Source organism: Aotus nancymaae, unplaced genomic scaffold, assembly GCF_030222135.1.
Source record: "Aotus nancymaae isolate 86718 unplaced genomic scaffold, 86718_ANA_hifiasm-v0.15.2.pri h1tg000046l, whole genome shotgun sequence".
Lineage (NCBI taxonomy): Eukaryota > Metazoa > Chordata > Mammalia > Primates > Aotidae > Aotus > Aotus nancymaae.
The window spans coordinates 22957745-23183488 of NW_026988460.1; the positions used below are offsets into that span (position 1 = coordinate 22957745).

General features: G+C 39.8%; 2 protein-coding genes and 1 pseudogene across 6 annotated transcripts; 2 read left to right on the top strand and 1 right to left on the bottom strand.

The window, feature by feature from the left end:
• Nucleotides 1–453: 453 nt before the first annotated feature.
• Nucleotides 454–187559, top strand: SYN2 (synapsin II). Of its 5 annotated transcripts, XM_021675626.2 has the most exons (12): nt 137539–138019; nt 139212–139303; nt 142932–143088; nt 148085–148174; nt 158193–158255; nt 158653–158795; nt 163865–163939; nt 165000–165102; nt 166373–166522; nt 179759–179819; nt 183853–184093; nt 186646–187559. In XM_021675626.2, the coding sequence occupies exons 1-12, from the start codon at nt 137903–137905 to the stop codon at nt 186779–186781; spliced, it is 1428 nt and encodes a 475-aa protein (XP_021531301.2). In that variant the 5' UTR covers nt 137539–137902; the 3' UTR covers nt 186782–187559. The 5 variants fall into 5 exon arrangements, with proteins under 5 accessions (XP_064218098.1, XP_064218095.1, XP_021531301.2 ...); XM_064362028.1 differs by lacking the exons at nt 137539–138019; nt 139212–139303 and adding an exon at nt 454–513; XM_064362025.1 differs by lacking the exon at nt 158193–158255 and having other exon boundaries at nt 137535–138019.
• On the top strand, nt 66775–67911 carry LOC135268893 (actin-like; annotated as a pseudogene).
• Nucleotides 145514–155606, bottom strand: TIMP4 (TIMP metallopeptidase inhibitor 4). Its single transcript, XM_012472180.2, has 5 exons — nt 155468–155606; nt 154170–154267; nt 153601–153715; nt 151201–151325; nt 145514–150612 (listed from the first exon to the last, which is right to left on the bottom strand). The coding sequence occupies exons 1-5, from the start codon at nt 155604–155606 to the stop codon at nt 150415–150417; spliced, it is 675 nt and encodes a 224-aa protein (XP_012327603.1). The 3' UTR covers nt 145514–150414.
• Nucleotides 187560–225744: the final 38185 nt, after the last annotated feature.

Genomic DNA, 225744 nt, shown 5'->3' on the forward strand with positions numbered 1-225744 from the left:
CGGGCCGAGCCTCTGTCGCTTCATCCGCCGCCTCAGCCGCCTCAGCCTCGCCTTCGGCCCTCACCCTCCCTCCGCGCCTCCAGACCCTGTCGCTTCCCACGCCCCCAGCCCTTCAAGCCAGATGATGAACTTCCTGAGGCGCCGGCTGTCGGACAGCAGCTTCATCGCCAACCTGCCCAACGGCTACATGACCGACCTGCAGCGGCCCGAGCCCCAACAGCCGCCGCCACCCCCCGGCCCGGGCGCGGCCTCGGCCTCGGCCTCGGCCTCAGCGGCGCCCCCGGCCGCCTCGCCCGGCCCGGAGCGGAGGCCGCCGCCTGCCTCGGCGCCCGCGCAGCAGCCTGCGCCGCAGCCCGCGCCGACGCCGTCGGTGGGCAGCAGCTTCTTCAGCTCGCTGTCCCAAGCCGTGAAGCAGACTGCCGCCTCGGCGGGCCTGGTGGACGCGCCCGCGCCCGCGCCCGCCGCCAGGAAGGCCAAGGTGCTGCTGGTGGTCGACGAGCCACACGCCGACTGGTATGTGGGGCGCCGCCCTCGGGGGTCAGGGTTTGCCGGCAGCCGGAGGCCTGGAGAGGACTGCCCCAGGTCGCCGAGGAAACGTTTCAGACCAATAAAAAGAAGAGTCCGTGAGGTCCCGCAGGGAGGAGGCGGGGGCTGAGCGCGCGCGTGTTTGCGGGGCGAGGGAGGACATCGTTCAGCCCGGAAAGGCGAACCCTAAGCTAAAACACCCCTCAATTGCCTCAGGTCCTCCAGGACACATACACGAAGGAGCTACTTTATGCAACAGGAAAGGCTCCTAGGAAATAGTTTTTTAGGGGGAGAGGAGGGGACCGACTTGTCAGAGACAGAAAATCTGAGGTGAAATAGTCCCAGGTGGCCGAAGGAACACTTAGGGCCAGTAAAAAAGGTTCAACTTCATGAAGCACGGAGTGAATTTGGAATGGAAATTGGTATTTTGGAGGGAGAGGGTGGTGGGTTTTTTAATCTGGACCCATGAAGGCTTGATATCAAGTATTGACATCAAGTTGATTAAATCACAGATGGGTGGCCCAGGCGTACACGGGCTTGTTTTTCGGAGCATGGCTGAAGTCCCTTTATGAATAATAAAATTGTTGTATTTTGTGCAGCAGGGAGGGTGTGTGTGTGTGTGTGTGTTTTTTTTTTTTTTTTTGATTGCTTGTTTTTCTGAGATGTGCATGGTGGTGGTGGGGTGGAAGTGAAAGGTGGCTTTTTGTAACTGAAAGATGAAGACCTTGGTAAAATATTCTGGATCATTAAAGGGGCACAAATAGGAGACCTGCTTTAATACAGTGGATGAGAAACTTCAATAATTTTTTTTTCTTTTAAAGGGATAGGTAGCATGTTTCCAACTTAGAATGGTGAAGGCTGCTGGTTGGTAAAAGTACGAATGAGGTCCATTAAAGACAAATTAGTTAAAAGCGGTTCTATTTTATAGTTAACCTAGGGAATGGTGGGATGGTGAAATTGACAGGTGAAGGGCTTGGGGAAATGAAGAGGCCAAGAATCTGGGGTGCTTTTTCTCCAGGCATATGAGCAAAGGTTTTTGTTTTTTTCACACAGGGGTTGAGGTTGGAGACTAAACTTGAGTGTTCTTCCCTGTAGGGGTGCACACAGAGACCATAGAGCTATTTCTCTCCATTTCCTCTTTTGGCTGCTTCACTGCTTTCTCTCTCTAGCATTCGTTCTCTCTTTGGGAGACCCAGAGGGAAGGAGTGCTGGCGGGTGGGTGTGGTGGAAATGAGATGCAGATGTGGAGATGCCCTCCTGCTGGCTGCTAATGTCATCATTCTGAATAGTCCTTTGGGTGACTTATGCGGTTGGCCTTTTCAAGACAGTAGAGTCGAAAATCCGAAAGAACTTTTGCCAGGAAATGACAAAGGCACGTGGAAGAGGGTAATGGGGAAAGTGTAAATGCATAGATAGTGCCACTGGCAGCCCTCCTTAGGAGAATTACTCTGACTCAGTTCAAATCAACAAGTGCTTATTAAGGAAGGAAGGGAAGGTAACCAAGCTAGTAAAGATGCTCAGTCAGAGCATCCATTATATGCCAAACGCTGTGCTCGCAGTATGATATCTCATTGTGTTTTCTTCACAAAACTGAGGCTTAGGAAAGGTAAGTAATATGTTTATAGTCACATAGCCAGCAAGTGGTAGAAGCAGGATTTGAATTTAGGCCTATTTGATTCCACTGCTTTCTCTCCACTATATTGTCTCACTATTATTATATCGTTAGCAATATTAATAACAAGCTCCCTCCAAGCAGTGTGGGGGCCTTTTAAGAGAACTCACTCAAATTTGGGGCACAAAATGGATACATTAAACCGTTAACAAAAAGAAATCTACAATTAGTGGTTGAGACTAGTTGTTTCAGGTAGTCAACAAATGGAGTCATTAGTGAGAGCCGGAGTTGTTGGCGAAAGCTTCATAAAAGATGACTCTTGTAGAAAGGCCAAGAAAAGGAGAGGGAGAAATGAGAATGACATTCGTGCTTTATTTTTCTATGCGGGAATCTGACCCTCCTGTACCTTGTCTTGATTTCTTATCCTATTAAAGGCACTTGTTTTGGTTCTTTGTACCAGTTAGGTATCCATAGATAGGTGCTGATACTCATTTGTATGGGTATGATGAAGCTGCTGCAGATTTCTGTTTAGTTATAAATGCTTCTGTGGCTTAAGATTTGAAACTCTCTGTGGATAGTATTCTCTAGGAAGACTATTTGGTATAAACCAGAGAATTTACCTTGCACTGGAGACTAGAAACCTCTGATGGAAGTAATAGAAGCCAGTTTTCTATGGGCTAACTCCCAACTGTTTTCCTATTTTCTCTGAAGTAATAACATTGATTTATTAAAACTCATAAGCCTCAAGACTAGTGCTTGACAGCAGTTCTGTGCTCCTGTGTTTCTGTGCTTAATAGCAATTCCCAGAATTGCTCTTCTCACATGGGTCTAAATTTGTCAAAAACATCTCAGTTAAACATTCATGAGTGGTTTTATTGAAAAGTCTCTACGAGTTAAGGAGCAGGTGCTTGCTATGACAAGCACAGTGACTTACACAGGTGTTTTTGCACTGAAGGCTGATTTTAGTAAAATTGTCTCTCAGTTTAAGCTACTTAGATAGTATTCAGTGAGTGATACCATATATGCCCTGTATTATTTTCCTGGTGAAGTCAGAGTGTAGTCTCAGTAGAACTTAAGAATATTGGTCCCCTCTGAATTATAGAATGCTAAAATAAAAAGGGTTTGAACAAGTATTTAAATAACAAAAGATGTAAAAGAAGGGCTTAAAATTGGCAGCCTCTCAGAGCATCCTTAATACACAGCGGTTTCCTTTGAATTTCTGTGATTGTAATGCTGGGCAGTTGGAGACCCCGCCACTTATCAGGTTGATGGGAAAATTGAAAGATGTTTTTGTTTTGCTGGAAATGTTTCCATTGGTTGTTTGAGATCTTTAGATTAATTGCACACTAAAAGATCATTGAAAAATATATCTATGCCGTTAAAAAAATGAACCCAAGCTCTTTGTATACCTTATTATTATTTATTATTAGTGTTTCTTTAAATATTGCCAGAAAATGAATGTCTTCTTTTAAGGTTCATGGCTAAATTTGAAGTGCAATTAAGATTGCACTTTAATGATTGTGCTTAAATAAGGAACAGGTGTCTGTTTATGTTGTTTCTTCTGTGTGTTATACTTGCTAGTGAGGAGGTGAGTTTTCTCTCAGATTCTGCCCTGCCTCTATTCTGAAGATTGTGACCCCAGTGAACAAGTGAGCTTTTCATTCTGGCATGATGTCTCAGTGTTTGAGTCAGTATAGCACAGGTACTCTTGAGTATCTAGACTGCAGATATAAGTCAACAGATATTTATGAAGCACCTTCTCTGTATAGGGGATATTTGCTAAGAAAAATGAGAAACAGTATCTGCCATCTAAGAGCTTATTGTCCAGATGGGTAGATAAGATAAATACTTTTTTAAAAAAATTTACTAAAATATACCCCTTATAGTCAAAGTATGGCCTTGGGATCAATAGCATTGGCATCAACCAGGAGCTTTTTGAACTGCAGAATCTAAGGTCTCACCTCACACCTACTAAGAATTTGTATTTGAATAAGATCCCCAGGTGATTGATAATCACATTAAATTTTAGATGCACTGAGCTAAAGGATATGCCATTAGTGCTAAGGGTGTGGCAACACCACCAACTACTGTCATTTATTAAACAACATATGCCAGGTGTACTAAGCTCTATACCAATCTCATTTACTCTTCATAATACCACTGTAATACTGTAGAAGCTTAAAAGAGTTAAGAGATGGATCTGGGCTAGAGAGGGAATGGAAGGTTTCTTGGAAGAAGTGAGATTTTAACTGAGCTCTGAAGAATTTGAATCAAAAGAGATAGATTCATCTCAGCCCAGACGGTGGATAGCGTAAGGAAAGTACAACAGTAGAAAAGGGGGGGACAACAAAGATACTGGATTGATGTGTTATCTAGGCAGCACCTGTTTCCATTCTTTTCTACCCAGCCTTTCAGCATTTCATTAAGAATAGAGGAATTCAAAGTGCAGCAGTCTGCTTGAACCAGTGCTTGTGAGTGGCTCTAAAAAAAATACTTGAACTTGAGAGAACATTCAAATGAGGTTTGGGGCTTCTCTCTGTTTAATACTTCATGTGTCTTATTTCTAACATAAATATACTCATTGCACAGAACTTGATTGTTCATAGCAGCAGTTGCCTGTACTTTAGAATGCTAGGATATAGAGCTGAAAGATCATCTGAGTTATTTTATAAATGGGGAAATCTTGATCTCAAGAGGGGAAGTAGCTTGTTCAAGGTTACTCACCTAGTTAATGGCAGAACCAGAACTAGAATCTAGAACTTTAATCTCTTTACCAAGCTTTTTTTTTTCCCCACTCTACCACAGTATCCCTCCATTTTTACTGTTTTCTACCTTTAACTTTTATATTTTTCTGTCCCTTACTATCTCAAGGACTGGTGAGGACTTTTAATCTCATAATGATAGCATTTAAACTTGAAGGAACCTGAATGATCATCTAGCCTAGAGAAATGGAATGTTTTGCCCAAGGTCAAATAAGAAGTTAGTGAAAGAATGGGAACTAGAACTCACGTCTTCTGACGCCAACTCGAGTTTCTTTTTACTCTTAAGTCACTCTTTGAGGAGATTTCTCAAATTTTTTTTCTCCTGAAAAATACTGTTCATGTCACTTCTTTTAAAGACTCATCATGGAGCTGTTAGTGCTTAAAAAGACCATGTAAGCACACTCACACTGTTAGCCACACCAGCAATTACAGTATTCCTTGTTTGTGTTATGTTATTGTTGTTTCAGCAAAGTTCATTCTAAAATGGTTGAAGAAGGCCGGATGTGGTCGCTCACGCCTGTAATCCTAGCACTTTGGGAGGCTGAGGCAGGCGGATTGCCTGAGCTCAGGAGTTCAAGACCAATAACATGGTAAAACCCCATCTCTACTAAAATACAAAAAATTAGTGAGGCATGGTGTGTGCCTGTAGTCCCAGCTACTTGGGAGGCTGAGGCAAGAGAATTGTTTGAACCTGGGAGATGGAGGTTGCAGTGAGCTGAGATCGCACCACTGCACTCTAGCCTGGGTGACAGAGTGAGACTTCATATCCAAAATAAATAAATAAATAACATAAAATAGATAAAATAAAATCTCTTGGAGACCTAGTCATCAAAATCTATCAGTCTAATAAAGTTGGTAGGACTGTGCTGTAATGCTGACTATCCCTCCAGGAACCCATTCTTACATTAGTGTTCCTATCTACCTAAGATTGCTTACTGTCTTTTTGTACCCAAGTTCATATCTGTAATAACCTTATTCTTTTTAATATCTTTCTAAGCAAAAAGGAATGGAGGCCTAAATAGGAAGTTTTCCAGATGTGCATACCTTTCCCTCAGATTTACAAAACAATTTAAACTGGGTTAGGGTTCAGTACAGTTGAACATCTGACACAAGCCAAGTGCTGGTGATAATAAGGATGAGTTGAACACAGGCCTTGTCTACTGGAATCTTCCAGTCCAATGGGGGAGGATGGGGATTTAAAGAGGATTTTAATATTGTATGGTAATTAGTATGCATAGGATGCTATGGGAACACAGAGGTAGATTATCCTGGGGAATGAAGATGTTGTAGTTAGAAATGTTCCATTAAAATATGCCACCAGGTACTCTTAGATAAACCACTTTGCATCTTTGGACTTTGATTCTCTAAAATTTGTCAAATGAGAAAATTGAAATATATTCTCCAAGATCCTTTCCAGCACTATATTATTTCCATGGTTCAGTTTTTGTGCCATTTTCTTTCAAAAGCATTAGCACACATTTTTTTCTATATGCCTGTAAATCTTTGGAAGCAGAGACAATATGTCAATAAATGACTAAATATTTCTTGGAATGGAAAGGTCACTTTTGAATGATCTTCATTCAATACCTCCTTCTTACAGTATTGCTACCACATGTTATCCTGAAAAAAAGAGGCTAATCCTATAATGCCTGCTGTGTATATTTCCTCATCAATGATGGGAATTGGGACTTGTGGCTAAATCTATGTGGAATTGAAAACAAAAGATGACAGTGTCAACTGCTAAGCTTGCAGAAGGTCTTACAAGATTTACAGGTGTGGATCCAAGATGGCCAAATAGAAGCAGCTCTGAAGTGCAGTTCCCAGCAAGAATGAAGAGGCTGTGGCAGGTGATCCCCAGGCAAGCAGGGTCTGGAGTGGACCTCCAGCAGTCCTACAGCAGAGGGACTGACTGTTAGAAGGAAAACTGAAAAACAAAGAAATAACTTCATCATCAACAAAAAGGACATCCACTCAGAGACCCCATCTGAAAGTCACCAACTACAAAGACCACAGGTAGATAAATCCACAAAGATGGGAAGAAACCAGTGCAAAAAGGATGATAACACCCAAAACCAGAACACTTCTCCTCCAAGGGATCACAACTCATCACCAACAAGGGAACAAGGCTGGATGGAGAATGAGTATGATGAATTGGCAGAAACAGGCTTTAGAAAGTGGGTAATAACAAACTTCTTTGAGCTAAAAGACCATGTTCTAACCCAATCCAAAGAAACTAAAAACCTTGAAAAAAGATTTGACGAAATGCTAAAGAGAATAAACAGCTTAGAGAAGAATATAAATGAATTGATGGAGCTGAAAAACACAACACAAAAACTTCACAAAGCATACACAAGTTTCAATAGCCAAATCGACCAAGCAGAAGAAAGGATATCAGAGATTGAAGATCAACTCAATGAAATAAAACTAGAAGGCAAGATTAGAGAAAGAAGAGTAAAAAGAAATGAACAAAGCCTCCAAGAAATATGGGATTATGTGAAAAGACCTAATCTACGTTTGACAGGTGTACCTGAATGTGACGGAGAGAATGAAACCAAGCTGGAAAACACTCTTCAGGATATTATCCAGGAGGACTTCCCCAACCTAGCAAGGCAGGCCAATATTCCAGTCCAGGAAATACAGAGAACGCCACAAAGATATTTGTCAAGAAGAGCAACCCCAAGGCACATAATTGTCAGATTCACCAGGGTTGAAATGAAGGAAAAAATGCTCAGGGCAGCCAGAGAGAAAGGTCGGGTTACCCACAAAGGGAAGCCCATCAGACTCACAGCGGATCTCTTGGCAGAAACCCTACAAGCCAGAACAGAGCGGGGGCAAATACTTAACATCCTTAAAGAAAAGAATTTTCAACCTAGAATTTCATATCCAGCCAAACTAAGCTTCATAAGCGAAGGAGAAATAAAATCCTTTACGAACAAGCAGTTGCTCAGAGATTTCATCACCACCAGGCCTGCCTTACAAGAAAGAGCTCCTGAAAGAAGCACTAAATACAGAAAGGAACAACCAGTACCAGCCACTCCAAACACGTACCAAATGGTAAAGAGCATTGGCACAATGAAGAAACTGCGTCAACTAATGGGCAAAACAACCAATTAGCATGAAAATGGCAGGATCAAATTCACACATAACAATATTAACCTTAAATGTAAATGGGCTCAATGCCCCAGTCAAAAGACACAGACTGGCAAATTGGATAAACAGTCAAACCCATCCATGTGCTGTATCCAGGAAACCCATCTCACATGCAAGGATACACATAGGCTCAAAATAAAGGGATGGAGGAAGATTTACCAAGCAAATGGAGAGCAAAAATAGCAGGAGTTGCAATCCTAGTCTCTGATAAGATAGACTTTAAACGAACAAAGATCAAAACTGACAAAGAAGGACGTTACATAATGGTAAAAGGATCAATGCAACAAGAAGCGCTAACAATCCTAAATATATACGCAACCAATACAGGAGCACCCAGATACATAAAGCAAGTTCTTAATGACCTACAAGGAGACTTAGACTCCCACACAATAATAGTGGGAGACTTTAACACTCCACTGTCAATATTAGACAGATCAATGAGACAGAAAATTAACAAGGATATCCAGGACTTGAACTCAGATCTGGACCAAGCAAATGTAATAGACATCTACAGAACTCTCCACCCCAAATCCACAGAGTATACATTCTTCTCAGCACCACATCACACCTACTCTAAAATTGACCACATAATTGGAAGTAAATCACTCCTCAGCAAATGCAAATGAACGGAAATCATAACAATAACAAACAGTCTCTCAGACCACAGTGCAATCAAATTAGAACTCAGGATTAAGAAACTAACTCAGAACCAAACCACTTCATGGAAACTGAAGAACTGGCTCTTGAATGTTGACTGGATAAACAATGAAATGAAGGCAGAAATAAAGATGTTCTTCAAAACCAACGAGAACAAAGACATGATGTACCAGAATCTCTGGGACACATTTAAAGCAGTGTCTACAGGAAAATTTCTAGCAATAAATGCCCACATGAGAAGCAAAGCAAGATCTAAAATTGACACCCTATCATCAAAATTGAAAGAGCTAGAGGAACAAGATCAAAAAACTCAGAAGCTAGCAGAAGACAAGAAGTAACTAGGATCAGAGCAGAACTGAAGGAGATAGAGACACAAAAAACCCTTCAAAAAAATCAATAAATCCAGGAGCGGTTTTTTTGAAAAGATCAACAAAATAGACCAGTAGCCAGATTAATAAAAAAGAAAGGAGAGAAGAATCAAATAGATGCAATAAAAAATGATAAAGGGGATATCACCACTGATTCCACAGAAATACAAACCACCATCAGAGATTACTACAAACAACTCTATGCACATAAACCAGTAAACCTGGAAGAAATGGATAAATTCCCGGACACTTGCACTCTCCCAAGCCTAAACCAGGAAGAAGTCGAAACCCTGAACAGACCAATAACAAGGGCTGAAGTTGAGGCAGCAATTAATAGCCTACCAACCAACAAAAGCCCAGGTCCAGATAGGTTCACAGCCGAATTCTACCAGACATACAAACAGGAGCTGGTACTACTCCTTGTGAAACTATTCCAAACAATTCAAAAAGAGGGAATCCTTCCCAAATCATTTTATGAGACCAACATCATCCTGATACCAAAACCTGGCAGAGACTCAATGAAAAAAGAAAACTTCAGGCCAGTATCCTTGATGAACATAGATGCAAAAATCTTCAGTAAAATACTGCCAAACCAATGGCAACAGCACATCAAAAAGCTTATCCATCACGACCTAGTAGGCTTCATCCTGGGGACGCTAGGCTGGTTCAACATACGCAAGTCTATAAATGTAAACCACCACATAAACAGAACCAAAGACGAAAACCACATGATTATCTCAACAGATGCAGAGAAGGCCTTTGACAAAATTCAACAGTCCTTTATGCTAAAAACTCTCAATAAACTAGGTATTGATGGAATGTATCTCAAAATAATAAAAGCTATTTACGACAAACTCACAGCCAATATCATACTGCATGGGCAAAAACTGGAAGCATTCCCTTTGAAATCTAGCACTAGACAAGGATGCCCTCTCTCACCATTCCTATTCAATATAGTATTGGAACTTCTAGCCAGAGCAATCAGGCAAGAAAAAGAAATAAAGGATATTCAATTAGGAACGGAGGAAGTCAAATTGTCTCTATCTGCAGACAACATGATTGTATATTTAGAAGACCCCATCGTCTCAGCCCAAAATCTCCTGAAACTGATAAGAAACTTTAGCAAAGTCTCAGGATACAAAATCAATGTGCAGAAATCACAAGCATTCCTATACATCAATAACAGACTTAAAGAGAGTCAAATCAAGAATGAACTGCCATTCACAATTGCTACAAAGAAAATAAAATACCTGGGAATACAACTTACAAAAGATGTAAAGGACTTCTTCAAGGAGAACTACAAACCACTGCTCAACAAAATAAGAGAGGGCACAAACGGACGGAAAAACATTCCATGCTCAGGGTTAGGAAGAATCAATATTGTGAAAATGGCCATACTGCCCAAAGTAATTTATAGATTCAACGCTATCCCCATCAAGCCATCTATGACCCTCTTCACAGAACTGGAAAAAACCAGCTTAAACTTCATATGGAACCAAAAGAGAGCCCGCATAGGCAAGTCAATTGTAAGCAAAAGAAACAAAGCTAGAGGCATCATGCTACCTGACTTCAAACTATACTACAAGGCTACAGTAATCAAAACAGCATGGTACTGGCACCACAACAGAGATACAGACCAATGGAACAGAACAGAGGTCTCGGAGGCAATGCCACACATCTACAACCATCTGATATTTAACAAACCTGACAAAAACAAGCAATGGGGAAAGGATTCCCTGTTTAATAAATGGTGTTGGGAAAACTGGCTAGCCATGTGCAGAAAGCAGAAAGTGGACCCCTTCCTGACAACTTACACTAAAATTCAGATGGATTAAAGACTTAAACATAAGACCTAACACCATAAAAACCCTAGAAGAAAACCTAGGCAAAACCACTCAGGACATAGGCATCAGCAAGGACTTCATGACTAAAACACCAAAAGCATAGGTAACAAAAGCCAAAATGGACAAATGGGATCTAATTAAACTCCAGAGCTTCCATACAGCAAAAGAAACAATCATTAGAGTGAATCGGCAACCAACAGAATGGGAAAAAATTTTTGCAATCTACCCATCTGACAAAGGGCTAATATCCAGAATCTACAAAGAACTAAAACAGATGTACAAGAAAGAAACAAACCCAGTCAAAAGTGGGTGAAGGATATGAACAGATACTTTTCAAAAGAAGACGTTTATGAGGCCAACAAACATATGCAAAAATGCTCATCATCACTGGTCATTAGAGAAATGCAAATCAAAACCACATTGAGATACCATCTCACGCCAGTTAGAGGGGTGATCATTAAAAAATCTGGAGACAACAGATGCTGGAGAGGATGTGGAGAAATAGGAACACTTTTACACTGTTGGTAGGAGTGTAAATTCAACCATTGTGGAAGACAGTGTGGCGATTCCTCAAAGACCTAGAAATAGAAATTCTGTTTGACCCAGCAATCTCGTTACTAGGTATATATCCAAAGGATTGTAAATTATTCTGTTTTAAAGACACATGCACACGTATGTTCATTGTGGCACTGTTTACAATCACAAAGACCTGGAACCAACCCAAATGCCCATTGATGATAGACTGGACAAGGAAAATGGGGCAGATAATACACCATGGAATACTATGCAGCCATAAAAAATGATGAGTTTGTGTCCTTTGTAGGGACATGGATGAATCTGGAAACCATAATTCTCAGCAAAGTGACACAAGAACAGAAAATCAAATACTGCATGTTGTCACTCATAGGCAAGTGTTGAATGATGAGAACACATGGACACAGGGAGGGGAGCATCAGACACTGGGTTCTGTTGGGGGGTACTAGGGGAGAGACAGCGGGGGGTAGGGATTTGGGAGGGCTAATATGGGGAGAAATTCCAGATATAGGTAATGGGGATGGAGGCAGCAAACCACATTGCCCTGTATGTACCTGTGCAACAATCCTGCATGTTCTGCACATGTACCCCAGAACCTAAAAGGCAATTAAAATATATATATATATATATATATGAGATTTACAGGTGTACACATAGTGGGAGTGCCACTAAACACAGAAAAACCAAGATGCAACTCTGTTTTGAGGCCATTGCATTTAACCATGACTTCACTCAAGTTGGTGGATAGGATCCTGAAAAAGGTGTGTATATTGAGTTTTTCTAAATTGAATAATTTCAAAAGCAGTGGTGTGCTTACTATTTAAATGAATTGTGGAAAATCTTTTGCAAGAAAAGTTGCCTTTTTAATAAGAAAAAATTGTTACCTAATTTTTTTTTTTAGCTTCGCATGTAGAAGCAATTAGATATCAGAAGGCTATGATATCTCTTTAGAGAAAGAAGAGGATGATCTGGAAGCCTTTTCTGTTCTGCAGTCACTGCTTCAATACATAGTTTTTGATAGGGCAATGACTTATGGAGAGAATAAAGTGAGCAGATACCACAGGTCCCTGAACTCTAAGGATGTCTGTGCTGCATGAATAAGAATAGGAGAATGTACATGGGCCTTGGTGTTTGTTGCTTGACAGCAGGCATTTCAGAAATTTTAACCAGTTCATGTAAGGTTGTAAAATAGATTCAGTCACCCTGCCCTTTCTTCCTTTTCAGCAGCATGAAACAATGCGAAGATACAAGATTGAGGGTCAAAAGACTTCGAATTGAGATCTGGCTGCACTGTTAAACATATGGCTTATCGGAGATACATAATCTCCTTGAGCCTTTCTTCCATCTATTTGACATATTTCCACTGGGGGTCTATTATATATCAGGCACTGTTCAAGGTTGTAGAATAACAGACAAAAATTAGTTTCTTATATGTAAAGTGGAGATAACTTTATGTATTTCTAATGCCACTGTTTTGATAAATAAGGTACTGTAAAAGCATTTGGTAAAAGCTAGTTACTGTTGTACATCTTTCCCTGTTTCCAGCACAGGTATCTGATCTACCTTAGTTCCTTTTTTTTAGTTCCCAAAATTTTGTTATGCAAATGATGGTTTATTTTGCACACTTCAGGGATGAGAATTTTTTTTTTTTTAATTGAGGGCCACTGGCTCAAAGACAGTATCATCAAAGGCTTTCTTTTGTATTTTTCAAAAAGCAATATAACTTAGTTTTTTTTTTAAATGACAGACATTACCCATTAAATCAGCCATATTTAATAATTAGGGACAGGGCCACATAAATCTTAATTTTATTTAATAAGTGAATTCTAAAACAGATCTCCTACAGTTTTACTTTGTCACTAATGAAGGAAGGATGGCTACAGAGGAAAGTAAAGGAAGAGAGAAATACACAGAAAGCCTTTAAAAGGTGGTGCCTGTATTTGTTTCCCTATCCAATCCAAGCCTAGAACATTGCTTTCAGAATATTTTTAAGCAAAACAAAAGCATTCATAGATCTTGGAAAGTTAGCTTCTTTCTTAACATTCTTCCCTAACATGTAGTTGCTCATTATGCTTATTTACAGCTTGCCTCCAGCTTTTCAGACTCATTTCCCACTGTCCCCTCAATCCTAAAGTTTGCTGTACTCTGGATTACCCTCTCCCTGCACACATGGTGGACTTTCAAGACCTGATGGTATTATTGCACAGCTGCCTTTCTTTGGAATGCTCTTGTACTGGTTCTCTCTTACCTTAACATTGATTTTCTTTATTCCATTCTCCGAGGATAAAGGCATTGCCTGTTGTTGAAAAAGACTCATCCTCTCTTGTCTTCTGCATGACCTTGCTTCAGATTTCATCGTTTTTTCCTTCTGTTCAGACTCTTATTTTCTACTGATTGTTGCTTCTATGGGTTGCTCCATTATTTTAAATAAAGGAACGAATGAAAAACTGCTCCTTACTTTCCTAATCACTCTTCCAAACATGAAAGATAAATCTCACTCTTTACTCTCCAGTTATTTGCCCTTTTCCACTGACACTGGCCTTCTGCCTTCTCTGTAATATTGATACTATTCTTGCTAGGGAACCTAACTGATAAATCCAGAGGAAGATGTCAAACCCTTACTGATGTGTTTGATACTATATATTTTCCATTTGGAAGTCCCTTGGCCTCTAGACACTGCGTTTTTTGTGCCTTTTTCTTTTTTAAAAGTTTTAAATATTTTAGTTTTGTAGAGACAAGATCTTGCTATGTTGCCTCAGCTAATCCCGAAGTCTTTGCCCCAAGCGATCCTCCTGCCTCAGCCTCCAAAAGTGTCAGGATTACAGGCCTGAGCCACTACCTCCAGCCTCTTGTTCTCTTCATACTTGTTTTATCAAAGTTTCTTTTCACTCTTGTCCTTTTCCTTTGTCTACCTCATTAAATGTAGATGTTCCTCTGGGCCCCTTTTTCCTGCCCACTTCTTTTTTTATACTGCATATTCTCCCTGGTCTATCTACTCTCAAGGTGTCAGTTACCTTCTAAATATAATCAGTTCCCTAATCATGACCTTTAGTCCAAAACTTTGTTCTCATCTTTAGATATATGTTCAGCTGCCTGTGAACATCTCCATCTGGGTGGTTAAGGGTCATTTGACCCAGTGTTGAAATCCATATTTTTCCTTCCTATTCCAGCTCTTGTATTCTCTGTCTTAAGTGGGATGCCAGTGGTCGCCTGTTTCAAGTTCTCATTAACTTTCACCTAGAACTTCTGCAAGTCTCTTCATGATTTCCACTTAGTAGCCTGAATATTCTACTTAAAATGCAAATTTGACCTTTTCACTCCTTTGCTTAAAGTTTTTCAGGGGCTTCTCATATCCTATAGGTAGTTGATGGCCCTCCTATGATTTGACCCCTGCTTTCCTCCCCTGCCGCCTCTAATTATTTCCGTGCCCAAACTTCCTTTTCCAGTAATACTGAACTGTTTGCAGTTCCATACACATATTGTTGCATTCCTCCTCCTCGTCTTTGTTGTCTACTACTAGCACAATTGCCCTTCCTCCTTCCTCCTTTTTCCTTTTCTTGACTAAACTCATATTCATCTTTTTGAGACTGAATCAAGTATTTCCTTTTCCAGAAACTCTTCTCTAACTCTCTAGATTGTATTGAGCATCTATGCCCCCTCTATGCCCTCTTTCAATACTGCAAGAATCTTTATCTCTGGACGCAACACAATGATCTGTTTAGGTGTCTTCTTCCCCACTACATAGTGGGTTCTCTGAGGACAAGCTGAATGTTTCATTCTTTTTTCATCCTTAGCATCCAGCATAGGGCCTGACACATACATTGAGGTCAGTAAATCTTTGACATATTGAGTTGAGCAGCAAGAGTCAAAGGATGAGATAAGGGATAGAAGGTAACAATGAAGAGAGGGAAGTATCCTAGGATTAGAAGTATATGTTAATATGTTGGAAGTCATCCTTACTCTCTCCAAATGTAAGATTTAGAATGCTTTCTCTCTTATGTCTTGTGAAATGTAAATTAATTATGAATTCTCAACCATACCACATCATAAATCTTTAGAGATTTAGCTCTGAATGAGAGAGCCATAGCAGCCCACAATACGGGAAAGTATTATCTATCCGTGGCAGCTCTGAGCAGAGCAAAGGCAAATGGAATAAAATTAAGGACCAAGTTTCTCTTACTTACCATATATTAACACTTGGCTCTCAAGGAACTATTTTTCTGAAAATGCTGCCTTCTTGCCGTATCCAGAGAACTTTTTCCTCAGTGTGAAATTCCAACCTCAGGCCACTCAAGCTGCATGTTTCTTTCTTTTTAGTGAAAAAGTTCCTCTGGGCTATTGCTTTGTCTGTATACCTTTATCAGAGTTTTGTGTGCCTTCTTCCACACAGCTTTTTTAAGACTTCCTGTTTTCTCAACTGCAAAGTGGGAGTGTGGGAATGGTTTAACTTCCCCATTCTAAGGGCTCTTCAGAACTATCACAAACAATATATTGTTTTCTTGAAAAGAAAACAGCTTGAATTGTAAACAGTATAGTGGTAGAATAGAGATTTGGAGAACCAAAACATCATTGTGATTGGAAAATGTTGAAAGTACACAGCAAGCTTTCATGATCTGACTCTGCTTGCTTCTGCCTTGCCTTTCTTTGATTCCCCACATACATTGATGTAGCCATGAGACATTACATAGAGTTAATTGAATGTGCCATGCCCCTGTGTCTTTATTTGTACTACTCCTGCTTCCTGAAAGGCTTTCTTCTCCTGTGTCCTTACCTGGATAATCTTCAAGACTCAACTCAATTGTTGCCTCGTCTAGCATCGGGACTTAATCCTTCCTTAAATTCTTTCCATTTGTGTTAGAAACGGCAATATCCTTGATTACTTGTCATAGCAATCAGCCCACTGTATTATAATAAGGGTATATTTGTCTGTCTTCCCCACCACTTCACTTATAACAACACTGAGATCCCCTTGAAGGCAATGACTATAACTTTTGTTTTAGTATCTCCAGGATAAAGAAAGTTTTCAGTAATTATTTGTTGAACTAATCAATGACTTATGGAAAAAAACCATGAAAATATCAATGATGAGCAAAATCAACTCACTGGTTCCCTGTAAATATAAACAAATGACAGCTGCATTAACTGAAGTGATTAGTCAGCAAGTGGTGGTATATATAAAATCTTTTTATAAAGTGTAAAGTGTTGTGGAAGCATTAATTACTGTTACTGGATTAGAATTTGCTATACCTTCCCTTACATGAGGCTGATTATGCCTCTCCCTCATTTACCTTTCTCTGATGCGCATAAACACCCCATGCTTTTTTTCTGAAGAATAGCTGTTGTGCTCTCTGCTTCTCTTCTGTCGGCCTAGACACTAAGCTGCCTTTGTTTCCTTGAGCTTTTCTTAAGTTCTAGGGTTTGTTCTTTTCTTCTTCCTATCAAGGACTGTTCTTCCATTCCTGTCCTTTCAAGGACAATTATAATCCCTTTTACAGTATATATACCTCTTATCTCTTTCTCTGTTCAAGGAGCCTAACAACTTCAGACAAGAATTTCAGCCTGATTTAATCCTGTACAAAGAGGCTTGGGCTTTGTGAGAGGAAATTGAGATCCCCTTTCTCTATCATGGACTGAATCTTTGGAGGGCCTCAACATTAATAACACAGCTGAAAACTGTTGCTTTTATATTTCTAGATTCCAATGATACAATGTGAATCTTTTTTCATTGGACCTTGTAATCCAAATATAGCAGTACATATGAATATATATTTTCCTCTCTTTTCCCTCTCTTCCCCTGATAAATAGCTAATGGTGAGAATTTAAATTCTAGAGTCTTGTGTTCACTAACATTTTAACTGTTGATAAAAGGGCATGAATAAAAGATGGATGAAATAATCAGCAAACAGCTACTAACTTGAATGTGTTAGTTGCCATGAAGGCTACGAAACCAGTAAAATACTTGGAATGAAATAATTATAGAATATATGCTTTCAGTTTTGAGAACTCATATAGAATCTCAAGGAAGACAAAATTAGGATAGTGTAATGGAAAGAGCATTGCAGACACTTAAAACACCTGGGTTCAAAAGTCTGTGCTCTACCAACTAACTTTTTGTGTCACCATAGGCAGTTTAGCTCTTTAAGCCTCAATTTCTGTTTCAAAAATTAGGGATATAGGGTGGGTTTGATGGCTCACGCCTGTAATCCTAGCACTTTTGAGAGGCTGAGGCAGGCAGATCACTAAGGTCAGGAGTTTGAGACCAGTCTGGCCAACATGGTGAAACCCCATCTCTACTAAAAATACAAAAATTAGCCGGGCGTGGTGGCAGGTACCTGTAATCCCAGCTACTCAGGAGGCTGAGGCAGGAGAATCACTTGAACCCAGGAAGTGGAAGTGGCTGTGAGATGAGATCGTGCACTGCACTCCAGCTTTGGGTAACAGAGACTACATTTCAACAGCAACAAAATTAGGGATATAGGCTAAATCATCTATCTTCAGAGGCCCTTATATAATCAAGCAATCTCTAGAAATCAAATGGTTTCTAAAAGTTGGATTATTTGACAGTATAAAGAGTTGTTTATATTGTCAAACAATATAACAGTCTTCAGAGTGAACTGTAGAAGTTAGAAAATGTTTCACAGAAGTCACAGATCTGAGCTGGGTTTTGATGAAAGACTGGGATTTAGATTAGTGAGGAGAGAGAGAGGCATTTCATTTAAGAGTGAGAGAGAGGCCGGGCACGGTGGCTCATGCCTGTAATCCCAGCACTTTGGGAGGCTGAGGTGGATGGATCACAAGGTCAAGAGATCAAGGCCAACATGATGAAACCCCATCTCTACTGAAAATACAAAAATTAGCTGGGCGTGGTGGCACACGCCTGTGGTCCCAGCTACTTGGGAGGCTGAGGCAGAAGAATCGCTTAAACCCAGGAGGCGGAGGTTGCAGTGAGCCGGGATTGCGCCACTGCACTCCAGCCTGGCGACAGAGCAAGACTCCATCTCAAACAAACAAACAAACACAAAGAGTAAGAGAGAACACAAGCATAACATCAGTAATGAGTAAGATGTGTGTAGTGCAGATGTAGGTTAGCTGGCATAAAGGTTTCAGGTCAGGGAAAAGGGAAAGGCTTGGATAAACAAGGTGGGAGAAATGATAATACGTAATGTATTGGGCATGTATTTTGTGACAGGCAGGCACTGTTCTAAGTAGATGTATTAACTCATTTACTAGGTTATCAAATAGATTTACTACATTATCCTAATTTTACAAATGAGGAAACTGTAGCTCACAGTGAATTCAGAATTTGAACCCAGGGAGTCCAGCTCCAGAGTTCATGCTTCCATGCTCCTAGCCATCATGCTCTGTGATTACTGGATAACAATGTTCCAGATTTCTCCTCCACTAAACACCTGGTATTTCTTTTTCTCAGTGACACAGATGTTTGACCTTGAAGAATTTCTTATTCTGTGAACTTCACTTTCTTCATCTAAAAAGAGGAGATAAAGTATATTTCAAACTAATTGAAATAAACTTTCAAAATGTCTAACAATATGACACTTGAGAGATGTTCAGTAAATGTTCCACCATGACAAGCAGATTTTCATAGCAGCTTTAAGACAACAGCTTACTACGTAAGTATTTATAGGAGCCTTCAAATGAGTATAGGAGCCTGTCATTTGTGGGCAGGTTTTCATGGCACTAAAAAACGATTTAGAAAAATAGAACAAACCTAGATGAATATTCCTTCATTTTGGTTGGAATAATTTGTTGTACATAGTTTGGAAAACATTGATTAATGCTGTTTTGAAACAGTCTCTGGGGAAGATGTTTTTAAGCTGACTTATTGAGCACTATCACATTCATGTCTCATTTAATTCTCCACATGATAGAGTCTGTGGTACAGTACTTAATAGTATTCTCATTTTACATATGAAGGAATTAAGATCTAAGTAGGTTATGATGATTACCCAAGCTCAAGTAGCCAGGAAGTGATAGAGTCAGGACTAGAACCCAGATTTGTGGGTCCTATAGATTCTGTGCCTGGAGAAGAGAATGTTCTACAGAAGGGACAGATATGAGCTGAGCTTTGAAAGATGAGTGAGATTTAGTTTAGGAAGGAAAGAGGCATTTCAGTTAAAAGGAAGAGACAGAATAAAATTTTAATAACAGTAATGGGAAAGAAGTTTGTAGAGCAGATGTAGACTAGTTGGCATAAAGGCTTCAGGGCAGGGAAAGGAAGGATAGAAGTTTGGATAAGCAGAGTGACTTTGGATCCTCTCTATATTTGTTGAGGCTTCCTAGACTGAGGGCCAGGTGTCATAGAGCTAGGTGGTTAGGTAATCTGGTTGGAAACTTTGTGGGCAAAAATATCAGTTCTTCCAGCTATTTAATAAACTTGTTTTCCAAGGGCATTTAGCTTACTGATTTCCCTTTGGTGCTATCTTGGAATTGTCTTGCAGAAACATCTAGATTCTGACACAAAAGGCCAATGAAGAGTAGTGATGGGAAGATTGAGACAAGTTTAATTCATGCCATAACAATTTGCTATTCTTCTTCTCTGTATCTCATCCTTAAAATTGGAATAATTGTATGTACCCTGCTTTCTTCATGAGATAATGTCTATGGGAGGACTTTGCAAACTGTAACAAAAACAACAGATGTCAATATGTATTGTTTGAAACTCTAGCAATAGGCAGGATTGAGAGTAGGTAGGTATGAGGAAGAGTTCCCCACTTAGTTTCCTTTTAGGTATTGTCATGGGCACTTTTTCTAGTTATGGGAGTAAGAATTTAGGGGAGGAAATAGATTTTCTCAAGTATCAGGGCTGCTGAGTCTAGTTAGAACTGTGGAGGTAGTGGATTTTTTTTCTTTTTGGTGCCTTCTCTCTCCAGTGATGCCTCTTATTCTCCATCCATGGACATATGTCTTATCATCTGGGACTCATTCCAGACATGAACATATTTTCTGAATCAAAATTGGGACATGAAGTCTTATTTTCCAGTGCAAGAAATAGTCTGGGAGATTTTTAGATGCTGAAATGTGGGAATTTGGAGGGAATTTTGGTGGTTGGAGACTACAAGACTGAAAATGTGAACTCATCAAGTTCTTGGGACATTTAGGGCAAATTGTTGTTGGCATCCCTATTTCCTAGACCTTAGTTTTTAATAGGCTGAGCTCATCTTAGCTCTTCTATGAGTTGTTAATGGCTACTGGCAACCCTTTTTCAGGTTTTTGTATTTTCATAGAAGGAGCTGGGAGATAGGAAAACTTCTCTGACACTAAGTCATGAATAGTGGAATTTCAGCACTAAGATCAGGGGAAAAGGAAAAGTATTCTTTATTGCTGCCCACCTACATGAAAAGGCTACTCTTTGAAAGAATGAAATATCAGTTAACTTGGCAAAATGGGATAAGACTAATTTTCGTACAGCCTCTATATGACTTATGCAGTCAGGTTTGGTTGAAGAAAAAATGCGCTCAACTTAACTGTGACCCTTGGAAGGAAATTGTAGTATTTGTGATTCTGTATTAAGGTCATATATTTAAGTAAAACTTTACAATTTATGTACTTTGACTTGTATGTGTCATCACATTTAATTGTCACCTTGACCTTGTGAGATAAATTGGTGTTCATTTCCTGCTTAGATTAGGAATCCAAGGCTCAGAGAGATTGTGATTTTGCTTAAAGTCATAACACCAAAATAAAGCTGTGTCTAAAATCAATACTCTTCTTACTCTTTCTCTGTGCAGCTAAGCTTCTTTCTGATACCTGCATTAGTCAATTGATGATGCTTTTGCTTAGAAGCACCAGGGATAGATTTTAAAAAATTGCTTAAGCTGGCAAGAGCCTGTATGGTTTGTGACAGGTGTTGCGTAGGTTGGTTGAAAATAGCTTAAAGATTGTCTCCTTTCCCTATGTGTTTTTGTTAATGCTTATAATACTTCTATGACTTAGAGTCCTTTTGGTATATTTCAGACTGATTTTGAGTTGTCAGGAAAGAGGATTTTCACTCCGGAGCTCAGTTCTTTTAAAGCTTCTTATTTTTCTTTGTACCTGGAAATTTATTTCTTAGCCAGAGCTCAGAGTGGCATCAGACTTAAGTTCCTATTAAAAAGACTGTTCTCTGCTCTTCTTTTTCCTGTCTTCTTTTTTTCCCCGTTAGTCCCTCTTTTCCCCTTTATAGTTAATCCTCCTCTTCTCCTGTCCCCTCAATTGATTCCAGCTGTAGTTGTATGGAAGGTTCCTGGAGTCCAAGGGCAGTGGGTTTTGGAATAGGTAAAGGATATGAAGTGCCTGGCCCTCTAACTTGAGGTACCGTCTGAAAGTCTTGGGAGTTCCCTGATGCTATGCCCACTTCCCAGGACCCTGCTCTTTCCCCACAGACCCTTAGGAGAAATATCTGGGTAGCAGCTTTGAAGGAAGAAGGACTCTCCAGAGATTCTTCAATGCTGATTTAGTTTTTCCCCTAGATAGATCTTAGAAACAGGACTTAGAGATAAACTTTTTGTTTTTTATGATTCACCTCTTCTCCCCTTCTTTGGGATATTTATTTTGCGGTTTCCCGTGTATTTCGTTTATCCTTTCATGAATTATTCAGTAGGAATTGCTGCTGTAATGCAAGGACAAGAAACATTGCCCTGTCTTCACAAAGCTTATAGTTTAGTGGAGGAGACAGGCTATTACATTATTATTAATGTAATAATGTGCGATTTATTGTTATGTCAGCATGATTAAAGGATGTTTTAAGTAGAAAACATTTCTCTCATTTTACCATAGCAATAGAGGAGCTGTTTTCACATTTTTTGTATTCTCTTCTAATATTTTCCATATGCAGACATTTTTACATAATCGTGATTGTACTCTAGCTATAACTTCATATTTTTTCCTTTTATAATTTTGACATACTGTTACATAGCCTTAAAAATTGTATTTTTTCATGACCGATGATTTCATGGCCGATGATTTTTTCAATTTATATTTCTGTTAAAGACCTGTGTTGACTTCCAGTTTTTCACCATTATTGCATAGTACAACCATAGGCATTCTCAATTTTCAGGAGAGCAACTACTTGATGAAAGATTATTATATCTGTGGCTTTTGGCAATGTTACTATATTGTGATATCTATAAAAGATTCTATGAAAGGTTTTTCTATTATATTTGCAGTCTATCAACCATTTTTACCTCACTTCCCAGCACATGGTATTATCTTTTTTAGTGTTAATATATCTGTAAAGCAATATTTGATTTTAACATGTACTTCTGTGCGTACACCAGGTAAGAGTAAATGTTTTCCCCAATGTTTGTTTAAAAACATGTGAAGCATCATGCTACTCTGAAGGCTGAGGTAGGTGGACAGCTTGAGTCCTGTGACCAGCCTGGGCAACATAGCAACACCTTGTTTCTAAAAACAAATAAATAAAATTTTTAAAATGTAAAACATCAGTTCTTGTCTTTTGGCAGTTTATTTGTTTACTTGGTGGTTTGATTTTAAATGGGATGTTCATTGTTAATGATGAGGATGGGTAGCAGCAGCTAGAGTGGCTTCTTGGATGTTTGTTCCAATTTGGCAAAAGACATCTGTGATTGTAAAGATATGAACCAGATTCTTGGCTCGGCACAGTGACTCATGCCTATAATCCCAGCACTTAGTGAGGCCGAGGTGGGCAGATCACCCAAGCTCAGGAGTTCGACACCAGCCTGGCCAGCATGGCGAAACCTCTCATCTCTACTAAAAATATGAAAAGCAAATTAGCCAGGTTTGGTGGTATGCGCCTGTAATCCCAGCTACTTGGGAGGTTGAGGCACAAGAATTGCTTGAGCCTGGAGGGCAGAAGTTGCAGTGAGCTGAAATTACACTACCTGACTCCAGCCTGGGTGACAGAGCAAGACTGCAAGACTCTGTGTCAAAAAAAAAAATCAGATTCTTTAAGCTAAAACCATACTACATAAAGGACTGCACCTGTGGGGTCTGTACTAGACTGTGAGTTCCATCAGGGCAAAGGTGGCGTTTTGTTCTTTGCCTCAGCCTTTAGCAACCTGGGTGATGGTAGGCCTCAAAAAAATGTTGAAGAAATTTTAAGTTCTTGGGACACTGGATAGTCTCCTCCAAATGTCACTTCTGCATCTTCTTATATTGCCTAAAGTTTCACCATTTAGATTTCATTTCATTCTTTGGATTTTAAAAATTGAAAATCTTTCTAATCTTGGAGACCTCTAGGAAATTATTTGCTTTAATTTTTTTTTTTTTTTTTTTTGTAGAGTCAGAGTCTTACTATGTTGCTCAGGCCATTCTCACACTTCTGGTCTCAAGCGATCTTGCCTCAGCCTCTCAAAGTGCTGGGATGACAGGTGTGAGCCACCATGCCTGGCCAAGGAAGTTATTAATACCTATAGGAGGATGCATATGGTGGTCTTAGGTAACATATACCTGAGAATATACCTGCAATATGAGAGCAACATTCTGCAGGGGTAGAATGTAGAATGCACACCTGGTGGTGGAGGAGTAGAGAAATGCTCATGAGAGTAGTAGGAAGCTGTCAGAAATAACAGCTTCATTTCTTGCACAGAATCCCAGGAATATGAGAACTGGCAAGTAATCTTAGTGTTCATCTGAACCTTGATGTCCTTACGTGTTAAATGTGGAAGAGAATGCCTATTTTCCAGGGTTATTGTGAGATTTAATTTAAATAAAGTAGGTTGTGAAGGTGCTCTGTAACCTCAAATGTGCTTTATAAATTAAAAAAAAAAATCATTATTGTCACCACCATCATGTAGGAAGCTATGGAAAACGGTAAAATTACTTTTTATTTTTTCAGGAGCTAGCTTTATTCATATTTTTAGCCAGTCTTTATTTATCATTTGAAGGTGAAATTGAAGTTTCTTAAATAGTATTTCCCCCACCCCCACCCCAAGGAAACAGAACAGTGAAGAAGGATAGAGGGTGGGGAGGTAGCTTTGAGGAGTGTAAGACTTTGTTAGCTTTCTATCATGTTAGCAAATGAATAGCTTCTTTCTGCACAAGTCTTTTTCTGAGAGGATGGTGAAAAGAGGAACACACAGTGTGGACCATGTTCAGAAGCAGTGTTTCATTTGATTGAAGCAATGGGACAAGATGAGGAGGAATCATGAGTTAATCCTTGAATAGTAGGTTGGAATCTGCTAAGGAGAATCTTGAATGCAAAGCTCAGATATATTTTCTTTATCTTGTAGTCAGTAGAAAGTTGTGAAGGTTTTGATCAGGAGAGTGAGTTGATCAGTGCTGTACTTGGGAAGGTTTATCTGAATACACTGTAGAAAATGGGCAGGTGGGGCAGGGGAGAACTTGTACAGTCCTGGAGACCAACTAGGAGCATGTTTTGATTGTCTGTCTGTGAGGTACTGGATGTTTGAACTATAACCATAGCAGAGGAGAAGAAGGAATGGCTATAAGGGTGTCAGAGAGTGTAGTCCTGGGGTAAAGGAGCTTTGGGGACCTTATGACTTTCAATCTGTTATTGCTTCCAAATGTTTGTTTTCTCTGTAGGCTTTTAAAAAATTAAAGTATAAAACTGACGTATATAAAAGGGCAGAAATAGTAAGTTTGTAGTTCATTGAGTTTTTAGTATAAAATTATAAAGTATGACCCAAGTTGAGATATGTGACATTACCAGCATCTGTTAAACTTCCAGCCATCATTACTTCTTTCAGTCTTTACTTCTCCCTGGACAGGTAACCAGTGTTTTGCTTCTTTCAGCATATGTTAATTGTTCCTGCTTTCGAGCTTTATATAAATGGAATCCTACAGTAAAACCGTTTTTGTGTCTGGCTTCTTTTGTTTGACATTATATTCATGAGATTTATTTGTTTTCTTGTAGATAGCATTAGTTCATTCTTTTTCATTGCTGATTTGTATTCCATTGTGTGAATATATCACAGTTTATCCATTCTGCTATGATGGATACTTAAGCTGTTCCCAGTTTGGGGCTACTGTAAATAATGGTGATATGAACAGTTCTTATACATGATTTTGGTGAATATAAGCTCTTATTCCTGATGAGTGTGTACCCAGGAGTGGCATTTGCTGGATTATAGGGCATATGTATATTCAGCTTTTAGTAGATACTAACAAACAGTTTTACAGAATGATTGTACCAGTTTATCCTCCCACCAGCAGGATATGAGAGTTCCTCACCAAAACTGTCTTGTCAGCTCAGGCTGCTATAAAAAAGACCTTGGACTGGGAGGCTTAAACAACAAATTTATTTCTCACAGTTCTGGAGTTTGGAAGTCTGAGATCAGGGTGCCAGCGTGATTAGTTTCTGGTGAGGGCCCTCTTTCTGGCTTGTAGACAGCACCTTCTTGCTATGTCCTCACATGGTGAAGAGAGAGAACCCTAGTCTCTTCATCCCTTTTTAAGGGCACCATTCCCATCATGGGGGCTCTTTTCTCTTGACTTCATCTACACTAATTACTTCCCAAAGGTTCCACCTCCAAATGTCATCCCAATTGGGGATTAGGGCTTTAACATATGTGTTTGGGAGAGACACAAACATTCAGTCCATAGCAACGCGATATTGTCAGTATTTTAAATTTCAAAGGCTTTTATGCTATAGGAAACTTGAATAGAGAAGGCTATACCTAACATAAAGGAAGAAAGGGGCTATTGGTTATTCAGTGCCTGCTATGTATAAGATACCGCCTAAGTGCTTTTCATAATATTGTCTCATTTAATCAAGGTGAGCTCATGTAAATTTTGAGATCAGTGTTGTGTTGATTTTATAAGCCAGAAAACTGAGGCTACAGGTTAGTCAGGCAGCTTGTAATTACCATCCAGAATCCAGCCTACATCTGCTGGAGTCTAAACCAATCACATTACATAGAAACTACAGTTGCCAATGAGGTGTGTGTGTGCTTTTTGTTTTGTTTTGTTTTGGTGGATGAGGGAGAGGGCTCTTTCTGATGACCATGAAAGTTCATCAAATAAGTGGTCCCCTACTGAGACATAGTGCCTTGCTGGTCCTGCAAACAGCAGCCTCCCAACCAGCACCTCCCCCTACGCTGTGCCCTTTCTGCCTCCTCACTGAATCTCTTAGCAGCCAGTCATTAAGATTGCCTCAAGGTAGACATTATATGGACACATCCTCTCCTCCAGCTGGCAAGCTGACGGAAGAAGCTTTGACTGAATTTTAAAGACTAGCCAAGTCTCTTGTTTCTTTCACCAGTTTTATTCATGTAGCTTTTTCCCCCCTAAAAATGGGAAAGCAGGAAGGACATGTAATAGAAAGAGCTTACAGGTGCTATTATTAAATTGTTGTATGACCTTGAGTACCACATTTTCCTTGTCTTGGACCAGATTTCGTAATTTATAAGAGAGTGTTGAGTTGGGGTCAGTGTTTCCATGGACCCTACTCATGGCCTATGGTGGGAAGAGCCAATTGGGAAATACTTTGGATCCTTTGGATCTTATTACAACCAGTGTAGCTCTGGTTTCATTTGTTGAATATGCACTGAGCTTTCTCTTGAGATTTTAGTTAAAGCAAATAATTATATGACAAATACACGCTTGAAATCCACTCTACTAGATGATACTAGATGATCTCTACCAACGGTCCTATCAACTTTGTGAAAGATCATGAGTGGCAAAACTAAAATGAGCAAAATTTTTACCCTTAGCCTTTTAAAAAATATGTATACAAGGTCTTCATGCTACCCTCTGATCACCATGAGAAAATAGAAGGGGCTATAATTAATTTGCCTAGCATAGGAGGCTAGGGAAGGATTAACAACAAAGGAGGCATTTGAGTTGTACTTAAAGGAAGAGTAGAAGTTCACTAGGTGGAGCAGGAGATTAGGGGAGTAAGGCCTCTTAGAGGAATGAGGCAGGAGGGTATGAAAAGACTTTGCTGTTTTGGAAACGTCTTCTTGGTGAGGATATTGTGTGTGATGAAAAGGGAAAGAATGAGGAATGCTAGGAGATGAGGCTGGGAGGTCACTGAGCCACTTTGTAAAGAGATTTGAATGGTACAGTAGTGGGGAATAATGAAGAATGTTAAATATTGTTTGGATTAGAACTGCATAGTTGTTAATCTGCAACTGCATATTAAGCTCTCCTCAACTCAGGACCCCTGATCCACACAGCAGTGTTTGGATATTAACTAAGGCAATGGCAATGCCCACAAACTCAGAAGTGATTCCAGTTAGAGCCTTGGTGACCTGGGGTTTACACTAATTTCCTCTTCTTAATTGGCTTAGGGTATTGGATATATGTGTAATGCTTGTGTAAAATAAAAGGGTAGTAGAGTGGGGGAGGCTTTGCTGATAGGCAGCAAGTCTCAGACTGCAATAAACTCAGTGGTATTCTTGCCATTTTAAACTGATCGTCAGAGGTGAATGTGGCAAGATTGTAATTTTGCCTCCTGTGTGAAAAATTAGAGTCAGCGTTATGGCTCAGCCTTCCCAGCTCTTCTGCATAAAGGATCTCCTCATTCTGTTCCCGGAAACATATGTTTATTTGTAATACATTTAGTTTGTGGTAATTGGAGCAGTGTGCCTTTTCAGTCTCCTGTCAAAAACCCATCTCCCTGCCTAGAGAGCTTCAGAGCCTGATATAATGAGCTTGTGAATTACATTAGGTTGGAAATCAGGCTTCTAATTAAACACATATGAAAGATGTTGCACCCATTGGCCCCCTTTTTATCATTTGTGATCTTGAGATGTCCCAGGCCCTATGAGATTCCTGTCCTGGTTGATGAAAGATTTCAGATTGGAGCACAGTACCTGATCAGCTGTGGCTAATGTCAGCTTCATCCATTTTACAAAACACTGAGTAGAGTATACTGACATTGGTTGAAACGTTGCTGTGACCAGGCCCTTTAGATATATTATCTCATTGAATTCTTATGCCTTCAAAGAGATATCTCCATTTAACATATGAGCAGATGGTTAAGTAACTTCCCCAAAGATGCATACAGCTAGAAAGTGGCGAATGAGGATTTGAATTTTTGTTTGAATTCAAAACCCATGTTTCTTTCGATTCATGCCTCTGAGAGCAGAATGATCGTGCTATTAATATTTCATAGCTCAGTGGAAAAAAGTTTAGAGGGAGGACCTTCGGCATCAATGTCAGGAAAGGGGTTTTGGAGAATCAACACTTAATCGGAAGAGTTACCTTCATGACTTATATAGAGGAAAGAAGTTATAAGCAATTTTTGTACTTTCTCTACTTTGGGAATGAAACAGACTGTACTGTGACCAGTGGTGAGTTTAGATAATCTCCAGGCATGAGGCAGACTCTAGAGTACAAGAGTCTAATACAATATGTAGCTGGGACTCTTTTTTTTTTTTTTTTCCAAATTGAGATATTATTTGCATACCATAAAATTCACCCCTTTAAAATAATACAATTCATTGGTTTTAGTATATTCACAAGATTACATAACCACCACCACTATCTTATTCCAGAATGTCTTCATCACTTCCAAAACAAATCAAATACATGTTAGCAGTATTTCCTATTCCTTTCTTAAGCAGCCCCAAGCAACCATTAATGTACCCTCTGTTCCTATAGATTTGCTTATTATAAACATGTCATATAAAGGGAACCATACAATATATGGCCTTTTGTGTCCAGCTTTTTTCTCCTTAGCATAATATTTTCCAGATTCATCCACATTGTAGCATGTATTAATACTTCATTCCTTTTTATGGAATTTTATTCCTACTTACACAATATTTCCTTTATAGATAGATATACTGCATTTTACTTATCCATTTACTTATAGTTGATGGACATTTGGGTTGTTTTCACTTCTGTGTAATTATAAATAAAGCTGTTATGAATATTTGTGTACAAGTTGTTGCGTGAACATATGCTTTCAGTTCTCTTAGGTATATACCTACAAGTGGAAATTCTGGGTCATATAGTAATTCTGTTTTTAATTTTTTGAGGTACTGCAGACTGTTTTCCAAAGTGGCTGCACCATTTTACATTCCTACCAGCAATTTATGATGGTTCCACTTTCTTTACATCCTCAGTGACAGTTGGTATTGTCTGTTGTTTTTTTTTTTTTTTTAATTATAGTCATCCTACTCTTTGTGAAGTAGTATCTCATTGTGGTTTTGGTTTGCATTTCCCTAATGATTTTTTTTTTATTTTTATTTTTATTTTTATTTTTATTATTATTATTTTTTTATTGCATTTTAGGTTTTGGGGTACATGTGAAAAACATGCAAAGTTGTTGCATAGGTGCATTCATGGCAGTGTGATTTGCTGCCTCCCTCCCCCTCACCCATATCTGGCATTTCTCCCCATGCTATCCCTCCCCAACTCCCCTCCCCGCTGTCCCCCCCACTCCCCCGCAACAGACCCCCGTGTACAGTGCTCCCCTCCCTGTGTCCATGTGTTCTCCTTGTTCAACACCCTCCTATGAGTGAGAACATGTGGTGTTTGGTTTTGTGTTCTTGTGTCAGTTTGCTGAGAATGATGGTTTCCAGGTTCATCCATGTCCCTACAAAGGACGCGAACTCCTCATTTTTAATGGCTGCATAATATTCCATGGTGTATATGTGCCACATTTTTCCTGTCCAGTCTATCATCGATGGGCATTTGGGTTGGTTCCAGGTCTTTGCTATTGTAAACTGTGCTGCAATGAACATTCGTGTGCATGTGTCCTTATAGTAGAACGATTTATAATCCTTTGGATATATGCCCAGTAATGGGATTGCTGGGTCAAATGGAATTTCTATTTCTAGGTCCTTGAGGAATCGCCACACTGTTTTCCACAGTGGTTGAACTAATTTACACTCCCACCAACAGTGTAAAAGTGTTCCTATTTCTCCACATCCTCTCCAGCATCTATTTTCTCCAGATTTTTTAATGATCGCCATTCTAACTGGTGTGAGATGGTATCTCAATGTAGTTTTGATTTGCATTTCTCTAATGACCAGTGATGATGAGCATTTTTTCATATGTTTGTTGGCCTCTTGTATGTCTTCTTTTGTAAAGTATCTGTTCATATCCTTCGCCCATTTTTGAATGGGCTTGTTTGTTTTTTTCTTGTAAATCTGTTTTAGCTCGTTGTAAATTCTGGATATCAGCCCTTTGTCAGATGGGTAGGCTGCAAAAATTTTTTCCCATTCTGTTGGTTGCCGATTCACTCTATTGACTGTTTCTTTTGCCGTGCAGAAGCTGTGGAGTTTGATTAGGTCCCATTTGTCTATTTTGGCTTTTGTTGCCAATGCTTTTGGTGTTTTGGTCATAAAGTCCTTGCCTACGCCTATGTCCTGAATGGTTTTGCCTAGGTTTCCTTCTAGTGTTTTTATGGTGTTAGGCCTTATGTTTAAGTCTTTAATCCATCTGGAGTCAATTTTAGTGTAAGGTGTCAGGAAGGGGTCGAGTTTCTGCTTTCTGCATATGGTTAGCCAGTTTTCCCAACACCACTTATTGAACAGGGAATCCTTTCCCCATTGCTTGTTTTTATCAGGTTTGTCAAAGATCGGGTGGTTGTAGATATGTTGTGTCGCCTCCGATGCCTCTGTTCTGTTCCATTGGTCTATATCTCTGTTTTGGTACCAGTACCATGCTGTTTTGATTACCGTAGCCTTGTAGTAGAGTTTGAAGTCCGGTAGTGTGATGCCTCCTGCTTTGTTCTTTTTGCTTAGAATTGACTTGGCTATGCGGGCTCTCTTTTGGTTCCATATGAAGTTTAAGGTGGTTTTTTCCAGTTCTGTGAAGAAGGTCATTGGTAGCTTGATGGGGATAGCGTTGAATCTGTAAATTACTTTGGGCAGTATGGCCATTTTCACGATATTAATTCTTCCTAACCATGAACATGGAATGTTTCTCCATCTGTTTGTGTCCTCTCTTATTTCGTTGAGCAGTGGTTTGTAGTTCTCCTTGAAGAGGTCCTTTACGTTCCTTGTTAGTTGTATTCCTAGGTATTTTATTCTCTTTGTAGCAATTGTGAATGGCAGTTCGTTCTTGATTTGGCTCTCTTTAAGTCTATTATTGGTGTATAGGAATGCTTGTGATTTTTGCACATTGATTTTGTATCCTGAGACTTTGCTGAAGTTGCTTATCAGTTTCAGGAGATTTTGGGCTGAGATGATAGGGTCTTCTAGATATACAATCATGTCGTCTGCAAATAGAGACAATTTGACTTCCTCCTTTCCTAATTGAATACCCTTTATTTCTTTTTCTTGTCTGATTGCTCTGGCTAGAACTTCCAGTACTATATTGAACAGGAGTGGTGAGAGAGGGCATCCTTGTCTAGTGCCCGATTTCAAAGGGAATGCTTCCAGTTTTTGCCCATTCAGTATGATATTGGCTGTTGGTTTGTCATAAATAGCTTTTATTATTTTGAGGTACGTTCCGTCGATACCTAGTTTATTGAGAGTTTTTAGCATAAAGGGCTGTTGAATTTTGTCGAAGGCCTTCTCTGCATCAATTGAGATAATCATGTGGTTTTTGTCTTTGGTTCTGTTTATGTGGTGAATTACATTTATAGACTTGCGTATATTGAACCAGCCTTGCATCCCCGGGATGAATCCTACTTGATCATGGTGGATAAGCTTTTTGATGTGCTGTTGCAATCGGCTTGCCAGTATTTTATTGAAGATTTTTGCATCTATGTTCATCATGGATATTGGCCTGTAATTTTCTTTTCTTGTTGAGTCTCTGCCGGGTTTTGGTATTAGGATGATGTTGGTCTCATAACATGATTTGGGAAGGATTCCTTCTTTTTGGATTATTTGAAATAGTTTCAGTAGGAATGGTATCAGTTCCTCTTTGTATGTCTGGTAGAATTCGGCTGTGAACCCATCTGGACCTGGGCTTTTTTTGGGTGGTAGGCTCTTTATTGCTGCCTCGACTTCAGACCTTGTTATTGGTCTATTCAGGGTTTCGACTTCTTCCTGGTTTAGGCTTGGGAGGAGGCAACTGTCCAGGAGTTTATCCATTTCTTCCAGGTTTTCTAGTTTATGTGCATAGAGTTGTTTGTAATAATCTCTGATGATGGTTTGAATTTCTCTGGCATCTGTGGTGATATCCCCTTTATCATTTTTACATTTCCCTAATGATTAATGATGTCAACCATCTTTCCATGTGCTTATTAGCTATTTGTGTATCTTCTTTGGAGATATGTCTATTCAGTTCCTTTTCCCATTTTTTGATTGGGCTAATTGGGTTAATTTAATTGAGACTTTTTGTTGTTGAGCTGTAAGAGTTCTTTATATGTTCTGGATACAAATACTGCCTTAGTCCGTTTTGTGTTGCTATAATAGGATATTACAGACTGAGTAACTTACAAAAAAAAAAAAATACATGTTTCTTACAATTCTGGAGACTAGGAAGTCTAAGATCAAGGGGCTGTATCTGGTGAGGGCCTCTGGCTGCATCATAACATGGTAGAAGGCATGACATGGCATTACATTGCACAGGAGTGCGGGTTAGAGGGCCAAGCTTATCCTCTATCGGGAACCTACAACTACAACTCACTCACTCCCAGGATAACAGTATTAGTCCATTTATGAAGGCAGAGCTTTCATTAGGTCCACCTCATAACACTGTTGAATTGGGGATTAAGTTTCCAATACATGAATTTTGGAAGACACACTCAAACCATAGCATTCTACCCCAGCACCAGCCCCCTTCTCACATGCAAAATACATTCATTCAATGCCAGTGGCCTCAAAGTTTTAACTTCTTCCACCAACTCAAAAGTCTGAAGCCCAGAGTCTTATCTAAATCAGATATGGGTGAGACTCAAGGCACAATTCATCTGGAGATAAGTCTTCTTGCAGCTGTGAGCCTGTGAAATCAAAACCAGTTGTTTGTTTCCAACATATAATGGTGGGACAGGCATAGGATAGATGTTCCTATTACAAAAGGGAGAAATCGGCAAGAAAAAGGGGTGACTGGTCCCAAGTAAGTCCAAAACCCAACAGCATGAACACTATTAAGTCTTAAAGCTCCAGAATAATCTTCCTTGACTCTATGTCCCCATTTTCTGGGCACTCTGGGTCAAGGACTAGGCCCACAAGGCCTCAAGCAGCCCTGCCCCTGTGGCTTTGCTGGGCTCAGTTAATGCAGCAGCTCTTACAGGTTGGAGTCTCACGCCTGCAGCTCTCTTAGGCCAGAGTTGCACACTGGTAGTTCTACAGTTCTGTGGTTTTAGGGGGCTTATTACTGAACCAAACTTAGGTCCACCAACCTGGCACAGCAAAACCAAATACTGACGTTGGGATTTGCAGCGAGAGAAAGTGAGGCATTTATTGCAAGTCACCAAGCAGTGAGAATTGACAGCTAATGCTTAATACCTGAACTCCCCAATGGCTTACATGTAAGGGTTTTTAAAGGTGGGGAGGCAGAGGTTTACAGACAAAGTCATAAATTGATATATGGAGGCTATCGTATATTGGTTTGACCTAAAAAGGTGGCACATCTCAAAGTGGGGGCCTGCAAGTCGTAGGTGGATTCAAAGATGTTCTGATTTGTAATTTGAGAAAATAAAGTGTTATCTGAAAACTTGGGGTCAGTAGAAAGGAATGCTCATCTCTGGCTTGTGAGGGTAAAGTTGCGCAAGGCCTCTCAGGAAGGAACTTAGAACCAAGAATGGTGGAAGACAGAGTTCAGTCCTCAGTTCCCCTTTGTCTGAGGTCTGCATGTGAGAGGATGGCATTTTCTATTGGTGAGGGTCCAGGTTTCTGAAAACAACTAAGGGACATATGTTAATATATCTTTAGTTTCAATAGGGAATCAAACATTTTGGGGTTCTAACTTCCTTGCTATTGTTATAAGCTATTATTAACTTTTTGTTTTATCAGGTTGCTCTTCGGTTTTTAGAGCTCGCTAGGTGCCTGGAATTTTCCTTGAAGGAACTAAAGATTTTCCTTTATTTCTATGCTTGGAGTGGGGCCCAGCAGACCCCTAAGAGGGGTACCTGCTTCACCTTAAGCTGACCCACTCACACGGCTTCACTAGGCATTGCTGTAGTGGAGACTGTCTGTGGTGGACTCATTCCTGTGACTTTACTAGGCATTGCCCTCATTTTGGGGTGGGGGTGCAGCACACTAGCTGTGGTGGCTCTGTTCCTATGACAAGTTTCTGTTTTGTCCCCCAGGATGTCTGCAACATCCTTTGAAATCTAGGAGGAAGTTGCAATGACTCCACAGTTCTTGCATTCTGCATACTAGCAGCATCAACATCATGTGCATACCACCAAGGCTTACCATTCATGCCCTCTGGAGCTGCAGCCTGAGCTACACCCAGGACCATTTGAGCCACAGCTGGGGTGTCTGAGAAACATTATACTGGCATGCAGGGAGCAGTATCCTGATGAAACCTTTGGCAGTAAGCCCATGGAGGGTGCCCCAGGCTTATTAATGAAACCATTCTGCCCTCCTAGAGCTCTGGGCCTGTGATGGAAGCGTCAAAATCTCAAAGATCTCTGAAATGCCTTCAGGGTCATTCGCTCATTTTCTTGTTGAATAGCACCCGGCTTCCTTCTAGCTGTACTACTCTCTTTAACAAACTCAATTGGCTACATACTTAGTATTCTCTCCTGAATACACGTTTTTTTTCTTGGCCTGTCCAGGCTGAGAGTTTTTTAGATCTTTCCTTCTCTTTTCACTATAAATTATGTCTAAGTCATTTCTCTTTTCCTTCACTTTACTCTAAGTGGCCAAAAGAAGTCATGAAGCATCTTGAACACTTTGCTGCTTAGGTGTTCCTCCTGCCAGATATCCTAGATCATCACTCTTAAATTCTGCATTCCACCAAGTCCTAGGACATGAACACAAATCCACTAGGTTCCTTGCAACTGTGTAACAAGAATAGACTTTACTCCAGTTTCTAATACCTTGTTCCTCATTTCCATCTGAGACCTCATCATCAGAATTGCCTTTACTGTCTGTATATCTACCAACATTCTGATTATGGCCACTTAGGTAATCCCTAAAAAGATTTGGGCTCTTCCTGCAGCTCTCATCTTTTTCTGACCCCTCACCAGAATTGCCCTTAAGGCTCTAGTAATGGCAATCTAGCCTTTTTCTAGCCTGCTTCTCCAGATTCTTCTAGTCTCTACCTATTACCCATTTTTAAAGCTGCATCCACATTTTCAGGTATTTGTTATAGCAACAGCCCTACTTCTTTGCACCAATTTTTATCTTAGTCTGTTTTGTATTGCTGTAACAGAATACTACAGACTGGATAATATATACAAACATTTATTTCTCATAGTTCTAAAGGCTAGGAAGTCCAAGACCAAGAGATTATATCTGGTGAGGGACTCCTTGCTACATCATAACATGGAGTAAAACATCACATGGTGACAGAAAGAGAGTGTGAGAATGAGAGCGAGTGAGAGTAAGAGAGTGAGCAGGCTAAAGTGGAAGGGGGTCCAACTCATCTTTTATCAAGAACCTACTCCTGAAACAACTAACCTGCTTCCATGATAATAGCATTAATCCATTCATGAGGATAGAGCCCTCATGACCTAATCATCTCTTAAAGATCCCACCTCATAACACTGTTGTGATGGGGATGAAGTTTTCAGCATATGAACTTTGGGAGACACACTCAAACCATAGCAAATACCTCACCAGATATATGATTTGCAGATATTTTCTCCCATTCTGTGGATTATCTTTTCACTTTTGGTAGTGTTCTTTGGAGCACAAGTTTTTAATTTTGACGAAGCCCAGTTTTTCTGTTTTATCTTTTGTGGCTTGTGTTTTTTATATATATCTAAAGAAACCATTGCCTGATCCAAGATCACAAAGACTTACACCCATATTTTCTCCTAAGGGTTTTATAGTTTTATCTCTTACACTTAGGTCTTCATTACTGTACCTTTGTAGCAAGTTTTGAAATTGGAAAGTGTGAGTCATCCAACTTTGTTCTTTTTCAAAAAATCTCCCTTTTTTTGGTTACACTTTGAGTGCTTTGAATTGTTGTATGGATTTTAGGATCAACTTGTCAATTTCTGCAAAAAAAGGCAGTTGAAATTTTGTTAGGGATTTCGTTGATAATTTGGAGATTATTGGCATTTATTACATCTTTTTTCCATTTATTTTCTCCATTATTTTGTTTTTCTTTGATTTCTTTCAACAATGTTTTCTAGTTTTCAGTGTATAAGTCTTGTACTTCTTTAAAAATTTTTATTCCCAGCAATTTTATTCTTTTTGATGCTATTGTAAATTGAATTGTTCTCTTTTTTCATTTTTGGATTATTTATTGCTAGTATATAGAAATACAATTGATTTTTGTTTATTGATTGTGTATCTTGCAACCTTGCCAAACTCATTTATTAGCTCTAAGAGTGTGTGTGTGTGTGTGTGTGTGTGTGTGTGTGTGTGTGTGCATTCCTTAGAATTTTCGGTATGTAAGATCATGTCATCTGCAAATAGAAATTTTACTTCTTCTTTTCCAATTTGGATGCCTTTTATTTCTTTCTCTTGCCTAATTGTCCTGGCTAGGATCTTTGGTATAATGTTGAGTAGAAGTTGAAGGAATGGATATTCTTGTTTTATTCCTCATTTTTGGGGAAAGCTTTCAGGCTTTCACTATTGTAATGTTAATTGTGGTTTTTTATAGATGCTCTATATTAGGTTTAGGAAGTTTCCTTTGATTTCTAGGTTGCTGATTTTTATGATGAAAGGGTGTTGGATTTTATGAAATGATTTTTCTTTGTCTATTGAGAGGATTATGTAGTTTTTGTTTTTTATTCTATTAATATGATATATATTACATTGACTGATGTTCCTATGTTGAACCAACATTGTATTTTTGGAGTAAATCTCACTTAGTCATGTTATATAATCCTTTATCTATTGCCAGGTTTGGTTTGCTAGCATTTTGTTTGTAGCTGGGTCTTTCTGCAAAGTGTGTTTAGTAGATTTTATGACATTGTGCAGATGGAAATGGAAGGTGCCTCACATTATTTCACCAACTGCTATGTGCTACTACCATGCCACAGGTCTTATGTATGTTATCTTGTTTAAACTCTGCCTTACTGCTAGGTAGAGGTCACTTCATTTTTTACTATATACTAGATGAGTTTTCCTATCCTGCAGATGAGAAAACAAAGAAGCAAAGATTATTATTATTTTTTTTGTCATTAAGCACTTGTCCTCTCTTACATAGGGATTGATGCTGCAAGAAGTGAAACAGAGCCAAATAAAGCAATGGATTTTTTTGAAGGTGTACCATGAGTTATTTGTGATAAAACTAGCTTTATGCATGTAGTAACAGAATTGGTCCTCTCATGGATATGATCATAGTCTAGAGATCTTGTATCAGGTCAGGGGTTAAGGCTAGGGAGGAAGAAACTCAACTTTTTCCTAAAAGAAGGATGTAGCCACCCTTTCTCTGAGATCAGATAAGATGAGGTCTTAATTCCTAAATCAGAATCCTTTTAAGACATGTTTCCTACCTTTAAGTAGTTGATGGTCTAGTATGAATGAAATGCAAGCTGTACAGTGAGGTTCTGGGCACTGCACAGCTTGCATTTGTACAATGGCCCACTTTAGTCATGTGGGCATTGGTGTTGGGGGAGCCTGGAATACTCATTGTTTACTTAGTGATTATAAATTATAGAATGATTAAAGTACAAAGTATGCTGATTTGGGACATAAATTGGTGATTTGGGAGATTTGTGTCCATGTTTGATGAGGAGAGACTCTGGGTTATCAGCAGTTGTTGAATTTTCATGAACTGGGATTTGGTGAGGATTCATCTTCCCCAAAATGGCTGTAATCTGATGAAAGATGGGCTGGCAACTGTGTAGTTGCAGACAGAGAAGGCAGTGAATCCACGTGGATGTTGGAGTGGAAATAGGAGGCAAGAGGTCTTTGGATTAATCTACTTCTGATGAACAGGAGAGAATGGTAAACACAAAATCCTGCATAGGGATTACTTCTGATGGAAGCCAGAGTGAGGCAAGAGGGTATGGTAGACAGTGTCAGTGGTATTTGCAAGTTCTGTTTCTTAAAATGAGTAGTAGGACCATGAGTGTTCTTTTTATTACTAGGCTTTACAACTTCCATATATATCACATTTGAAAAATATATCCAATATTTGATTCAAAAAAGAGGCTAAAAGAAAGATAGATAGTGGAAGAGGATCAAGTCTCAGTGAGGAACTAATATGTTAATGATAGAAAAGCCAGGCAGCCTTCGCTTAATGTAGATTGTATTATAGTCTTCTTGCCCATTTGAAGTTATTAGGGGAATATGTGCTTCTCTGTTCTCTTCTATAACCTATAACTGAGTGGTACTTTCTTAGAGCTGGAGACTGGGAAGAGGAGAAAAGATGAAGCTTTGAAACAGATTTTGTTTCTACTTCTCAGAGAATAAGGGGTGGGTGTAGGAGTGAGAGCTTGTGTGTCCAGGCATCAAACTTGGCAGACAACTCCCTTAGAGCAGATGGAGTGAGGATTTCATTGCTTGACAGACTGACTCAGACCTGCCTCCCTGCAGCCAGCCACTACTGGGATATGGCTTGAATCTCTGTCAAAAGCTGAAGGATTGTGGTATCCCTCCTTCTACTCTAGCAGTGATGAACTCCAACCTTCCCAGAGGAAGAGCTGTCCAGGACTCAGGCTGACCAAGTGTTCTTACAAAGAACTGATATATTTGACCTTGATTGCTTGCTGGGATGGTGGCTTTGGTGAAATGGACATTTCTTAGGCTAAAGTGTTTTTTTCAGAGACTGTATGACTTTCCCAGTCTATGTTCTTTTAGAGATGATTTTTACATTAAAATAGAGCTTGCCTATGTGTCCTCCAAGCTGTTTTTCTGCCCTGAGAAATATGAACTGGAAGATTCTATACAATTGGGTGATTACAGGAAAAAACCCTGAGAAAGACATAGAATTCTTGTTTAAGAAGTAAGCAGCTTTCCAGAAACTTCAGATCTCTCTGCCAGTCACGATTTTAGCAGCCAGTGAAGATGAGCATCTTTTGGATTTTAGCCAAAGCCTTTTAGTTCGTGTCCTTGCCTTTAGTCTCTCTCTTGCCAATCTAGGGTGTAAATGCTGCCAGGCTTTTTTCTCTAAAATCCTGCTTTCATCATGACACTCTCCATTCAGGTACTCTAGTTGCCGTTCCTGTGCATCAGGTCTAGGCATAGTGTTTAGCTTTGAAATTTGTTATATCTGGCCTTATGTCTGATCTTCCTCCCCAGCATTCACCATCTGCACCTGACAGGCTGGTTTTCTCTCTGTCCTCCAAGATATAATATTCATTTCCACTTATATCCTTGCTCAAAACATTCCTTTCTTCTCTAGCTAAATCCTGCTCATTTCTTCTTCCTTCAGTGCTAGCATTGGTCACTATCTCCTCTGCTCTATGAGACATATATACAGTAGTTTCCAAATAATTTAGTGACAAATTGTTTTATACTTTTTGTATGTTAGTGTTCATCGGTAAGTCTTTTGAAGTCATGGAACATGTTTCCTTCTCTTATTTCCCCATGGAATTTAATATAGTGCCTGGCACATATCAGTATATTTTGTTAAATAATTAAATAAAGTTTTGTAAATAATAACTAGTATTTGCATATCATTTTAGAGTTCACAAAATGCTCTCCCATTTATATTTCTTAATTATCCCCCAAACTTTGTGATACTTCTATTTAAACATGAAGAAATTGCATCTTAAAGAGTTAAAATAATTTGCCCAAGAGCTCACAGTTGATAACTGCTCTAGATAGGACTAGAGCCCAAGTTTTGGGTCTGTTGAAAATGCTGACTTGCCTTGGGTTTTCTTGAAATCTGTTTTCTTTAAGGGATTTATAGATATTGTTGTTCAATACTATGGAAATATCCTGGGAGCTCAATGAAAAGGTAATGTCTTCCTGTGAACTAGACAGTTAAAGGAGGCCTGAGAATGTTTCAGCTGCAAATGGATCTAAAGGAGAGTGTAGTGGGTTGAATAGTGTTCCTTTCTCCCTGGCCCTCCTCCTCCCACAATTCAGGTTCACCTCAGAATGTGACTTATTTGGAAATAGGGTCTTTGCAGCTATAATTACCTAAGGATCTTGAGATGAAATCATTCCAAATATAAGGTAGATCTTAAATCCAGTGACTGGTGTCCTTATAAGAAGAAGAGAGTACACTGAGAGCAGTAGAGAGAGGAGAAGGCCATGTGAAGATGAAGGCAGAGATTGCAGCTAGGCAACTACAAGCTAGAGAATGACAAGAATTGCTTGTAACCACTAGAGGCTGGAAGAGGCAAAGACTGGATGGGCCCTACAGACTTCGGAGGGAACGTAGCCCAGCCAACACACCTTGATTTTAGACTTCTAGCTTCCAAAATTGTGAGAATAATTCCACCCCCCACCCCCCACCTTTTATTTTGAGACAGAGTCTTGCTCTGTCACCCAGGCTGGAGTGCAATGGTGTGATCACAGCTCATTGCAGCCTTAAATTCCTGAACTTAGACGATCCTCCCACCTTGGCTTCCGAAGTAGGTGGGACTACTAGTGAGCATTGTTATGCCCAGCTAATTTTTAAAAAAATTTATAGAGATGGAGTCTCACTGTGTTGCCCAGACTGGTCTTGAGCTCCTGACCTCAAGTGATCCTTCTGCCAAACAAACCTCTCAAAGCACTGGTTTTACAGTTGTGAGCTACTGGCATCCAGCCTGCTTCCTTCCTCCCTACCCCCTCCTAATTTCACTTTTTTAAAGCCACCAAATTTGTGGTAATTGGTTATGACAGCCTTAGAGGATACCAGTATAGAAGAGAAGAAAATAACATTTACTGCTGGGTCTCCTATATAACTAGGCATATTCTAGGTACCTTAATGTGTTATTTTACCTCCCAACAGCTTTTTGTGGGTAGGCATTATTTATCCATATTTTACAGATCAGAAAAATAAGGCTCAGAAAGATAAGCTTGTGTTTTAGGAATATTCTCTCATTTTGTTTTCAGCTGTCTACTTTCTTCTGTTGATTGCTTGAGGAATTTATTATGTGGCCCTCAGGATGACTGGGCATTAAACTGTGTTGTCCATCCCCTACTGAACTGGTTAAAGAAATGCAATGTGGATTAGTAAAAAGAGGGCCAGAAGTATCATATGACCTTTCCTCTGGAAGTGTCTCAGCATCTGTGTTCCCCCATGTCTGTACCTATTTCTCACCTACCATATAGTCAAATTTCCTTTATTAAACTTTCCTAGATTTCTCTGCCTAATATTTTCTCTGTTTCTTTCTCTCATCTGAACCTCCATAGCAATTTATCTACTTCCATTTTATTGTACTCATTGCAGTCTACCTTGTATTATGTGATTTCTGCCTTGTCCCATTTGCCCAGCTATATTGTAGGTCTCATGAGGATGGAGCTCTTGTCTTGTTCATTTTTATATCTTCCATATTACCTACCAGAAATTCTTTCCCAAACATCTGTTAGTTAATTAATTGTTGAATTTCTATTTTCCTCTTCTCCCTCTTCCCCACTTTCCAGGTTCCAGTGTCAATCTTTAGAAGGCAAAGTTCGCCTTTGGTTTCTTTCTACCTTCCTTCTTAGTGACATCATTAGCCTTCATGGTGTACCCTACACCCTCTCTGGGCCTTGTCTTCTGTCACTTTATTCTGAAGTGATTGCCCTGCTCCATTCCTTCTCTCTCTGTCTCTCTCTTACACACACACACCCACACACACACATAGAGGTGTGAGGTGGATTCAGGTATGGAGAGGGTAGTAAGATATGAACATGAATAGTATGAGCAAAAGCAAAAAAGAATGAAAAAAAAAAACCAGGAGAAATCCTTTTATCTTGAGTCTTAGTTATTTACTTTTATAGGAGTGTATGGAGGCATTATTTTTAGACAAGCAGTTAGCATCCCTCTTCATAAGTCTACTTGGTAAGTCTACATGTGCTGTGAACTATATAGTACATTCTTGCTATTGGGGAATAAGAAAAATACCTATAGTATGGGTTTTTTTATTGTGCTCTATAGCATTGGGTTTATAGAATCATAGGACTTCAGAACTGAGAGAGACAAGAATAAGATATCAAGTATTTATGGAGTACTAATTGCATGCTATATACTGTGCAAATCTCTTTATATGTATTTAATTTTCACAATTACCTGAAGAAATAGATACACTTATTTCTATTTTATGAATCAGAAAATTGAAGATTAGAGAGTTTAGGAAATATACCTAAGGTCATGCAGCTAAGAAGTAGTGGTGCTGGAATCATTAGAATATCTGATTGTATGCCTTAAAGATGATGTGATCCAGAGGTTTCTATCCTGGACTCTCCAGGCATCTAGTAATTAAGTTCCAACCCTGTCTCATTCTGCTGTACCACCACCAGGGGGCTGTACATGTGGTATACCATAAAAATGAGGTTTAAAGTGGGGGGTTACTGCATAGTATTTTAGTGGGTTTTTTAAAAAACTTCATCAACTGCTTAACAACTGAGATGTGATTATAATATATGAGAACTGTCAGACGTTTGAAGTTTTTCTGATGCAGTAAAAGGGAGTAGATAAAAGGTGAAATAGATTGTTCTTTGGTGCAAGTTGGAGTTTTGTTTGTAAAATGTAGAATGAGTTAAAATGAGATGGTACGAATGAATGAGGACAAATGCATTTCAGTTTTTTTCTGGGTTAAATAAATGGCTCTACTGTTTTAAAATTTGAACAGGTGTTTTTCCCTCCTTGGAGGATGGGGGATTCCATTACTTAGAGAGACTACCCCCGCTATTGCTATCACTAATAACAATAATTTGAGTAGTGCTTTACATTTTACAAAGTACTTTCACTTATGCTTTAGCCCCTAGACAATTAATCTTCCAATATCTTGCATTTCCATAGTCCTCTGCACATACCCTGCATTGTACTGAATCCATTTGCCACTGCAGTCTCTACCACAGTGCTCATGGTGAGCTGATTTGTGTGCCCTGTGGAGTTGGAGTATTTCAACTTTGAGTGGTGGGGGGCTCAGGAATACTTCCCAGAAGCACAGGAGAGTACTATATAGAATTTGAATCTGGTGGAGTTAAGAAAAGCTAAAATCAGTTATGCCTTAAAAAAATGAGGCTTGAATTTACAGCATAGTGTAGTGGGCAAAAAGCATGGGATTTGGAGTCAGCAAACCTGAATTTAAATAACTTTCCTCTTTCATTTACCAGACATTCATTCATTCTCAAAGGACCTCATATTTCTCCTTTATAGTCCTTATTACAACTCTAATAATTATTTGTTTAATGTTTATACTTTCAACTAGGATATAAGTTTAATTAGGAAAGAGACTGTTAGTATTGTTTTATTCTCTGTACCAAGTACAACAACTAGTATGGATTAGTTCTTCAATCAACATTTCTTGACTGAATAAATGAATGAATGTCTGGTAAATTGGGTGGATGGAACTAACCAAATCTGAGGAGTTGGAAAAGGTTTTAGTGAGTATATTAAATTTAAAATGAGACCTGAAGGATGAATAGGAGTTGGCTAGGTAAATAAGGGGAACAACATCCTGGGAGAAAGAATATGAAGCTTATGAAAGGGAAAGAGCATAGTTAGTTTAAAGAAAGACATTTCTTTGTGACTGGAATGTAGAGAGGGGGAGAATGTGTGAGATGAGGCTAGAGTAAACAGAGGTTAGATCATGCAGAGGCTTATAGGCTTTGCTAAGGATTTTGCACTTTATTCTCATACTGTAGAAATAGGAAACTAACAGTTCTGATGGAAGAGAGCCATGATTAGATGTTCCTTTTGATATTTTGAAATGACTGCTCTGGCTGCCATCTAGTGGAGACTGGATTGGAGGAAGGGCAGAGTGTGCTCGGAAATTATTCAAAGGCTATTGCAAAAAACCCGGTGAGAGATGATGGTGGCTTGAACAAAAGTAGCAAACGTAGAGATGAAGAGAGGTGGACTAATATAAGAAATATTTACTAGATTGTCAAGACTTGATGATTGATTAGATGAGAAATGAAGGAGGGGTCAAAGTATGACCACTAGGTTTCTGACTGCACAGCTGGGTGGATGGAGGTGCCGTTTACTGATATGAGGAACATTGAACGAACCTGAAGGACAGATTTTAGGGGAAGATGATGAGTATTGTTTTAGATATGTTGTAATTGAAGTGCCTATGAGACAACAAAGTAGAGAATGATTATGGGAAGTAGGGTATATGGGTTTGAACTTCAGCAAAGTATATTGTACTCCGTGACTGTTCATATCAAGATGGAAAGAACTACCTTAATTTTTTCATAATTGAATGGTATTTCATTGTATATACTAAGGTACCAATTGTGTGCCATAATTAACTTAAGGAAAAGATAAATTATATGGAAACAGAAGAATACTTAGTAGTGTTTCCTTTAAGAGAAGGAGGAAATGATGTTTAGCTCACAGGTGTTTTTGGTCTTAGAGAAGAGGAGAGACACCTGATCTATTATTTTAACAGAAGGGATGGAGGAGAATATGGGTGAAAATACAGAAGGGTGTCTAGATTGGATGGTGGGAAGTTGAGGATGTATCCATCTGGTGGCTTCTATTTTCTCTGTTAAGTAGGAGGCTAGGTCATCTACTGAGAAAAAGGACAGATGATGGAAGGGATACTATTTGAAGGAAGTGAATAAGATTCTAAATCATCATCTTTTGACCAGACAAACTCAAGATTTAGTGAGAGTTGAAGGCCTTGTTGAGGTGACAGTCTGTTCTATTACATTATTTCTTTCTGGCATTCTTCAGCTCGGTGACACAGAAAGTGGATACTTGAGCTCATTAAGAGTTTTTGAGATTTTTGTCAGTTGGAGAGGATGAAAGGGAAAGGAAGTTTAGATTATTGAAATACTAGATCATGGCATCTAAGTTGCATAGAGAGGAAAGTGATCGATTGGGAGAGTGATTCTCAAACTTTAGTGTATATTAGCATTATCTGAAGGGTTTGTTAAAACAGATCACTTTCATTTGTAAAACAGGAAACAATGTTTTGATGCTTTTCTCATTCGTTGTTGGAGGTGTAAGGAGGCAGCATGTGAATGTTATTGAAGAAAGAATTTGCTATTCTTTGAAGAAAGAATTTGCTGTAAACCATTCAGATTTAAGATGGTGCAATAAATCAGCAATTAACTCTGGATATGAGAGTGCTTTGGTTTCCTTGGTACCTGATTGTAAGACCCTCTACAAGTTACATATGTTGTGTATTCCAACTTTTTGCTTCTGACTTACAGACAAAAAAATGCCCATTATTGGTTTCTAGGATATTGAGCATTTTCTGTAATCCTAAGTGAAAGATTTAGCCTTTCTATGCCTTATTAAGATGACACATTTCATGTTTGCTACATTTTACTTTCCCAAGGGGATATTATTGGATTTTATTTTATTATTTTTTGAGACAGGGTCTTGCCCTATCACCCAGGCTGGAGTGCAGTGGTATGATCACGACTCACTGCAGCCATTGGGCTCAAGCGATCCTTCCCCCTTAGCCTTCTGAGTAGTTGGGACTATGGGTGTGAACCACCATCCTGGCTAATTTTTGTATTTTTTATAGAGACAGGGTTTTGCTGTTTCGGCCAGGCTGTTCTTGAACTCCTGAGCTCAAGTGACCTACCTGCTTTGGCCTCCCAAAGCCCTCCTGGAGTGGTGGGATTCCAGATGTGAGCCACTGTGCCAGGCTGAGATTTTATTTTCTTTAACTGCAAAATTGAGTTCTTTTAAGACTGTTTGCCATATAAAAAGTCTACATTTCAGTTGTAGAACTAAGTGATTTATTATAAAGATGATGATGATAGCTAACCTCCATTGAACACTTATTGTGTACCAGACATTGTGCCAGGTAGATAGTGGATAAGATACAGTATCTCATTTAATCTTCTCAGCAGTTATATGAGGGTATATACTATATTTCCCCCACTTAAAAAGTATGTGAATTGAGGCTTAGGAAAGATAAGTAATATTCCCAGGTCATGCAGCCGTAAATGACAGCTGAGGTTCAAATCTAAGTTTGTCCAATTCTGGACCCCTGCTGATAATCATTGTACTGAAATTGCAGCAGTCAATACAGTGTTGACTACTTTATTCATTATATCATTGGTTTATGGATTTTACAATCACTTGCAGACCTAAACCCTGGGAACCTATGTGTCAGTCTTTTGAGTTCTGTGTAAGATGAGATTGTCAGAGTTTTGTGAATATGTAGGTGAGACATAGTGAAATTAGCTCATGAAGTTTGGGAATGTATATGGACCCATCTTTCTAATTGATTGAACAAATGCTATTGAACACTTAGAGTATGCCAGGCCATTATGCCAGGGATGACTCCAGTTTGGAATGATGTTTTAGGTTAGTAAGATAGTCTGAATGCTTATAAGTTTAGCATAACTTTTGGAAAGTTAACATTGGGCTCAAAAGAGCAGCTGAGAGGAGTTGTAGAAAGAACATTAGGGATCGGGTGCAGTAGCTCACACCTATAATCCCAACACTGGGAGGCCAAGGCGGGTGGATCACCTGAGGTCAGGAGTTCGAGACCAACTACTAAAAATACAAAAATTAGCCGGGTGTGGTGGTGCATGCCTGTAATCCCAGCTACCTGGAAGGACTGAGGCAGGAGAATTGCTGGAACGTGGGAGGTGGAGGCTGCAGTGAGCCAAGATTGTGCCACTGCACTCCAGCCTGAGTGACAGAGTGAGACTCCATCTCAAAACAAACAAACAAAACAAAAAACAAAAACAACAGAAAACATTAGATTGAAAGATGAGAGAACTACGTACTAATCTTGTATCAGAGTGCTATAGATGGCTTGGGAGTTATATAGGAAATGATATAGTAAATTCCTATAAAGTGGCTGGTACATGTTGAATGAAAAGCAGGGTTTGGAACTCAATTTGTTTTGCAGTCTTGTGATGTTCTCTGCTATGGCATTCTTCTCTTTTATTCGTTTATATATCCATTGGATGATACATTATATTTGTGCCACATCTGCCTGGGTGGTTGACAGATTTGGAAACATGGCTTACATTCAGAAAAGTGGAAGAGCAGAAATCTGCCAGAGATAAAATCAGCACCTTGGAGAGCTCTAAGCAGGCACCAGAACAGTGCAGCACAAAGCCATCTCGACACTTTTTTTTTTTTTTTGAGACAGAGTCTTGGTCTTGTCGCTCAGGCTGAAGTGCAATGGAACGACCTCCGCCTCCTGGGTTCAAGTGATTCTCCCACCCAGCCTCCCAAGTAGCTGGGATTACAGGCACCTGTCATCACACCTGGCTAATTTTTTGTATTTTTAGTAGAGATGTGTTTCACCATGTTGGTTAGGCTGGTCTCAAACTCCTGACTTCAGACAGTACACCCGTCTCGGCCTCCCAAAGTGCTAGGATTACAGGAGTGAGCCACCGCATCTGGGCTCAACAGTTCTTAGACTGTTAATGATTATAATTCTCTGCAAGATTCTTGGAATGTTAGAATTTATCAGAGTAAATCCTTAAGTTACACCTTTCATTTAGTGTTGATTCCTTGACTCAGGGATGGCTCCAGTTTGGAATGATTTTTTAGGTTTGTAGACTTGGAAAGATCTTTGGAATCATCTCTTTCTTTCTTTCTTTCTTTCTTTCTTTCTTTCTTTCTTTCTTTCTTTCTTTCTTTCTTTCTTTCTTTCTTTTTTCTCTTTCTTTCTTAATACAGAGAAAACAGAGACCCAAAAGTAGAATAGCAAAAGAATTAATGCCTTGTCAATGGGAGTACAGAAATTCATTAGAAAATTCTGTATAGGAACCCAAATCTTTTGAATTGCAGGCAGATGCTTAGTATGTAACAATGGACCTACCTGATTCTTTAATTGTCCTCTCAATAAAGACAGCTGAAATTATGAGGATAAAATAAGTAATACATTCTGCACAATATTTTTATCAAAAAATTACAGCTTTCTAGATGAATAGGATTTTAAGATGACCTTATAAAACTGTGGCAAAGGAAAATATGGTGTCAATTTTTTTAAGTTCCCTGGTGGCTTTTTTTTTTTTTTTGAAATGTAAAGCAGAGAGTATTTTGCTTAAATATGAGCTGCTACATTGTTGTACGTCTCTGGCATAGGCACAGGGACTAATATGTGGTCCAAAGCTACTGCTGGTCTTCTAGTTTTGGGTGGTAGTGGTGTGTTCCCCAGTGCTGCCCCTAAAGTTTTCTTTTTTAGTATGTGTGAATCCTCATATGGCAGAACTGAAAGGTCTTAGAGATCCTATAGTCTGCCCTCTTCATTTTATGAAGTTCTTTTAGTTCTGAGCTACTCTCCAAACTTCAAGTAGATCTGAGGTCTCTGAAACTGAACCCTGAGGCTTGTTTCTGTATCAGCCCACTTGGAAATAGCTTATCAAAGATCTTTTCTGGACCAGAGGGAATATTCCTTAAATGGGTCAGTTGTCAAGAATGTTCTTTGGAACACATTGTATAAGAACATCTGCTTCAAGGCCTGTGTGTGCCTGAGGTGTTAGGATCTCATTCCTTCAGATAGAAGGTTTCTCAGGTATTTATTCAGCTTCTCCAATCTGACTAAATTTACCGCGTATTTCCCGTGTGGGCTGCTGCCTCCTAGTTGGCTCCCTGCTAGTTTTTTCTTTTGTTCAGTTTCTTTATTTTGTACTTTTTAAGGATAAAAATAACTCACCTTTGACAAATGTTTTGGTTTTAGAGCATTTTTGACACATCTTTATTTAGCCCTTACAGCAATCATATGGGATCGATATTCACATTTTAGTAGTTAAGATTCAGGAAACATTTATTGAATGCTAGCATTGTGCTAGACTCTCTGCTATATATAATTTTTTTAAAGTCTCACAGTATCTCTGTAAAATATTATTCAGATTTTGCAGAAGAGAAACTAGAATTTTAACGAGGTTAAGTAAGTAACCTCTGTTCTATTCATTTTTTTTCTTTTCTTTTTTTATACCTACTGCCTGATTAGAGTTGTGCTTAGCACTTAGGAGAAGTAAAAGACATGTTTGCTGTTCTCCAAAATTAATGCAGTGCCTGAGGAACTCAAGATTTATAAAGATAGAGTAGAATTTAATCAAGTGTTAAGACTTAATTGTTGGCTACACTTACAAGAAAAAAATTAAATTGACTGTTAGAATTGGGCAAGAATAATCAAAATTGTTTGGACCAGGGAAATAAATACAAATATATGGAGAAGGGATAGAACCTAAATTGAAGAATCTGGCACCATTGTAGAGTTCTGATCTGTGGATAGCATAATAAAAAATTAGGTTATGAGTGTTAAGCTAGCTAGTTGGTTTGGTAGGAGGAGAGACTAGAGGCAAGAAAACAAGTCAAGAGGTTGTTGTAATCAAGATCACCCATAAGAGCCAGCCCTGATCATGTCTCCTTCCTTTATAAAAAGGGAAAAAAAAAATTTTTTTTAGGTCAAAGCATCATAACATTCTTGAAACTCTTAGTGTTGCCCCTGCAGTTTAGCCATCAGAGAAATGCTAAGTTAGGAGATTTGAACTCACATCCTACTTATCTTCCTGTGACCCAAACATGCTGCTTTGAACTTGTTTCTGGTTCCCATACATCTTCTGAAAGATGACCTTTTGGTTTTTCGACATATTTCCACACGTTTTTTCATTTTACCTTTATAACAACCCTACAAACAAAGGCATGGTAGATATTATTCCCATTTGATAGATGAAGAAACTGACACAAAGGTAAATTAAACAACTCATCTAAGATTACATATTATACTTTAGAGCTGGAAATAAGATTCTGATTGATTGATCCTTCTTTCTCATTACCCATAAATGTACCCTTAGCTCTCATAGCCACCTCTACACTCCATCCATCAAACGTAATTATTCTACAATTTGTACTTATATCAGTGTTTACATTATTATAATCATGCATGTTTCTTTCTGCAGAGCTAAGTGACATACTACGATTACAATGTTTACCATACAGAACTTTCCCCCCCAGAGTTAATAGTATTCTCATGTTTTTTACATGAAAATTTTTATAACTCTCAATTAAATTGAGAATTTTTGTAAACCTCAATTTAAATTTTTGTGTGCCTCAATTAAATAATTAATTTAAAATAAGTTAAATTAAAAATATTAAATTAAAAAATTTTTTAAACCTCAATTCAAATATTTGTGTGCCTCAAATAATTTAAAATAATTAAGTTAAATTAAAAATATTAAAATTTTTTGTAAACCTCAATTAATTAAAAATATAATTAAAATAATTTTTGCAAACCTCAATTAAAATTTTTCATATTGTTTTATCAGAATCCATCATATACCTGTGACTTGGTTCATGTTCCTTAGATAACAGAGCTTGAAGCAAACATTCAATGCTAATCCTTTACTGGGAGATGCAATCCCAGGGCAGCAAGAATGATGGTAGAGGGGAGTGAGGCAGGAAGGACAGGAAGCAAATGCAAGGTGATGCCTTACCACAGGTGCCGCTGCTTTACAACAGGACATGAAGAGATTAACAGCTGGTCATTTGGCCAGGTATACCTATCTACCCACTCAGGACATTTCCATGTAGGCTATCCTGAAAAGTGTTACAGTAGTCCATGAGAAAGTGGGAAAGGGGCTTTATCTGTTGATTCCCCCTCATATTCTGTCTCCCATTGGTTACAATTTGCCCATGAAGAATAACCCTCCTCCCCATGCTTCCGGGTTGCATCATCAGATTTGTCCTTTGCAATTTTGAGGGAAGCAAGATCCTACATTATGGCACTTCATCTGAATCTAGGAGTTGTGGGAGGAGGCAGACACTTGGGGTGTATAGCTGGTTGGCTTAGAAGGTGTAACTACATGAGTCCATATAGAATTACTTTGGTGGCCCCTGAAGGCAGAGTGAGTAAAGCCAAGAGAATCTGGGGAGGAGCAAAAGATTTCTCTAATACAACCAACTACTAACATTATCTGAAAAATCTACAAATTCTCCACTCTCCCATCCCCTGCCCAGAGGACTCCCTCAGGAGCCCTGTATCCTATTTTAATCTGGACAATTTGCTATCTAGGATTACTGCATCCTGGGGCACTTTTTTTTAAACACTACTCTCTCCTGGGGAATAGCTCCAGTTTCTTGGATCCCACTTTTTCTTTTTTGCTTGGCTTTACTTCCTTATTCTACAGGAACATATTTTCCAGGAGTTTTTAAAGAAAGGGTTCCTAAGAGATGAATCTTCTGAGAAATTAGATATTCAAAAGTGAGATTATTAACCCATACACTTGATTGACAGTTTAGTATAGAATTCTAGGTTAAAAATAATTTTTCTTCAAAATTTAGAAAAGTATTGCTTCTGTTTTCTAGCATCTTTTATTATTATTGAGAAATTTAATATTGATAGGTCAAGAAGACAGAAAATCAACAGTATAGGTGATCTGAAAGCCAAAATTAAAAAGCTTGATACTTGACCTTTTGGACATATAGATTTTTATGTTTAACAATTTAAGAATACACAGTTTCTCAATTATCTGTGGACCATTCATAAAAATTAATATGAATAGAGAACACATCAACACATTTCAAAAAGAGATAGAATGATCTTTGACTATAACACAATGAAATTAGAAGTTAATACAAAAAATGAAAATCTTAAAAATTCCCCATGTAGTTTGAAAATTTGAAAATACTGCTAAATGATTAATGTAAATTAAAAATACCTAGAAGTAATGACAATGAAAACACTACATAACAATATTTAAGAGATGCAGCAAAGGCAGTATTTTGAAGAAAATTTTTATTTTAAATAAGGAAGCTCCCTTTTGTGAAGTTATCAAATGAGAATAAACTTAAAGGAAAAAAGAAATACATAAAAGAATGAATTTCCTTGCATACAGGAAAGACCTGCTGGGATTTTGTGGTTGTGTTGATTCTGTGGTTCAATTTTTGGAGAAATTATATATTTGCAGTTATGAATTTTTTAGAACATGGTATATCCCACCAATTATTTGACCATTTTAAAACTTCTCTCAGTTATGCTTCATGGTTTTTAAAGGTGGAAAGTCTTTTACATATTTTGTTGCCTTTCTCTCTGGGCATTTGGTGCTTGTTTTGATGCTGTTATAAATGGTATTACTCTTTGAGTTTCATTTTCTATTTATTGGCCGCTGGCACATGGGAATAAATGAATTTTTGCATAAAAACGATAAAATTAGTGTATTACCATTTTGCAACTCCCAGTGAATTAATGCATCTAGGTATTGAACATCAACAACTGTTAACATCACAGAAAGAAAGGCAAGCAGGCATTATGAGCTCTTGATAAAAGGAATCTAACGTGAGTCTGATCAAGCCTTGGGATCCAGCTGCCAATCTGTGGGAAACACAAAGGATGGAGAAACACAGTCTTCCTGATGAGAATGTAACTAGCAAGACTGCTACTATGGGAAATTCTGTGTATGGGTCAAGATGCTCTAGGTTCTCCAACAGATCAACTCTAAGGAAAATAAAGGGATGCAGAGAGAAACCTGTGGATTAATAGAGATTTGGAAGACAAATTTTTTTTTAAATAGGCAACTGTAAACTATAGTGTTTAAGAATATATACTTGAATGCAAGCGTAAGGAAGTAATTCTATAAAAGTCAAGAGAGTGGTTACTTTTAGAGGAAGGAGGGGGTCAAGGCTGGGACTGGGTATTAAAGTTGCTGCTGGGGTGACTGTCAAAAGTGGTCTATTAACCTGGATGGTGTATACGTAAGTGTTTGCCTTATAACAACTCATTAAACTTATTAAGCAATGCTCTTTTTTTTTTTTTTTTGATGTGACTTTCTGTATCTTTGTTTTATTTTACAATATAAAGTTTAAAGGAAAAAAATGTTGTCTGTGGTCTGAACTAATGAGCAAGAGGATTAGTGGGCAGAGAGAAAAAAAGGGCACCTATATATTAAAAATATTTTTGCCTAATGTATACTAGACTCTATACTAGGGCATTTCACACATGTTATCTTGATATTCAAAATGAATTATCCTTATTTGGCAGAGTCTCATAGAAGTTAAATAATTTGCTCGTTGTAATGAGTAGGGGGCAGGAGTTCAAGCCCAAATTTGATTGGTTCCAAAGCAGACTTTCTACTGTACTCATTTACTGATGTTGGCAAGTAGAAGTGTAAGTGGTATACTAATTTCTTGCTAAACCCAGTGTCTGTAGTATCTAGCCTTCAGCTAGCCTTCACCCTCCTAAAAAGTTGTTTCTTTTGTATATATTAAAAATTCTGTGGAAACATGTATATTCTCAGCCTCTCAACTAATCCATTGTATAAAAGACTGGTTATATTACTTGTTCTAACAGAATAAAAATTATAATTCTAAGACAAGATATGAAAATATAATGACATCTGGGCCGGGTGCAGTGGCTTGTGCCTGTAATCCCAGCACTTTGGAAGGCTGAGGTGGGCGGATCACTTGAAGTCAGGAGTTTGAGACCAGCTTGGCCAATATGGTGAAAACCTGTCTCTCCTAAAAATACAAAAATTAGCTGGGTGTGGTGGCGCACACCTGTAATCCCAGCTATTCAGGAGGCTGAGGCAGGAGAATCACTTAAACCTAGGAGGCAGAGGTTGTAGTTAGCCAAGATCACACCACTGTACTCCAGCCTGGGCTACAAGACAAGACTCTGAGAGAGAGAGATCTTTAAATCCCATATTTTTAGGAGAATTGTTTTTCTAGTGAAACATGAACAAAGATATTTGAAATGTTTCAAACATAGTCCAGCAGCTGAGCAGTCCTAGAACAATCTTAAACATATAGAAATTAGGCTACAGAAAGGCATTTTATTTTCAGTCCTTTTATGTGATATGACTTTAGCCCTGAACACTGTATGAATTAGGATTAGACATGCCTGTAGGTTGACTAAGATTCAAACTGTTATTTCTTTAGTTGCAGTTTGATTTTAGAAAGTTGGCTTTATATTTTATAGTTTTAATTTTGATTACTGATTTCTCTTATCATTTGATTCAGTCTGATAACTTTGTGTTCTTAATTTGCAGAGAACTGATTTCTCTCTAAGCTTTCTGCTTTTCCACTCCCGTGGCATGCTTTTACTGTTACTATGAGACAAACAGCGAAGATTTTATGAAAAACTATAGTGAAAATACTTAAAATAAGCATGTAAATGGAATTGGTTCTGTAATTTTAGAAGAACATTAAAACTGAAACATACTTACATAAACATACTTGAAACATAGTCTTTATTTTGATCCTTTTGGAGCATAGCATTTCAAAGTGTGGTCCTCTCTTTGCATCAAAATCACCTGAGATGCCTATTTTAAATATATATTCTGTGGTCCCATCCCAATCCTTCTTAATCAGAATCTCTACATTTTTTAACGAATGCACATGCCTAGAATTTGATCCTTATTATTTTCAAATGTCCATATTTATTCCTTCACTTTAAGTTTCTTACCTACATAAGTAGGTTATCTGGAGGTTGATTTGTTAGACAATTTGCATGTTTTTGAAACAATAGATTTCTGATGTAAGTTGATTATCTTAACAGTTTAGCATAAATATATTTTCTTTTCCACAAATTAATGATCCCCACAGTAGATGAGTTCTGAATGATTCACAGCTATATTTTTAAAGATGTTAAATTAAGATATGCTGTTATGCTGTATGTATATACAGGACTACTAAAGGAATCAGAACTCAGAATTTTTTTTTTTTTAGAATGAGTGTCAGTTATTCCAGTCATTAACCTTTGTATGTTTGTGTGATATAAGACAACAGTAATTTACTTCTTTTCCTGACAAATGATTGTTCTATCTCTGAAGCAAACTGTTCCTTCCAGTGCTGGACAATTTGTGTTAATTATTTCCACTTACTCTAGTATCAGCTCTTCTGATAATAATTAAGCACTAGCATATCTAAGTGGACCCAGTGAATAAATAAAGATAAAAGCACTGGGGAAGGGGAATAGGAAGGCAGTGCTATAATAGGGGGAGAGGGATGGGCAGAGAAAAACCCAGAAAGGATCACGGGTACTAGAGATGTATTTAATATTTTACTTTTCCTGATCTAGTCAAAAGATTCTGTTAGAGTATCATAACAGACACTGAGAATGCCTTCTAAAAGAAGCAGTTACCTTTATCATTCCCTCTCTCCCCATCTCCTGAGAGTCCCTTCTCAATTGTAGTTTAATGCTGGTTCCAACTACTTTCTCTTATAAATTGAACCTCTAGCGATAGCACTTGAGTCCTGCATTTCCACCAATTTGGATAAGAGAGTTTTAGGATTTGACTAAGAGCTGGATCCCACCACTGAAGTGTATCTAAATCTACCTCTCTGGTTATATGCATCCCAAGTCATCTGTTGCCAAAGTGATTTTGTTATAGAACTGAACTGGGGTCTACTTGCCTGGTATGGTAAGACCAGATATCCACACCAAGGTTTTGTAGTGGTAGACAGGAAAACGTTTATTTGCAGGGCACCAAGCAAGGAGGACCAGGCAGCTAATGCTTAAATCTTGACCTTTCCTATGGTGTACAGGTAAAGTTTTTTATAGGCAGGAGTAAATTTCAGGAAAGCAGAAGTACAGAGAAAGTCACAAATCAATACATAGAGGTTACACATTGGTTTTGGCCTAAAAGGGTGGAACATCTTGAAGCAGGCAGGGGGTGGGTGGTGAGCCCACAGGTCATAGGTGGATTCAGACATTTTCTGATTTGCAGTTGCTTAAGGAAGAGAAGCTTTGTTTTAAAAGTTGGAATCAGCAGAAAAGAATGTTAGCTCTGGCTTGTGGATGTGACTCCCTCTAGGCCCCTCAGGAAGAAATTTAAAACAAAGGACAGTGGTCAGAATTAAGTCGTCTTTGCCCCTTTATCTGAGGTCTTTGTGTCAGTGGATCTGCTTGGTGGGGGTCTGGGTTTCTGAAAAACAACTCAGGGACATATGTTAAGCTGTTACTGTAGCTTCTACTGGGGAATCAGACATGTCCTGACTCTAACTTCCTTGGCTACTGTTTTAAGTTACTGTACCTTCTTGCTGATCAAGTTGCTTATTCACTTCTCAGGGCTAGCTAGGTGGCTGGAATTTTCCTTGAAGGAACTCAAGATTTTCCTTTGTTTCCATGCTTGTGGGGAGCCCACAGTTTCCTAAAAAGGGGGTCCCTGCTCTGTCTCAGTTCCTCAAGACACCAATTTATTAAACTGTAAGGATGAAAATGCAAGCAGCAGGTATCAGCTCTGACATTTATAGAGCTTGGAAATCATCATACCTATCCTTGCTCAAGAAACAGCTAAGCAAAATGAAAATCATTAACTTTTCTTGGATCCATCAGAGAAATGAGATTGCAGAGCAGAGTGCTACCCTAAAATATGGAAAGACAAGCAAATCTAGGGAAGTCACAGTTGAGATCTGCTTACTTGGAGCAAAGCTGCTGGATTCATAAACTGGTAGGAACACTTAAATGACCATTTTGACAAATTGCTGAAGGTTGGTTATGGGCTAGCTTGAGACTGAGAAACTCCTGGGTCTGTAGTCTTAAGAACACCCTCACCTTTTTATGGATTTTATTTATAGGAACCCCACAGGTTTGTACTGTGAAGAGACAAGAGGGATCTCATATTGGTTCTGACAGGAAGAAAGGGAGAGTAACCATTGTAAAATATAGCCAAAGCCTTTTCCATAACAAAGACCTATTCTCCAGAGTACCAGAGTCTTATCCCATCTGGGAGAAGGGCATTTCTCTGACTCTAGCCCCCTCTAGTTTTACTGTCTCACCTAGGGGGAAAGGGGAAAGAAACTGAGAAATACTTGTGAAGGTCAGAGGCCCGCTAAATGACTGAGATTTAATTGTAAGATAGCAAACTGCTTCCTTTCCCCCCAATATCTTGCCACCACACCAATGGGGCTATAGTGTAACTACTGGATTACAGCCAAATGAGTTATAACACACAGACTCTGTCTAAGGGGGAGTTCTCAGGGAAGCCCAAAGACAACAGAGGACATACAAACAGGGACACTGGAGGAATTTGAAGCCTCTGGCACTTACTACTGCAGCATATATTAAACACAGCCAAACTCCTAGCTAGATTAATGTAAGACCTCCCACTAAAGGCCGATTTAGACCAGTTCCTATTCCCAATACATCATGTCTGGCTTACAAAAAAAAATTACAAGTCGTGCTAAAAGGAATAAATAAGTTTGAAATGTCTTCAAAGCAAGCACCAGAACCAGCCTCAGATATGACACATATCTTAGAATTAACAAGCAGGAAATTTAAAGTAACTATGATTAATGTGGTAAACGCTCTGATGGAAAAAGTAGATAACATGAAAGAACAGATGGATAATGTAAGCAGAGAGATGGAAACTGTAGGAATGAATGAAAAGCAAATGCTAGAAGTAAAAACTGCAACAGAAATGAAGAATGCCTTTGATGGGCTATTCTGGACACAGCCAAAGAAAGAAGCTTGAAAATATATGTCAGTGAAACTTCTCAGACAGAAAGGCAAAGAGAAAAATAGAGTTTAAAACAGCAACAGAACATCCAAGAATGTGAGATATTTTCAATAGAAATGAGATGTGCAATTATAATATGAGAAGGCAAAGAAAGAACAGAAGATACATATGAGACGATATTTGAAGGCTAGGAATTGATGCTTAAAAAGCCTTTGACAAAATGCAGCATTGATTCATGATAAACATACTCAGCAAACTAGGAATAGAGGTGAATTTCCTCAACTTATTAAAGAACATCTTACAAAGAAGCCTACATCATAATTAATGTTAAGAAACCATACTTTCTCTGTAAGATTGGGAATGAGGCAAAGATTTCTTCTCTCACCACTATTAGTCAACATCACATTGGATGACTTGGTACAGTAAGACAAGAGAAGGAAATATATGTTATGAAGGAATAAATAAAACTATCTTCATTCATAGGTGACATGATTGTCTATGTAGAAAATTGCTGAGAAATGATAAACCTCCTGGAACATAAACAAGTAGAGCAAGGTTCCAGGACACAAGGTGGGTGTATATAATTAGTTATTTTCATGTATACCAGTAATGAAAAAAAATTTTAAAATGCTACCATTTACAACAGCACCACAAAAAAAATAAAAAAGTACTTAGGCATAAACCTAACAAAATATATTCAAGACATATAAGCAGAATACTGCAAAACTCTGATGAAAGAAAGCAAAGATCTAAATAAACAGATTCTATGTTTATGTTGGAAGACTCAATATTGTTAAGATGTCAAGTCTTCCCAACTTGATCTATAGATGCAGTGGAATCCTAATCAAAATCCCAGAAAGCTATTTTTGTAGAGATCAACAAGCTGATTTTAAAGTTTATATGGAAAGCCTAGAAACCTAAAATAGCCAACATAATACTGAAGAAGAATAAAATTGAAGGATTCACACAACTTGATTTCAAGACTTTTTATTACGTTATAGTTATCCATGCAGTATGATATTAGCGAAAGAATAGATCTATTTCTATCACTAGAATAGAATAGAGAGCACAGAAATAGACTCATGCAGATATAATCAAATGATCTTTGACAAGGGAGCAAAGAATTAAATGGAGAAGATTTATGTCTTGGTTCAAAAGACAAAAAGACTGTTTTTTCAACAAATGTACATTCATATGCAGAAGTAGTGAGCCTAGACACAAATCTTACCCCTTTGACAAAAATTAACTCAAAATGGGCCATAAATCAAAATCACAAATGTAAAACTATAAATCTACTAGAAGAAAACACAGGAGGAAGTCTAGGTGACCTTGGGTTTGGTTATGAGTTTTTAGATACAGCACCAAAACCATAATCCATGAAAGAAAAAAACTGATAAGTTGGACTTTATTAAAGTTGTAAATTTCTGCTCTATAGAAGACACTGGTTAAGAGAATTGAAAGACAAGCCACAGACTGGGAGAAAATATTTGCAAAACATGTACCTAAAAAAGGAATTGTATCCAAATATACCAAGAACACTAAGACTCAATAAGAAGCATAAACTTTGGAAGATAGTTTGGCAGTTTCTTACAAAGCTAAACTTAATCTTACTGTACAATCCAGCATTCATGCTCCTAGGTATTTACCCAAATGATTTGAAAACTATATGCCAAAGCAAAAACCTGCACGCAAATGTATATAACAACTTTATTCATAATCAGCAAAAACTGGAAGCAATCAAGATGTCCTTCAATAAGTGAATGGATAAACTATGGAACATCCAGACAGTAGAATATTATTCAGTGATAAAAATAAATGAGCTATCAAACTACAGAAAGACATGGATGAATCTTAAATGCATATTGCTAAGGTAAAGAGCCAATTTTAAAAGGCTACAGGGTTTATGAGTCCAATTATATGACATTTTGGAAAAGGCAAAATGACAGTGACAGCAAAAAGATTGATGTTTGCCAGGGGAAGTTGGTAGGGGAGGACTTAAATAGGGTGAAACACAGGGAATTTATGGGGTGGTGAAGCTATTCTATATGATACTGAAATGGGGGAATACATGACACTATGCAAAATCTATAGAATTCAACAGCACAAAAGGTGAACCATAATGTTTGCAAAACTTTGAAAAATCACTTAGGGGACTGGGTGATCCCAGGATGGAATACAGAATGTGATAAAATTACAAATGTATGAAATAACCTCACTGAAATAAATGAGGGAAAAATATGCTGATTTAATTAATTGTGGGATTGAGTAGAGTCTGTAAGATTAAAGTAAAAAGAATCTATAAGAACTGTAGTTGATAATGTATCCCATGAGTGTTAATTCTGATAATGCTATACATGTATACTAAATAAATTCTGATAATGCTATACGTGTATACTGAAACTGAACAATTAAGTAAATAGATGGTAGATGGAGTGAACCAGGTTTCTCACTATTGGAGTAGAAGTTCACAGATAAACATGGGAAGAGGCTAGAATAATGCATGTAATAATAGATTAAAGTTGGAGCTATCATTATGAACTCATGGTTAGTTTACTATAGGCGCATATAATTTTATATATAAATATTTATAGATTTTTTAAAAACACATGGAAGAGCTGTGTCAAAAGTCAATTGAAACAATTACCAATGGCTAGAGCTGGAATAGTTTGAGCAACAAAATATAACATAGTATTGGGTCATAATCCAAAATATTTAATAAATATCCATAGGTCCATACTGATGCAAATAAGTAATTAAAGGGAGAAGAGGAAAAAATCTACCATGCAGGATAATTTCCAATAATTTATGTAGATACTCTGCATCAAGAAGGTGGAATGTAACTTCCCAGTCAAGAATGAGCTGTGCATAGTGACATCCTTTCAAAGAGTACAGTATGGAAAGTAGGAAAAAAGATTACAGTGGAGAAACTGACAAACACTCCCTCAGGTAATCAAAGTTATCAACAGTGGTAAGTCACGTTGGTAGTATATACCCTTGACATGTGACTAAAATGGTACTTTATATCTGTGATCTTTTTTTCTCAAACCTATAACTCTAACCTTGAGAAAAACATTAGATAAAGACCAATTGAGGAGCAGTCTACAAAACACCTGGCCAATACTTATTAAAACGGTTAAAATTATCAAAAACATGGAAAGTCTGAGCAACTATCAAGAGGAGAGCTTAAGGAGACATCATGATTAATGTAGTGTCCTGTATGGGATCCTGGAACAGAAAATGTCATTAGGTTAAAAACTAAGGAAATCTACACTTAAACACAAACAACCAAAGAAAATATAAATAAATTGAACTTCATCAAAATTTAAAACTTGTGTTTCAAATGATACTATAAATACAATGAAAAGAATTCACAGAATATGGGGTGGAGGGAGGGTAAATCATATAGCTAATAGAGTTCTAGTATCCAGAATATATAGAGTTCTTACAACTCAACAATAAAGAGACAACTCATATTTTTAAGGGGAAAAGGATCTGAATAGACATTTTTCCAAAGAAAAGGTCAACAGTACATGAAAAGATGCTCAACCTCATTAGTCCTCAGGGAAATGTGACCCAAAGCCACAATGAGATACAACTTTATTCGCCCTAGAACAACTATAATAAAAAGGACAGAATAACAAGTGTTCGTGAAGATGTGGCAAAATTGGAACACTTATACATTGATGGTGGAAATGTGAAATGGTGCACTTGGAAAACAGTTTGTCAGTTCCTCAGAAGTTAAACATATAATTACCATGTGAGCCATCAATTCCACTCATAGGTATACCCAAAAGAATTTAAAACACGTGTTCACCCAACAACTTGTATACAAATTTTCTTAGCATTGTTTATATGGCCAAAAAGTAAAAACCCAAATGTTTGCCAACTGTTAAATAGGTAAACAAAGCGTAGTATAGCTCTATGATGGAATGTCATTTGGCAATAAAGTGGAATTAAGTACTGATACATGATACAACATGGATGACCTTGGAAACATTATGCTAAGTGAAAGATGCCAGTAACAATGATCAGATAAATGCAAATGAAAACTACAGTAAGATACCATCTCACACCATTCAGAATGGCTACTATGAAAAGTCAAAAAACAACAGATGCTGGTGAGGCTGCAAAGTAAAGGGAACACCTATACACTGCTGGTGGTAATGTAAATTAGTTCAGCTGCTGTGGAAAGCAGTTTGGAGAGTTCTCAAAGAACTTTAAACCGAACTGTTTAACCCAGTAATCCCATTACTGGGTATATACTCAAAAGAAAATAAATTATTTTATCAAAAAAACACACGTACTTAAATGTTAATCGCAGCACTATTCACAGTAGTAAAGATATGGAATCAACATAGGTGCTCATCAGCAGTGGATTTAATAAAGAAAAGGTGGTACATATATACTGTGGAATACTATACAGCCATAAAAAAAGTATAAAAAATTAAGTCCTTTCAGCAACATGGATGCAGCTGGAGGCCATTATCCTAAACAAATTAATAACAGAAACAGAAAACCAAATACCACATGTTCTCATTTATAAGTGGGAGCTAAACATTGGGTATTTGTGTACATAAAGTTGACAACAATAGAGACTACTTGAGGTGGGAAGGAGGGTGGAGGGCAAGGGTTGGAAAAACTGTTGAGTACTATGCTCGCTACCTGACTGATGGGATCAGTCATACCCCAAACCTCAGCATCATGCAATATACCCATGTAGCAAAACCTGCAGATGTACCCCCAAATCTAAAATAAAAGTTGAAATTATTAAAAAGCCAGTAACAAGAGACCACATGTTGTATGATTCCATCTATATGAAGAGTCCAGAATAGGTAGCTCTATAGAGACCGAAAGCAGATTAGTAATTACCTATGGCTGCAAGTGGGGATGAGGCTTTGGGAGGTGACTAGTAATGGGTACATGGTCTCTGTTTTGGGTAACAAAAATACTCTAGAATTAGATAGTGGTAGATATACTAAACTCTACTGAATTGCACACTTTAAAAGGATGAATTGTGTGGTATGTGAATGATGTGGTAAAGATAAAAACTAAGGAAATCTGGATAAAGTATGCACTTTAGTTAATAATAATGAATCAATATTGGCTCATTAATAATAACAACTATACCATACTAATGTCAGATGATGGTATGGAAAGTTAGCTTTGGGGATTGTGGGAACTCTGTGCTATCTTTATAGTATTTTCTGTACATCTAAAACCATTCTGAAAAATAAAATATAATTCAAAAAAATGAAAGCAGCTGTTTCAATGTCAAAAGTGAAAACAAACAAAATCCTGCTTATGAAAACAGAGGGATAATTGGATCCAGTTGTTTTAGAAAAAAGACTCGGGGGGGTGGAAATTGTATTAAACTGTAAGGCATGAACTGAATATGTTCACCAAAGCTCTGGAAGGCATTGGTAGAAAATCTGGCTGACTCTTACGCAGACTGAATATTTGCATGGCTACTGAGTTTTCCAGCCCAAATAATTCACCTTCTTCACCATTACATTTATGTACTTATATCAGAATATTTATCATGTAGGATTTGAAAATAAATATGCTGGAGTCCCAGCGTCACAGAAGGTACTCACATTCAGAACATAGAGCAGTTCTGTTCAAGAACCTCTTTACAAATGTGTTAGTCCATTCTCACACTGCTATAAAGAACTAGTCAAGACTGGGTGATTTATAAAGGAAAGAGGTTTAATTGACTCCCACATGGCTGGGGAGGCCTCAGGAAACTTACAATCATGACAGAAGGGTATCAGGCTTTTGGCTAAGATGAAGTGTAGAATCATGGCAGAAGGGAAAGCAAACATGTCCTTCTTCACAGGGTGGCAGGAGAGAGAGTGAGTGCCGAACTAAGGGGGAAAAGCACCTTATAAAAACCGTCAGATCTTATGAGAACTCACTCTCACAAGAACAGCATGGGATAACTGCCCCCATGATGCAACTACCTTTCACTGGGTCCCTCCCATGACATGTGGGGATTATGGGAACTATAATACAAGATGAGATTTGGGTGGGGATACAGCCAAACCATATCAACAAGCTTTATTAAATTATATTTCACATCTCCCTAGGGGAGAAAAGACAAATGCAGATTTTATCATGGGAAAAGAAACAGAATAAGTCATGTCAAGGTTTTAACCCAAGTTATTCAGTGATTTGGAAAAAAAAAAAAAAGGAATGTTTTTTCCCTTATTGTTTCAACTCTGTGTTGATAGGTGAACCTTTCCTTTCCTTTCCTTGTAAAATTCTTTTCCTCCTTCAAGGCAAAGTCTTCTATGAAACTTCACTTTTTCTCTGGACTATACTATATTCCTTTGTTGAACAACTCTAATTAATATGCATGGCATCACAACACTAATTCATAAATAAGAGACTGTTAGAATATTTATTAATTGGCTGAACATGGTGGGGTCATGTACAGTTTCTCCTTCTCTACTAAATGATTTTCATCTGCATATTACAAACTCCAGACTCCCTTATCTTAACAAAAAAAAAAAAAAAAAAAAAAAGGGAAAGCTTCCTTGACACATTCTGAACTTTCCTTGTTCATTTACTAGAAATATTTCTCAAATTCTGTCTGTCTTCGAGTCTTCACCTCTCCAGCACTCTTTAAACTTTTACAATTAAAACTTGAACTCAGGCCAGGCATGGTGGGCTCATGACTGTAAATAACAGCACTTTGGAAGGCTGAGGTGGTGGGACCACTTGAGCCTAGGAGTTTGAGACCAGCACGGGCAATGTAGCAAAACCCTGTCTCTACAAAAAGAAAAATTAGGCAGGTGTGGTAGTACATGCCTATAGTCCCAGCTGCTTGGGAGGCTGAGGTAGGAGGATCACCTGAGCTTTGGGAGGTCAAGGAGGCAGTGAGCTGTGATTATGCCACTGCACTCCAGCCTGGGTGACAGAGTGAGACCTTGTCTCGAATGAATGAATAAAAATTTGAACTCAAAGGTAATAAGTGTATTTGGCATATATTTACCAGTTGATAGATCTCTCTTTTTATAGAAACAGTTAAAGCTTAACCTTTCATGTCTGAAAATATGTTTATACTATCTTTGTACTTAATTGATAGTTTGCTGGCTTTAGAATTTTAGGTTGGAAGTCATGCTTCCTTAGAATGTTGAAGGCATTTCTCAGTTATCTTCCGGCTTCCAGTATTGCTCCTGGAAAGTTTGCAGCTAATTTTTGGATGTTGATCTGTTCCCACCCTCTTCCCTGAAAGCATTTGGAATTTTCTTTTTGGCTTGCTTTTCTGAAATTTAAAATTATGAATCTTGGTTAGAATCTATTTTCGTTTATTTTGCTTGACTCTCTGGAGCCCTTTCAGTCTGGGTAACAAGCCCTTGAATTCTGGGATATTTTTTTGAATTCCTTCATTGTTGATTTCCAATCCGTATTTTTCTGTGCTGTCTTTCTAGAGCTACTATTATTTGGATGTTGACCTGAATTGATCAACAGATTTAATTGTTTTCACTTCTGAGTTTTTTTCTGTATCGTTAGGAAGATTTCCTTGACTTTTCTTCCAACCTTCCTAATGAGTTTTTTTCTGTGATGTTATTTTCTCTCTTTAAAAATCTTGCCCACTTAGTGTGCAATCCAATGGTTTTTAGTACAGCCAGAGGATTGTGCAACTACCACACACCACAATCAATTTTAGAACATTTTCATTACCCAGAAATAAAGCTCTGTACCCATTGGTAGTCATACCCCTATTTCTCCACATCCTCTCAGCCTTAGGGCAACATTAATCTGCTTTCTGCCTCTATGGAGTTGCCTATTCTTAACACTTCATATAAATGGAATCATATAATACATGGTCTCCTGTCACTGGCCTTTTTCATTTAGCATAATGTTTTCAAGGTCCATCCATGTTGTAGCATGCATCAGTACTTCATTCCATTTTATTGCTGACATTCCGTCATGTCTATACCACATTTTGTTTATTCATCACTTGATGGACATTTGGGTTGTTTTCACTTTTTGACCACATGAATAACTCTGCTATGAACATTTGTGTACAAGTTGTGTGAACATTTTTTTTTTTTTTTGAGACAGAGTCTCACCCTGTCACCCAGGCTAGAGTGCAGTGGCACAGTCTCAGCTCACTGCAATGGGTTCAAGTGATTCTCCTGCCTCAGCCTCCCGAGCAGCCAGGATTATAGGCACATGCTCCCACAGCTGGCTAATTTTTGTATTTTTAGTAGAGACAGGGTTTCACCATGTTGGCCAGGCTGGTCTCAAACTCTTGACCTCGTCATCTGCCTGCCTCGGCCTCCCAAAGTGCTGGGATTACAGGTGTGAGCCACTGCGCCTGGCTGTGAACATGTGTTTTATACTCCTTCGGGTATACCTAAGAAGTGAAATTGCTGGCTTCTATGATAACTCTAATGTTTTGAGGAACTGCCCAGCTGTTTTTCCAAGTGTGCCATTTAAATTTCCACCAGCAGTTGGTGAGGGTTCCAGTTTCTCTACATCCTCAACATTTGTTCTTGTTCATCTTTTGAATTGTATTTATCCTACTGGGTGTGATTTGGTACCTCAGTTTTGTTTATTTGTTTTGTTTTTTTGAGACAGAGTCTCATTCTGTCACCCAGGATGGAATGCAGTGGTATGGTCATAGCTCACTGCAGCCTCAATCTCCTAGGCTCAATCAGTCCTCCCACCTCAGCCTCCTGAGTAGCTGGGACCACAGGCACACACCAGCATGCCTGGCTAATTTTTAAAATTTTTAGTAGAGATGAGGTCTCGCTATTTGTGCAGGTTGGTCTTGAATTCCTCAAGCTCAGTGATCCTCCTGCCTTGGCCTCCCAAAGTGCTGAGATGATGGGCATAAGCCACTATAAATGTCTGGTACTCCAGTTTGATTTGCATTTTCCTGATGGTTAGTGACGCTGAGTATCACTCAGTCATTGCCACCAGCCTGTGCACCGTGTCCTCTTGCTGCTCTGCTGCCCTGCTCCTTCACCTGTCACAATGGAAGAAGAGATTGCCATGCTGGTCATTGACAGTGTCTCCGGCATGTGCAAAGCTGGTTTTGCTGGGGATGATGCCCCCCTCTGAGACATTTTCCCCTCCATCGTCGGGTACCCTGGCCAGAAGGACTTCTATGTAGGTGATGAGGCCCAGAGCAAGCATGGCATCCTGGCCTGAAGGTGGGAACCCTGGCCCCATCGAGCACAGCATCATCACCAACTGGGATGACATGGAGAAGATCACACCTTCTACAAAGAGCTGCATGTGGCCCTGGAGGAACACCTGGTGCTGCTGACCAAGGTCCCTGTAAACCTCAAGGCCAACAGAGAGAAGATGACTCAGATCATGTTTGAGACTTTCAACACCCAGGCCATGTATGTGGCCATCCAGGCCATGCTGTCCCTCTACACCTCTGGGCACACCACTGGCATTGTCATGGACTCTGGAGACAGGGTCAACCATGTGGTGCCCATCTGCGAGGACTACATGCTCCCCCACGCCATCCTGTGTCTGGACTGGCTGGCGGGGACCTGAACAACTACCTCATGAAGATCCTCACAGAGTGCAGCTATAGCTTTACCACCATGGCCAAGTGGGAGATCCTTCAACGAGAAGCTGTGCTATGTCACCCTGGACTTTGAGCAGGAGGTGGCCACTGCCGCATCCTCCTCCTCCCTGGAGAAGAGCTAGGACCTACTCAACAGCCAGGTCATCACCATTGGCAATGATCAGTTCTGGTGTCTGGAGGCCCTGTTCGCCTTCCTTCCTAGGCATGGAATCTTGTGGCATCCTCGAGACCACCTTCAACTCCATCATGAAATGTGATGTGAACATCCTCAAAGACCTATACGCCAACACAGTGCTGTCTGGTGGCACCACCATGTACCCGGGCATTGCCAACAGGATGCAGAAGGAGATCACTATCCTGGCACCCAGCACCGTGAAGATCAAGATCATTGTGCCCCCCAGAGTGCAAGTACTCTGTGTGGTTCCGCGCTTCCATCCTGGCCTCACTGTCCACCTCCAGCAGATGTGGATTAGCAAGCAGGAGTACGAGCAGTTGGCCCCTTGTTTTTCCACTGCAAATGCTTCTAAATGGACTGCAAGCAGATACGTAGCATTTGCTGCAAGGGTTAATTCAGAAGTATAAATTTGTCTTTGGCACATGCATATACCTCATTCTAGCCTCATGAAACTGGAATAAGCCTTCAAAAAGAAATTGTCCTTGAAGCTTGTATCTGATATCAGCACCGGATTGTTGAACTTGTTGCTGATTTTGACCTTGTATTCAAATTAACTGTTCCTCCTTGGTATTTGTAGAATACCTGTATATATCTTTGATTTCACCCCTTCGTACATGTGGCTTGGTCACTTTGTGGCTGAGATAAGAACATGCTTGTGGAAGACAAGTCTGTGGCTTGAAGAGTCTGCATGGCCAGCAGTCTCCAATCTTTACAGGATATTAATGTGTTGGGGCTGAGTGTTCTGGGATTTCTCTAGAGGCTGGCAGGGGCTCTTGAGTTAGTGGTTTCTGTCCTGCTGGTCTGTCAAGGTTGGAAATGTCCAAGCCATAGGACCCAATTTCCTTTCTTAGTTGATGTTTTCCTGCCAGAAAACCGTGGGCTGTTACTTGCCTTGAGTTGGAAGCAGTTTGCATTTATACCTGTAAATATATTCATCTTTTTAATTTATGTAAGTTTTTTTGTATGCAATTCTCGATTCTTTAAAGAGATGACAACAAATTTTGGTTTTCTACTGTTATGTGAGAACATTAGGCCCCAGCAACACATCACTGGACGTTGAGTATCTTTTTATGTGATTTTGACTATTTGTGTATATGTTTTTTGGAGAAATGTCTATTCAAATCTTTTGCTATTTTATAATTGGGTTGTCTTTTTATTATTGAAATATGAGTACTTTATATATTGTGGATATCAAATGCTTATCAGATACATGATTTGCAAATATTTTCTCCTATGAGTTGAATTTTTATTGATAGTATATTTTGAAGCACAAGAAATTTTAATTTTGTTAAAGTCCAAATGTGTTTATTTTTCCCTTTGTTGGTTGTGGTTTTGAGGTCATATCTGTTAGTTAATCCAAGGTCACAAAGATTTATGGCTATATTTAATTTTAAGAATTGTATAGATTTAGCTCTTAAATTTAAGCCCTTCATTTTGAGTTCATTTCTGTATGTAGTATGAAATCATGGTCTAAATTCATTATTTTGCATATGAATATATGGTTGTCCCAGCACCATTTGTTCAGAATACGCTCTTTTTCTCCATTGACTTGGTACCCTCACCAAAAGTCAGTTGGCTATAATATGTGAAGGTTTATTTCTGGGCCTTTCGCCTATTTATGTTTTTAGCTTCCAAGAGCTCTTTATTTTTCTCCAGTTGCTTCCTTATTCATCCTGTTTTTCTGTCATGGAGTCATTATCTTTGTGAGAATATTAACAATGACCTTTAAAGCTTTCATTTCTCTGCATAGTCTCTGTTTCTCCAGGTTACTTTTGTTGTTGTTGTTGATGGGTTTGATCTCTGTGTTTTATTCCATAGTCTATTAAAACATGTATTATTCTCAATTGTCTGCTCAAGAAAAAAGACAGAGCACTAAAGGCTAGTTGAAAGCTCTGTCCATTTGGGTAGAGCTTACCAGCTGTGGGCCTCACTGTCAGATGATCCAGTAGACCTTATCAGTATGGCAGTATCTAAATTGTTTTTCTTAACTTAGAAAGCTCTCTCTTACTCTTCGTGAAAGGGTATGATCATAGCTCCCAGCGTTCTACAATTTCAGTGTGGAGTGGACTGGGTTCTTTCAACTGTTAGAAAGTAAGCTTTCCCTTCGTTCTACCTGTTTTCAGTAAAGCATCTGCATCTTCAAAAGTAATTGTGGCCTCTAGGCCAAAAACCCCGCTTTTTAACTTCTTCAGAGAATAAATTCTGGTTTCCTGCATGGATTAAAGAGTTCCAGGGTGTTGAGTCACCCAGCCAAGCATAACAGTGGAGATGACATAGAGGCCTAAGTCTTACTTAATAATCAGCTAACCTGTATATACAACACCACTTCCAGAAACTTTTGTATGTTCCATGGTATAAACCAGGCTGCTTTTTCCCACTGCTGGCTTAGGACTCAGCTTTCTCAAATCTGCAGTCAGTTACCGCTGCTTCCATTCTCTAATACCCACAATTTTGTTGCTGCCATTTCTTCTTCCATTCTCTTCATCCTTGTGGGTTTATAAGTAAAAACCAAAAATAAAGCAACCCTTTACATTTATTATAGTTGGATTTCTGGAGGTAAAAAGTTAACTATTTGTGTTCATTCTGTCATCTTTAACCAAAAGACAGAATATTAAACAATATTTCTGCTATTGGTTTGTAATTTATGTTATATGTGCATTGGAGCCAAGGATAAAATCTTTGAAATTTGTTGAGGCTTGCTTTATAAGCCTTGGATTGATTGATTTTTGTAAATGTTTCCTATGTGCTTAAGAAGAATGTATTCTATAATTGTTGGTATCTAAAACATTTGTTGGCTCAAACTTGCTAATTATTATATAAATATTCACATACTTGGTAATTTTCTTGTTCTTAATTTATCAATTATCTAGAGAGGTTTGTTAAAATCTGCCACTTCAATTGTAGACTTGTCAGTTTCTTCTTGTAAGTCTGTCAACTTTTGCTTCATATATTTAGAAGCTATGAATTAGGGCCATACATGTTTCTGAGTAGTTCTGTCTTCTTGCTAGATTACTCCTGTTAATTATATATAAAAGGCCTCTTTTTTTCTCCATCAATGCTTTTTGCCATTAGTTCTATCTGTCATACAGTTTTGTCTAATTTTAGCCTGGTATATCTTTTTCTATCCCTTTACTTTCAGCCTTTCTATGTTTATATGTTTTAGGTGTATCTCTTGCAAAACAGCCTATAAATGAATTTTTAAAAATCAATCTGACAATATTTATCTTGAAGTTTTGCATTTATTATAATTACTGATCTGTTAGGTTTATTTCTACTGTTTGTATAATGCTCACTACTGTGTTTTTACTATTTATCATTTTATTTTTCTTTTCTTCTACCAGATTGCAAGCCCTCCCACTCTTTATTCAGTCCATTAATTTGGAAGTTATATATTCTGTTTGTATTATGTTAGTGAATGCTCTTAAAATTTTAAAGTTGCAGTTGACTTAAAGTCCAAATTCAGTCAAATTCTTTATCCTTCTCTGGAACAACTTCACAATCTTATTCTGATTATGTGTTGTTGTTGTCCAGTTTTTATATTTCACTTGTTTTTATATTCAAATTAGTTTTTGTTGTTGTTGCTCTGTGGCATGGATTTATACTTGAGTCTTAATTCCATTGTCTGCCTCATGCAGGCCTAAAATTTCATTTTTAGCTCTTGGTTAGACATCAACATTCAAGTCGGGTATTATTTGTAATACTGACAGGCTGGGAAAGAACACAAATGTCCATTATTATGAATCATCTACCCAATGGTACACAATACAATCATAGAAAGAAACTTGTTTCTCAGATATAAGTGAAAAGAGTAGGGTTTTATAGTAATATGTATAATATGCTTTTATTTAAGAAATGGGAGAAGTATAAATATGCATTTATTTATATTTTCAAAAAGAAACACTGGAAGGATAAATGAAAAATTAGTAAAAAGGATTAACTGTGGATGATGTGGTTGGTAGAAAACTGTGTGGACAGCACAGGCCATAAAACTTCTCTTAGCTATGCAGTACTTTTTTATTCAGGACCAGACAATGAGGAACTCTTAATATTTAAAGGCTAGGTAAAGGAAGGGGAGGAGCAAAAGTGGGTGAGAAGGAGGGCCAGGGAAATAGGAAAAAAGGTATTCTCCCACCTTTGGCAAACACCAGGAACTGAGGAGTCCTGACTTTCTCATCCTCTGTGTGTATACCCTCTTTAGGTAACACTACTTATGCTTGGCAGCTAATTTGGTTGATCAGCATATTTCCTTCATAGTGCATATCAGTATCAGTAATTATTTGTATACTTATTTGTTCTTGCTCTATTAGAATGTAAACTCTGTGAGGGCTTGGGTAGTGCTTAGAATAATATTTGTGACATAGTAGGTCCTCAAGTAATATTTGTTGAATGAATGAGTAGAGAGGTATTGGGACATGAAAATGCATGGCATATTTGAAGAACATAAACAGTTCATTACGATGGAGTATAATTACTGTGTGTTGGAAGGAGGTCAGGTAGTAGGGTAAGACAAGGCTGGGAATTGCTTAATACTCAGAGTTTGAAGCTTTAAAACCTGGATTCATTTCTTGTAGCTCTCAGATATTAAGATAGTTACATTAGGCTTAAGTTAATGTTGTAAATAATTTGCCTTTAAATATACTTACATTTCCCTTGCTCCTACCCTCTTTGGTCACACTACTATGACCTTGAACTTCGAAGAAAAATGTGTATAAATCCTCGCCATTGGGACTTATTGTTTAAAATATTTCTAACTGGCCTGTAATAGTAAACATTAATGTGTTTGTTCAGCTCATGATGCTCTCCTTTTTCTAAGAACTCTTCCTACTCCCTATATTTAGTTGATTGGGCCAGGGATAGACAATGGATCTAAGCCAGGCTAATCTCTGAAAACCTGAAACTGGGCTCAAGACACACTAATTGGAACTAGTGAAAAGCCAGAGATGAGAGAGAGGAGAAATTTGGTTCCTGATGATTTTGCAGGTTCTGATTCCAGTTTCTCAAAAGGTGCAGCTTTGGAGTTCTCTGAGATATCCCTATATCCTTGCAATAAATTCTGTTTTGTTAAAGTAATTTATAGTGGGTTTCTTTCTTGTTATCAAAGGGACTTGAAAATACCGTTCTCCTTCAAGAATTACTAATTTTAAATTAATTATATCATTACACATCTGTTTAATACTTCATACCTTACTAAATAGGTACTGTCATTAATTATTCTCCTCACAACAATGTGAATATTAATGGTTTTTCAACTAGATAAATGAGGAAACTGAGGCCCAGATTCATGAAATGATTGGCCCAAGTTCTTAAATATATGGTTGATCAGCTTATATTAAAACCCAGGTGTTATTTTTAGCCCAGTGACTTTCTATGCATCATTGCATTCTAAATTAGCCTAAGGTTGTCACAAAGGTTATTTTCATAACATAGAGTTTCATCTTCTCCAAAGCAGTAGAATTGAGATTGTAGGGAAAAGCTTTTACATTAAATGCTTAGATAATATAATGAAAAATCTGTTATTCTATTTGGAGGAAAATTACTTTGGGTACAATTGATATGATATCAATTGCTATGATATATGGTTTTTAATAACCAACACAGGTGGAGGCTTATAATAAAAGGATGCCTTGCTATTATAGTAGAAGAATGAAATAACCTGTAGTTCACGTTTATCTGAGAATGCTACTCAGTTTTATTTCTTCTTAGCCTTGCAGTATACTTTAAATTAAAAAATTAAATCCTCAGGGTCATTATTTTAAAAGATATTCTAGTCTTCCTCTTCCTTGATAACAAATTCCTTATATATTAAGAATTACTGGAGCAATATTTTATCCTGTATATGGCCAGTGATTTAAAGGATGTTTTCCATTTCTGAAATTGCATTAGGAGTACATAAATGCTTTGTTAAAGTTACTCATTTATTTAGTAAAGCAAGTATGATACCTATTTGCAACACTAGGCCACACTTGGGATTTTTAAAACAATGAGTTAGTCACTGTCTTTAAAGAGCATATAGCTGTTAATATTACTGGCCAATATTCCTTGAATACTATTTGCCAGTCACTGTTGTAAATACTTTAGATCATATTTGATGATCTAAAGTATTGTAATGTAGTTTGATCTTCAATACTGAAGATCACTTAATCTTCACAACAATCCTGTGAGATATATATTTATTATCACCGTTTTATAGATGAGGATATTGGGGTACCTTTACAGAAAAGGGTAGAGTAACAAGTTCAAGTCACATAAGTAGTAATTTGTAAAGCCAGGACTAGAATACATATCTGACTCACTGCAAAGTTCATGCTTTTTCTTCTTATGCTATGCTGGCTTTAGAGATGAGGAAAAGCAGGCTAGTGGGGAGGCTAATAAATAATACCAGTGTGAGGCGATAGCTTCCTGGAATAAGTGCAGTCATATTACCACCTTTCTTGAATTTCCTCAGTTGTGATTTTAGATAGTCTGCTTGTCCCTATGAGCCATTAAAATGTTAGGCAAAATCTAGTGTTTTAGTACATAAAATACATTTCTCAGATTGTTTTTTGAACCTAAAAGTAATATATTTCTTTTCTCAGACTGTGTGTACATCACTTATGGTAATATCACCATGGGAAATGAGAATGGAGCAAAAAATGATTTCAAGGGAATCATACTAATAATACATACATTTTTATCAGTCATTACTAGGTGTGAGACACTATGCTAAGTGTTTTACTCATTTTAATTTAACCTCACAACAATTCTGTTAGGTAAGTATTATTACTCACCAAAGCTAAGAAAGGTTAAGTAACGTGTCTAACCTCACGTGGTTCATTAGTGCTAGAACTGCGTTTTGAACTATCCCATTACAGACCTCTTTGAAACTGCTTCTGGAAACAAATTTGATGTCATTCAAATGGCCCAGAGTTGCTAAGATTACAACATGTCAAATGCCTCTGTAGTGACAGGTGGTTTGAATAACAAGATTGATTAAAGTTAACTTTTACGTGAAAAATTGTGTAGCTTTAGTTGAAAGAAGAAATGTTGAAGGAAGACTGAGCCAGCTGCTGACCAGTGGAATAGAATTTGACAGGGAGAAGTGTTGGAAGTGGAGTTACAGTTTCCTCTCTTATTTTTTTCTGATTAACTTTACTACTCAGCACAGGTTTACGATGGGGCAGTCTCGCTACAGTGTCTCTATGATCTAGTCTCACACTTGTAGGTTAATGTGTAAAATTAAGCATTGAGCTTGATATCAGTAACCCAATTGCGATGGTTTCACTCCCAAGAAAATTAATATAAGAATAACTGTAAGCACGGCTATAGATTTTAATCAAACTTTGCATAGCATTTTTTTTTTTAGAAAAATATTTTATTTTTCTTTTAAGTTCCAGGGCACATGTGGAGGATGTGCAGGTTGGTTACCTAGGTAAACATGTACCATGATGGTTTGCTGCACCTATGAACCCATATCCTAGGTGTTAAGCCCAGCATGCATTAGCTGTTTTTCCTAACGCTGTTCCTCCCCCAACCCCAACCCCGACAGGGCCCAGTGTGTTGTTCCCCTCCCTGTGTCCATATGTTCTCATTGTTCAGCTCCTACTTATAAGTGAGAATATGTGGTGGTTGGTTTTCTGTTCCTATATTAGTTTGCTGAGGATAATGGTTTCCAGCTCTATGTCCCTGCAAAGGACATAATTTCATTCCTTTTTATGGTTGCATAGTATTCCATGGTGTATATGTACCACATTTTCTTTATCCAGTCTATTACTGATGGGCATTTGGAGTGATTCCACATCTTTGCTATTGTGAATAGTGTTTCCATGAACATGCATGTGTGTGTATCTTTGTAACAGAATGATTTATATTCCTTTGGGTATATACCCAGTAATGGGATTGCTGGGTCAAATGGTATTTCTGGTTCTAGATCTTTGAGGAATCACCACACTGTCTTCCACAATGGTTGAACTAATTTACATTCCCACCAACAGTGTAAAAGCATTTTTATTTCTATGCAACTTTGCCAGCATCCTTTGTTTCTTGACTTTTTAATAATCACCATTCTGACTGGTGTGAGATGGTATCTCATTGTGGTTTTGATTTGCATTTATCTAATGATAGTGATGTTGAGCTTTTTTTCATATGTCTGCTGGCTGTGTGAATGTCTTCTTTTAAGAAGTGTCTGTTTATGTCCTTTGCCCACTTTTTAATGGGGTTGTTCTTTTCTCATAAATTTGTTTAAATTCCTTGTAGATTCTGGATATTGGACCTTTGTCAAGTGGATAGATTACAAAAATTTTCTTCCACTCTGTAAGTTGCCTGTTGACTGTGATGATAGTTTCTTTTGCTGTGCAGAAGCTCTTTAGTTTAATTAGATCCCGTTTGTCAATTTTTGCTTTTGTTGCAATTGCTTTCATCATGAAATCTTTGCCTATGCCTGTGTCCTAAATGGTATTGCCTAAATTTTCTTCTAGGGTTTTTATAGTTTTGAGTTTTACTTTTAATTCTTTAATCCATCTTTAGTTAATTTTTGCATAAGGTGTAAGGAAGGGGTCCAGTTTCAGTTTTCTACATATGGCTAGCCAGTTCTCCCAGCACCATTTATTAAATAGGGAATCCTTTCCCCATTGCTTGTTTTTGTCAGGTTTGTTGAAGATCAGGTGGTTATAGATGTGCAGTCTTACCTATGAGTTCTCTATTCTTTTCCATTGGTCTATGTGTCTGGTTTTGTACTATTACCATGCTGTTTTGGTTACTGTAGCCTTGTAATGTAGTTTGAAGTCCCATAGTGTGATGCCTCCAACTTTGTTCTTTTTGCTTAGGATTGTCTAGGCTATACAAACTCTATTTTGGTTCCATATGAATTTTAAAATAGTTTCTTCTAATTCTGTGAAGAATGTCAATGGTAATTTAATGGGAATGCCATTGAATCTGTAAATTACTTTGGGTAGTATGGCTATTTTCACCATATTGATTCTTCCTGTTCATGAACATAGGATGTTTTTAGTTTGTTTGGGTCCTCTCTGATTTTCTTGAGCAGTGGTTTGTAGTTCTTCTTGAAGAGGTCTTCGCTTCCCTTGTTAACTGTATGCCTAGGTATTTTATTCTTTTTAGCAATTGTGAATAGAGTTTATTCATGATTTGGCTCTCTGCTTGCCTGTTGTTGGTATATAGGAATGCTTGTGGCTTTTGCACATTGATTTTGTATCCTGAGACTTTACTGAAGTTGCTTATCAGCTTAAGCTTTTGGGCTGAGATGATCGATTTTCTAGATATAGGATCATGTCATCTGTAAAGAAAGACAACTTGACTTCCTCTCTTCCTGTTTGATTATCCTTTATTTCTTTCTCTTGCCTGATTGCCCTGATTCCAATCCTATGTTGAATAGGAATGGTCAGAGAGGACATCCTTGTCTTGTGCTGGTTTTCAAGGGGACCGCTTCCAGCTTTTGCCCATTCAGTATTATATTGGCTGTGGGTTTGTCATAAATGGCTCTTTTTATTTTGAGGTATGTTCCTTCAGTACCTAGTTTATTGAGAGTTTTTACATGAAGGGATGTTGAATTTTATCAAAGGACTTTTCTGTGTCTATTGAGGTAATCATGTGGTTTTTGTCTTTAGTTCTGTTTATGTGATGGATTACATTATTGATTTGTGTATGTTGAACCAGCCTTGCATCCTGGGAATGAAGCCAACTTGATTGTAGTGAATAAGCTTTTTGATGTGCTGCTGTATTCGGTTTGCCAGTATTTTATTGAGAATTTTGGCATTGATGTTCATTAGAGATACTGGCTCGAAGTTTTCTTTTCTTTTCTTTTCTTTTTGTTTCTCTGCCAGGTTTTGATATTAGGTGATGCTGACTTCATAAAATGAGTTAGGGGAGAGTCCCTCCTTTTCAATTGTTTGGAATAGTTTCAGAAGAAAGACTATCAGCTCCTCTTTGTACCTCTGGTAGAATTCAGCTGTAAATCCATCTGGTCCTGAACTTTTTTGGTTGGTAGGCTATTTATTTCTGCTCAATTTCAGAACTTGTTATTGGTCTATTCAGGGATTCAACTTCTTTCTGGTTCAGTCTTGGGAGGGTGTATGTGTCCAGGAATTTGTCAGTTTCTTCTAGATTTTCTAGTTTATTTGCATAGAGGTGTTTATAGCATTCTCTGATGGTTTGTTTGTATTTCTGTGGGGTCAGTGGTGATATCCCCATTATAATTTTTTATTATGTATATTTTTCTCATTTCTTATTAGTCTAGCTAGTGGTCTATCTATTTTATAATTTTTTCAAAAAAACGCTCCAGGATTCATTGATTTTTTTTTTTTTTTTTGGAAGGGTTTTTTGTGTGTCTATTTTCTTCATTTCCACTCTGAGCTTGGTTATTTCTTGTCTTCTGTTAGCTTTGGGGTTTGTTTGCTCTTGATTCTCTAGTTCTGTTGTGATGTTAGGGTGTCGATTTGAGATCTTTCTAGCTTTTTGATGTGGGTATTTAGTGCTGTAAACTCACCTTTTAACATGGCTTTTTACTATGTCCCAGAGATTCTGGTACATTGTCACTTTGTTCTCATTGGCTTCAAAGAACTTCGTGATTTCTGCCTTGTTATTATTTATCCAGGAGTCATTCAGGAGCAAGTTGTTCAATTTCCATGTAGTTGCGTTGTTTTGAGTGAGTTTTTTAATCTTGAGCTCTGATTTGATTGTGCTGTGTCTGAGAGACTGTTATCATTTGAGTTCTTTTACATTTGCTGAGGAGTGATTTACTTCTAATTATGTGGTCAATTTTAGAGTAAATGCCATGTGGCACTGAGAAGAATGTATATTCTGTTGTTTTGGGGTGGGGAGTTCTGTAAATATCTATCAGGTTCACTTGATCCAGAGCTGAGTTCAAGTCCCGCATATCTTTGTTAATTTTCTGTCTCAGTGATCTGTCTAATATTGATAGATCCCACCAGAATTTTTTAGGGTACTTGCTGTTCAAATTGTGGTGGAAGAAAAATGTTAAGAGTCTGAAGACTGATAGTTTAGAAAAAAAGATAATCAGTTACCTTTTTTTAACAGCATCACTTGCTAATGTACTTTCACTTACGAGAGGATTTTATCAGATCTGCATTTTAGATTTTAGTGCTTTTTAAAGACAACAATGTTTAGTCAAAGGGTTATCTGCACTATTGATCTGTTATACTGCTGGGCATATAAATGCATGGAAAAGGCTCATTGAACAAGTGAAAATCTGCCTTTTATTTATGGATGCACAGTTGCCTTTCCTAATGCATTGCTCTAAGAATGTCCATAATATCAAGTCACAAAAAGAACAACTTAAAAGGAAAATGAAATATGTAATATTACCTTCTGTTGGCTTCTGAAGGAATGAGCTATTGTTCCAGATATTTTGCATTTCTATAATAAAGAGGTAACTGAAAGACTATTTGCTTTTTGTTCCTTATTTTTGTGCACATTATTAGATTCTTCATTTTAGATATTTGAGCTTCCATTAATTTACCTGTTTTTGTTATGAAAGCAAATTGAAAATGTTCTGAAAGAAAATTTGAGGAGGCAATTCAGACAGTGATCAGTCTTTTGTAAGAGACCCAAAGAATATGTTTTGTACATTTCTGGGGTTAGGAAAGTTCTGTAAGTGAACTGATGATTTCTAACAGTGCCTGAAAATTAGAGAATTAGAATCCCAGTAGTATTTTTCTCAGTAGCCATCTAATCCGTCATTCTTCTACCACATATGCCCCCCTCTTACACCAATCCCCACCTTTTCTCTGTGTTCACATTACTTACTTGAATACCTAAATTGATTTATAATCTCTTTTCTCACTTGTCCATATACCACTCTTACTTCAAGGCCCAACCTAAGTGTTATATCCTCTAGTGAGCTTTCCTATAGCTCACATTGTTGTTTATTGGTTTGTCATTAACTTTAGTATTTGTTCTCAGTGGTAGAACTGAAGGACCAATGGGCAGAAACTAAGGAAGACAGAATTAGGATCGCCATATGTGTTGGGATCCCCAAAACCATCCCCATTTTTGATGATTCACTAAGGGAACACCCAGGGCTTAGCATATAGTCACATCTAAGATATATTACTAAGAAAGGATACAAAGCAAAATCAGCAAAAGGAAAAGGAGCATGGGGCAAAGTCTAGAGGAAGAGTCACATAGGATGTATTCAATTCCTCCTAAGTTGTGACAAGGGTGAAATGTTGTCTACCAGGGAAATTTGTTAGACTCAGTGCCCAAACTTTACTCAGGGTTAGTCACATAGACACCCTCTGCCTAACACATACCAAAATTTCAGACCCACAGGAGGAAAGCAGGTGTTGAGCATAAAGCACATTGCATAAACAGTTTAGGCACAGCGAACCACTCTTATGAGTCCTGAGAATTGTATCATCCCTCCTGAAATCCAAGTTCTTAGATGCGGATCAAAGGCCAAATTTGCAAGCAGGCTTTCTTGCAAAGTTTGGTATTAGGAAGGCCTTTCTGAAGTGCTAACTTCAGAAATAGGCTAACTTAAGATGTAAATATTACCTTTTTACTAAAAGGTATTTACAAATAAATTGTGTGAGAGGTTTTAAATTATGTATATCCATTGCTCACTGAAAACTCACTGTTACTCAAATATGGGACTTTTATAATCCCCTGATATATAGTTTCTTTTTTTTTTTTTTAATAAAAAATATGTTACTCTTTTAAATTATATAGGAGAAAGGCTTTGAGTTGGAAGTCAGGACACCTGAGTTTTTATGTAGTGTTGTCACTCTTCACCTATCTCCTTAATATCTGTTATCTATTTATAAAGGATTTGAACTTTTTTATCTCAGAGTTTTCTTCCTAGCTCTCATGTTTCTGCCCCTTAAGAGAGTCCATTGGATTTCTTTGATTTTTAAAAAGTTCTTATGATACCAAGTAGGAAAATCTACTTTCCTATAATATTTGCTTTCCCCCTCCCCAAAACTGAGTCTCACCCTGTTGCCCAGGCTGGAGTGCACTGGTGAGATCTCAGCTCACTGCAACCTCTGCCTCCTGGATTCAAGTGATTCTCCTGCCTCAGCCTCCCAAGTATCTAGAATTACAGGTACATACCACCACACCTGGCTAATTTTTGTATTTTTAGTAGAGATGGGGTTTCACTATGTTGACTAGGCTGGTCTCGAACCCCTGACCTCAGGTGATCTGCCCGCCTCAGCCTCCCAGAGTGTTGGGATTACAGGCGTGAGCCACTGTGCCCAGCCTATTGTTTTTAATTATATCGTTTGAAGACATCTCTATTTTTTTTTAACCTAGGATGTCTGTGAATAGTAGTTTCATCTGTTTTTGCATTGGTGGTTACAAATCTTGCAGATTAAAATTTGAGTTTAGCTTCTTACCTAGGGTTGGTGGAACTGCAGTGGTGAGGAATGGGAAAACTTAAGGAGAGAGTTAAGGACAATAGGAATGTTTATTCCTTCCTCCCAGAATTCCTCCTTAGACTTAGAAAGCCTTCAGGGTTAGGAAAATCCTTAGAAAAATACTAGAAGGGCTAAGTTCCTGAAATTCCCATGTCATTATAACTTCTGTTTTTGTGGACTGTCATGATTCTCTGAGTATAAAGAGCCTATGTGTGGGCTGTTGCTCCCACTGAAGATGGCACTTTATCATCTGTTCTACCCAGTGGTCTCTGGTGAGAATGATGGAGAACCTAACCATCTGCTAATTTTAATCTGTCTGGAAACAGGAACCCTCAGAGATTGAGGAAAACTTGCTTTCTCCATCTACCTAGTAGAATTACCACAGTATCTCCATTCAATCCCATATGCTGCTAGCACTCTACCAAGTAAGAAATGACCAAAGTTAGGGAACAGAGAAATCCTTAGAGACCATATAATGTGTTTCCTGGGTTGGGATAGGGAGAGGAGAATGCTGGAATAGTCCCCTTTCTCAGACACATCTCTCCCCATTCTTATAATTTAGAAATCCTGTTTATGGCGTCTCTGTTAGGTAGCCATCTAAGGTTTGATTAAAACTCTTCATTGATCCTGCCTTTTGAGTTAAGCCATTTAATCACTTTGTATATATTTTTTATAATATTGAGATGAAAACTGCCTACCTATAATATCTAACCATTGCTAATTTTCTTAATTATATCTTTTGATATCATTCAAACTACTCCATTTTTTTCCTGAGGAGCCCTTCAAAATATTAGAAAGTTTTGTTCTCCATTTATTAATAGATTTGTCTTATACCCTGCAGATGCTCTTGGGAAGTATAATCTATTAAATTAATATTCAAATTAATTAATCAGATTTTTTTCTCCTGGACAATGGCTCAGATAATAATCTAGATGGAATATTATGCCCAGAAATCTTGTTCTTCAAAAATGAGGGGGAGATAAAAATCTTTCTCAGACAAACAAAAGTTGAGGGAATTTATCACCACTAGACTTGGCATATATGAAATGCTAAAAGGGAGTCCTTCAAGCTGAAGGAGAAGGTTACTAAGCAGTAACACAAAAACATGAAAACATAAAACTCACTGGTAAAAGTACGTATGTAGTAAAATTCAAAATACTGTAGTACTGTGATAGCAGTAGAAAATCAATTACATCTTTAGTATTAAAGTTGAAAGACTATATAGCTGCAATAATCTGTTAAGGGATACACATTATAAAAAGATGTTAGATGTGATACCAAACACATAAAATGGAGGAGGGAGTAAAAGTTAAGAGTTTGTGTAAGTGATCAAAGCTGTTATCAACTTAAAATAGCCTGTTATAAGATGTTTTATGTATGCCTCATGGTGACCACAAAGCAAAAACCCTTAGTAGATACACAAAAGATAAAAAGAAAGGATTCAAAATATACCACTATAGAAAACCATTAAATCATAAAGGAGGACAGCAAGAGAAGAGAGGAACAGAATATACAAAATAACAAGAAAAAATAATCAACAAATTGGCAGTAGTAAGCCCTTACCTAATAATAATTAATTTGAATTTAAATGTATTAAAGTCTCTAATCAAAAGACATTGAGTGGCTGACTGGGTAAAAAATAACTGTATGTTGCCTACAAGAGACTTACTTCACTGTTAAGGACACATGTAGACTCAAAATGAAAGGATGGGAAAAGATATGCCACGCAAAGGGAAATCTGAAGAGCAGGAATAGCTATACTTACATCAGACAAAATAGACTTTAAGTCAAAATCTGTTAAAAGAGACAAGGTCATTATATAATTATACAAAGGTCAACTCATCAAGAAGACATAATCATATATCTATATAACATATGTAAAACCATATATATATAAAATACCAGCCTAGGCAACATGGTGAGACCCTGCCTCTACAAAAAAGGGAAAAAAAATTAGCTGGGAGTGGTGGCACACACCTGTAGCCCCAGCTGCTCAGGGAGGTTGAGGCTGGAGGATCACTTGAGCCCAGGAGGTTCAGGCTGCAGTGAGCTGTGTTCATGCCATTGCACTCCAGCCTAGGTGACACCGTGAGACCCTATGTAAAAAAAAAAAAAAAAAAAAAAAAGACCCAGAAAGTAACCCATGCATTTATGATCAATTGATTTTCAACAAAGGTGCTAAGAACACACAATGGGGAAAGGATAGTCTCTTCAATAAATGGTGTTGGGAAAACTGGACATCCACATGCAAAAGAATGAAATTGGACCTTTATCTCACATCATATTAAAAAAAAAAAAACTTCAAAATTAATCAAAGACTTAAACATAAGACCTGAATCTGCAAAACTCCTAAAAGAAAGCAAAAGAGAAAATCCCATCATGTGGCCAACCCACATCATGGGATTGACTGCTTAGATAGGACCCCAAAAGTGCAGGCAACAAAAGCAAAAATAGATAAATGGGATTGAATCAAAGTAACAATCTACTGCACAGCAAAGGAAACAATGGAGTGAAGAGACAACCATAGATTGGGAGAAAATATTTGCAAACCATACATCTGATAAAGGGTTAATATCCAAAATGTATAAGGAATGCAAACAATAGCAAGAAAACAACCAAATTTGTTTTAAAAAATGGACAAAGGACCTGAACAGACATTTTAAAAAAGAATGCATATGAATGGTCAATAGATATATGAATAAATGCTCAATATTTTTATAATCATCAGGGAAATAAAAACCACAGTGAGATTCTCACTGTGAGAATCACAGTTTTAACATCTCACTTGTTAGAATCACTAATGAAAAGAATCACTATTATAAAAAATACAAAAGATAAGTGTTGTTAGAATCACTGTTATCAAAAAGATGAAAGATAAGTGTTGGTGAGGATGTGAAGAAAAGGGTGCACTGTTGGTGGGAAGGTATATTAGTATAACCATTTTGGAAAACAGTGTGGAGGTTCTTCAGAAAACTGAAAGTATAATTACTGTACAATCCACCTCTCCCACTTCTGGATATATAGCCAAAAGATTTGAAATCAATATGTTGAACAGATATTTGCATTATGTTCATTTCAGCATTACTCACAGTAACCAAGATATGGAAACAATCTAAGTGTTTGTCAACAGATGAATGGATACACAAAAATGTAGTATATATACACAATGGAATACTATACAGCATTTACAGAGAAGGAATTTCTGTCATTTGCAACAACATAGATGAACCTGGAGGACATCACGTTAAGTGAAAGAAGCCAGATGCATGGAAAACAAATACTGCATTATCTCACTTTTATGTGGAATCTTAAAAAGTTGAACTCATAGAAGGAAAGAGTAGAACGATGACTAGGGGATGGGGTGGAAGGGGAAAGGGGAGCTTTCAGTTAAAGGGTGCAAAGTTTCAGTTAGACAAGAGGGATAAGTTTTAGTGATCTATTGCACAGCATGGTGACCATAGTTAATGATGTATTGTCTACTGCAAAATTACTGAAAGAATAGATTTTAAGTGTTTTCACCACAAAACACAAAAAATAGGTAAACTGGTGAATATATTAATTAGCTTGACTTAATCTTTCTACAGTGTGTACAGATATCAAGACATCACATTGTATTCCATAAATATATAAATTCTCATCTGTTCTTACACTGCTAATAAAGACATATCCGAAACTGGGTAATTTATAAAGAAAAAGGTTTTATGAACTCACAGTTCCACATGGCTGGGGAGGCCTCATAATCATGGTGGAAGACGGGAGCAAAGGCACGTCTTACATGGCAGTAGGCAAGAGACAGCTTTTATAGGGGAACTCCCCTTTATACAACCGTCAGATCTCATGAGACTTATTGACTATGATGAGAATAGCATGGGAAAGGCCTGCCCCTCATGATTCAATTACCTCCCACTTGGTCCATCCCAGGACACATGGGTATTATGGGAGCTGCAGTTCAAGATGAGATTTAGGTGGGGACACAGCCATACCATATCAATATGCAATCCGTATTTGTCAATTAAACATTTTAAAGAAAAAAGCTGGGTATAGTAGCATGTGCCTGTAGTCCTAGCTACTGGGGAAGCCAAGGCGGGAAGCTTGAGCCCAGGAGTTTGATGCCAGCCTGGACAACATAGTAAGATCTTATGTTTAAATTTTTTCTTTTTTAATAAAAGAATCTAGCAGGAATAGTTAATTTGGAGCAATCCTGACTTAACTGTGTTATAGCAGCCTCTAGGGAGCCTGAAGGCATTAAGTGTCTAGGGGGTAGTCAAGGGAAGATAATTGGGAAGTCAGAGTACAGAAAGGTAGGCATGATGTTATAGAGGTTGGCTGTGACCCAAGGTTAGTGGGTGTAGGGGGAAATCCTGAGCTGGATTCAAGACTGCTGGGATTTAGTCTTGCCCTTGTTCCAAAGAGTTCTGTAATTCTGGACAGTCATTTATAGTGCTTCATTTTGTTATCTACAACATGAAGGAGTTAGGTTAGAGAATTCAATAAGCACTAAGTAGCCCTGAAAGCACCCTAAATTGTGATTACCAAAAAATAGACTAAAAGCATTTTAAGAGAATTTCTGCCTAGATATCTGACTTGGCCTCCAGGAGATACATTTCTCTGAGACTAGCAAATTTAATTTTGAACTTTTTTTCTTTTGATAGCCATTTGGCCCTTATGAATTATTAAATCAGCAACTCCTTAAGAATTCCATACCTTGAGCTGATGAAGAGAGGAAGTCTCTGGGGCTGTGGCCTTCAGAAAGCTTAAGCCATTTTTTGCAAAAATATTGTTATTTTATTTATTTATTTTTTTTGAGACAGAGTTTCGCTCTTGTTACCCAGGCTGGAGTGCAATGGCGCGATCTCGGCTCACCGCAGCCTCCGCCTCCTGGGTTCAGGCAATTCTCCTGCCTCAGCCTCCCGAGTAGCTGGGATTACAGACACGCGCCACCATGCCCAGCTAATTTTTTTTTGTATTTTTAGTAGAAACGGGGTTTCACCATGTTGACCAGGATGGTCTCGATCTCTTGACCTCGTGATCCAGCCGCCTCGGCCTCTCAAAGTGCTGAGATTACAGGCGTGAGCCACCGCGCCTGGCCCAATATTGTTATTTTTAAATGACTATGAGGAAACTCTAGCCTGTCTCTGACTTTATGAATGTATAAATGAAACAGGTCGTATCTAGGATCCCATGGGAGCATCAAACACAAAGTTCATGTAAGTTAGAGTAGCCCCCAAAAAGAGATGACACAATGTAGTGCAAGGAATACAAAGCTAACGAGTCTGAAGACCCAAGTTTAAATTTCTGGCTCTGCCACTTTCTTGCCAGTAAGATCTTGAGCTAATGAGTTCACTTCTCTGTGCTTCAGCTATAAAATAAGACAGTTGGACTAACTTTCAAGTTTTAGTAACTGATGCTTGGCAACTTAAAAGGAAGCCCATGAACAGGAAGTCATCTGTAATGACATCAAGGATAGCGGGATATTCCTGGCCAAGAGCCTGATATGAAACTTTACTTCCTGTTGTTCCTTCGCCTAATTGAAGTCGTGATGCTTTATCTGATTGTGCCACTGACAGACTGGCTAGGGAGTGCTTTTCTAACTTTTCTTCCACAGTTATCCCAAATGATAGAGCAAAGTGAATCCCAAGGTTTTACAGGATAGGACAGCATAGCACTAACGTTTACTTTGAGTGATATGTTTAAAATGTTATAAGACAAACTCATGTAAATTTGGCATTCTATTCCATAATATTCTATTCCATAATGTAGTTAGTTTTAATATTAGCAAGTTTTAAATTGTTTTCAGGGAAATGGAAGTTCAAAACTTCCTTCCTCTATCTCTTCCCCTCATAATCTTGGTAGATGGAGGGATTAAGTGTAGAAGAATGATCAACACTGAACTGTTTATAATAGTTTGTTTTCAGAGGTGGGATTGTAGAGAACTTTATGCTTTTATATTCCTTGGGTTTATTACAACTATATACTAAGAAAAAATCATTGTGTAAAATTGGTACTGCAAGAAGAATCTCCATGGGTGTTCTGTATTTTTTATACATACATATACATCTAGGGATATGTATTTTTTATCTCATTACTTCTATTTAAGGGGCATGGAGCTACAAGAAGACAACAACCTTGCTCTAGTATTTTCTGAGAAATATTTTGAAATGTTATAAGCTAAATGATAGCTTTTAATGTTAGCTTTTCCCAAACTGTTTGCTGTGCCCTACCTGGGAAAATTTGATTAATCAACTATGGAGAGTTGGAAAAGAAGACTGATTATTAAAGCCTTTTTAAAAGGTAGCAGATCCTCACAGCTCAAGTAATTCTTATGTTATAAGTGAGACCCAGACAGGAAAGGTGACTTACTTGAGATCACATGCAGTGTTAGCAGAAGAGCTAGGAATTGAAGCCAGGTCTTTTGCCTTTTCTCAAAGCTATTAGCATTTACTTAATTTGGGATATTTTAAAACTATAACTGGATTATGGGTATTATTTATGCTAGGAATTTGCTTCTGTCAAAATAGTTAAACCCGAAGACTTAGTGGGAACACCAACAGTGGTCTACCTCCTGTATTTTGTTCCACACTCAACATCTCTGCAGGCTGTGTATTGAACTAGAGGGTTTGACCACCAAATAAATGTAAGCAGCCTATGTACAACTGTTTTCTATAAAGTCTTACTTGGATATTGAGAGACAGGTGTGTTTATTGCAAAATGAATATTAAGTCTTCTAATAACTTCTGGATTTGAGTTCAGAACTACTTTGGCCAGTTGACAAAATAATTGCACAAAATGTAGATAAACTGTCAATGGAGGGAGATGTCACTAAAATAGATAATTCAGGCAAATGACTAAAGATCAGTAGTCTTTTTTCCAAAGAAAATTCATTTTTTTTAAAAAAGTTGTGTTTTTCAACCAAATATGCTATCTTTAAGTCTTCTTGTTCATTTAAAGTCATTTACCAGAGGATACTTGGAATCTGAACTTTTTTAGACCATGTATGAAGAAATAATGAAATATTTTAATTCCTTCACTATTAAATGTAGTACCAAATGTTCAAACTTTCCTCATTGTACTTTTAAGCATTATTTTTAAAGATAATTAGGATTTAGATTTAAGTATAGAATATATGTTACTTTTTAAGAGGTGGTTAAGACACAATCATTGCTTTCCAAGAGCTCATTCTAGTAGGGAATACAGATGAGAGCAATTAACTTCTCATCTGTGAGAGAAAGGCTTATATAGAGACGTATGGGGATCATAGAGGAAGAAGTAAGTTAATTTACCTGGAGGGGTCATATTTGAATGGCTTTGAAGAGCGAGTAAAGTTATCTCTAGACAAAGAGAAGCATATCGTTCTGAGCTCCTGTGAATTCAAAACACTTACTAGCTATCCCACTTATTTGGCATCCATAGACCACTCATATTGTTTCATTTCTCTTGCCTTATTTCTTATGTCCTCAGCCAGACGATAGGCTTCCTGGAGTCCAAGACTGTGTTTCATATGTCATTGCATTGTTTCAGCACTGACTCTGCAGTGTTTCAAAATGTCTTGCACAATTGGTACACAATTAAAGTTTGTTGATTGACCACCTGGAATATTTGAGAGATGGAAGAAAGGACTGTGGAGCCAGAGTTTGAGGTGACTTTGGAATAATCTTTTAGGTTTCTTGATCAGTATTAAAGACCCATTGGATCTCTGAGAATAGCTCTATCTATAACATTTTTCTTTTTTCCCCATTTTCATTACTACCTTCACTGGGGGTTCTCCATGACTTCTCTTCTCCCAGGGCCTATTAGCCATCCTGATTACTTATTCTCTCCTACAGGAGATGCCTTTGACCTTAAAGTTATTATCCCCTCTTTGGGCCTCTGTGTCCTCATTAGTAGAATAACATCAAAGTAATCTTTTAAGTGTCTTTCCAGCTCCAATATTCTATGATGCCATTGTCCAGAATCTCTGCTGAATGGTGGAGCAAATTATGTATCACATTTTTTGTTATAAAAGTTAAATTGGTTTATTGAACAGATTCTGGAGAATAAAACCTTCTTCATTCAATCCTCAGCATTAATGGGCATATTAGTATTGGTGGTCTCTGTGGGTTTTTAATCAAAGGAAACTGTGGACATAGGAATGGTAGCATTTGTCGGTGTAAACTGCAGTGGAGAAATGCAAGGTAGGAAAAGATGATTGACATCATTAGACCCATTTTGACAACTGTGATATTATTCTCAAAGCACTCCCCAGCATCGGAGTTATTTTTGTCTCCTGTGGGTCAGAGTCTGGGGATTGTTCTCCTCCCCAGTAAGGTAGATAGTTTAATGATGGCTCTGCCATCATTGGAGGACATTTGGTCTTAATAATGGGCTTAAATTTTTCTTTGTTCTGTTGGCAACTTCAACTGTAACAAGGAAACTTAGTAGTAAAAATACTCTCATGGGAAAAAGTAAGCACTTTTTGCTGAAATGACTCTGAGCATGTTATTTTCCTTTCAACATTAGCATCTTTTTTTGAGTGTCCTGCTGTTCTTTGCTGATATCCTTACTCTATATTCTAACTGTTCTAGTGGGTCCTTTTCAAAAGTCCATCTGTATCCCCTGACTGCCCTTTCTCCTTTCTCTGAAAGTCTTATAAGAAGCCTCTGCCCTGCAATTTTTCTTTTTTCTTTTTTTTTTTTTTTGAGATGGAGTCTTGCTCTGTTCCCCAGGCTGGAATGCAACGATGTGATTTTGGCTCACTGCAGCTTGTGCCTCCTGGGTTCAAGTGATTCTTCTGCCTCAGCCTCCTGAGTAGCTGGGACTACAGGAGTGTGCCACCACACCCAGCTGAGTTTTTGTATTTTTAGCAGAGATGGGGTTTCACCATGTTGGCCAGGCTGGTTGTGAACTCCTTACCTCAGGTGATCTGCCCACCTCAACCTCCCAAAGTGCTAGGATTACAGGCATGAGCCACCGTGCCTGGCCCCTGCAATTTAATATTTAGTTCTCTACTGTCTAATATTATTAATCCCATTGTTTTATGTGTGTTCATTTGGTCTCCTTAAATAGATAATTTGCTTCTTGAGGGCAAGGAGTAATCTTTTTTCATTTCTGTAATCCTAATATCATTGGGTTGGCCCCAGAAACAGGATGGAGGAAGGAATGAGAGAGTGTAAAAGACTTAACATTTATTGACTTCATACCCTTTACTAGGCACTGTGATATATATCTCATATTTTATTAAAAATGTGTAACAGCCTAAAGATAGGAAATATTAGTTCCGTTTTAGTCCTGAGGAGACTTGGCCTCAGAAAGGCTAGGTAGGGTGTGAGAGGCAGTGTGGATTTAAGTATATTTGGTATTAAGTCACCTCTATCTATGCCATTTACTTTTTGTGTAACCACAGTAAGTAACTTAACCACTCTGAGCCTCAGTTTCAAGATGGGGGGGTGAGGGTAATACCTACTTTGTTGGGTTTTTGTGAACCTTAATAAGAAAGATAAGGTATTTTAGGGGCCTTTGAGTGCCTAGCACATACACAATCTATAAACAATACATGTTTGACAATACATGTTTGCTACTGGATTGGTTATAATGCACAAGGAGAGAAAAGTAAAGCGTGACTCCCAGGTGTCATCTTGAACATTTGAGAAAAGGATGTAATTCACAGAGAATATGGACTACTAGAAGAAAAACAGGTGTGGAAGGGAAATATTGAGTTTAATTTTGATATGTTGAATAGGCAATTGAATTTATAAGTCTGGATCTCAGAGGAGAGATCTGAGACAAGATACAGTGTAAATCTGGGAGTTGTTGGCCTAGATGTGGTGACTGATGTTCATAAATAGAAGAGAGAGAAAGGGCAGAGTAAGATAGCCTAAGTTCTGAAAAACTTCAACATCAGCAGTCAGACAAGTTGAAGAACCAGGAAACTAGTTTCATGAAAGCCAGAGGAAGAAAACATTTCAAGACAGAATCATCTACACATGATGTCACTTTGTACTCACCTTCTACTTACTCTTCAGCTCACTACAGACTGGCTTCTGTACCATTCCCCTCAATTACACTAAAATAGCTCTTTTTTAAAGGACCATCATCCCCAGTTGAACAAATTTGGTGGGTATTTCTCTCTCTCCATTGAACTTATTCTTTCGGCATCATTCAACAAAGTTGACCACTCCTTCTTCTTTCCCCTACCTTGGTGGCTGCTCTTTTTTTTAGTATCCTTTCCTTGTTATTCCTCCTATACCTGATCTCTAAGTGTTGGGATTTCTCAGGGCTCAAAACAGAGCCCTTAGTTGTTCTCTCTCTGTTAATTCTTTTCTTGGGCAATCTTAGCCATCACCATAGATTTCATACCATTTTGGTCTTATGACTTCCAGATTTTTATCTTCAAAACCTATCTTTGAGCTTCAATTATTTGTGTGATGTCCCCACTTGTAGTTCTTACTTGCACATCCAAACTGAACTCTTGAATTTTTCCTCCTTCAAACTCATCTCCTTCCCAGCACTTTTTTTCCATCTTAATAAAATGGTACCACCGTCCACCCAATCAAGCTAGAACCTTGGGGTCGCTTGTGATACCTTCCCCTGCCATTCATGACGTCTAATCTAACACTATGTCAAATCTGTTATACCTTCAGAATTTATCTCATAACATACCATTTTCCCTAGTCCAGGTCACCTAGGAATTAATTTCAGTGTCACCTAGAGTCTCGAAATTACTTCCTATCTTAAAGCTTTCAGCCTTGCTTTCCTGTAAATCTTTCTCTATAACGTAGGGAAAGAGATCTCCTAAAAATATAAACTTGATAGGGTGTGTATGAGTTGAAGATGAAATTAAGCATTTTCATATTAAAAGACAGATTCTTTTTGGCTCCTTCAGAATAATACAGCAGGTCAAGGGGTGGCTGAGAACCAGTCCAGAGCTCCAGAAGGGCATCCATACTAATAGGATTCTAAGTGACATTTTTGCAAAGTTAAATGCAAATAAAGCACATGGCTTTTCTATTATTCTGTTAGTTATAATACTTTTGCTACTAGATTATATTATAAAACTCATTTGTGATCATCAGCTTCTGCTTATGTTTGTGATTTTAATCCACTATGCAAATTAAATTCATATAACTAAAGGAAACTGTATCTAAAGAACTAAAGGAAATATGAGAATCATGTGTCCCCAAGTAAGGCGAGAGAGTGAATATGAGAGAGGGGTGTGTGTGTGTGTGTGTGTGTGTGTGTGTGTGTGTGTGTGTGTGACTCTCTCCATATATAGTAGAAGTTTTGTAGTTTAAAAGTATAATAACAAATGAAAAATTTACTAGAGAGGTTAAATAGCAGATTTAAGCAGAAAAAAATAATGAACTTGAAGATAGATCAATTGAGATTACACAATCTGGGGAACAAAGAAAAAAAAATGTACAGAGCCTCAAGGACCTATAATAGAACACCGTAAAGTATACCAACATAAACACAATGAGAGTCCTAGAAGGAGAAAGGAAAATAGGAGCAGAGAGAATATTTGAAAAAATAATGACAGGAACCTCCCCACATTTGATGAAGTACATGAATTTATTCATCCAAGAAGATCAATAAATTCTAAGTAGGATACATTTTTTAAAGTTTGGACACACCATAATCAAACTGTTAAAAGCCAAACCCAAAGACAGTCTTGAAAGTGGCAAAAGAGAAGTGACTAATCATGGAGAAGAGATCTTTAAAAAGATTAACAGCTTGTTTCTCATCAGAAACCATGTAGACCAGAGGCAGTGGGATGACCCACTCAAAATGCTAAGAGAAAAAGACTGTCAGCAAAGAATTCTATTTCTATTAACATTTTTCTTCAAAAGTGAAGGAGAAATTAAAACATTCTTAGATGGATAAAAAAATGGGAGTTTGTTGCTAGCAATAGTTATAAATTTGTGTCAATGGGCATGCAATATATAACAATATAATTTATATGACAACAACAGCACAAAGGATGTAGAATGGGGAGGGAATGGAACTATATAGGAAGAAAATTTTTGTGAACTATTGTAATTAACTTGGTATCAATCCAAACAAGTGTGTTACAAATTAATATGTTGATTGTAATTCTCTAGACAACTAAGAAAGTAACTTTTTAAAAAAAGTAAATGACAAAGGTAATTAAATGGTACAGTAGAAAACACCAATTTAGCACAAAAGAAGAGATTAATGAAGGAATAGGAGAACAACAAATTAAGATATAGGGAAAACAAACAACAAAATGGCTGATGTAAATTCTACCTTAATGATTGCATTAAATATAAATAGATTAAACACTTCAATCAAAAAAACAGAATGGCAGAAAATATTTAAAAAGAACATGATTCAACTATATGCTGTCTACAAGAGTTACACATTAGATTTAGATAAAAATTAGACATGATAAAAATTGCTATCAGAGACAAAGAAGAGAATGATATATTATTCATAAAAGATCACTCCATCAAGAAGATGTAACAATTATGATCATATACATACCTAATAACAGAGCCTAAAATACATGAAGTAAAAACGGACAGAATTGAAAGAAAAAATTGACAATTCAACAATTATACTTTAACACTTCAGTACTTAACTTTCACTTATGGATAGATTATCTAGACAGAATACCAACAGGAAAATAGAGGACTTGAACAACACCAGAAGCCAACTAGACCTAAGAGATGTCTATAGAACACCCAACAATAGTAGAATGCCTATTCTTCTCAAGGGCACATGGAATTCTTTGAGATAGATCATATGTTGGTCCATAAAGAAAATCTCAATAGATTTTGAAGGATTGAAGTCATACAAAATATGTTCTTCCACTGCAATAGGATGAAATTAGAAATGAGTAACAGAAGGAAATTTGAGAAATTCACAAATATATGGAAATTAGACAACACAGTCTTACACAACCAATGAGTCAAAGCAGGGAAGTTAGAAAATACTCTGAAATTAATGAAAACAAACAGTATATCGAAATCTATGCTATAGGTAAAAGCATTAGTGGGAAAAAGCCTAGAGGGAAACTTACAGCTATACATGCCTGCATTGAAAAAGAAGGAAGATTTGAAAATTAATAACCTAACTCTCCATCTTAAAAAAATTTTAAGAAGAGAAAACTAAATTCAAAGCAATTAGAAGGAAACAAAGGTAAAGATTAGAGTGGTAAGAAATGAGATAAAAGATAGAAAAACAGTAGAGAAAATCAATGAAAACCAAAAGCTGCTTATTTGAAAAGATCAACAAAATTTGACAAGTCTATATAGACCAAGAAAAAAAGAGAGAAGACTCAAATTACTAAAATCAAGGATAAAAGAAGGGATGTTACTATTGACCTTAGAGAAATAAAAAGGATTAAAGATGAAACTAAGACTTGTTTGCCAAGAAATTAGCTAACCTAATTAAAATGGCCAAATTCCTAAAAAGACAGAGTCCTGAAATTGACTCCGGAAGAAACAGAAAGTCTAGTAATTAAAATTTGAAAAACATAATGAAAAGCCTAAGATCATATGGCTTCACTGGTGATTTCTTCCAGGCATTTAAAGAATAATTGGCATCAGTCTTTCACAAACCATTTCAAAAACTTAAAGGGGGAGAACATTATCTAATTCACTCTATGAGGCCATTATTACCCTGATACCAGAACCAGACAACACATTACAAGAAAATTATAGACCAGTATTCCTTCTGAACATGGGCACAAAAATCCTCAACGAAATAATAGCAAATGTAATTAAGCACCATGTATTTAAGATTATACATTATGATCAGGCAGCATTTATCCCAGGAAGATCAAGTGGTGTTCAACATACAAAAATCACTCTGTGTAATGCACCCTAGAGTAAAGGAAAGCCCCACATGCTCATCTCACTAGACACTAAAAATGTTTGACAAAATCTAACACCCTTTTATGATAAAAACACTCAACAACCTAGGAATCAGAGAGAACTTCCTCAACCTGATAAGGGGCATCTACAAAATCCCCCCAGCTAGCATTATACCAGTGGCGGAAGACTGAAAACTTTCTGCCTAAGATTAGGAATATGACAAGAATGTCTTCTCCTACCATTTCTACTCAACATTTTACTGGAGATCTAGCCAGAGCAATTAGGCAAGAAGAAATTTAAAAATCATACAGGTTGGAAAAGTAAAATCCAGTTATGTTTCTATATGCTAGTGATGAACAATCTGAAAATGAAATTTAGAAAACAGTTTCATTTATAATAGCATCAAAAGGAATAAAAATAAAACACTGGAATAAATTTAACAGAAGTACAGTGAAAACTACAAAATTGTTGAAAGAAATTAAAGAAGATCTAAATAAGTGGAAAGACATTGTTAAGATAGCAGTCTATATCAGAGCAGATTTTATATGGATCACATTGAATCTGTGCAGTTTTTTATTGTAGGAATTTACAAGCTAATTTTAAAATCGTGGAAATCCAAGGGATCCAGAATAGCCAAAACAATTTATAAAAAGGACAATTGGAGAATTCCCATTTCCTGATTTCAAGTTACTACAAAGGTTGATAATAAAGTGATCAAAATGGTATAGTACTGGCATAAGGACAGACATATAGATTAAAGAAATAGAATTGACAGTCCAGAAATAAACTCATACATCTATGGCCAATTTATATTTGACAAGAGTGCCAAAATAATTCAGTGAAGGAGGAAGAGTCAATAAAAGGTGCTGGAGCAACTGCATATTCACATGCAAAAGAATAAGATTGGAACCCTATTTCATACTATATACAAAAATTAACTAAGAATGAATTTATAAAGTAAGTGTAAGAACTACAACGATAAGAATCCTGAAGAACATATTAAGTGGTAGCGACCTTGGATTAGACAATATTTTCTTAGATATGATACTAAAAGCACAAGTAATAAAAGAAAAATAGAAATATTGAATTTCATCAAGATTGAAATTATGTTCTTCATGGGATACTATCAGTAAAGTGAAAGGACAGCCCACAAAATGGGAAAAAATATTTGCAAATCATATATCTGATATATGTAAATAGTAGAGAGAATATATAAAGAGCTCTTACAATTCAACAACAACAAAAAACCCATGAAAAATGGCATGGGATTTAAATAGACATTTTTTGAAAGAACTTGTACAAATGTCCATGAACATCTACATGTTAAGTAGATTAAAAGATACTTAACGTCATTCATCATCAGGATGATGCAAATCAAAACCACCCTGAGATACTATTTCACACCCCTTAGGATTGTTATAATAAAAAAGGTGGACAATAGCAAGTGTTGGTGAGGAAGTCAAGAAATAGGAATTTCCTACTATTTCTAGTTTATTTTCTAACTTCTTGAAGCCTTGAGATGCTTGGTTGAAAGAACAAGGCCTGAGTCAGTCAGTAAGAGCCAGAAACTAGTACTTTGTTAAAGATAAATGTCTAGACCAGTGCTAGGCATTTACTAGGTGCTGGACTATTTCCAGAGCTGTAGGAAAGTCTTTTCCTCACTAAATGCCTTCTGGAGCATGTGAATCCACCTTTAGTGCTATCATCTTCTTGTCTGAGATTTGATCTTTATGCAAATTACAGTCATCTGGGGGAGGATTTATACTCTAGGTTGTTTCAGGTCCTTAGCGCCAATATAGACAGGCATTGTAAACAGGTTTTCATGTGGGCAAGGAGAGGAAGGAAAAAACTTGATTCTTGGAATTGACACATGTGAGAAGAGAGAAGATGGCTGGACCTGCAGGAAGTCAAGAAATGGGAACCTTCATACACCACTACTGGGAATGCAAGATGTTGAAGTCCCTTTGGGAACCAGTTTGTCAATTCCTTAGAAGATTAAATCTAGAGTTAACATATGATCCAGAAATATTACTCTACAGTATATAAACAAGAGAACCGAAGATATATATCCACACAAAAAGCCCAGTCAAGTTCAGGCATAACAAAATTCCAATAAATGTGAGTAGTCAAAATTTGCCAGTTAAAAGAGATTGTCAAATAGAATTTTAAAATAATCCAATTGTATTATTTTTACAAATGACATGTAAAACACAAGACATGAAAGTGAAAATATCAAAAGATATACCAGGCAAACATTAAACATAAGAATGTTGGGGTAACAATAATACTTCAGTAAAGCTTAGGGGAAAAAAAGAATGCTAGAGTACCCATATTAATATCAGACTATAGATACATTTTTTAAAATTTTATTTATTTATGTTTTAGAGACAGAGGCTTACACCATCACCCAGGCTGGAGTACAGTGGCGTGATCATAGATTACTGCAGCCTCAAACTCTTGGGCTCAAGCAGTACCCCTGACTCAGCTGCCTACCTGGGACTCAGACAAAATATGTGTAAGGCAAAAAGGTTAAACTTAGGCTTAATTTTAAAATAGCTTCAAAATAAAGAAAGCAAAATTGATAGGTTTACAGGGAGAAATTTTCCAATGCTATATATTTGCTAGATGTCAGTACATTCTTATTTGAAGGTCAAGCATTAAAAAAATCAGTAAAGATATAGGACATTTGAGCAACACGATTTATATATATGATCTTGTGGGCACATATACAGATGCTATACCCAACAATTCGAGAACATACATCCTTTTTAAGTACATGGAAAACATTTTTCTTTTCTTTTCTTTCTTTTTTTTTTTTTTTTTTGAGATTGAGTCTCACTCTCTTGCCCAGGCTGGAGTGCAATGGTGCTATCTCAGCTCACTGCAACCTCTGCCTCCCAGGTTCAAGTGATTCTCCTGCCTCAGCCTCTCAACTAGTTGAGATTACAGGCATCTGCCACCACATCTGGCTAATTTATTTTTATTTTTATTTTTATTTTTATTTTTATTTTTAGTAGAAATAGGGTTTCACCGTGTTGTTTGGCTAGGCTGGTCTTGAGCTCCTGACCTCAGGTAATCCACCTGCCTTGGATTCCCGAAGTGCTGGGATTATAGGCATGAGCCACTGCACCTGGCCCATGTGAAACATTTTTTAAAACAAAATAACAAAACTTATCTAAGAGGGAAGAGATGGTGGTGATTAGATGAGCATTAACTTGATTCTTTTTTAACATCTTTTCTTAAGCGTTAGTAGCACTAAGTGAGCACAATACATGTAATCACTGTTTCTAAAGCCTTAATCGTCCCTTTGAAACCCATCCTTTTTTTCCACTTGCAGACCTTGCTGTGAATTGAGAGGGAACTGCCTGTGTCTTTGACAATGTAATTGAATTGTACGATTTCACCCGTTCATCAACTCTAAATTAGAAGAATGCCAACTCATGCAGTGGCTACAATATTAGACAAGGACTTTGCATCTAGTCACTGGAGTAAGAAGAATAGAGATTTTGGAATTCTGGGCAGTACCTTTTCTTCAGCCTTTTTGGGCCTGGTGAAGTCATTTTTGGCCTTTCCAAATATATCTTACCCTTACATGGCCGGAAGTAACCTTGATCTCCTGAGTCACTATAGTCTTTTATCTATGCACCATGTTTGGCACATAGTGAACATCTAACAAATGTTTGAATGATTGAAACGATTTTCTTTCAGATTTCCTTTCCCTTTCAGGGGCTATGTTGGCCATTTTCAGCCATGGCTGGAGTGGCTAGGACACAGGGTACCATGTCCCTAGCCTACAACAGCACAGGGACTCTGGGCCCAGCCCATGGAACTATTTTTTTCTCCTAGGCCTCTGGGCCTGTGATGGAAGGAGCTGCCGTGAAGACCTCCATTTACCTTTCTGTGTTTCAGACTTGCATGGGGCCTGCAGCCCCTTTGTTTTAGCCAGTTTCTCCCATTTGGAATGGCTATATTTACCCAACGCATGTACCCCCATTGTATCTAGGAAGTAACTAACTTGCTTTTGATTTTACTGGCTCCTAGGTGGAAGGGACTTGCTTTGTCTTGGATGAGAGTTTAGACTGGACTTTTGAATTAATGCTGAAATGAGTTAAGACATTGGAAGACTGTTGGGAAGGCATGATTGGTTTTGAAATGTGAGGATATGAGATTTGGGAGGATCCAGAGGTGGATTGATACAGTTTGGCTGTTTCCCTACCCAAATCTCATCTTGAATGCCCATGTGCTGTGGGAGGGACCCAGTAGGAAGTAACTGAATCATGGGGGCAGATGTTTCCTGTGCTGTTCTCGTGATGGTGAATAAGTCTCATGAGATCTGATGGTTTTAAAAAGGAGAGTTTCTCCCAGCACTTTGGGAGGCCGAGGTGGGTGGATCATGAGGTCAGGAGATAGAGACCATCCTGACTAACATGGTGAAACTCTGTCTCTACTAAAAAGTACAAAAAATTAGCAGGGCATGCTGGCACAAGCCTGTAGTCCCAGCTACTTGGAAGGCTGAGGCAGGAGAATCACTTGAACCCAAGAGGTAGAGGTTTCAGTGAGCCAAAATCACACCACTGTACCCCAGCCTGGGCAACAGAGTGAGAGTCTGTCTCAAAAAAAAAAAAAAAAAAAAAAAAAAAATGGAGAGCTTCCCTGCACAAGTTCTTTGCCTGCTTCTATCTGTGTAAGATGTGACTTGCTCCCCCTTGCCCTCTGCCATGATTGTGAGGCCTCCCAGCCATGTGGAACTGTAAGTCCATTAAGCCTTTCTCCTGTATAAATTACCCAGTCTCGGGTATGTCTTTATTAGAAGTGCGAAAATGGATTAATACCTAATGAGACCATCTAGTGGGGTTGTGATCTGTATACACTTAGCATGGTATCTGGCACACAGTGACCCTCAACAAAGGTTAGTTGTTACTATTTTCATCATCAGGATTATCATCCTATTCAGATCATTTTCAGGTCCTTCGGCAACCCTAAAGGACTGGAAATTCCTAGGCAGTCCTATTTGATGGTTTAGAGGAAGGAGTTTTCATCTTTTAGTAGATCTTCCTTTTTAGACTTCCTCTTTATCTTAGATGGACTTCTGACTCAAAAGCTTTGAATTTACTTTTAGTGTCAGTATATTACCTAGTCCGCTGGCTTACCCAGTGGTTCTGGTTAGTAGGCTGTTTTTTGAGAAAAACTGATCCAAACTCCTTACCTATCAGTTCACTGCTTTGGGCCATTCATTGCTAGGGATATTGACTACTGTTCTGTGTTGATGAATTAGAGAATCCTTGGCTAGTGTAGTGTGATGTATTATTTTGTGCTTCTCATGCATTAAGGGGCTGGAAGATGGAATCCTTGTGTCTGATAAAAATGAAATAGAATCTGGGTCATGGCATCATTGTTGTATCCAGTAGGCTTCTGGGAAGGCAACTTTCAGAAACTTCTTAGAACATGGGGAGAAACTCTGAGGTGAGACCCCTGGGTGAATTGGTACTGTTTGTTTCCCTAGAATCTCTGCTAACAGGAGGAGCAATGTTTATTGCTGAAAAACATGAGTATGGTGTAACCTAAGGAGAGGCTTACCAGGAGTGCTTTGAGTTTAGAAGAGCCTTCTGCTTGGGATCTGAAAATAAAGCACCTGTGTACAAGTAAAATATCATGCTGCAGCTTGACTGTCTGCTATCCCCTGCCCCATTGTTCTACTTCTTGGATCAGCTCTATTCTCTTTGAGGGCATTCCTGGCAACTTCAGTCAGATTCAATTAATTCATTTTATTTTTTAATTCAGCATTGTTTAATTGCCCCTGTCAAATGAACTGTGACGTGGGCCACTTAGATTTGGTTCACTATTTGGGGTGCCTATCCTGTGCTCAAACCCAGCTTACAGCTGTGGAAGACAAAGACTTCTGCCTCCATGTGAAAGTTTATTATACTCTACCTCAGCTGCTTCCATGGATATCTTGCAGTGCACTTAAAAAAAAAAAAAAATCCTAAGAGTTAAGTCATATCCAGTTAGCATATGGTATATAATTGTGGTACAAGTAGTAAATTCTATGGTGGTCCAGAGATGAATGATCATGATGGACTGTAAATACCATGGAATGGTTTGTAGAGTAGATAAGACTTGAGTTGGACCTTACATGAATGAAGGAACTGTCAAGAAGGTATTTAGTTCCTGTCCTTTTGAGTGACAGAGTTTTCTTATGCAGAGGGCTTTGTACAAGTTCTTGGCTCTGTGTTGGTGATCTTAGTCTGTCTGTTATTATCCTAAAGAAGCATTTTACTCTCTTCTCTGTTCTATCCTCTAAGGATATTTGTGGTCCAGATCAGCATCCCAGTTCTTATACTGATATTTTCATGCAATATTTTTTTCCACCAGAGTATTCCTAAGGAGAAGAGTATACATATGTAACCCAATAGTTGCTGCCCTTCACTTGAAATATTTTGAAGTCTTACATTTTGATTCTAAAATGTATATATAAGATTTATGTTTTCTTCATAATATTTTTAATTATTTAATGTAAAAGCCCTTTAAAAAGAAGGGGAAAAAAACCCTCTGAGTAAAAGTTATGCTTCAGGAATGTTACCCCTCCCCATTTAAAAACTTGAGGTACAATTCACAAAATGTAAGATTCATCATTTTAACCATTTTAAGGTGTACAATTGGTGCCATTAAGTGCATTCACAGTGTTATACAGTCCTCACCAGTATCTAATCCAGAAATTTCTCATTGCCCCAAAAGGAAACCCTGTGCCTGTTCTTCATTTCCCCTTCCCTCAACCCTGGCAACCACTAATCTGCTTTCTGTTTTATGGATTTACTTATTCTAATATTTAATATAAATGAAATCACACAATGCATTACTTTTTGGTGTTTGATTTCTTTGACTTAGTATAATGTTTTCAAGGTTAATTCATGTTGTAGTATCACTACTTATTCCTCTTTTTGGCCAAATAATATTTCATTATATTGATATACCATGTTTTATTTCTCCATTCATCAATTGATGGACGTTCGGGCTATTTCCACCTTTTCCCTATTGTAAGTAGTGCTGCTATGGACATTCATTTACAAGTTTTCATTTGAACACCCATTTTCAGTTCCCAGAATGGATTTGTTGAATCATGGTAACTCTGTTTAACTTTTTGAGAAGCTACCAGACTGTTTTCTACAATGGTGTGCCATTTTATATTCCCACCAACAATGTACAAAAGTTTTCGTTTCTGCACAAGCTTGCCAACACTTGCTGGCAATAGACAATTAATCCATCCTTTTTTAAATTGTAGCTATCCTAGTTGGTGTGAAGTGATATCTCATCGTGGTTTTCATTTCCATTTCCTTAATGATTAATGATGTTGAGCATTTTTTATGTGCTTCTTGGCCATTTGTATATGTTCTTCGGAGAAATATCTATTCAAGTCCTTTGCCCAATTTTTAATTCTGTCACCTTTTATTGTTGAGTTGCAAAGGCTATTTATATATTCTGGGTAATAAATTCTTATGAGATATATGATTTTCAAATATTTTCTCCCATTGTGTAAATTCTTTTCATTTTCTTGGTAGTGTCCTTTGATGCACAAAGTTTTTACTCTTGATGAGAGCCAATTTGTTTTTTCTTTGATTACTTGGTGCTTTTGGGTGTATATCTAAAAAATCATTGTTTAATCTAAGGTCATGAAAATTTATCTCGTATGTTTTCTTCTAACAATTTTATAGTTTTATCCTTTGGACTTTGACCCATTTGAGTTAATTTTTGTGTAGTGTTATAATGTTAATAGAAGAATCTAGGTGGTGGGTTCTCTGTAAAATCCTTTCAACTCTCAACTTTGCCATATGTTTGAAATTTCTCATAACAACATCAAAGGGAGAAGGAAACCACATTTAGAAACTTACTATTTAGAAACATACTCTTTCTTCTTTGAGCATCCCTCTTCCTCACCTTCTCCACAGCTTCAGAAGAGAAGCAAAATATAGGTTAAAGGCAATTGCTGGGCAAGGAGAATGTAGCAGGAGTTCACTCACCAGGCTTCAAGCTAACGTGACAGCTTTCTATTAACCTCAACTCCTCTGTTAGCATGTAACTTTGTTCTGTCACTCAGAATCTTTCCTTCACAATATGCCACCAAGAAACTTGGCTTGCCATCCCTGGTGTTATCCCTAGTTGCTGTTTCTGTTGGATAGATGTCTTATTACCCTGAAATGACTTCACCTTGGTCATTCCAAAGAATGATCTAATTTTTATCTGAAAAAAGGCATTCTTGCAGAAAGAAAACTCAGTTGAGAGTGAGGAAACTTGTATTCTAGAGTAGACTCAGTCAGGTAAGTTATTTGTGCAAGGTCAAATAATTGATAGATGGTAGAAACAGAGTTTGGATCCAGAACACCTTATTCCAGTTTATCATACTACTGTTCTTTAGGACCTAATGTATGGTGGAGTTTCCAAAGGCAAGGATATATTTCATCACTCAAATTTTGCTGCATGGACAGCTACCTACTTTAGAATCTAGCATTGTAAGTAAAATCAACTTTTGGGGGAAGAGAGCCTATAGCTAGTTTCCAGTGGCTTCAAAAGAACAGTTTCAACCCTCATCTCTTCTACTTTACCTACAAAAAGCACCAAGAAAATTGGCTGTGAAAAACATGAATTTTTGTACCATGTATCAGATTAAACCTTCTAGGATTCAGAGGTCCTCTTTAAATTTCTATTCATTCTGTATTTTTAATAAGCTATTCTAAGGTCTTTCTTAAACCAGTTCCTTGGAAAAGTTGTGCAAGGAACCCAGAATTCCAGTTTACATAAGAACTTAAATCCAAACGGGTACTGGCTGATAGTCTTTGATTTTTGCCTCCCTAAATTTATATTAGGGTAAAATATTATGTTTTGGAGTGCTGTCTTGCTCCCCAGAATATAACTATATTTTCCCCAGCACTCAGTACAGTATGTAACACATGGTAGGCATTCTGTGAACTTCTGATGAATTGTTGGCTTCCTCACAGCAGGGTCTGGAATGGCTCATCTCCATACACCCATCTCATAGTACAGCATCTCTAGCATATAATAAATATTCGATAAGGTTTTTAAAATTAATTGAATTGATATTGTTACTTCACTTTTACTTGAGTGCCTATCATTTTAACTAGGTATTTCTCAGTCAAGACTGTCAGAGCCCTGAATGAGTCATTGAGTCAGGATTAGAGGGTTAATCATAGCCCAGAAAAGATAGGCACTGCTTATTAGCTGATTCATGGGGCTAATGTCAGCTCTTTTCGGGGAAGTGGCTTAGATAAATCAAAGGCTGGCAATACTGAATCCATAGCCCACAGACAGCAAAAATGATGGACCTTGCTGAACTCCTGCAAAGGAAATGAAAAACTCTTTAATCAGATTTCTGGACTTGAAACTAGGGGTTTTTATAAGAATGCTGTATTTCAGACTGCCAACATGGATTGAGGGGAGCATAATCAGAGAAAGGTTGGAAGAGGAGGGGAGGAGAATAGGGATACAGCTGGAAGAAGGAAAAGGGAAAAGGTTGCTAGGAAAGCAGAGAGAGAGAAAGATGACCTGAAACAAGAGTGACCATGGTCTCACCTTGGTTTTGTGACTGATCAATGATCTGGTGGCAAATGAACTTTTTGTGACAGAGCTATATCCTCAGAGTGGCCAGAATATCCACTGTCTGAGGTTTGACTTCAGTAGTTATCGTTCTCACAACCCTTTTTCTAGTCTTGTGAGATGGGATCAAAAGTGAGCTTTACATGTTTTGTGGAGAACGAGGGGAAGAGGCATTAAACAGTTCTCCTCCTCTACAGTCCTCTACAGTAAAGATTCTTAGAGGCATTTATCACATTTTAGAAAGGGTTCCCCCTTGTTGATTACAAATGTGGCTGTGAGCTCTAAAATCTAGGGCATACTTTATGTATTTATGTTTGTTTTTTTTGAGGCAGGGTCTTCATTCTATTGCCCAAGCTAGAGTGTAGTGGCAGGATCATGGCTCCTGTAGCCTCACCCTCCTGGGCTCAAGTGATCCCCTTGCCTCAGTCTCGAGAGTAGGTGGGACTACAGGCACACACACCATGCCCAGCTAATTTTTTATTTTTTGAAGAAACAGGGTCTCATTATGTTGCCCAGGCTGGTCTCAAACTCCTCGGCTTAAGCAGTCTTCCTTCCTTAGCCTCTCAAAGTGTCGAGATTATTAGGCATTAACCACCACACCCAGCCTATCTAGGGCATTCTTGAGTGGAGTCTAACTTCAATATTAACCAATAATTTTTTGTAGGTATATTGGGTGGAAGTTACATAAAATTGGTGCAGTTGGTTACAACACCATGTCCTTTTTCCCCACCTTCATGGATTTATAAAAAGACTCACTTAAGATGTACCATCACTGTGATCTCTCCTTGTTCACATGAGCTTAAATATAGTATCACTGGATACAGTTGTTATTCTTAGAGAAAACTACAAGGTACTTTCTTCCAGTGATGACTACTGAATCATTCAGCATATATTTTTTGAGTGACAACTTTCTTAGGTACTTTGGATTCAGTGCTGAGATTGAAAGATTTAGTCCCTAATTGTACCTTACCAACTTACAATCTTTAGGAGAAGAAAAATCCTCTTGTTTAACTCTGTTCTCAAAATCAAGTACTGGAAATTACTTCAGATATATTGCTCTGAATTTTGTGCCTATGTAAGATCTCATCATTTGTTTACAGAGGCACCAGGAGACAGAGAACTAACTCTATCCCAACTCACCCTCCCAAATAAATCAGGAACTGGAACCAACAACATTCTGGATGATATGAGTGGGAAGTACCAGAATCTGTTAGATAACCTGTGGAAAAATTCTGCCTTGGGGTTGCAGTTAGAGTTGTCAGGTTTTAAATCTTCTCCTCTGTGTCTGTTTTTTACTTTTGCTCTTCTGGGAAAGGATAGAGCTTCCTGCCCTGAAGTTAGTAGCATCTTCCCCATAGACAGGAGTCAGCCTTCCTGGAGCAAATTTGAAAACAGAGATGCCCATAACTTCCTCTCTTGGCCCTCTGTGCCACACTTCAGTTAGTCTTGATTCTGAGTTTCTGCTACATTGAGGGTGTTAGATGATATGGTTAGGGAGATGGAATATATACAGTAAAAACTAAAAAGCAAGATGAGTGATGTTTATGTAGTGCGAAGTAACATGACAACAGAAAGAGCAGTAACCTTTTAGTTAGAAGATCCAGGTTCAAAGTCTAAGTTTTATGTTCATGAGCAAATATACATTTTTTGCCTTAGTCTACTCACCTATAAAATGGGGATAATCATTTTGACCCTGACTGACTTTCAGGACTGGAGTGAGACTCAAGTGAGATAATATATGAGAAACTCTGAGAAATGCAAATTAAAATACAAACACAGACAGGGTGCAGTGGCTCATGCCCATAATCCCAGCACTTCGAGAGCTGAGGCAGAATTGCTAGAGCCCAGAGTTTGAAACCAGCCTGGTTAGCATAGCCAGACCTTGTCTCTAAAAATACGTGAGTGAATGAATATATTATTAACATGTGGAAAGGGTCTTACTCCATTTTACAGATGAGGAAACAGGCCCAGAGAGATGGAAAAGCTTGCTGAAAGTACCCTGTTTTGTGATGAAACAACCATTTATAGTTTAAGCACAAAGTAGAATAACTTTTCTCCTTTTTCTTCCTTCTTCATAGCCTCGTCTACTATAGGACTGTTAAGTAGCCCAGAATGCTGTTGACTCCATATAAGTTGCATTTTGGTAGAGTATGAAGATGTTTAAGGGGTCCATATTTTATACTAAGGATATGTGTTATAGCAGTATACCATCACCTTTTTTATTGGGCTTGGCAAAAGTTTAATACAGTACTATCTGACAAAAATATAATGCAAATTGCAAATGTGAAATTTTAAGTTTTCTAGTAGCCACAGTAAAAAAAGGAAGTGAAAGGAAACAGGTAAAATTAATAATGTGTTTTATTTAACACACTATATCCAAAAGTTTCTCATTTCAACATGTAATTAATATAAAACATTGTTAATGAAATATTTCACATTCTTTTTTCATACTAAATCTTTCAAATTGGGCATTTGTTTCCCCTCATATCTCACATTTCATTCACCCTTGCCATGTATGGCTGATGCTACTGTATTGGAAAGTGCAGCCTTTCACAAACTTCATTTTTTTCTTGATTTTGAGTTCTGACTTTCCTTTTTTTTTTTTTTTAAATATATTTTATTGCGTTTTAGGTTTTGGGGTATATGTGAAGAACATGGAGGATTGTTGCATAGGTACATACATGGCAATGTGGTTTGCTGCCTTCCTACCCATCACCTATATCTAGAATTTCTCCCCATGTTATCCCTCCCCAGCTCCCCACCCCCCGCTGTGCCTCCCCTTGTTCCCCCCAACAGACCTCAGTGTGTGATACTCCCCACTCTGTGTCCATGTGTTTTCATTCTTCAACACTTGCCTATGAATGAGAACATGCAGTGTTTGATTTTCTGTTCTTGTATCAGTTTGCTGAGAATGATGGTTTCCAGGTTTATCCATGTCCCTACAAAGGCCACGAACTCATCATTTTTTATGGCTGCATAGTATTCCATGGTATATATGTGCCACATTTTCCCTGTCCCGTCTATCATCAATGGGCATTTGGGTTGGTTCCAAGTCTTTGCTACTGTAAACAGTGCTGCAGTGAACATTCATGTGTGTGTGTCCTTATAATAGCATGATTTATAATCCTTTGGATATATACCCAGTAATGGGATTGCTGGGTCTAATGGAATTTCTATTTCTAGCTCCTTGAGGAATCACCACACTGTCTCCCACAGTGATTGAACTAATTTACACTCCCACCAACAGTGTAAAAGTGTTCCTGTTTCTCCACATCCTCTCCAGCATCTGTTGTCTCCAGATTTTTAAATGATCACCATTCTAACTGGCGTGAGATGGTATCTCAATGTGGTTTTGATTTGCATTTCTCTAATGACCAGTGATGATGAACATTGTTTCATATGTTTGTAGGTCTCATATACGTCTTCTTTTGAAAAGTGTCTGTTCATATCCTTTGCCCGATTTTGAATGGGTTAGTTTGTTTTTTTATTGTAAATCTGTTTTAGTTATTTGTAGATTCTGGATATTAGCCCTTTGTCAGATGGGTAGATTGCAAATATTTTTTCCCATTCTGTTGGTTGCCAGTTCACTCTAATGATTGTTTCTTTTGCTGCACAGAAGCTCTGGAGTTTAATTAGATCCCATTTGTCCATTTTGGCTTTTGTTGCCAACGCTTTTGGTGTTTTAGTCGTTAAGTCCTTGCCTATGCCTATGTCCTGAATGGTTTTGCCTAGGTTTTCTTCTAGGGTTTTTATGGTGTTAGGTCTTATGTTTAAGTCTTTAATCTATCTGGAGTTAATTTTAGTGTAAGGTGTCAGGAAGGGGTCTGTGAAGAAGGTTATTGGTAGCTTGATGGGGATAGCATTGAATCTATAAATTACTTTGGGCAGTATAGCCATTTTCACGATATTGATTCTTCCTAATCATGAGCATGGAATGTTTCTCCATCTGTTTGTGTCCTCTCTTATTTCCTTGAGCAGTGCTTTGTAGTTCTCCTTGAAGACATCCTTTACATCCTTTGTTAGTTGTATTCCTAGGTATTTTATTCTCTTTGTAGCAATTGTGAATAGCAGTTTGTTCTTGATCTGGCTCTCTTTAAGTCTGTTATTGGTGTATAGGAATGCTTGTGATTTCTGCACATTGATTTTGTATCCTGACACTTTGCTTATCAATTTCAGGAGATTTGGGGCTGAGACGATGGGTCTTCTAAATATACAATCATGTCATCTGCAAATAGAGACAATTTGACTTCCTCCTTTCCTAATTGAACACCCTTTATTTCTTTATCTTGCCTGGTTGCTCTGGCTAGAACTTCCAATACTATATTGAATAGGAGTGGTGAGAGAGTCTAGTGCCAGATTTCAAAGGGAATGCTTCCAGGTTTTGCCCATTCAGTATGATATTGGCTGTTGGTTTGTTGTAAATAGCTTTTATTATTTTGAGACACGTTCTGTCAATACCTAGTATATCGACAGTTTTTAGCATAAAGGGCTGTTGAATTTTGTCAAAGGCCTTCTCTGCGTCTATTGAGATAATCATGTGGTTTTTGTCTTTGGTTCTGTTTATGTGGTGAATTACATTTATAGACTTGCATATGTTGAACCAGCCTTGCGTCCCCAGGATGAAGCCTACTTGATCGTGATGGATAAGCTTTTTGATGTGCTATTGCAATCAGTTTGCCAGTATTTTATTGAAGATTTTTGCATCTATGTTCATCACGGATACTGGCCTGAAGTTTTCTTTTTTCATTGAGTCTCTGCCAGGTTTTGGTATCAGGATGATGTTGGTTTCATAAAATGATTTGAGAAGGATTCCCTCTTTTTGGATTGTTTGGTATAGTTTCAGAAGGAGTGGTGAAATTTGGCTGTGAACCCTTCTGGACCTGGGCTTTTGTTGGTTGGTAGGCTATTAATTGCTGCCTCAACTTCAGCCCTTGTTATTGGTCTGTTCAGGGTTTTGACTTCTTCCTGGTTTAGGCTTGGGAGGGTGCAAGTGTCCGGGAATTTATCCATTTCTTCCAGGTTTACTGGTTTATGTGCATAGAGTTTTTGTAGTAATCTCTGATGGTGGTTTGTATTTCTGTGGAATCAGTGGTGATATCCCTTTATCGTTTTTTATTGCATCTATTTGATTCTTCTCTCTTTTCTTTTTTATTAATCTGGCTAGTGGTCTGTCTATTTTGTTGCTCTTTTCAAAAAACCAGCTCCTGGATTTATTGATTTTTTGAAGGGTTTTTTTTATATCTCTATCTCCTTCAGTTCTGCTCTGATCTTAGTTATTTCTTGTCTTCTGCTAGGTTTTGAGTTTCTTTGATCTTGCTCCTCTAGCTGTTTCAATTTTGAAGATAGGATGTCAATTTTAGATCTTGCTTTGCTTCTCATGTGGGCATTTATTGCTATATATTTTCCTCTAGATACTGCTTTAAATGTGTCCCACAGATTCTGGTATGTTGTGTCTTCATTCTCGTTGGTTTTGAAGAACATTTTTATTTCTGCCTTCGTTTCATTGTTTATCCAGTCAACATTCAAGAGCCAGTTGTTCAGTTTCCATGAAGTTGTGCAGTTCTGAGTAGAGTTCTGGTTTTGCAACCTTCATTCCTGTCCTTACCATATTCTTTTAATAGATCTGCCTATCTTCTTTTTTTTTTGGTTCCTAGAGAAGCAGACTTCTTTTCTGCCTATGTGTCAGCTATCATTCCTTGGTTAGGTTAAAAAGAAAAAAATCTCTTCTGGCCACTATTTGAAATCAGCTAGCACTCCCTGAACTGTGCCTTTCCCTCCCTGTGACCATTCAGCTCTTTTGAACCGAGCTTCCCATCTCTATTTATGTATCTGTCTCTTCTGCTAAATTTTGTGCTTTCTGAGGACAAATTAGTGTTTTATTCATTTCTGCAAGCCTAGAAACCTAACACGATTTTTGGCCCCTAGTAGAAATTTGGTTTGTTTTTAATAATTGAACAACAAAATATACAAATTTCTCCTGGATGCCTTGCCAGCTCTTTATTACCCCTCCACAGCTATTTTTCTTTCTTTTCTCTCTAATAATAGTTTTTGCGACAGTGCTGTGGTTTGGCACATACAGGCAATTTTTGTTGTTTGTGGTTTTAATTATTTGCAGGAAATCATATAGCCATATTCCATAGTTCTTTCCAGAAGCCCTGTCTTCACTCACTTTTCAGGTTGTCTGATTTTATCTATGTCAGGAAAGCCTTTGGGATCTGTTTGGAAGCTTTCTCCTTAGGTGCCTATTTCTTGATTCCTGATGTCTTTCCCAGGTTCATTTCCTTTTCTTCATACCTGCCTTTGCTGTCTCTATCTGGACCTTCCCTTCACCTTGAGTTTTTTATTCGGTGTCAGCCCCAATGATCTCAAGGTAGAAGCTTTCAGTAGTAACTTATGAAACCACAAAGTGATAGGCCACTGAAGTTAGAAAGTATCTTAGAGATTCAAGTCCAAAGATTTTCACAGTTTAAAAAAAGTCTGGAATAAGGGATCCAAGATGGCTGAATAGGAACAGCCCTAGAGTGCAGTTCCCACCAAGAACAATGCAGAGGGTGAGTGAACACCATATTTCCAAATGAGTTATTACTGCCCACAGACCAGGAGATTCCCAAGCTGAAAAGTGCCACGAATTTCCAGCACAGCTGTTTCAGCTGGCCCAGGAGGTCTTTGCACAAAAACTCACACAAATCAGGGTGGCCATTTCAGCTGGTGCCTGGAACGCCTAGGAGACAGATCCGTCCATTCAACTGAGAAAAGGGGGCTGAAACAGGGAGCCAGGTGATCTGGCTCAGTGAGTCCCACCCCCACAAAGATTAGCAATATGAAATACTCTGGATTAAGAGTTTCGCAGCAAGCACAGCTAAACCCAGGATGGTCCAGCTCTGTTGGGGGAAGGGCATCTGCCACTACCAAGGCAGTCCGCCATTACAGAGGCAGTCAGCCATTACAGAGGCAGTCCGCCTTTACTGAGGCAGACCGCCATTACAGAGGCAGTTCTAACTATACCTCTATAAACAAAACCACAAGGAAGTTCACTCAGCAGCTGGGCAGAGCCCATGGCAGCTCAGCAATGCCTCTGCTGGCAGATTGTGACTAGGCTGTCTCCTTGCTGGGCAGAGCATCTCTGCAAAAAGGCAGCAGTGTGTCAGGAACTTATAAATAAAGCCCCACCTTCCCAGGACAGAGCACCTGGGAAAAGAGGTGGTTATGAGTTCTGCTGCAGCAGACTTAAACATACCTGCCCAGCAGCTCTGAATGGAACAACGGAGCTCACACTTCAGCACTTGAGCTTCTATAAGGGACACACTGTCCCCTAGAGCAGCTCTCTGACCCCCGTATTTCAAAAGAGTCACCTCATAAAGGAGAGCTGAGGCTGACATCTCACGGGTATCCTTTTGGGGTGAAGATAACAGTAGAAGAAACTGGCAGCAACCCTTACTGTTCTGCAGCTGCCACAGGTGATCTCCAGGCAAACAGGGTCTGGAGTGGACTTCCAGCAGTCTTACAGCAGAGGGGCCTAACTGTTAGAAGGAAAACTAAAAAAACAGAAAGAATAACTTTATAATCAACAAAAAGGACATCCACTCAGAGACCCCATCCTAAAGTTGACAACTGAAAAGACCACAGGTGATAAATTCAAAAAGCTGGGAAGAAATCAGCACAAAAAGGATGAAAACACCAAAAACCAGAACGCCTCTCCTCCTCCAAGGGATCACAGTCATCACCGCAAGGGAACAAAGCTGGATGGAGAATGAGTCTGATGAATTAACAGAAACCGGCTTCAGAAGGTGGCTAATAACAAACTTCTCTGAATTAAAAGAACATGTTCTAACCCAATGCAAAGAAACTAAGAACCTTGAAAAAAGGTTTGATCAAATGCTACGAGAATAAACAGCTTAGAGAAGAATATAAATGACTTAATGGAGCTGAAAAACACAACACAAAAACTTCACAAAGCATACACAAGTTTCAATAGCCAAATCGACCATGCAAAAGAAAGGGTATCAGAGATTGAAGACCAACTCAATGAAATAAAATGAGAAGGCAAGATTAGAGAAAAAAGAGTGAAAAGAAATGAACAAAGCCTCCAAGAAATATGGGATTGTGTGAAAAGATCTAATCTACGTTTGATAAGTGTACCTGAATGTGACGGAGAGAATGAATCCATGCTGGAAAACACTCTTCAGGATATTATCCAGGAGAACTTCCCCAACCTAGCAAGGCAGGCCAATATTCCAGTCCAGGAAATACAAGGAACACCACAAAGATATTCCTTAAGAAGAGAGCAACCCCAAGGCACATAATCGTCAGATTCACCAGGGTTGAAATGAAGGAAAAAATGCTCAGGGCAGCCAGAGAGAAAGGTCAGGTAACCCACAAAGGGAAGCCCATCAGACTCACAGCGGAGCTCTTGGCAGAAACCCTACAAGCCAGAACAGAGTGGGGGTAATATTTAACATCCTTAAAGAAAAGAACTTTCAACCTAGAATTTCATATCCAGCCAAACTAAGCTTCATAAGCGAAGGAGAAATAAAATCCTTTACGAACAAGCAGTTGCTCAGAGATTTCATCACCACCAGACCTGCCTTACAAGAGCTCCTGAAAGAAGCACTAAACATAGAAAGGAACAACCAGTACCAGCCACTCCAAACATGTACCAAATAGTAAAGAGCATCAGCACAATGAAGAAACTGCATCAACTAATGGGCAAAACAACCAGCTAGCATGAAAATGGCAGGATCAAATTCACACATAACAATATTAACCTTAAATGTAAATGGGCTCAATGCCCCAGTCAAAAGACACACACTGGCAAATTGGATAAACAGTCAAAACCCATCCATGTGCTGTATCCAGGAAACCCATCTCATGTGCAAGGACACACATAGGCTCAAAATAAAGGGATGGAGGAAATTTTACCAAGCCAATGAAGAGCAAAAAAAAAAAGCAGGAGTTGCAATCCTACTCTCTGATAAAATAGACTTTAAACCAACAAAGATCAAAAAGAGACAAAGAAGGGCATTATATAATGGTAAAAGGATCAATGCGACAAGAAGAGCTAATGATCCTAAATATATATGCACCCAATACAGGAGCACCCAGATACATAAAGCAAGTTCTTAATGACCTACAAAGAGACTTAGATTCCCACACAGTAATAGTGGGGGACTTTAACACTCCACTGTCAATATCAGATCAATGAGACAGAAAATTAACAAGGATATCCAGGACTTGAACTCAGATCTGGACCAAGCAAAACTAATGGACATCTACAGAACTCTCCACCCCAAATCCACAGAATATACATTCTTCTCAGCACCACATCACACCTACTCTAAAATTGACCGCATGATTGGAAGTAAATCACTCCTCAGCAAATGCAAAAGAACGGAAATCATAACAAACAGTCTCTCAGACCACAGTGCAATCAAATTAGAACTCAGGATTAAGAAACTAACTCAGAACCACACAACTTCATGGAAACTGAAGAACTGGCTCTTGAATGTTGACTGGATAAACAATGAAATGAAGGCAGAAATAAAGATGTTCTTCAAAACCAATGAGAACGAAGACACAGCATACCAGAATCTCTGAGACACATTTAAAGCAGTCTGGAGGAAAATATATAGCAATAAATGCCCACATGAGAAGCAAGGAAAGATCTAAAATTGACACCCTATCATCAAAATTGAAAGAGCTAGAGGAGCAACATCAAAAAAAACTCAAAACCTAGCAGAAGACAAGAAATAACTAAGATTAGAGCAAAACTGAAGGAGATAGAGACACAAAAAACCCTTCAAAAAAATCAGTTCATCCAGGAGCTGGTTTTTTGAAAAGATCATCAAAATAGACCACTAGCCAGATTAATAAAAAAGAAAAGAGAGAAGAATCAAATAGATGCAATAAAAAATGATAAAGGGGATATCACCACTGATTCCACAGAAATACAGACTACCATCAGAGATTACTACAAACGACTCTATGCATGCAAACCAGTAAACCTGGAAGAAATGGATAAATTTCTGGACACTTGCACCCTCCCAAGACTAAACCAGGAAGAAGTTGAAACCCTGAACAGACCAATAACAAGGGCTGAAGTTGAGGCAGCAATTAATAGCCTACCAACCAACAAAAGCCCAGGTCCAGAAGGGTTCACAGCCAAATTCTACCAGACACACAAACAGGAGCTGGTACCACTCCTTCTGAAACTATTGCAAACAATCCAAAAAGAGAGAATCCTTCCCAAATCATTTTATGAGACCAACATCATCCTGACAGCAAAACCTGGCAGAGACTCAACAAGTAAAGAAAACTTCAGGCCAATATCCATGATGAACATAGATGCAAAAATCTTCAATAAAATACTGGCAAACTGATTGCAATAGCACATCAAAAAGCTTATCTATCATGATCAAGTAGGCTTCATCCTGGGAACGCAAGGCTGGTTCAACATACGCAAGTCTATAAATGTAATTCACCACATAAACAGAACCAAAGACAAAAACCACATGATTATCTCAATAGACGCAGAGAAGGCCTTTGACAAAATTCAACAGCCCTTTATGCTAAAAACTGTCGATATACTAGGTATTGACAGAACGTGTCTCAAAATAATAAAAGCTATTTACAACAAACCAACAGCCAATATCATACTGAATGGGCAAAACCTGGAAGCATTCCCTTTGAAATCTGGCACTAGACTCTCACCACTCCTATTCAATATAGTATTGGAAGTTCTAGCCAGAGCAACCAGGCAAGATAAAGAAATAAAGGGTGTTCAATTAGGAAAGGAGGAAGTCAAATTGTCTCTATTTGCAGATGACATGATTGTATATTTAGAAGACCCATCGTCTCAGCCCCAAATCTCCTGAAATTGATAAGCAAAGTGTCAGGATACAAAATCAATGTGCAGAAATCACAAGCATTCCTATACACCAATAACAGACTTAAAGAGAGCCAGATCAAGAACAAACTGCTATTCACAATTGCTACAAAGAGAATAAAATACCTAGGAATACAACTAACAAAGGATGTAAAGGATGTCTTCAAGGAGAACTACAAAGCACTAAGAGAGGACACAAACAGATGGAGAAACATTCCATGCTCATGATTAGGAAGAATCAATATCGTGAAAATGGCTATACTGCCCAAAGTAATTTATAGATTCAATGCTATCCTCATCAAGCTACCTATAACCTTCTTCACAGAACTGGAGAAAACTACCTTAAACTTCATATGGAACCAAAAGAGAGCCCTCATAGCCAAGACAATTCTAAGGAAAAAAAACAAAGCCAGAGGCATCATGCTACCTGACTTCAAGCTATACTTCACAGCTACAGTAATCAAATCAGCATGGTACTGGTATCAAAGCAGAGATATAGACCAATGGAACAGAACAGAGGCCTTGGAGGCAATGCCACACATCTACAACCATCTGATCTTTGACAAACCTCACAAAAACAAGCAATGCAGAAAGGATTCCCTGTTTAATAAATGGTGTTGGGAAAACCGACTAGCCATGTGCAGGAAGCAGAAACTGGACCCCTTTCTGACACCTTACACTAAAATTAACTCCAGATGGATTAAAGACTTAAATATAAGACCTAACACCATAAAAACCCTAGAAGAAAACCTATGCAAAACCATTCAAGACATAGGCATAGGCAAGGACTTAACGACTAAAACACCAAAAGCGTTGGCAACAAAAGCCAAAATGGACAAATTGGACCTAATTAAATTCCAGAGCTTCTGTACAGCAAAAGAAACAATCATTAGAATGAACTGGCAACCAACAGAATGGGAAAAAATTTTTGCAATCTACCCATCTGACTAAGGGCTAATATCCAGAATCTACAGAGAACTAAAACAGATGTACAAGAAACAAACAAACCCATTCAAAAGTGGGCAAAGGACATGAACAGACACTTCAAAAGAAGACATTTATGAAGCCAACAAACATATGCAAAAATGCTCATCATCACTGGTCATTAGAGAAATGCAAATCAAAACCACATTGAGATACCATTTCATGCCAGTTAGAATGGTGATCATTAAAAAATCCGGAGACAACAGATGCTGGAGAGGATGTGGAGAAATAGGAACACTTTTACACTGTTGGTGGGAGTGTAAATTAGTTCAGTCATTGTGGAATACAGTGTGGCAATTCCTCAAGGACCTAGAAATAGAAATTCCATTTGACCCAGCAATCCCATTACTGGGTATATATCCAAAGGATTATAAATCATGCTATTACCAAGACACATGCACATGTATATTCATTGTGGCACTGTTCACAGTCTCAAAGACTTGGAACCAACCCAAATGCCCATTGATGATAGACTGGACAAGGAAAATGTGGCACATATACACCATGGAATGCTATGCAGTCCCAAAAAACGATGAGTTCATGTCCTTTCTAGGGACATGGATGAATCTGGAAACCGTCATTCTCAGCAACCTCACACAAGAACAGAAAAACACTGCATGTTCTCACTCATAGGCAGGTGTTGAACAATGAGAACACATAGACACAGGGAGGGGAGCATCACACACTGGGGTCTGTTGCAGGGGACTAGCGGAGGGACAGCAGGGGTTAGGGAGGTTGGGGAGGGATAATGGGGAGAAATGCCAGATGTAGGTGATGGGGGATTGGAGGAAGCAAACCACATTGCCATTTATGTACCTATGCAACAATCCTTCATGTTTTGCACATGTATCCCAGAAACTAAAGTGCAATAAAATACATAATTTAAAAAAAAATCTGAATTTTTTTTGTAACAAAGATTTAGGCAGAACCCTATATGTAAAGCTGGTTTAAAAAAAAAAATGGAGCTTTTTTGGTTGAAATGAGATTGAAGGTTCCCAGAGATAACAGAGCTCCATAGAACATGGTTTGAGAACCAGTAGTCTAGTTCAAATCCCCCAGAATACAAATGGGGAAACAGAGACCTAGAGAAGTTAAACAGCTTGCTTAATGCACACAGCAAGCTAGTGACAGGATCTGGACTAGAACCCAGATTTCCTTTCCAGGTCAGTGCTTTTTTAACCACGGTTTTCTGGTTTGAGCTTTATTTCCCAAGGGGAGGAAATAGTAACAATGAGTCTTTTATTTTATTACCCTTGATGAGATCTGACAGAGTCCACCTCTTCTTCCCTACTAGTAAGTATGGTTGGCCCCCTCTTGTTATTGTTTTTCTCTGGAACCCAGGCTGGGGCTTGTCTTAGCCTTTGTTCTGTTCCCAGTTTTTTTGGTGCCAAGAAGGATAGGGAAAGAGCGGATTCAGGCAGGTCATGGTGGCACAGATGTTTCCTGTCCCTTAGCCAGTCTAGCTATGTCTTTCAGAGGAAGCCAAATGCCATGGCCAGGTGTGTTTTTGGGACCTTCCAAGCACTTGGAGGTGGTAGTTGTTTATAACCAGAATTTCCTCATTAGCTTCTGTTTTTCACAGGCCTCTAGCCACCACCTGAGGGAATACATCTCAGCCTCTATCCTGGGAGTCATCAATCATTCAGAGCTCTTTGTGGTCTGGCCATGACCTACCTCTGTATTTTATTTCCCATTGTCTCCTTCATGTGTCCTATATTGTCTCCCAGAATGCTGTGTTTTCTCCCCCTTCCTTCTCATCTTCACCTATTATATCTTATTTATCTTTCCCAATGGAGCGTAAATGACACCTTCTTTAAGAAGCCTTTCTGAATTTCCAGCCTTATGCAATCACCGCCTGTTGTAGTATCATAACTTTTTAGCCTCATCAGCCATCATTCCTTGCCTTATATTTTAGGTACAGTAACTTTGCATATACCCTATTATTTCTCACTTTCATGCCTTTGCTTATGCTATTTGCCCAGAATTCTCTCTCCTAACCTTTACTTCACTTTTGCCTGACTAACTCCTACTTAAATTTAGGATAGGCTCAGGCATCACTTCTTTTAGGATGTCTTCCCTTGACCCCTCCAACCTGGGTTAGGTTCTTCTCATCCTAGAATGTACCTGTCTCTTTCTGCTTACACATTACATTTTATCTGTTTGTAGCCAAGTCTCATACTAGACAGTGTTCCTAGAGAGATCATCTATACCTCTTCCTAGTTCTAATGTCTAGCAGCATTTTACTTATAGTAGATGTTTAATAAATATTTGTGGAATAAATGAGTAAATAATTGTTATGCTATTGTAATGTTTTGAGTTATTTCTGCATTTTTTGTAGTTATTTGTCTACCGCTAGAGTACAGATTCTGTGAGGACAGGGAACGGGATTGCTCTTTACTTCCTTTTTGTTTTCTTTCGGGGTTTTTTGCTGTACATAAAGCCTTATTCATAATAAATATGTCAGTCAGTGTTCTCCAGTGAAACAAATAATAAGAGGGAAAAGAAAAGAAAGAAAGGAAAAGAAAAGAGAAGAGAGAGATAGAAAGATAGATATAGAGTTATTTTAAGGAATTGCCTCAGATGATTGTGGGGGCTGGCAGGTCCAAAATCTGTAGGACAGGCTACAGGCTGGAAACTTGGGCAAAGGCTGATAGTGCAGACTTGAGTCTGAAATCCATAAGACAGGCGAGCAGGCTGGGTTTCTGTGTTACAGTCTTGAGGCAGAATTCCTTCTTCTCTGCAAAACCTGTTTTTACTCTTAATACTCTTAAGGGCTTCAACTGGTTAGCTGAGACCCACACACATTTTCCAGGATAATCACCTTCATTTAAAGTCAATGGATTATAGACATTATCACATCTACTCAGTATCTTCATAGCATCATCTAGATGAATGTTTGATCAAACAACTAGGTACCATAGCCTAGCCAAGTTTGCACATAAAATCTAAGCATCACAGTAGGTAACCAATAAACATTTGCTGAATTGAAGTGTGCTTTTGAAATTCTTGTCTAAAGCTCAAAAAAAAGAACAATTTTTTCCCAGCAATAATTTGAATTCAATAACCTGAAAATTCTCCATTATGAATCTCCTAACAACTTTGAACAAAAAATAACAACATTCTTTGAAATATGCTGAATTTCCAATAATTAAGAGAATCTTTGGATAAAAGCAGACTGAGTAGTAAGCCTATAAGATGTTGTATCATGCCTCTTGGTATATCTGTCTTGGTAATGTTGGGGCTTGGATTATAATACCAACACAGCAAAAGGAGATGATAATTTGAGTCTTCACAAGACAGAGTTAAAGCTGAGACCCATAAGTGAGGCTGGGCCCCTCAGTAAAATGGCAGATAGAAAAAAAATCTTCTTATCTGTACATGGAGGACAAGAAAGTTGTTCATCTCAGCCTCTGCACTAGACAGAAAAAAAATGCTTCCTTTGAGAATTCATAGACACAGGCCTGTCTTCACTTGGTCTTACATTACGTGGGTAATCTGAGGCCCCATAAGTCAATTAATTAATATAAAATTATGCTAGCCACTGATACCTTGGAGTGCTTATCAGAAGAAAACATAAACCCTCTTAAGATGATAAAAAAAATCTCGTTATAAAATGGTAAAAAGATCTCTACTATAAAATTAATAGATTTAAAATTGTTAAGAACAAGAAAAACTTTAACATGAAGAACAAGATACTATGAATAAAATAAGGCAGATATGACAAATAGAATTTCTAGAAATAAAAAATAAAGTCACATTGCCAATGACCATATAAACAGTAGAACAGACATTGCCGAAGAGAAAGCCAGTGAACTGGAAGGTAAAGCTGAAATTACCCATGACACCTCTCAAAGAAACAAAGACAAGAACATGCAAGCAAGGTTACAAGACATGGAGGACAGAATGAGAAGATTCAATATATGTCTAGTAACAGTTATAGAAGGAGGGAATAGAGAGGATGGAAAAGAGGCAGTATACAAAGGTGATGGTTGAAGTTTTTCGAAAATTGATGAAAGTCATCAATTGGTAAGCACATCAAAGTTCCAGAAATAAAGCCAGATCTAGACACATGGTAGTGAAATTGCAGAGCATCAAATATAAAATGTAGGTTTTAAGAGCATCCAAAGATAAAAGAGATATCCTACAAGGAATCACAACTGGACTGAGAGCAGGGGCAAAATAGACTAGTGAATAATGTCCTCATAAGCTGAGAGGAAAAAAAAATATATAGAATTTTCCATTTAGTTTAGCCTGTGTTCAAGAGTGAGAGTAAAGCTGGGTATGGTGGCATGCACCTGTAGTCCTAGCCACTTGAGAGGCTGTGGCAGGAGGATCACTTGAGCTCGGGAGTTCAAGGCCAACCTAGGCAATGTAGTGAGACCTGGTGTCTAAAGAAAAAAACACATACACACACATGAGGATAAGATGGAGACAATTATAGACAAGTTTAGGCTGGGCACAGTGGCTCACAGCTGTAATCCCAGCACTTTGGGAGTCCAAGGCAAATGGATTGCTTGAGTTCAGGAGTTTGACATCTGTATTCCCAGCACTTAGAGAGGCCAAGACGTATGGATCTTGATCTCAGGAGTTCAAGACCAGCCTGGGCAACATGGCGAAACCCTGTCTCTACAAAAAATACAAAAATTAGCCAGGTGTGGTGGTGCGTGCCTGTAGTCCCAGCTACTTGGTAGGCTAAGGTGTGAGGATTGCTTGAGCCCGGGAGGTTGAGACTTGCATAGAGCTGTGATCACACCACTGCACTCCAACCTGGGAGACAGAGCAAGACCCTGTCTCAAAGAAAAAAGAAAAAAAGACATCAAATTTACATCTCAGAGATCACTTCTGAAAGGACTACAAATAACATATATTCTTCAGGAAGCAGGAAATTGAATCCAAAAGGAAGTAGTGACGTGAAAAAAAATCAAAATTGAACAAAAAATATTGGCAAACGTGGGTAAATCTAAAGCAAAACAAAACAAAAATTGAAAACTTGACTGTACAAAGCAGTAAAAACAATGACTAATTCTGGGAATATAAAAATGAGGTGAAATTAAACATTGCCTAATAATATATGACATGAGAGGAGAGTAAAGAGAGAAGGGGAATGACCAGTCCAAAAGTATACTAAAACTAGGGAGGAGAGTAGAGCTACTGATTAAGTAAAGTATGTACTTTTTTTTTTTTTAAAGTTAAGGCTAACCACAAAAAGAATAGAAATAAAATGTGCAATTACTAGAAAATTAAAGGGAAAAGACTTGTACAAGGGACCCCTGTACAAGAAAGATCAACTCAGCATTATTTGCAATAAGAAATTTTAGAGTAAATGTCCCTTATAACAGATAAATTGTGGTGTATTCAAATAAAAAAAATAAATAGGCAAGGGTTTTGTCTATTATCATGGATGCATGTCAGAAATATAACACTGAATGGGAAAAATGCAGGTTGTAGGCAGATAGATATAAAACGGCCTCACTTATATAAAGCCCCAAACAAGCAAACAGTACTATATTCAGTCTATGGACATATACACATGTAGTAAAACTATATAAATACACATGCAGAAATAATGAACATTAATTCAGAATAGTTGTCCTTGGGGAAGGGATGTAGAAGAATGGGATTGGGGAGGAATACACAAGCGATTTAAACTGTGTATATTAATATTGTATTTCTTTTTTAAAAATCTGAAAACATATAGAAAAATATTAACATCAAGTAGCAAATAAGTATTAGTTATAGTATTATTTAAATATTTCTATATGACAATTAATGAACTTAAGTTTGGAGAAATGTGTATTGCTGAGGATTCTAAGTTTATTTTTTTCCACAGTAAGGCATAATATAAAGTCATGGAACAAATTTAATACTTCTGGGTCTGATTAAAATTTGTAACTTTGAAGAAATAAACAGATTTTCATTTCTCCAAGCTTATGTTTTCCCTAAGTGGTAGTTTATCAAGAGAAAGCTACACTGAATAAAATCTCATATTTCTTCAACTTCAAATACTTGCTGCTTTATTCAGGTTTGATGTGACCATCCAGAAGAATTTCATTAAGTTTTAATTATCATGCACTAGGAACATAAGAAGAGCATTTTCAAAGAGGAGCCTTCATGCTGAGACTGAAAACCTTATCATAGGAGGAATGTTTAAGAGAATAGGGGTAGTGTAGCCTGAAGAAGTGGTCTCAAAGGGCCCTGTTCACTGCCCCAGTTAGGATGGACATGGACAAGAAAGAAGTAGACCATTTTTATGTGGGTAGAGCCAGAACCAAACAGCAAGCTTCAAAATGGCAAATGTCAGCTCTGTTTGAAAAAAATCAGTTGTCTGGAAGTGGAAAAAAACCCACAAAACCCCCCAAAAACCTGAGAAATTTCTCTGATGTCCCCTTGCTATACATATTACAGATGGAGGCTGAAATAAAAGCAGACTGAGTAGTAAGCCTATAAGACGTTGTATCATGCCTCTAGGGATATCTGTCTTGGTAATGTTAGGGCTTGGATTATAATTCCGACACAGCAAAAGGAGATGATAATTTGAGTCTTCACAAGACAGAGTTAAAGCTGAGAGGAAATTTTTGCATTGGGGTATGAAGTGGGATATGATGATCTTGCTTTAAGTTTCCTACACGTGAATGATAGAGACGGACTATTCAAGTGAAAATAGTCATATACCAAAATTGTTCACATAATAAGGGGAAAGCTACTCTTGGCCTCAGGATTTTAGCTGTATTTTAGGAAACTCTAAAGTACAGAATCTGGAAACTAGGAAAACCATATTCAAGTAGAAAGCTCCCTTCTGGAGAGTACTGTCAAGGTTTCTGCTTCATCATTCCCCAAATTCCAAATTATTTGCTTCATAGGTCTGCAAAAGTCCCTCTCCTGGCCATTGGCAAACCAAGAAGCAAGGAACTGGCTTCATCCTACCTTATCCCTATTGCCCTGTCACTTCCTCTCTAATATGTATATTCTGTATTATACCATAACTGTACCACCACTTGGCAGTGCTTTGTGAATTTCACTTTCACGCTGCAGTACCTTTGTTAAAGTTACTTGAAATGCCCTTCCCACATCACATATTGAAATCCTACTGTTTAATTTCTACACTTTCAGAGCGTGAAAATCCCTTTAGAAGCCATGTGGGTAAATCCCCTCACAAATGAAGAAAAAACAATTCAGATGAATTCCTAATGTACACAGATTTTTTAATAATGCCATATTTTAGGTGTAGTATGAAGTGGTTAATCAGATCTGCTCTGGAGTCAGTTTGCCTAGCTTCAAATCCTGAATCTGCCACCCAGAAGTTGGATGACCTTGAACAAGTTAGCCTTAGTTATCTGTAAATTTGGGAGATAATGCTACCTACCTTATATAATTGATGTGAGGATTAATTCAAGTTTATAATGTGGTTAGCACAGGCACTAGTGCTTAATCAATAGGAGTTGATATTAATTTTATTGCAGTTATAATTTTGGTGTTTGTACTTTAGATAACAATCTACGATACTTCTGTCGAACACTAATTTATTTTTATTCTAATTTGTTTTAGAGCAGGGTAAAGTCTTTCCTTCCCCTACCAAGTGCCTTCCATATAGCTGAACAAATAATAGGTGCCTAATCTAATGAATCTTTGTTGTGTGAGTAAGTTAATTAGAATTACAATATTTTAAAAGGTTTATAGAATATGTTTTATTACAACAGTACTAAATAATGGACATCTTTTCAAAGGAATGTGTCCAAACACTAGGGATAAAAATGAACGAGGTTTTCAGGCTAACCAGTTTGGGTTGGTTTTTAAAACTACTTTTTAGGGCTTGTTGAATGTGAAGTGTATTTCAATGGATCATTAGAAGCTGAAAGGATGAACAAATTCACTGAGAAAAGAGCGAGAACACCACCATATATCATTATACATCTCTATTAAGGCATGAGCTTATACTCTGGGCTAAACTTGGTGTGACAGAAAGGACATTGGATTGAGAAGACATCAGCTTTCCCACTGTGTGATCTTGGTCATCTTTCCCTCTTTAAGCCTCTGTTTCTTTGCATATGAGAGGAGAGCATCTAAGGTCCATTTCTCCATTCCGAACCTGTGTTGTTCCACGTTGCTAAACTCAAGTGCATCTGGGAACCTGTGGCATGACTCTTCCAGAACAGTGCCAGTTCTCCTCCCAGCCTGCCAAAATTCAGTTGTTAGTGCCTATTCTGGTGAATAATATCCCCCAGAATTGGCACCAGTTGGAAAATTGTAGAATGGAATGTGCCACCTGGGTTTGGATTTGGAAATCCAAAGTGTTGTTGCCTTGAGGTATGAGGATGTTTCTGCTGAGCCATGGTGGTGAGTAGGCTGATAATGCCAGCCATGTCAGTTTGCACTTGGACCAGGAAAAGAGGATCAAGTCTTCTTTGCTAATGAGAACAGAATGTGAGGAGATCTCTTTTATTTCCTTGCAGCAATTTGCTCTATGAATTATACCATACTGTTTGTAATGTGGTATTACAAACAGAATCAATGCATCAACGAAGTGATAAAAATAAAACTTCCTCGTGCTTCTATGATACTAAGCTGTTTACATGTTTTTTTCAGACAGCATCTCACTCTGTTGCCTAGGCTGGAGTGCACTGGTGTGAACATGGCTCACTGTAGCCTCAACCCCCTGGGCTCAAGCAATCCTCCCAACTCAGCCTCCTAAGTATCTGGAACCACAGACACTAGCCACCATGCCTGACTAATTTTTTACTTTTTTGTAGAGGTAGAATCTCATTATATTTCCCAGGCTGGTTTCTAACTCCTGGACTCCAGAAATCTTTCCACCTCAGTCTCCCCAAGTGCTGGGATTACAGGTGCGAGCCAACGTGCCCAGCCCATTATTTACATTCTTTAGGATACTTGATCTCACGAGCACTCTGAGTGGAAATCAGATCCTCAGTTTCTACATCCTGTTATACCACTTAGGGATTTCTATGTGTTGAATTCCAGTCTTCTTTGATTTGGAGGAGAGTTACCTTTCTTGCTCTAAGGAGGCAGCATGGTGGAATGGAAAGGGAAGATGGCCTGCTTTGAACTGTTGTTTGATCTTGATCTTGAACTTGAACTTGTCAAATTTTCCTCTCTTGAGGCTTCTATTTCCTCCAAGTAAAATAAGTAAAAGATCTCCTAAGCAAAATTTTCCCTTTTAGAAGGCTGAGGGAATGTTAATTTTTCTTATTATTTCTTGTTAATTTTTTCTTGTTATTTCTTGTTATATTTCTTGTTAATTTTTCATATTATGATGTGAATAAAATGTATAAATACTTCAGTAACTGTTGACTTATACCTAAAATAAAACATTAAGGTGGAGGCTGATCCCATCACACATTGGAAAAAGGAACATATATTTGTCTATATTTATAAATGCCTGATCGGCACTCAGAGAATGAATTCATTTTGTTGAAATAATCTCCATCTCAAAGAACTCACACTGGAATATTTTTTTAACCCAGTGGTTTTTACATAAAAAGAGAATGGGAAAAAACCTAAAATGTATGGCAGTGGTATGCTAGATACTTTACATTCTCATATACTCATTCAACAAACATTAGGGCACTAACATGTACCAGGCATTATAACAGAGCTGGGGATGAGATTGATATAGTGGCTACCACAACAAGGTCCCTGCTGTCATGGAGCTTATATTTTGGTTGAGCAGATGGATAATAAACAATAGTTGAAAAAAATTCCAAATAGAAATAATGTCTATGAAAATAATATAGAGAATGATGGAGGTGGGCATGGAGGCGGCTACTTTTGTTCAGATAGTAGAAACATACTGAGGAGGGAATATGTGAGCTGAGATTTACACGTTAAAAAATAAGCAGGACATGAAAAACTCTGAGGGAAAGTAAAAAAAACCCAAAAGGACAGATAATGTTTCAGGAATACATTAAAGGTAGAGTCATTCAATTCTAACAACTTTAGAAATACCATCCTTACCTTATAGATGAAGAAAGGAAGTAAAAGAGCCCAAGTTCAGACAGTAAGTAGAGGACCTGAGATTTAAACCCTGGTTAGTCTGGCTCTAAAATTCACACTGTTTCTAGTGGGTATGAAGCACTTGTTTCTGTGTAACATGGTAGGGAGGACACTCTTCCTTCCTTTTGATTCAGGGAGTGTGTATAACCCAGCCAGAAAATGTAAATGGCTATTTGTTTTTGTCACTTGATAAACATATGGTATCGTGTATTTTTGTGTGATACTGTTTTATGTATTACAGTTCCTTGTTCCCTTAAGTCCCAGGTGGTCAGGTGCCCTCTGCTGGGAATTAAGAAAGAAGTTTTTACTAAGAGTGTTGTTATGGGCCAAATGTTTGTGTCCCCCTAATTTATATGTTGAAAGCCTAGCTCCTAATATGATGGTGTTTGGAGGTGGAGCCTTTGGGAGGTGATTAGGTTGAGATGAGGTCATGGGAGTGGGGCCCTCATGATGGTGTTAGTGTCCTCATAAGAAGAGAGACCAGAGCTTGCTCACTCTCCTTCACATGTGAGGACAAACAGAAGGCAGCTACAAGTTAGGAAGTGCCCTTACCGGGAACTGAATCTGCTGGCACCTTGATCTGGACTTTCTAGCCTCCAGATAAATGTTGTGAGAAATAAATGTTGTTTAAGCCAGCCAGTCTACGGCATTTTGTTACAGCAGCCCTTGTGTGTGTGTGTGTGTGTGTGTGTGTGTGTGTACATATGTATAAGTGTATGTATATATTTGTGTGTGTACACATATACCCAGAGAGACGTGTATGCATCTCACTCTGTGTGTGTGTGTATACATATGTATAAGTGTGTGTATATATTTGTGTGTGTGTACATATATACCCAGAAAGACATGTATGCATCTCTGTGTGTGTGTGTGTGTGTGTGTGTGTGTGTGTGTGTGTGTATTATAAGGAATTGGCTTTCACAGTTAGACTGAGAAGTCCCAAGATGTGCAGTGGGCAAATGGGAAAGCCAGGAGAGCTAATGATAGCTCCAGTCCAAGTCTGAAGGTCTGAGAACTGGGAGAGACAATGGTATAAGTTTCAATCTGAGTCCAAAGGTAGGAGAAAAGCTGTGTCCTCACTTAAAGACAGGGAGAGAGAGCATATTCTTCTGAACTCCACATTTTTGTTCTAATCATACCTTCAATGGGTTAAATGATGTCCATCCTCAGTGGGGAGGGCAGTCTGCTTGACTCAGTGTACTCATTCAAATGTTAATTGCATCCAGCAACACCCTCACAGACACACTTAGAAATAATGCTTAAACAAATATCTGGGCACCTGTGGTCTAATCAATTTAACACATAAAATTAACTATCATAGGTGTGCTTTGTAAAAGGCAGTGGCGAGTGTGAGGCTGAGTTGTTGGGGAATAGGAAGGAAGTATAAGATACAGTGTGCAGTGTCAGGGGGCTTCTGATACAGTGAGGAGGAAGAGACACAAACTAAAAATCAGCTGATGATACTAGACTATGTCTGTTTAAAGTGACAAATCAACAGGTTTCAGAATAGGCTTCCAGAAGGAGAAACTACTGCAGGATGGGAGGACAGGGAAAATTTCTTAAGGAAGCAGAACTTGTTTTGGACCTTGAAGAACGATGGCAGGGGTGATTTCACAGTGGCCCAAGGCACAGGGGCTGGGAAGCTGTCTGAATGGTGGAAGGAGTAGGACAGGCAGGGCTCCTGCATATGCTTATGCAGGTTGTTCACTGTACAATGACATCTATCTGAGGAGATAAGTAGCCCCACATTCTGCTCACCAATCCAAGTGCTCTGGTGCAGGAGTGTGTACTGCAGGCACCCTGAGGAAGAGGTGCCTTTTTCTTATTCCCATGGAGACTCTGAAGCAGACGTAAAAGAAGAGAGATTAGTTTTAAACAGAAAGGTGAGGCCAGATCATGGAGGACATTTCCTTGCATCTAGACTGCTAAAAAAGGGTGGGAACTATACAGCTCTGGTGGTAGTGATGACTGTGGTTGTGATTTGTGACCGTACAGAAGAGGTAGACCTGCAGTATTCATGATGCTAGGAGCCTTACATACCTGGCATAAAATAAAGCCATATCTTAAAAATTATATTTGCCTACTCTTTCTTCAAAGCAAACTTTATAACTGACCCACATTGCTCCAATATCAAATCATCCTGACTTAATTTTATAAGCCAGTCATGGAAAGAAAATCAGTCCCATGACTCCAAAGCATTCTGTTCTGTAGCTCCACTATAATTACAGACAAATGCATCTAATCTTCCCGTCATGTGTTCTCCTGAGTTACAGGATTCTTTTTTTTTCTGTATTTGATAATCTTGTAATCTTGTGATACTGCATCATTTAATTATTCCCCAAAATAGAGATCTTCAGAAAATCTGTTCAGAAAAAGTGATTTGCTGTTCCCAACTGAAATCACAGCTGGGATGTTTACTCATAAATTAGTTATTTTCAGATCTTTGGGATTGCTGCTTTTCTTAAGGGATCTCATCTGCCACGTAAGGCTGTTAAAGCCTGCCACAGATCACCTGATGAAATTTCATAAACTCCAAAGAAGGACTAAGTGGGCATTCTCAGAGGTCTTCAAGCCTAGGACTCTGTATCAGATTGGGCTTGGTTGCTCTGATTTTTTTGTTTTTTATTGTTGAGATAGGGTTTCACCATTTCAGCCAGCATGGACTTGAACTCCTGGGCTCAAGTGATCCTCCAGCCTCAAGCCTCCCAGGTAGTTTGGACTGCATGCACACACCATAGCACCCAGCTGCTCTCTCTGATACTAACCTTCAAATATCTAGCTGAGTTCAGTAACTCTATAAACATTTCATGTGTCAAACAGTAGGACAGGCTTTGGTAACACAAAATGAGTCGAGCAGAATCCTCACCTAATGAAGTATATGGTTTCTAAACTTGATCTTCAAAAGAGTTGGAATTTAATTTTACTAGCTCTGCCACCTACTAACTGTTACCTTTAAACAAGTCAGTTAATTCATCTGAGCCTCATTTTCTATAAAACCAGTAACATTAAGATGATACTCCTGTAAGAGGCATATTGTGAGGATGTGGGGATTTGTTTGGGTGTTCTGAGATGAGTGACCTGTATATGGTCACTCAATGTTTGTTTTTTCTTTCCCTCCTCTTCCATATGCATGTGTTGCCTTTGTATCTTTACCTTTACAGGCTGAAGAAGATTCATTATTTTAGCTTTACTAAAATCAGAGCCATTTCATTTTGTTCTTTTTTTCTCTGGACAATTTCTATTTTCATCATGTCACTCGTATCCAGGTGAGTGGACCTAATACGCTGTATCACAAAAGCATTACAGTTTGCACAAGATGGGGTTAGGGTGTGAGTAGACCTTTATGTTGGGTTTCCATAAGCTTTCTAATGATAACTAACATTTTTTTCACCCTTCACTCTCTCAGTCTTTTTGTTTTTGCCTGTTATAGCTCATAAGACTGTCTTCAGGAAACAATTTTCTGTCATTCCAGGTTCCTTTACGTGATTGTAGTTGAGCATTCCAGTTCATGATCCTCTGATAAGATTATTTCCCCTGAATGTGTTTTCTTACACTTAGTCACATTAAAACTCCTCTGCCACTTTTCTGCCCACATCCACATCTTCTTTCAGTTTACCCCTAATCAGCTTGGCATTTTAATCCCTGGAAGAGCTGAATGCCATCTGCAACCTTGGCAATTTCCCCATGCACTCTCTTCCAGATCATTTAGATGAATGTTAACTAAGACACCATGCAGCTTGCTCTCTATCTAAGATGTGTCTTAGTTGCAGAGCATTTGATGTAACAATTTAATCAGTGAATTAATAATATCAAGGATCAGCCACAGAATGTCGCCTTTATCCAGAAAAGTATTCATGTCTTCCTATTCTTTGTTTCTTATTCTGAACCAAACCAATTATCCATAAAAGAAATTTCTCCAGGTACTGAAAGAAAGTTTTATGGTCCATAAATTAGATAAAAAATCCAAATTTGAGTTGAAAACCCCTTCAATGTAACGCCTGCCTATTTGAGGTCTTATTTATCTCTTTGTTCTAGAACATCTACAGTGGGAGTTCTATAAAGTGTTAATGTCATTTCATTAAACCTGATTTTTTTTTTTTTTGAGACAGTCTTGCTCTGTCACCCAGGCTGGAGTTCAGTGGTGCAGTCTCGGCTCACTGCAACCTCTACCTCCTGGGTTCAAGCAGTTCTCTGGCCTCAGCCTCCCAAGTCGCCGGGATACAGGCACCCGCCACCATGCCCACTTAATTTTTGTATTTTTAGCAGAGTCGGGGTTTCACCATGTTGGCCAGGCTAATCTCAAACTCCTGACCTCATGATCCACCCGCCTCAGCCTTCCAAAGTGCTGGGATTAGAGGTGTGAGCCACCACGCCCAGCCTAAATCTGATTTTTTAAATGTCGCTGTCATTTCCTGGCTAGCTACTAAGCTCCTAGACTTAATCAATCAAGTGATTAATTGTCAGGTGAGTGCTATGCAATAAGTATTGGTCTGCCAAGTGCCAGTAAAATAAAAAATCCTGAAGTCAGTTACTACATTGGCTTCTGAAATGATCTTAAGCACTGATTCATTCCCTTCAGTCTTCTCTGTATTCCAGAGAAAGCAGTCTCTCAGATCTTAGGCATATCTGACCATATGATCTTGCTGCTTAAAATCTTTGAGTATTTTCTGAGACAGTTGGGAAAACTTGAATACAGACTCAGTAAAGATGTTAATAAAAATTGTTAATTTTGTTTGGTGAGACAATGGCATGTTATTTATATTTAAAAAGTCATTATCCTAGAATAGGCAAATTAATACAGATGAAGTAGATTAGAGGTTACCTGGGACTGAGGGGAGAGAGGAATGGGGAGTTATTGCTTATTGACTACAGAATTTCTGTTTGGGATGATGAAAATTTTTGAAAAATAGGTAGTGGTGGTGGTTGCACAACATTGTGAATATACATAAAAGTGGTTTAAATGGAAAATGTCATTATGTCTGTTTTGCCACTGTAAATCATAAAAATAAGAATCATTACCAGTTAGAGAGGAAACTTAAAAATTGAGGCCAGGCATGGTGGCTCACACCTGTAATCCCAGCACTTTGCGAGGCTAAGGTAGGCGGATCACCTGAGGTCGGGAGTTCAAGACCACCCTGACTAACATGGAGAAACCCCATCTCTACTGAAAACATAAAAAATTAGCCAGGTGTGGTGGTGCATGCCTATAAGCCCAGCTACTTGGGAGGCTGAGGCAGGAGAATCGCTTGAACCCAGGAGGTGGAGGTTGTGGTGAGCCAAGATCACACCATTGCACTCCAGCCTGGGCAACAAGAGCGAAACTCTGACTCAAAAAAATTGGCAGGAGAAATGACATGTTGGAATTTACTTTAAAATACTCAAACCATGGTCTCAACAACAAAAACAGTGAGAGCAATAGATGAAAAAGATTGGTAAAATGTTGATGATTATTGAGGATATTTCTATAATGAAAATTTGTAAAAAATCATCTGGAGGCTAGCCCTCAAGTCTCAGTGACTTCACCTGACATTTAAAGCCCTTTGCTCTGCCTCTTAGACCTGCCTCGGAACCTCTGCTCTTCACTGCTCATCCAGCAGTGTGCTGGGCCCCTGTATTGCCCCGAGCCCCACCCAGGCTTCTGTGCCTTTGCCCCTACATTGCAATCCTGTGTCCTCCTTCCTGTGTGGCTAATTCCTACTCATTCTTTAAGACTCAGTTCAGTCTTTGTGGAGCATTCCTGGACTTCTCCAGGCAGGGAGAATGGCTCCCTCCTTTGGGTTCCCGTAATGCTATGCATGTATGTCTGCTGCAGTTGATACCCTGAATTACAGTCTTTCATTTTTGTTTCTGTTTCTCCACTGACATACGAGGTAGGGGAACCTTTCTTTCCACTGTACATCTTCCTAGGCTATATGAAACTTATTGTTTTAGTTGTGTGCTTAAAATTTTTTTTTAAAGTAAAAGATTGAAAGGTGGAAATGGGAATGCTAGATATAAATCTGAAGAGTTGAGTGGGAAATTAGCAGTGACCCCCATGTAGATATTGGTGTCCTTTTGTAGATTGTGCTTTCTTTACTTGGTGACCACTAATGGTTGTCAATTTTTATAGTTCCAGCCTATAACTGGGTGCTCAGTAAATTTTTGCTTAATTTACTGATTAACCACGGCATTTCTTTCTACAAGTTGCAAAATCTAGCTATCCACCTTGTTTGGGGGAGGGGAGTGGATACATACTTTTTAGAAGAGACAGTTAATCTTCGGGTGTGGTTTTGCAGAACAGCAAATAAGCAGCTGGAGGAATACCTGTGCCAGTAGGGTCCGTGGCTATTCAGCCGGTGCAGTGAGTGGTGAGCTGACTGCAGTTAGCTGCAGTACTCATCTTGCCAGTGGGTGGCGGCAGTCGCTCACAAACTGCACCAGGAGGCAGGCTTGATTTTACCCTAACAGTATAGGCTGGGAAATAGGAATTTCCTACTATTTCTAGTTTATTTTCTAACTTCTTGAAACCTTGAGATGCTTGGTTGAAAGAACAAGGCCTGAGTCAGAGTCAGTAAGAGCCAGAAACTAGTACTTTGTTAAAGATAAACGTCTAGACCAGTGCTAGGCATTTACTAGGTGCTGGACTATTTCCAGAACTGTAGGAAAGTCTTTTCCTCCCTCAATGCCTTCTGGAGCATGTGAATCCACCTTTAGTGCTGTTATCTTCTTGTCTGAGATTTGATCTTTATGCAAATTACAGTCATCTGGGGGAGGATTTATACTCTAGGTTGTTTCAGGTCCTTAGCGCCAATATAGACAGGCATTGTAAACAGGTTTTCATGTGGGCAAGGAGAGGAAGGAAAAAACTTGATTCTTGGGATTGACACATATGAGAAGAGAGAAGATGGCTGAGCCTGCAGAAATAGACACCATCCCGAGGCTGGTCTCTTCTGGTTTTCTCCAGTGGTCCAGCCCAAACCACCATTCCTAACGTCTCCAGTCAATAAGCAAGTCCTGATTGTGAGGCTACTAAGTCACAGCTCTGTGTAGGATTTGGAAATCTATGGATATAGTGTTTATATTTGTACAGGCCTAGAGCATATGATCAAGCAATAAGATATAATCAGTATTTAAAATGGAAAATGTTCTGAAAAATCCAAGACTCACATATGGATCGTACCTGCTCTGAAGCATTCTTACATAATCTAGTGGTCTGAGGGCAGAGGTGGGGGAGGGGTGTCCAATTATTAGACAACTGACTTTGAAAGGTGTTATAAGATGATGATGCTGTGAGCCAAATATCATGAGCAGACAATAAATGTGATGAAAGTTCAGAAAAGGAAGAAGCCATGTTGGCTGTAGTCATATTAAAATAGCATAAATGTTTGCTGCTTTTTGCTAACAATGCTTCATATTTGCATAACATTTCAGCATTTCCAAAACATTTTCATGTCATCTGATTTCATTAAATCTTCACAACCACCTGTGAGCTAAACATTATTAAATGAAGTAAAGTACATAAAACACTTTGTTAGTGCTTAGTACATCGCAGGTGTTCACTATTAGGATCATTATTAGCCCTATTTTATAAATGACACAGCTGAGACTCAGAGAGGCATTACTTGCCCAAAGTCACACAGCTGAAAAGTGATAGAAGTAGGCCTGAACTCAGCTTCCCTGGCTCCTATTTCTAGAACTCTTTCTTCATTGTCCTATGCATAAAAGAGGGAGTATTTAAGCTAGGCTTGCCTGGGTTGAGCCAAGTGTTGTGGGGGCATTAGGAGAGAAGTCTCTGAAATCATATTCCTCACCCTCACAAGCCCTGGTTGGTAGGTAGATGGGAATTGATGAAGGTATTCACTTTCTTGAGTAACAAGAGTTAAATCTAGAAGCTTTTGCTCATTTTAGCAATAAGGGGAGATGGTTCATTACCTGGTCCATCAAGGAAGCTGCAAGCCATTAAACTTACATAGATCCTCAGCTGCTAGGCTTGTTAAGAAAATGTTACAATAGGGGGAAATTGACAACACAGGCACTACAGATATTTTTAGTCTGTGTTTCAAGGATGTACATCTTGGGTTCTGTTTAGGATTGAGCACAAGGGGATGAATTTAGATTTATTTGACAAGACTGCCAATCAGAAAGTCCATATTGGCAGGGCATGGTGGCTCATTCCTAGAATCCCAGCGCTTTCAGAGTCCAAGGTAGGAGAACTGCTTGAGCCTAGGAGTTCAAGAACAGCCTGGGCAACATAGTGAGACCTTGTCTCTACAAAAAATTTTAAAAATTAGCCTGGCATGGTGGCATGTGCCTGTAATTCAAGCTACTTGGGAGGCTGAGGCAGGAGGATCACTGGAGCTCAGGAGGTCGAGGCTACAGTGAGCCATGATTGCACCACTCACTCCAGCCTGGGCAACAGAGCAAGACCCTGTCTCAAAAAAAGAAAAAAAGTCCATACAGGGCATCTTATTTGTTCCCATCTTCTTCAGGTGACTGTGTGGGAAAACTAAAGGAAGTAGAGTAGTTTTCACAAACTTTCAAATGCTGATAAGAATAGTATCGTCTTTTTCTTGGGTGGGGGACAGTTTGGTAATATCAGTAAAAACCATAACTGTGTCTGTTCCTTGCACCAGCAATTCTGTCATAAATTATTTATCCTATGACTATATTTTTAAATGTAAGCCATTGTAGCATTGTTTGTAATACCAAAAACAAGAAACTAGAAATCTAATGTGCTTACCAGTAAATAATGCCAATACCAATAAATGCATACCAATAAATATTGGTTAAATTACAGTACGTCCTTCAAATGGAATTTCATATTAAAAAAGAAGAGGCTCATCAATATGTGCTGAAAGCATATCACTAAGATATATTTTTAAGTGTGAAAAATAAAATCAAGTTTCAAAAAAAGAATTTATGTAGCATGCCATATGTATGTGCTTGAAGCATATATGTATGCAGGTATAGTCACAATTTTTTCTTCCCCACTGGAAGTATATGCTTATAATTGATAATGGGAACTATGTGTGATAAGAGAGGAATGGGAAAAGAGAAAATTTTACTTTTCATTTTATCCTTTTATATAGTTTTAAAGATAGATAGATTGGTTGATGGGTTTAACCACATGACATACTATTTTTAAAAAATTTAAATACCCCTAAGGTCACACAGCTAGGACAGGGTACAGCTAGAATTTATACCCCAGATTGTGATTCCAGAGCCCATCCTCTGGATTCTATTACACTGCCCTGTACTAGTGCTCCCTTAGTATCAGGAAGTACTCTGTCATTTGCTAGCAAGTTACACAATTTTTCATGAAAATACCTGGAATCAAAATGTCCAAGGGCCTGGAGCTGCAAGAATGTGCTCATTCTCCAGAAGAGAGCTCTGTGTCCCATCTGCCGGCCATCTTGGCTCCTTTTCTATAAGGTGGTGGCTCAGCCAAGAGAGGTCAGTGACCCTGGGCCAGGAAACACACACTAAGATTTCCAACAGGACAAATTACCTTAAGGAAAAGGCATTAGGATATCTAGAGAGGTGGGGGTGGAGGGAAGGCATGAAAACAGTTCATTAGCCAACTTGGTCAGTGGGCAGGTGCAGGAAGTGGCAAATATAAACCCAGCCAAAATCTATAAATATACTTTAATATCAGTGTTCAAAACCCACAAAATAAATGAGTGAATTAGGAAACTTGGCAGCATGTAAGCACCTAGATGTATACTCTTAGTTCTAGCCTTAACTCCCAGGAACTTTTCTGATTTGGGCATGTTATTTAATTGTCCTGGGCTTCAGTTTCCCATCAGCCAAAAGGACCACATTATCTCTCCTGGCTGCTTCACAGAGTTGTGAGGAACAACTAGGGCAAGGAACATGCTTTGCAAATGCAAGGCACCATACCAAATGAGAGGTTATTGTTAATATCTCTGAGGTTTACCTCACAGAAGGAGAGCTATTTTTAGACAGGAAAATAGGAAGAAACATCAGAAAAGCATTGCTGATAACAAGGTAGACATACCTCACCAATGAAAGAGAGGTATCTCATGGGTCATTTACTCCAGTTCCTCCTTTTTATAGTCATGGACAAAGACTTGCAGATTCCAAGGTCTGCAGAGAAGTGATAGTGCCATACTAGACTCTATTAGTTAAACCTGTAAATAAAATGGAATAATAGGCAAAGAAAGGGAATATGCTACAGGGACCCTGCCTGAGGGGCTCACTGAGCTGTGAATGTTGATCAGGGTCCTGGAAACAAGCTGGTGTGACGCTTAATAAGGAATTGGGGCAGAGGTGGGGGATGGACTTAAGTGGTCCAGCTCCAGGATGGCTGAGTGTCTCAGAGGAGCAATTTGAGGGTGGCCAGGGACTTGGATAGGATAAATGACAACTTCCTAGAACAGGCTGTTCCAGAACCCATAGAGAAAAGGAAACAGCCTGGCCTCGTCCTGGGTAGTTGACAGGAACCAGGGTAGGAAGTATTTGTAGTGGGACTAGTGCTCACAACATCATTAAGTCCCTTGTGAATAGAATAAGGAAAATGGGAACAAATGCAATGCAGCACACACAGGGCAAGTCCATTTTTGTAGTGGTGTGAGCAGAGATGGAGAGATAGATCACCAGAGGGAGATAGTGTCTGCTGTGTGAGGGGCATTGGGCTCAGAGTGCCACAGACTTGGCTGTGAATACTGGCTCTGCCACTAACTTGCTATAGGGCCTTAAATACCTGAAATGAAGACTTTTCTCCCTTCTCCCTATCTTATACATTGTTATGAGGACTAAATGAGATGTTCTTGAAAACAACTCGCATATAATCCGTAGAACATGATGCCCAATAAATATTGGTTTATATCCCCTTTATTTTGGGGAGAGACTCCCAAAAAATCTCCAGTGAAGTATTACAGCTGGAAATTTCAAGCACTGGAAAAGCAAGCTTGACCTACCCAAGAGGTAGAGTGTGAAAAGGTCCTTTTGACAAATAGAGAACCAGCCTAAATGGGCAGATAAGGAACTCTAATGTGGGCAGGGCAGGTTAGTAGCAAGGTAGAAATTAATATAAGCATAAACAAATCTGCTTATAAGGGATTCATTACTTATTATGGGGATTAATTAAAGCATTAAAGTGAGGTTCCTCTAGATCCATGACAAACTGGGAAGATACTATGTACTGTGTAACTCAGCTTGACCCATTTTCTTGACTGCTCAGAAATATGGGCTAAATTTTGTGTTCAGATGCAATGGTTTTCCTCAGTCTTTTTCCCCTACCTTCTCTATTGGTCTAATTAATTTCCTCTCATTTATTGATTGTTCTTTAATCCTTATTTTGTTGGTTATATTTTTAAATTATTAATTGCCTGAGGTCCTTTTCATATGGGTATGAAGAGGTAAAGTGATAATAACAGTTTCTTTAAAAACTAAAAATCCAAATAGAAAACCATAGTGAAAATGAAGGATCAAGGAAGATAAGGAAACTATATCAATGTATAAAGCTGACCTAGCCTTTACTAAGAATAAAATTTGGGAAATTCCTATTTCTAGATGCTTTTTATAGCCAAAAGACCAGAGATTTTATCATAACAAAACCTGAGGACAAAATAATGTTTTAGATTGTTTTATAGATGGGTAAATTGAGGCTAAAAGAGAGGAAATAGTTTGTCTTGTGATCTCATAGCAGAATGAGGATCAGAACCCAGGTCTCTTGGCCCTCATTCTGGGGATCTGTCTGCTGTGGTCCTCTTCTTTGAAAAGTAAATGTCTGACTTTAAATACTTGCACAAAACTAATTTGTGTGGGTTTATTCCTTTCTCCAGGGCCAAGTGCTTTCGGGGCAAAAAAGTCCTTGGAGATTATGATATCAAGGTGGAACAGGTAATCAGCCTGAAGCCCAGAGCTGCATCTGTGTCATCACGGTTTCCTCTTGGCATGCCAAAGTAACCATCTCATTCTGCTAAGTGGAGTACTGTGTCCATCATTGGATTCTGGACTCTGCATCTCCTCTCTCTCTCCTACCCTTTCCCCGGGACCTTTCTCTCTGTGAGGCATGGTCCTGGAGTCTGCATCTTTTCATTTCTCTGATTTCTTTTTATTGTTCTGGTGTCTATAGATGAGCAAGCAGTTTGGCTCTTGGGCCCCTATTGCAGTGTAAGATTCTTAGACTGAGGAAAACCTTAGAGGAATGTCTTCCCAAGACATTGCACATTACCTCCTTATTGTTGGTGGCAAGAGATTTCTTGATAGGCACATGTCTGCCGTTCAGGTGTGCTGCCCCCAGTGATGACTCCTCTGGGCCTGAGGCTATACATTAGAGGAAATTTAGAAAAGAACACTTCCTTGTTTTAATACAGTGAAGCAATGAAAGACCAATTTTTTTTTTTACCTTCCTCCATCCTTTGCTTCATAATAAATAGTGATTGGGTCCATTTGGGGAGGAGGGGGATGTTCAGTTTCAACAATGCCTGTATTTCCTATGTGATAAAAGAAGTTACTCATCATTCATTATACAGCGTGTTGTGATTTACTGACTCTCTTCAAACAACTTGTTAGATAGGTAAGATTGATAAAAATTATTCCCATTTTATAGATCGGGGAAACTGAAACCCAGAGAGAAGTAACTTGCTTAATGTTTTATGCAACTAGGTAGGACAAAATCAGAAGTAAAACCTAGTTGCCTGAATTTAAATCTAGTGCTTTTATGTTGAAACTGATAAAAGGACATTTGTCTCAGTCCACATTCTTACTCTTTAGAGAGGCAGCACAAAGGATGCTGGGCTGGGAGTTAGAGGACTTGAGTTTTGCTCCTTTCTCTGTCAGTGATAAGTTTTGTTTGTCCATAAAAGTTACTTAACTGCTCTGAGGCTCAATTTTCTCCTTTGGTAAATGGGGATAATTATCTCTGTCCCACCTTTATCACAGTGTTGCTATGAAAATTTGACTAACTCAGTATGTGAACATGTTTTGAAAACTGTAAATAAATGTTTGGTCGTGAGGATGTTGCTACTGCTATGTAGAGGACTTGGCAAAGTCAGGATTATGAACTTATTCCCCTATTGTAATTTTTCAGGCGGAATTTTCAGAGCTCAACCTGGTGGCCCATGCAGATGGTACCTATGCTGTGGATATGCAGGTTCTCCGTAATGGCACAAAGGTTGTCCGGTAAGGGTCTTTCTGTCCTCAGGATCATTATCACTGTCTCCATAGTTACTACCTCTGGCTCAAAGAGGTGGTTTCTAAGTCAGGTGTTAGAGTGACTTAGCAGTGCTATGTATGGTGTGTAGAATTTAATGATGTATGTTGTGCAGAAGTAGTGGAAAAGCAGAGAAATCCAGCTGCTAGCTGAGTTCTTAGTTTAGTGGTAGAGAAAGCAACCTTAAGCTTCACAGACTCAGAGCTCCCTTAGAGATAACTGGATTCCATAGAGGATTCTTTCCCCCGACCCCTTCAGCCAGTGCAGCTCTGTGCTTTTATCCTGCATACATTTCCCTTGGAAAACAGGGTTCCATTGCTTTTTTTTTTTAAAAAAAGAAAACTTGAAAATGTCTGATGTAGTTCAGCTTTCCATTTTACATTGATTTGCTTAGATTCCCCTAGTGAGTTGTGGCAGAGCCCTGTGTTCTGTGTGAGATCTCTTGACTCTTCACCCTGTGTTCTTTCTATATTCCTCACTCCTGGGAACTCCTAAATTGGAAGGAAAAACCGAGGGTTGGAAGAGACATGGTGGGTGGAAGAAAATTAGCAATTATTGAGCACTTACATGCCAGGTGGTATGCTGGATGCCTTATAAATGTGATGTTGTCATACAGAATTTTGTGAGGGAGGTAATGAGAATTCCAGATTGGAAGGTGGCAGAGCAGGGAGAGGGGGCAGTGGGAAATGGTTTCAACAAGTTTTATTCTTCCCAGGAGCTCAATATGGCTTCAGGTTTTCAGACATCAGTCTTGCTCCAAGAAGAGTCTTCACCTCACCCTCTTCCCCACCTCAATCCACAGTAACCTGACAGGCTTCCAGTGTCTAACAGGAACTGGTTAGTGACAGGAAAGGCCAGACTGGAGGTGTCTGGGACCTAACAACAGGAATTGTGAGCTTGTGTATCCTGAAGATCAAGGAAGAAGACGAAAAAGAAATGTCCGTCCAGGTGGGGAATGAGCTCAGGTAGATCCTACAAGAGAGAATGGATGGGCTCTTCCAGCTGTATGTAGAGAGGGTAAATGGGGATGCATGAACACAAGCAGGTGGTGACAGAGAAGCCCAGTAGCAGGGCAAGAAGGGGCTGGCCACTGTGTACAGCTCAATTCCTGTAACTGTGGTGAAGTGTTGAAGTTGTATCTCAGGCATGCAGCTGGTGCCAACTTCCCAGAACTGGGACAGAAAGAAGGTCAGAGCAGCTCTAACAGATGCCATGTTTCTGTTTGTTTGTTTGTTTAATAGATTGAGGGAATTCATGTACAGATTTGTTACATGGGTATATTATGTAATGTGAGGTTTGGTGTTCTAGCGTTCCATCACGTAAATAGTGAACATCATATCCAATAGGTAATTTTTCAGCCCTCATCCCCCTCTCATCATCTCCTCTTTTGGAGTCCCCATTGACTGTTGTTTCCATCTTTATGTCCATGTGTACCCATTGTTTGGCTCCCACTTATAAGTAAGAAACACAGTATTTGATTTTCTGTTGCTGAGTTATTTTACTTAGGATAATGGCCTATAGCTCCATATTTATTGCTGCAAAAGACACGATTTCATTTTTTTTAATGGCTGCATTGTATTCTGTGTTGTGTACTGTATATATTTTCTTCATCCAGTCATCCATTGGACACTTAGGTTGATTCCATGACTTTCCTATTGTGAATAGTGCTGTAATTAATACATGAGTATGAGTGTCTTTTAATATGATGATTTCTTTTTCTTTGGCTAGATTCCCAGTAATGGTATTGCTGGGTCATATGGTAGTTCTACTTATAGTTCTTTGAGAAATCTCTATATTGTTTTCATTAGAAGTACTAATTTACATTCCCACTAACAGTGTAAAAGTGTAAGTCCTCTGAGTGGCCAAGGAAGGCTCGCTCCTTTAACACTCATTTTAAAAGACTAATCTCTGAGCCTGGGTGGGGCTGGGGCTGGAGGTGGTGGGCGGATGGCTGCCTGGGCAGAGAACCAAGTAGGTCATTGTATATCATATGAATCTGCTGAATCTTAGAACCTTGGGAGTAGATGCTGCCACAGAATTGACTCTCTGGGAAGGTGGGGTTCCTCTGAAGCTCAGGCATGAAAACAGGGGCCCTGGTCCTCTGGAGTAGCCGTGGCTGGAAGCTTTGCTGGCTAGAGGGGAAGCGCAGGAGCTTTCCCATGCATGGGAACATTCTGTACTCTCAGGGCTTCCTGTAGCAGTTGCTCAACCTCAGTTCTGCGAAAAATATTTGTACCTCTCCCTAGCGTTCGCTTTGGAAGAATAACATTGGGAAGTCTGGCATCTGTCCTCAGCCAGCCTGGCCCCTTGTTCTCCTGGGGACCTGATGAGGGCATTGCCTATTTTAAGGAGCAGCTTTAAGGAGTCAGAACAGGACACTGAGATCACGGACCTCTGTGGCAGTGTGGTGAAGGAAGCCAAGTACTATCTGTTGTCTTCAGTTTTCCAGGATCTGCTTTGAGCTCCAACTTGAAAGTCACCAGGAGTTTCAGGCTCTTACACTGTCTCATGAGGTCAAGGAAAAATATTTTTCACTTAAGGCGTGAGACTCTAAAAGTGTTTCTTCCCTCCTCAGGGTATTTGTACCTTAGAAAAAGGCAGTGCTTAGCCCAGAGAAGAGAGGGAATTTTAGAATTCTGTTCCTCAAATCTTATTTGGAAAGTACTGTAATATGGGCCAGGTGTGGTGGCTCGCACCTGTAATGCTAGCACTTTGGGATGCTAAGGCGGGCAGATCACTTGAGGCCAGGAGTTCGACACCAGCCTGGCCAACATGGTGAAACCACATCTACTAAAACTACAAAAAATTGTCTGAGCATGTTGGTGTGTAATTCGAGCTACTTGGGAGGCTGAGGCACAAGAATCGCTTGAACCTGGGAGGTGGAGGTTGCAGTGAGCCAAGATCATGCCACTGTACTCCAGCCCGGGTGATGGAGCAAGACCCTGTCTCAAAAAAAAAAAAAAAAAAAGGGAAAATGCCATAGTATCCCATTTCCCAGTCCAGAAAGGAATAATAATAATAAAATTACAACCATTGCTCATGCCTGCACTCCCAGCGCTTTGAGTGACTAAATCAGAAAAATTACTTGAGCCCAGGAGTTTGAGACCAGCCTGAGCAACATAGTGAGACCTCATCTCTCCAAAAAGTGAAAAAATTAGCCAGGGGTCGGTCATGGCGCATGCCTATAGACTAGCAACTTGAGAGGCCGAGGCGAGAGGATCACTTGAGCCCAAGAGGTCAAGAACAGCCTAGGCAACACAGTAAGACCTTGTCTCTCCAAAAAATAAAGAATTAGCTGGGCATGATAGTGCGTGCCTATAGTATTAGTTACTTAGCAGGCTAAGGCAGGAGGATCACTTGAACCCAGGAGTTTGAGGTTACAGTTTATGGTTGAGTTTATGGTTATGTAGTGCCACTGTACTCCAGCGTAGGCAACAGATTAAGACCTGTCTCTAAAATAACAACAGTAAAATGAGGGACTTGGACTAGGTGGTCCCTAAACCCTCTTCTCTGTCTTGGGTTTTGGAAATGGGAACCAAAATGATATATGGTCTGAAGTGCTCGTTAATGGCAAACTTGCCTCTACATTCTTGCCAGGTCCTTCCGACCAGACTTCGTGCTTATCCGGCAGCATGCATTTGGCATGGCAGAGAATGAGGACTTCCGCCACCTGATCATTGGCATGCAGTATGCAGGCCTCCCCAGCATCAACTCACTGGAATCCATATACAACTTCTGTGACAAGCCATGGGTGGTGAGTGAGGCCCCCTTCCCCCAGGTAAAAGGGTAGGATCCAGGCCCTACATCTCCCACATCTCTAGGAGGGATTCAAGATGCAGTAGGCCCCAACTAAGAGGATGTGAGAGGAGCTTCCCCTGGGACGTGGGGGAGGGCAGGCCATTGCAGTAGCACAGCATCACCTGTCACAGGCTGGGCACCTTTGCTATAGAGTGTACCTTTTGCCTCATGACAAAGTCACACAAGAATTCTGTGAAGAAGTCCTTGTAGGTCTGTAGGCTCTGCCCTTGGCCATGGGCTGCAATGATAAAAATGTCTGTTTCTTGCCTCCTAGAATGATCAAACTTTTGTAAAGGCCTGAGCCCAGTGGCAACCAAGGGAATAGTTCAACTCAGAGGTAGTGACAGAGTCCTAGTAAGTGGTTCAGCAACCTGAAAGTTAAATTTATCCACATGCATGTGAATCAGATACTTATGAGCCGCAAGTGTCCTTGGAGATCATTAAAGCCTAACCCTAACTCTGACCTTAACCCTTCATGATAGAGATAGGAAAATTAAAGAAGGAAAGTAAGGAGTAGAAAACTACTTACTTTAGGAGACCAGTTTCTGAGGTTTTTCTACATTAATTTTATTTAATCCTTACCTTACAAGGAAGATATTATTGTCATTATTATCACTTTTTACAGAGAAACAAGACCCAGAAAGGATTACGTAACTTGCCAAAGTTATAGTGCCAGGATTTCTCTACATCCCACTGCCTCTAATATAGATTGAGGCTCCTATATAAGGAAGAAGCTGATCTGGTTTTCTCTTCCTTGACCAATTTAGAAAATCTAGGAGGGCAATGGAAACTTTTAGGCAAACAGAAAAAGTGGTGCTAGGAGGGAGAGTGACTTATGATGGCTTTGGGGGCACTCTGGCTTCCCCTCAGACCACTGAGGGGACCCAGATCCTCTGCTGGCTCTGCTGCTCCAGGCTGGCCCTCTCAGAAAGTAACACCTGCCCCTAATCACATCCTCACTGGCCTGCAGTATGCAGGCCTCCCCAGCATCAACTCATTGGAATCCATTTACAACTTCTGTGACAAGCCATGGGTGGTGAGTGAGGCCCCCCCCAGGTAAAAGGGTAGGATCCAGGCCCCTAGGAGGGACTTCTGGACCTCAAGATGCAATAGGCCCTTCTTCTTGTTTTGAAAAAATCAAATTTCAGCTGTCACACACACTGGATTGCCAGGATTCCTGCCACTGGTGGCTAATTGTGAAGTTTCTAAACTCCAAGCCTTTACACCACTCAGAGAGCTAAAGAGGGGTGTGTGTGTGTGTGTTTTAAACCAAACAGATCTGTCTCCTCTGCTCTTGATCTTTTTTTCCACCCTGGAACTAACAGCTGTCTTTTTCCTTTGGAAGCTGGGGAGAGCTTGGAGTATAAGAGAAAGAGCAATGGACAGGGAGTTAGGAGGGCTGGGAGCTGCCATGGTTAAGGAGAAGGTTAGGTTCCCAAGCTCTCTTTGTTCAGCCTTTCCCTCTGCCTGGCCTGAGGCATCTGGAATCCTAGATTCTGCAGAAACAGGCTAACAGAGTGTGTTACTGGAGTATGTTGCCAATCACAGAAGAGTGTATATGATACCTTCACCAAGTGTCTTTTCTGGGGAAATCGCCTTTCTCCTCAGTCACATGTCCTTCCTACTGCACACATGTCCTAACCCACCTGCACTCCAGGTGCTTGTCATAATTTGACTCTCTCTTAGCCACACAGGGTGATCCTGCTCTTAGCAACTTTTTCTGGGTGATTTCACTACTTTTCAACCCTCTAACTGAAACTGTGCCCCAGTTTATTCATCTACAAACTGAGAATAATAGTAGCACCTGCCACCACTTTGACAGCCTGGTTGTTACAGGCTCCTAGTATATGGGTTCTACTAAAGAAATTTGTTCCCTGTTTTCTTTTCCTAAACTGTGCCAGAGGCCAGGGCAGGGAGAATGGGGAGAGCCTGTGACTAGGGCTTTGCTCCTCCTAGGATCTGGGATCTGGTGAGGGGTCACACTCTCACCCATTCACAATCTCAGCACATTGCCTTGGGCACCACATGAGAACAACAGGGCTCCCTGGCCAGACCTCAAGTTCTCCCTTCAGTTTCACCAAGCAGCGGCCCCATGAATGACATTTTACATATTGTTCTCTGCTTGTTCATGGGAGTGGACAAATTTGGTGACTGTGAGGGGAGGGTCCCTCTCAGTTGATTACTTTGGCCTATGTTTCTAAATATCTTTACTGTGACTGCTGTTGGTGTGTAGAGAGACTTTGGTTGGGTTAGAAAAGGCTCTATCTTGCACAACTCTGTCTCCAAGCACATTGCTGTCTCTGAAATTGGTCAGGGCAGGCCACTGGGATTTGGGGAGGAGAAACGGACCTGTCAATGAAAGCAGCATCCGACAAAGCAAGAATGACACCACCCTTTATTGCTGCTAATTTATCTGAAATTCTGTCAGTCTTTCTGAGTTTTTGGAGACAAATGCACCAGAGTTAAATTAAATCATTTAATTTCCAGGAGTGATAGGCATATGGACACATTACTCAAATGGATCTGGAATCCCATTTTTTCCAAAAATTCTTTCTTGATTCATTGGATGAGTGGTTATAATGGACATATCTTCGTATCAATTGCCAAGAGCACCCCCACTCCCAAATTCGTTCTTTTGTCTGTGTGTAGAGGAAACAGCCCTTATCAGATATTACATTCATTTAATTGGTGACTGTATGCCTGTGATTTAATCTAAGTTTCCAAGGAGGTATGGGTTAGATGCCAAGCTCAGTACCTTGAGCAGACAGGGACTGCTGGAGAGGAGGGTGGGGTGAGCTTCTCGAGACCCAACAAAAGCCTGGGAACTGGCTGCCATTATTGTGTTGGCTATCCCAGGGCTCTGAGAGTCTGCCGCAGGCTGTCCTGGCATCCATGTGGTGTCTGTGTAACTCCCCCACATGCCTTGGTGCCATGCCAGAGTGTGGGCTGCATCAGGACAGAGGTCGTTAGGCAGAGCTGGCATTAGCTCCCCAGGGATGCTGGAGAGCCTTGGGAGCCCAGGGAGGTGTCCAGAGGCAGAGCAGGAGTCCAGCCAGGCCCAGATGGGCATGCAGGATGTAAAGGTCAGATGAGCAGGTGGGCAGAATCAGAGAAGGCAGAAAAGGTCTGAGGGTTCGTTCTTGACAGTTAAAGCAAATTGAAGGACCAAGATGGCGAGGACAGCAGGGTACAATGGAGAATGCACCCAGCAAGGAAAAGAGACCTAAGTGTTCTCACAGTGCAGCCCTTACGCCAGGTTGTGATCTGGGAGCCTGCACTTTCCTTTGCTTCTTTCTCCAGCCTCAATCTCAATTTGTCAAATGAGACTGGTCTAGAGACTCTACAAAATCCCTCTTGACAATGATATCTTAGGGGCTTGAGAGTCCATGAATCATCCTTTCAGTCCTGTAGGAGGCCCTAGAGCTCTAGAGTTACCAATTGTTTGTTACTAAAGGGAGGAACCCAGAATTCCAGTGTTTTCCAGCATTTCAAAAATAACAAAATTATATCTGTACCCATAGAAGGACCACAACAGGTGATCACTTAAACTGCAGTTTGATAGCAGAGTTTGGGAGGAAATATAATAAAGGGATATTCTTTGTGGTATAAAGTTTGAGGAACTGATCAAATTTAACCCTATCATTTTATATATGAAGAAAGTAAGATCCAGAGAGAAAAAATTATTTGCCCAAGGACACCTAGGAAGTTAACGGAACAAGTATCAGAAGATTCTGGTTTTCTAACAACCCAGCTCCAAGCTTTTACTGCCCCAACTTCCTCTCCCCTCCCTGGCTCATGTGCTGGCATCGCTTAATAAGAGAATAGGACCTGAGCTTTTGAAAAATGTTCTAGCCTTCCTTTCTCTGATAAATAGATTTTATCTAACAGCTTTCCCTTCTAGCCATTCCAAATGCCAGGTGGCTTGGAACATGAACTAATCCAGTAGCCCTAGAGAGAATATGTGTTTCCTCTGCTGTTGATGCACTGGGAATGGGAGTATAGGTGTGTATGTTACTGGATTGAGCAGGAAAGTCCTGTGTTTCCTGTGGAAAGGGCATAGTTTTTGTAGAGCTTGAAAGGCAGCTACTTGCAGGAATAAGGAGAGGTATGGATTGGAAATGAAGGGGCCTGCCTGTGAACCTGTCTCAAGTACTGTGTGACCTTTGGCAAGTGACCTCTCTGGACCTCAGTATCTTCATTTATAAAATGGAGGAGGGTAGTGGATCCCAATTGTGCACTGAGAAAGCCTTTCAACCCTGACATTGTAAGTATGTGTACTTTGCCCCTTCCTCATGGAGCTATTTCAGTTTCTCATACGTAGGCAAACGGTCCAGTGAGTTTAGTCCCTGGTTGGGTAGTAAGTTCCAGAAAGACTGGGCCTGTCTATTCCACGTACCATGACCATTTTATTCTAATCTTCCTGAAGAACAGCTTCATTTTATGATGCCTTCTGCTCAACTTCTTGGTGGCTTCATACTGCTTACCGGAAAAATCCATCATTCCTTTGCCTGGCATTTGAACTTCCAAGACTTGGCCAGCTTCATGCCTTGCCATCACTCAGAGATGCAGGTGTGGAAAGTTAGAGACCCCGTTTTCAATCCCAGCTTCACCTTGCAGTTCTGTGACTTTAGGCAAGTTTTGTAACCTCTCTGGGCCCCATATGTAAAATGAAGATGATAAATTACCTAGTTCATCAATCTGATTTGAGGATTGAATGAAACATCATTAAAATTGAGAAAGGTAATTGAATTTTAGCTCACTCTCTTTTCCTTTCCCAAGTAATGCATATCATATCCTTGGGAATAGAAATTATACACTTCTTTTACATCCTCACAATGCTTAGCATAAAGTCCTCCACAGAGCAAATGCTCAATAAATATTTGATGGATTGATGTTTTGTCTCTTTCAGAAGTTATCTAAGATAAGCTGAAACATTTGCTTTTCTTTTGCAGTTTGCCCAGCTGGTCGCCATCTACAAGACACTGGGAGGAGAAAAGTTCCCCCTCATTGAACAGACATACTACCCCAACCACAAAGAGATGGTAGGTGGCTCAGTGGGGACATTAGTCTTTCTGCTGTTTTCATTTTGCACTTAGCCACCTGGTCACTGTGGGGCTCTGACAAGGGCCTCAGAGTCTCAACCCCAAAGACTCCACTGGGGTGGAACTGTAGAACTTGTGCGACTGGAATAGCTAGATTTTAGCCTCTTGTCAAATTCTGGAGATAGAATAGGGAAGAACAGGAGTAAGGGCACTTTAATCAAGCTGAGAGAATAATAAACTTCTGGACCAGCAATCAGATCTCACTGCTTTGAGTCCCAGCCCTGGCTCTGCCATTGTCATTGAATAAGCTACATTTCCTCAATGTGTGCAGTTTCCAATAAGACAGTCAAGAGGGCATAATTATCCCTGCACAGGATATTCTAATATGGTACATACACAATTTAAGTGAGATTCATTAAGTAATAGCCTCTGGAAGAGTGTGAAGCACTCTATTAGATGTAAGACATTGCTCCTACTCATATTATTCCCCTGACTCTCCCATTCTCCTGGCTTCCATGACTGTGATAAGGCTGAGTTAACACTGTGCCTTCTCTGAGGCCATCCTAGGAAGTTAGAAGGAGCAGAGAGATGGGACGGTTGGTTGGTAAGGAGGCTATTGCCAGTGTTTTTCCTCTGCAAGGACCTGGAGCTCAAAATCCTTTCTTCCCTGTCCCCACACCCTCTGCCCTGCGCTGGTGTGATCAGTTGGTGATCTTGTTTAACCCACCAATGGAGACTCCCTGCAAAGCATTCCAAGTGGAACAGAGATCATGTTTGTCCCTGCCTCCCCACTTCCTTGGTCAAAAGGGGTCTCCGTTTGCACCATTTCTGCAGGTCAAGAGCCTTCTTCTGAAACATTGTGCATGGCCCTGCTCACCAGCAGACCACATATCAAAAAACAATCTTGGGCCTTAAAAAGAGCTATCTCTGTCATCTTTGCCAGACCTTCCCCCAGGAGAGACTCTGAAACTTTAAGCTCTTGTCCTTAATAAATTCTAGAGGCAAATATCAGGACTTTTCCTTTCAGGGTAAGCCAGGAAGCCTCACAGAGGCTGAGAAGCCCTAAGGGTCCTTTGGTTGGGTAATCTCAGGGAGCCCAAGACACAGTGGTGAGAGGACTGAGCTGAAGGGTGCATGGGACTCTCTGAGGATCAAAGCTGACTTTTTCCTGCTCTAGCACCTAGCAGGGCTGGCCGCTGGAAAAAAACTGCCACAATTGCCAGGTATATTCCCTATCTACCGTCCTTTCCCCTCAAGGACCTTTGTGTTATTTCTCTCTGGTGCTCTATCCTGAAATTTGCCCTCAAGAGAGGACCACCACTCTGTGGTGTCAAAAGCCAATGATGAGTGATTTCAACTCTATAAGAAAAAGGCTTTGTGGCTTTTAAAAAGTTCTGAAATAGGAATGAAGATGTTAATAATCTAAAAGAGACAAAAGAGAAGCCTTATGGACATCAGTTGAGGGTATTAAGAATAGTTAACCTGGAGAGGCAGTACCTATTCTGAGACTATAAGTGCATTCTTATTCAAAGAGGTTTGCTAACCAGGTGGGACCCTCTGCCAGAAATGGCATAGAGGGGATAACAGCATGGGGAGGCAGGTTAGGCCATTCTAGCTCTCACATTGAATGATTCTGTGTCCCCCAAATGACTCCCCCAACAGATGAAAGTGTATCAGAAGACTAGGATGAGTTGAGACAGGGGAAGTAGAGGATACACAGCCACAGTATGTTGTTCTTTTCATTCCTGCCAGTCAGCCTGTTTATGATGCTGTCAACCCACCTTCTCGTACCATACATCACAAGGATATACCATCTCATATGTATGACATTCACCATTTCTCCCTTAACAGATTGATAAAGGCAAAAGAAAACACATTTTCCTGGGGAGGAAAGTGAATAGTCCTGGCTTTAGAAAACAAAGTAAGCCAGAAGAAACACTTGCAGTAATAGGTATAAGGCTAGACTAATGGGGTTTGGGAGGCAGGGGTGACAGGCAGAGGGCAGGGTAGAAAAGTCATGCTACCTTCCCTAGCCCTTGACAGGTTCTAGACCAGGGTCCTGGACACAATCTATAACATGCCTGCCCCTTCCCTCCCCTGACAGTGACCAGACCGTCCACTTGGCAGTTCGTATTAGCTGGCAGCAAGGGGTGAGGTGGTGATGGCCAAAGCTCCACAGGAACAGAGAACTGGCTTGATCTTCAGGACTCTTGAAGGGATGTAGTAGTCACTGGTCCCTGCTAGGGCTGGATGATGTCAACAAACTCCTTCCTGAGAAGCAGGTGGCTCCGGTACCAGCTGCAGGTGCCGTCAACATGCTTCATACAGACATAATGCTGAGCCTGGTACCCATAGAGCTTTTGTTCCAACAGCCAGTCTGTCCAGAGGCACTCGTTAGGGGCTGAGATGGTACAGGGCACTGTATAGCAGGTGGTGATCTAGAGTCATGGCCACACAACACCAAAGTCAGTAGGGTGTCCTTCTTTTTTCATTGCTGCCTTTCAGACTCCTACATACCCTTACAGCCCATCTCAAATGCCCCCTATCATATGAAGCCTTTCCTAGTCCCCAATATTCCCCTGAATTCTCCTTCCCCAAGGTTCCCCATATTCAATATTGCCACTTAATGCCATCTCTGGAGTCAGACAGCTCTGAGGGTCCTTACTCTACCGCTGACCTTGAGCAAATCACGTCACTTCCCAGAGCTTTCATTTCTTCACCTTAAAATGGAAATCTTAATTCTTCATAAATATGTTTTGGAGATTAAATTAAACATTTACAATAAATTTACTATTACAGTGGCTGACAAAGAATAGACTCTCTTTAAAAGGTGGCTGTTTTACAGTTATCTCAGTCTGCCTCCTGTGATGGCCACCTTCCTAGCCAAAGTGTAAGTACTTTGAGATCAGGGCCTATAGACTGTGAGAGATCATGCCCAATTCATACAGTGCCTAAATTCATGCATGAATGAAGGCTCAGGATCCTTCCCCCATCCCCAAAGACTTTGGAAATGGACATTCCCTTACTTGGCAGGCACAGTTCAAATGGTAGTGATGATTCAGACTTTCCCTCTGCACCAAGGACAGGTCCTCCCAGGGCTCGATGTAGTTGCACAGATGGATGAAGACTTTTCCATCACTGAGGACCTGACCTTTCAGGGGAGATGGAGGAGAGTCAAGCATCAGAATTCTGCTCCTGGAGCTCCAGTGGCCCAAGTCCTTGAAGAGCCCAGAATTGCAGCCTCTCTAATGACTTTTTGGTGGCAGTGGTGGCATGGGGCTCAATGAACGGATCAAAAAATAAAAATCACTGTAATCTTTGTAGCTAAAAGGCAAACAGATTATGTTTGTACGAGGCAGAGTTGTGGAATCTGGTGAAGGCCTTTTCGTTTAGCATGGTACAGAGAGAATAATGTCGGCTTTAAAGTCAGAGTCTGGGTGGGAACCCCCTCTTTCTTCTCTGTCATTTACTAGCTGAATGATCTTAAGAAAGTTGTATAACCTCTCAGCTGGAAGATGGAAATAATAAAGTCACATTAAATGAAAGAATGTCTATAAAGTTCCCAGCACAGTTGTGGGCCCACAGAAGATATTGAATAAATAATGGACTCCTTCCCCTTTCCAGTCCTTCCCAGTATCTGCACAGGCTAGTCTCTTGCTCTAGGTTGGCGAGTCTTTCCCCTTCCCCATAGGAAAGTTCCCCCTTTTTACCTGTGAAGCTACTTTTCACCTCTCAAAGACCCTTTTCAGTACCACCACAAAGCCATCCCTGACCACCTAGCCCATACCTCTTTTAGAACCTCAGCCACTCAGTCATTTACTCACTGAGCAACTACCTATGATCTAGTACCAGGAATACAGATATAAAAATGACAGGATCTCTGCTCCCAAGGAGCTTACAAATTAGTAGGGTAGATAGATACATAGAGGAAAATTATACTGTTGTGTGGTTCTATACCAAGTACGGTATAAGAACAAAGGAACATATATTTCCATCTATGGAAGGGGTGTGGGGCAAGGAAGGTATCTCAGAGGAGATTATGCTTGCATTGAGCCTTGATGGGATGCGTAGGAGTTCACTTGCCAAACAGGTTGGGGGAAGGGCTTCCTGTCATTGGGACTATCCTATGCAGAGCAGGGATAGGTATAAGGCAGCATACAGCCTGGCAGCATACCTTCTGCAACTGCAGGTAGTTGAGTTCACATCTTGGGAAAATGAGGGACTGGGAACTGGCATTGACAAATAGCAGAAGACAAAGCTATAGAGGGCAGCAGTGTTCTGGTCACAAAGAGCTTTCAACACCAGGCAAAAAAGCTTGTGCCTTCTCCTGAAGGGCCTGGGTGCCATGGATGACTTTTCTGTAGACTTGTTTTTTTGTTATTTATCCCAAACCTCAGTTAGACTTGACCTCCCTGAAGGCAGAAAACGTGTTTCCTATTTCCCCTGATGTACCTCCATGCCTAGCAGTAGGCGAGACACACAGAAGGTAGGTGTTTAGGAAGGAGGTGGGATAACAGTTTGAAAGGGCCTGGTCTGCCAGACCTAGGAACTGCAGGGCTCAGTGGTGTGTCCTGCTCTGCCTCTCCCATCCAGGAGCTCCTCCGTTCTGCACAATTTCTCATCCTCAGAGCTGGGAAGCCTCCAGTGCCTATGACTCATCAAGAGCCATGTCTGAACAGTGAACTCTTTTGAGGACTTTGACTTGTCACTGAATCTCCACTCTCCTGACCAAGGCATGGCAGTGACTAAGTGGTCATTCATTGCCAAATGTGTGGATAAATAGTGGAATCCCTTCACCTATTCTCTCCCCTACTGCTGTGCTTTTTCTTTCCCTTGCTTTCTTTCTAAATACTGTTTTATCTTTTCGAGCCAGTTTAGATCCCGCTTATACAATGAAGCTTTCCTGATAGTTCTCAACTACCAAATAGTTCCTTTCCCTGAACTCCAAAATAATTTAGTGTTGCATTCATTTATAGAGTCACATTCTTGTGTGATTCAACTGTTCTATCCCAACCAATTCAGTAATGAGGAAAGTTCACAGAGACAGAACTGTGTTAGACTCGAGCTCATGTTAGGTTCTGTGCAAAGGGCAGAGCTGACCTGCAAGGAGCAGTTTTGGAGAGGAGATTTTTGACTCAAGTTGCCAAAAATCTTATGCTATTTTAAACTATTTGAAAATGGAATCAGCTGCCCTACAGTGGGTGAGCAACCTGTCCTTAAAATAGTGAAACAATTGGCCAGGATGACTGTCATAAGAACTCTTACATTTAAAGGGAGGTTACAAGGCTTCTCCCTACTCTGTTTTATGCCCAAGAAAATGCCACCTGGCTCAGCCTGCTGCCCAAGGAAGACCCTGGCTCCTTTCTCACTACCTCCCATAGGGCAGAATCTATTATATTAAGGCCAGTTGCCGTTCTTTAACTTACCAGTCAAGAGATACTGCTTCTGGCTGTTGGCCTCTAGTTTCACACCACAGAGGGAAGAGTCAAAAGGCGTATAGATATACTGAACATCCTTGACTTTCTCAAACCCTTTGAACATCTGACAGGCAATTATAAAAAAAAAAAACAATATTGGGTCAGCGAGTGTACTTTTTATATTAACAGGCAAAAACTTCTCATTTCTCAGCCTAAAAATTTAAGCAAAAGTCTAGTTCAAAATTTTGTATATACAGATGGCCCTACTAGATTATTTTCTTTATTTAAAAAACAAAACAAAACAAAACAAAAAACTAAACCTTGGTTTATTCCAGTAGGTACCTGTAGTGGCTCCATACACCAGCAGCTGTGGGACCAGATGGACTCCAAGGCCCTCCCCTGCAAAATCCCTGGGATTCTATGGGCCCTGCCTCCAAATCTCATCCAGTTCCACTTCAGCATCTAAACCCAAGGATCACTGAGCCAGGCCACCTGAAAGCAACCCACCCTCTGAGAATATAGACCCCACTTCCTCCATCAGCCCTAGGGGCTGCACATCCCAGCCTGACCCCATGTACCTTTATCTGTTTGATTTCATACCGGAGCATTTTTTCAGTGTCAGCAGGGTCTGCACTGGCAGGAACTACCTTCTCACTGGAGATTTTGGCCCGAATCACTGCATAGGAAGGGAAAAGAGGGAACCTTTAGCAGCTGGTGGGGGCAATATACCTGAGGTCTGGATGATCCAGGGTTCCTGAAGAAGTATACAGGGCAATTCTTCGTTTTGGTGTTGTCAGGTTGTGAGCACGTGATGTGTGAGAAGGGGGACCTGGAAATGCCTCCTCTGCGGTCACTTAAAGTTCCAAACCCCTCAGGCTTATTAGGTCCTATAACCACTAAGCTCTTTGTGCCTTTTGAACCAGTTAGTCTGGAGAGCTCTAGTTCTCCATAGCCGTGTGTGCAGTGGGGCACAGGGTAGGAGTCAGAGTAGAGGGAGGCAGAGCCCCTTCAGGGTAGTTGGTGTGAAGTTTATTGCTGTGGTCAAGGCCTCTCAGCCCACCTACAGTGGATATTAGTAAATGTTTATTGAATTCATAAGTGTTGACGCAGCACTGAGGTGTTGCATCTCTTCCATTTGAACATTAATAACCAAAAACTGTTGATGAAGCTCTTCCTCTGTGCCTGGCCTTGCATTGGGCACTAGGACCATAGATGTGATTAAGACAGGGTCCCCATCCTGCAGAGCTCTTGATCTAGTGGAGGGCACACTTATAAAGAACAATAGCACAGCATAGTAGGAACACCAAGACATTAGAGATGCTGAGGCGGCACCAAGGAGCCGGGAGCCTGCAGAGAAGGGGAGAGACCTAAGTTAGACCTTGAAGGAAGAGTAGAAGTTTGCCAGGAATTTAAGGGTATGAGGGAGGGCATTCCAGGCAGAGAGAAGAGAAAGGACAGAACGTGTGGGTTGCAGTAGGGGCTTGGTGGCAATCTAAGTTATAGGCCTGGACAGACATGGGTGGTTATAATGCAAGCCCTCTCCCCTCTCCTGTCCCCATTCCAGTAGTTCAGAATAATCATCAGATAGCTCCAGTGACACCTTGTTCAGTGATACTCTGTAACTGCTATATGGCCAGAGTGAGGGTTGCTATAGAAGTCCCTGACACAATCTTCATTTCCTTATGAATCAGTCAGGTTCTGTGCTTGCAAGGTTACTATGGTGCCTGGTCCTTCCTGACCCATCAGCCTCAGAAAGAGGCAACCAGTGCAGAATTTGAGCCCCTCCCTTTTCCTCTGGACTCCTGGTCTACTGCTGGCAAGATACCAGTCCCCTACAGCCACCCCCTGCTGTGGACCTTGCAGACCTCGGACTCACCCAGTGCCGAGTGGCAGATGTGCTGCTGAGGGTGCGCAGGGGCGCAGCTGCATGCCTCACCCAGCCCAGGGGGCCGCAGCAACGCCAGCAGCCGCAGCAACAGCACCCAGCTCAGCGCGGGCCGGGGGCTCCCAGGCATGACACTGCAGAGCCCCAACTGAGCCTGTGAGGTCTGTCAGACCGTACGGCCCCAACAGGGCTCCTTCCTAACGTGTTGCGTCCCTCGCCCCAGGCTTTATGAGGTGGCCCTAAGGGCCAGTCCCGCCCCAATGGGCTCCGCCTTCCTTTGGCTCTAGGCCACCGCAGCAGCAGGACCCGAGGCTTTTCCGACCTGCATTCTCAGTAAGATGCAGAGGAAAGCCGGGAAAGAGGCCCGGCCCTCTGTTTCCCTGCCTAAGTCATGAAGCTGTCTGGAAGTAGAGGGAAAGCACTGGAAGAGGGTATGGTGTCAAGGGCAGAAAGAGCCGCAAAGATAAATGCATAAGTACAGAAAGACTGAGGGCTGTGATTCAGGCAAAAAGAACAAGAGTAAGAAGAGGTACGGACAGAAAGAGTGGGACAGGCAGAGTCCAAGAGAGGCAGACAGAATTACAAGAGGCAAAAGAGACAGTGACAGAGAAGGACGGGCCCCTTGCTGAGCTGCACGCTGGGAATGAGACAAGCTACTCAGGGCTTCTTTCAGCTGCAGGAAGTGCTTTCAATGCCCTATTTATGAGGCTCCAAAGCAACAGCAAACAGTAATGGAACAGGACAGAGAAAGTTGGGGTGTGTGTGTCTTGGCTCTGTCGCCTGGGGGGTGGGGAGAGATGTCAAAGAAGCAGCCAGTGCTTTAGAAACCCTTTCTCACTCCCAGAGCCACAGACTATCCAGATAGCTGGGGACAGCACTCTTGGTGTGGGTACAAAACATAAGGTGTCCTATCACTTAGAACAAATCTTGGACCTCAAAGCCCTCTCAAGGCCCTAGGCTACGCTGATTTTTATTGCATGTCTCAGCTAGGTGGTTCACATCTGTAATCCCAGGACTTTGGGAGGCCAAGGTGGGTGGATCACCTGAGGTCAGGAGTTCAGGCACAGCCTGGCCAACATGGTGAAACTCCATCTCTACTAAAAATAAAAAAATTAGCTGGGCATGGTGGCAGGCACCTGTAATCCCAGCTACTCTGGAGGCTGAGGCAGGAGAATTGCTTGAACACAGGAGGCAGAGGTTGCAGTGAGCTGAGATTGCACCACTGCACTCCAGCCTGGGCAACAGAGTGAGACTCCATCTCAAAAAAAAAAAAAAAAAAAAACAAGCAGGGGACTTGGGGATGACTGTGACCAGAGCCTTGTCTGCTGTTTAACAGAGCATAGTGTTCCAAGCCTCCAAATCCCAAATCTCCATGGGATTATTGCTATGGGATGTTTCCACATGGTGCTGAACTGGATAGTGGGAGGCTGGGTTCCAATTCTGGCTGTCACTAGGTAGCTTTGTGACTTTTGCCTCTCTGGGCCTCAGTTTATTCTCCATAAAGTAGAGTTGAACTATATGATTTCTAAAGCCCTTTGAAGTTCTTTTTCCAAGCCTTGACTGACCTCAACCAGGAATACTGAAATCCTCGGGCCAGATACCCCCAGTATCTGTTCAAATCTTAGTTCCCACAGGAATCTGGCTTTTCATTTGGGTCAACATTATTTCCTTCAAGGGATACCTTTTCATTTTGATGGTGTTAGTGATGTTTGAAAAGAAGGGAATTGAAAGAGAGCTGAGTTTGATTGAAAGATGAAATGCCCAGGTTGGCATCCAGGCTGGTTCTTTATACAATGTCCAGACCAAGATAGAGGCTGATGTACCATTTGAAGGGAGCTCAGAAAGCATCCCATCTGATCTCTTCAATGGACAGATGTGAAGGCTGAGGCTCCGTGAGATACAGTGACTTGTACTCGTCTCCTGACATCTAGCCTAGTGCTCCTTCCACTTCCACAATATTACTTCTTCCATCACCATTTTGTAGCAGCTTGAAATCTTGCCCCAAAGGATAATTCTTTTAAGTTTTTGTTGCTTCTCTGTTAAAGCATGGCTACCTCAATGTAGAGTTTGCTCCACTAAGGATCTCTCTCTGTTTATAAACATACTGAATTATTCTGTCAGCTCTCTTTCAAACCCCAAGCTGGGCAGAATTGGGCCTTCACATGCAAAGCCTTGTTTGATGGTGAATTTGTGGTATTGGTGAGCAGTGAAGAGTGTGAAAGAGGGAGAAAATAGCCAGGATCATTACAGGAATGCTGGGCCTTTGACAGTTGTAGGACCAAGAGGTACATGATGACAGGGACATTAAGATGCCAAAGATGCGTTTCTAAAATATAATGCAGGTTTATTAAGGTACATCTACATATAATAAAATTCAGCCTTTCAGAGATACTTTCTTTTTTAAAATTCTCTTTGTCTGAGGGCCAGTCCTGCCCAGGTTTTGTCTAATGCAGAGAAGATTGACAGTTGCATTTTGAAGATGTAGGGTACACCAAATAAGAGAACAGGGTTCTTTTAGCTCTGCCACTAATATGCTGTGTGACCTTGGAAAGTCACTGTCATTCCATGGGTCTCAGTTTTTTAATCTGTAAAGCAAGTAGATTGGACTAGTTATTTAAAGAACCCTCCCAAGGGTATTTCCAAGAAAAATATTTGTGGGATTCCACAGAGAGATGGGCACACTCTGACAGTTTATTCCTTTCTCCTCTGCTTTCAGCTGACACTGCCCACGTTCCCTGTGGTGGTGAAGATTGGCCACGCTCACTCAGGCATGGGCAAGGTGAGGCAGAGGGGCCTGCTATACTTCAGGGTTGAACCAAGAAGGGCAGTTTTCAGAGTGCCCATTTGTGAACTGCTCTTCTCCCTCTGTCACTGATGAATTCTTTCCAAAGAGAAGATGATTTGCCACCTCTAAAGCCATGAATGTCACCCAACCAGACCTCTTTCAGGAAGCAGAATGCAAGCCACCTGCCTGGTCCTCTGGGTCCTTTGCAGCAAGTGTGGCCCCTGAGTTCTGGGAAGGAAAGCTAGGGAAAAGGGGCCTTCTGGGGAGATGTGGCACCCAGATTAGTGTCTGGATTGGATACATATTGGTAGGTTTGGAGGCTCAGGGCCATTGTGACTTCTCAGTGTATGTGTGTCTCCCTTTCCTCCTTTCTGCCTTGCTCCAACATTAGGTCAAAGTGGAAAACCACTACGACTTCCAGGACATTGCCAGTGTGGTGGCTCTCACCCAGACCTACGCCACTGCAGAGCCTTTCATTGACTCCAAGTATGACATCCGGGTCCAGAAGATTGGCAACAACTACAAGGCTTACATGTGAGTAAGAGTGGGATATGCTTTCTCCACAGTGGAAAATTTGAGCCTCCGTGTAGCAACCAACTCTCAGTTTAACCTCCTCTGGCCCACAGGCAGATAACAGAGAGAGTGTACCACTTACACAGGGATTCTTAATGAGGGTTCCTTTTAAGTCAGAGAAGGAGTCTGTGAACTAAGATGAGAAAATATATTAATATTCATTTCCACTTGCCTCTAAGGGAAATTTAGCTTTCTCTTCATTTTGAACAGAGACAACAGACTACAGTAATTGTCTATACATAGGACTTTATCACTAAAGGTGATTACTGATATTCCTATATCTTACTATAGTTGAGACAGATATATCTAAATATGAATTATTCTCATTCCTACTTTAAAATCATGGTAGTTGTTAGGACTTGCCACTACCTCCTGTTATTTAGAAAGAAACACATATTGGCTGGCTGCGGTAGCTCACACCTGTAATCACAGCACTATGAGAGGCTGAGGTGAGAGGATTAAGAGGTCAGGAGATCAAGATCATCCTGGCCAACATGGTGAAACCCCATCTCTACCAAAAATACAAAAAATTAGCCAGGCATGATGGTGCCTGTAGTCCCAGCTACTTGGGAGGTTGAGGCAGGAAAATTGCTTGAACCCAGGAGGCAGAGGCTGCAGTGAGCCGAGATTGTACCATTGCACTCCAGCCTGGGCGACAAGAGCGAAACTCCATCTCAAAAAAAAAAAGAAACATATATTTTCCTAATCACAGATTTTTTTGTTTAATATTTTTGATAACTCTAATTGGGTACTCTGGGATCTCGTGTACTCTGTCTTACACAGTTACACATCTTATATATTGTATACATTGGAAGGAATCCATAGGCTTCCCCAGACTGCCATAGCACAAAGTTAAAAAGTTCCTGATGTAAATATCCAGCCCTGAAAATGCTACAGAGCGTTAAAAGCCCAGTACATGACTTCTCTACATAACTGTGTCCATTTGCCAGGATGGAAAGTTAAAGATTTCCTCCATTAGAATTTAGTAAAAGAAAAAGATTTCAAAACTACCTGACTTTCCATAATATGCATAAAATGCAAGTGGCTTATAATTCCAATTTGGGAAATAGTAATCCCCCACTTTAAAAAGTTTACAGCGGTGTTTTCTTTACAAAGAAAGAACATTATTAATATGTGGATTTGATCTTGGTCACTCAGGACTTTTGCAGACTTCAAGATTGAGCAGCCTTCCCATTCCCTTCCCCAACTGTGTCTGTTTTTCTTCTCTTACCCCTCTTTTCACTACTTATACTCCCCACCCCTGAGTGAGTTTGGCCCCCTCCCTGCACTCCTGTCCCATACTACCCTTCACACACTTCTTGTTTAGCCCTTGCCACACGTGTTTTGTGTCACCCTCCTCCTCCAGACTCTGAGCTCCTTGGGGACAAGAATGATGGAATCATTTCTGCGTCTCCACTGCCTTGTATAGCAGCAGGAACATTAATAGGCACCCAATAAGTATTCAGGGAAGAAGAACCCTTATGGAAAACTGAGGCATAGAATTTTTTTTACCTTTATTGTCTAGATTTGTACTTTTTTAGTTTTCAATTTTATATTTATAGTAATCCTGCTTCCAGAAAAGAATTTATGATTTCTTTAGAAATATGCACAATGTAGCCAGGTGCTGTAGCTCACATGTGTAATCCCAGCACTTTAGGAGGCCAAGGCAGGCAGATCACTTGAGCCCAGGAGTTCAAGACCAACCTGGGCAACATGGTGAGACCCCATGTTTGCAAAAAAAACACAAAACTTAGCTGCATGTAGTGGTGTTTGCCTGTAGTCCTAGCTACTCAGGAATCTGAGGTGGGAGGATCACTTGAGCCTGGGAGGTCAAGGCTGCAGTGAGCTGTGATCGCACCACTCCAGCCTGAGTAACAGAGTGGGACCCTGTCTCAAAAAAAAGAAAAGAAATATGCACAATGTAAGACAGAATAATTTAAAAACCATTGTAAAAACTTGCTAAAAGAAGCAAGGAAAATACATGTTCAGGCACCTAGGAAAAGAGATTACCTATCTTTTGATTTTAAAATCCCCTAAATAAACACAAAACATTAATGACAACAGTGGAGTAAAAGTGTCTTGATCCTTAAAAGAAGACACCTAATTTTTAAGGGTTAGGGTTTCAAAAAACAGTTCAAAATGAAGCAAAAAAGAAAAAAAAAAGAGAGAGAGAGAGAATTCCAAAACATTGATGAAGGGTGGGTGACCAGAGAAGCTTTAAGTAAGATTTATTTATTTTTTGTGTGCAAGGGACCAAGTTATTTGGAGAAATGTTTAGGCCCTCTTAGCGTCTCTTCACCACACCTCTTCCCCAAACTTGTGGCTATATTCCTGCTCTAAGAAGGAATTTACTTAGCAGTCGCCATGGTCAGGCTTGGGATTCTTTTTGTCTACCCCAGCAATCACCGTGGAGATACAGACAGCCACTTTGGTGTGAAGAAGGTACTGTTCCTGCCTCCATCTGCAGTAGGCAATAATGTGGGTCAGCTGTGGAGGTCAGATGATTTTTGGTTCTAGAGAATGGCCTCTCCGTGTCCCCTCTGCTCCCACATGCCCCAGGTAGCCCATATGGATCTATGCCCTGCATCCCATTGTTAGAGACTAATGTGAAGTGTTGGAAAGCTTTGCAAACTTTGAAGTGCCATGAAAATATAAGGATGTTGTTATTATCCACTCAAAAAGGATTTTAACCTATAAATTAACTTCAACAAAGTTATATAATGTTTTTTCTAATATCTTAAATGTTGAAAAAGTCATAGAGTTTATGGGAGACTTGAAACAAATTATATGGGGTTCAGTTTCTTCCTTTTTTTTTTTTTTTTTTTTTTTCTATTTTTGAGATGGAGTCTCGCTCTGTCACCAGGCTGGAGTACAGTGGCACCATCTCAGCTCACTGCAACCTCTGCCTCCCGGGTTCAGGCAATTCCCTTGCCTCAGCCTCCCGAGTAGCTGGGACTACAGGCACATGCCCCTACACCCAGCTAATTTTTTGTATTTTAGTAGAGACAGGGTTTCACTATGTTGGCCAGGATGATCTCAATCTCCTGACCTTGTGAACCGCCCACCCCAGCCTCCCAAAGTGCTGGGATTACAGGCGTGAGCCACCGTGCCTGGCCCTTCCTTTCTTACTTTAAGCATTTTTGTAAGTGGGTCCTTCAAATGTATGATGTGGTGATGGGCAGCCATGAAGTCATTCAAAATTTGTGATTGAAAGATTCTATTACTGAGACTTCTCTTTTTGAAGTAAAGCCTTCTCAGATTATGAAAATTATTAATATTACTACTGTTAATGAAATAAATGAGCCTATAGATGAGATGGCATTTCACATTGTGTATGCATCAGGGCAGTAGGAATATCATCATGGCATTCCTGAAAACCAAGGAAACATTGTGGGAAGAAAGTTAACACCTACAAATAGAATTGTAAAATGAATTTTGGCTCAGGTTGAGTTGGGCATGCAACCTGAAAATAGTGTGAGTCAGTGTACAAATCCAAAGTTTGTGAGACTCTATTATGTGCCATGGCTCTGTGCTGGGGACATGGAAGTGAGTGACTCTCTGCCCCTGCCTTGAGCAGTCTGGTCACAGGGACACATTTGTAAACCATGAATGTTAAGAAGACACTTATTTTTATTATGATTCTGTCTTTGTGTTTCTAACTCAGATTTTGCTAGCCACTCAGCAGTTTGTTTCTTTGCATTTTCTGAATTAGGTTGTGGAATATAGGGAAAAGCACATCATGTGAGGAAGTCAAGATTCCTGGACTTTTATCTCATACCTACTTGGACTACATATATAATCTCATACAAGTCCTCTAACCTTTCTGAGTCTTACTCTCCTTATCTGTCAGGCAAGGGCAACAATTTCAGCCTACTCACAACAGGGGGTTTGAAATGAGGGATTTGGTGAGGAAGCACCTTGGAAAACAGTACTGTCCAAGCATAAGGAATGTTGTCACCCTATTCGTTAACTCATGGGGCCACCTCATGGCTCTGAAAAACTAGCCATATATCTAGGTTCCTCAGTGTCTGAAATCAGATCTCTGGGGAGGACACTCCTGGAAATTAACATGTCCACTCTCTAACAGTATTGAACAATGATAAGGGCAGCACATGAAGGACTCTGTCGGCAGTGTAAGCAGGACTTTTCTGTCCCCTTCCTCTTGACTGTCTGGGTGAAGGCTAATAATTAAAAAAACATATTTTTGGTGTTTATACTTAATTTAAACCTCTTTCTGACAGCCCTGTGTTAACAGATACCAGGCACAGAGGGGTGAAAAGACTCTTTGAAAATCACCCAGCCCATCAAGAGCAAATTCAGAACCAGAAACCAAGTAATCCACCTCCTATTTAGTCTAAGACTAGTTGACACTAACACATACTTACAGATAGAGGGTGCCGTGGACACAATAGAGAAGAGCTGATGGCTTGATGCCATCAGCTCCATTTGACAGACAAGGCAACTTAACCCCAAAGAGTTAATTGACTTGCCCAGAGTCACACTGCTAATATTATAGTGGCCTTCAGAAATAAACACTGATTGAATTTGGGAGATATTCATAAAGAACCCTGCAGGAGTTCCCAGGATCAATGGAATTCAGTTTGTATGTATCAAGTCAGTATAGATACTGAATGGGTAGGCTTCTGGAAACACAAGACACAATATGTACCTTCAGGTGGTTTGCAGGCTTGTGGACAAGTCTAAGCTTAAGACTCAGATCAAATAACTAAAGTAAAAAGTAGATTTAAGATTGAAAATCAGGCAGAAGCAAAGTCCTGTAGGAGTTCTAAGGACAGTAAGAGGTCATCCAGTTGAGAGATCAAGGACGGTTCTGTGGAGCCAGAGCTGTTTGGGCAAGACCCTTGTAGAGAGGAGGACGATATTCTAGGCTTACCAGACAGACCCCTGGCCTGTTTGCGGGAGAATTAGGTGTAGAAAACAGCAGTGAGCTAAAAGTCTGAAAAGTTTCATGCACTCCTCTTGCCGATTTGGCTCACTGCCTGTCTTATCCTGGTGGGACCTTGTTGCAGGAGGACATCAATCTCAGGGAACTGGAAGACGAACACTGGCTCTGCAATGTTGGAGCAGATCGCCATGTCAGACAGGTGAGTGAGAGAAGGAGTCCAGTTCCCAGCCCAGTGAGAGGGAGGCTTCCTTAGTTGAAGAAGTTCAGGAAATAAGCTCTGTCCAAAGGGAGTCTCAGCAAACAGGACAGATAAAACACAAAGGGCCAAGTACCCCATTTAACAAGATCAGGCAGGACTGGGTTGTATGCCAGATGATAGAGATAAAGACTACACATACCACAGGTAAAAGCTTCCTGAGACCTCACCAGAAGTGGATACTGGCACCATACTTCTTGTACAGTGTGCAGAACCATGAGCCAAAATCTTTTCTCTTTATAATTACCTAGCCTTAAGTGTTCCTTTATTGTAACACAAAACAGACTAATCAAGGAGTGAGGTGTTGCTATAAAGATAGTTGAGAATATGGAATTGGCTTTGGAACTGGGTAACAGGCAGAGGCTGGAAGAGTTTGAAGATCTCAGAAGAAGACAGGAAGATGAGAGAAAGTTCAGAACTTCTTAGAGACTATTTAAATGCTTATGACCAAAATGCTGATTGAAATATGGACTGCGAAGGCCAGGCTAACAGGTCTCAGATGAAAATAAGGAACTTGTTGGGAACTGAAGCAAAGGTCACCCTTGCCACTCCGTAGCAAAGAATTTGGCTGCATTGTGTCCATGCCCTAGGGATTTATGGAAGGCTGAATTTAAGAATGATGACCTAGAGTATCTGGTGGAAGAAGTTTCTAAGCAGCAAGTGGTCAAGAAGTAGCATGGCTTCTTCTAACAGCCTATGGGAAAAAATGACTGTACATACCATAGAAGCTCCAAGGAAGGAGTAATTAGCATGGGCTGGAAAAGCCAAGGAGGCCTTCTAGAGGTGGTGAGAACTACTTTGGGACTGCAAAAACGGGTAGGATCTGGAAAGCAGATGGAGGAGGGCATTGTAAATAAGGGTATGTGCTTAACGTGGGTAGATGGAAAGAGCAGTGGGGATGAGAGGTGGGAGAGATGGAGGCAGCAAGGAGAGCCTGACTGGCAAGTAAACTTTGTGGTGAGCGAATTGCCCCAGCTTCAGGACACCTTCCCATCACCTCCAGGTACAAACTGTGGGTGGACACCTGTTCTGAGATGTTTGGCGGCCTGGACATCTGTGCTGTCAAAGCTGTACATGGCAAAGATGGGAAAGACTACATTTTTGAGGTAAGTCCAGACCAAGCAGTAAGAGATAACTCCCAAGGCTTAAGAACTATGTGGGCAGCACAGACTGCCTTTAATTTAAAGTCTCTTGAACCATGGGAACATTCTAGCAAGATCAGTGGGTAGCTGTTGTTTCCAACCTGATAGGCTGACCCACACCATGAGTAAAAGATGTTGGATATGGATTCCTGGGATCCTAGCCATTCCTCTGGGAAGGCTATAGTGATGTTACCATTCTCCATCTCAGAAGGCCACCCTTGGGAGTCATTCTATCCAACCTGTTCATTTTACAGGTGAGAAAACTGAGGCCTAACACCATGAGCATATGCCCAAGACCACAGAGTGAATCAGTGTCTCAGCCAGGTACCAGATGCAGGAGATTCTTCTTAGTGTCTCTCTGAGCCTTGGAGACACTACTCAGCCTGGTCGTCTAACACAACTTTGCTGAATACCTTTTCCTGTTATAAAGGAAAGTCAGTGGCAGTATGAATTCTTCGCACACATTCCTACGCAGTCTTCCTGGGAGCAGGAAAAGCTCCTTGCTAGGAATTGATGGTATTTCCGGGATATTGATGTCAGAAGCCCAAATTAGGCTTCAAATTCAGAATCTGTCTCATTTTCTGCATGGTCTATAACCTTCTGAATGGTCACACCTCTCCTCGCTAGGTGGACCTCTGTTTTCTCATCCATAATTGAGAAAGTTGGACTATGGAGTCTATGAGGCAGACACTTCCTAAAGGAGGAAAACACTGTCTGAGCCTTGAGGTATAGGAAGAATCAGGATTGGTGGTGAAAAGGGAGGGCATCCTAGTTCAGGCACAAAGGGAGGAATCTGATCATTTAGTGAGCAGAGCATGCTTGGAGACAGAGATTCTGTGGGTGAAAAGTAGCAGATAAAAAACGCCTGCTCCTAATCAGAGATATAAGGGGATACCTTTCACATCTACTTGCTCACCTGCCTGCAAACTTCTGTGCCCTGGGACTCTACCCTCTTCCTTGTTTTCTACCTCTTCCCCACTACCTTCATCCAGCAATTTTCGGTTTCACTGAGCCCTGGCTGGGTAAAGCTTGGGGAAAAGACCTGAGGCAAAGGTTTGTAGAAGGAAGTGACAAAGATCCTATTTCTGCAAATGATCATACAGCTGAAGACAAGAACTCCTGCTTCATCTCCAGTCCATCTCTGCTGTCTCAAATCCTACATATTCTGAAAGATTGTACCAGGCTTTTTATGTTTCCAGACCCCTTTTCTCACCTGGGACACATCTTCCACCAGGTCATGGACTGTAGCATGCCGCTGATTGGGGAACATCAGGTGGAGGACAGGCAACTCATCACTGAACTAGTCATCAGCAAGATGAACCAGCTGCTGGCCAGGACTCCTGCCCTGTCTCCTCAGAGACCCCTAACAACCCAGCAGCCACAGGTAAGCGGCTAGGAAGAGACATAGCAGAGCCAAGAACCATTCCTAAGCCCACTGCTCTAGATGTTGGTGGCTAAAAAATGGAGTATAGGTCAGATGGCCACAAGCCTAAACAGGATCTAAGGAGACATCTCCCTCTTCCTTCCCTTCACTTTCCCCTGGAGGCCTGATTATCTTTCACCACCCCTTATAGGGGCCTTCTCAGCAATCTACAATATCAGTTATAGAATTAGACAGAGGAGCACTAGATCTCTTTGCTCTGAACCTGAAGTCTCCAGGGAACCAGAGTCAGTTTCTCCTGAGACTCAAGACACTCCCATTTTTAAACTGAGAGGTATTTGAGGAGGAGCTGGGTCACATCACTGATTTATCTATTTACTGCTTCACTGTGTTGAGTCTGCTATCTTTGTAAATAAGGAAGGCTCTGAGAAATATGCTAGTCTGGAAAGGGGAGAGTCAGGTCCCTCATTCTGGGAGAGAGTGACAAGACAAAACTCAAATTAGAAATCTACTTTCTTTTCTAAGAGAGAAGTGGCCTTCCTCAGTTGGCTGTGGTGCATAACTCATAGCCAATCCCACTCATGGCAACAGCATTCCAGCTGCGGGTCTCCTAGGAAATCCACACTGAACTTTTGTGGAACGTCAGGCCCTGTGGCAGGGAACAGTCTTTATTCCCATATAAGAGGTATCTCATTTTTCAAAAATAGCCCCAAACTCCACCAAATGTTTATATTATGAAATGCTGAGAACTTGGGACAGTGAATCAAAGAAAAGAACTGAATCTTAAGTCTAGCTCTTCCTCTAAATAGCTGTGTAAGTTTTCAGGAAAATGACTAGCCTTTCTTGGGCTCAAGTTTTATTATTTATAAATGAGAATTCTCTCAGAAAACTTTCCTTCAAAATCCAACTTTAAGCAGTTAGGGAGGTAGAATAGAATAGTGATTTAGAGTGTGGGATTTGAAGTGACAACTACCCAAATTTGAATCCTAGACTCTCCATTTATTGGATTTGTGACCAGCACATAAAACAGTGTAACAATTGATAAGTCAGTTCCCTCTCTGGATCTCAAGTTTCCCCATCAATATCTAGAGACCTTTTGTGCTCTGAAAATTCTTTGAGTAGAATGCTTCCATCTTCACTGATGCTGATAAATGGGAACTTCTAGGTTAATAAATGAGGACCCTGACTCTTTCTGGGTATCTGAGTTAAGAATAGCCCTGTATGGTGGGATGTTATTATATATTAGCATTTATGAGCGTTTTAGTTACTAGAGAATCACAGTAGGTTAACTAGGAAAACAAAAGTTAATTGCCTATTAGAGATACAAACCCGTTATTTAAATACTATATTTAACTAGAGGTGACAAAATTATTTTTATGGTTAAAAAAAATTAGGCCTGTGGTGAGATTTTATGATTTTGTAAATGCGATGGAATCAAGATATTTGAATTCTAGTTCTGCCTTTTAGTCCACACTGGATAATGAGAGAGAATCTGTGAACAAGATTACTGCTTGTCCCAGCTCTAGCAGAAGAGTGACAGGTAGTCCCTTCTTCCCTTTAATACTGAGAAAAACAGAGAACATCTGGTAGTGTCTTTAAAAATGTATGACAGAGTAAGAGAACCTGACATTACCTAGACAGAATGGGCTGCTCTGGGATTCTGTGAAGGGCCCTTAAGTACTTATAAAATGTGTAAACTTTCATGGCCTTCTACAAGGGAAGCCATTCTGAACTAAAATGAAGGCCATGCTAAGAGTAAGAGATCTGCATTTAGCCCTGTCCTTGCCACTGCTTCACCAGGTGACCTTGGGTAGGTTTCTGCCCATTTCTATGCCTCAGCATCTTTGTGTGTAAAATTAAAGGTTGAACACAAACACTAAGATCCCTTTTAGCAAGACAATCCATATTATACATAAATGATATTTAAAGTATAAAAGTTAAGAAGCACAGATAATTTGCAGAACAAAATTTTCTACCCCACAAAAAGCATTAGCCCTTCTTTGGTATAAGCCACTTATTTTATAAACATTAAATGCTGTAGCTTAAACATTTTGTAAGATAAATCTACAATGTGTCAGAATCAAGGCAGAAAACATAGCAAGGAATAAACTCCCTAAATATAGCATCTCTTGCAGAAATTTCCTTGTAGCAAAGTTAGTTTGACTCAAGGATAAGCTTTTCTTTGCTCAGCCTTACATTCTTACCCAAAGGATACTGTGGAAAACATACCATGCTGGGAGTCAGGACACACAAGGGCTAATCCTCACTCCACTATAACATTATATGACCTTTGGCAAGTTACTTCCCATCCTAGACCTCTGTTTCCTCACCTATGAAATGGAGTTGAATTAGATGATGTCTAGATCCCTTTCAATTCTAAGGCCATTTAATACCTGGAACCAAACTGCAAAGTCTGAGGGCACAATCCTCCATAAGACCCTTGCTCCTGACATCACCTGAAAGTTCCCAAAACCACTCTCAGGTTTGACAGTTCTCTGGAAGAACTCACAGAACTCACAGAAAGCTATTATACTCAGTTACAATGTATTATGGGGAAAGGATGCAGGTCAAAACTAAGCCCAAAGGAAGATGAGTAGGGCAGAATCTGGGAGTGTTTCAAACACAAAGCTTTCATTAGTTAGTACTCATTCCCCTCCTGACTTTGATATGTGACAATATGCATAGAGAATTAACAACCAGGGAAGCTCCTCTGAGCTTCAGTGTTCACAGTCTTTATTGGGACTTCATCATGTAGGCATGATTGATTGACTGATTGATCACCTGGTTGAACTCAGCCTCTGGCCCCTCCCTCCTTGGAGGTCAGGATAATACCATGTGGCCTGAAGGACCCAGTATGAATGACAACGACACTTCTATCACTCCAGAAACTCCAAGTGTATAGAGGTTACTTCCGAGGAGCCAAAGATAAAGACCAGAACTCTCTTAGGGCAAAGCCAAATTCTTTTTTCTCTTTTTTTTTTTTGAGATGGAGTCTTGCTCTGTCACCAGGCTGGAGTGCAGTGGTGCAATTTCGACTCACTGCAACCTCTGCCTCCGGGATTCAAGCAATTCCCCTGCCTCAGCCTCCCTAATAACTGGAACTACAGACACACACCACCACACGTGGCTAATTTTTTGTATTTTAGTAGAGACAAGGTTTCACCGTGTTGGCCAGAATGGTCTCAATCTCCTGATCTGGTGATCTACCCACCTCGGCCTCCCAAAGTGCTGGGATTACAGGCATGAGCCACTATGCCCAGCCAGCCAAATTCTTTACTATACACATGACTAAGTTAATGTAGCAAACATTTCTCAAATGCTTTCAGCCCATGTGGGCAAGCACCATGCCTTATTGATCTGCATTTCCATTGACTAACATGGAAATACAGTGTGTGCTTAAAATTAGTTAATAGCCTTAGGACTTAAAGTTGCTGTTCAAAATATTCTAAATTGAAATAATGGGTGAATTCACAGAGGTCATCACCATTTCTCAGATGGTATCTTCTGTTAACCTCTGTTAGCTTCTTTCTGAGCCTTGTGTCTTGACCTCAGGCCACCCAGAGGACAGAAGACACCCAACAGTCAGCCACACTTGTCAAAACGTCACAACTTGAGCTTAAAACCATGGCTGTACTGGTCATATTCTCACCTCCCATTTCTTCCAGATAATAGCACATTTTCATTGGTTACAGTTGAGCAGACATTTCAGCTATCATGAGTCCAGGACTATGGAGTTGTCAAACTAGATTACCTTCATGTCCCTGCTATCACATCTGCCAGCTTATCTGCACCTTCACCCACGTGAATCTGCTCTAAGGCTCACCCTCCACTTGTGACCTAGATCACATCTCCTTTTTGCTTTCAAGTATCTGCTCTCTTCTCCACCATCAATTTCTCCTTTTCCAAAAGGTGATTGGAAAGTTGTTTTAGCCACCGTCTCCCTTGTACCACATTTTCCTCCTATCCTCCCTAGTCAGCATCCCACCCACACTATCTCACTGAAATTGCTCTTGTCAAAGTCACCTGCATGTAACCGTGTCCAGTGGTCACTTTTGTTCTTATCTTACAGACTTTTGAGTAGCATTTGATGCAGTTAACTACTTCCTCCTTCTTGAAACACTATTTTCTAGGCCCTTGAGACCTCACTCTTGCTTGGTTTTCATTCTACATCATTGGCTTCCCCTTCTCGTCCTCCTTTGCTGATTCTTCTACTTCTTTTGAATGTCTAAACATCAGTGCCCCAGAACTTTGTCAATGTACATTCCTTGGTGGTCTTGGCCAACCTATATCCATCTCCTGCCCTGACTACCCCTTCAAACTCCAGACTTTAACTCTTGCTTGATGTCCTTACTTGCTTATCTTAAAGGCACCCTAAGTGTAATACAGCCAAAGCAGAACTCGAGTTTTTTCCCTTAAACCTGTCCCCGCAACATTGTTTATCCCAAGCAGTTTATGTAGGCCCCTACCTGCCTCTTTGCCCTTGTACTATCTTAACTATAGGTCACTGTGCCCTAGACACACTGATAAGGGCCTTTGTCTTAGTTGTGTTCTCTCTCTGAAATGCTCTTCCCTCTTAGTTTTGCATGACTGGCTCTTTCTTGACAGTATAAGTGATACTTTCTCAGCTGTCCAATCCAAAGCTGCCACCTACTCACTGGCTACCACCTCTCCCTTCTTTAATTTTCTGCATGGCGCTTACTACCAGTTAAGATTATTCTTGTCTGTTCTACTAGAACATTGTCTCTTCTACTAGAATGTAAGGCTCTCAAGAGAAGAGACTTGTTTATGGCTGTATCTCTAGGGCCAAAGTATCTAGTACCTAGTAGTTGTTTAATACATCAAAGGTGTATCAAGAGGAGGTAGGTGAGAGTGGTTTGCCCAGATGCAATCAGTTGGCTATAGAAAATTTTAAAAATAACAAAGCTAAGCTGGCCTGCTTTTTATCAACAATGTATGATAGCAATTCTATACAAATGACACTGATAAAATATTCTTCCCACAAAGCAACCCACTGCTACCCTGTCCCCTTTGATGTACTATTGTAATACCTATTTGCTGAGTGAGTTCCCATTTGGAATAACCATCTTTAACAGTCCTATTAGCCTATTAGATTGATGTCAGGATCCTGTGGATGATCTTGTCAGTGTGCAAGTGGAAAGGATGTGAACCAAGGAACATCACCTGCATCCCAGCCAGGACTTTGCATGGCCAGCTGAGCCCTTAGGTGCTGTCACTAACTTGCAGGCCATTTCTCAAAGTTAAGCACCTCTTGCTGGCCTCTTTCTTCTGTGGCTTTGGAAGCTGAGGCTGAAAGAGCTTCTAATCTGAGTCAAAAGCCCTGGGAGCTGCTCCTGCCCAGAATGCTAGACCAAGACCAGGACAGACTTGTGCCTAGCCACTTGTCTACCCTTCTCTCTTTCTCCTTCTCTATCCTTGTCCTTAGCTTCACCATTAGAGCCTTCATTTATTTTATTCTTAGAGGAATACCTAAAGCAGGTTAGTGGCGACAGGGAGCTGGAGGGTTGGGGGCGAGGATGGTGAGTAGACGGCATACCTTACCTTGTTACCAGCCAGCCCCCTAGCCTGGTATGGATTAATTATAGAAAGCAAAGAGCAAAGACATGGGACTGGGTCTGAGCTAGTTGCTGTCACATTTCAAAGGAATAGGGGAAGGGGCATAAGAGGCACTAACCAGGTCACCAAGAAGAGGGAGGTGAGTGGCAAAGCCTGATCTGGTTGATGACAGCTGGCCTCAGCCTGGCCAGATTGCCACCTTGGGGGCTGCTGTGAGAGTCAGTGGCAGCAACTGACCCTCTGCGTATGGACTCTGAAATGCTTTAGGGAGGCTGTTCTCGAGGTGGTAGTGACACCTGGTGGCCATTGATGGCCAAAGTCTCTAGGCTCTATACTTAACAGAGTCTTCCCTGTGCCGCTGCCTTCCCAACATCTCTCCTACACATTCACTGACTTTTGGGGTCTTTTGTCTGGTAACTGAGCTGGGCCTTGCATCCTAGGGCTCTGGTGAGGTATGGACTGCTCCTCAGACTCCCAGGAACCAGGGGGAGAAAACTTCAGGGGACAAAGCTTTCAGGCCATGCCAGTAGAGATGGCATCTGGTCCTCTCCTTCATGTGGCTAATCTTTTTTTTCAATTCTCATTATACTAGTCCCACTCTTTTTATTTTCCTGCAGAATTCTACAGAGCCAGAAGGCTGAATTGCTCATGCAGGAATTTCAGACAGTGACAGGCAGAGGTGGGAACCAGTCTCTCTTCAGTGCCCCTCAGTTATGCCACAGAGTTGGCTTCCTATTTGGCTAGGGGGTTAGACCCTTGGGGAATGATTCTAAGACTTAGCCTTTGGAAGCATTCATATACATCTGGTGTCCAGAATGAAGATGAGCCTTTTCTCCTACCTCGAGCTGATCAGAGCACATCTGAAATGTTGTTTCTAGTCTGAGGGTCACAGTAGAACAAGGACAAACTGTAACTCCAATCAAAATGTGCTCAGAGGAGAGAAACCAGGAGGTTGAGGCATTTGGCAAATCTATGGTATGAGTAAAAGTTAAAGGAATTACAGTTGAATAGCAGACATGTCAAGTAGTGCATTAATTAGTATCTTTACCTCTCTGATGCTGTCATTGGGGTAGAACTGATTCCAAAAGGCAAATCTGTTGGAAGACAGGTTTTGACCCCGTATAAGGAGTAAACTCTGTAACACTCAGAAATGGCATGTGGCCACTACATTGTTGCTGATGTTCAAGCAGGGGCAGGATGAGCCTATTGTAAGGGACATGGTGAAAGGGGAGGGCTAGGGACTGGTGTTGTTGGAGCAGGTGACATAAAATCTCCTTCCAGGCCTGACATCCTGGGATCCAGACTGTGTTCAGCCACAGTACATGGGAAAGGCTGTGATGAGAATTCAGAATTGAAGGACTGAGGCTGAATAACCTCTGGTCTTTGGTGGGACATTCTGCCAGTACTTTTTAATACTGGCTCCCTGGTATAAAGAGAAACACAAAACATTTCTAGCTAGGTTTTTCCAGCCACAAAGGGACTGAAACAAGCTTGTCTAATCTGCGGCCTATGGGCTACATGCAGCCCGGGATGGCTTTGAATGCGGCCCAACACAAATTCATAAACTTTCTTAAAACATTATGAGATATTTTGCAATTTTATTTTTTTTTAGCTTAGCAGCCATCATTAGTGTTAGTATATGTGTGGCCCAAGACAATTCTTCCAGTGTGGCCCATGAAAGCCAAAAGATTAACAGTCCTATAACGCTGCTGTTCCAAAAGATGAAGTCTCCTTAGTGCAAGAAGACCAAGCCTAAGAAGGGGTTTCTTCTCTCTGAGAAGTAGAGTCTAAAGGGCTGTGCTGATAGGGAGGGCTGCAACTTTCTCTCCAATCCTACACATGGTACTAACAGGGCTTCACTTGAGCTTAGATGAGGTAAATTTAGGACAAATGAAAGGCCTTCCTGCTTCCCACAGCAGGAATGGCTTTAGTGAATTTGTTTCCCAGTGATTACAAGCTGAGAACATGAGGAGATTTGGGGCATTCAGATAAAGCCACTGGTGACTAGATCCCTTAACAGACTATTAAGAGAAACTAACTATTCTGGGACTGTCTTAACTTTTCAGGGACATCTTTAATCACTTGAAACTGACATTCTGACCTTGAGTGACCTGCCCTTAAGTGTCCCCAGAAGACTCAGGGACTGCCCCCATGGGATATTTCTTGGGTCCTAGGTTATGGGAGGGCCCCAGTCCAGGAGTTGAGCTCTGCATGCACAGAAGCAACTCCCCCCAAGGAGAGAAGGAGAAGCAGCTCATCCCTGGGTACCTTTTAGAACCTTTCAGAGGAAGGTTGGCACTGGTGACTGCAGGGGAGAACCCAGAAAGATCCTAAGGTGCCTCAAAACATGCAGTCCCCTTTGCACTGAGTAAACCTACAACCTCCCGACCACATTCTTTCCCGCTGCCTCATTCTCCCTAGGGTCCTAGACCCGGGGAGCGGGGCCTGAGGGACCTGATCAGAATAGTTCTGTGGCGTGTCCGGCAAGGAGCTTGGCCTGGCCTCTTTCCTGGGGCCAGACCCTGGGACCCTTTCCCAATTTCCTGTCTCAGATATGCTGAGCAAGCACAGGCCTTCCTCCTTGGTGGGGGCAGCTGGTCTCAGGCCAACAGCTCACAAGTGTTGAGTCACTCAATGTCTTTCCTTCCTTTGCTTTCCATCCTACTGGGACCTCAGGAGCTCCTTTCTCCCAGCTTGTCTGCCGAAAGCCACAGGATAGCATTTTAAAGTTGCCTTTGACAAAAACCCACAAACCTTCATCCATAGGCTTGGTTTCTGTCCCAGGCCAGTGATGTCCTTTCCAGTCATCTCGAGAGCTAATATTTACCATTTCTGCAGGGACCTTGCTGGAACTAAGTCAGCAATACACAGAGGGCATGATATAACCCAGACCAGAATTCTCCACACATGAAACTACTATACATCAGGTGACAGGAAACCACACAACAATATCTTCTCCATTGATGCATGAAATTCTAACATTAGACCTCCCTTCCTTTGGATTGATATTTATTATTTAAATAATAGTAGAATGCCCACTTACACTGCCTAACATTTTCCAGTTTATAAAGTACACTCATTAGTTTAAGCCTCACAATCCTTATTTAAGATGGCTTGGGCTGGCAAGTGTATCGTTGTTTCACATATCAGCAAAGAGAAGGCAGTTGACTTGCCCAAGGTCACACAGCTGCTAAGCAGGAGAACTGGATCTTCTGGGCCCCAGTTCAGGGAGTTCTCCACAATACCGTGCACCATGCCCTTCTTGTGCTCCCACATCAGCAGAGGGGAAGGTAAGAATGGAGCGAGATGGGCATTTGTGACTATGTCTCTATGTAAGGAAAACCCTTTCATTCCTCCTTTAACAAACAAGTAGAGGACCTACCAATCTAGAGGAGTCTCTGAGCTTCACCAGCTCTCATCTTTGTTCCTGGCTTCTCTGATCACTAAGCCCAGTGGACTAGGCATAGCAGGATACCAGCCCAATTAGCTTCGATGGAAGCAGCACATTCTCCAAGCCCCTGAAAGCCTATACCTGCAAGACGTTTCTGCACAGGCCCAGTAGCCCTAGGGTCTTGCTGAGTTCAAGATTCTGTAGCTGGTCCAGGCTGGTCTTGAACTCTGTAGCTAAGAAGGGCTTGTCTCAGATCTCACACATCTGAAGAACTGAAAAGAAAAAAAAAAGCATGAACAAATTCATGGAAGCCCAGAGCCAGAAAGGCATGTAGAAGTCATGTGCCTGCAAGTACATAAGCCCCTCTGACCAGAGTTTGTCCAAGCACAGCTGAAATACTTCTCATGCCAAGAAGCTCACTGCTACCCAAACCAAGCAGTGGGCTTCCTGGCATAAGAGGTATTTCAGCAGTGCTTGGACAAATAGCCCTTGACACTAGATTTACATTTGACTCACTGCAATCTTCTACTAAGACATAGGTGCTTCCACGGTCACCTCATTTAATCCTACCTTTTGGGAAACTATGACTCAGGGTAAGTAACTTGCCCAAAGTCACATGAAGAAAGATGTCATTTCAAGACTTCTCACCATCCTATCTGCTCCATGTACCCATGTTTTTCTGCTAGCATCCCCCTTGAGAGGTGGCCAGAACTGGTTGTAGTGCTCTCTCATGAGGCTTGATCAGCCAGAACAGTGGCCCTATCACTTCCCCTTGTGAAAACACAGACACACCTCCAGCTGCATCCGATTTTTGGCAGAATCGTTACAGACTGACACCCTCTGAGCCTGTTGTCACTCTGTAAACCCAAAGTTGTTTTGGGTTTATTTATTATTTATTTATATATTTTTTTGAGACAGGGTCTTGCTCTGTTGCCTAGGCTGTAATGCAGTGGCGTGATCATGGCTCACTGCAGCATCAACCTCCCAGGCTCAAGTGATCCTCTTGTCTCAGCCTTTCGAGTAGCTGGGACTACAGGCACATGCCACTATGCCCAGCTAATTTTAGTATTTTTTGTAGAGACAGCATTTCATCATGTAATCCAGGCTTGTCTTGAACTCCTGGGCCCAAGTGATCTGCCTACCTCGGCCTCCCACAGTGTTGGGATTACAGGCGTGAGCCACACCCAGCTGGGTTTTTTTCTTATGTTTCTATAAGGTCATTTAGTCCCCTTCCTTTTTGTGTGCAGCTAGGCACAAGCACTGAACTTTACATTCTTACCTGTTTGAGTCAATCCAAGTTCCTGAGCAAAAGTCTGCCTCCTCCATCTGGCCGTGAGTTCCTGCTGTGGGCTGGCTCCAGGCCAGACTTTGGCAGTGACGCCAGAGTGGCCAGACTTCTGTGGAATTCAGCATCCCAGGAGGCTCTGGGTGACTGGAGACAGAGCCCATGGTAGCCGAGCCCCACAGGGAATAGGCCCGCAGATCCTAGCAGACAGCAGGCTTGTGGGTGGAGCCAGGGTATCTCAGCCTGGTAAGGGACAGTCCTTGGGAACACTCCTCCCTGCCTCCAGTAGCCCCTGAGAAGTCTTCGGTACATAATCTCAGTAGAGCTGGGGCCAGAAGAAGCTTCCTAGGCACCGTCAAGGATGGCCAAGGTATATTCCCAGGCTCCGGCCCAAAGGATTGCCTCTGAGAGCTTTTCCCCTAAATCTTGGAGAAGGGCATATCTGGGCCTAGTTCATCCATGGGTGTCTTACATGTATATTTCTATGGCTGAGGAAAGATGAGGCAAACCTGCATGGTATGATCACCCCTGTGAGTTCATCCTGTGAGTGTCTGGAGTTCTATTAAAGCTTAATCTATGGGATTTAAAATGTTTTATTGGAATCATAGGTTCACAGGGTTGGAAGGAACCTTAGCATTCATTCAGTCAACTTCATATTTAAAGAAGGAATGTTATCTATGATGTCTTTGTCAGGGCATTCGCCAGCCACTATGTGAACACATATATCTGCCTCTCAAAACAGTCTATCTCACTTTTTTTACAAAAGAAAAGTTCTGCTTCTAAGTGAAAGTCTGCCTTTCTAGAGCTTTTTTTGCCCACTGGCCCTTGTTCTGCTCTCATGCCACATGGTCTGTAACCCTCTCCAGGAATACCGATTCTCTGGGAGGAGAACGTCTTAAGCTGTTCTTGGCCAACGTTTGAGATGGTGCATTGGCACCCTTCAGTGGTATTGGGCATCAGGCCCTGGGGGAAATACCAGCAAGAACAAGTCCAGTAGCTTCACAAAGTGTGCCTTTTTCTGTCCTTCACCTAAGTATCTCTGGACATGAGAGCCTGTGATGTTGAAGGCATGGGCCAGATGAGAGAATGAACAGTGAAGAATCAGGCCTGGACTGAGCAGCAGCAGTTGATGACATAAAGAGAAAGAGAAGGCTGGAAAGGGTGAGCCCAGCCATGCTGAAGCAATCGGGAGTACTGATGAAATAGCATCTACCTCACAGTAACAGTACTGTGAGGTGCAGGGAGATAGTGTACAATAGTGCCCCCATGTTACCTGGAACACAGTAAGCACTCCGTAAGTGTCAGCTCTAGATGATTTTAGAGAAGTTAAGAGACACAACCAGAAAAAAGGTTTAGGAGGGTACTAGGTAGCCCCAGAGAAGACAGATTGGAAAGAGAAGAGATGAAAGAATTAGGAGACTATTTTAGCAAGAAATGATAAAGACCTGACCAAAGTTAGTCCAGGGACGATGGCGACTCAGACACCAGGAGGGAAAAGCTAAAGAGTCCTCTGAAGGCTGATGGGATTGAGTGGTTTCCAGCTGGCTTCCCGGGTGTGGGTGTTGCAGTGCCAGGCTCAGACTGTGCCTCATGGATCCCAAGAAGGTCTCTGGAAGAAGGGAAAGGAAGTAGTATTCTCGTGTGACTTGTTGGGGGTTGGAGGTTATGGTAGAATGGGCACTCTCTGATGTGGTAGCACTGAGGACATTTCAAAGGCCTCCTGCCTGTTACAATCCCAAATCCTCTCAGTAGAACAGTTCCGAGTAATGCTGTTAAAAGACTGTGATACTGAGAAGGTAACACTTCCCTGCAGTGGAGCTGAAAACAGACAGTAATAGTCAGGAAGGGAGATAAATGCCAGAATGGGAGGCCCAAAGGAAATGAGGAACAGGAGGAGAAGCAGCTTTAATGTGGGAGTAGGGCTAAGGGGCACGTCAAAAGGGGAGAGGAGCACTAAAGGGGAAGTGAGTGCTCACTGAGGACATGCTTGTTTTTAGCCACTACCCTGCCTTGGAAGCCCCTTGTTGACATCACCATCGGCACACTTGGCAGGCTTTAGGTTTTGTAGAGCATTTCCCTTGTGCCGAACTCAGGCTCCATTCACTGCCTCTAATGCAAATGTTAGACAAACTAAGTCACACAGGTCTTTGATCCTGTCAGGGCATAATCAGAATCATGGCTGGGAGGAGAGGGAGCATGGGAGTGGAGCCATGCTGTTGGGTAAAGTGTAATTATGCAGCACAAAAGCAGCCTGGCCTTGAGCACTGTTACAAACATTAATGTCTTATTCCTTCCCTCTAAGGTAAGGAAGGTTCTGGGAAACAAATAACAACTCCTTTCTTCAAGTCCCTCCCTGTGGGAGTTCCCAGCCAAGTCCAAAGAGTGGATCTGATCCCCTGAGTCAGGCCCAGAACTGATCCCACTCCAGAATTAACTCCAGATGAGAAATGAGCCAAGCCTAGGCTAGTCACTAGGTCCAGCTAGGCACGGGCATGTGTACATATACACTCCTCCCCTACCCTCCTGCTCTCCTGCCCCTAGAGCCACCTGTAGTCCAACCCTGCCTCTGGAGTTTGGCATTGACCCTCCCTTTCCTTTAGAAAGCCAGGCCTGTATGTAGGAGTGGGAGCCGGAAATGGGCAGGCATCAGAAAACCAGAAAAGAAACAAGATGGTGCTAGAGGACTCAAAGATTCTAGAAGGAATGAGTCTAAATGGAGGAAAATGAAAAGGGGGTTGAAGAGGTCTCAGGCATTGTTATCAGAGTGGCTCCAAGCCCCAGACTGCCCACACTGCCCCAGCAACACCCGAGGCTGAGGGTCCCCTTTGAGGTGTTTCTAGAGCTGCAGAAGCCTATGGCCAGATCCCACTGGATCCCACCAGGTCCCACCGGATTCCACTGTGGCTTTACCATGGAGCCACGGGGTTTCTCTTTGGAATTCAGTGGCTTGGAGTTTTGTTTTTATCTCTTTTGCATTTTTGTCTTCCAGAGCGGAACACTTAAGGATCCGGACTCAAGCAAGACCCCACCTCAGCGGCCACCCCCCCAAGGTTGTTTACAGTATATTCTCGACTGTAATGGCATTGCAGTAGGGCCAAAACAAGTCCAAGCTTCTTAAAACGATTGGTAGTTAATTTTTCAAAGCAGAAATTTTAAGCCAAAAACAAACAAAAGAAAGGAAAGCGGGGAGGGGAAAACAGACCCTCCCACTGGTGCCGTTGCTGCGTTCTTTTAATGCTGACTGGACTGTGTTTTTCCTATGCAGTGTCAGCTCCTCTCTCTGGTTGTTTACCTGTTCCTGTTCGTGCTTGTAACGCTCACTTATGTTTTCTCTGTATAACTTGTGATTCCAGGGCTGTTTGTCAACAGTGTACAAAAGAATTGTGCCTCTCCCAAGTCCAGTGTGACTCTCTCTTCTGGGTGGTTTGATAGTGTTTTTAAAAGTAATATATAATGTGGGGTGAAATGGGAGTAGCGGGGTGGACAGGGGAGAAACAGAAACCACAAAAAGAAAACCCAACTCCTTCTCCCCGCAAGCTCAGATTAAATCCCCCCACTTGACCTCCACCAGTGTGCTTGGGATCTTCAATGAACTGTGCTTTTCGCTTTCTTTCTGCATGACTATGGTAACTAGATAGAACATTAAGAGATTTTCAAAATCAAATTTCCATAGCTTCATCCATTGAATTTGAAAGCATCCACCTTTTTCTCCATTTGCTAAAATTTGGTGCAGTTTGAGTTTATGTGAATAGGCTGGCTGTGCCTGTAGAGCTCTTGTATTTTTAGTGATGACATGAAATACAAAGAACAAGCTATTTCCAGGAATGTGTTCTGTATTTTACATCCCAGTGTACCTTCATTTTATTATTAACTAATTAGCTATGAGATTTTTTAAAAATGGGGCCGCTGATGTGCAATATCAAAGTAAACCTGTGAGTATTTTATGTGTGTTGATCTCAGTTGTTTCTTCTTTGTTGCTGTTTCTGGATCAGCCATGTGTGTGCTTGTGTGGACCTGAGGCTGCTTTGTGTTCCCAAAGCTTGACCTGTGTACAGAGATAATTCCTTGGCAATGTTGGACATAGAATGCAGGGAGCTACTGAAGGTCTGTCAGGGATTTGTCCATTCTGCTCTTGGCCTCTCCTGAGGCATTGTAATGGGAGACCAAATCAAAAATGTCCTATGTCTCTTGAGTGGGTACACTACCTACAGAACCCCGAGGTTGATTTATGCTTCAGTTCTCAGCTGTTTACCAGAGCCCTCCAGGGTCCAGAGATTGAGGAGCTTTCTCTTTTCTAGGAGGAACTGTCTTCAGATTTAGCTTGTGTGTGTTTTGGACAGAGGCTCCACAGCAGTGGCACTTGAGGAACCCTCACCCTTTTGTCCTCTTCCCTCTGACAAGCAGCACCTGAGCATATGCTAAGGCAGTTCATTAAACTAGGCCCCAGCTTCAGTGCCTCATCTTTGCTATCTCCCGGCCAGGCTGGGAATGGGCACCAGGCAGCCACCTCTAACACCATGGTTGGTGGGAGTTCATGCCAGCAGTTTGCCTTTGAGAAGAAATGCTTCTGGCTTTACTTTTACATTCCTTTCCACCTCTATATTGACATGTCACCATTATGGACGCTCAGATCTGAAAAGGAACTAGTGTTGGTGGTATGTAACAAGAGTTACATGTCTAGGGGCTTGCACCCTGGTTTCTCCTTTGGTTGCTGGCAAATTCTGAGGCCACAGAGAAATGCAAAGAGTATGAATGTTTTCATCTGTAATCCCTCCCTCAGCTGATGATGGTAGTTGATCTGTTGTAAATATATACATATATGCATATTTGCACTTCCAGATGAGTTGCCTAAGAATCAGGTCCTTAAAAACCTCCCAATCTGATGAAATGATAGAAAAGAATAAAGTAACATTTCCCAGAATGGAGGAATACTTTATTTTATATTTTTGTCCAAGTGATGAGCTGATGGTGGTGTTGCTTCTCTGCACGTTATCAGTGTGTATATCCGGTGCTTTTTATGTGTCATTTATGAGCCACAAATGCAAAGTTACCATTTGAATTCAGTCAGGCTACAGGGTGGTGTCAGCCAAGGTCTTTCAGGTGGGGGAGAAATTGGTTAGGGCTCCCATTGCCAAATGCAAGCAGATAGCATAACCTGACTGTTACGTGCCCTCAGGCAGCATGCTAAGGGACAACTCTGTGGCCTGGGGGACATCTGTGTCACAGTATAGGATTGCTGTTCAGGTGTTTTGTACCTGTTTCTTTTCTGACGTTGTCCCCTTTTTTTGTACTGATCCAACTGGGAGAACCTCAGCCAATGCTGGAAGTGTGATTGAAGTACCTCTCTTTTGTGACTCTTGTACAGCTTAATGTGCAATAAAGGAAAAGTTATATCTGTCTTCAGTGTTAAGTTGTAAAGTTTCTGGCTATCCAAGTATCTCTGCACAAGTGGGAAAGCACTCAGGTTTCTGGTGCAAGAGGCTGAGCTATCAACCTGTGTTACCTTACCAGAAAATGCTAATACCAATAATGTCAAACTTTGGAAATGGCTAAAACTGGTTAATGTGAAATAATCTGCTAATCTGTCATCTTCATTAGCTATTTGATTTGAATTTGGAGCTTCTTAAACCTGCAAAATTCTATTTATGTATGTATGCATGTATTTATATCTGTGTAACTAACTCTGGCATTATTTGGTTAGATGATAAAGGGGATCCTATACCCTGTGGTGGGGAACTGAGCAGACAGTCATGGGTGTACAGTGACACAGATATACAGTTCTGCCTCTCCAGAGGCTGCAGATGTTCTGGTGTTTCTAAAAAACTAAGTGATAATACAGCTAGCTGGTGCTGAGTTTCTGTAAGTCCATTCCTTCCAACAGGCCCATGGATGTGGACTCTGGGATTGAGGCTGAGAGACTGGACCTCCCAGGGCAGTCATGCATCATTTCCCCTAGTCAGTAGTTGCTAGTGGGAATGGCTTTTGATTTCTAAGTGTTGGGACCCTCCTCAGCAAACTCTAGGCAATCTGGTATCACCTTAATGCCTATCAACTCCAAGAGGAAGGAGGACCTTTTTTCTTTCCAGGCCACCAGATGGTTTTGTGTTTCATGCTGGGAGGAGGGTGTGCTGGTCCTTTTTAGGGGGGCTTTTCTTTGCCAAATGGCACCCACAACATCCCCAGGGGAGAGTGGAGTTTGGATGTCTGGAGAATTCTACCACACATACCTGAGAGGTTCATCCTGCTAGAGCCCCTGAGGATGGTACTGACAGGCAAAACAGTGCCTGGAAAGAAAGGATTTCTCCTGGTTGTGAGCATGAGTTAATGCTAAAATGAAGCCCTGGTGGGGCAGGGTGGGCATGGCAATCAGACCCATGCAGGCTTGGAGCAGGACCAAGGGCGGCCCCATAAAACAACATAAGTCAGTGACCATCGAGGTAATCATAGGGTACGGAATACTTTTTGAAGAACTTGCTCAACCTTATCATCTTTGAAACACTACCCCTTAAAAGACCAGTAAGACCAGGGCTTACTTTTTAGAGTTTTATGGTTGGGAAAACTGAGGCCAGAAAAGTTTGGTGACTTGCTCAGGGAGTCACTGGTAGACTGTTTCTGGGATCCAGTGCTCTCTCCTCATCGCCATGTGGAACTTGAGACTTGCAGCAAACCCTGGAGCAGGGTAGTCGCCCTCTCCTGCATCTGCCATGTGGAACTTGAGACTTGCAGTAAACCCTGGAGCAGGGTAGTCTGTACCTGAGGCACCTCTGGGGAGGAAGGGTGAGGACCCTGCATTCTGGGGCCCTCTGTGAGAGAGCGTGCCTCTGGCGGGGCTGCTAGTCCATTGGTTCCTCCTTGTCCTGCTGACTCCTACTGTGGCTGAGTTGCTGTATATCTGAGGAGGAGCACTTAGTGGCCATGTACAAGGATAGCTAACCAAGGACCCCCTTTGGGGCCCTTCAGACTCCAGCTTCTTGGAATAGAGCTTATCCTTTTGTAATTAACCACGCCCTTTGAGATGTAGATTCTAATAAGGAAACATTTTGATATGGTTAAATTATGAAGTTTTTCTTGTACTGAACCTAGGGGGCCCTGGGCAACCCCAAGGAATACAGCCCCCAGGCAAGGTGCTGCCTCCACGCCGGCTCCCCCCTGGACCATCACTGCCACCTTCCTCCTCTTCCTCCTCCTCTTCCTCCTCGGCTCCTCAGCGGCCGGGCGGCCCCACCACCCATGGAGATGCACCCTCCAGCAGCAGCTCCCTGGCAGAGGCCCAGCCACCCCTGGCTGCTCCACCACAGAAGCCCCAGCCTCACCCACAGCTCAAGTAAGAGACAACTCAGCAGCTCCTCCCTCCCCTCCTCCCACCCTCCTGGTGGGCCTTGGGCTTCAGAGCTGCTAGAAAGCACCTTCAATCAGGTCTCCTCCTACAGATATTTTGTGGTGGGATTTTTTTGGGTTTTTTTTTTTTTTTTTTGGTTTTTGGTGAGAGGAATGGTTAGAGTTCACTGGGGAGGGGAAGAAAGAAGGAAGTGAAAGTGTAAAGTTTAACTAGAAGTTCAACTCCCTCCCCTTTCTTCCTGGGAAGTGGCACTATGGCAGAGTCACTGTCCCTTCTCTAGTCTTGTACTAGCTTAAGATTTTGGTTTGTTTATTTTAAACCCTGTCTCCCACTCTTTTTTCCATTCCTTTTCTTTTTGTGTGTTTCTCTACTTCTAAAAAATTTTTTTAAATCTTTCTGCTTCTGACTCACAGTTCAGAGTATGCAATCAGTAAGGCTGTCCAGAATGAAAAGAGGGAAGTAGTTAAATCCATTGCAACATTTTACCTTCAGCTCTGTCCAAAGGAGGTCAGTTTCTGGTGTGGGCAGCAGAGGAGTTCCCAGGCAGAGATGCTGAGGACCTCTATTCTCTTGGGTTCCCTCACACCCAGCAATCACCCTAGAAGCCCCTCCACATTGCCCTGCTGCACAGGACCCCTGGAAACAGCAGAGCTGTCCTTGGGAGGGACAGCACCTGGATGTGGACGATGGTCAGTTCTGCCCTCTCCCACAGAGGCCTCTGATTGTTTGCAATGTCCCCAGCAGACTTCTTTCACCACCTTCAGCACAGATAGCCATAGCCTCGGGGGATGGTAGTGACCCACCCCTGCTTCTCAGAGTGAGGTGACAGGCAACAAATGACTCTTCAGAAAGGGAGAAAGGGGGCTGTAGGATTTTGGAGTTTAAATGAGCCACTAAGGGGTCATGTAGTCATTGCACAGATGAGAAAACTTTGCTCAGAGAGATGTATGTTTGTTTGTTTTCCTCAAAGCCGAGCTACTCCTCTAATTAGTGTCAGAGCCAAGGTTGCGGGGCTCAGGTGTCCAGATGGTCACTTTCTCTGGGTCTTCCAGTCCTGCGTGATGGGAGGGGCATCACACACTCTTGCTCCCCAGCTCTGGCCAGTGGTACCTCTTGCCTCTTGCCTGCCCCATAATGTCCCTTCAGCCCAGCTGTTTCCTGCCTGCTGACTTTTTTTTTAATCCCTCATGCCTTCTCACTAGCCAACTTTAGCCCCTGCCTGAGGGCAGATCCTTGGATTGTCACTGCCTCTGGGCTGAAGCTGTTGAATAGAGCAGGCCTCTGATGACAAGCTGGAGGCTTGTCCCTAGTACACCTCTGCCTGTGCAGGCCGAGGAACGCCCCACTCCCAGAGGCCAGCGTGTTGGGATTTGTTCCCAGCCCTAATTAAAGGCAAGGTGTCTGTTCACAGTCACTGCATTGGGAGAGAGACTGATCACAGTTCTGTAGAAGGGAGTTTCTCCTGAGCTGCACCCAGCATTTAAAGGAGGGCTTAGAGTCCCAAGCCACCAGAAGAAGAGTTCTGGAGCCAGAAATCAGCAGAAATGAGAGCCAGTGGGACTCAAGAAGGAGAAAAGCTGGGCCACTGGAGAAGCCAGACTTCATGTCCTCTCCTGGAGTGCAGGCTGGGCGTCCCCATGGCCTCGTGCTTCATGGTTTTTCCCTGTGAACCACTAGTCTCTAAAGGGGAAAATAGGCCCCTAAAATGTGTATAATTTGGATTTTCTCATTAGAAAGCTCCCTAAGAAACTTGTAAAGGCCTGATATATATCTCTTTTGCCACTGGACACCCTGAATCTCATAGAGGTTCATATTAGTGCTCCTCTGAGGAGAGTTGCAGGGGTGGTTACTGCATCCATTTTAAGAACAGAGAAATTGAAGCATTAGAGTTTTGGGCTAAGCCAGTAGGTTCTTTTGGATCAGAGAAAAGATCAGAATAGAAAAAGCCAAAAGTGTCTAGAGAGCTTCATTTTACCAAACTTCGTAGATGAGAACCTGAGGCACAGAGAGGCACATGGCTTGCCTCCAGTTAGAAGTGAATGAGTGGCAGAACGAGACTTTGGCCCAGGTCTTCTGATCTGGCTCCACCAGTTGATAGTTGATAGTTGATAGAAAAGAGCGTACCAGAGTCACAGGCCCCCTTGTGGCTCCCTTTCATCAGAGAAGTATATGAGATTCGTAGGTTAGTTCTTACCAAGTTGGGACTTCTGAAATTTAGCCCTTGGGCATGTTAGATTAAATTAAAGAAGCAGCCTTTGAGTCATGTCTTCCTCCTCTTTCCCTTCTTTCTTTTTACCCTTCTCCCTCGTTCCCACACTGTCCCCACCCTTTCTATTCTAGTATCACTGAAGGTGAGGAAGTAGCGTAGGGGTCTCCCAGGGTCTTGGTAGAACGGCCACTTCTGGCTTTATCCTCCATCACCCGGGTCTCCCTGGGGAGGGAGTGGGAGTTCTAGGTGTGTATCCTCACGTCACCGTCCTTCCCTGCCTTGCTGGGAACACCACCCTCTCACATTCTCTCTGGTTTTTATCTTCAAGCAAGTCGCAGTCCCTGACAAATGCCTTCAGCTTCTCTGAGTCTTCCTTCTTCCGGTCTTCAGCCAATGAGGATGAAGCCAAAGCGGAGACCATCCGGAGCTTGAGGAAGTCCTTTGCCAGCCTCTTTTCAGATTAGCTCTTCAGACACACGGGGCACCCGGCCCAACCGGGAAAGGCATCTAAGACATTCACCAACAACAGTCAGCCAGCTTGGTGGTGATGTCCCATGACCTTGACATGTGTGGTCCCTTCCTCTGCTCTGTTGTGCTAAGTGATGTTGTGCAGCCCAGAAAGGACCATGTGACAGTCTCAGGGCAGGTATCACCCACAAGGGGTACCTGGCATCAGAGAGAAAAGAGCTGCTTCCCTGTAGTCATGAGAGCTTCCTTCTGAAGTCATCGTTCGCTGTGAGTTTAGTGGCCTTATTGTGACAGTGCCATCATGTCTTATTCTTCCCTGTGAAACCAGGATTAATTGTGGACTCCTGGCAGCTTAACCTAGCTCAGTTGCAGTGCTAAGCATGCCCTGCTCCCATTCAGTGATACTTGTTTGGGAAGTATTTACTTCTCCAAAAGTACTCTTGGCCCTAACTTTTAGGAACTTTCCCCAACCTGGATCCCTTGTCATACTTGTGTTACTGTTTAAAGCATACCCACCCAACTTACAAAATCCCAGGCTGCTGTGGTGGTGAAGCACCTTGAGTCTGCTGATATTCGGGAGAACAAGGATCTGCAGTTTCCCCTTTTCTCCCCTCTGAAGAGTGGTTCTTATGTGCAATCTGCAGTAACCTTGAACTCCAGAGCTGCACTATAGAGAATGCATGCCACTATGATAGCAGTATGCCAAGCTTTGTGTTCCTCTCCTAATAAATGTTAAGACCTTTGGTGTAATAAAAGCAGCAGCATTCACCAACATCTGAGTCAGCCATGAGGTCTTGACCCCTTGGCCACCCTTTAGGCTGAGAGAGTGTCCATGAGGAATGTGTGTGTGAGTGTAGAGTGAAAAATCTAGGTGTGTGAAGCTATTTGTGTCAGTTTGTGTGTGTGACTGCAGGTGTACATGTGTTTGCAAGTGTTTGAGAATGTGTCTGACCTTTACATGCCACTTCTGGGCCTCCTGACACCTCCGCAGTGAATTTGTCTCCTCCAAGGCAGCTAGCCTTCCTTCAGCAACTCAGCATTTCTGCTTATATTGTGGACTTTGTAACCTTTCAAATAAACACAGAACTCTTATTCCCGGAGGAGTCAAGTTAGACTCACTTGCCTGGTCTGTTATCAAGCTCCTCAGCTGAGGCCCACATGGTGCCAACGAGGCTGGACCAACCAGCTTTATGACCAGACTCCCACAGATCCCAACCAAGGCATCCTAAAGAGACCTGCAACTGAGGGTGGGCTCTGAGAGATTTCACTCTGGCTGCATAATGACTCCCTGATACTCAAGGATATTTTCCCAAAGACCACAGATGCTGTGAAAATAAACACTACATCTGCACTGGTAAAAAATCCATGTATTAAAAATGTTAATATCTGAATGTCAATAAGTATTAGATAATTTCGTACACATGACACCCATCCTACTAACTCAACAAGATAAACCCCTCCAGATACCATTATCTTGTTAACTTCTCACGGACAGTAGATGCTATAAAGTCAGAGAATGAATTTCTTTGATACCAGGGTCTCCTTTCTTACCCATTCTGTTTTCACAGTTCAAGGATTGAGAACCATACCCTCTTCTTACGCTTGGAAAATGGGAAGTAGAACCTCCCATTGAGTGACACCTGAGGGGTGGCAGCCTTCCTCCTACAAGACACATAACTAAGGAACAAACCAAACAAAAGTGTGGGGTACCTAGGTGCAAGGCAACTGACCTTTAGGGTTCCTTCTATTTCCAGCTGTAGGGGAGACAGATGTCCTCTACGTTTTGTGACTGGGCCTGAAAATTAAGCAAACATAAGACAGATAAACAGGACAAAAGTATACACATTTTATTTAGTATTTTTATGTGTATGTGGGAATCTTCATACAGGAAGATGAAGATTCAAGTTGTTAAGCTCCAAACTTGTATGCCGTTTTAAAGAAAGAATGATTTTTGATGATATGACAGAACAAAGGGGTCTGGGCTAGTCAGCCAGTAAATTGTGGGAAAGTAGGAAATATATAGGAGAAACTAATGGGATAGGAGGGTACAAATTTTAGTTTTGTCTGTAGAGATTCATCTCAGTGTCAGCTCCCTGTCTGGTGATAAGAATGTTCCCTTCTTCCTTTTGGGGAGGGTCACCCTTTCCACAAGAAGTTTTCATCCTGCTTCAGACAGAAAGGGGGAGGTCAGAGAACCCTTCCTGCATCTGTTGTTCTGTTGCCTTCAGCTCAAAATAAACAATATGCCAAAGTGGCATATTTTGAGGTGGCATAGTCTGACCCCCTTCACAAACCAAGAGTCTACCACTAGCCATTGCTTCTATCCCCTGATTCCAAATATGTTTTAAGGGAAGGCATTCATTTATTCAAAAAGCATTTCTTGAGCACTCATGATGAACATAAACATTGTGATGGATTTACAGGAATATTAGCTGACATTTCCATAGGACCTATTTGGTACCAGGCACTATTCTGAATACTTAATGCACATCAACTTATGTATTTCTTATAACAAACCTATATGGTAGGTGCTGTTTTTGTTTTATAAATGAGAAATGGAGGCACATCAAGGTCAATAACTCACTCAGGGTCACCCAGCTGGGCAAGTGGTAGAGCTAGGATTTAAACCTAAGCAGTGCAGCAGCAGAACTCATGGCCTGAGCTACTTTGCCGTATTACTTTTATTTAATCTAGCAGAGGCAACAAGTCAATTGTATTAAATTTTACATCGTGTGATAAAATAAGAGGTGCACACAAAAGTTCACACCCATATCCACCTCCTTTCTTCACCTGTCTCCATACCCTGGTCCCAGGGAAAGAAGGAGTGGGAGAAAGTTAGGAAATCTGTGACCAGTGTTGACCCCTTGTCCTAAAACCATGAGTAACATACACAATGTTTCTTATTCTGATAGAATATAATTCTGGTTCTTAAAAAATTACTCATTCTTCCACATGTGATGTCAGATCAAAAACCACAAGTGGCTTATTTAGAAAATGAGTCAGCCTGGAACTGCTGGGGTGACAAAAAGGAGAGGCATTTACCATAGGTCAGGCAGCACCCTGGTCTGAAGGACATATGGATTCAATCCAGCCCTTAGTAATGGGGTAGGGCTGGGGGTGAGGGAGAAATAGCCTTCTTGCTACTTAAAGGCAGCCCCAAAGACTGGGAACTTGGCGATTCATGACCTTCAGTAAATAATTCAGTGAATACTGTGATAAAAATTATCTACAGCTAAGATCTCTGAAAGGTCGGTCACAGTCTTCTACAGATCTTGAAGCCTTGTCTGTAGGCCAGCTTTGACCACTGTGCAGCCCCCTCTGCAGTTTATGGGGATTCCCTACCTATGTCTTCACCCCAGATAAGTAAAGGGAGAAAGCCTCATCCTTGCCCACATGGAACTCATCATCTTCATGGGTCAAGATAAATTAATTCTGTATTGGTTTGTTCACAACCCCTTATTTTACTTACTAAGCTCCATAAATTTTACGAGAGGGATATAAAAATGAATTAAGGATTCTGCCCTCACAAAGTTTATTGCCCAGTAGGGAAGATGTGTAAGTATAAAGAAGAAAGTGTAATGTATAAGTCAAATGCAGTCAAGATGTTAGTTTGGAAAAAAATTAAGCTTGATAGGTATTGGTGAGGATATGAGAAGCGGAAGTCTTACATGTTGCTAATGGGGGTGTGTGTTAGTACTTCCATTTCAGGGAACAATTTGGCAATCTAATGCATAAAGCCTATGACTCAGCAATTCCATTTCTGGACATTTACTCTAGAGAGTCTCTTGCACATGTACATAAGAAAGCAAGTAAAAGCATGTTGGTCACAGCATTGTTTGTACAAAGAATGGAAATAACCACCTCTTGTGGGGAATTAAAACGTATATTGTGGTTTATTTATAAATTGGAATACTATGTAAGAGTTAAAATATGTGAGGAATGCAGATGAGTTCAGATAAGATATGGAAGGAGAATGAATAAGATGAGCCAGGCAAGGGTAAAATGGACCACAAGCAGCATATGCTGTTGCAGTAGGGCAAGCTTCTAGCTCGGGTGCTTACAGAAGATGGCACCCTGGGGGTGAGCTGTGCATAGCCCACAGGACAGGAGGCACGCCACCTGCCGGGACTGGGCTGGGTGCACCGAATTCAGTTGCTGAGTTTTACAGTTGGAAGTTGCATCAAGCCCCAGGCAACTTAAAGAGTTTGCCAACGTCACAAAGGGAGTTAGTAATAGAAGCAAATGAGTCTCAACCCTAAGTGTCTGGTGGACGACTGGGAATGTTGCCCTTCCTGAAGTAAATGAGTTTTATATTCAGGGGTCCTCCAGGGAGTGAGAGACTTATGGAGTCATTTCACAGAGGCCAGGAGGCAAAGGGAAGAGACAGTGTTGGCTAGTGGAAAGAGCCTGGGTTTTGGAATCAAATGTGAGTTTAAATCCAGGCTCTGCTAGTTATTAGCTAATTATGTTGTTTAAGTTTTCTGCGTCTCAGTTTTCTTATCTACAAAGTGAAAACAATACTACCTTTCTCAGGAGGTTGTCTTAAGAATTAAACAAGCTTAGAGTTTCTTCATAACAGTGGTTGGCATATGAGATCACAAGAAACCTTCTCTGTCTGGTGGAAAACCTGTGGAAGTTAAGTCCCAAACCCCCTTTCCCTAGGACTTTTCCAGCAGCCAAACGAATACCAATCGTGCCTTTCTCCTGCTCCTGCAACCAGGGGAGCCTCTAGGGCAATTTCAGCCTGTCGCACAATTCAGCCCATCTGATGCCTTTTCCTAGGGCTATGGCTCCCTTTAGTTGTATTAGATAAACTGAGTTCAGGGTGGACACCTGGGGAGGCTTGTGCTGTGCCAAGGCATTCCACTAGCAATAAATACACAGCAGACACAGACATACATACTTACACACATCCACACACAATAAAAACTACTGCAGCTGTAGAAATGACAACACAAACCTCAGGTGACCACATTTTAAAACACGTACCATATCATTGCTCCTATAGTGGTATGGTTTCCTTCAAAGCAATTCTTGTGGGAGATTATTTATTCCTACAAGACTGCTGCTTATGTTCAGAACATAACTACCTTCAGATCTGTAGTACATTATTTGAATTCCAGTAACTCTTGGAAGATCAGGAATTCTTTACCTGGAATCCAGGTATTCCTATGCATACTGTTGTGCATATTGTGCATTTTGGCAGGTCCTCAACACACACACACAAGACTAAGAATCATTGCTTTAGGGAGTAAATTTTGGTTTAAAATTTTTTTTTAAATTCTTTTGGAGTCAAATCTAGTGATTAAGCTAGATAATATATGTGGTCCAAAATGCAATGTGACTGTAAGTTAATGAGATAATGTTGTGTAGCTTGCAAACTAGTTCTGAAGTAAATTAATCCCAGAAAGGGGTCTCAGATCTGTTTTGAATAGTTTCTCTCTGAAATAAATGTATAGTCCCATCAAGTTTCTCAAGTTTGAAAGAGAAGATGTATTCTAACAGGCAAATTCTGTTGTTTGTTGAAAATAAACAATTTATTACTGCCTAATTAGCAGGTTACAAGCTACATTCAGAATGTTTTCTCCTTAAATAATCATAACATTATTCCTTACATTCGTATTTTACTGTTTATATAGCACCTTGCAGTTTAAAGGGACTTTACAGTTTACAAACACTGATTGATCTGTCATTTTGTTGAATTCTCACAATAGCCTCATGAAGCTATCCCTCATCGTAGGTGACTTCTGAGTGTCTGAACTGTGAGCTCACACTTGAATGGTACTTTTCCTCCTGTGGTACAAGTTTCCTTGGACTTTAAGCCTGTTGATTGTAAACATGTAGAAAACTAATGCAACTAGTCATTCTCTCTGATTTAGCCACCTATTAATCAATACCCTATTGCTCTGAGACCTTGCTTTCTATGTTGCTTGGATATTAATACAGTTAGACACACACACTTGTGCTTGCCCACTGTTCTATATTTTGACTTGTTTCATGGGCCCTACTCCCCAACATGCTATCTTTATCGAGGAGATAACCTTCCAGAAGAGGGAAGAGGGAACAGCAGAGATAACCTGAGAGGGGAGGAGAGCTGTTACCAGGCCCCACCTCATGTGTAAATGAATGTTCCCCGGGGAACCCCACCCCTTGGTCATTTTCAGCCACCTCCATATTCACATACATCTCTTCTGATAAGAATCTCCACCCTTCAGCTAACTCCTCCAGGCAGTTCACAGCAGAGAGCAGAAAGCTACAGCCACCTGGGTGGATCAGGTTAAGTTCAGCAACCGCCTAACCCAACTTGTTTTAGATTTAGTCCTGGAGAAGGGAAATTAGCTCTATTGGATTAGTGAGGGGACAACACAGGTTTACACATCTTGGATCCACTCTGGAACTCATTGGTAATGATAGAAAATTGCAGGACTGGGCTGGGCGCGGTGGCTCACGCCTGTAATCCCGGCACTTTGGGAGGCCGAGGCGGGTGGATCACGAGGTGGGTGGATCACGAGGTCAAGAGATCGAGACCATCCTGGTCAACATGGTGAAACCCCGTCTCTACTAAAAATACAAAAAATTAGCTGGGCATGGTGACGCGTGCCTGTAATCCCATCTACTCAGGAGGCTGAGGCAGGAGAATTGCCTAAACCCAGGAGGCGGAGGTTGCGATGAGCCGAGATCACACCATTGCACTCCAGCCTAGGTAACAAGAGCGAAACTCTGTCTCAAAAAAAAAAAAAGAAAAAAAAGAAAATTGCAGGACTAGGCCCAGAGGGGCTCAGCAAATTCTGACCTGTATAATACCATGAAGACCTTAACCCAACCCTGAGAACTGAGTGTTGGGGGGAATGGACTAGAATGAATTTGGGATGCTCATTTACCTTTGGAGTTGCCCTTGGGCTCTAGAGACACTTTGGTTTGTGTATTTCACACCAAAGCAGTGATACATTTCAATTTAAGATTAGTAGAAAGACAAGGCCAGTAGATTATTTCTTCCTAATAACTATTCCTTTATTCTATCCCCATAGCTATTATTCTGGATTAGAGCCTTTATTCACACCTCTTATTGTGATAGCCTCCTAACTGGGCTCCCTGGCTTCATTCCCATGCTTATTTCTGCCAGGTCCACTATTAAAATCTCTGATCGTATCATTCTCCTGGTCACAATCTTGCAAGGAATCCCAAGGCTTAAAGAGTGAAGCCTAAACTCCTTAACTTGCTATTTAAGGCCCTCTAGAATCTAGCCTCAATTTACCAGGGAGGCAGCATATGGAGTGGTTAAGTGTAAAGGCTTTGGTTTAGTTTCAGTACCGGTTCTATCACTTGCTAGCAGTGTGACCTTGGCAAATGACTAAACTCTAAACCTCAGTTTCTCTCCTTTGAATGGTTTAATTATTTCATAGTTTCATTTCCAAGTTTTTTCTGTTAGGATCCATTTTAGCATTCCAAGTTATGGAAATGGGCCCACAACTGGTCTCAAGATGAGGAAGTAAGTCAGAGATTTATCTTTTTATTTTATTTATTTATTTTTTTGAGATGGAGTCTTGCTCTGTGGCCCAGGCTGGAATGCAGTGGAATGATCTCGGCTCAGTGCAACCTCCGCCTCTTGGGTTCAAGTGGTTCTTCTGCCTCAGCCTCCGGAGTAGCTAGGACTACAGACACGTGCCACCACACCCAGCTAATTTTCGTATTTTTAGTAGAGACAGGGTTTTCACCATGTTGGCCAGGCTGGTCTCAAATTCACCTTGGCCTCCCAAAGTGCTGGGATTATAGGCGTGAGCCACTGCGCCTGGCCAAGTCAGAGATTTATTAAGGCTTTAGGCCTGATTTTTAGGCTTCTGAAACTGGAGTTTGGCTACTAAGCTAAGTTAAGGGATCTACTGAGCATATACCCAACAGGATCGTTTTCCCTAAGACTGCATTTCAAAGGTCATCACTATATCTAGAGAGACTAGCTTTCTTATTTTTTTTTTTTAATTTATTTACACTTAGTCAATAGACCATTAGTAGATAAGCCTTAAAGCTTGTTGAATGAAAGGATTTCATCAACAAGAAAGATTGCGAGTAGTTGTATTATCGTTCCTAATTCCTCACTCTCCTCCTTTCTTATAAGTGGATGATACCTCCCTACCCATTGCCAAGTGACTTGCTTCTCTGTCCCAAAGACACTGGGCTAAGTTATAGAGCCTGCTTTGGCTAATGGTATAGAAGCCAACCAAATTTACTTCATGAATGCCAAGTCATTTGGTTCTCCCATTGACCTCAAGATAGTCAAACTGAGTCTTAAAATCGAGACAAGTACAACAGAACTGCAGGCTGTTGCAGCTGCCGGCATCTTAATGTGAGCGATAAATACATGTTTACGTTGTAAGAAATTGGCATTTTGGAGTTGTTTTCATAGTGCAGCTGACTGATACATATCAACAAAAAATGTATTAAGAATAGGCTCTTCCTGGAGTTTTGCCTAGAGTGAGTGAGTCAAAAAACTAATTTTTAAACTAACTATTGCAACACTGCAGGAAGATGGTTGAAAATTAAAGGAGACATTCAAGTGAATGAGGGTAGTATGGAAAGAGGTGTAAAGTCTGTACTGGGAAGAGGAAATGGTGTTTCTTTGACTTTAAAATCTTTTGTATTAGTTTGTTACATTCTTCTTGGGCTTCCTAGACTATCCTTTTTAAGCCTTGGAGTTTGATTTCTCCCAGAAAAGGCACAGCCTATGAACTGATTTACAGTACATTGGAAGATGAGGTTGCTTCTAATAATTGATAAAGTTCTCTCAAGCACCCTACTTGAAAATAAACCTTTCTGTCAAAAAACTGTCTAGTGACATGGAAACCACTAGACTTTCTTGATTATATCTGAAAATGTGGTTATAGATCCTTATACAATAAAATAATAAAGCTTCATAAAGAGCGGTCACAGAAGAACATCTGCCTATGGAATGGTAGCATAGCCTAGCAGTAGTTTTTGGGTTTTTTTTAAAATAAAACCTACTGAACCATTAGGGGGTAACTAAAATGTAATAGGAATGGATGTGAGAGTATTTTTAAACAAACAAAATCCCAAAACCTGTATTTCTAACTTCTTGTAAACTGAGTCACTACTTCGGATCCTTTGATGCTGTTATTTTCAAAAGCAAATATTGCTTTTGTTTGCATCCCCTAACTATAGCCTCCCAGATCTTGCTGCTCCCAGATCTGCATCCCCAATCCTTTCCAAAAAATTAGACCAGATAAAGCCTAAAGACACTTTCATCATAGCACATCTCTAACTCACGTACCCAGAATAGCTCCTGCTAACTAGAGCCAAAAAGTCAATCTATAGCTTATTGTCAAGGCATCTGCAAAAAACCCCAACGTATGGTCTTAGCTACCTGCTATATAAATTCTCTTCTCCAGACTAGTGATCTGCTCACTATTTCCCATATGTAACTTGTGCTTTCCTGCCTGCTCGCCTCTGCTCATGAGGTTAGAGATGTGTTCCTTCTTTCTCTTCCAAGGGCTTTTCCAAATTTTCCACCTTTTAAGCACCCCCTCTGAAGTTTCACCTGTGAAGCTTTCTCTGACCACAAAAATACAAAGGAATTAGGGTCCCATTGCTACCATAATAAACGTGGAACAGCATAGGATTTTTGGAACCCAGTGCTGCCTGACTTAAAAAAATCAAAGAACTAGCTAGGTGCACTGGCTCACACCTGTAGTCCCAGCAACTTTGGTAGGTTGAGGTAAGTTGAGGTAGAAGGATCCCTTGAGGCTGGGAGTTTGAGACCAGCCTGGGTAACATAGCAAGACCCTGTCTCTTAAAAAAAAAAAAAAAAAAAAAGTATTTTAAAGAAGTCAAAGAATCATAATTTATTATTATAACTTCTTAGGGGCTAAATAGATTGAGCAGAAGGCAAAAAATAAACACCACACTCAAGTATTCTATAAAGCCAGATTCTGCTTCCTGAGTGCTAACTAAGCTGGCATTAATTTAATTAGAATTTAGGGACAAATACAAACACCAAAATCACCTTTCTAAAGTAATAGCCATTGCTGAAGCAATTCTTTCAGTACCTAGAGACCCATTAAAGGTTTTGGGTTCTCAAGACATTTGGAGAGTAAATCTTGAAGGGTGGGCAACCCATGCATTCTAGGAAATCTGTAAACCATAAATATTTTTAGCCCAGTAGTTTTAGAACTTGATTTTAAAAAAATTTTTTTTAATTTATTTTTTATTTTTGCACTTGCTCTGTGGCCAGGCTGGAGAGCAGTGGTGCAATCCTGGCTCACCGCAGCCTCCGCCTCCCGGTTTCAAGTGATCCTCCTGCCTCAGCCTCCCTAGTAGCTGGAATCACAGGCACATGCCACCATGCCAGGCTAATTTTTGGATTTTTAGTAGAGATAAGGTTTCACCATGTTGGCCAGGCAGGTCTCGAACTTCTGACCTTAGGTGATCTGCCTACCTTGGCCTCCCAAAGTGCTGGGATTACAGGCATGATTTTGGTAATTGAACATTATTTTTTCAAAAAAATTTTTTTACATGGAACCTTAATATGTAGTGCAGGTTGTAGTCAATTTATTCTGGCTAAATCGGGCAACAGGTCAGGCACACCACTGGGTTAGTTTCTCTGTGGGCCCCCTACCGCACTTGATCCTTTCATCCCTTGAATGGAAAGCTGAGTCTCTCAAAAACAATTTATTGCTGGGATAGTCTAAACCTCCTACTCAGTTGACATCTCTGATGATTGTTTACCCAGGCTGTCTTTAAGTGGAAGCTTTCGGACTTCCTGCTTAGCTGAATCTGAGCTAAGGTTACGTTATAGCCATTACCAACATGGAGAGATAGACACTGCTTAGGATCACCTGGGATGCACAGGGCAGGAACCCTGAACAGATAGGAACATGTGCCATGCATGCCTAAGTTCCCAGCACAGAGGGGAGAGGCTCCATGTCAGCCTCTGGATCAGAGCCCACTGCCTCCAGCCCGGTGAAGGCAGGCAGGAGGAGTTCCACAGAGAGCACCTTGGAAAATGAGATTGGGCTGTTTGGCAGTATCTTTATTACTTACAGTTGCTTCAAGCCTCAGGGCTGCCGGCTGCTTGAGCTTTCATTTTAATTAAAACATTTACCCTAAGTGACAGGATTGGACTAATAAAAATTTACAAAGACTAAGAGTAGAGAATATTAAGACTATGTTTCATGGCTAGGCACAATGGCTCACGCCTGTAATCCCAGCACTTTGGGAGGCCAAGGCAAGTGGATCACCTGAGGTCAGAAGATCAAGACCAGCTTAGCCAACATGGTGAAACCCTGTATCTATTAAAAATACAAAAATCAGCTGGGAGTGGTGGTTGATGCCTGTAATCCCAGCTACTCGGGAGGCTGAGGCAGGAGAATCGCTTGAACCCAGGAGGGAGAGGTTATAGTGAGCCGAGATAGGGCCATTGCACTGTAGCCTGGGTAACAGAGAGAGACTTCATCAAAAAAAAAAAAAAAAAAAGAATGTCTTGTATATGTTGCCATTTTATAGTCACCAGCACCCCAAGAAGTCCAAGACTTCAATAGGTGAGATCATCTAGGATCACAAAATACATGTATTGTTCCTTGCATGGAAAAGGGAGCTTAGAAATCACAGTAAGATACCATCTCACACCAGTCAGAATGGCTGTTATTAAAAAGTCAAGAAATAGCAGATGCTGGTGAGGCTGCAGAACAATGCAAATGCTTATACACTGTTGGTGGGGATGTAAATTAGTTCAGCCACTGTGGAAAGCAGTTTGGAGAATTCTCAGAGAACTTAAAACAGAATTACCATTCAACCCAGCAATTCCATTACTGGATATACACCCAAAGGAATACAAGTCATTCTACCAAAAAACACATGCACTTGCATGTTCATTGCTGTGCTGTTTGCAATAGCAAAGACGTGGAACCAACCAAGATGCCTAGAAATGGTGGATTGGATAAAGAAAGTGTGGTACATATACACCATGGAATACTATGCAGTCATAAAAAAGAATGAAATCATGTCCTTTGCAGCATCATGGATAAAGCTGGAGGCCATTATCCTCAGTGAATAAACACAGGAAAAGAAAACCAAATATCACATGTTCTCACTTATAAGTGGGAGGCACACACATGGACGTAAATATGGGAACAATAAACATAAATACGGGACTACTAGATGGGAGTGAAGAGTGGAGCATGGGTTGAAAAAGTACCCATCAGGTACTATGTTCATTACCTAAGTGATAGGATTTGTACAAACCTCAGTATCACGCAATATGCCCACATAACAAACCTGGACATGTACCCCCTGTATCTAAAATAAAAGTTGAAATTTAAAAAAGGGAATAAAAGAGAGCTTAGAAGTGAATAAGCATTTGAATGGCAATGTGGGATGAAAGATTCCTCATGCCAGGTTCCATATCCAACTGAGGAAAAGTACCGTGTGACATATAATCATGGATGAGCCTAGTGGGAAAATGTAATTTCCTGCTAGTGGTTTTCCAGAGCCTGTTGGTGTAAGCACAGGTAGGGCTAAAGGAACCCCTTAACCTACTGAGTTAGGTATTACTGCCTTCCAGCAGGGCCCCAAGGCTGTGAGATAGAGGGGTAGAGAGGAGGGCACAACCCTATATGGGAGAAAGTGATTCATTAAAAAACAATCTGGGTCGGACGCAGTGGCTCACGCCTGTAATTCCAGCACTTTGGGAGGCCGAGGCGGGTGGATCACGAGGTGAAGAGATCGAGACCATCCTGGCCAACATGGTGAAACCCCGTCTCTACTAAAAATACAAAAAATTACCCAGACGTGGTGGCGCATGCCTGTAATCCTAGCTACTTGGGAGGCTGAGACAGACTGGACCCAGGAGGCGGAGGTTGCGGTGAGCTGAGAACGCGCCGTTGCACTCCAGCCTGGGCAACAAGAGCGAAACTCCGTCTCAAAAAAAAAACAAAAAAAAAAAAACAGTCTGTATTTAAATACAACATGAAAGGAAGCATAAGACTTTACAGCCTATTGTGAGTAAGGGTGTGGCTGCTGGAGACAAATTAGGAAAAAACAAAACAACTAAAATCGCTTTTTATATATATGTGCCAGCCTGTGGGTAAAACACCAAAGGTGCCTGATGGGAGCATGCATGTCAGAGAGCAGCACAGAAAAGAAGAGTGCTCCTGAGAAACCCCCTGCAGACTCTCACAACACAGAATCCTGATGATCAAACTGAACCATGAAACAAACACACCAACAGAAGACCACTTTGCTTCTGAATTATGCTGAAAGTGTAGCATTGTTCCAAATATAGATGGTTTGTTATTTAATGAGCAGCAGCAAGGTGCTCATGAATCCGAGTCATTTGCGCTCCTTGCTGCACAGTTATTCTTGCTGCACATAAGCAGTGTATAACTTCTGCCCCCAACAGAACATAATGTAATGTGCCTCTAGAGGAATGAAGGGACACCAGGTGATGGCCCTGAAAGAAGGGAGCTCTGGTTGGTGGCAGCCAGAAGTCTATTTAGTCTCCCTCACTTTTGCTACCTCCACTTTATCCCAAAATTCATGTCCTTTAAGAAGTTTTCTACCCAGTTGGCTGAAGTCCAGTCTGCCCTGCAGTCGGTCCAGGTGCAAGGCACGGAGTGAAGACATGTGCTTCCTCTGAGAGCCGTAAAATCTTTCCTAAGAGAGAAACAACGTTATTTTTTTTTTCTAATTTGCATGTATATTTAGAATAATGGACTCATAGAACTGGAAGGAATTTCAGAAGGCATCTAGCCCAAACCCCCCTATCACAAACTTGGCACAGAACTGTGCATGAGGCTTGCAAGGTACCTTCAGATAAACAGTAAAATTTCATGCTTTCAAATCCTATTATTTCAAATTTTATAATATTGCATAAGAGGCACAGAAGGATAAAAAGAACAACAAGCCCATGTTATTTATGATATTAAAAGTATATAATCAAAGAGCTCTGGGATCAAAGGAGAAATGCAAAATCATATTGCAGAATTTCTAGAAAATTCCAATATTGAAAGCAGACATGTCAGACTCTCAGGTAAACAATGCTCAAAGGAAATTAATAGTATTAAATATCTATGTTAAGAAATACTAACATAAATGAATTAAATGTGCAACTGAAAAGCAGGGAAATAACAAACAGGAAGAATAAAAACATTGATAAGGATAAAAGCAGAAATTAATGAATTTTAAAACTGACAATAAATCAAATAACTTGTTTGTTGAAAAAACTAACAAAAATAAACAATAGCCAACTTAGTTTTTTAAGAGGGAGAAAGCCCAAACATATCAAATAAGAAATGGCAAGGGGAAAGTAATTATCAAAAGAGAACCAATTTTAAAAACCACGACTCTGTACAAATACATTTAAAAACCTACATGCAGTAAATAATTGGGGAGACTAGTGGCTCTTGAGCTTTTTAAGTTCTTGAACATTGCTGGAGACTCTAAAGAGCTTTCTTGTATGTGGATTATATTTGCTAGTATTTACCATGTTAGATAATAAATTCATTACATGTTGACATAAATAACAATTTTATGAAAAATTATTAGATTTTCCTAAACAAAAAAATGCAGAGAGGAGTGACTTATTTACTTATGAAGATCTGTTGAATGTCTGGCTTAATAGGAGACAGCTGGATTCTCACCTGCTTTTTGCATTCAGTTTGTTGTGATGTCTCACATACTGCAGGATCACTCCACTGTAGTTTTTTTTTTTTTTTTCTTTTTTGAGAGAGTCTTACTCTGTTGCCCAGGCTGGAGTGCACTGGTGCCATCTTGGCTCACTGCAACCTCTGCCTCCCAAGCTGAAGCAATTCTTATGCCTCAGCCTCCTAAGTAGCTGGGACCACAGGTGCATGTCACCATACGCAGCTAATTTTTGTATTTTTAATGGAGACAGGGCTTCACCTGTCTCCAGGTAAAGACCAGATCAGGCTGGTCTTGAACTCTCTGGCCCAAGTAACCCACCTGCCTCCGTCTCCCAAAGTGCTGAGATTGTATGGATGAGCCACCGCCCCCAGCTGGCCCTGTATATTTGCGAAAGAAGTAACAACTCAACATTATTGTGAAAATAAATTTAATCTTAACCCCTTAAGGGGATCTCAGGAAGAGGGGATCCTAGGACCACACTTAGACTTGATGTTCTAGGAAAATACAATTTACAAAAAATATATAATTTACCAACAGAAGAAACTTCAGACCAATTTTATGAATATTAATAGAAAAATTTTAAATAAAATACCCAATAGCATATTAAGCAAACAACGTGATCAAGCAAGACTCATTCCAGAATGCAAGAATCCTTCAATATTAGGAAATCTATTAATGTATTTCATCATATTAATAGATCTAAGCATTTGACAAAATAAAAACCCATTCCTGATAGAAACACTGAATAAAATAGGAATCAATTGATACTTTCTTAAAATGATACAATACAAAAATTATCATGTTATTTCCTTCACATGAATTTATGTACAAACATTTTACATATCATGTATAGATGTATCTTAGCCTCTAGGCCAGCATCTTATTTAGTGAGAACACTAAAGGCTAAACTAAAATCAGATGTAAGACAAGGGTGACCACAATTACCGTTATCATTTAACATGGTATCAGAGGGGTTATTCAATGCTATTAGACAAGAGAAAGCCACTCAATGCATAAGAGTTGAAACAGAGATAAAGCTATCTCTATTTGGGAAAATCCAATAGAATTGGTGGGCAAACAAATTAGAGAATTTAAGAAGCAGGAAATTAGGTCTTTTCTCACCACTTATTTGGCCTACTACATTTCTGTTTGCTTTTTGTTTTATCTCATTAGTCCATTTTTCTATTTGTAGACCAGTATCACAATTTTAATTACTATAACTTTACAATATGTTTTGGTTGAGGAAAATGTTCTTCTTTTTCAAAATTGTGGATTACTTTCTCTTGCACATTTTCTCTTCCATATACAGCTTAGGACTAAATTGTCAAGTTGTTTAATAAAAGCCTTTTGACATTTTGATTAAGAAGACATTAATTTACATATTTTTCTGCCAGGAGATTTGACATCTCTGCAATATAAGAATTCCCACTGTGTAGCATACATTGTCCCTCTAGACAAGGCCTTCCCTGACCACCTATTTTAAACTGCAGCCTCTCCAGCACTCCCTCTTCCCCTCTCGGCTTTATTTGTCTCCACATCACTTGTCTCCATCTAACACACTTTATATATTACTTATTTATTTTGTTTATTGTCTGCCTCTCTTTATCAGCAAAAAGTACCTTGTCTGTTTTGTTTATCACTATAAATAGCCCCAAAACCTAGGACAGTGCCTGACACTTAATTGGTGCTCAACAAATATTTGCCCATGAACTATTAACATATTTGGATCTTCTTTCATTCCTTAAGTAACATTTGATAATTTACTTCATATAAGATTTTCTAATTTCTTTTTTTTTTTGAGACGGAGTCTCGCTCTGTCACCCAGGCTGGAGTGCAATGGCACAAACTCAGCTCACTGCAACCTCCTCTCGGGTTCAAGCGATTCTTCTGCCTCAGCCTCCCAAGTAGTTGGGATTACAGGCATCCGCCACCACACCCAGTTAATTTTTGTGTTTTTAGTAGAGACGGGATTTCTCCATGTTGGCCAGGCTGATCTCAAACTCCTGACCTCAGGTGATCACTCACCTTGGCCTCCCAAAGTGCTGAGATTACAGAAGTGAGCCACCAAACCCAGCCGATTTGCTAATTTCTTAATAATTTGTTCCCACTTATGTTTGTTAGTGGTGCTATTGCTAAGAGAACTTTTCCATTTACGTTTGTAATTGATTGGAAATTAGAAAATTGTAATATTTTTTCACTTGATTTTCTTGTTTTTCTAACTAGACAATTACACAATTTGTAAATATTGTCTTTTTCTTTCTAATATTTATACCTGAAATCTTTCCTTATTTTGAGTTTTCATTGGCTAGAACCTCCAGCAAAATGCTGAAATTACAAGTAAGAAGCATTCTTGTTTTCTTTCTAAATTTTAGGAAATGCTTGTCATACTGAATTATTAACTATGACTAAATACAGTAGATACCTATTATCAGGTTAAGGATATTTCCTTTTGTCCCTAGAAAACAGGAAGCACAAAAGTTTTAAGTGTTAATATACTCAAATTATTCATATTTTTCTCTATGACTTATGTATTTTTGTTTTGTTTTGTTTTGTTTGAAGAAAACTTTCTTACCGCAAGTTCATAAAGGTACTTTCTTCTATAAATTTGCCACTACTATTTAGGGCTCTAATGTACCTGGAATTGATCGTTGTGATTGTGAAAAAGGAATAGTTTCATTTCTTCCTTGGACCACCAGTGATCTCTGCAGAGCTTCTGGAAGAGTCTCTTTTTGCCTCAGTGACCTGCAGGGGTATTTTTATTATACATTACTGCTTGGGTCTGTTTCTGGCTTCTCAGATATGTTCCATTAATCTAGTCATCTCTCCTCCCACAAATACTGTACTCTCTCATGATAGTTATATAATGCATCTTCATATCTGATGGGGAAAGTGCCTCACCAAGTTCTCCTTCAAAATTGTCTCTGCGACTCTTGGCTCTCAGCCCCTCCAAAAGAATTTTAGAGTTTTTATTGTAACTGTAACTATATTACTTTGGGAGAGAATTGCCATTTTCATAATACTTAGTTTTTTGGTCCATAAATGTCATATATCTCTCCATTTATTTAGGACTTCTTTTATGTTATTTAATGATGCTTCCCCTCGCCCCCCCGCTCCAACTTTTCTTTTTTAAAAGAGACAGGGACTTGCTATGTTGCCCAGCTGGACTCAAACTCCTGGGCTCAAGTGATCCTCCCACCTCAGCCTCCCAAGTAGTTGGGACTACAGCCATAGGCCACCATGCCAGGTTTAATGATGCTTTTTAAATTATCTTCACACAATTATCTTACATGGATTTTCTTAGATTTATTCCTACATAGCTTATAGTTTTTGTTACTATGATAGGGATCCTTTTATTTTCTAATTGATATATTACTGGTTCATAGGAATGCTCTTGATTTTTTTGTAATGTTGATCTTATCTTCAGAAACCTTGCTGAATTCTCTCATTAGCTGTCTGTTTAGAAATTTGGCGGGGTTCTATGTAGACATTCATATTGCCTGCCAAGAAGGCAATATGAATGTCTACATAGCTGCTTTGTAACTTCTTTTACAATTCTTTAGCTTCTCATTTTTTTCTTCACTGATGAATAGTTCTTAATTTTAATTAAGTCCTAATTATCTTTTTCTTCATGGTTATAGCTTTTAAAAATATGTATTGTTTTGTTTATTTCTGACATGTAGAAGTCAAGTTGATGTTTTTGTATATTATCCTGATATCTAGCATTCTTCCTAAATTTACCTGTTTTTCAAAAATAAATTGTATTGTGTATATTTGAGGTTTATAACATGATGCTACAGTATATATAGAGAAAATAAAATGGTTATGAAGATTAACATGTCTATTACATTGTTGCTTTTTTTGTGACAAGAACAGCTAAAATCTACTTATTTCACAAAATTCCTAGTACAATATAATTTTATTAACTTTAGTTCTCTTGTTGTACATCAGATCTCTAGGCTTGTTCATCCTACATATCTATTTTGTATCTTTCGACCTCCATCTCCTCATTTCCTCTCCTCCACCTCCACCTGTGGTAACCACTATTTCATTCCTTCTTTTCTATTTTTGAGACAGGGTCTCACTCTGTTGCCCAGGTTGGAGTACAGTGGTGCAACCACAGCTCACTGCAACATCCACCTCCCAGGCCCAAGCAATCCTCCCACCTCAGCCTCCTGAGCAGCTGGGACCACAGGCATGCACCACCACACCCAGCTAATGTTTATTTTAATTTTTTTTTTAATAGAAACAGGGTTTCACTATGTTATCCAGACTGGTCTCTCAAGAAATCCTCCAGCCTCAGCCTCCCAAAATACTGGGATTACAGGCTTGAGCCACCACATTAGGCCTGTTTCATTCCTCTTGAGAATGAGAGAGAGTTTTATAGTTTTAGTTCTTAAAATTAGGTCTTTGATCTATTTGGGTTTATTTTTGTATATGGTGTGGGGTAAGAACTGAATGTCATTCTTTTGCATATTCAGTTGTCCCACCATTTATTAAAAGCATTATTCCTTTTCCGTTGAATTATTTTGGCACCCTTGTCAAAACTCAGCTGAGCATAGATATAAGTACCTTTTGGGGTTTTGCTTTTTAAATTTTTCTTTCTTTTTTTTTTTTTTTGAGACACGGTCTTGCTCTATTGCCAGGCTGGAGTACAGTTGCATAATCTCGGCTCACTGCAACCTCCTGTTTTATTTCTGATTTTAGTAATTTCCATTTTGTCTCATTTTTCTTAGTCAATCTAGCTAAGGTTTTGTCAATTTTGTTGATCTTCTTTAAGAACCAATGTTTGACTTTGTTAACATTTCCTGTTGTTTTTCTATTCTCTATTTTGTTTATTTCCACTCTAATCTTTATTTCTTTACTTCCGCTAGCTTGCAAGTTTAGTTTGCTCTTTTTTTTTTTTTTTTTTTTTTTTTAGTTCCTTAAAGTACAGTTAGCTTACTGACTGAGGTGTTTATAGCTATAAATTTCCCTCTTAGCACTGCTTTCACTGCGCCTCATTCATTTTGATATGCCATGATTTTGTTTTCATTTGTCTTCATGTGTTTTATAATTTCCCTTTGTGATTTTTTAATTTGGCTCATTGGTTATTTAAGTATGTGTTGTTTAATTTTCATATATTTGCGAGTTTTCCTTTTAGATTTGTTAAGACTTATTTTGTGGTCTAACATATGTTCTATCTTGGAGAGCATTTCATGTGCACTAGAGAAGTATGTGTATTCTGCTATTGTTAGGTGGAGTGTTTTATATATGCCTTATAGATCTAATTGGTTTACAGTGTGGTTCAAATCCTCTCTTTCCTTATAGATCTTCTGTCTGATTGTACTATCTATTATTGAAAGTGGGCTATTGAAGTCTCCAATTATTATTGTAGAACTGTCTATTTCTCCCTTTAATTCTGTCAATTTTTACTACGTGTATTTTGGGGCTCCATTGTTATACACATTTATGTTTATAATTATAATATCTTCTTGATGGATTAAACATTTATCAATATATAATGACCTTCTTTGTCTTTTGTAAAGTTTTTAAATTTAAAATATGTATTGTCTGATAATAATATAGCTGTCCAATTCTCTTTTGGTTACTATTTGCATGGGATATTTTTTCTATCCTTTTACTTTCAAACTCTTTGTATTTTTGCATATAAGTAAGCTTTGTGTAGATGGATCATGTTTTTAAATTCATTCTGTCAATCTCTGCCTTTTAATTGGAGGGTTTAATCCAATTGCATTTAATTATTGATAAGGAAAGACTAATTTCTGCCATTTATTTATTTGCTTGTTGCATGTCTTACAGTTTTCGTTCTTCAATTCCTCTATTACTGACTATTTTTGGTATTTTGCTGACTTGAGGAAGCATACCATTTTGATCCCCTTTATATCTCCTTTTTGGTGTATTTTTTATACACAGTTATTTCTTTAGTGGTTATTTCCTTAGTGGTTAGTTTGGAGATTTACCAATAACATCTTAAGTTTATAACAACCTAGTTTGAATAATTTCAACTTAGTTTTAAGAGTGTACAGACACTCTGATCTTATACATTTCCATCTGTCCCCCATAATAGTTACTATCAAAGATTATGTTTTTATACATTATGTGCCCATTAACATGGATTTAAATTATTGCTTTATATATTTGCCTTTCAGATCATATTAGGAAAAGAGAAATTACACACCAAAAGCACAATAATACTGGTATTAATATTACCTATGAAGTTACTTTTATCTTATTATTTATTTCTTCATGTGTCTTTGAGTTGCTATCTAGTGTCCTTTCATCTCAATTTGAAGGACTCTCTTTAGCCAGAACTCTCTCGTAGGCAAGGTCTGCCAGTAACAAACTCCCTTAGCTTTTGTTTATCTGGGAATGTCTTACTCTTTCATTCTTAAAATATGTTTCTGCGTATCAAATTCTTGATTGACGGTCATTTCTTTCAGGACTTTAAATATGTCATCCCATTGCCTTTTAGCCTCCAAACTTTCTATTAAGAAATCAATTATAGATCTTATTGCAAATCACTTGTACGTGAATGAATTGCTTCTCTCTCGCTGCTTTCAAGATTATCTCTTTGTTTTTATTTTTAACAATGATTACAGTGTGTCTTGGTGTACATTTCTATGGGTTTATCCTGTTTGGTATATGATGATTCGATTCATGTTTCATCAAATTTGCAAAGTTTTGGCTATAATTTTTTCAAACCTTTTTTTGCCTCTTTGTTTCTCTTCTCCATCTGGGACTCCTAAGATGCATATATTGGTGAATTTGATGGCATTCCACAGGTTCATCAAGTTTTGCTCAATTTTCTTTATTCTCTTTCTTTCTGCTCTGCAAACTGGATTATTTCAGTTACTTTATTTTTATATTTGCTCATTCTGTATTTTGCTTGCTTAAATATGTTATTCAACCTATTTAATTTTTAAAAATTTTAGTTATTATACTTTTCAGCACTAGAATTACTATTTTGTTCCTTTTAATAATTTCTATCTCTTTATTGACATTCCCTATTTGCTAATACATCATTCTCCAAATTTCCTTTATCTCTTTGTGCATGGTTTCCTTTAGCTCATCAAGCATATTTAAGACAGTTGAATCACTGTATTTGAATATTTATTCAAATTTCTGGACTTACCTGGGAATAGGTTTTGTCACACTTTTTTTTCTTGTGAGGGAGCCATTATTTCCCCACATCTTTGTGTGCTTTTTGCTTTTTGTTGATACCTGAACATTTTGATTTTTTTTTTTTTTTTTGAGGCAGAATCTTGCTCTGTCACCCAGGCTGGAGTGCAGTGGCATAATCTTGGCTCACTGCAACCTCTGCCTCACAAGCTCAAGCAATTATTGTGCCTCAGCCTCCTGAGTAGCTGGGACTATAGACATATGCCACCACACTTGGCTAATTTTTGTATTTTTAGTAGAGATGGGGTTTTGCCATGTTTGCCAGGCTGGTTGCGAATTGACCTCAAGTGATCTGCCCACTTCAGCCTCCCAAAGTGCTAGGATTACAGGTGTGAGCCACCATGCCTGGCCAACATTTTGAATATTATAATGTGATAATTCCATAAATCAGATTCTCTCCCTATTCAGGAATTGCTATTGAGGAGTGCAGTTGCAGTTGTCTATATGGTAACTTTTCCAAACAATTTTTGGACTTGGTTATGTTATCCAAAATACAAAGTCTGTATTCCTTGTTTTGTGTGATCACTGAAGTTTCTGTTCTGTTGTCTGTGAAGTCAGCCTGTGACCAGATAGTCTCAATTTTTTTAAGTGTTTTACCTTTTTAAACCTGATAGATGATATTAGGTTGGTTCAAAAGTAATTGCACCAAAACTGTTCAGCTCCCACTGGCTGTAGTGGCTTCTCTGGCATCTGCTAGGTTGATGCAAAAGTCATTGCAGTTTAAACCTAATAGATGCCAGGGAAGCCACTGTAGCCAGTAGAAGCTGAAATAGATGCAGGTGTCCATGCTAGTTCTTCAGGGAACCACCAGATTGAGCAAAGTGCACCATCTCAAATTTTAGAAGATAAGAAAATTTAGAAGACAGATCCTTACCACCCTGAGCCAGCCACTCTAGGAATGCAGGCATTGGCCCCACAGTAGAGGAGGGGCTGAGGAATGGGAGATAATAGCTGGTTCCTACATGCCACTCTCTTACCAAGATTGAGTAACCTTTCCCTTCACTAAATGCTCCCTTGACTGCTGTAAATGTTTGATCAGCATTCAGAGTTCTCAAATAGTTGATTCTGATAGTTTTTTCAGCTTCATGTTTGTTTTGGTGAGGGTCTAACCCCTGGAGCTACTCCACCATTTTCTATGACCAGCAAGTATGTTAGTTTAAGATCTTATATTACATGTGAAAGGTGTAATATCATATGGCTGTGACAATATAAAGATACATATTGCAAACTCAAAGCAATCATGAAAAGTAACACAAAGATTTATACTCAGTATTTCAATCAAGCATACAAAATGGTATTCCAAAAATGTTAAATTAACCCTCAGAATGCAGGAAAAGAGCAAAAAAGGAACAAAGAACAGCAGGGACAAATAAAAAACAAGTAGCAAGACAATAGATCTGAACTTGACTGTATCTATAATTATTATTACATGTAAATAGTCTAAACACTCCAATTAAAGTGAAAACAGTTTTGTTCTGTTCTTTTTTTTAAATCCAAGGTATATGCTGTTTAAAAAAAGGACATTTAAAAAAAATTTTTTTTTTGAGACAGAGTTTTGCTCTTGTCACCCAGGCTGGAGTGCAATGGTGTGATCTCATCTCATTGCAACCTCCATCTCCTGGGTTTACGTGATTCTCCTGCCCCAGCCTTCCAAGTAGTTGGGATTACAGGCATGTGCCACCATGCCTGGCTAATTTTTTTGTATTTTTAGTAGAGACAGGGTTTCAACATGTTGGTCAGGTTGGTGTCAATCATCTTATCTCAGGTGATCCACCCGCCTTGGCCTCCCAAAGTGCTGGGATTACAGGTGTGAGCCACTGTGCCCAGCCCAAAAAGTACATTTTATTTTATTATTTTTTTGATGTGGAGTCTTGCTCTGTCACCCCAGCTGGAGTGCAATGGTGTGATCTCAGCTCACTAAAGCCTCCACCTCCCAGGTTCAAGCTATTCTCCTGCCTCAGCCTCCTGAGTATCTGGAATTACAAGCACCTGCTATATGCCCAGCTAATTTTTGTATTTTTAGAAGAGACAGAGTTTCACCATATTGGCCAGGCTGGTCTCAAACTCCTGACCTCAAGTGATCTGTCTGCCTCAGCCTCCCAAAGTGTGGGGATTACAGGTGTTAGTCTCCACTCCTGGCCCAAAAAGTACATTTTAAATATAAAGATGCAGATAAGTTAAAAATAAAAGTGTCGCACTTAAAATATGTAAAGCACTCTAATAACTAAGTAACAAAAAGACAATCCAATTTAAAAATAGGCAAAATATCTGAATAGACATTTCTCCAGATAAAATATACAAATGGTCAGTAAGAACACAAAAAGATGCTTAAAGTCATTAGCCATCAGGAAAATGCAAATCAAAATCATGATGAAATACTACCTGATACTCTCTAGTGTGGTTATAAACAAAAAAGACAGATAATAACAACTGTTGGTAAGGATGTGGAAAAAGTAAAACTCATATGCTGCTAAGTGAAATTAGTAAGATCACAAATTAGAAGGTTAATATACAATAGTTCCCTTATTCACAGTTTTGCTTTCTTTACTTTCAGTTACACGCAGTCAACTAGTGTCCACAAATAGGTGAACGTAGTACAATAAGATATTTAGAGAGAGAACACATTAACATAGCTTGTATTACAGTTTATGATCATATTGTTCTATTTTATTATTAGTTATTTTTGTTACTCTCTTACTGTGCAAATTTATAAATTAAACTTTATTATAGGTATGTATGTATAGAAAAATAGTATATATAGGGTTTGGTACTATCCATGGTTTCAGGCATTCACTGGGGATCTTGGAAGATATCCCTCATGGATAAGAGGGGACTACTGTACAAAAATCAACTGTATCTCTACATATTAGCAAGGAACAATTGGAAAGTTAAAATTTATTTATAGTAACATTCCAAAACATTAATTACCTAGGGAAAAATTTAACAAAGTATGTGCAAGAACTACAAACATGGCTAAAAGAAACAAAAGAAGACCAAAATAAATGAAGAGCTAAGCCATCTTTATGCATTAAAAGACTCAATAGTTCTCAAATTCATCTATAGCTTCAACATAATATAAACCGAAATACCAGCAGGCTTTAAAAAAAGAAAAGTTGTCAGTGAAATCTAAGAATTATATGAAAACAAAAAGGATCTGGACTAGCCAAAACAGATTTGAAAAAGAAGAATGAATTGGAAAAGTTATATTATCTGACTTCAGTGCTTAGTATAAAGCTATAATAATCAAGGCTGTGTGGTATTGGCATATGGATATACCTATAAATCAATGGAATCTAAAAGTGAGTCCAGAAATAAACTCATATACATACATACATACATACATATGTTGTGAGTTTATTTTCAATAAAAACTCCAAGGTAATTCAATGGGGATAGAAAAGTCTTTTTAACTAATGGTGCTAGAACAACTGGATGTCTATATGGGAAAAATGTGGAAAACATGAACCTTGATCTTCACCTCACAAAACTAGCTGAAAATGGATCATAGTCACAAACATAAAATTTAAAAAAATGAAAGCTTCTAGTAGAAAACATAAAAGAAACATTTTACAACCTTGGGTTAAACAAACATTTCTTAGCTAAGATGAGAACTAACCACAAGAGAAAGGTAAAGATAAATTTAACTTCATCCAAATTATAATCTTCTGCTGTCAGAAGGATACTATAAGAAAATGAAAAGGCAAGCCACAGACTGGAAAAAATATTCATTATACATATATTTGACAGGACATTTGTATCTAGAAAATCTAAAGAACCCACAGAATGGGGGAAAATATTTGTAAATCACATAAATGATAAGCATTTAATATTCAGAGTATATAAAGAACCCCTACAACTCAACAACAAAAAGACAACCCAATGAAAACTGGCCAAGGGACTCAAATAGACATTTCTCCAAAGAAGTTATACAAGTGGCAAATAGTATATGAAGAGATGTTCAACTTCATTAGTCATCATTTTCATTAGCAAATCGGAACCAGAATGAGATCCTACTTTAAAACTGATGGCTGTTATCAAAAAACAGAGAGAGAGAAATTACAAGTGTTGGTGAGGATGTGGCAACATTGGAACCCAGGTACACAGTTGTTGGAAATGTAAAATGGTGTGGCCACTTTGGAAAATGGTTTGGCAGTTTCTTCAAAAACAAAACATAGTGTTGGCATATGACCCAGTAATTCCACTCCTATATATAACCAAAAGAATGAAAAACAGAGACTCCAACAGATTCTTCTTCACAGCAGTGCTATTCACAATAGCCAAAAGGTAGAAACAATCCAAGTATCCATCAACAGATGAATGGATAAACACAAAATGGTATTTCCACACAGTGGAATATTATTCAGCCATAAAAAGGAATGGAGTTCTGACATATGCTGCAACATGGATGAACCTTGAAAACAGTGTACTTTGTGAATTATGCCATACACAAAATAACAAATATTATGTGATCCCACTTATATGAAATAACTGGACTAGGCAAATTCTTAGAGACAGAAAGTAGAATAGAAGTAACCATGGCTAGGGGTGGATGTGGATGATAGGGAGTTATTCTTTAATGGGCACAGAGTTTCTGTTTGGAATGACAACAAAATTAGGAAATAGAGATGACTGATGGTTGCACGGCACTGTGGATTACTTAATGCTGCTGAATTGCACACATTAAATGGTTAAATTAGAAAATTTTATGTTATTATATATTTGCCACATTTTAATTGTAAAATGCAAATGCAAAAAAAAAAAGCCTATTTCTCCCTCTTGCTTTTGTTATTGTTGTATACATTTAAATTGTATACATGTCTGGTGGGGTGAGGTGACTCACACCTGTAATCCCAATACTTTGGGAGACTGAGGCGGGTGGATCACCTGAGGCCAGGAGTTTGAGACCAGCCTGGCCAAGATGGCAAAACCCCACCCCTACTAAAAATACCAAAATTAGCCAGGCATGGTGGCATACACCTGTAGTCCCAACCACTAGGGTGACTGAGGGAATCACTTGAACCTGGGAGGGAGAGGATGCAGCAAGCCAAGATGGCACCACTGTACTCCAGTCTGGGTGACAAAGCAAGACTGTCTCAAAAAAAAAAAAAAAAAAAAAAAAAAAAGATTATCTATAAATTATCTTTTAAAGTTATTTTTAAAAAGAAAAATTTAGGCCGGGCGCGGTGGCTCAAGCCTGTAATCCCAGCACTTTGGGAGGCCGAGGCGGGTGGATCACGAGGTCAAGAGATCGAGACCATCTGGTCAACATGGTGAAACCCCGTCTCTACTAATACAAAAAATTAGCTGGGCATGGTGGCGCGTGTCTGTAATCCCAGCTACTCAGGAGGCTGAGGCAGGAGAATTGCCTGAACCCAGGAGGCGGAGGTTGCGGTGAGCCGAGATCGCGCCATTGCACTCCAGCCTGGGTATCAAGAGCGAAACTCCGTCTCAAAAAAAAAAAAAAAAAAAAAAGAAAAATTTAGTGGATCCAAATTTCAATCTGATATTCTTGTCTTTCAGACTGAATAACTTCCTTTAGCATTTCTTGCAGTGCTAGTTGGCTGCTGATGAATTCTCCTAGTGTTTGTCTATTAATGTCTTTTTTTATCTTTATTTTTAATAGATATTTTCACTGGATTTTTTTTCTTTCATCATTTAAAAATCATCTGGTTTGCATGGCTTCTCTGAAGAGGGCCAACATCATTCTTACCTGTGTTTCCTCAGTATTATAATTTATCTAATTTATCTTTTTTCTCTAGCTGCTTTTAAGATACTCTCTTTATAATTTGTTTTCGGTCGATCAATTATGATGTGCTTTGACATAGTTTCCTTTGTGTTTACCTCGCTTGGGATGCACTGAGCTTCTTGACTTTATAGGTTTATAAGTTGGTGGAGTTTTGTTTTTTGTTTTTTCAAATTTCGGGGGAAATTGTCCTTTATTCCGTCGTATATTTTTCTCTCTTTCTTCTCCTTCTTGGGCATTAGACCACTTAATACTCATGTTAGTGAATTCATGTGACCATTCACTTAATGGTTACACAAATTACAAAGTCTCTGTCCATTTTTTTCCAATTTTTTTCTTCTCTGTTTAGACTACATAGTTTCTATAGCTATGGCCTCAAGTTTCCTGATCTTATCTTGCATTGTCTGAAGAGTTGTTAATCTCATCTGGTGAATTTTTTATTTCAGATGTTGTAATTTTCAGCTCTCAAATGTCCATTTAGCCCTTTTACATATATTCAATTTCATTCCATTTGTATTCAGATTTTTACTTAAACCCTTGAATACATTTGTGGTAGCTTTTTAAGTTATTGTCTGATAATTCCACCATCCCTGTCATGTTAAGGCTGCCTATAATAGTAATAGGTCACATTTTTTTGGCTTCTTCACAAGTCTCACAATTTTGTATTGGATACTAGAGACTGTGATGTTTTCTGTTGGGTGTATTTTGTCATCTTCTTTCAAAGGGTATTGTGGGCTTTTTGGCAGGCAGTTAAAATACTTGGGGATCAGTTTGTCCTTTTAAAACTTCTTTTTAAGTTTGCTATGTAGATACAGAATAACCTAAGTCTGTGGTTAGTTTAGCCCTCCTTCTAAGGCTTGATCCTTCTGGGACCACTACTGAATGTGCCAGGTGTTTAAAGAGGTCTGTCCCTGAATGCCTCTTAGTATTGTGTGAGATCCAGGAGTTGTTTATAGCATCCTAATAGTTGTGTTTGCCCCAGTCGTTGTTATTAGCCCTACCTTGTATACTCTCATTCTATGGGTGCTCAGCTTAGTATTCAGCCACAGACTGAAGGAGAACTCATGCAAGTTTCTGGAGCTTTTTCTCTGTGCAGCTCCTTTCTCACCATTACTCCATCCCCTACATTTTGTCTCCTCAGTCTCCCAGAACTATAATCTCTGCCTCATCAATCACCAGACCCTCATATACTGCTTGAGTTCCCCCTCCCTGGACTGTAGTCCAGATAGTGCCTCCCGCAGAAAGCTTAGGTGAGCAGAGGGCAACCTTGTTTGTCTCTCTTAAGGATTAGGTCCTGTGCTCTCCTTTGTCTAATGTCTGAATATGGTTGTTTCATACATTTTGTCCACTTTATGGTTGTCTCCAGCAGGGAAAGAAAATCTGGTACCAGTTATTCCATCATGCCTGGAAGCAGAAGAGCTCAAATCTGCTCTCTGGTTTCATGGAACAATGATGGTTTATGTGTTCCCATTCTAGGTAATGTAGGGATGAATGAATGAATATGAATGTAATAAAGTAAAACAAATTACCAATGATGTAATCAGATCTCCTACAGCTTAGAGAAGCTTTAACTTCTCACCTTAAACAAGACTACTTAGTCATGTTGTCAGTTTAATTTAAGGTCCATTCTTCCTCCTAGGCCATGCATATTCCAGATGTTATCCCTTTACAATGGGCCTTTAGTTACTCCTTAACCCCACTGGAATGCCACCTCTAATGACATTAGCTCTCTTCTGTGATTCTCTGAAACATAAGGGTAGGAACACCAAGTATGCCTTATTTCCCTGAGGTACAAATAGTAATCTTCAGCTTGCTCCAGTGATGTTGGAAATAAGTCATCCAACCATGTTTTTAAGGTCAGGCACACTGATTTTTGTCTATCTTTTAATGGAGAAAATAAGTTTCTCTTTATAAGATATAAAAGTGTAAGTTCTGCTATGGAGATGATAGCCAGTCTCTTCACTCGATTTGTGTTTGGGGTTTGGATTTTGTTAATCATTGGGGGACATGGTGAATCTAAGTGGGTCTCACATATTTTTATGTGTATTTTCTGACAGACTATTCTTCAAGGCTTGTAACATACTAGATTGTTTATGTGAGTGACAAATTAATCATTACATGAAGTTAAGTCTCTTTTATAAAAATCTACAATGTATATTAACTTGTGTTATGCCTGGTGTGTACTACACCAGATATTTTTTTTTTTTTTTTTTTTTAATTGCATTTTAGGTTTTGGGGTACATGTGAAAAACATGCAAGGTTGTTGCTTAGGTGCATACGTGGCAGTGTGATTTGCTGCCTTCCTCCCCTTCACCCATATCTGGCATTTCTCCCCATGCTATCCCTCCCCAATTCCCCACCCCCCCGCTGTCCCCCCCCACTCCCCCACAACAGACCCCCATGTATAGTGCTCCCCTCCCTGTGTCCATGTGTTCTCCTTGTTCAACACCCGCCTATGAGTGAGAACATGTGGTGTTTGATTTTCTGTTCTTGTGTCAGTTTGCTGAGAATGATGTTTTCCAGGTTCATCCATGTCCCTACAAAGGACGCGAACTCCTCGTTTTTAATGGCTGCATAATATTCCATGGTGTATATGTGCCACATTTTTCCTGTCCAGTCTATCATCGATGGGCATTTGGGTTGGTTCCAGGTCTTTGCTATTGTAAACTGTGCTGCAATGAACATTCGTGTGCATGTGTCCTTATAGTAGAACGATTTATAATCCTTTGGATATATGCCCAGTAATGGGATTGCTGGGTCAAATGGAATTTCTATTTCTAGGTCCTTGAGGAATCGCCACACTGTTTTCCACAATGGTTGAACTAATTTACACTCCCACCAACAGTGTAAAAGTGTTCCTATTTCTCCACATCCTCTCCAGCATCTGTTGTCTCCAGATTTTTTAATGATTGCCATTCTAACTGGTGTGAGATGGTATCTCAATGTAGTTTTGATTTGCATTTCTCTAATGGCCAGTGATGATGAGCATTTTTTCATATGCTTGTTGGCCTCATGTATGTCTTCTTTTGTAAAGTATCTGTTCATGTCCTTCGCCCACTTTTGAATGGGCTTGTTTGTTTTTTTCTTGTAAATCTTTTTTAGCTCGTTGTAAATTCTGGATATCAGCCCTTTGTCAGATGGGTAGGCTGCAAAAATTTTTTCCCATTCTGTTGGTTGCCGATTCACTCTATTGACTGTTTCTTTTGCTGTGCAGAAGCTGTGGAGTTTGATTAGGTCCCATTTGTCTATTTTGGCTTTTGTTGCCAATGCTTTTGGTGTTTTGGTCATGAAGTCCTTGCCTACGCCTATGTCCTGAATGGTTTTGCCTAGGTTTCCTTCTAGTGTTTTTATGGTGTTAGGTCTTATGTTTAAGTCTTTAATCCATCTGGAGTCAATTTTAGTGTAAGGTGTCAGGAAGGGGTCCATTTTCTGCTTTCTGCATATGGCTAGCCAGTTTTCCCAACACCACTTATTGAACAGGGAATCCTTTCCCCATTGCTTGTTTTTATCAGGTTTGTCAAAGATCAGGTGGTTGTAGATATGTTGTGTTGCCTCCGATGCCTCTGTTCTGTTCCATTGGTCTATATCTCTGTTTTGGTACCAGTACCATGCTGTTTTGATTACTGTAGCCTTGTAGTAGAGTTTGATGTCTGGTAGTGTGATGCCTCCTGCTTTGTTCTTTTTGCTTAGAATTGACTTGGCTATGCGGGCTCTCTTTTGGTTCCATATGAAGTTTAAGGTGGTTTTTTCCAGTTCTGTGAAGAAGGTCATTGGTAGCTTGATGAGGATAGCATTGAATCTGTATATTACTTTGGGCAGTATGGCCATTTTCACGATATTAATTCTTCCTAACCATGAACATGGAATGTTTCTCCATCTGTTTGTGTCCTCTCTTATTTCGTTGAGCAGTGATTTGTAGTTCTCCTTGAAGAGGTCCTTTACATTCCTTGTTAGTCTACACCAGATATTAAGCAACTAAATGCAAAAAGATAAGTAAAGGAGACACAATTATTTTCACTATTTTATGTTTATTCAAGTTTTCACAGCCTTCCTGGTGCTGCACTGAAAATACAATATAAGCAAAACTAGAAAACAGGTGGATTTCATTAGCAGAGAAGTTGTCCAGGTATAGAGTGTGTATTACCTTTCACACTATGAAAATACAGCAGTCTATGTGCATGTCAAAAATGCCATATGAGCCAGGAGGCTTGACTGAGACAATGTTTGGTGAGGGAAGGAGAGAGGCAGATTTGCAGGCATTTAAGATTAGAGGATTCCTAATTGTTTCCATGGCATAAGGATCTCGTAGGAGTGTTAAAAAGAATCTAAAGTAAAAAAGAAAAAGTCCAGTCCTCTAATGACTTTCAGGTTTTCAGCATGTACTAGTTCTTTGATTTTATGAATGGGAAAAGGTAGCATGTATCCACTGGCTTAATCTAAGGTGTCAACAATCCTTCTCTGAAGTTATTGAAATAAGAGGAGTGCCCACAATTTCTAAAGATCTTCCGGTGATAAAAGAGGAATTGCGTAAATGTCTGGCTGCATGCATCAGAATGATTCAGCGTTTCACACAAGAAAAATTTACTCCCATTGACTTTCCAGTTAACTAAAATTTCAGGAATAGTTTCTCCTCATATTTTGGTGAGTCAGTCCAGAGGCAAGAACTGCTTGCTCCTGCAGCAGTCATGGTTTCTGAAAGCTGGTCAGAGATTTGCTTTCACTGCCCTTTCTTCATCTCTACTTTTCCCCAAATACTCACTTTTGACTGAATGAATGATGTGGCCAGAGCAGGATTCTATCCTACCTGCAAGCAGAAAGTTTTTCTAAACCAGATTAGCAAGGGCAAGATGGCCAGTGGGCTAAGAGCATGCTCTAAACTCCTTGCAATTGAATTGTCTAATTCACCTGAGAAATCTGCTCTTCTCTTGCTTATCAAGCATGCTCATAGAGGACCTGATAAGGGAAGGAAATAGGATATAAAGGCACTGCCGCAAATCTGCAGCGTGAACATCTACCTAATAAAGCCTTTGTTGAAGGCCCATTAACTTTAACTTCCATGTCTAATCATACTGTCTAAACTTTACAGAACCTTCAGAGAATGGCGTGCAGTTTGTGTAGCCAAGTTTTCTGGATGGCTTTTTAAAAAGTAATTGTTCTGGAAGGAAATCATCAATATTTGTTTTTCCCTTATAAAAAAAAATAGAGTTCCATTTTCTTGAAGACATAATCGTTTTTATTTGTTTATTTATTTATTTTTAGATATGGGGTCTCACTCTGTCACCCAGACTGGATGGAATACAGTGATGCAATCATAGCTCACTATGGCTTGATCTCCTGGGCAGAAGCGATCCTCCCTCCTCAGCTTCCCTAGTAGCTGGGACTACAGGTGCGCACCACCGCACCCGACAAATTTTTTCTATTTTGTGTAGAGACGGGGCCTCATGATGTTGCCCAGGCTGGTCTTAAACTCCTGGGTTCAATCTATCCTCCCTCTTCAGCCTCCCAGAGTGCTGGGATCATAGGTGTGAGCCACCATACCTGGCACCACTTTTAATTTGTCATTTTTAATTGGATATGGGCATAGGAATTATTATTGCCTGGTTTCTTGTGCAGAGACTCCCATACGAGTAAAGTTCATTGACTGTGGTGCATAGACTTGGTGACATATATTTTGTCTGCTCAAAGACATTTTTTACTCTTTTTTGGAATGTGTGTTCCAAATAGGCAGAGCTGTTTGGGTTTCATTACTATATTATATAGTTTTTTATACACTGAAGAGTTAATTCTTACACTACCAAGTGGAATAGCAGATGCTATGGTGCAGGGCCCCAAATGTCCCTTTCAGGACTGAGGCCCTCTTTGCCCAAGCAGCATGTATTGAGTGCTTAAAGCTCACAGCTGTTTCTCTATGGGATTCTCCCTCAGCCACAGAGAGCTGCTTTGCCCAAGGTTATGTGCCCTCCCTGGGTGCAGCTCATATCCAGTGACCAGTCAATGTGGATGTTCAAAGACCCAGCCTCTCCCTACCTTGACTGGAGATAACTTTGAAAGGCCACCCCAGCTCCAGAACTTTCTGTGGGACCAGTGGAGGCCTCTGTTGCAACTTTATTGCTTCCCTCACTCCTTTATTCACTGAGAGCAGTCCCAGCGAGCCTTCTGCAGGCAAATCTCCATCTCAGAGTCTGTTCCTCAGGGAACCCGCCTTAAGCGAGGCCACACAGTAAGGAGTTCCCAGGCTGACGTTAGCCAGCTACTTCTTCACATTCCCATGATGTGAACATTTTGCTTTATGATGGTACAGCTGGTCCCTGAATAACGTTGTCAGTTCATTCTAAGTTCGATGAGGAAAAAACCTATCCCTGGCTGGAGCCGCTGTCTGTGTGGAGTTTGTACGTTCTCCCCATGTCTATGTGGGTTCTCTCAGGGCACTACACCTTCCTCCCACATCCCAGAGATATGCACATAAGGTTCATTGGCATATTCCAGTGTGAGTAAGTGTGTGTGTGTCCTGGCTGTAGCGGTTCCTGCCTTGTGCCCTGTGCTGCCTGGTTGGACTCTGGCCACCTGAAACCCTGAATTGTTATAATTGGGTAAATCTTCTTATTTGTTTTTAGTTATCTTTCTTAAATGTATGTGTAGTTTACATTTATTTCAATGTTTACTGTTATAAGTGTTGTGTTCTTTATTTAGAAGATTCATGGTTTTTGTGACCAGAAATATGCCATAGGAACTTAACTCTTGTTTATATTAGTCTATGGTAAAATCTATGTCTTCAATGAAATCCCTATCAAAATACCAATGACATTCTTCACAAAAATGAAAAAAAAATCCTAAAATTTATATGGAACCAAAAAGATGCCAAATAGCCAAAACAATCCTGAGCAAAAAGAACAAAGCTGAAGATGTCACACTATCTGACTTTGACATTTGCTACAAAGCTGTAGTGATCAAAACGGCATGAAATTGGCATAAAAAGAGACACATACACGAATGGAACAGAAGAGAGAACTCAGATATAATTCCACACAAAGCCAACCTATCTTCAACAAAAGTGCCAAGAACATACACTGGGGAAAGGACAGTCTTTTCAATAAATCATGCTGGGAAAACTGGATAAATATAAACAGAAGAATGAAACTAGACCTCTATTCCTTACCATACACAAACATCAAATCAAAATGGCTTAAAGACTTAATTAACTCTAAGACCTGCAACATGAAAGTACCAGAAGAAAACATTGGGAAAATGCTCCAGGTCTGGGGAAAATTTTTTATGTAAGACCTCAAAAGCACAGACAATCAAAGCAAAAATAGACAAACGTGATTACATCAAGTTAAAAAGCGTCGGCACAGCAAAGGAAACAATCAACAAAGTGAAAAGACAACCCACAGAATGAGGGAAAATATTTGCAAACTATCCATCTGACAAGGGATTAATAACCAGAATATATAAGGAGTTCAAACAGCTCAATAGCGAGAAATCAAATAATCTGATTAAAAAATGGGCAAAAGATCTGAACAGACATTTTTCAAAAGAAGACATACAAATGGCCAACAGGTACATGAAAAAATGCTCAGCAACACTAATTATCAGAGAAGTGCAAATCAAAACTATAATGAAATGTCATCTCACCCCAGTTAAAATGGCTTTTATCAAAAAGACAGGCAATGACAGATGCTGGTGAGGATGTGAAGGAAGGGGAACCTTCATACACTGCTAGTGGGAATGTAAGTTAGCATAACCATTAAGGAGAAGTTTGGAGGTTCCTCAAAAAACTAAAAATAAAACTTCCATATGATCCAGCAATTATACTACTAGGTTCATATCCAAAAGAAAGGAAATAAATACATTGAAGAGATACTTGCACTCCCATGTTTATTTCAGTGCTATTCACAATAGCCAAAATATGGAGTCAACCTAAGTGCCCATCAATGGATGAATGAATAAAGAAAATGTAATATGTATACACAATGGAATATTATTCAGCCATAAAAATGAATTAAATCCTGTCATTTGCAGCAACATGGATGGAACTGGAGGTCATTATGTTCAGTGAAATAAATCAAGCACAGAAAGATAAACATTGAATGTTTTCACTCATATGTGAAAGCTAAAAAGTAGCTCTCATGAAGGAAGAGAGTAGAATAGTGGTTACCAGAGGCCAGGAAGGGCAGGAGGAAGCAAGGGAGAATGGAAAGGAAAAAAAGAAGATAAATGTATTTATCACCACTGAACTATCTACTCAAAAATGGTAAAGATGGTAAACTATATATTTTTTACCTTAGTAAAAAATAAAGACTGGGCGCAGTGGCTCGCGCCTGTAATCCCAGCACTTTGGGAGGCCAAGGCGGGTGGATCACGAGGTCAAGTGATCGAGACCATCCTGGCCAACATGGTGAAACCCTATCTCCACTAAAAATACAAAACTTAGCTGGGCGTGGTGGCACGTGCCTGTAGTCCCAGCTACTTGGGAGGCTGAGGCAGGAGAATTCCTTGAACCCAGGAGGCGGAGGTTGCAGTGAGCTGAGATTGCGCCACTGCACTCCAGCCAGGCATCTGGCGACAGAGCAAGACTCTGCCTCGAAATAAATAAATAAATAAATAAATAAATAAATAAAATAAATAAAATTTTAAAGATTGGTTTTATTATACATTGTTTTGCTTAAAGTTGTAATTTCCAAGACCTATTGAAGACACTGAGTGAGGACCTCTGTCTTGATCCTCTTCTGCACCCATTTCTTGATTTCCATATTTTCTAGAGAATTCCTTCTTTGAGTGGAGATTTTATACTTTACTAGTTGAGTTCATAAAAATTAGGTTTCAAAACATAGAGTATAGGCTAACATTTACTGCATTATTATTATTTTGAGACAGGGCCTCACTCTGTCACCCAGGCTGGAGTGCAGTGGTGCCATCTCAGCTCACTGCAGACTTGATCCCTGGGCTGAAGTGATACTTCCACTTCAGCCTCCCAAGTAGCATTTTTTGCAGAGATTGGGTTTTGCCATGCAGGCTGTACTGTATGACCTTTATTGAAGAGGTTTTGCGTCTTTGCTTCTAACCTGTGAAGTATCAATAATTTTTCTTATAATTTTATTTTTTTAATGTTAGAAATGTTCATTTTGACTATCTTCTGTTTTCTTTATTGTTTTATACCAAAGTTTATGTTCCAAAACAAAATAATCTTTATGAACACACATTTTCCTGTCTTGGACTTCTTCGAATTCCTTAGCTCTGATATTCTTGCTGGTAAAATTTAGACAAGTGTTGTATACCTTCATTCTTTTCTTTGATGTAAAGTCTTCATCCTACTATTTTGACAGTTCACTCTGATAATCTCTCTACTGCATTAGTTCCACCTGGAAATTTCTAGTCCTAAAATACTGAAGTAGCCTGGTTAACCAAGTTGAATTCAGAGATTAGAAAAAGCATTAAGAAAAACTCTAGTATTGTAATGTAGTGCAAATGTTAATTTAGTTACATCACTTATGAACAAAAAAAGTATCACTGATCAAAACAAGCATACCCTAAACTAATGTAACTCATTTCACAGACTGTCTATCATTGAAGGAATCTTAGAGATCATCTAATCCAAGTCCCTCATACCACAGATAAAGTCCAGAGAGAAGTGAATTCCCCAGAGTCACAGAGCTGGGTAATAGTGACAAAACCTGGAACTTGAAGCTAGGTCTCTTGATTCAGAAAGCTTGGTACTCTGCTATGTAAGCACTGAATTCTTTTTACTTTCTCTCCAAATCACTCCATGAACCGAGAGAATTTTCTTGACTCAGTACTTTGGTGACCACAGTTATTTTTGCTTCATTGCTCTGTCAACCTCAAGTGAGTTTCTGGCATTCCCAGTTCCTAATTTGGTTATGCAATCTATCAACATAATTTTGCCAATACAATTTAGCTTGGATGAGAAAACACTTAAGCACTTTCATCAATAGTAGTTTTTTTAAAAAAACAAACAAGTTGATAAGACCATTTTATCGGCTCCAGGTGAACCCAATGTACTAAAATAATTGTTAGAACCTGCACATGTTCCTTTTATAAAATATCTCACATAACGTGTGTCTTTGTGTGAATTTTAGCCTCACTTTGTGGTAGAATGAACCTCTTTGTCTGACTGAAAAGTACATGCAAATTAGTTCACTTCCCATAAACTTGGGCTCCATCTAAACAAATTGGTTAACGAAATAAGTAACAAATGAATATCCAATTATACAAATATTCATCATGGAGGGCCACCAGGGTGAACTTTCAACATGAATAAACATCTTGGAAATACTCAAAAAAGATAAGAGTGGTGCCAAGCTGGAGGATTCTATTTCACAATATTTTCCTTTCATATCTCTGGTCTTTGTCAATATCTTTGGAGTCACCAAGGCAGACAAGCAATTGACAGTTTCTTGCAGTAAATTATTTTGCCTGGAAATCCTGCATAGCAGGTATTGCCTGACTTAGCTGGAAATGATAAACTAGCAATGTTGTTATTCAAGTTGGGAGGACCTGAAGGAGCATAAAGCTCCCTGCTGTATTTTCATATCTCCTAAAGGGAGTGATAAAGAACTTCCCTTTAATGGAGGGGGCTGGGGATGGGGTGAGGGGAGCAAGAAGAACCAGAATTCTTCAAAGCCTTCCCTTTGGGTTAAACTACCCAGAGAAAAAGCCAAACCCAGCCTTGACCCTACCTATAACTCCATTCTGCAGCAACATCTCCAAAGATATCACAGATCTACAAAGATTTGAGTTATAAAAATGTTCCCCTGGCTTCTCATGGAATATTCTGAACTGGCTTAAGAAGTGTTCTCCTGTGTCTGGTGTGGGTGAATCTGACCTGGCTTCTTGTATTTGCCTGAAGTGAATGAACTGTACCAAAATGACCCACATCCTTCCCAGGGGTTTGGTGGGTGCTGATACTTAAGGCACTGCAGGCATTTTAGTGTCCTGCTGCCTGTCTAAAGCCAGGTGGCCTCATTTAAAAATTCTTGAGCCTCATTCTGCACTAGCCTCCACCACCACCATCACCACCACTAACCTCCTGGCATTCTTCCCTAGAGCACTGGGATTCAGGCTGAGACCTGCTTTCTTACAGAGATGTTTCCTTCCTATCTGGCATATCCAGGTAGAAATCACGTTTCATAATGTTTTTCTCCTTTTGTTCTCAGATGTCCTAAGTCGGCTCCCTGCAGCACATGTCAACATTAGAACACCTGGGGCAGAGCTGGCTCCCAGAACAAGAGAACCCTGCCAACAAGCTTGCTTAGTGTTTCTCTGCAGTGGAAATCTTGGGACTGGGGCCTGCTTAGAAATACCCAAGATAATGCAGGGGAGGAAAAAAAAAATGCAAGGCTTCCTATTAGAACAAGATAGAAAACCACAC

What these genes read in the sequence shown, in the direction of transcription:
- TIMP4 (XM_012472180.2), bottom strand. Translation starts at nt 155,606, where the DNA reads ATGCCTGGGAGCCCCCGGCCCGCGCTGAGCTGGGTGCTGTTGCTGCGG. An exon ending in ATGAAATCAAACAGATAAAG is followed by an intron (nt 153,716 to 154,169) that starts GTACATGGGGTC and finishes ATTGCCTGTCAG; the next exon opens with ATGTTCAAAGGGTTTGAGAA. An exon ending in ATTTGAACTGTGCCTGCCAA is followed by an intron (nt 150,613 to 151,200) that starts GTAAGGGAATGT and finishes CCATGACTCTAG; the next exon opens with ATCACCACCTGCTATACAGT.
- SYN2 (XM_021675626.2), top strand. Translation starts at nt 137,903, where the DNA reads ATGTCTGACTTTAAATACTTGCACAAAACTAATTTGTGTGGGTTTATT. An exon ending in TAACAACCCAGCAGCCACAG is followed by an intron (nt 166,523 to 179,758) that starts GTAAGCGGCTAG and finishes TTTGTCTTCCAG; the next exon opens with AGCGGAACACTTAAGGATCC. An exon ending in CAGCCTCACCCACAGCTCAA is followed by an intron (nt 184,094 to 186,645) that starts GTAAGAGACAAC and finishes TTTATCTTCAAG; the next exon opens with CAAGTCGCAGTCCCTGACAA.